The sequence below is a fragment of the Panthera tigris genome, chromosome C2 (genome assembly GCF_018350195.1).
Source record: "Panthera tigris isolate Pti1 chromosome C2, P.tigris_Pti1_mat1.1, whole genome shotgun sequence".
NCBI classification, from domain to species: Eukaryota; Metazoa; Chordata; class Mammalia; order Carnivora; family Felidae; genus Panthera; species Panthera tigris.
In genome coordinates this window covers 131,525,205-131,768,997 of record NC_056668.1, presented here as the reverse complement: position 1 = coordinate 131,768,997, position 243,793 = coordinate 131,525,205, and the positions used below count along the sequence as shown (strand labels likewise).

Sequence of the window (243,793 nt, the reverse complement as noted above, 5' to 3'; positions counted from 1 at the left end):
CATGGCAGCTTTTGCAACTTTTCTTCAAGAGGCGTGATGCCTCTCTCAAAGGGTAGGCCCTCTGGGGACTGTTCATGGAATCATGCCTGCATCGTTCCATCCTGCGCAGTTGGGCAACTGGAAGGCTCTTGCCCAAAGTTAGCATGATTTATTTAGGTCCCTGGAATCCCTGGATGAGACATGTTGTGCAGAAAGAATCCTCTTACTCATACTTTCCCTCTGCTGCCCCTCTCTTCAGCACTTGTTTCCAGCCTCTCTCTCTGTCTTTCTCTCTGAGGCACTGCACTCTTTTCCAGTTATTATGAGCCCTGCCTGACAGATTCCATTTACTGATGGAAAGGCATATGGGAGAGAAACTTCCCTTCTATTTTTAAAAGCTGCTTCAAGATACACATTTCTGATGTTGCTGGTGGCTCTGGCATTACCATTTCATCTGGATGGAATTCTGTTCATCCAGAATGGAAAAGGACCCACGCAGCCATTTCTAAAACAGGTTTTGCTCTGAGAGTTTGTTTCTTACGTTAGAAGGTGAGGCTTGTGAGATACTTGTATGTCCTGGGTCTCACTTCATGAACAATAAGAACAAGGAAAACACGCACAAAACCCACTGTTTTGTGGATGTGTAAAATATAAACTGGCATTTTTATTTTAGCTCTTAAAACCAATTGTATAATGAGAGGTTTGCTGGAGGAAGATATGGCTTGAAAAAGAGAAACGGGAGCAGGGAATACCAGAAAAGACTCGATAATCCACGTCAAAGAGGAAAAGACAATGGGGGAAGGTGCCTCTCCTACCTCATCCCACAGCTCCCACAATGGGCTGTGGGGCAGAGAGGTGGTCCCAGTGCTTGTGAGCTGTGGTCTGGACAAGTGCAGGGCTGCCCACCCCACACTGCCCTAGTCCCTCTCATACAGCCGCCCGTAGAGAGCTGCCGTCACCAGGCCAGAGGACAGTCCGCTCTTGCTCAGGAAGGAGTAGTCATTCTCCCAGCCAAGCTGATCAGGGGTTTCCAGGGACATCCCTGAGGTAAGAAGCAGAGGAAAGATATAGGAAGTACTGAAGTTCCCCCATAGGTGGAACTCAAATATCCCTGTGGCCTCTGTGATCTCCTGCCCACAGGTGTTAAAGCCAAGACCCCCACACTTGACCAGGGCACAAACTTGAACATAGTAAGTGCCGTGCACAGTGTGAAGACCGTCAAAGACCCCCAGGGCATACAGCTCTTTGGACAAAGTGGGCCGCTGGTAAAGCAAATAACAGCAGAGGCCGTTTGCACAGACACGGAGGTAGCCTTCCTTTCCCCACACAGGGACCAGGGTGAAATTGTCATACATCATCTCCGAATGAAACACAGGAGGAGTGTTCATGTTCCACTTGGTGGCTCCATCACAATGGACTTCCTGAGCATCCTTTTCACAGTATGGATCACCTGCCAAGATTTCTAAAAACTTACTATGAGATGGGTTCATTTTACCTGTGGCATTCTCTGGACCAATGAGACCCAGTGGATTTCTGGCTACCTGTGCAATTATAAGATGACCAGTGGCGTTTTCCATGTCATGGTGCCAAAAGGACTTCTGAGGGCTGTGTATGCCACTTCCGGTCATCCCCAGAGATGGGTGGTGGATGTTGGCAGCCAGCAGGTTGATACCAAAGGCAACGGCAAAAGCTCTCTGAATCTGAATGGCTGCCAAGAGTGGGAGCTGGTTCATCCAGGCAGTAGGATATACGACGTGCTTCACCTCAGAGTCTCTGAGGAGTCTAATGGCAGGGTCAAAAAACAATATATCAAAGCAGGTGAAGATGCCAAATTTGCCAGCAAAAGGGGTATCAAAGATGATGTGATCCACTTTGAGAGGGGTATCAAAAGCTGCCTCAAAGTAGAGGTTGTGTTTGCGATAGCGGTCAACAAGGGTTCCGTTGTTGCTGAACACGACATTTGTGTTAAACTGGTATCTTCCATCATGTGGGCACCCCGGGTCATTGTTATGGCAAGGCTGCTTGGTCCCAAGATTGGCCACCAGGAACATATTGCCCTTGATGGCCATGCAACTCAGGCGCTGGAGGACCTAAAGGGAAAAAAAGGCATAAATAAATGAATTTTTAAAATCCTGCCATTTGCCTTATAATTTTAAAATAGAAAAGTACCTGTATTGTGTCTATAATATGTAAACAGCTATCATACATCAGTAAAGAAAAAACACTACTGGAAGAGTGCACAGGATATGAACAGGTGATTCACAGCACAAATACAAATGGCCAATGGACATCTGAGAAGATACTCAACCTCATTAGTAATGAGGAAACACAAATGAAAATAATGAGATCTCATTCTGCACCTTCGTAAGATTGGCAAAAATTCAAGATATTATTCCATCTTGCATTGACCAAAGGTGGGGAAACAGGCACTCGAGACTATCACAAGGGATGTAAAATGAAACGAAGGTCTTTCAAAAGGGAAATTTGGTAGTCTTTAAAATAATTCAAAATGTGCATATCCTTTCGCTGAGAAATTCCATTTCTAGGAATCTTACCTTACAGAAAAACTTGGACATATTTATGAAGATATATGTACAAGGATATTGACTCAAACGTTATAATAGCAAGGGTTTTACAAAAGCATATAGCATGCTAATAAAGAGGATGTCAATAACTATGAAATGAATAGAAAAGAATACAGTTGGATGCATATCAAAGTGTTGATGGCAGTTTCTCTAGGAAGAGAAGGAGGGTAATTGGTGGGGTGTGTGAAGATGGGACTTTAATTTTCTTACTTCTGATTCGTTTGTTTTCTAAGTATATATTCTTGTATGTCCTGTGTAATTAAATAGAACGATCCAGAGATGAGTAAATGCCCCATAATACCAGACACTCTTTAACTGATGGAATATGTGGCACAGGGAGTTTGGGGAGCTCAGATTTCATTTTTAGGAACCTAGGGTCTCCTTTCGGTCTCATTTAACCTGTCTTGGCTGTTGGCCCCTGGCTTGGTTCATCTCTGCATGCCTTCAGTCTACGGAGGAGGAAGGCTGGGACTCTCCCTTACCTCTGTGTCATTGAATCGGTGGGGCTCCAGGCAAGGATTCCACCTGACCAACTGGGGAGACGGCATGAAGTCCAAAAATGGGTAAACAGATGTTCTTGTAAAGTTGAATCCATGAATGCCATCTTCTGGAAACACTATAATCTGTACACCCTGTAGGTCAAACACATCAAAGTATGGTATATTATCCGATTACAGGAAACACCCCTTCTTTCACTCATCTGTTCTTTCATTCACTCGTCGGACAGCCATCAGGTAGTTGTACTGTGCCAGGAACCAGAGGTTCTAAGATGGTGGCTGGGGATCATCAGGGATCTTGGTCTTGGGGAAACTGTCTCACTTGGCCTCATTGTCAGGTAACAAAGGCAGATGGATTTAGAAACAACCATTCACCATACCTCATGTTAGGGAAGGGGGGAATGAGTGAGATTGGAGCAGAAAGCAGGAGTTTGCCAAGCAGACGATCAGGAGAGGTTTGGAGTTCCTGGTGGTGGCACAGTACAAAGGCCTTGAATACTGGGCTTGTTGACAGATGGGGTGTCTCCAATCCAGTGGTTTCCACTCATTGTGCATCTAAATCAGACGGGGAGCTCCTGAAAAAACACTTGGTTTAGGGGTGATGCTGGGGCCCACTCCTAAAAAGTCTGCTTCACTGGGCTGGTGGGGAAAATTCAAGTGTGTTCATTTCAGCATAGAAATAAGGACTTTCTCTAACTTGAAGTTCTCCAACTGGGAATTAGGAGGCCCTTCTCCGAATCCTAACCACTCCCCAGGCTTTGTCCCACACCTGGAGACAACCTAGGTTTCCTGACTGATAGCCTGGGGCTCCCTGTGATGTTCACATTAACCGAATGAAATCCAAACAAACGGGGCACCCTAAGCTCCCAGCATCAGGACCTCATTCTCCTGCTGCTCTCCACTTACACAGCTTAAAATGCGAAGCCTGGAACATTGCTCCAGAGTGAAAGGTGGAGGAGGAAGGCAGAGAAGGTATGAATAACCTAAAATAAGAGGCAATTTGAGTCACTTATTTCTGGAATGCACTGCAAACTCTTTATAATATTTTATTCTGGCTAAAAAAGCTTCGAAAGTGTAACTGTAGAAAACTTGGAGAACAGATAATATTAATATTAGTTTAGTTAATATCTTGGCTATTTTTATTTTGTCTGTGTGTGTGTATATAATTGCGATAATGATAAATACATGGTGTTTCGGGAGCACCTAAGTGACGCAGCTGGTAAAGCATCGGACTCGTGATCTCAGCTCAGGGTCATGAGTTCAAGCCCCACGCTGGGCTCCGCTGAGCATGGAGCCTACTTTTAAAGAAAATTTTAAATAAATACATAAATAGTTTTCCATCTTGACGTTCCTCACTACATACAGCATCAAGACTACCAAGATACTTTCAAAAATACCATTTGCAATGGCCACATTATATTTAAGAGAACACCATAATTCATCTTTTATCAGCGGATATCTGAATTGTTCCCAACTTCTGGTGACCATCTGCATACAGGGTGCTCAAAACACTTAATGAGTATTATACACAACTGTTTACGTGTCTGATGATTTCTTCAGAATGAAGTCTTGTAAGTGAGGATACGGGCTCACAGACAGGAAGAGTTTTCAGTTGTTTACATTGCCAAATAGCCCTCCAGAAAGATTATACCAATGTATGCTCCTCCCGGTAGAGTGTTAAGATTGGTCACCTTACAGTACACGGTAAAGCAAAATTATCACAAACTTGGAAATAAAGCAAGATGTTTGCCTTTCTAACATATACTAGGGTACTATTTAAGAGGCTCACTCAAGGATTATTTAGTGAATGTACTATTGCTAGGCTTTGTTATTTAATATTAGATCACCCCAGACTGCAATTGTATTGCTCTATAGGACATTAGCCAGTTTTGTATACACGAGCAAATTCATTTCAACGTTCATTTGACCGATACACACACTCATGTTCCTCCAATGCTCTTTTGAGCCAGCTTTACCATCTGACTGATTTCTTCATTAGATCAGTGAGTTAAATAACAGTTTTGGCACATGTTCGTTCTATATTTGTGTAAGAGGTTTTAAAATTTTTTTTACGTTTTTATTTATTTTTGAGAGAGAGAGGCACAGAGTGCAAGCGGGGGAGGGGCAGAGAGAGAGGGAGACACAGAATCTGAAGCAGGCTCCAGGCTCTGAGCTGTCAGCACAGAGCCCGACACAAGGCTCGAACCCAAAAATGGTGAGATCATGACCCAAGCCAAAGCCGGACACCCAACCAGCTGAGCCACTCAGGCATCCCAGGAGTCATGTTTTAACTTTTTGAAAATTATACTTGGACAAATGTTTTCCTTTATTAAAAACAAAACTTTCCCCAAGAATGTTGAATGGTTTCCTATGGACAATACCATTTATGTTATGTATACATATTAGATTAATACTGAAGTTAAATTGCATTTCCTAAATACATATTTTCTAGAAATAAGAAGAGGAACCAACCTGAGCCAGGGTAGAACGCTGGATCTAATGTGACTATCAATCCATCTAGAAAGCAGTTAGCATCCCTGATAAATGAGGAGTTTTCGGAGAGACTTCAATGAGGTCAAGAACTCCTGAGGAATTAAGGTTGCCAACCCAGTTGATGGACCAGCCTAATATCTTTAAGTTGGAGTCCTTTTCTTCCCTATAAATATCTCTACCAAGAGAGAAATACTTCAGTTGGCTAGTTCGGGAACGCTTGCCTTCCAGCAAGTTTGATCTAAAATTTTGACACATGCTTGGCATCAATTTGTCATAGAAGTTGCTTGAACGCATAAAACCATGCAGGGAAGCCGAGAGATCTGTAAGCACTAAGAAATGATCAGATAAACAATCTGTTCTCTTGGACCACAAACAGAGAAGGAATGATGACTTGCAGGCAGCATGGGCTCAACAAAAACATGTTATAGGTTTCCTTTGGGGGCAGGTTATTGGAAGGCAGGGGAATACCACCGTCACAGCCTCTGGAGTTCAGCATGGCCTCTGCCCAACCTCTTAGAATGGTCTTGTGGACAGGATGGAGAAGCGAGGGATGGCTCGTATTTCAGCACCATGCAAGCAAACACCTCTGTGCACAGAATGGTCTCGAGTGGATCTGTGTCACCAGGAGGTCTAAGGGCACAGCCTGGGATTTTTTTACACTGACTTCAGCGTAAACATAAATGAGGTGTGTATCAAATGTGTGAATGACGTGAAGGTAACTGATATGCAGGATGCCAGTAAAGATCCCCAAATAGCCGAACAGACTGGAATGATGAGATTTCACAGCATAAATGTGAAGTCGTGTGTTCAGGTTAAAGAAGTTAACCTTGTAAGTACCGGGTGGCAAGAGTGGCACGTGTGTCCGTGTGTGGGAAGAAGACTCGGGAGTGTGAGTTGGCAGCAAATGACTTATGAATCCACAGTGAGATGTGGCTGCCAACAGCTTTCTGGGGACAAAGTCTCGAATGAGAATGGCGCTACATCTCCTCCACTCTGCCCTTGAATACGGAGACCTTCCTATGGCTCTGGGCACAGAGATCATCTGGGAAATCTTTGTAAAAGGGACATACAGCCTGGAGAAGAGATGCTGGGTTTGGGGGCGGGGGGAAGGAGCATGACGGCTGTCCTCCTGTGGAAAACGACCCGCCATGGTCAGTTCCTCCGTCTGTTCTGTTTAGCTAAGGGGACAGAACGGGTGGCAGTTGCCGGGAGGCAAACTGTTGTTCACTGAAAGGCAAACCTTGCCAGAAGCTCCCGCGCTCTCATCAGACAGTGCGTTCTGGGCCACAGTTCAAGGAGAGACTGGATGTGGGGCTTTGAACGAGAGAGGAGCATCACCCATCAGAAGAAGCTGGACAAGGTCTTAAACTCTCTTCCAATATTAGCCCTATATATGTGTATATTGTTTTAATTTTTTTAATGTTTATTTTTGAGAGAGACAGAGAGTGAGCAGGGGAGGGGCAGAGACAGAGGGAGACACAGAGTCTGAAACAGGCTCCAGGCTCCAAGCTGTCAGCACAGAGCCCAATGCAGGGTTTGAACTCCCGAACCTCGAGATCATGACCTGAGCCGAAGTCAGATGCTTAACCTACTAAGCTACCCAGGCGCCCCTATATATATGTATATCTCTAAAAGGTAGCCTATAATTTTATATATGCATATATACACATACACAGGTAATGAGGTAGAATTTTAAAATGCAGCAATAGCTAGTGGCCGTCCAGGCAATCCTGAGTACCCTGAACAGAGATAGGAACTATTTTGGAGCAGGACCTGCTGGCCCGAACTGTCCTGCCCTCCAAACTCACCGGCACAGGGAAGTTTTGCTCACATGGAGTGTACCTCCTGTCAGGGCAGAGCAGGGCTTCCTCACATGACTGGGCTTGGTCACCACACACCAGGTGAAAGTCCAAATTTCCCTTTGGTTATGGGTTTCCCAACAGGGCATTTTGTTATGGTCACGTCTGGCACGGACACTGCCCCTCTGCCCCACCCTTCCTGGCAGAAGTGGGAAATGCAGGCCAAGCAGGAAGCCTTCACAAAGGCTGGCAAAGACCTCCCTCTGTCCACCTCCGTTCTGTCTGGACTGAGGTCTCAGACTGTTCATGGTCTGGAACAGAGACGAGAAATGAGCCCCAAATAGACTGAAGGTGGAAAACAGCAGTTCTGTGGATGCTTACTATTTTGAATGCCTCAGAGAGCAGGACAGACCCTCATGCCTGGAAGTTTCTAGAATTTTCTGCACATCAGAATCCACTGGGGAGCCTTAGAACTCCCAGTGCTCAATCCACACCCCATCTGCCTCTGCGGGTATGGCATACAGGCACCCACTTAGTTTACGACTGGCTGAGCACTCCCTCTGCACGGCCACATCTGAGAACCAGGGACTGAGCTCCGGACTCCTCAGACATGAGGGGAAAAGCAGCACCTGGGGATCTTGCTATGATGTTGATTGATTCAGCAGGTCCGGGCAGGCCCCAGATCCTGCATTTCTCACAGGCTCCAGAGGGCTGCTGATGCCACTGGTCCATGGACCACTGAGCAGCGAGACCCCAGCCACCTGACTACTTCAGCTCCGCTTTACCAGCTGGACTAATTTTCCAGAAGGGCTGCGGGAGCCATTGACAGAGAGCCAGAGAGCAATTCGCCCTGTTCTGCTAGACAAGCTTGGGGGGGGGGGGGGGGGGGGGGGGGCGGCGGGCTAACCCAGGAGTGTTTCTTGCCTTTTGGGCTGCGGTCATCACTTGCTGTTCATAGATGTCGAGGTTCTGGTTCATTAGGTCCAAGGCCTGCTTGCGGCCCACGAGTGCTAGAGGGCTGGGAGTGAAGATTGACTGGTGCTCGTACACAGCAGCCACGTAGTGTTCAGCCTCAGAGTGCTGGGCCACGCGTGGTTCCTCGGTGTGGACTCCCAGGGCAACCACGTAGCAGCCGAAGAGGAAAAGAGCAAGCTGACTGCCGGCTCCAGACATAATGCAGGCCATAAATCTGGAACGTAAGGAGGCAAGGGGAAAACAGCTGAATAAAGAATCCTGCCAAGAATGTAACTTTTGCAGCTGTGACTTATTAATCTCAGCAATTAAACCTACCCGCCGTGATACTGCAACTCAAAGATTTGTTTCATGTTCCTAATAAAAGGGTCTGTGTTTCTCTCCAAACACGTAGCAAGCTACATTTAAAATGGCTCGCTGTGTTAGTCTGGTTTTAGAATGTTTCCAAAACAGACCCGATGTTTGCCATGATTTTCTTCCCCAGCGTTCAGCAAGACGGCATTGTGTCACTACTCGCCTTTCTAGCCACGTACCTAAGTTTTAGGCAAGAATAACTACCATGACTATTTTATAGAAGTCGGTGGCATATTCCACATCCCACCACCTGCCCTCCACACACACAAACGTGTCAACCATCCACATCAGCTCTGATTGTTGCGATCCCGATAATACAGCTCGGCTTTCCTAGCTACAAAACTCTGATGGATTAAAATTCTCCCTGCATTTCTTTGGTCAGTAATGAATATAAAGGGTAAGTCCTTCTTAGCACGACATTCTTTATTTGGTGCAGAGAAGCTGCTGACTTCTACTTACGTGCCAGTGTCTACTCTTGGTTATGGATAGGTAAAAAGAGGGCTCCCAATCAAAGCGTTTTGTTTCTCCTCCTTGAATTTGGGAATCATCACCTTCTCAACCTCTGTCTCTGCGATTCCACCACTCGTGCTCAAAAGCATAATCGTTTGGAAATAAAATCCTTTTGCAGTGATAAAATGCAACCGTCTAGAAAATATACAAGGATTTTCTAGAAAACGTAAGAGGATTTTCTAGGACGTACACCCAGCTATGTAGGCCCTACCATAAGCAATTAGAAGTAAATTATGTCACTTACAATGACACTTCTGTGTGCCTTTTTTTTCCCAAGAGTAGGAGTTTTTATTCCCAATAGTTATGTGTTACTGTGTTAGAGTGAATATTCCAATTCTTCCTTGAAAACCAGCCTGGCCTCCCAGCTGAAGCCCCTCGCCTAACACACAGATATACCAGGGGGTGTGCCAAGGCCAGGCCACTTGCTCTGTGGAGATGCGCTGGGGCTGACCAAGTGCCCAGGAATCCGGATTAAACATCGAGATAACAAAGACAAATCAAGGAATCCTACTGCTGCTTTTTAAAAAGACAACGACGCCCTGTCCAAGTCTGACTCATAACTCCTGTGTTTGCATTTTAAAACCAAACTTTCCAGGCTGCAAACTTCCTTTTATTTTTCTCTTAATAGTTCCAGAAACAAAAGTAACCATAAGTATTTTCAGCAACAGAACAAGGACTCGGGAGGCTCAGTCTGAATCCTTGCAAAACCAAACACTTGTTGGGCTGAGCAGGCCTCATCCCACGGCCTTGTCTCACACACTGTTACTTCTTGTCCCAGGGACTAAGTGCACCATCCAGATACCCAACCCCAGGACTTGTTGCCATTCATCTGGGACCCTGAACGATGTTCTGAGATTAGAACAAGGAGGCTTTGGGCAAGCAGTCATGAGATTCTGAGTAGAAACAAAAGTATAATTGATAAGGTTTCTTATCTGAATTTTGCCTCTGAAGACCAGCACGGGATAATTTTAACGGTCAAAATCTAGTTTCTGCTCCCTCTGGTTTCAGAATGATGATAATGGGGAATGGTTCGGGGGAGAAACTTTCATCTTCAAAGACACATTCCCGGTATTTCTCAAGCAGTAGATGCTGGCCTCACTCAGAGGTGGGGAAACTGAGGCCGGGGGAGGGGAGAGTTGTGTGAACCAGTGCCCGGTGGAGCCAGCTCAGGAGTGCCTGGGGCCCAGCGGGGTGGTCACAGCATCCCCCTTTCTCAACAAAGAGCTGTGTGTCACCCATTTACTTGGGGACAGAGGACATTAGTTCAAGTGTCAGGACTTGCAAAATGGTAAAACAAGAAAACTATGGAACCAGCAAGATATTACATTTCTTTCTATTTTGAGAAAGTAAAATGTAGATTATTTACAAAAGGTGCTTGGCAGCAGGGCTGTAAATGGCAATCACTTGTGTGTGAACAAAGGTGGGTGATAATAAGAGGTTAGGCAGATTTAACCAGGTATTCATGCTTGAAAGAAGCAAGCTTAATGAGGTAGGAGAGAATGAGTAATTATGATAAAAATAGGTACCACAGTTTGCCCGTCCCGATGTGTGGTGAAATAGCAGCTGGTTTAACCAAATTTGCAAATGCTGGCTTTCCCTCTTTATTTGGCACTACACAAATGTCTCAAGAAAACCAACAAGGCCCAAGATAGGGACTCTGGAGGGCACAGCGGGTAGGAGAGGGGGGCAGTTTTAATGGGGCAGGACAGCATCCAGATCTGGTTTCCGGTGGTTACCAGGTGCTGGTTCACCACAGAAAGCACAGGTGGGCTGGGGTGTTGGGGCTCCCTGGGAACAAGAAGCTTCCGGAAGTCCTGGGGCTCTTGGAAACCCAGCCATAGATGTAGTTCTAGAGCTGGCCAGGACCCGGACGATAAACAGCCGTGAGTACAGGCGTGTGCTCAGTCTGAAAAGGTACACACACACCCTCTTCCATCGGAGGGCATTTGACAGGCGAGCTAAAACTGCAGGAAGGCCTGACACGAAGGCCCCGTCTGGGTGACGGTGTGCCCCCACACCCTGCTTTGTCCACTCAGCTCACCACGACCCTCTGATGTGGGGGCTCGGGCTCACAGGGTGCCCTGAGTCTCACTGCCAGGAAACAGCAGTGGGGAGGGTGCTCCCTTCAGACATCCAAGAGACATCGGACTGTGAGCCAGACGCAGGTATAGGTGTCGGGGTACAGCCATGAACAAGCCCGGCCCTTCCTCAAGCAGCCCCCACTCAGGATGTATGGGGAGACTGACCACAATCAAATAAACACTGAGGATGCCTTACGCAGTATGTGCAAAGGGGAAATAAAGACAGGGAAGGGGGCAGCGAGGGTCTGGCCTGGGTGGGGGACAATTTTAAATAGTATGGTCAGGAAAGGTCTCAGTGAGGTGAGGTCTGCCAAAGGTGAGGGAGGAGGCCATGTGGATGCCTGGGGGAAATGTTCCAGGCAGAGAGGACAGCTAGGTCAACAAGGCCTGAGTGGGAACTTGCTGAGAGGGTTCAAGAAACCAGCAAGGAGAACAGTGGGCTGGAGCCCAGGGCAGAGGAAGACAGCAAAAAGTGAAGTCAGAGAAAAACCACAGGCCCTGTCCCCGGTCTCTCACAATGCCAGGCAGTTGCCCTGTCTGCTTCCATTCTCCCCCTTCTAGAACAGCCCATGAGATCCGGTTAAAGCCTAAGTCAGTCCTGACACTCCTCTGCTCAAAATCTTTCAATGCCTCCCCATTTCATGCAGAGGAAAAGCCAGAGTCCGTATAGTATGCCAATAGGAATGATCTGGGAGACAGGAAATTGTTGACGGGGTGGGGAGAGCTTTGCTGGAGTGACATCTCTGAGCAAGCATCCTGACCTTTTAACTGCCCCAGAGAAGCCCCAGCATCTCATTTCATCATGAAAAATGTTCCTCTGACACTAATCCTGGTCAGGAAGGTTCCTGTGGTCTCTGAGAAAAAGAAATCAAAGTCTAAATTACACGGAAAGCTATTTTGTGGAAATTTGGTAACATATCACTCACTGGTTATTTTTACACATGCAAACTTTTTTTTCTACTCTGCTAAGTGATTCATCTTGATAATTAGCTGTATTTCCTTCCTGGCCATACTAGTACAATAGTATCTTTTGCAATAAAATGAAAGGATTGTTATTAAGGTACTCTTAATAAGATAATTTCAGAGGCAGGTATATACATTTAAAAATTTATATATAGAACTATGGATCATTTTAATAAAAGATCCTGTCATGCCTGCCTTGTCAGGGAGAAGAACAGTCCCATGACTGGGAAAGGAGGCAGGAAAAGTCAGCAAAGGAAATGTCACATCCTGTGGAACAAAACTGAGGGAGCTGGTAAGTCAGTAAGGACTCAGCACACTATACGTTCCTGTGCATATCTGGCAGGATGCCCCCCAAGTCACTGTAAAGTTCCAAATAGTTTTAAACTTATGAAGTTTATGATATCCTTGCCTGGATTCTTTTACAGAAGGAGAAATAATGTCCAATCTCCACCTAATTTACATAATCTGAATTTAAAGAAATCCCAAAATAGACCTTTTATTTCCTAGAAAGCCGCCTATTTTCTGGTTCCCCCCTCTGCTGATGCTAGTTGTGAGCTCGCCTGGGACTGGCCCCTGGAATAAGATGCCCCACGATGGTTTTAGCTTGGACAGTTTCATGCAAACCTATCCACCGATGACACTTTTGATGTCTCAGTAGGAAATGTCAAGTGTAAATAAAACACTTGTGAGTGGCAAGTGATGATGGTGTCAAGATTCAAGGCTGAACTCCAAACAGCGAGTAAATTACCCAGTCCTCTGAATTGAACTGGTAAGTTGCGATTTCATTTTTTTTTTTTTAATTCCACCTATGATCTTAAAAAAAAAAAGAGAGTGACATACAGAAGTGTAACTTTGGACCAGGCCTTTGATTAGGGCCTATTTCTGTTCCATTGGCTACACTACAATCGAAGGATTGTGACACTTGAATCTAACTATAAGTCCTCTCTCTTTTCCTCAAATGGGAAATTATCTTCATAATTTAAGTCAAATAATACTTCTCCCTGAAACACCCCGGTATTTAATGTAAGAAGGTGCTTTCTTTTTCTTGTGTGGACAGAAAGAGCCCCTGTGGAGATGGAATCTACAGGTTCGCTGCTGCCACCATGTGGACAAACGGAGGATCATTGGCCCACGTTGGTTTGCTCTTAAGTCGCACAATAGCAAAGTGATTCTTGTGTAGTAAGTGGATGGTGTTTTTCCTGCTTTCCTTCTCATTTTTATTTTTTTTCTGCTTCCCACTGTAAAAGAGGTTTTCTAAGATGTGGGCTTCATGAAAACTGTTTTTTTATTTGCTATGCTTCCAGGACCTAATTTAGGACTGTATTCACAAGTCCTAAATTTGTTGCCATCTCTTACCTTACAGTGGTACACTTCATAGGATGTGACTGGATTTGCAGTGACACAGCCCAGCCACACTGTGACAGGCAGCACAATGAATGGCGGAAATCTAGCTGAGTTAAGGGTTCTAGGGGAACAAAATTTTATATCAACGCCACACTGACTTTTACATGTTACGTGCTAACATTTTCGAATCATTTTCACCATCCGTTATTTCATTTTATCTTCCTATCGCAGAAAGCAGTGGAAGTGAAATGGTAAAATTCTATTTTCACGGTGAGGGAAAACTCCAGCACTAGTTAGTAGTGAGAACAGACTGGAAACCAAGTCTCCTGACTCCTGGTCCAGCCCTTCTGGCACATGTTGAAGAACTGGGGCAACTTATCAGTCAAACGTTCAAAGACCAATGGGTAGTGTTCAATTTAGCCGCAGCAGAAACAGATTCCAAGTAGCACTCCCAAGGGAGAATCTGGGGGGTCAGACCACAGCAGTGGTTCTCAAACGTGAGCATCCCTTCAGTCACCTGGAGGGCTTGCCCACACAGATCCCTGCACCCCGTGCCTAGAAGTTTTGATTCATCAGGTCTGGGACAGGGCCCCAGAATGTGCATTTTCTAACAAATTCCTAGGTGATGCTGATGCTGATGTTCCTGGCATGCAGTCATACCTGGAAACCCACTGGGCTAGAAGGTAAAGGCACACAGAACATATGTTCTGATTCCTATATTTCCCTCATGTCGAAGACATGATTCAGAACCTTTATTTCCTGAGTGCCTCCTCAACAGGGCTGATAGAATTGGGGCAGATTTCAAAGTGTTTCCACCATATTTAATGAAAATAAGTGGCAAAGTATTTAACACTCAAACTAAGGGGGAAAACTTCCCCCAAACAATCCGGGTCCATGTCAATTAAAGGATTCAGTGCTTGTCCTTAGCCTTAACAGAAACATCATTGTAGAACCAGGTTGTTGCTGGTTTTCATTTGTTTAAAGTTCCTGATTTTTTAAAGTTTATTTATTTATTTTGAAAGAGAGACAGAGAGAAAGAGAGCATGCACACAAGTGGGGGAGGGGAAGAGAGAGAGAGAGAGAGAGAGAGAGAGAGAGAGAGAGAATATCTCAAGCAGGCTCTGAGCTGTCAGCGCAGAGCCCGATGCAGGGCTCAAACTCATGGACCATGAGATCATGACCTGAGCCAAAGTTGGACACTTAACCGACTGAGCCACCCAGGTGGCACCCTAAAGCTCCTGATTTTAAAAGACTAAAACCCAGACAATAGATAAATATTTTGTTATATAAATAGTTAATACATTTATACATTTAAATTATACACTTATAAATAAATAGGTAATCTGAAAAATCTCCTATGTTCTGCAAAAACGTATCAGTTTCCATCTCAAAAACTGCATAGCAGAAATCCTTAGGAGTCAAAATTGAACCACTGACGATATAAGTCTTAAACTGGGTCCAGAGACTTTGTGGTCTGAGACTAATAACAAAGGAAAGAGCACACCCTAAGGTCAGGAACACGACAGGGATGTCCACTCTCGCCACTGTTATTCAACATAGTATTGGAAGTCTTAGCCTCAGCAATCAGACAACACAAAGAAATAAAAGGCATTCCAAATAGGCCAGGAGGAGGTCAAACTTTCACTCCTCACAGATGACATGATACTCTATATGGAAAACCCAAAAGATTCCACCAAAAAACTGCTAGAACTGATCCATAAATTCTGCAAAGTCACAGGATATAAAAATCAATGCACAGAAATCGGTTGCATTTCTATGCAGCAATAATGAAGCAGCTGAAAGAGAAATCAAGGAATTGATCCCATTTACAACTACACCAAAACCCATAAAATACCTAGGAATAAACCTAACCAAAGAAGTGAAAAATGTATACACTGAAAACTATAGAAAGCTTATGAAAGAAATTGAAGAAGACGCACAAAAAAGGAAAAATATTCCATGTTCATACATTGTAAGAACAAATATTGTTAAAAGGTTGATACTACCCAAAGTGGTCTACATATTCAATGCAGTCCCTATCAAAATAACACCAGCATTCTTCACAGAGCTTGAACAAACAATCTTAAAATTTGTATGGAACCAGAAAAGACCCTGAATAGCCAAAGCAATCTTGAAAAAGAAAACCAAAGCTGGAGGCATCACAATCCCAGACTTCAGGACGTATTACAAAGCTGTAATCATCAAGACCGTATGTCCTGGAACAAAAACAGTATATCAATGGAATAGAATAGAGAACCAGAAATGGACCCATAAACATATGGCCAACTAACCTTTGACAAAGCAGGAAAGAATATCCAATGGAATAAAGACAGTCTCTTCAGCAAGTGGTGGTGGGAAAACTGGACAGCGACATGCAGAAAAATGAACCTGGACTGCTTTCTTACACTAGACACAAAAATAAATTCAAAATGGATGAAAGACCTAAATGTAAGACAGGAAGCCATCAAAATCCTCGAGGAGAAAGCAGGCAAAAACATCTCTGATTTTAGCCACAGCAACTTCTTACACAACATGTCTCTGGAAGCAAGGGAAACAAAAGCAAAAATGAAAGGGTTTGTACCCAAAATCTATAAGGAACTTATCAAACTCAAAACCCCAAAACCAAATAATCCAGTGAAGAAATGGGCAAAAGACATGAATAGACACTTCTCCAAAGAAGACATCCAGATGGCTAACAAACACGTGAAAAAATGCTCAACATCACTCATCATCAGGGAAATACAAATCAAAACCACAATGAGATACCACCTCATACTTGTCAGAATGACTAAAATTAACAACTCAGGCAACAACAGAGGTTGGCGAGGATGTGGAGAAACGCGAACCCTCTTACACTGCTGGTGGGAACGCAAACTGGTCCAGCCACTCTGGAAAACAGTATGGATGTTCCTCAAAAAACTAAAAATAGAACTACCCTACGACCCAGCAATTGCACTACTAGGCATTTATCCACAGGATACAGATGTGCTGTTTCGAAGGGACACATGCACCCCCATGTTTCTAGCAGCACTATCCACAATAGCCAAAGTATTGGAAAGAGCCCAAGTGTCCATTGATGGATGAATGGATAAAGAAGATGTGATTTATATATACAACGGAGTATTACTCGGCAATCAAAAAGAATGAAATCTTGCCATTTGCAACTACATGGATGGAACTAGAGCGTATTACGCTAAGTAAAATTAGTCAGAGAGAGACAAATATCATATGACTTCACTCACATGTGGAATTTAAGACACAAAACAGATAAACATAAGAGAAGGGAAGCAAAAATAATATAAAAACTGGGAGGGGGAAAAAACATAAGAGACTCTATAAATACAGAGAACAAGCTGAGGGTTGCTGGAGGGTTGTGGCTGGGGGATGGGCTAAATGGCCAAGAGGCATTAAGGAGGACACTTATTGGGATGAACACTGGGTGTTATATGGAGGGAATGAATCACTGGATTCTACTCCTGAAATCATTGTTGCACTATATGCTAACTAGGATATAAATTAAAATAATAAATAAATTAAATAAATAGATGAATGAATGAATGAATACATAAATAAATAAATAAGCACAGAGAAGGCTTCTTCCACTGCCAGTCAGTCTTCAGAGAAAAGAATGATGGGGTCACTTGCAGCCACTTTGCTCTTCTGGAATATTTATAGCTTCCAGTTAGGCTTTACCTTCTTCATCCTCTAAGAATGAATCATCAATTTCCCCAAAATGGGTCTCAGTGAATGTCAGCAAAGAATTATTTTTCAAAGTCTTTGGGAAATTTTTCCTCCACTTCTTTGTTGGACTACCTTCAACTAGAGGAACCACCTTCAGAAGAACCATCAGAAGAACCACCTTCTAGATAATGAGGACCTGAAGGCTGGACACCCAGAAGTAATACAACCAGTGCAAGGAAAATATGATGTCCCAAAACCTCAGGTCAAATTTTTCAGGGAAGATGTGCTCAGAAATGAGGGCAATGTAAAGACTCTTTGTGATTAAAAAAAATTTTTTTTAGTGTTTATTTATTTTTGATAGAGAGGGAGAGAGAGACAGAGCATGAGCAGAGGAGGGGCAGAGGGAGAGAGGGAGACACAGAATCCAAAGCAGGCTCTGAAGCAGATGTGGGGCTCGAACCCACGAACTGCAAGATCATGACCTGAGCAGAAGTTGGATGCTTAACTGACGGAGCACTGAGGTGCCCCAAGACTCTTTGTGATTACTAAGTGTATGGACACAACATGTCTAAGGGTGGAGTGGGTGAAACATCACTGTAAGTCCATCACCCCTGTGCTCTTACCTACCAGTGTTCAGGAGTGAAAATCCAAATCACAGAACCACGACAATGGTGGAAATGCCCTGGATGCAGACAGTGAAGAACAATGGGGGAACCACGCTCCCCAAGGCAAAAGAACAATCCTTAATAAAATGATCTGGAGGGGTGCCTCGGTGGCTCAGTCAATTAAGCAGCCGACTCTGGATTTCGGCTCAGGTTGTGATCTTACGGTTGGTGACTTCGAGCCCTGTGTTGGGCTCTGTACTGACACTGCAGAGTCTTGCTTGGGATTCTCTCTCTCTGTCTCTCTCTGTCCCTCCCCTGCTTGTGCTCTCTCTCTCTCTCTCAAAATAAATATATAAACTTTAAAAAATCTGGAAACACTGAAAATAAATAACGGTAGGAAGTATGAAACAAACAACAAAGCTAAAGTAAGACATAGCACTAAAGAAAACATGTTGAAGTCTACTTTTTCCTAAGGAGAAACCAGAAGTTATTACATCGCGGGGAAGGCACAGTCAAGATCACCAAGAGAGAAACAGCACAAAGCAGGTCCAAATGTGATCCGTTCTGAGTACCTATAGAGCATTCTCCTGACACAAACGTGGTGGGAACATGCAGGCGACCCCACAGTATGGGCAGGCGCTCACGGTATTCAGCTAGAGCACAGTACAAAATCAAGAGTAACGGACTTTCCAGCCTATTCACTAAGTCGGTTGTCTTCTCCATCCACGGTATGGTAGAGGTGTAGAGAAATGGTTAGTAGATCTCCACCTTTGTCTCACTTCCTGGAGGCCCTGAGTAGTTTTGTTTGCTTCCGCTTTGATCAGATCAGTAGTTACTCGTGTGCCTTCTTCCCTCTGGTAAAGGTCCCCACTCAGCCACAGCTGCATCTCCTCCAAGCTCAGGGCTCTTTGGGGTTGATGGAAGGGTGGAGTTGGATGGGGAGGTTTCTGACTCTGCCATGATAGTTGGTGCTACATTCCTGAGCACTGGGGGCAAAGCAGAGGGGAACAGTCTAGCTCTTCTTAGGAAAGAGCTTACTCCTAAACTTGAAGGGGATCAAGACCCAGAGTCAGGATTTAACCCAAACTGATTTTGTGCAAAAGCCTACATTCTTTTTATGCCAATGCAACTCAAAACAATGGGGGGAAGCATGTGATTGAGTAAGTGATATTGGGATGACTGACTTACAAACAATTTGGAATGAAGTTTATTTTTTATTTTTTTTAAATAGCCCCAACACGGGGCTTGAACTTATGACCCTGAGATCATGACCCTGAGATCACGACCTGAGCTGAGATCAAGAGTCGGGCACTTAACTGACTGAGACACCCACGCGTCCCTGGAATTAAGTTTAGACATCTTAGGCCATATACAAAAATAAACTCAAAATCAAGAGCTAACTATTTGAATGATAGGAAAACTAGCATAAATTAGAATTTGACATCAGATATTTGATGAAGCCACTTTCTAAAACCTGAAGGCGTTTAAACAACAGAAGAAACAGACTGACAAATTAAAATTTACATGCAAAATATAAACATCAAGACAACAGTTATAAACAGGCAATGAACAAGAACAGATTTAAATGAGAAGAAAACAATCATAAACAAACACTTTGAAAGATTCTGAACTTGGGGGCGCCTGGGTGGCTTGATTGGTTAAGCGTGTAACTCTTGACTTTGGAGATCCAGCTGAAGGTCAGACACTGTGCTGACAGCCGGAGCCTGCTTCAGATTCTCTTTCTGCCCCTCCCCTCCCAAATAAATAAACATAAAAAAAAGACTTTGAATTTATGTACAAAATAGACATTAACTAGTATTAGTCCAAAGTATTAAATTTGTAAAAGAAGTAAGGTAAATTAGTAAAATGATAAAGAATAGCAATTTCTCACTGGGAAAAAAAGTTTGACAATTTCTATTATGAATTATAGTCTACTTCTGGGACTTTATCCTAGGAAGTCATTCAAAACAAAAGTTAGTTGAAATGACAACATACCATGGAAGTAAAGAATACGGGCTTTTGAGTTTCAACATATGTGAGTTCAAATCCTGGCTACGATTTACTCACTATAGAACTTTAAGTAAATAAGTTATCTGTCAGTTAGAAATGTAAAGTGCTTAGTGTTCAGGAAGTGGAAGCCAGTTCAAATTGAAGAATAACTCCCAGCAGCTAAAAGTTGGAAACAATATTCAATATGAACAAAGGTATGAAAGTTGATGTATATAAACCAGGTGGAATATTAAGCAAACACGGAAAAAACAGTTATGAAGACTCTAATGATGGGCCACATTTAAGATGTGCTAAATAAACATATAATAAATATCTTTCTGTATTTACAACGATAATAGCTAAGTAAAACATGTATACATGTGACCAAAGACTAGAAGAGAATGTGAATTAATGAAAACATGGCAGGTCATCTTACGGGGATTTAAAATATTTTCTTAAATGTTACCCTGTTTTTCTAATAAATTGAAAAACGTAAGGGAAAAAAACCAGCTGAGACTTCTGGCTTACAGTCTGGCATATAAGGAGCTTGGAAGGAGCCATTCTATTGTTTACAAGTAAAAACCTAAAAGATCTGAAAACCAACAACTCTTCATAATTGTTTCAGAGAACTGAGGTCACGGGGCAAACCGTTGCCTCCAAAATTAGAGAGACAGACAGGTGGATACAGAGAAGCACAGAAACCTCCGTGGGAGCCAGTACTAGCACAGGAAAACTTCAACTGCAACGGACAAATTTTGGAGGCTCAGGGCAGGTAAGTCAGAGTTAAAAACTTCCAGCTTGGGGGGCAGGGTACCCACACTTTTGTGAGTTTTGCCTCCAAGAGCTCTACCAGGTTGTCCCAGTGAACACTGGGAAAAAATCTCATGTTTCTGGCAGGGAGAAGGGGAAAGCAGTCAGAGCATTCTGTTCTTCAGGAGGGCTGCCCTCAAGAGAACCGAGCTAACCAGTTAAGGTTTTATCAGAGCCTGACTGACCCGGAGGAAGGGGAAATACCCACCTCCAGCCCCGTCTCATCATCCTGTGAACTTGTGAAGTTCACAGTACAAAGCACGGGCTCACTGCAAGACAGCGGGACTTCCATACCCAATTCCACTCTGCTGCAGGCTGGAAGAACCACCCCAAAGCCCTGCCCCTTGACTTCATTTAAATTGCTTTGGCCCCCAGCAACAAGGAAGGCTGGGAAGAGTGCTGCATTACCATCTTGAATAAAATGAAGATTTTGCCAGATAAAATATAGGAAGCCAAGTTAAGCTTGCCTTTTGGATAAACAAGTGTATTGGGACATACTTGTGCTAAAAAATTATTCATTGTTTATCTGAAAGTCAAATTTAACTGGGAGTCCTGGGTGCCCTGTTTTGTTTTTCTAAATCTGGCAACTCTACCCATAAGTGACCAACTAACCACTACCATGGCTTTTATGCTTATCACTTCCTTTAAAAGAAAAAAAGCTTTATGACCCAATGTGCATCCCTAGACATTATAGTTTAGTCTTCCTAATTTAAAAACACTGATATATTGAGGTGCCTGACTGGCTCAGTCAGAACAGCATGAAACTCTTGATCTCGGGGTCGTGAGTTCAAGCCCCATGTTGGGTGTAGAGATTACTAAAAAAGTAAATTAAAAAAAAAATTAAAACATTGATATAGGCTTTAAGTCTCTTTCAATCTAGAATTTCCTTTTTCGTCCCTTTTATTTCCATAAAACAAACTTGTTGAAGAAGCCTGTAGATTAGACCTGTAGATTTTCCAACAGAATGGGTTGTATTATTGCAAATGCATGGTGAGGTTCAAACTTTTCCTCTTTCTTTGCTATTTCTTGCCAATTGGCAGCTGGATCCAAAACTGGATCAGACTCAGTGTCCATCCTTTTGGCAAGGCTATGGGTGGCAGTGTGTATTTTCATCACAAGGCACGTGTCTAACTCTCTTCTCATAATCTTAGCACAAAACATTGATACTTAATGCCTTTATATGTTCATTGGGGATTGCAAAGTGCTAGCTTTCTAATTCCATCATTTAATTTATTAATTGGAATACTTTTCATAAAAAGACATTCTATTTTATCTGCTATTTGGTTATCTAGTGGTACAGTACATACAGAAAAGGCAGGATAAATGCTAGATTCTCTCTTCCATTCTTTTTAAAATCAGTTTTCAAGACAATGAATTGGTTCTCTATTATTCTCTGAAGTTGACCAATTTTTTAAAATATCATTTATGGGTGGCTCAGTTGGTGGAGCATGCAACTCTTGATTTCAGGGCTGTAAGCCTGAGCTCCATGTTGGGTGAGGAGATTACTTAAAAATTAAAAAAAAAATCTTTAAAAAATATCATTTATGAACTCATATATTTAAACATATTTTATGAGTTTCTCTCCATCTCAATTATTATCATTATTGAAACTCAAAGTATCCCATCCTTGGCCAATGGCAGCCTCTTCACGTTAGCTATAGATTCTTCTTGATATTACCCTAGTAGTTTCTAATAGCTTTTCTGCAATCTGATAGATTTATAGATATATCTATATATAGATATCTATATATATACACACATATATATATTATATGTGTGCATATATATGTATTTTTAAAGGTTGCTAAAGAGCTGACTGTAAAATAGACATTATCCTGCATTATGTAGGTAGGCTCAATGCAATCACCAGTGCCTTTATGAGTGAAAGTAGAAGAGGGAGAACCAGAGGGATGGTAGCATGAGAAGGTTTAGGCCTGATATTGTTCACACTGCCAAGAATGTGGGAAGCCTCTAGAAGCTAGAAGGAGTCTCTTTTAAGGCCTCCAGAAAGGAACGCAGTCCTGCCAGCATTTTGATATTATCCCAGGGAGACCCATTTCAGACTTCTGAACTATAGAGCTATAAGATAATGCATTTATGTTGTTTTTAAGCCACCAAATTTGTGGTAATCTGTTATAGCAGCAATAGGACATTATAGCAACTGACAAGGTGTTTTCAAAAGAACAAAATAGAAGGACTTCCCTACCAACATAAGACTTATTTCAAAAAAATTAAGAAAGAGCAGAGTACAGAGACAGACCACATACATATATGGAAACTTGATAGTATAACAGAGATGACACTATGGATCATTGGGATAAGAATGAACTATACCGTAAATGGAAAATGGATATTTTGGGAAATTGACTAGCAAAAATGGCTAGCAACGATTCCTCTCTCCATATTCATGTTTCTTTATCATGTCACTTTTAATGCCATCTTAGTCAGAGTCTGAACTCGGCCATGTAACTTGCTTTAGCTGATAGGATGTTAGCAACCATGATACACAAAGGTTCCACAATGGGGTTTGTCCCCTTTTGCAATCTGCTGCCACCATCTGAAGAAGCCCAGGGACACCTGTTGAATGATGAGCGATAACGGGTTCAGTAGCAATATACCTGCCACCCCAGTGGGTTACCAGTCAGCTTCCAGTGGCAGAGTGACCTAGCAACTGACCACGGGCACATGAAGGAGCCCAGGAAAAGAATTGTCAAATGTGACCACACCCCAAAACCCCACAACTTTGCACCTCAAAAGTAACTATAAACAAAGTTAAAAGACAAAGCATAAGCATTCAGAATATATAAAGAATATCTACAAATAAATAAGAAAAAGATAAACAATCCATAAAGAAATGGGCAAAAGATATAAAAGAGGCAATTGACAGAATAAGAAAACCCAGATGGCGTATCTATACCTGTATCTTCATTAGTAATCAGGGAAATGCAAATGAGAAGCCATTTCACATTCATGTAGATTGGCAAAAATTACAAATTTCATGATTGAGAATGTGGAGAAAGGGGAGTTCTTATAAACAGAATGTGGGACTATCAATTGGTACAGTAACTTTGGAGACCAATTTGGCAATATCTAGTAACACTGATGTGACCCACCCCTAGCCACATATACATAAAAACTCACACAGGTACACCAGGGGACATGCAAAAATGTTTAGAGAAATTTGTTTATAACAATGAAAAGTTAAAGATAACCTAAATGTCCATCCCGTAAAGAATGGATAATGTGAGGGGTGCCTGGGTGGCTCAGTCGTTTAAATGTTCAACTTTGGCTCAGGTCATGATCTCATGGTTCCTGAGTTTGAGTCCCACATCGAGCTCTGTGCTGACAGCTCAGAGCCTGGACCCTGCTTCAGATTCTGTGCCTCCCCCTCTCTCTCTGCCCCTCCCCCGCTCATGCTCTGTCTCTCTCTGTCTCAAACGTAAATAAAAACATTAAAAAACTAGAAAAAAAAAGAGAATGGCTAATGTGGGAATTATAAACACCAAATTCAAGATAGTGGTTACCTCTATGGCACAGGGGGTGGAAAATGCACTGGGGAAGGGATCCACAGGGAGCTTCACTGTATTTTTAATGAATTTCTTGAGCTAGGGGCTGGGTACATGTGTATGAATCCATCTCTGTTCCCGTTCATGGGTTTGAAAGATGCCGTAAATGTTAAATATAAACAAACTTTAAAGTGAATAAAACAGTATGTCACAGGTAAGCTCCAAAGGGGAACTCAAAGGTTGTGACATAGAAGGAAGTTCAAGGGCCTAAACTCTTAATCAGGAAGATGTCCCTCACCTGGGATTACACCCCAGCAGTTCCATTCAGAACCCCGGGAATCATTCAGAGATTCTGCCCCACAGTGGATTCTTTGTTTTGCTCACATGAGGAACAGATTAAAAGCAAAACAAAACAATAAGGTACACTTTTAAAAGCTAAGGAAAGGGACTGTACTGAAGGCTAATGGCAAAACAGAAGAAACAAATGAGAACAGAAGCATTGAACTATTGCTACCATTTTTCATAAGTCATAGCTGTCCCCCACCCCACCCCCACCATGGGCCACCCCCAAGTGTGGGGTTCTATCATACTGAGAAATGTTGGATTACGGTTTCTAAGCCACTTGAGATAAATCTCTTACATCCTCATAGCATGACACACAGTTGTCACCATTTTCTGGTGCACTTTACATAAAGTAACATGTTTATTAGTGATTTAACGATTGCTGAAGTCAAACCACCCCAAATTTAAATTGAAAAAAAACAAACAAACAACCAAACACACAATGGACAAAGACACAGCAATAAGAGGGACACAATGTTTCTTCAGTTTCTGCCCAACTGCGTTTCCCACTCCAGGTCTGGGTCTAGCTGGCATTCAAATGTAGAGAAAAGGTGCTTGTGTGTCCTAGCCAAGGGCAGAAATCCAACCTTTCTCTAGGTCACAGACAACTGGAAAAAAAACCCAGTACCTGTCCCCGAGTACCCGTCTCCCAGTAATAGGCATTAAACCTGTCCCAGACACCTCAATAATAAAACTGCTTTTCACTGGTTTTGCTTCAAGCCTATTTCTGAGCTTTGGTACTTTGCAGTCCATCAATTTAATGAGAAGCAAAGATCAACTTAACCTATTTTATTCAAAGAACATTTTATTTTATATTTTATTTTCTGCTCTAATTATGTTCACACATTTTTTTTATAGCACATTTCTTGCTGTACGGTTTTCAGTGTTGGTTTTAAAAAGAGTATTCTACATAGATATCCTTTTTTCTTTTTGTTATTGTTGCTTGCTTTTTGTTTGTTTTTAAGGTACTTAGTTTCAGCTTTCTTTTATTTCAGCCAATTTTCTTTTCTTTTCAGCCATTCTATAATATATCACAGATAACCCTAATTCATTTCTTCACTTGATAACCAAACACTTCACATCTTGATAACATAGGTTTGTGAGACAATTTCTTATAGGTTCAGCTGGTGTTTTGCTTTTTAAATAATCACAAGGATTTTTAGTGTCTTTGTTTACTGAAATTAAAACATACTATCATAATTTGGGGGCCTGAGGAGTTACTATTACTTTTAGAAACTGCCTTTAGAGAATATATTTTCTCTAGGCACTATATTTGCAACTCTTAATAAGTTACCTGGTTGCCTGGATATTCTCTTTACCCAGATGAACTTGGGCATAGACACTTTGATGACCACCTCTGCTCTTTGTTTGTTTTGTTTATTATTTTATTTCTTTAAGTAGCCTTCACACCCAGCACGAAGCCCAATGTGGGGCTTGAACTCATGACCATGAGATCAAGACCTGAGCTGAGATCAAGAATCAGACACTTAACCAACTGAGCCACCCAGTCATCCCAGCTCTGTGCTTTAGAGAGCATATTATCATTGTGTTAGCCTTTTCTAAAAAAAAAAAAAAAAAAAACCAACTCAGACTTATTCCTCCTTTGACCTCATTCCATGGATAAAGAAACAAAATCAAACAAAAAAATTCCAATAAAACATGCAACAAATAAAATTCCATGCCTACCACCAATCAAAGTAATAAAGAATGTGGTTAATGCTTACAAAGTTTGCATGGAAGGGCCTGGATAAATCACAGCAGAATCCTGTAACCACAATTGGATGGAAAGGAGTTGCTCTCAGTGCTTGCTAATCCTGGGGACAAGGATCACTTCTGCTGAATCATCTGACCAAGTACACAGTGGAACGTTGTACCCTGAACCAAAGATACAAAGGTGAAAGCAAGTTTAAATAGTCTCATTGACTTTTCCCCTTGCTAAAGGCCAGAATCCAGTCAGTTGAGAATTTATCCTTTTTGTAAAACCCATTAATCTAAATTCAGGGGACTTGTTCCAATTCATGGCACAGTTTTCACAACACTTTATGTGGAGTGATTTTGTCTATGATTCTTTTGACACAGAAGTAGACACAAGGTCCCATGAATGGACTAACGATCTACACGGTCTGTGCTGCCAATGCCCAACAAGTAGCCTTGAACCTGTAAATCCAAACGAATCAACAGTATTACTTTGGTAACAGGCAGTCACACATTTCATTGTTAACTAATGCCTCAACCATGAGTACAGAGCTAGGGGTTCCCAAGTCAGGCTGCAAATCAAAATTAGGTAGCAGCTTTAAAAAATATATAGGTGCCTAACTTGTCCTAACTCACTGATTCAGAAGATGTGGTGTAGGGCCTAAGCAACTGCATTTTTAAAAAGCTTTCCAAGTGATTCTGATACAATGGTAGTACAGACTGTCACATAAGTGTTGATATAAACAATACTACCTGATAGAGGAGGGTGGGGTCCATGCTTCTCAGAGACGGGAGACAAAGAACAGGACTATTCAAAGCCACACAAAGAACATTTTGCATCTTTCTGGAACATCAATTTCACTTGACTGGTAAGTTTAAAATGTCATTTTTATTTTGGGTGGCGATTACATAGGTATAGCCAATTGTCAAAACTTCTTTATGACCTGTACATTTAATTGCATGTTTATTTTACCTCATAAAAAGATAATACTTATATTAAAATATGGATACATTTTGGAGTGGAAATGCAACACCTGCATTTATATTTTAGAGGAACTCTGAAACATCAAAGAAATCTCCCTCTTTGATCGGCTACCTTAGGCTAGGTCCCGTATCCAGGGAGGTAACTATTTCACTCTCTTGTCTTTAGAGTGGGAGGTTAGGGCTTGAACCGCCAAAAAGAAGACCTTTTGGAAGGGCCCATGACTACAGTTGGAAAACCTCTGGATTTAGAAATCCTTTCACTTCCAGTGCTTTTCACTCATTCCTCTACCCATGATCCACTCCCTTCTCCTCTCTCTACCTTCCACATATTACTTGCCTTTTTGCTTTGAAACACTCCAAATCCTCAAAAATTTAAAGTTCCACTCTTTGTTATGGAGATTTTATTACTGAACCGGTGGTTTCAGGACCTGGAGGGAGACCACACCCTCAGAAATTGCACTACAAACATCTTTTTCGCTCAAAAATGCGTTTTAAAAGGTTATCAAGCTACAGGGACTGGTGGTAGACAGGGACTAAATCTAAAAATTATGAAAACCCACATTTCCTGATTTTGGAAAGACAAGAATGGAGAGTGGAGAGGAAGAGTGGGCTAGTCGCAAGGGTTAGAGAAAACAATGGTCAAATGTAACTAGGTTCAAGGGTTCCTTCTTGTCTCTTGTAGCCTAAGGGCTAAACAGTGAGTAGAGTACAAGCTGGGGATTCTGAAGAATGGGATGGGTTCAATGGCTCTGGGCAAAATTACTTTGTCTTTTGGTTGGAAATTCGGTGTCCCCATGTATATTGGGATAAAGAGTAAATCCGTTTATGGATTTAACTGACGTGTACTATTGACTATGTTTCAGGAACTACATAGTTGTGAAACTTCTTTAGTTACAAAAAAGCGTGTAAACCAAAAAGCGTGTAGTAAACGCCTAGTACACAGCAGACCTGGAAGCACAACACGACCGAAATTCAACTTTGCACTAGGCTAGGCTCCACCCAGCCCACCCGGGTCCCAGCAGCCTTTGCGAAACCTGCCTAGGCCCTTAGGGCGCCCCGGGGGTGGGGGGGGGGCGGAGGCGAGAGCGCCCGCCACGCCCCCTTCCGCTAGTGCTCCTAGCCCTCCTTCCGCTCCTACTCTGCGTGTGCTCCACTCGCCTTAGCGAACCCCCAAATGCCTCCGGAGGGTAGGCACAGAGGAGCTAGAGGCCTCAGAGGCTCCGCGTCTCACCTGCTTGGCATAGGTCTCAGCCTCCTGCTAGTCCCGCCTCCTTCTGGCACTCTGGCCCCGCGAATGGAGGAGCTGGGAAAAGGGCACGGCTCTGATTGGAGGAGTGTGTTTACATTCTCAACTCACGCTGCGAGCCGACGGATTTAAGCCCCGCCTTTTCCTTCCCGCTTTTCAAATTGGTTGGTTGCCTTCCTCCTTGTCAGAGGAGCGGTTTCCACAATTGGTGAGCGGCTGTCCCCCCGACTTTATTTTGCTGGGCGTCTACGTGTCAGCTTGATGTTTGCGAGAGCATCTCGAAGTTTTAGGTGGAAGATGTCGGAGACTAACAGAGCCGCATGTAGCGACGGAGACGAGGAGCAGGTTTCTGGTGCTGAAGTCATCGCCCAGGCCCTGAAAACGCAAGTACGGTGGACTCTCCTACGGAAGCCGGCGGGGGGGGCGGAGACGTTGTCTTGGAGACAAGGAGAGCGGTGCGGTGGGAGGTGGGGAGGTTTTCCTTGAGGCTTTCCTTTGAGCGCCCCGGGAGGGAACGGTGTGGCGCGGGCCCGGGCATTTACTCTCCAGTTCTTGGCCCCCAGGATGTGGAGTACATGTTTGGCATCGTAGGTATCCCAGTGACCGAAATCGCCGTTGCGGCCCAGAAGATGGGCATCAGATATGTCGGGATGAGGAATGAGCAAGCGGTGAGTATGGACAGTGGGGGGCCGAAAGCGTTATTGGGAATGATTGATAATAGCAGCAGATATTCATCGCAGACACTCAGCCCTTACCACCGTTCTTCAAGCAGACCAAGCGCATCAATCCTATGAAGCAAGAACTGTTTTTGTTAATCCTAGTTGACACAGAGAGGTTGAGTAATTTGCCCGAGGTGACAAGTTGCTAGTGTCAGAAGCCAGGATTTGAACCCAAGTATTCTGGGGTCTGGAGTCCATGCTCTTGACACTACACCGGGATGTTCTCTGCCAAGCCTAGAGCGTTGGAACTGAAAGGGACACTTTTCCTGGTCTGAATTCAGTCCCTCTGTCCTCTCATAACTACCTGTTATGATGTATCTCTTTCTGTGTATTATATGTGTGGTCTGACTTCCCTATTAGGCTGTGAGATCCAGGAGAGTGGGGATATTATTTCTTCTTGACGCATCTGTATCCCCAGTGCCTAGCAGATGATAGGTGCTCAGGCCTTTCCTACGAGATGAATGGGTGAAGGCCAAGGCTCTCATGTTATATGGTAGATGGCCCTGCAAGGTAATAGGTTCACAAATGGTAAAGCCATGATTAGAACTCTGGTGTCCTAAATCCCAGTCCAGTCCTCCTTCCACTGCATCATGCAACCACTCTTCTTAGAGGCTTATTTGGAAGCAAAAGAAAGGAAGATAAGACATTTTGTCAACCCAGTCTCAGTGCTTACTATGTGCTGGTTTAAAAGATCAAGAAACTACTTCTGCAGCGTCATATCCTGTCAGTCCATCTAAAGCTAAGTATTCCTGCTTTGCACTCTCACTGTTTGTTGCTCTCTAATTCAGGCTCTTACCATCTGTTGCCCAGACAGCTGCCTTGACCTCCGTAAGTGGTACCCTTTCTCTGCCATCACATGTAGGCTCCTAGAGAGCAGGAGTTGTAGTTCATTTGTTATATCCCCAGAGTGCCTGGCTTGTTTGGGGCTTTTGCATGATGTAAATGCTTACCACATTGTTTATTAATTGAATGGCAGGCCTTAAGTGTAAGATTTGAGGAGTATGGGTTTTTTAAAATCTTAAATCAGGTCTTGAGTTTGTATCATTTCTATCTTCTTAGTGGGAACAATATTCTATTCTGTCGTCTATGTGAGAAAATAAGGCTATTGATCTATTAATAAGTCAGTAAGTAAAATGTAATAAAATAACTTACATTTTACTGTTTTTTATGAAGGTGGAACGTTTGGTTTCTTCTTCAAACACCAAATATTTATTGAGTACTTACCAGGTACTGGTGTATAAGTCGTCTTCTGACTATTGGAACGAGTCACATGACTGAGGGAAATATATATCAGGAACGTCTTACAGGTATCTGAAACCCATGTTTGATTTTGAAATCACTACGTTTTCCCTCCAGATTGGCTCTTCCCTCTGTATTCATGATTTGAGTCAGTGGCACTGTGATTCACCTAGTCAGTCAAGCAAGCCCAAATCTAGAGGGTTATATTTCAATATTTCCTTCAGGAACCAGGTTTAGTTGTGATCTTTAAGTTTGGGAAGGTGAGGTAATTATAATAGTATACTTATAAATGTATGTATAAGGGGCACCTGGGCAGCTCAATCAGCTAAGCATCCAACTCCTGATTTTGACTTAGGTCATGATCTCATGATTCATGAGATCGAGCCCCATGTCTAGCTCTGGGCTAACAGGGTAGAGTCTGCTTAGGATTCTCTCTCCCTCTCACTGCCCCTCTCTGGCTCACGTGCATTCTCTCTCTCTCTCTCTCTCTCTCTCTCTCTCAAAAATAAATAAATAAAACAAAAAATGTATATATAAGGAATGGTGCACATAGGGGCACCTGGGTGGCTCAGTCAGTTAAGTGTCTGACTTCAGCTCAGGTCATGATCTTGTGGTTCATGGGTTCGAGACCCTGTCGGGCTCTGTGCTGACAGCTCATAGCCTGGAGTCTGCTTCAGATTCTGTGTCTCCCTGTCTCTTTGCCCCTTCCCTGCTTGCACTCTATTTGTATCTGTCTCTTTCTCTCAAAAAAAAAAAAAAAATATATATATATATATATAAAGGAATGGTGCACATAAAGGATGACTGGTTCTCTCTGAGTGGGACAGAGAAGATTACCCGTGAAGGCAAGGTTTGTTCATGCTGTTTCATCAAAATAGCTTAAAGGCACAATGAGCTGTGAGACTGAATAGGTAGACCAAGGGGAGGTTATAATTTAGCACCTCCCCTTTTCCCTGTGCAGTTGAAGGGTAGTTTAAAAGTAAAACCTAACCAGGGTGCCTGGGTGGCTCAGTTTGTTAAGCATCCAACTTCAGCTCATGTCATGATCTCAGGGTTCAGGGGTCCAAGCTTCAGATATTCTATCTTCCTCTCTCTGTGCCCCTCCCCTCTCTCTGCCTCTGTCCCCCTCAAAAATAAATAAACATAAAAAAATAAAATAAAAAAGAAAAGTAAAAACTAACCATATGGAGGCCATAAAGGGAATCTCAACAAATCTTCAAAGATTGAAAACATACAGTATATGTAACCTGACAGCGTAGAAATAAATTCAGTAACAGAAAGATAACTAGAAAATCCCCAAACTTGAAAGTGAGATAACATATTTGATACTTGCTAAACGTTTTTAAGGATTGGTAAAATCTAAAAAACTTTAGGGCAGAGTGGTCAAAAATGAAAGAGAGAAAATACAAATTACTAATAGCAGGAATGAAAAAGGACACATCACTATGAACCCTAACTAACCAATGGGTTGAGGAAGAAATCACAGCAGAAAATAAGAAATATTTTGAATTGAATGATATAGAAAAGATGAGATTTCAAACTTGTAAGGTAGAGCTAAAGCAGTTCTTAGAAGAAATAGCTTTAAGTAAATCTATTACCAAAGAAGATTTTTAAAAATCCATGCTTTAAGCTTATATTTTAAGAAGCTAGAGAAAGAAAACCGAACTAAATCTAAAATGAAAGGAGTAAAATAATAAATACAAGAGCAGAAATCAGTGAAATAGAAAACAACAGTAGAATCTAACAGTAGAATCAACAAAGCCAAAAATTGGTTCTTTTAAAAGATTAATAAATTTGATAAATCCCTAGCAAGACTGGTGAAGAATAAAAGAGAGAAAACATAAATTGCCAGTGTTAGGAATGAGGGAGAACATTTCTGTTGATCTTGCAGATATTATTAATAATAATCTAAGAGGATATTATTAATAAACTAGATGATATAGACAAATTCCTTGAAACACTAAGAGCTAGATTACATACCTAAGCCATTACTTGAAATTTACAGGTAGAACATTACTTGTTAAAACTGAAAGCATTCCACTTCCTCCTTTACCACTCTGTTCTAGTTTTTTATTTAATAGTAAATATTTATACATGTACTTACTGTAATGATCCCAGTATGCTTAAGTCCCAGTATTTTTTCTTGGTAGGCTTGTTATGCTGCCTCTGCGATTGGATATCTGACAGGCAGGTAAACTCAAGTCTATGTTTTATTTCTGTTTCTTTTAAAGGCTGTCTTAAACAGAGTTTCTTAAGAAATTACTTTGTGAATATAAAATGGCAAACTGAATTATATATGGAGATACTTTTTCCTTGAGTGTTCTGAAGTTAGAAAGTCACATCTAGGGTAAAGCATTCAAATTAAATTTTTAAAAAAGTTGAGGCAGATCATTCCATTTCAGAATTACTTTCTGTCAGATATCAATTGACATATTTATCTATTAAAATTTTTTAAAGATATTTTTCCACATAAAAATGTACTCCACGTCAAAAATTTGCTTTTGTATGCAGTTAAGTCAATGGGGCCCAAATATAACCTCTTTAAAATATGAAGAGGTTCAAAATATGAAGAAGTTAGTGAAATATAGTGTGAAGATGATGGGTCTCTTCTTTGTTGCAGGAAGACTGATAGAATCTTTCTTTTGTTTCTTTTGTAATTCACAAAATATTCTAATAATTGCTTTACCAATTGTAGTAAAGACCTGTATGTCCTTCCTTTGAAGTCCAAGAAAGTTGCCATGTTTCCCCCTAAAGTGATATAATCACCTGTTCCACTTGACCTGCTTTTAATAAAATAAATTCTGTTTTGCTTCTAGGCCTGGCGTATGCCTTGTTGTTTCTGGTCCAGGTCTCATCCATGCTTTGGGTGGTATGGCAAATGCAAACATGAACTGTTGGTAATTAAATTGCTATTACTGAAAACATTTTCTTAAATGTCAGTGTGTGATTTTACCTACTGGAACAACCAGTGATCTAGTGCGAGAAGACCTGGAATCAGGTGCTTGAGGGAATGGCTTGGTAAAAAATTAAATTAAGAATAGTATTGGGAAGAAAAACAAAAAAATATCAGTAATCTTACTTAGAGGTAAACACATTTTTGAGTTTTTGGAAAACTTATGTGTAGAAGCGTATGGGAATACACGTATGCTTAATTCATGAAGTCTCCCTTGTGTATAAACCTTCTTTCAAGTAACATCTTCCTTCATTAAGATATAAGCATTTCTAGGGGTGCCTGGCTGGTTTATTTTGTAAAGCATGGGACTCTTAATCTCAGGGTCGTAAGTTCAAGCCCTACATTGGGCATGGAGCCTACTAAAAATAAAAAAGATATAAGTGTTTCTTTAAAAAAATTTTTTTAATGTTTTTATTTATTTTTGAGACAGAGCATGAGCAGGGGAGGGGCAGAGGAGAGGGAGACACAGAATCTGAAGCAGGCTCCAGGCTCTGAGCTGTCAGCACAGAGCCCGACATGGGGCTTGAACTCACGGACTGTGAGATCGTGACCCGAGCTGAAGTCAGATGCTTAACCGACTGAGCCACCCAGGTGTCCCAAGATATGTGTTTCTAAACGTATGTGTAGAAGCATATGGTGATAGCTCTGTGTTTAACTCATAGACACTAGACAGTGTATAACATGTCATTCATATTCATCTTTCATTAAGATAGAAGTGTTTATAAACTTACGTGTAGAAGCTTGTGGGAACAGGCTTATGCTTAACTCATTAAAACTATACTGTGTATAAACCTTTAAAAAAACCAACACATTTTGGAGTGTGTGTGTATATGTATGTGTATGTGTCTCTCTATATATGTGAATGTGTGTGCAGTTCTCTTTAAGTGCAGAATTATTTTTAAAACACCTCAGCTCAGAATGTAAGAATGTATCCCGTTCTTTATCTTGTTTTGCATAACTAGCAAGACAATTGAAATTCTTAGATTTTTTGAGTTTGCTATATAAGCTCTTTAGTACTTACTCTTTGACCTTGCACTTAACCCCATCTTTGGGGTTAACCAGTAAGGTCATGTTAAAAGGAGTTATGTGCTAGCCAATTCATAAAACATTTAATCTTCCTTCATACAAAGAAGTATCATCCTAGTATGAAGGAAGAGTAAATATTTAGATATTATTTACACCAATGTCCTAGTAGGAAGGACATTGTCTGTTTTCTTGCCAGATGCCTTCTTTCCTTTCTTCTTATAGTAGTTTAAAAGTAAAAACTAACCATGTGGAGGCCATAAAGGGAATCCCAACAGAACTCCAAAGATTGAAAATATACAGTATTTGTAACTTGCAGTTCTTAGAGGAAATGGTTTTAAATGAATCTGTTACTAAAGAAGATCAAAGATCCATGCTTTAGCCAATAAGATCATGTTAGAGGGGGGTTATGTTCTAGTCAATTCATAAAATATTTAATCTTCTTTAATACTAGGAATATGAAAGAAGATTAAGTATTTTAGTGTTATTTAGACTAATGTCCTAGTAGGAGGGCATTGTTCACTTTCTTGACATATGCCTTCTTTCTCCCTTCCTAGTCTTTCTCTTTCTTTACCTTCTTTAGGGCCTGACTTTGTTTTTTGTAACTTTTAAGTTTGCCATAACTTTTCTTCTCCTTGAAGGATAAGATTGGATTATTGGTGTGGAGTTTCTTTCACTCCATCATTTCCAAATAGACTCACTTAGGAAGGTGTGAAAAACAATTGTTTCCTCCTCTTAATCCCAAGACTAATAATGGGAAGGGCATAAAAAGTTATTTTACATTATCACACGTAGAGATTTAGCATCATATCCAGAAGGACTTGGGAAGAGGGAGGCATGGAGGAAAAGCATTTACTATAAATTTCAGATTTTTCTGAAATTAAGGAATTAAAGAAGGGTTCTCTCATATCCGGTTGCCTACTAAATATTTAGTTTGTTGAAATTTTCTCTGTCAACATACATTGCTGTTTACTTATTGGGCACTTTCCTCAGTATTTTACATGTCTATCTTATTTGTAATTCTCTTTTAAAACAACGAATTTTTCAGGCCCTTGATTGTGATTGGCGGTTCTTCTGAAAGAAGTCAGGAGACTATGGGAGCCTTCCAGGAGTTTCCTCAGGTATCCAACTCTAAAATTGGTATTACAGAGTTTAGTAGCATAAATCAATGCTATTAAGATTTAATGAGAAGAAAAAAAAAGATTTAACGAGAAAAAATAAAAACCTATCTGTAAAATAAACAATGACAATAAAATGGACATATTTGAGATAATTTAAAGGTGATTTTTCCTTAACTGCAAGATAATCTCAGTGTGGATATTAAAGAAGCTCAGGCTCTGCCTGCTTAGGAGCAGTCTTCCAAGAAATACATCTTTTTTTTTTTTTCCCCTTAATGTTTATTTTTATTTATTTATTTATTTTTTTAACGTTTATTTATTTTTGAGACAGAGAGAGACAGAACATGAACAGGGGAGGGGCAGAGAGAGAGGGAGACACAGAATCCGAAACAGGCTCCAAGCTGTCAGCACAGAGCCCGACGCGGGGCTTGAACCCACAAACTGTGAGATCATGACCTGAGCTGAAGTCAGATGCTCAACCCACCGAGCCACCCAGGCGCCCCCCTTAATGTTTATTTTTGAGACAGGGAGCGGGGCCAGAGAGAGAGGGAGACACAGAATCCAAAGCAGTCTCCAAGCTCTGAGCTGTCTGCACAGACACTTAACCGACTGAGCCACCCAAGCACCCTAAGAAATACATCTTTTTAACAAGCTTTTGCACTCTGAAAATAAGTCTTAAAGATGCAGGAATAAAAATGGTGTAGGACAATGCCTCTCAAACTTTAAGGAAGTAAAAAATTGAGAGGAAAAATCCTACTTAAAATGACTGTCAGTAAAAAATAAAATGACTGTCCGTAGACTCTGGACAAGTTCATTTTTATCTTAGAAAGCTGAGGAAAGAAAATATTTAAAAATTTCTAAAAACTTAAAAGAATTTGTCAACAAGATGGTATAGTGGGATTTTTTTTTTTTTTGCCTTTCTACATATTTAATACAGGTGCAACAGAGGTATTCATAAATAGATGCATAAAACAAAATGCTACAGGTTTAAGAATCATTGTAGAAACAAATAGATGAGAGTGAATGATTAACCCTTAAGCATATATTTACCCATTCATAGTACAAAGTTATGAGCAAAGTTAAAACCATTAGGCAGAGTCTACTGGTTAATCATAAGTCATTGTGAGAACCTCAGAATATAAACATAGAATTTTATATATGGTTTAAATCATTGTAAAATTTTAGATCTTGGCATAGTTTGATGCAAAAGTTATATTTCTGTCCTCTTGAAGGGGAATTGAAGTTTTACTTCGCTAATGGCAAAGAATAACAATGGCTATTTAAAAGATGCTGATGGGGCGCCTGGGTGGCTCCGTTGGTTAGGCGTCTGACTTCGGCTCAGGTCATGATCTCACATTCCATGCGTTCGAACCCGCGTCAGGCTCTGTGCTGCCAGCTCAGAGCCTGGAGCCTGTTTCAGATTCTGTGTCTCCCTCTCTCTCTGCCCCTCCCCTGCTCATGCTCTGTCTCTCTCTGTCTCAAAAATAAAAAAAAAACATTTTAAAAAATTAAAATAAAAAATGCTGATATATTTGAGAGATAAGTAGAGCAGATAAGTTATTTAAAAGGAAATTTCAGATCGCTATAGAAACTTTATAGATGAAAAGAAAGCAGAGATAATGTCCATTGCAGATATTTTTTTCCTGAAAAGGAAGATGAAATAAGTTTATTAGATGAAATGAGAAATTTGAAGAGAAAGATCACTACATTTGATTTAAAATCTAAATACTGTTTTTGTGGAAATACTGCCATGACCAGGAAGAGACTGAAAATCTTAATTCCTTTGTGCTTGTGGGACTAAGACTACCAACTGTTCCATAGATTTCCTACCAAAAAGTATCAGGAGACACCATTTCTATATAAATGCCTCAGGGAACCTTAAACAGTGAAAAATTAACAATACTGAACTGACACGTCCCAAACAGCATAGCAGTAAAATATGTAACAGGAAAATTGGCAGAAAGGTAAGGATAGATTATCATTGTAACCACATGAAACAGATGAAGTTTTGTATTCCTGGCTATGTAATTTTTGGGTCCAAGATATGCTCATTTTAATTTTTAGTGGACATGATCAACTTCCCTTCTATTTAGACTTTCACCAGCAGCTTAGGAGAGTGCCTGTTTTCCTGTGTGGAGGTAGACGCTGAATATTATCAAACTCTTTTCTTTTTTGCTAGTCTGAGAAATGAAAATGGTGTCTTGTTTTTTATTTACTGTCTGAATCATACTGAGACTTAAATTTGATCGTGCTTTGCGTAGGCTTTAGAGAAACAGCCCAAGTAATGTATTTTCTCCATCTTTTCTCTAAACATAATAGGAAGTAATGAGTTAACGTTTTGTCTTCCTTCAGAAGAGTAATATGATCTATAAGCTGAATTTTAAGGGATTTTCTTTCTGTATATAGGTTGAAGCTTGTAGATTATATAGCAAGTTCTCTGCCCGGCCAAGCAGCATAGAGACTATTCCCTCTATTATCGAGAAGGTAAAGTATTTAATTACAGGTCCTCCAAGTCAACTGGTTTTTCTCAGTTGCTCATACCTGTGTTATTTTTATTCTCAATAGAATGAGCAACAATTTAGTATATATTCAGGCAGTCAAAAATGATAAAGAGCTATGTATATTTTAATTTTGCTGTCATTTAATTATAGACACAGAGATAAAATAAATAATTTTTGAAAAAAGTTTCTCCTTAAGTTTTTTACATTATTATTTTTTAATTACAGAAAAGTAAAAAGAAAGATAAAAGGAGACCCTGAGTTCCCTTTCTGTCATGCTTTTCCAAAAGATTATGTTTGAAAATTATACTAACGTATATAAAACTATGTCTTAGTTGATTAAACAGCGTATGATAAACTAATTTTAGTTGGCCAACATTGGTATGTGGAGTTATGCTTGAGCTGTTTCAAAACCATGTGATACATATTACAACATCACAGTTGGCCAAGTCTTTAGGATTAGGAAGCAGGGAAAAGTACGTGTTACAGGTAAAGACTTGGCAGGCAGAGTTTGGTGGGTAATTTCTAAGACCAATGGGTGCTACAACATGAATTTTAAAACCTTTGGCGAGCATTTTCTTTCATATCTCTCCCCTTTAAAAAAATACTTTTAAAATATATATTTCAATAGAGGGCATTTCAGTTTTAGTTAAAATTGTTTATTTCTCCAGCTAAGGATGTCCAGAAAAATTAAAATCATATTCCTTTCACAATTTTAATTATCTTTGAGTGAATTATGTATTTCAATTATGTAATTAGAGTTTTAAAATATTTTCTTCTCTTTGTAATAAATTTAGGCAGTGAGAAGCAGCATTTATGGTCGTCCAGGTGCTTGTTATGTTGACATACCTGCAGATTTTGTGAACTTGCAGGTGAATGTGAATTCTGTAAGGTAAGGAATAGTTACACTGGAGTTCTTTCTTAATTGTGTTATTATAATGTTTAACTTTTTCACAGATTACTTAGCAGTTTATAAATTAATCTTCATTTGTCTTAACTTTTGACAATTTAATAATTAAACTAAATCCTGGCCAAAGGCCTGGAGCTTTCTGAACACTCATTTTAAATTATTCTTCTAATAGCTATAAATAATACATCACATCAATGTAGTAGGGGTTATATAGAGTCTTCATAGTGTAAGCCAAGAGATAAGGCGACTGTTGAAAAATTCTTTAGGACTCAGCATAAAAAATTTTAGTCTTTCTGTCTGTCTCTGTGATTTAAAAATATTCCAACTCAGGTGTTACTATGATTTGCCATGTTCCCTTCTTCCTTAAATAAACACTGGGTGAATAAAGAGTATAAGAAACATTTTTCACTGGGATCAAAGTCACCTCAGATAAGGATGGATACTTAGGTTAATGCATCACCCTGGGTACCATTTAGTATATTCTTGCTGTTGTGGACCCAGTGGTTCTCCAGTGACTGCAGAGAGATGGTGTGCATTTCTGTATATTCGGTATACCAAGGAGTTGTTTCTCTTGGTGAGAGTCATCAACTCCGCATAATACCTGAACATGATAAATGTATTATTGAGTGGAGGGAAGGCAGAGATGAGTCTCTGGTAAGTTAACTCTGTAAGCCTTCTTTAAAATTTTTGTAAAGGTTGAATGTCTTTTTTGTATTATATGTTCAAATTTTGTACAGTGTGCAATGTTTATTCAAATAAATGAAAACACTGAGGATTTGGTGTCTAGAAATACTTAACTATAACTTAAATTTCTATGCTAACTATACTTAATATTTCTTTTCTAATGCATGTTGTATACTAAAATACTGACTCTCCCAGTGAATGGAAATACAGTGAGGTAGTTAAAAGCATGGACTTTGGAGACAGAATGACCTAGTTCAATCCAGTCTCTGCCACATACCATCTGGGGACGCTGGGCAAATTACTTTGAGTTTTTCCCCCAGTGGTGATACGGAAATAAAATGCCTAACCTCATTGTTTTGAAAATTAAATGAGACTAAATGACACATAGTATTAAACACTGGCTTTTAGTATGTTTTTACTATTATTACAACAAGAACTGTTACTACAATGTAAAACCATTGATTCAAATTTCCTGTCAATGAATTACTCACTTGATTGGTTTTAGATGGTATTAGGCAATAACTTAATTTACTAGGTGTGATAGGGACATTATGGTTATATAGGAGAAAGTCTTTATATTTTAGAGCTGCATGGAAAAGCTTTTAATTGCCTATAATTCTCTTTAAAATGGTTCAGGAATGGGGCGCCTGGGTGGCTCAGTCGGTTGAGCAACTTCGGCTGAGGTCATGATCTCACGGTTCATGAGTTCGAGCCCCGTGTTGGGCTCTATGCTGTCAGCTCGGAGCCTGGAGCCTGCTTCAGATTCTGTGTCTCCCTCTCTCTCTGCCCTTCCCCTACTCGCACTCTGTCTGTCTCTCTCTCAAAAATAAATAAAACACTAAAAACTAAAAAAAAAAATAAAATAAAATGGTTTAGGAAACAAATTTATGTACATATTTGTGTGCGTATGTGTGAAGCAAATGTGGTAAAATGATACTAAGTTGTTGAATATACCAGGTGGATATATGGAGTTTATTGTACTGCTTTTTTTCTACCTTTTTATATATTTGTTATTTTCACAGTCAAAAGTTTAAAACTTGCCTCTTTTAATGAACAGAGCTCTTCACTTCCAGGTACATGGAGTGTTGCATGCCACCTCCTGTTAGTATAGCAGAGACCTCCGCTATATGTATGGCAGCAACTGTTATTAGAAATGCCAAGAAGCCCCTTCTTATCATCGGGAAAGGTAGCATTGATTGGAACTCTAAACTTTGCCCAGCTGTCAAAAGAATGTTGATTCTGTTTAGAAATTGTCTTCATTACTTATTAACATATCTAATATTCAAAATTGGAGTATGAGTTCTTTTCATTTAGCATTATTTATTAATTTTGAAATCACAGAATTATTCTAGAGTGCCCAGAGATCTTACCCTTTTAAGGGAATATCTATTCTATTTCTTCAGTTCTATGCATGAATTATGGTTTCTTCCACTATAAAAATAATATGTGATCATTATTAAAAATGCTGGAAAATCCAGAAGATTAGAAAGAAGAAATCCCTTCTTCCAAAGACAACTATCTTAAACATTCATTTTTGTGTGTATATTTTGTATGTTGTGATCACACTATATAGACTGTTTTAGTTATATTGGTTATTTCATTTAATATTATAACAACATTTCTTCTGTCTTAAATTTTTTTCCTAAGTATAATTTTAATGTCTGTTCATGTATATACTAATACTTCACTGGTAGATACTTAAATCTTTGCCATTTTTTTTTGTTTGTTTAGTATAGTTGTGACAAACATGTTTGTGCTTAACGCCTCTTCCATATATAGGCTTTAAGATAGATTCCCAGGAAGAAAATTTGAGAAGTTCTAAAAGCAATTTCATGTGAACTGTTTTAAGAATCACAGTGCCTGGAGCTTAACTGACTTGTCTAATATGTTTGCATTTCTTGTAGGTGCTGCTTATGCCCGTGCAGAGGAGGGTATCAGGAAATTGGTGGAGCGGTGTAAATTGCCATTTTTGCCCACCCCCATGGGAAAGGGTGTTATCCCTGATAACCATCCGAACTGTGTGGCTGCTGCCAGATCCAGGTGCGTGGCATTCTAGAATTTAAGTACAATGGCCTGGCAGATTTTAAGCTCATTTAAATTATTTTGTGACTTTAATGAATCTAGGAGAAGTTCTGAAATGTAATTTTAAGCCACCTGTTTCTTTTTAGACTTTTCAGCACTTTAAAGATGTTGCCCACTGCCTTCTGACCCTCCTGGTTCTAGATGAGAAATCTGTAGTCGTTTGAATCCTTGTTCCCCTACATGTAGTATGTTCTCCTGTGCCTGCTTGCAGGATTTTTTCTCTATTTTTGGTTTTCAGCAGTTTGATTATATGTCTAGGCATGGGTTTCTTTCAGTTTATCCTTGTTCTGTAATCTCCAATCTGTAAATTAATGTCTTCCACCAAATTTGTAAAGTTTTTGACCGCTATTTCTTAAATATTTTTTCTGTACCAATCTCTTTCTCCTTTCCTGGGATAATGCAAATTGTAGACATTCTGATACTGTCCCATTGGTCCCTAAATATCTGTTCAATTTTTTTTCATCTTTAAAGTAGTTTATTAGAAATTTCCTATATGAAATGTTTTTTATTTTTATTTTTAAATAAATTTTTTATTTTATTTACCTTTTAATTGAAATATCATTGCTATGCAATGTTGCATTTGTTTCAGGTATACAACATAGTGATTTGATAGCTCTATACATTATGCCGTGTTCTCCATTCAGTTCTTTTCAATGCTTTTGTCTCTTTTATATTTTATATTTCTCTTTTGAGAGCTTCTATCTTCCCATTTATTTGAAGAGTATTTTTGTTCACTTTATGGAGCATATTATAATAGCTGTTTTAATGTCCTTGTTTACTCATTTCATTATCTGAGTCATCACAGAATGGGTGTCTTTTCATTTCTTTTGAGAATTGGTCACATTTTTCTGGTTCTTTCATATATTGAGTATTTTTGGAATGTATCCTAGATTTTAAGTATTACATAGTTGCAAGATTCTAGGTCCTATTTACATCCTCTGTTGAATGTTGATTTTGTTTGTTTTAGCAAGCAGTTAGTCTGGTTAGGTTCAGACTGCAAGGTCTTACTAGAGGGGCAGTAGCTCCAGAGTCAGTTTAGTTTCAAAGCCTTTGCTGTGTTTGTCCACACATGCAAAGCCCAAGGGTGAACCCCAGTCGTGTGCCAGTTCCTCTCCAGAACTAGGGATTTCTTTTCCCCAGAGTGACACTCTGTAGGACACCCCCTGCCCTTTCCAGGAGTCCCTTGCTGCTGCCTTATAGTACTGCACAAACAGAACTGCCTTTGGGGCAAAGCAACAGAAAGAAAGAAAGATAAAAAGTAAGGGGGATTGTCCCCATACTCTTCAGAGTCCGAAGGGGCCCCTTTCCTGGTTCTTCTTGCCTGAAAAATGAAGTCTCTCTTAGAATTTTAGCTGCTGGGGATCTACCAGGATACAGCTGTGCAGGAGGGCTGCTCCCAGAGCATGGCTGTGAGAGCAAAAAAAGAGAAAGAAAAAAACCTGAACTTCTCCCCGCCATGCTCCTCCCTGGCTTTCAGGGTCCCTTTGTTTGATCACCTGTCCAAAAAGAGTTTCTCCCCAAGTTTTTGTTACCCTCCAGTTCTATAACCAGCACGGCCCTGAGTCAAAGCTACAAAGTAAAAGAGAGGGAAATAAACCTTAGAAACTCACCCCTTGTGTGAGTCACTTCTTTGACTCCTCTCCCCTCCCCCACCATCTACTATTGGTTACTTTTCAGAATCCTCAGGCAGTTGCTTTTTATATTTTGTTCCCAGTTTTCCATTGTGATTAGAGAGCTAGGCTATAGTGGGCTTACCCAGTCTTGGCTGGCACTAGAAGTCTCTCCTTTTTAGATTTTTAAAACATACATTTTGATAAACTATACATTTTTCTTTTAATTTCTTGAAATTTCTTTATTATGAAATATTCTAAATAATACAAATGAGAGATCATTTAATTAACACTTCTATAACTGCCACTCAGCTTTATTAAATATAATGTAGTCTATTAAGTAATATGTAATATTAAGTAATTAATATGTCATTGCTTTGGTTTTTTTTTAGGAAAGAAAAAAATTACAGATTCATTTGTAGTCCTCTGAATAGCTTTTCTGATCTTATTCCTTCCTCCCTGTACAGAGTTCATCATGGTTATGCATTTGGTGCTTTTCATAATCTCATGCACACACTAAAATTAATATTGAGGGTTTTTAGAATGTAATTTTTGCTCATTTAATACTATCTTAAATAGATTGTACCTTAATCTATACAAGTATAGACTATACCTTTACTTTTTTTTCATATTGGTATACATTGTACAGTAACCAAATTCTTACCCTGTTAAGGTTTTAGTGTGTGCATGTGTATATTTATATATTTGTATTTTAACTTGGCTTGAGCTGAAGTTTATCCTCATTCCATCAGAAGTTTAAGAAGGTAATATTAAACACATGGAACATTCTCCAGAATAGATCACATACTGGGACACAAATCAGCCCTTGACAAGTACAAAAGACTTAGATCATACCATGCATATTTTCAGACCACAATGCTATGAAACCCAAAATCAACCACAAGAAAAAATTTGGAATGACCACAAATACTTGGAGATTAAAGAACATCCTACTAAATAATGAATGAGTTAACCAAGAAATTAAAGAGGAAATTAAAAAGTGCATGGAAGCCAATGAAAATGATAACATGACAGCCCAAAACCTCTGGGATGCAGCAAAAGCCATCATAAGAGGGAAGTATGTAGCAATGCAGGCTTTCCTAAAGAAGGAAGAAAGGTCTCAGATACACAACCTAAACTTATACCTTAAAGGGTTGGAAAAAGAACAGCAAATCCCCAAAACCACCAGAAGATGGGAAATAATAAAGATTAGAGCAGAAATCAATGCTATTGAAATTTATTTTTAATATGAAATTTATTGTCAAATTGGTTTCCATACAACACCCAGTGCTCATCCCAAAAGGTGCCCTCCTCAATACCCATCACCCACCCTCCCTCCCCCATCAACCCTCAGCTTGTTCTCAGTTTTTAAGAGTCTCTTATGCTTTGGCTCTCTCCGTCTCTAACCTTTTTTTTTTTTTTTTCTTCCCCTCCCCCATGGACTCATTGCTGTTGAAATTTAAAAAACAAACAGTAGAACAGATCAGTGAAACCAGGAGCTGGTTCTTTGAAAGAATTAACAAAACTGATAAACCTTTAGCCAGATTGATCAAAAAGAAAAAGGAAAAGAGCCAAATAAATAAAATCCAGAATGAAAGAGGAGAGATCACAGCCAACACTGCAGAAATACAAACAATAATAAGAGAATATTGTGAGTATATGCCAATAAATTAGGCAATCTGGAAGAAATGGAAAAATTCCTAGAAAAATATAAACTACCAAAACTGAAACAGGAAGAAATAGAGAATTTGAACAGACCCATAACCACTAAAGAAATTGAATCAGTAATCAAAAATCTCCCAAAAAACAGGAGTCCAGGGCTGGATGGCTTTCCAGGGGAATTCTACCAAACATTTATTTACTTTTTTTTAATTTTTTTTTTAACGTTTATTTATTTTTGAGACAGAGAGAGACAGAGCATGAACAGGGGAGGAGCAGAGAGAGAGGGAGACACAGAATCTGAAACAGGCTCCAGGCTCTGAGCTGTCAGCACAGAGCCCGATGCAGGGCTCGAACTCACGGACCATGAGATCATGACCTGAGCCGAAGTCGGACGCTTAACCGACCGAGCCACCCAGGTGCCCCTCTACCAAACATTTAAAGAAGAGTTAACACCTATTCTTTCGAAGCTGTTCTAAAAAATAGAAATGGAAGGAAAACTTCCAAACTCATTCTACAAGGCCAGCATTATCTTGATTCCAAAACCAAAGACCCCCACTAAAAAGGAGAACTACAGACCAATTTCCCTGATGAACATGGATGCAAAAATTCTCAACAAAATACTAGCCAACCGGATCCAACAGTGCATTAAAAGAATTATTCGCCATGATCAAGTGGGATTTATACCTGGGATGCAGGGCTGGTTCAATAACTGCAAATCAATCAGTGTGATACATCACATTAATAAAAGAAAGATCAAGAACCGCATGATCCTCTCAGTAGATGCAGAGAAAGCATTTGACAAAATACAGCATCCTTTCTTGATAAAACCCCTCAAGAAAGTAGGGATAGAAGGATTATACCTCAAGATCATAAAAGCCATATATGAAAGACCTGCCACTAATATCATCCTCAATGGGAAAGAGCTGAGACCTTTTCCCCTTACGTCAGGAACACGACAAGGATGTCCACTCTCACCACTGTTATTCAACATACTGTTGGAAGTCCTAGCCTCAGCAATCAGACAACACAAAGAAATAAAAGGCATCCAGATCCACAAGGAGAAAGTCAAACTTTCAGTCTTCGCAGATGACATGATACTCTTATGTGGGAAACCCAAAAGATTCCACCAAAAAACTGCTAGAACTGATCCGTGAATTCAGCAAAGTCGCAGGATATAAAATCAGTTCACAGAAATCGGTTGTATTTCTATTCTATACACCAATAATGAAGCAGCAGAAAGAGAGATCAAGGAATCGATCCCATTTACAATTGCACCAAAACCCATAAAATACCTAGGAATAAACCTAACCAAAGAAGTGAAAAATGTATGCACTGAAAACTATAGAAAGCTTATGAAAGAAAATGAAGAAGACACACAAAAAAATGGAAAAATATTCCATGCTCCTGCATTGGAAGAACAAATATTGTTAAAATGTCGATACTATCCAAAGCAATCTACATATTCGGTGCATCCCTATCAGAATAACACCAGTATTCTTCACAGAGCTAGAACAAACAATCCTAAAAATTTGTATGGAACCAGAAAAGACCCCAAATGGCCAAAACAGTCCTGAAAAAGAAAACCAAAGCTGGAGGCATCACAATTCTGGACTTCAGGATGTAGTTTTCCATACTCTGGAAAACAGTGTGGAGGTTCCTCAAAAAATTAAAAATAGAACTACCCTACAACCCAGCAATAACACTACTAGGAATTTATCCAAAGGATACAGGAGTGCTGATTCATAGGGGCACTTGTACCCCAATGTTTATAGCAGCACTTTCAACAATAGCCAAATCATGGAAAGAGCCCAAATATCCATCAACTGGTGAATGGATAAAAAAGATGTGGTTTATATATACAATGGAATACTACTTGGCAATGAGAAAGAATGAAATCCTGCCATTTGCAACAACATGGATGGAACTGGAGGTATTATGCTAAGTGAACTAAGTCAGAAAAAGATCTCATATGTTTTCACTCATATGTGGAACTTGAGAAACTTAACAGAAGACCATGGAGGAAGGGAAGGGGGAAAATAGTTTCAAACAGAGAAGGAGGCAAACCCATAAGAGACTCTTAAATACAGAGAACAAACTAAGGGTTGATGGCGGGGGGGAGAGGGGAAGATGGGTGATGGGCATTGAGGAGCGCACTTCTTGGGATGAGTACTGGGTGTTGTATATAAGCGATGAATCATGGGAATCTACCACTGAAACCAAGAGCACACTTGGTTTTAGTTAGTTAACTTGACAATAAATTATATTAAATTAACAATAGAACTACCATATGACCCAGCAATTGCACTACTAGGTATTTATCCAAAGGATACAGGAGTACTGTTTTGAAGGGGCACATGCACCTTAATGTTTATAGCAGAGCTATCGACAATAGCCAAAATGTGGAAAGAACCCAAATGTCCATTGATGGATAAAGAAGATGTGGTATATATATTGCAATGGGATATTACTTGATCAAAAAGAATGAAATCTTGCCGTTTGCAACATGGATGGAACTAGAGCGCATTATACTAAGTGAAATTAGAGAAAGACAAATATATGACTCATGGAATTTAGGATACAAAACAGATGAACAGAAGGGAAGTGAAGCAAAAATAATATAAAAACAGGGAGGGGGACAAACCATAAGAGACTCTTAAAATCAGAGAACAAACAACATTGCTGGAGGGTTGTGGCTGGGGGATAGGCTAAATGGGCAAGGGGCATTAGGGAGGACACTTGTTGGGATGAGCACTGGGTGTTATATGTAGGGGATGAATCACTGGATTCTATTCCTGAAATTATGATTGCACTGTATGCTAACTAACTTGGATGTAAATTAAAAAAGAATAACAATGAAGAATATTTATCTTGAAAAAAGAAGTTAATAGTGTAAAAAAGATTCCAAGCAGTCATAAATAATCGAATCAATATTATCAAGTATCAATAAGCAAATCTATTCTTCTAATTGCAGTTTTTATCTGTTAAATTGGGTCCCACAGGACCAATACAGTGTATGAAAATGCTATTTCATGTATGATATCCTCACTGAAGAAGACAAAAGCAAAAGAATAGATCCCCTATAGAAAAATGTAGGATAAAAGGGAAACAGCCAAGAAGCAGAAAAATGAGAAGTGGAAAAAGAACCCCATAGCAGTTATGATATAAATCCTTCTGTAGAAAGGTAGAAACATTATTGATTGGATCAATAAAAAGACAGTTACATATAAGAGCAACATCTGAAGCAAATGATACAGCATAAAGTAAGCAAAGGTGTATGCGGTAAGAACAAAGCAAAGATGACTATGTTAATATCAGTGTGCATGTCAAAGTAAAAATTATTTTAAAAAAATTCATTGTATTGACAAGGATATTAAGATATATAAAATAAAACTATTAATACATTTGGTAAATATTTTTGAAAGCATTTTGGGAATATGAGTCAATCGTCTTACAAATACCTGCTTCTAGGAATCAGTGTGAAACATGCATTAAATGTTCAAGTGTAGGGGCGCCTGTGTGGCTCAATCAGTTAGACATCCGACTCTTGATAATGGCTCAGGCTCAGGCTCCACTGAGCGTGGAGCCTGCTTGGGGTTCTCTCTCCCCTCCCTCTCTCCCCCTCCCCTGCTCGCTTTCTCTCTCTCAAAATAAGTAAACATAAAAAAAAGATTTAAGCATAAAGATGTGCAACCCAGTACTATTAATAACAGATTATCCAGTAATTAAAAGATTTAATAAATTTGGTATATGTGTTCTGCAAAATATGCAGCCTTTCAAAATTGTATTTAAGGGGTGCCTGGCTGGCTCAGTCAGAAGAGCATGCGACTTGATCTCAGGGTTGTGCGTTCAAGACCTACGTTGGGTATAGAGATTACTAAAAAAATATATAAATAGAGCATAAAAATAATAAAAATGATAAAAATTTTAAGAACCTAATGATAAGGAAAACGTAATAATAAGCAAAAGTGCATGAGACAGTATTCTAGCATATAAGCTCAACTATGTAAAAATACGCTTGCATAGAAAGAAGACTAGAGATGAAAATATACCAGACTACTGACAATAGCTTTCAAGTCGATAGTATTACTGCATGAGGTTTTTTTTCTTTATACTGTTCTATTCTTCCACATTATCTACAGTAGACTTATAATAATTTTTCTAATGATAAATAACAAACAATGAAATAGGTATAGTCTTATATTTTTCTACTTATTTTACCTTGTAGATTACTATTAGAATGGCTTCATAAATTATTTTGGTTTGAAAGATCAAATTTACTCTAGAAGCTGATTCTGAAAACTAGAATAAAATAACCTCCAAATCATTTGAACTTTTATAAATATTTAAAAAATGATTTTAGAATAATTCAAATAAGAAATAATAGATACATTTTGTATTAAACAGATTTTTCTTTTTAATAGGGCTTTGCAATTTGCTGATGTAATTGTGTTATTTGGTGCCCGTTTAAATTGGATTTTGCATTTTGGACTGCCTCCAAGATACCAGCCAGATGTGAAGTTTATCCAGGTACTCAGAGTGCCGAGATTTAAAACCAGAGCTATCTGTGACTTACTGTCCTCAGCTATTGCCAGCTCCGCTTTCTTCTTGGCTTTTGTAGATTTTTATCGTCTAACATAATTACAGGTACCAAAGTAAGCTGCCTTTTCAAGCCTATGAAACATAATGTGCCACTTTACTTCTAACCAGAAAACCTTTCAAAACCAAGTTTTAAATAGTTTGAAAAGCATAATTTGCCTCTTCTTCATAGTTCAAGTATATTTGAAGGCAGACAGAAGGGGTTTGAGTACAATGGTAGATTAGAACAAAACATTCAGCATTGTTAGAGATTGAGTTTTCTTTTTCTTTTATTTATTTTTAGAAAGATTTAGGGGGTTATTTTTCTCTTACGTAATGTGAAGTGCAGAAGTAGGTGGTTCATGGCTAGAATGCAGACTTTCAATGTCATCAGGGATTCTGGCTTTTTCTATCTTTCTTCTCCATCCTTAGTGCCTGGTTTCCACCATCAAGGTTGCATCATCCAAAATGGCTGCTGGAGTGCCAACCATCAGGTTATGATTCCGGGCAGGAAATAGGACGATTTGGGAAATGGGGGATATGGTAGTTTTATTAATAGGGCCAACTCTTGAAGCCCCACCCTACAACTTTTGCTTATGTCTCACTGCCCACTCTGGATGAAGGGAACTAGGAAACAGTCTTCAAGGGGTATTCCTAAGGAAGGAGGGAAGATTAGATAGCAGCTCTCAGGCCCTGCCACAAATGCAGATATGCGCTAACAAGACATTAATGAGCAAGCTTCCATGTGTCCATGAGTTGTTTTTTTAGATGCCAACTCTTTCTCTTTAAGATTTTTTTAAAAAGTTATTTCTACACACAACATAGGGTTTGAACCCACAACCCCAAGATCGAGATTCATACGCTCCACTGACTGAGCTAGCCAGGCACCCAAGATGCCAAATCTTTCCAACACCCTTTGATTAGGAATCTCTAAATGCTTTTACCTGTCACTGAATAGTGGAATATATACTCTGACCTCCCTCTAATGATTCATGTACCATTATGATCCTCTTTCTAAGCCAGTTTCCTTATTGGTGTGGAAAGTACTGCCTATATAGTACAACGTGAACCTATTTGTCCTCCAGAGATTGTGTATGGTGTTTGATGACCCAGCTACAATTGCTGTCTTCTCCCTGTTTACTTTTTAAGGAGTCAACTTCTAATAGTCCCATTCCCCCTGGGGCTATGGGAGAACTAACACTGCAAATAAGCAAGACTGGGGTTTCCCTGGAAGATGCTGCTGCCTCTTGATTATATCTCTTGAGTACAGAATACAATGCATCCCCTTTAGGGTGGCTAAATTACAACTTCTTGCACAGCTATTTCCACTTGCCCATGGCCATTCAGAAATGGGGCCTCTAGGTAAGTGGAAACTAATCATGCTATACCCTAGGGAGTAGTAGTTCAAAGTGTGGTCCCCGGAACAACAGCGTCAGCATCACCTGGGAAACCTGTTAGAAAACCACATTTTGGGGCCTCGTTCAGAGCTGCTGAAACTCTGAAGTAGACTCTTGCAGTCTGTGGTTTAACAAGGCTACCAGGTGATTCTGATAGTTCACATTTGAGAGCTGCTCTAAGTAGGGAACTACAGTGTAATTAAACAGAACCTTATTATTGATGAGATTCAAAACTATAATTGATGAAGTCAGATGGATTCCTGTGGGTATAATAGAACGATACCCAAATCTACAGAGTAGACATTAAAATGAAGGAAGATGATGAGGTTTCTGTACTTGCTGTGATACTTACAGTTCTATGGATTTTTACTTTTATTAGGAAATATCTTGGATATAAAATCATCTTTATCATTTGTTACATATACACAGTTCATTTATTCAGTATTACTTGACTTCTTTTTTATTTTTATTAAAAAACTTTTTTTTTAATATTTATTTTTGAGAGAGAGAGACAGCGTGAGCAGGGGAGGGGCAGAGAGAGAGGGAGACACAGAATCTGAAGCAGGCTCCAGGCTCTGAGCTGTCAGCACAGAGCCCGATCCAGGGCTCGATCTCATGAACTGCGAGATCGTGACCTAAGCTGAAGTCAGACGCTTAACCAACTGAGCCACCCAGGTGCCCCAGTGTTAATTGACTTCTTAAAGATTTTTAAGAATAAGCATGGCTTGTTCTTAAGCTTTATCTCTTTTAGGTTGATATCTGTGCAGAAGAATTGGGGAATAATGTAAAGCCTGCTGTGACTTTGCTAGGAGACATAAATGCTGTCACTAAACAGGTAAGAGCTGTTACCTAGGCTTTAATTTATATGGATTGGTCTTTAAGCAATAGTCTGTTGTTAAAAATGTCTCAGCCTTGATTCACTTCATGACAGGCTTATTAATATCTATTTTAAGAAAAATTTATGATGGAAAGCTAGTCTTGAAAAGAACTTTGGAACTCAGTAAATCCAACTCCTTATATATAAATCATTTTTAAGCAAGTAAGTTAATCATTTTGGAAGGCGATGAAGACTTAAAGGCAGTCAGTAAGCAAACAGTGATATACTAAATAGGATTCAGCTCTCTGAAAAATTATAATACAGCTTCCAGAGTAACTGAACTTACAGCCAAGAAATGTCTTAATGTACTGGAAAAACCTAACTTAGTATTTCATTAGGCAATAAAGAGATTTTTTTACTCTTCAAATGGTACTCATCATTTGTGTGTAATTTATACAGTTCACTATATCAGGAGATAAAGTATAGTGACATCTTTCACTTGATATTGGATACAAATTGGTGTTGTTATCATCACTACATAATATTAGGAAGCAATCCCCAATCACATATTAGAACATCCTGGAACATTTGGTTTGTATCTCGGAAGTCCCTGGATATTTGGGGCTCTTGTCCCTTCCTCAAGGATTCTATGGTGGGGGTGATTTTCTTTCTAGCGTCAAAAGCTGAGGAGGACATAAAAGCCCCTGCCTGTGAGGTGAGGTAGCATTTCCCTTGTGTCCTGTGGAAATCCCATTTGGCAGAAGTCCACACTGACCCAAACGAACACTTTCCGTGTTGCCTATTTATTTTCTACCAGTTGTTAGCTGCCTAGAGTGCGGACAGTAAGAGTGATGAGAAGGGCAGGATAGCAGAGCAGTATCATCTTCTTTAACAAGATATTGTTGTGTTAATATGACATAAGCTTATTCTCAAAAAGTAAAAGTCTGTGGTTTTTTAGCTTTTAGAACAATTTGATAAAACGCCATGGCAGTATCCTCCAGAGAGCAGCTGGTGGAAAACTCTGAGAGAAAAAATGAAGAGCAATGAAGCCGCATCCAAGGTAATACGAGACTCACAGAAATTTAGAAACACTTCAGGCCCATGGTTCCAGTAGCTCTGTCATAACATGACCTACGCATTCCTAAATCACCACGCTATATGAAATCATGGAGTAAAACCCGTGGGATTTATGGGGAAAAAGGTTTAGAGGCACAGCCGTCAACTTTGTGAAACATTAAGATAGGAACCTAATAAAAATGGTGGCAAAATTCTACACACGTTAAATGGTTAAGACATATGTACTTCAATAAATATAGTACTTTTCCTTGAAAAAGACCTGAAGTCTCTTGTGGAAGTGGGCATTGGGAGGATCTCAGCTTGTGAGTTAGCGTGACATGGTGGAAGGAGGCTGATCTGACATTGGACAGAAAGTTATAAGAGCCCATGTGAATGGGCAGGACTCACTGTCCTCAGTTTGACCTTGGCACCAAATCACAATTAAGAAATCTTTTGGAATCTTAAACTGGGGCATGTTTTTCTACCCTTAAGGTATAAGTCCTTCAAGGCATGCATGTATAATAGATAAGTGTTTCATCAAAATAGAAAATTTGTTCCAATGTATAGCCTTTTTAAAAAAAAAATGTCAGCTTTGTTGAGGTATAATTGACACTTAAAATTGTAAGATATTTAAAGGTATATCACGATGATTTGATAATGCATATACACTGTGGAAGGATTGCCCCCATCTATTTCACTAACACATCCATCACCTCACTTTTCTTTTCTTTCTTTTCTTTCTTTCTTTCTTTCTTTCTTTCTTTTTTTTTTTTTTTTTTTTTTTTGTGAGACCACTTATAGCCTTTTTAAGTTAACTTTTGTGTCACCACGGAAAATTACTTTGTGATTTCCTCATCTGCATTCATGGCTTTGCCTGATATCTAAAGGCTTTGGAAACTATAGTAATGTGTGAAACTACCAGACCACCCACTACTAGCAGTGAAATGAACCACCTCTGTAGGATGTGGTGATTTCTATTTAGGGTCTTCGTATATAGGTAGAATTTTTTTCTTTGATTGTGAGAAAGATTGTTCATGATTTTTTCTGATGTTTTGTGTATTCCTGTGCATTTTGGTTCAGCTGGGTGCAGTTTTCTGTGTTCATGTAGTGTTTCTCACTGACGGAATCCTACAGGAGCAAATGTGAAATTTGCATTGTGCTCATATTATTCCTTTATATGTCAGATGTCTTGGAATAAATTCACATTTTCAAAAACAGCAGAATTAACTATACATAATTCTATGTTTTATTGGAATGTTAATCAGTGGCTATTTCTATCAAGAGACAGTCTCAATTCTATTTTCCTAAGAGGTGTCATGATTAATCCCTTCTTTTTCCTAGGAATCATACTAGTTTAAGATGGGAGGAACTTGCCTCTCTTCTCTGGTGCAGGAGTATAGGACGGTGCCTCATCCATCTTAGGTATAACCTCCAACAGGCCAAAACAGCACAGGTGAAGAGGCAATGCCGGAAGCCCTTGGGACTGTTGCTGCTAAAGCCCCATGTGGCTTTCTCTCTGCTCTAAGAGGCATATGGCTAGACAAAGGCACTTATCTTGCTCCATTCAAAGACTCTTTAGTGGGTGAAGCGTATCTCCTTTACTCTCTAATGCATGTGGAGAAGAACCAGATTTTCAGATTTTCTAAAATCCTGACTTCATTTTTATTTTAAGATTCAGGGCGTATTTCAGATTAAAGTATTCTAGAATAAAATTTTTACTTTCTAAGGCAGTGTATTCATAAAAGTGCTCAAATAAGACTGCTTAGTTTTGTTTAACCCAATGTTTCCAGCTATCTTTACCATACAACTTGTCTGACTTTAGGATGCTAATGTGTATTGTGGATCTCCAAGAAGAAAGATATTCCCTAGATTATTTGATTGTGTCCCAGACTGGGACTGTGGAACCCATTTTTCTTAGCCTGTCCCACAGGGCTGTCTACAGATCCATTAGCTTCTAAGAGAGGCCATTTGGGAACTTTGTAGCTTGTAGCCTCTTTCCAAATGAGTTTGGTAGTAGCTTATTGACATTCCTCATTTTTCACTGTACCTCAACCTAATTTGATTATATTTCCCTCAAATACTTTAGGAATTAGCTTCCCAAAAATCTCTGCCTATGAATTATTACACAGTATTCTATCATGTTCAAGAACAGCTACCCAGAGACTGTTTTGTAGTAAGTGAAGGAGCAAATACTATGGATATTGGACGCACTGTGCTTCAAAACTACCTTCCTCGTCACAGGTAAGACTTCCAGAAAAGTAATTTTAATGTGTTAACTTTGAAACTACAGTAATGCAGGTTCATAAAACATGTGAGGATTATACATGTTCAGTGTATAAGGATATATTCCACAAAAGTATTCTTAGGTGAGATTTGGCAGAGTTTTTATGCTTGATATGTCTTTGAGGTCATGTGATAATTTGTATACTTACCATTCCAAGGATATATTCACAGTTTTCCAAGCCATCACGAGAGACTTTTTCCTCTCATACCGCTTATCCTTGACTAGTCGGTTCCTCACAGTCTAAAAACTTTATATTAAAGACAGAGAATGTTTTTATTGTTCTCTATTTTACACGAGTATGACTAGATTTGTGCCCGCCCACCATCTGCAACGTGCCCCAGAGGGTTTCATTTTAGCTTTTTCCCCCAACAGGCTTGATGCTGGTACTTTTGGAACCATGGGAGTTGGTTTGGGCTTTGCCATTGCAGCCGCTCTACTGGCTAAAGCTAGAAACACAGGTCAGCGGGTCATCTGTGTGGAAGGAGACAGTGCATTTGGGTTTTCTGGCATGGAAGTGGAAACCATCTGTAGGTACAACAGCATTCATTTCTTTCTCCAAAAGATAAAGAATAAAGACTCACTTGCCTAACAGATGCTTACTCAGCGTTCACCATGTGCCAAATGCCCTGTACACACTCTGTGCTGTGTTCTGAGAATACTAGTGTAAAATAACCCCGGGGTCTTTCTCATCTAGGACAGTGTGTTCATGACCTCTTTACTACATGCCCCAAACCCGCAAAACTGTGAGGAGTGGTTTTGAGATCACTGCAAAAAGTTCTAGTCTGAGAAAAGCTTGTTTTTGGCAGGGAGACAGCAAAGCTTTGTGGGTAAGAGCACAGCCTCTGGGTCCATGGTCTGGATTTAAATACCGGTTGACCACAACAGAGCCAGGTGATGTGGGTTAAGTTACTTTACTAAGCTGCTGTCTCCTCTAAAATAGGGAGAGGAATCGTAATAGTTCCTACCTTAGAGGACGGTAGTGAGGATTAAATGAGGTAATCTAGGTAAAGCTCGAGACGATTCTTCATTGAACGTGAGCTGTTCGGATTATGTTTATAGTTGTGAGGGTTGTTTATAGGGAGAAACTCACGAGCTGTAGATCCTGCTATAGAAGGATGGGGACTTTTTTCTCCCTAATTATTTAAACTGTAGTAAAGTCCTTCTTTATTCTTAGCCAGGACTCTTATTAGACCTTTTGTAAATCATGTTTTGGGGGCTTTCAGAGCTTTGGTATACAACACTTTCAAGATCAGATGGAAAAATGTACTTATTAGAATGTCTGTATTGACAACCCTAGTGGTATACACCAAAAAGATGATTTATGGAAAAGCCAGCCTTCTAGAGAGTCATGATTCCCGTTGAGCATGGAGCACAAGTAGTTTCCACAGTCCTATTGCATAACAGTATGCCGTGTAGTTTTGTTTTTACACCTGGTCTCAGAAATTATGTGTGTACAAAATAAAGCCCATGTTCTTTTGTGAGTCGTTAGTAAAATTTAATCATCCTTTCATCTTTACAGTACTGTTTATAGCACATTATTAAATACTCTCTTTTTCTCTATTATACAATGCTTTTATTTTTTTAATTTTTTTAATGTTTTTATTTTTGAGAGAGACAGAGAGTGGGGGAGGGGCAGAGAGAAAGGGAGACCCAGAATCTGAGGCAGGCTTCAGTCTCTGAACTGTCAGCACAGAGCCCAATGCAGGGCTCAAAGTCACGAACTGTGAGATCATGACCTGAGCCGAAGTCGGATGCTTAACCAACTGAGCCACTCAGGCATCCCCATATAATGCTTTTCTAGCTTGGAGCGAAGTGGTTTGAGAGAAGAGAATGTATGCTAGTCACTTGTATGCTTCCCACAGCATCTAGCAAATACTGCTTGTCTGTGAGGAGTTCAGGAAATAAAAAGATACTTTTCAAATAGTACTCTTAGGCACCACCTAGAAGTGGTGCTTCAGAAGGTATTAAATATAGAAGGTGGAAGGTGTCCTTCTTAGCACCTGGATCTATGAAAACCAAGGTTCAGAAAAGCACAGTGAGGTCCATAGATGCATAATGCTAGCACCTGGTGTTCTTACATCCTTTCTGACTCTGTATTTCCATTAATGATTTGATGTTCCTTTTTAGGTAACAAATGTTTAAGTTTTAGTCTTAACCTAATATTACAAAAAAGGTTATTTCTAGAAAACTATCCATTTTTAAGTTAAAGTTTCAGCCTGAAGATAATAAAGTGCTTTAGAATGAAGAATGATTTCCTTTATATTTTGCTTTCAATTTGAGGTACAACTTGCCCATCATTCTTTTGGTGGTGAATAATAATGGAATTTACCAAGGTTTTGATGTGGATAGTTGGAAGGAAATGTTAAAATTTGGAGATGCTACTGCAGTGTAAGTAACCCAGAACAGTATGTATTTATTTTCTCTCATCTATTTTAATGTCTCCTTACAAAGTCTGCTGTATTATAATGTGCTTCTGTGGTGTCAATATTGTTTATTTATATTTTCAGCCCCCCTAAAGGGCAGGAACCCTGTATGCATGGCCCCTCTTTGTACAACTGCCCATGATGGGGTGCTTCAATAAATAATTTATGATCAGGGAGCCACTAAAGACTCAGACAATTAAGATTGATGTGCAAGCTTTGTTAATGAAAGGGCTTGTTGCAAAATGCTTCCAGTCCTTCTGTTCCTACTACACCATGGAGGAAATGGATGTTAACACATTATTTATGATCCAGAGATCTTCCTTCTTTTTATTACTTAACTAATTCTTGATTATCTGGTGGCAGAGTCAAACTGTGACAGTATCGTAGCTAGCCGTGTGGGAGTCAGCCTAGGGGTGGAATGGGATGTGAGTATGTTTGCTTCTGCCTCACTGACTCCATTTCTCATTTTGTTGTTACTTGGTGTTTTGCAGTAACCATTCCTCTTTTCTTCTTTTTCTTTTGGATTCATCGTAGCTGATGGTGTAGTAGCTAGTAGCTACTAGCCATGTGTGGCTATTTAAATTTAAAAATCGTTCTTATTTTAACTAGTCACGTTTCAAGTGCTCACAGCAACAGGTCGCTAGTGACTATCATTTTGGATAATGTATACATAAATATATATATTTAAATGTAAATATAAAACATTTCTTTCATCACAAAAAGTCCTGTTAGACATTGCTATATAGACAACAAAAAATATATGCAAAGTTTAGTGTACTGGCATCTTTAAGTGTTGAACATAAATGTACACCTTTCATTTCAGCCTATATTTTTCCACAGATTATTTCAGAGAATGACTTTTTTTCTATTGACTTATGACCTTTTTTAGGGCCCCTCCTGTCTGTCTTTTGCCAAACTCACATTACGAGCAGGTTATGACTGCGTTTGGAGGCAAAGGGTATTTCGTACAAACACCAGAAGAGCTCCAAAAATCACTGAGGGAGAGTTTGGCAGACACAACTGCACCTTCTCTTATCAATATCATGATTGAGCCACAAGCCACGCGGAAAGCCCAGGTAAATTCAGTTGCTAAGCAGAAATCAGAAATGCATCTCCCATTCTATCCCTAGAAGTATCTACCAAATAGAACACTGTTTTTTCTAAACCGTTTCTGAGTTTGGCACTTTCTTGGGTTTTTTCAATAAATATTTGTTGAGATATGTGTTAGGTATGTTGTGTTACTTGCTAAGAATAGCATGATGAGCAAACCTGGACTCGGCCTCACCTAATGGCTTACAGTCCATTAGGGGAGAGGAACAGCCTAGTCACCTCACAACTGAATGCATCACAGCAGACTGAGGCAATTGCTCTGAGGGAAAGGCACCCAGTTCTGAACAAATATACTACCAAGGAATCTGATCTGTATTGGGGTCACAGGGAAGGCTTCTCAGAGGAACTGACTGATGCTTAAGCTGAGATCCAAAAGGTAAGTAGGGACAGTCAAGCAAAGAGGCTAGGGAAGAGATGTGCAAAGGCTCTGTGGCAGCAAGGAGCATGGCAGGTCTGAGGAACTGAAAGAAGGCCGCAGTGGCTGAAAGGCAGAATGGGAGTGGGAGACAGAGTGGGAGGATGAGACCATAACAGGAAGATTTGTGCAGTTACATTCAAAATTGGTTACTTTGGCCTCCATAGCAAAACTACAGTGTAGATTACAGCTGTAAAATAAATGATAAGGTGTGTAGCATAATCCTCTCCCATCTCAGATTAAGTTGCTTTTCATACTTAATTTTGTGCTCTGATCCTGGTCCTGCCAGTTGTCCTCTCTTATATATCTATCTTCCATGCTTACACATTGTGTATCAGTCACTGTTTTCAGAGCAGATCATTTTTTCAAGAAGTTTCTGTCTTGGTTCTTTATACATATATATGCCATGAGGTCGTTTTCTTTTTTGAATAAGGTAGTAGACCAGTGGGCAAGTGGATGCCTGGACAGTCAGTGAAATGTAAATTAACTGATTTAGAAACTATAAGATACATAAAGTTCTACTGAAATTATGTTCTATAAAAACAGATATCAGAGACTTTGGTGAAAGGAACAGAACTACAAAATAGCCAGGAAACAATGAACAAAATGGCAATAAGTACATATTTATCTGTAATTACTTTAAATGTAAATGGACTAAATGCTCCAATCAGAGGAGTGGCTGAATGGATAAGAAAACAAGACCCACCTATATGCTGTCTACAGGAGACTCACCTCAGATGTAAGGACACACAGTCTGAAAGTGAAGGGATGGAAAAAGATATTCCATGCAAATGGAAACTAAAAGAAAGCTGGGATAGCTATGTTTATATCAGACACAATAGACTTTATTTTTTTTTTAATTTTTTTTAGGAATTGTATTTTTTTAATCTACAAATTCTTATTTTTTTTTTAAATATATGAAATTTATTGTCAAATTGGTTTCCATACAACACCCAGTGCTCATCCCAAAAGATGCCCTCTTCAATACCCATCACCCACCCTCCCCTCCCTCCCACCCCCCATCAGCCCTCAGTTTGTTCTCATTTTTTAAGAGTCTCTTATGCTTTGGCTCTCTCCCACTCTAACCTCTCTTTTTTTTTTTTCCCTTCCCCTCCCCCATGGGTTCCTGTTAAGTTTCTCAGGATCCACATAAGAGTGAAAACATATGGTATCTGTCTTTCTCTGTATGGCTTATTTCACTTAGCATCACACTCTCCAGTTCCGTCCACATTGCTACAAAGGGCCATATTTCATTCTTTCTCATTGCCACATAGTACTCCATTGAGACACAATAGACTTTATTTTTTTTATGTGATAAAGAATTTATTTTTTTTTGCCCTTCATGTATGTATGTATGTATTTATTTATTTATTTTTCAATATATGAAATTTATTGTCAAATTGGTTTCCATACAACACCCAGTGCTCATCCCAAAAGGTGCCCTCCTCAATACCTATCACCCACCTTCCCCTCCCTCCCACCCCCCATCAACCCTCAGTTTGTTCTCACTTTTTAAGAGTCTCTTATGCTTTGGCTCTCTCCCACTCTAACCTCTTTTTTTTTTTTTCCTTCTCCTCCCCCACGGGTTTCTGTTAAGTTTCTCAGGATCCACATAAAGTGAAAACATATGGTATCTGTCTTTCTCTGTATGGCTTATTTCACTTAGCATCACACTCTCCACTTCCATCCATGCTGCTACAAAAGGCCATATTTCATTTTTTCTCATTACCACATAGTATTCCATTGTGTATATAAACCACAATTTCTTTATCCATTCATCAGTTGATGGACATTTAGGCTCTTTCCATACTTTGGCTATTGTTGAGAGTGCTGCTATAAACATTGGGGTTACAAGTGCCCCTATGCATCAGTACTCCTGTATCCCTTGGGTAAATTCCTAGCAGTGCTATTGCTGGGTCATAGGGTAAGTCTATTTTAATTTTCTGAGGAACCTCCACACTGTTTTCCAGAGTGGCTGCACCAATTTGCATTCCCACCAACAGTGCAAGAGGGTTCCCGTTTCTCCACATCCTCTCCAGCATCTATAGTCTCCTGATTTGTTCATTTTGGCCACTCTGACTGGCGTGAGGTGATACCTGAGTGTGGTTTTGATTTGTATTTCCCTAATAAGGAGCGATGTTGAGCATCTTTTCATGTGCCTGTTGGCCATCCGGATGTCTTCTTTAGAGAAGTGTCTATTCGTGTTTTCTGCCCATTTCTTCACTGGGTTATTTGTTTTTCGGGTGTGGACTTTGGTGAGCTCTTTATAGATTTTGGATACTAGCCCTTTGTCCGATATGTCATTTGCAAATATCTTTTCCCATTCCGTCAGTTGCCTTTTAGTTTTGTTGGTTGTTTCCTTTGCTGTGCAGAAGCTTTTTATCTTCATAAGGTCCCAGTGATTCATTTTTGCTTTTAATTCCCTTGCCTTTGGGGATGGAGACACAATAGACTTTAAAACAAGCATTTTAATAAGAGACAAAGAAGGACACTACATAGTAGTAAAGGGGTTAATCCAACAAGAGGATATGACATTTGTGAATATTTATGCACACAACGTAGGAGGACCTAAATATATAAAGCAAATATTAACAGACCTAATGGGAGAAATAGCACTGCAAAAAATAGTAGGGGACTTTAATACACCACTTACATCAATGGATAGATAGATCATCCAGACAGAAAATCAATAAGGAAACATTGGCCTTAAATGACACATTAGATTGGATGGATTTAATAGATATATTCAGAACCACACAAAATAGACATTCTTGAAACCATGCTAGTCACAGTAAAGCCCTAATGAACTGTCCCCCTCTCGCTAGTGAATTCAGGTTTCTAATGATCTCTTCTCCAAGTTCTCTATGAATTTTGGGGGATATTGCTGGAGAAATTTAGGTTCTTGTCTCTTCTTCGATAACTCCATAAGGATCATCCTTATATTTCTTGAATCTATCACTTCAACATGAGTTATCCTCATTCCAGTAAATTCCACACATATATTGTTTCCAGGCTGTTCATTTTCATTGATTGTCTGTATGTCCATCTGCCATTTGGTCATTGATTTGGGGTGTAAACTGACTGCTTCCTGCTATACTATAGAGAGGACCTAATCTCTGCAGTCACCTCTGTGCAGGCCACATGTGTGGGATAGAATGAATCCTGGGAAAGGCTTGGCTTCTGTGCACTGCTCTTCCTACCCAGCTTCTTTTCAGATTTGGATACTCCCCCTCTTCTTTCTTCTTTTGACTCGACTTCTGGTTCTTTCGGACTCTAGTTTTTTGTGCCCTGATTACTTGATAATAGTTGTTTTATAGGACAAGACGGCAAGATGCACTGTGAGTTTTTAGCTTCTTTTTGGGAAAAGCACAAGACCAACGACAGACTTCATTTACCGCCATTGTGGTAAATGTGGTTGTAATGGGACTTTTAGATTTTAGAGCAAGCAAAGGAGGATAGTTTGAGACAATTACTTCTTTCACTGAATGTTTGTTGTCTTTTCTTTTTCTAGGATTTTCACTGGCTGACACGCTCTAAGGTATAAAGATGTCCGGGAATTGTCGTGAGGAGTTTTCTTTCCTGTAAGATGGAATTTTATTTTCCACAGCAAAATACTAAAGTGTTAAAATTATTGTACAAAGAAAAATAAAAAACATTTCTAAATGACATCTTATAGTAAAGGAATTGACTGTGACTAAAACCAGAAAAAGTTACCAGTATTCTACCACAGAGAGAACAATTGGCAGATGAAAGAAGAAAGAGAGTTTTATTAAATAATAGCATCGTAGCTGCCTAACTGCTGAGTTACACATCAGTCTTCTTTCACATAAATCCATTCTTAAAGTCACGTGTTTTTTAAAAAACATCTTCGGAGAAAAAAATCTCCCAAGAATTTTCTAATGTAGAAGCATGTTCAGTAAGTTGGAGTATATAGGCTATTTCTACTTTGTAGTTTATCTGTTGATCACTTTGTACCTTAGCCCCCCCAGTATTTAATGGGGCTTGTTCTATACTTTATGAATTGGTGTTTTGTTTTGTTTTGTTTTGTTTTTCTGGAGAGAACTTATTGAGCCAAAGGAGAAGTCATGCCATACCTAAACTGTTAATTTCAGGGTATGTTTAGATTAGCAACCTTAGTTTATGTGTACCACATTGAGACCAGCAGAGGCAACAGTCTTTTGATATATAAAGAACTCTTACAAATAAGAAAAATATTAACACACTAGTAGAAAAATGAGCAAAGGGCATGAGTGTATAATCAATGGAAAAAATACAATAAAATGAGTATGAATAAATGTGAATATATAAGTTAGACTGCAAGCCCTTATTTTTGCCTATCCACTTGGCAGAGCACTTTCAAAATTACAATTCTCAGTGAGGGTGAGGGTAAAATGAAGACGGAACTGTTGTGTTGTGGTGGAAGATGAAATTGGTACATTTTCATAAAGTAATCCTAGCAGTGCTTGTATTTGGAATCTTAAAAATGTTCATACTGAGCCTTGGGTGGCTCAGTTGATTAAGTGTCTGACTCTTGGTTTCAGCTCAGGTCATGATCTCATGGTTTCATGAGTTCGAGCCCCACATTGGGCTCTGCACTGACAGCGTGGAGCCTGCTTGGAATTCTCTCCCTCTGCCTCTTTTTGCCCCTCCCCACTTGCTCTGTCTCTCAAAGTAAATACAATTTTTAAAAAATGTTCATACACTATACCTTTTGACCCAGGGAGCCCATTTAGAGAGTGTGTCCGAAAGGAATAATAAAATATTTTGTCAAATATTTATATATAGGGCCATTCAGCACAAATTAGAGACAGTGCCAGTGTTTAATAGTAAGACATTGGCTACATATGTTATGACCTATTGACTTCGTAAAATAAAAATTGTGTTAATGGGTATGTATAGGGATACCTGGGTGGCTTAGTCGGTAAGCATCTGACTTTTTATTTCGGTTCAGGTCATGATCTCATGGGCATGGGTTCGAGTCCCGTGTTACCCAGTGTGGAGCCTGCTTAAGATTCTTTCTCCTTCTCCCTCGGCCCCTGCCATGCTTGCTCTTTCTCTAAAAAAAGAGTATATATAACTGGATGAATAATCACAATATAATACTAGTGAAAAGACAAGCTACAAAATGGATGGATCCAGGTCAGGGTATACACCTATACTCGCACAGTCATACATACACAGAAGGAAAAAGATGGGCACAAAATAAACCAAAATTTTAATGTAACGTGTTGGTAGAGTTATAAGCAATTTTTATTTTCTTTAATTTTTCCTTCTTTTACAAAATTTTAAAATAAAAATAATTATTTAATTTTTATTATCAGAAACAGACATTATTTTAAAAGGATATTAGAAATTGAAAAGTATCATTTATGATCTGGAATTTTATATGAATTGGAGCATATGACTCTATCTCAAAGTTCAGCTGGTTTGCAATATACACATAAGACTTGTCTCCATTGGCTATTTAGGGGCATAAGTGACTTCTACAGAGTGGAGTCCAGCTTTGAGATGTCAAGACACTTGTGGGGAGCTGTGGTTTTACCCAGTGAGCCCCTGAAATTGGGCCTACATGGCAAACACACTTACATACTTCTGAGGTACACACTAGAGGGCCTGGGCTGCATAAAAGCATAGAGAATATCAAAAAGAGTGTTGAGAGTGGGTAGCTCGTGTAATCTTGTCAGTGTCCTACTCTACCCATGGATGGTTGCCTCTGGCAGCCAAGTGCAATGCAAGATTTTGCTGTAAAGTAGTGTGGAAGCTTTGATGAATATTTGTGAACTGAACTATGTAAATCTAAATACTAGATATAATTTGGGGAAAATGCTTGTTCCCTAGCCACATTTAGCTCAAGAGGAAAAAAAACAAACATGTTAACACATTAGTAGACTATCCAGCAGAGGTCAGTCTGAGCATATGAAGACCTGATTAGTCTAGGAGCACTTTGATGACGCTGTCCATTGACTACCTATTTTGTAACAGTAATCTTGAAATTGGTTTCCTTCTAAGAATCTTCCCTTAGAAGGATAAGATATTGAAGAAGCCCCTCTAAGATAAATCTACTGGTTGATAGTCAAATTTACCATGATACAACATTTTGCACCTCCTAGTTGATTTAATGAACACTCTTATGTGATCCTGGTATGTTGAATACTCAAGTGTCTCATAAAAACTGAACTTTGAAAGATTTGGGTTGCTTTCTTGATTTAGGAAAACTAAATCTGGGGTGGGAAACGACTTCTTGGGTTAGTTCCTCTACTCATATTCTTTCTAAAAGCTTTCCTACATCATGAGATTGTTTGGGAATTCAGAATGCTACCCTGAAACTCCAAGCCCAATGCCTGGCCTATAGAAGGCATGCTGATGTGACTGTGTTTTAGGAATATATGACTTTAGAGGAGACACTGGCTGAATTACATCCTGCCTTGAGCAGTGTGGCTTCATGTTTTAAATAAATGGGTCTTACTTCCCCAAATAGATAAGTCATTTCCTGGAAAACAGGGGTTGTGTGTTTTTACTTACCTTTTTTTTTTTAAGTTATTTTATTTATTTTTCTAAGTAATCTTTACACCCAGCATGAGGCTCGAACTCATGACTCTGAGATCAAGAGTCACATGCTCTTCTGGCTGAGCCAGACAGGCGCCACTGTTTTCCTTCTTTATACAGCCACCTGCTCTGCAGGGTTCACTAAGTAATCGTTGAATGAGAATTCATGATGGTTGGAAATAGCTCAGTGGATACCTTCTATGACTTTTTAACACATGCACCTTTGAAGTAGCTCCGTTTATCATGTGAAGTGAGTATATTTTCCTTAGGAAAAAAGGTCTCAACTCTGTTACAAAGAAGTAGTAGGACTTTTGAACCCCAAAGGAAAATGAAAATACGGATTCCAAAAATGTTTTTGTTCCTTTACTATTTGCAAGACTCTTCACTAGGCAGCAGGGAGCAGTGCATTCCCGTGTGGAAGTGCCAGGTGACTGAAACAAATGGAAATTCAGAGTGACTAGGGTAGGTAGCATTTCATTTGAACGCATTAAAGAAAGTTGGAAACCAGTTAAATTCTAGATGGGAATTATGACTGAGAAACTCTGCTACCTGCGTTGGAAAGTGAAATGTATACAGAAAGAAGTCTGAAGCATCTGGTGTTTCCTGGTTGCATTTGCTGCTGCTAATGTGAATAATGGAGTAATGAGGATAAAGGAAATTGAAGATCCTATGAATTCTCCCCATTGATGAGGTGCAAACAAAAGTATACCTTGCTTAGATTCAGATCTGACAAGCAGCGCTGTCTACACCTCTGGCTTCCACTGGATTATCGTAGGATCTTCTGTCCCTTCTAAGGCCTTTTCCAGGAGAGGGGCTAGCCAGTCAGTGAACCCATGGTAAATCCAGGTTGTAAATTTACTCCAATTAGGGAGCAGAAAAAAGGCACACCCAGAAACCCCTGGATCTTCAGTTTCAAAGTTTGAAGGAAACATTCTAAATTTTGACTCAGGCCTGGAAATATCCACAGAGATGGCATCATCCACAATTTTGTACTTTGTATCCAGCAGTCACTAAGATGACCTGTGGTCTATGGAATGGTTAATCAACAGCCATATGGCTCATGCCCTGGTCCCAGCAGTTTCCTGGGAATTGCCTCCCTCCCTCCACTGATGAAGGTGGACTCAGGAAATCAGATCTAATTTCACCTTAGCCTGAATTTTGCTCATGCTGTTTCTACTGCAGTGCCCTGTGCACACCTACCAATTTTTGCCATGTGAAATCAGCTATATCCTTCAAGATCTAGCTCAAAAGACCCCCTCTTCTGTGAAACTGCTCTCCCTCCCAGCACTCCTACAACACCCTCTATGGGCATCTGTCACTATTCAGAATGTTCACAGTTAATTCCCATTGCCCTCCCCCACTCAACTGAGTGTCTGTGTACCCAGATGTCACCCACCCCTCATCTTCCAGGGCCTGTGTCCTTGTGCTCCTGTTTGGCATGCTCCTCTGAGTTCACCCCTGCAGAGTCCACTTCCACATGGCATATAGCAATCTAAACGTCACAGACATTTTCTTGCCTGGGAGGTGACCCAGGAGGGGGTTATGTCCCAAAAGCTGCATCAGCCTCAACCAAGGGTGCAGGGTGGATACATGAGCCACCAAGAATCAGAAGCCCACCCTTACGCCTGGGTATTAGATGAGCCCCACGATTCTTAGAGCAGGGTCGGGGAGGATGGCTGTGGGCCATGAGGCCCTGACATGACTGAAGTCAAATTACTAAAAATAAATACTTCTTTCACACTTGAGTGCTTTGGACTGAAATTTACACCCATAAATCATTTCATAACTCACTGCCATATCTGCCTCCCCACCTTCCACCAGCCACTCTATCTTCCTCCCCACTACCCTACCTACATTTTCATTTGCCAGAATTTTCATGGTTCTCTTCATAACCACTTGATTATTTTTGTATATTCAGTAGCACACAAAAAAAAAAAAACCCTGGTATTTTCCTTGGATTGTGCTTTAAAATACAGTAATAATAGAAAAACTCGAGATTCAATAAGGCCAACAAATCAGGAGACCATTGTCTTGAAAAGAGAAGTTTCTTACAATTCCTAAGAGGAGTGTGCCGCACCACTCAGGCCACAGAAGACACAGAGGTCGATCTCAGGCATAGAGAGAAAGGGAACTAGTGGGCTGAAGTCTCTACCATGGTCTTGGGAAGAAAAAGGTGAGGCACAGTAAACAGGTTTAGGATTGGCCAGTTTGAATAATTTCCCAGGGCTCTGGAGTGTAGGGGCAGCCCCTGGTGACCTGGTGTTATGACCCTGGGGTGGTTAGGATAGGAGGATGGTGGGGAGGGAGAAGAAGAGGAGTAAGGACTGTGATAAAGAGGGTGGTTGGGATTGTGGATTCTGGATCATTTGGTTTTATTTACTCTCTCTAGGAATTAACTAACCTGGGAGGGGCAGTCCCTCCAGGGTAAGCTAGCCCGGTGTCAAAGAATCAGAATTACAGAAAACAAAAAGACAGGGTTAATACAGAACGGCATTAAATGCATATTTCTCAAATATCAGTTCTTATGATATTTGGAGAATTGAATCTTAAAGTATTGTTTCTACTAATGCTAAGGTATCTTTGATTTTTTGAAAGTGGGTTTTCTTTGTCCCTCAGTGGAGTTTTAAAGTTTTCATAGTAGCCTTGCCCCATTTTTATTAAATTTGTTCCTGGACATTAACGTGTTTTGTGCTAGTGTAAATAAATTCTTCTACATTTATAGTTAGCTATTATTTACATATTTTGTGTATTAATTTCATACTTAATGGGTTCTCTTAAACCTCTTCCTTTCCTAGAGAAGGAACCGAGGGGAGACGGGGAGGGATGCATGAAATAGGCAATGGGGATTAAGGACTGACTTGTGATGAGCACCAGGTGATGTTTGGGCATGTTGAATCACTGTATTGTACACCTGAAACTAATATTACACTTTATGTTCACTAACTGGAATTAAAATACAAACTTAAAAAATAAATAATTTTCAAAACACCTCTTCTTCCTTTCTTTTATCTGGTGGCATTGGTCGGTACTTCCAGAACAACACTGACTGATACTGGTGACTGTGGCACGCACCACTTTCCTTCTGGGTGTTTTAAAATTTTTTTCATGTTTATTGGAGAGAGAGTGGGGGAGGGGCAGAGAAAGCGGTAGACAGAATCCGGAGCAGGCTCCAGGCTCTGAGCTGTCAGCACAGAGCCCAACACAGGGCTCGAACCCACGAACCATGAGATCATGGCCTGAGCCGAAGTCTGATGCTTAACTGACAGCCACCCAGGCGCCCCCCTTCTAGGTGTTTTAGAATCGGCATATCATTTATCTGCTTTCTTCTTTCAGGAGCAGCAAAAGATGACAAGAGAATCTCCCTACAAGGAGTCACTGAGGCTGCAGGGTTTGAATGTCTTCCCCAAAGGATGTGAAGTCGGAAAAGAATCCCTACCCTTTTTAAGTTGGCACTGGTGCTCCTGGACGCCTGCAGTAAAAGGTAACTCTTGGCAAATGAATTAGGGCTAGTTGGTGTGCTAGTGAACCATTTGTTGCCTAGGCTCTCTTCCTTCATGGCACTAAGACCGATGACAAGGGCAAACACTGAGAAACTTGTTCCTCTGTAGACTTCACCTTCAAAATCTCGGACCATGTTCTTCTAGAAGAGTCAGCAGAGGATGACCTCCTTTCCCCCCACAGTGATGCATATATGGTTGGGGGCGCCAGTGGGGGAGGGGCATTGCATGGGATTGAACACTCCGAGGGTTTTATTCAGGGAACCACCTGTGTGAGAGAAAACAGAAGGAGCAGGAAAAGGCTGAGAGAGCCATCAGACTGCCATGCAAACCTCACCCTGGGAAAGGAGGGAGGGAGAGAAGATTGGGCCCAAGCATTCCCGTTGCCTGCCGTCTGAGGAAGATTTGGCAAAGCTTCTGTCACAGTCCCATGTCTCCCAGGAACGGGCCCCCTTCATATCCTACTGGACGCAGACATCGGAGGGGAGCCGCACAATGCCTGGGAGGTGTGAGCTTGGCACACATCAGGCGATGGATTTTGGAGAAGCAGCAGCTGGGGATCTTGGTAGTTGGCTCCTCGTGGCTGCCACAGGCACTTCTGGAGGCCTCTGCTGCTGCCTTTAGACTGTTAGGGCTGAGAAGTAGGGAGGCAGGGCCTGTTCAGGGCTTAAAATCCAAGGATCCACCTGCAGCTTGTTTTTCAGTTTCGGGCCTCGACTGTCCCTCTCAGACAGAGTAAAGTAAGCCCGAGTTTCCATCTTGGCTCTGCTTTGGTGCTTCTACAACCTAAGTCTCAGTTTCCTCATCTCTATAACGAGGATAATAGAATGCCAAACTCATAGAGTGGTCTGGAGCACATGCTGTTTATAGGAATGGGTAGCATGAAACCTGGCACAAAAATGCCCCTTGATAACCGTTAGCCCCTCCGCCTCACTCCCTCTTCATGCCTCAGGCACCCACTGCTCACAGAACAAAGGGTCAGGAAAAAGCTAGTTTTGTCCCTCTGTGGAGTCTTCTGGTAAGAAAGAGAAGTCCGCACGTCTGTATAGTGATTGTGTGCTTTGGACAGCTGGGGAACTGACCATGGTCAATATTTAGTTTGGCCGCCTTCCTTCCACACCTCAGCACAGGCCTGGGCTGTCAGTGTAAACTCAGGAAAAGGCACATTCATTTGAGCCAAACTGAATTAGCAGACCAGTCAGTGGCCGGGAAGTCACGTGCTGCTTTCCCAAACCAAATAGAAATTATTTTTAGATTATTCACTGTTTGGTATTATCCATGCCACAGCTCCCTCCTATTAAGGCACATCAGAGAAAATTGGCTTTGGCCAATTAATGGATACTTTGCAAGCCATTTGTCAGTACTGGGCCTCTGTTCTCATTTGTGAAGAGTGGTTGAAATTGACCAGTGGTTCTCAATCCTGGCAGCACACGGAAACCACCTGGGGATCTTAAAAATCTTGAATCCCAGGCTGCACTGTAACCCAATTACATCAGAATCTCTAGGGGCACAGGCATCAGTATTTTTAAAGCTCCCCAGGTGATTCCGGTGTGCAGCCCAGTTTGAGAACTAGTGAAAGAGGGTTTCAAAGCTTCCTTCCATCTCTAATTCCAGGGATATGACCTTGAAGAGGTAAAGTCTATTTCTAATTTCATTCATAAAATAGGAATTCTGAGTGAATATTCCAGCAATTTTGTAATTTTATACCCTTCTTAAGTTCTCTGCTCACAATCATGTTCCTCCTTAAATTCATAATTTGTACTTTTTCTCCTACATAAATATTTGTTTCCTTCATGTGTCTGTCGTAATCTCTTATTTTCACTTATATAGTATGTTTGTGGCAGGTATATAGTTCACAAAATTGGTTGACTTTTCTTTATTCCTCTGTAATAGAAATCAGCTCCTGAGCTCCATTTCTACTTATCTTACACGTACGGCTTGATGAATTCTTAAGTAGGTATGCCTCCGGGTAACCATTCCCAGATCGAGACACATAGCATGTCCAGCAATGCATAGGGCTCCCTCATGCTCTTTCCAGTCAAACCTCCATCCCCCAGGGGTAGCCGCTTTCTGACTTCTATCACCAGAGGGTAACACTCAGTCTCTTCTAAGTGCTTCATCTACTTTCGATTCACTCCTCTCCCCTGTTTCCTTCTTACCTGAGGATGATCTCATTTTGGGGGATCTTCCCTGCCATCAGGGGAGAGGTTTGCTTCAAGCCTGGCTGATTCCATAATCTATGGGTAACAAACCGTTCCCAAACTTAGCAGCTAAATGCAAGACATTATTCTCTCTCCCAGCTTTGCAGGTTGGTGGGACTCAGCTGATTTTCCTAACCTCGCTTGGGGCCTCTGTCACAGTGGCCATCAGATGGCAGCTGAAACTGGGCCCGCTGGAGGCTCCATTGGCCTGGAAGTCCTGAGTTGCCTTCTTTACTCTGAGAAAGTAAAAATCAGCTCAGACCATGAATGTAAACATCTGCCTAGCCATTCATCAGGCTGGAATCAGAGACATGGATAATGTCAGATGCACAGTTAACAGAAGGAAATATTTTAGCCAAGGACACACTGCAGCTGGAAGTGCCCTAACATCCATCTTTCTTGTTCATGAGAAACTTTGCTTTCTAAAATCATAGATTATCAGGAATTTTTATCAGTAAGCGTGCCATGCCCAAACAGCCTTGATTTGCGATGCACATGCAGAGTTTCTGGACACAGATTTCTCCATCTGTTATAACTTCATAGCATTCCGGGAAACAGGACCTCGGGGGTCCGCTTCACAGTCCAGATCTGACATGGAATCCTTTACATGGAGCCTGCTTTGCTTTGAGCCAATTGAACCTTTGATTCAATACTGAAATCATTTATTTGTGTATTCTTAAATGGTGAATTTCATGGTATGTGAATTTTTGATCTATGAAAGATGGCATCCCGATTTTTTTAAATGATAGCCATCGAAAGAATTAGAATGTTATGTGTGGCTTTGAATCCATTGGCACTTCCTAGGCCAGCCGGGATTATTGTCATAATCCCATTGCCCGGCTCCTAGCAGACCTCCATTGTTCCAATTTGTAACTGGGTGGGAATACTGAAACTCTCTCATGCACCCCCATCTTTTGTCCTCCGTCTGCACCCCACTCATCCTCCTTGAGCCCTCTCATCCCTCCTCATATAATGCATACGTATTCTGCAAATGCTTTGTATGAAAATTGTTGGCTTTTAATGTCACCTTACACTGAGTTTCCTCAATGACCTCAATTTATTTTTATTTTATTTTATTTTTTTTAATGTTTATTTATTTTTGAGACAGAGAGAGAGCATGAACAGGGGAGGGGCAGAGAGAGAGGGAGACACAGAACCTGAAACGGGCTCCAGGCTCTGAGCTGTCAGCACAGAGCCCGACGCGGGGCTCGAACTCATGGACCGTGAGATCATGACCTGAGCCGAAGTCGGCCGCTTAACCGACTGAGCCACCCAGGCGCCCCAATGACCTCAATTTAATAAAATGATTTCTTCAATTCAGAAACAAAGCACTCAGCTTCATTTATATTCCACCTAAACTCAATCCCTCCCTCCAATCCTATGCTAACTCTACCTTTGGTGAGTCGTCCCATGGTTCCTCTGGATGTAGTCTGTTTCATTGCAGTGGGCTAATAAACCTGACTTTGTGAGACTACAGGTTTGTTCCTGACAGCCATGAGCTGGTTGGTCTGGGACAGGCCTAGGCCCTTGGCACTCCTTCGCGTGGTCTCTCTGCACAAGCAGAAAGACCTGGGCTTTTCACAAAGCAGCTGACTTCCACCAGGGCACAAGCAAAAGCTACAAGGCTTTCTTAAGACTTTGGCCTGGAACTGTGTTACTTGTGCCATTATTCTCTTGGTTAAAGTGAGTGCCAGGGCCAACCCAAATTCAGTGTGAGAGAGGACTGTGCAGGTCCATGACCGTCAGGAGGCGTGGTTTCATTGAGGGCCGTCTTTGGAGGTCAGCTTCCACAGCTGTCCTTTTTCCTCATGGCAGTTCCCATCTCGAAGCTTCATCTGCCTCAGACCCTGCTATTCTGCTGATCGCATCCACTTTTTGCAAACTGTCAGGGCTCTTTTGCCATCTTCTCAGTCCTTTCCACATCCCTCTGTGGCCCTCAGAAGTTTCTGGCTGCATTCTCCACACTGTCCTGGCATGTCCAGGGCTTCACAGGCCCCTCTGCCTGGACTTCTCCCTCAGACATTGTAGTGCTACCACCAGATGCCGTGTTGGATATGGCTTCTCCTCTAGGTCTACGCTATGGGGAGCCAGCCCCCCCTCTTCTGCCACGGGATTCCCAAAACCAGGCTGACCTACCCACCTACCTCCTGAGGAAGTGAATGCCACTGATCCAAGGAATGAAGGGCTGTGGGAAAACAAGAAAAAAATATGGAAGAGAAAATGGCTAAACTCTAAATAGAGTAGTATAATCTTTTAAAGAAAGCTCCATCAGTGAGGCTGTTCTGTTTTAGGTAGCTATTAATGTTGAATATCAGTATTGCTGTGATCTGAGTTTAAGGTAATGATAATGATAAGGTTTGGCTAGCCCTTAAGAGCTTTCACACACATAATTTTATTTCATCTTTACAGCAACCTTTGAAAGGAGTGATTATTGTTATTCCTATGATAAGGAAACAGGCTTAGGGAAATCAAGTGACTTCCAAAATCACATATTGTGTGGTTTTATCTTGAAGGGACAATTTTATTTTATTTTTTAATTTAATCTTTTACTTTACTTTTTTATGTTTATTTTTGAGAGAGAGAGTACCGAAGCAGGCTCTGAGGTGTCAGCAGAGAGCCCGATGTGGGGCTCGAACTCACAAACCGTGAGACCATGACCTGAACCAAACTCGGATGCTTCACCAACTGAGCCACTGAGGCGCCCCATTGAAGGGACAATTTTCAAAGAGAAAAGATTTGAAAGAGAACAAATGGAACTGTGATTTTGACATGAGGATTTCTGGAATTTTCCATTTTGATGATCTCACAAAATGCTTGGCTTAAGATTTAGGGAAAAAAATCAGTGTTACCTAAAGAACAGTGACAGAGTATGAGGAACAGCAGTGATGAAGTGATAAAGAAATAGATCGTAAAGCTTCTATTTAATTCGACATCCATTGAATCCCTACCATGTGCCATTCATTTTGCCCACCCTGTATGTGGCAAGATAGGAGCTTCTAGGTTGCTTATCTGAGAAGTCATGAGATGAAACTTCTACCCTGGAACACCTACTGGGGTCTCCACACCAACTTTGGGCTGAGATTTGACTCAATGAGATTGATAATAAAGAGGATGCAGGTGAGATGGTGTTTTTCAAGTTGCAAGAGAGTATGAGGGGAGGCTGTTTTAGGCACAGAGGAAGAATCCGGGCTCTGAGGGACAGCCACGGAAGGGGTAAATCTAGCTCCTCAGCAATGATAACACGTGGCAGCATGCTTGGCCATGTGCAATTGAGGCTGCTCCTCAAATTTCTGACAATATGGAACTAAACGGAACAGGAGATTGCTCTCATAAGAGCCAGCAGACATGGGAGAAAAAGGGCTCACCAGAGACTTTGTCTTTGGGGTCTTTGAAAATTGCTTCCCACTGGCTCTTTTAATACATCTTGATCCTTCCTGTAAACCAGGGCATAGTGAACACTTTATATTCATTATTTTTAAAAAGCCAATTATACTCATAAAACAATAAATAAAGACAGACTCCATTTTATTTTTATTTTTTAAATGTTTATGTACTTTTGAAGGAGAGAGAGGGCATGAGTGGGTGAGGGGCAGGGAGAGAGGGGGGACACAGAGTCCAAAGCAGGCTCCAGGCTCTGAGCTGTCAGACCAAGGTGGGGCTCAAACTCACAAGCCTTGAGGTCATGATCTGAGCTGAAGTCAGACACTTAACTGACTGAGTCACCCAGGTGCCCCAAGCCATACTCCATTTTAAATACAAATAGACCACTATGGCTGGAGAGAGGTCACCAACAAAAACAATGGTGGTATATATGGCCGATGTCAGATGTCAGAGAAATGACTGCCTGTGTTCTCTTCTGGAATTTTTATGGTTTCAGGTCTCATGTTTAGGTCTTTAATCCATTTGAGTTCATTTTTGTGTATGGTGTTAGAAGGCAGTTCAGCTTCATTCTTTTGCATGTAACTGTCCAGTTTTCCCAGAACCGTTTGTTGACGAGACTGTTTTTCCCCCAATGTGTATTCTTGTCTCCTTTGTCATGGACTTATTGACCATATAATTGTGGATTATATGTTCCTGTTCCATTGATCTGTGTGTCTGTTTTTGTGCCAGTACCATATAGTTTTGATTACTACAGCTTTGTAGTACATCTTGAAATCTGGAATTGTGATACCTCCAGTTTTGTTCTTTCTCAAGATTGCTTTGGTTATTCAGGGTCTTTGGTGGTACCATACAAATTTTAGTATTGTTTGTTATAGTTTTGTGAAAAAATGCTGTTGGTATTTTGAGAGGGATTGCATTGAATCTGTAGATTGCCCTGGGGATAGTGTGGCCATTTAAAAAATATTAATTCTTCCAGTCTATAAGCATGGAGTATCTTTCCATTTGTGTCATCTCCAATTTCTTTCATCAGTGTTGTATAGTCTTCAGAGTACACGTTTTTCACCTTTTTGGTTAAGTTTATTCCCAGGTATTTTATTCTTTTTGGTGCAATTGGAAATGGAGTGGTGGGGAGCCTGGGTGTCTCAGTCGGTTAAGCATCGACTCTTGATTTAGGCTCAAGTCATGATCTCCCAGTTCATGAGATTGAGCCCCATGTTGGGCTATGTGCTGACAGTGCAAAGCCTACTTGGGATTCTCTCTCTCTCTCTCTCTCTCTGTCTCTCAAAAAAAAAAAATTAAAAAATAAAATGATTAAAAAAAGTAAATGGAGGATTCTTAACTTCTCTTTCTGCTATTTCATTATTACTGTATAGAAACGCTACTGATTTCTGGGAATATATTGTAGTTTTCTTTTTCTTTTCTCTCTAAATGTGTTTATGGTTGTATACCGGGACTAACAAGTTTGATCTATTTGAATATAAACCATGTCAGCTTTCTTTGACAGTGTGACTCAGCTTAGGCTAATAGGTTTGAGGATGATCCAGAGAAAAGTAGAACAAATTGGCTATTTATGGAGCCAACTACTAATATAAATGGAAATGCATTTAGCACATGTTCTTTCCAAGAATCTCCCAGACTGACTGAAATAGGGCAGGAATAAAAATGGAAAATTACTTTAGAAGGTCATTTGCATATTGGATGCTACCGCTTACCAGTTGCCTTGGGTTTGTGGAGTTCCTAATTCAAGAACCATTCAGTTTTAAAAATGCAATTCAAACTGATACATAAAGGGGGAATTGTAGAAGAAATTTGGAGTCTATATGAAAGACAAAAAAAAGTAATGAGCTATATATTTAAATTGGCTTCAATTCAAAGTATGTCTTTGAATTTGCAAACCACAGGCCTCTTCCAGAGAATTTCTTCACCAATAAAGTGAAATATAGTTACAACTGTAATCTGGAAATAAGGTTATACACGCTTTTAGGGTGAATACAATGGTAAAGGGAGGGGAGGAACATAGAAGATGAGACCAGAAGAACACTGCTACAAAGTAGAATTCTCTAGGGCAGTTATAAATTTGTCCAGAATTCCCCATGGAAACAAATGGTCATCTGGATAATTATGCCCCAATAATTCAATCACTGTGGATACACTCCTTTTGCTAACTGAACCCTTGGACTAGTGGTTCTTAAAGTAGACCAGCAGCAACAGCACCTTGAAATCTAAGAAATGTAAACCCCCACCCAGCTTCGAAGACATTCTGAGTCAGAAACAGAAATCTGTGTTTTGACGAACCCTCTGGGTGATCTGGAGCATGCTAAGTCTGGTGCATGCCAAATCTACTTACTCCACATTCATAGGTTTTTAGTTTTAGGCATCTAAGAGAGAAAACTTGGCCCATTTTTTTTTTTTTTTCCTGTCCAGATCTGTGAGATTTTCTAGCCTCCAGATCTGTGAGAAAACACATTTGTTTGCTGAAGCTACCCAATCTGTGGTGTTCTGTTAGGGCAGCCCTAGCAAACAAATACACTGGGTTCATGCATTTTTCAGGCAGTGTGTGGAGAATCCCAGACTGTAGTTGATGGTATGTCAGCATCTTCCTCTCTGAAGTCTATTTTTTAGGGGTTGATGACATTTATTTCCTGAAGCTAGAGCTGGGCTGAGCTGGTTCTTTTGTCGCGGGCCAGGTGGTATCACTGACATGGGAAGAGTCTGGCACATCATAGAGAGAGCCTGGGGGAGGCAGGTGGGAGCCAAGGCCCTCACAAAGGCACCAATTCAGAGAGGGACCTCTGGAACCTCACATTTAAAGACCAGCCTAGGGGCACCTGGGTGGCTCAGTCGGTTAAGTGTCCGACTTCAGCTCAGGTCACGATCTCACGGTCCATGAGTTCGAGCCCCGCGTCGGGCTCTGTGCTAACAGCTCAGAGCCTGGAGCCTGCTTCCGATTCTATGTCTCCCTCTCTCTCTGACCCACCCCCGTTCATGCTCTGTCTCTCTCTGTTTCAAAAATAAATAAACTTAAAAAAAAAAAAATTAAAGACCAGCCTATGCGCAAGTTGCCTTACATGTGTCATTTCACTTAAAGCTGACTCCTCTGCAGCTGCAAACTCATGATTCCCTTGGCAATAGAAAAGTCTGTTCTGAAACATCACAACGGAATTCTTGATCCAGTATGAATCACTCTTTTTTTTTTTTTAAATGTTTTTTAATTTATGTTTTTTGAGAGAGAGAGAAAGAGAGCACAAGCAGGGAGAGGCAAAAGGAGGGGGACAGAGGATCCAACGTGGGCTCTGTGCTAACAGCAGCTGGATGTGGGGCTCGAACTCATGAACCATGAGATCATGACCTGAGCCAAAGTAGGATGCTCAACATAGGTGCCCCGGTGTGAATTACTCTTAAGGTTTTGGATATACTGCAGTGTAGTTTATCTGTCTTGTGTATACCATCCAAACCATTTCATTAACCGATTTGACACTTGGAAGGCCTGCTGTGTATCTGAGTTGACACTTAGGGGAATAAAGGGATCAAGCAGTCATGAGCCTTGTGCTCAAGTGATTAACAACTTACTCAGAAATAAAATACAGCTAAGTCGCATATTATAAGGTTGAACACACAGACTAGATCTATACTCGTATTTGCATATATACATACCCACATAAGTATTCTTATTTCTGAGTAGTTTAGACTGCTCCTATTATGTGGCAGCATTGTGTAAGGCAGTTTAGAAGGCTATATCAAATCCATACTGTTAAAGAGGAGACCTCTCTCCCCATACTTCCACTCTGGGCCATCCCCTTCTAAATTTATGTCTCCATGTTTTTTAGAAGGAAAGGAGTTATCGGTCTGGTTGGTCAGAACCCAGGACATGGATTGGGCCATTTTGCCCATGGGCGGCGTCACTCCACCTTAAAGATCAGCTTTGTGGGAGAGCCACCTGTCCTTCTGGACATGGGGTCAGGAGGCTTCCTAGGGGCTGCTCACCCAGGTGTGGCCTCTGTTGCACCTTCTTCATTCTTGTTCCTGTGGCGGCGGCAGGGCGGGGGGGGGGGGGGGGGTGGCGGGTGGAGGAGGGAAAGCAGAAGCTCAAAGAAGGGCTGGCCATCACAATTCTTTGGGGGAGGAAGCAGGCCATCCTCTGTGGCTTGCAGGCCTAGCCAACACCTTCCAACTCAGCCTTTGCCAGACTCTGTCTGGGTTGTTATGACAAGTGATAAAGTGTTCCCATTTGGCTGCTGTAAGGCTTGCGTGGAGGCCCCTCCTCAGGAGTCCTGAAGGGAAAAAGCGGAATCCTGAGACGTGGGTATTTCTAGCCCAAGGAAACTCTAGGTTAATCACTTCTACTTCATAGAGATAACATCAAGGAATATTATCTTTATTGAACTCCTGAAGAGTTTCCCCACAGTGAGTGGCAGAGTCAGGATTTGAACTGGCTAATGGCTTCAAAGCCATGCTTAAACTGTGGCTGTTGACCCCACGCACACTGCCTGCAAGTGCCAAGAATGAAGATCCAAGAATGTGCTAGGGAAGTTCCTGGGGGCTGGGGGGTAGAACACATTCCTCCTGGCAAACTCTTCGTGGAGAGGAAACATTTGAACTTGAGAAAACTGGGAGCATTTGGACATGAAGGGGTGGGAGTATAGAAGAACAGGTATTCTGGAATTGACTGTCAGGCCAGGGAGAACACAAGGCAAACTGTCCCTGCTAGCAATTCCCAGCCTGAGTGGGAGCTGGAATGCACTGAGCACATATAAAATATCCCCCATCCAGTCATTGTAGAGTCATTCCCATTTGGAAGTGACCTTCTGCTATTCCAGGCTGTCAGAATCTGCCAGCATCTGTCACCTAGGCTCAGCGCATTCTGTTTCCCTCTGAGGACTCTGGACAAGAGGCCCTGTTGGTGGCCCCTGGAAAGGCCATGTTCATGCCCACTCTAAGCCCTGGGCCAGAGTAGTTTCCCTCACCCACCTGCCCTCTCCCTGTGGTGTCTGGGCCCGGGGCTGAATAGTACAGTGTAAAGAATCCACGCTTTGGGGCATGCAGCCAGCTTTGTGTTCTAGCTCTGCGGCCTTGGGCGGATTACCTCAATTGCCTTTATCAGCCCTGGTTTCTTCATGTGTCACATGGAGATAGTAACACCTACCTCATGGAGTTGCTGTGAGGCTTTCAAAAAATGTACAAGTACATATGTACAAGTGCAATAGATGTCTAGTGAACAGTGGCTGATGTTGGTATTTCCATCCCATAAGGTCAGAATTGCCTCAGACTCTTTCATGAACCCCCCCTTGAGGACTAAAGGCAAACTTTTCTCTTACCTTCCTAATTTCTTACCTTTTACTTCCCTTCATGAGGCTCTCTTGATTAATTATATCTCTCCGTTATTCTTGATTACGATGAATAATATAATAACATGGACCTTTTATTATACATGCTTCTTGTCTGTCTTGAGACTCCCACTAGAAGTTAAGTCCCTGGGGGCTAGAAATTTCTTACATTTGATTCACACTGAATCCCCAACTCCTAGATCTTTGCCTGGAGCACAGTAGGAACTGGGTAAATATTTGTTGAATGAATGAATGAGTCCTCTGACCTCTCTCTTACCTTCCCGAATCATTCTTTCTCTGTTTCCATCTTCTCCAGTTTAGCCTTTTGCCTCCACTTCCTGGGGACATGCATGTGTTTGTGAAACATCACAGTTATATTGGGTAACTCTGTATATAAGGAAACAGGTAATCACATAATCCATGATAACTCGATGGAAAATTTTTTCTCTCTAGTGCTTAAAAAAAAAAGTCACCTGTTCGTACCCAAGATTGTATAGCTATATATTTGGCCTTGCAGGCCACCCTTTCTCTGTGGGCTGAGTATTTTTAAAGCACTTTAAGACTAAGGAGTGGAGTAATATGGAACGCTGTGGCTCCCAGTTTATGCAGTTTGTTCCATGATAGCCTACAGGACGGAGAACCTCCTGGTTACAGGAATTACACGGACCCCAAAGCAGCATGGACTGCAGTCCCCGTGTATGTCCTTTGTGTCATAGCGTATTGTTTCCTAAAAGTCTGTAATTCTAAAAGGCTCCTCAGCGGCTTCCGATTATTGTTTATCTTGGCCAATATCTCCCTTCCCACGATGCCATGGGAGGATGCATCATTATATGTGACACAGGCAGTGCCCTTTCCCACCCTTTACCTCAGAGCCTTGGTCAGCATCTGCCTATCGATGTGTTAGGAATGGTCCTGTTCTAGGGCCTTGCCAAACAACACAGCCACATGCCATAGAAAGGTATGATTGCTACCTCCAGCTGGACAGAGACTAGATCATTTGAAAATGATGCTTTGTCTTTACCTTGAACCAAATCAAATTGTGAGGGCAGCCCTTCCTCTGTACTCCATCTAATCTCCTAGAAGATAAGAAGAACCACTGTCTCTAAGTGGGGCTGTGCTGGATGTGATGTGATGAGGCAGTGGGGTTTAGGTAAGGGGGAGGCAGGGGAACTGGGGTGGTAATGTTCTTCCAATAAATATGTAAAAATAAAATTTTGCAATGAACACATGGTAAGTTCAAACAGTGGTTAACTAGAAACATGCATTTGGACTGGCTAGAAGAGAATGAAGTGAATTCAACTAAGTTTCTGGGGTTCACCCTAGGGGAAATCTGGGGTAAACTCACCGCCTGACCTTCAAAAGTGGGGCTAAGATCTGTTATGTTCTTTGGTGGCTTTATTCTTTTGAGTTCATACCTTTCTGTCGTCCTTGAAATAAGTAACACCAGGAAACTGGCTTTGCTTGGGAATCAGGATGTTTTCCCTCCTTACAGGTTTCAGTTCAAGAACCATCACTCCTCGGTTGTCGTAAACCATTGGGAGATCTCCTCTGAAGTCTCCAGCCCTCCCTAACTTCCTACCATAAAAGATTTCCTGTCCTCCCTACCAAGAGTGTGCTTTCGCATCTTCAGAGCTGAACGATTCTTGGACTCACAGCATTTCTAGGTCCAGTTCCAGGTAAAGATGAGGTTGATTGATGTTCCCTTGGAGAACAAGTCCAGGCCTGGGAGCGCTGATGACCTCTGGCTCAGTGTACCAGCACGAGGGTTCAGGTCCAGTCTTGCTGGTAATCACTCCACCTGCCAGTGACCCGATGTCTGCTGCTGTCACCAGAGCCTCCCATAAGCCTTAGTTTTCTTATCTGTAAAATAGGAATTACAAGTCTAATCTCACTGTTGTTCACTGCATGAACAACAAATGGGGGAAAATGATAAAAAAAGATTTTATAAAAAAATAAAGCCCTACATTGTAATTATTTATCTAGCACATCAGTAATGTATTTATTGTATAGAACCTAGATAAGAAGAAAAGGGGGAATCAAATAAGAATTAAATAAAAAATGGGTTTGAGAGTCAAATACTTTGAGAGGTAAGAGCAAGTAAAATGGTTTCTTTACTACAGGACGCGCCAGTGGCTTTAGTATACTTATATATATTGTAAATTTCCAAGAGGAGCATAAAGTAGACAGTGTTTCTCAATTTATGGGAACTCCTCTACCTTGTAAAAATGGAATATCTCTTACAGTGGGAGCACCTCTAGCACAGTTTGAGAAACACTGAATTGGGTAAGATTATTGTTTTTATTGTGATTGCATCCAGGTAGTTCGAGGCCAACTCAGTGCAAATCTCTTCCCTGAAAGTGAGGACAGCAAGCTCCCTGCCCTGGGATTAGAACTGCAGATTCAAGGCCTTGGTGAGTCTAATTCGTCTAATTAGACTTACTTGTTCTTCTGGTTCTCTGCTGGGTCTTTCTGTTGCATCTCGAGGCTCCATGGGTTCTGGCTCTGATTTCAGCTTGAGTTGTCAGAGGACAGGGAGCTGTGAGGAGGGACTTTCCCTGGGCCTCTCAGTTGCCCTGTCTTATCTCTCTCCTGCTGGTGCAGCTGCCAGCAGGAGGTGGCCAGGGCCTTAGCATAACTGAATCATCGTTAATTCCAGGCCAGAACATGCTCAGAGATCTGTTCTCTGGCAGGACCAATCAAAATGTTCTATCTGTTCCTCTCAGCACGTCGGCAGGGACTTGTTGGATCTCATACATGGAGAAAAGACACCTTTTATTCCCCCCCTTCCTTCCTTCCTTACTCCTAAGATTGCCAAGACTCTAATTCTGCTAAAAAATATATCTTTTAAGTTACAAATTAAGTTACACTCATTGCAAAAATTTCCAATACAAATATGTATAAGAGTAAAGAGGGAATTTCCCTCCATCTCTTATCCTACATACTGCCATCCCCAAGTGTGAAATGTGTATTATTTTAGATCTTTCTCTCTGCACATATACATAATTGATAAATAGATTTGCTTGTTTGTTCAGATGTTTGGTCAGATGCACTGCACCTTTGCAGTTTTAGTCAGTAATATTCTCTGGACAGCCTTCCATGTCCATGCATAAATGTAAACTATCTTTGCCTCATTTTTTTAAAGTCAAGCTTATTGCAGGAAAATTCACATAAAACTCACCCTTTTTAAGAGTACGGTTTGACGTGTTTTGACAAAGGAGGCAAACAACCACTCCAGTCAAGATAAAGAACATCCCCCATCACCACCAAAAGTTCCCTTTGTAGCTGATTCTCACGACCATTAACTCTTGGTCACCACTGATCTGTTCTCCATCCGGTAGTGTTGCCTTTTCCAGAATGCCTTATAGATGGAGTTATGCAGTATGTAGCCTTTTGTGGTGTTGGCTTTAGCATAATGCATTTGAGATTCATCCCGATGACTTGTTTCTGCCGTGTAGTATTGTATTATACACAACTGGTTACACCAGTAGATGGCCATTTGGGTTGTTTCTAGTTTTTCATTATTACAAAGAAAGTAGTTATGAACATTCACGTACAAGTCTTTGGGTGGATATACGGTTTCATTTCTATGAGTAGAATTGTTGTGTGGTAGAGTAAGTGCATATTTAACTTTAAAGGAAACTGCCAAACTGTTTTCCCAAGCGGTTGCACCATTCTGCATTCCCAGTAGCAATGTGTGAGAGTTCCAGCAGCTCCACATCCTTACTAACACTTGGAAATGTCTGTCTTTTTAAACTTAGCCATTCTAGTAGTATGTAGTGGCGTTTCATTAAGGTTTTAGTTTACATTTCTCTAATGACTAATGATGTTGAATATCTTTTCATGTGCTCATTTGCCATTCACGTATCTCCTTTGGTGAAGTATCTATTTACACCTTTTGCCCTTTTCTTTTAATTGGCTTGCTTTATTATTTTTGACTTGTAAAGTTCTTTAGATATTCTGAATATGCATCCTTTATCATATATGTGTTTTGCAAATATTTACTTATCGTCTTTGGCTTGTCTTTTCTTTTTTAGAGAGGTTTTTTTTTTTAATGTTTATTTATTTTTGAGAGAGAGAGAGAGAGAAACAGAGTGCAAGCAGGGGAGGGGCAGAGAGAGAGGGAGACAAAGAATCTGAAGCAGGCTCTAGGCTCTGAGCTGTCAGCACAGAACTCAGCGTGGGGCTCAAACCCACGAACTGCAAGATCATGACCTGAGCAGAAATCAGACATTCAGTCAACTGAGCCACCCAGGCGCCCTGCCCTGCCTTTTCTTTTCTTCTTCATTGTTTGTTTATTTTTGAGAGAGGGAGAGAGAGCACGTTTATGAGTGGGGCATGGGAAGAGAGGATCTGAAGCAGGCTCTGTGCTGACAGCAGAGAGCCCGATGCAGGGCTCAAACTCATGGACCACGAGATTATGACCTGAGCCAAAGTCAGACGCTTAACTGACTGAGCCACCCAGGTACCCAGGTGCTCATTTTGGCTTGTCATTTCAATTTAACATTGGTTTTCACAGAGCAGAAGTTTAAAATTTTTGATCAAGTCCAGTTTAACATTTTTCTTAAATGCTTCATGCATTTTATGTCCTAATATTTAAAACACTTTTTTTCTTTTATTTATTTATTTATTTATTTATTTTTATTTTTTTTATTTTTTAATATATGAAATTTACTGTCAAATTGGTTTCCATACAACACCCAGTGCTCATCCCAAAAGGTGCCCTCCTCAATAACCATCACCCACCCTGCCCTCCCTCCCACCCCCCATCAACCCTCAGTTTGTTCTCAAAAACACTTTTTTTCATAGAACCCAAGGGTCAAATGGTGATTACCAGGGGCTGGAGAAGATGGGGGAAATGGAGAGACATTGGTCAGAGGGTACAAAGTTTCAGTTATATAGGATGAATAATAACATATAGCATGGGGGTTACGGTTACCAATACTGTTTTGGTGCAGTGGAAATTTCTAAGAGAGTAGTTTTTAAGTGTTTTCACTAGAAAAAAGGTAACTATATGAGTTGACAGATATGTTCATTGTCTTGACTGCAGTAATCATTTCACAAAATATATGTGTACCAAAACATGCCGTATATCTTAAATATATGCCATTTTTATTTAAGAAAAAAATTTTAATTTGAAGAGAAATCTTTGCCTAGCCCAAGGTCACTAAGATTTTCTTGTGTTTTCTTCTAGAAGTTTAATGATTTTCTCTCTTAAGTCTATGATCCATTTTGAGATAATTTTTATGTATGGGGTAAAGTAAGAGTTAAGAATAATTTTTGTTTGTTCTGCATATGGAAGACTGATTTTTCTTACCATTTCTTCCCAAATATTGCTGATTTTTCCAGCAATATTTGATGCAAAGACTACTTTCTTCTTTGTAATGACTGTATAATGTTTCACTGAAGAGAAGTCCTATGATTTATTCAACCAATCTCATATTCATTGAAAGTTAGGCTGTTTCAGACCTGAGGCTGTAACGAACATCCTTGCACCTCAACCCCTGGGCAGTTGAATGAGTATTTCTGTGGAATACTGAATCAAACGACACATGTGTATGTCATGTGTTGATGAGTACCATCAGATTGCCTATCTGTATACCATACATTCCTACCTACGAGGCCTGTGAGAGAAAGCTCTAGCTTTGACTGGCTTTGTTGGTATAAGCCTTTCACAAATCTCAAATAATTTCCTTCTAGGTAATCTAATAGCCTGTGTTATTAGATTCTGAAAGATTGAGAGCCCTTCCAGGAGAGTTTGAAGAAAGATAACTTCTCAGTCAGTTAGGGTAACCCTATAAGAAATAGACTCATAAAATACACAGTACATGGGAAATGGAAATTTACAAAGAGCTGTTTCATAACTATTGGGGCTTATAAATACCTCTGTGCTGGGGCCTCCCCAGAGGGTAGAGGTGACTCGCCCCCCAGTGGCCTGAATGTGTATATGCAGCCTCTCCTATGCAGGCTCTAATTCTGCGTGGCTGGCTGTCCACATTCCCTCTCACTTTCTCCCCATACTTACCAAAGTCCTTTCTTGTACCAGGCCTGGGCCAGCCAGCTACTGTCTGTGCAAAGGCACAAAGGGGTGCTGGGTAATGCAGTTTGTTTAGTGTGGCTGGAGCATAAAACTATGCCATTTTCTTTCTTTTCTTTTCTTTTCTTTTCTTTTCTTTTCTTTTCTTTTCATCCTGTGGTGGTGTGATTTGATCAAATTAACTGACATTGTTGAGGATTAGGTGGCAAGGACTGTCCTGGGGTACACAGAGCTATGGGACCGTCCTCTATCTCTGGAGACATTAACACAAGTTAAATAGCAATGCAAGGTGGTTTAGAAGCAGCTCAAAAACAATAGCAGGCGTTGCAGGCATGACATATTGACCCACTTTATGCCAACAGCAGTGGTGAGAACTGTGTGCTGAGAGAAGGAAGAAATCACTCTTGCTTCACAGGAGGGATCTGAGCTAGATGGTGAAAGTTCAGATTCTGGCAGCAGGTTACTCAAGAGTTACCTTCTTCCCAGGTAGCACGTTCTCCAAAGACCGCTGCTGGGACTATAGGTTTCAAAAGTTAACAAGAACAAGTCTGAGAATTTCCTAGTGGGGTTTAGCCAACAATCACAGATCCTTCTGTTAAATAGTTTGGGAATAGCTAAATGGGGGTACCATGAAGCTGTCCTGTTAAAAATTTTTAAGTTTGGGTCACCTGGGTGGCTCAGTCAATTAAGCGTCCGACTTCGGCTGAGGTCATGATCTCAGGGTTCATAAGTTTGAGCCCCATTTTGGGCTCTGTGCTGACAGCTCAGAGCCTGGAGCCTGCTTCAGATTCTGTGTCTCCCTCTCTCTGCCCCATCCCTGCTCGTACTCTGTCTCTCTCTGTCTCTCTCAAATATAAAATAAAACATAAAAAATAAAATAAAAAAATTTTAAGTTTATTTATTTATTTTGAGAGAGAGAGAGAGCATGTGCACAAGTTGGGAAGGGGCAGAGAGAATCCCAAGCAGGCTCTGCATCACCAGCTCAGAGCCTGACGTGGGGCTTGAACCCACAAACTATGAGATCATGACGTGAGCTGAAATTACCTGACTTAACTGACTGAGCCACCCAGGCACCCCGTCCTGTTAATTTTGAATATAACCTAAGTATATTCTTCAAGCTTTCAAAAGATTTCCTTATAAGCCCCTTATCAGTTACCTATGACTGTACAATAAATCATTCTAAAACAACAGCCATTTTATATGCTCATGAATCCATATTCTGGGCTGGGTTCGTTTGGGCTGTTCTTCAGCTGTGACTGCCATCGTCATCTGGTGACCCACATGGTCTGGCTTCCCTCACGTGGCTGTTGCCTCATCTGAGATGGCCAGACAGGGGCTGGCTGCTTCCCCCTCCCTGCTGCTATCCGATGGTTCAGACTCTCCTATGTGGTAGCTTTATGGGGCAGCTTCTAGAAGGCAAAGGCAGAGCTGCCGGGCCCGTTAGGGCCTTAGCCTGGAAGTGGTACAGTGTCACTTCTGCCACACTGTACTAGTCAAAGCCAATGACAAGCCCAGCCCAGTTGAATGGGGGAGGAAACAGACTCCAGCTCTTGCGGGGGAGAGTGGCTCACGTGCACAGGGACGGGACGGATTTTCAGTGGCCATCATCACCCCCAGTCCACCACAGCTCCCTGCGTTTCATTTTTGCTGTCTGCATACACAGATTTTACCTCATCTGTGATCCATCCGTGTTACCTCATTTAACCTTTCCGGCATACCTTTAAAGGGAACACCGCCTCCATTTTATGATGAGAAAACTGAGGCTCAGAGATGGCAAACACTCGGCTGCTGTCACAGCAGAGCTGGGAGGCGGACGAGACTGGTGCGAAAGCCGGGGAGCCTTGCCTTACGCTCTGCCTCCCCCAGAGATGAGGAAAGGTGCTCTTCCCCAAGGACGCCCACCCCAGAGGCCAGGAATTCCCAAACCACTCCCAAACAAACTCCCATGGGGCCCCGGGAGTACGTTACGTGCATTAAAGCCAACTGGGCAACTCTGTAGATCATTATTTTAATAATCTAAGGATCTCTGTAACAGGCTTCATAAACTCATAAGGGGTATTCATTTAAGGACGCAGCACTTTTTACTTGGATTTTGCCAAAGATCAAGTCATTGATGCTCTTTCTCCAAGTGTAATTTGATAATCATTCACTTTCTGTCTTTTCACTTATTTTGCTGTGGATGAGATAGAAGGGTGCTGCTTCTGCAGGGAGAACAAACACTTTCTCCTGGAGAAAGCTGTTTGAGAAAATCCACCTCCCCCGTTTTATTGGGCGATTAAAGAAAAATAATCCAAGGTCAACTTTGCATTTGTCACCGAGCGGGTAAAAGTGTCACAGGCTGACAGCAGAGGGATTTGTGTCTGTGGAAATTCAGTGATTCTGTGGTGCTGTTGGACACCACGTTCCGAGCAGGCAGCTGCTGGGGGGTAATTGGGGATGTGACTGCCTTTGAGGACTGCTTCTAGTGAACGTTTGAGACTCAACTGCCTTTTCACCGCCTCTTCAGTAGCCACTCACCTCAGTCTCCAAAACAGAAGTTCTGACATAGTATTTTAATGTGGGCATTTGATTCAGTGCGGGAGATAAATATAACCCTGTGTAGTACGGAGAAGGTTTAATGGGAAATGGTTGGCATTCTTTCTTGGTAAAGGCATGGGGAAAGGAGAGGGAGACAGGAGAGAGAGGGAGAGGGGGAGGGGGAGGGGGGAGAGAGAGGCGCAAACAGCAGTGAGGAAGACAAAGGCAGAGATAAGCAAGGCTTCCCGAGCAGCCTTGCCCAGAGAACTTGACACTTGCCAGACCCCAGCCAGCATGGTTGTCCTGAATCCAGTGACTTTGGGAATCTATCTGCAGCTTTTCTTCCGCTTTATCGTGTCTCAGCCTACTTTCATCAACAGCGTCCTCCCAATTTCAGCAGGTAAATGATGACCACACTTTCCTCTCTTCCATCCGTTGGGGGCAGGGTGGGGGGGAGGGTGGAAGATTATTTTGCAGCGTGTCCTGATATTTTCCCCCTTCTGCTCTCGGTGGAAGGAGGCTGGAGGGAGACAGCCACCCCAGCAGCTTCCTGTCACCCGAGCTGTCTCAGAAGCTCGCTCCGTCCTTGTTCCAAGTGGCCCCCACCCAGCTGCTCAAAGCCAGAGACCCTTTTAAAAATGGTTTCTGCCTCTCCCACTTCTCCCCACTTGCTGCGTGGTTTCACTTTGGGAATCGTGGGGAGCTTAAAAGAGACACAGAGGAGAGCATGGAAGGGAGAAGTGAGCCCCAGACATTTCTGTGAACACATCCCCAACCCCTACTGAAGGGGGCTTGACTCAAGGGGGATGTCGTGGAGCAAATACGCCTCCGCTGAGCTCTTCCCTTTCTGTCCCAGCAGGGAAAAGGGGAATCCAGTGATTCGCCCATGGGCAGGGACCCTTGCAGCCTCAGGACTAGGTCTCCCATTTTTCCAGCCCTGGCTGCTTTCCTGTTGTGCCTTCTTCCCGCGGTGAGACTTCTGCCCAAATAGGGCAGCTGGAGGTCGTGGGAGATGGGAGATTTCTGAGGGGATGTGGAGGGTTCCAGAGTGCCCCTGGCCTGGCCTAGAGTGGACTGTGTCTGTCAGAGGTAGGGCTGGGTGATTTGGGGAGAGGGCTTTTTAAGCTGACCTGCCAAACTTCTCTGAGGGCAGCAGGCACCAGATTGCCCTCGTCCTGTCTGACCCAGAGCAGGGGAAGTATTGTGTTACTGGCATGGCCTATTTAAACCTTTCTGAGGAAACTCAAATGTTTCCGGAGGGCTTGAGGGAGCCAGGCAGACCCCCCAGTTTTGCTGCCTGTCCCGTTATAGCCCCCCTCAATTCACCTCAGCCACCCCTGGCTTCCCCCCTCTCCCCCAGCAGAGGCGGTTTCAGTCATGCCCTCCAACTTGAATCTCACAAATACTTTCATGCAGGCAGACATTTCATTCTCACTGCCTTTGCTGAAAACACAGGCTCTCAGAGAGGACATGTCTCAGAATCCAGACCCCAGCCCCTCTCTGTTCATAAAATCAGTTCAGCAACGTGTTGTGCGGCGAGGCCTGCCCGCATCTGTGGGCCCTGAGGGAAGGGCTCGGAGAAGGGCACAGGGTAATTATGAAAATGGGAGAAGCTGAAGGAGAGGACAGGGGAACTTGTTGGGAGGTGAAGAGTAGGGAGGGTAGGAAAGGTGGGTGGTTGTGTCACCACGCCTGTATGACAATATGCCCCCACAAATTCCAGCTGGGAGCGCCGCACTTCTGGGAGCTGGTGGCTCATGATCCTTCTATTTAAGGGGGGGCAGCTGGATAGTTCATTCGGTCTGATCCAGTGGGTTCTTAACCTTATTTAGGTAATAGAGTCCTTTGAGAATCTGCTGAAGGCTCCAGACTTAAGGAAACTCTGGCTTCTGGTTCTAGCCCTGCCTCTGATGGGCTCTGACTTCTGGGAGACAGTCAGCATTCGACTGTAAGCATCATGTGGGCAGGGACTGTCTTGTATGTTATCATTGGTTCCCCAGGGTCAGAGCAGGCCTTGGCACATGGTAGGTGCACAATAAATATTTGATGAATGAGTGAGTGAATGGAGGAATAATAATTCTTCTCATCTGTAGATTGGGGCTTGCCTTCATTTTATATCATTTAATTCAGATAGACTCAGATGGCTACTAGGTTCTGAAAACTAGAGAGAAAAGAACCTCTGATTTTTTGTTTTTTAACTCCTTGCCCTAGAGACACTGCTGGTGCAGTGTAGACATCTTTTAGGTAGGACATTGTATAGATTGTAGCAGTCAAGGTAACAACAGGAAAAAGAAGCACTTCAGATGGTTCAGATGAAGATTTGAACGAAGGGACCACTTTCAGAGGTGTGAGTGGGGTTAAGGGAGCCAACAGGGAAAGTTGAGGAATTAGTAACTCGGGAAGTCTTTACCATGCTTTTGCTTAAAAAGGCAAGAGGAAGGGGCGCCTGGGTGGCTCAGTCGGTTGAGCGTCCGACTTCAGCTCAGGTCACAATCTCACGGTTCGTGAGTTTGAGCCCCGCGTCAGGCTCTGGGCTGATGGCTCGGAGCCTGGAGCCTGCTTCCGATTCTGTGTCTCCCTCTCTCTCTGCCCCTCCCCCATTCATGCTCTGTCTCTCTCTGTCTCAAAAATAAATAAACATTAAAAAAAAAATTTTTAAAAAAAGGCAAGAGGAAGAGGGGCACCTGGGTGGCTCAGTCAGTTGAGTGTCCACCTTCGGCTCAGGTCATGATCTCATGGTTTGTGAGTTCAAGCCCCACATAGGGCTGTCTGCTCTCAGCCTGTCAATGCAGAGCCCACTTCGGATCATCTGTCCCCTTCTCTCTGCCCCCTTCCCACCCCCCTGCTTGCGCCCTCCCCAAAATCAATAAATATTAAAAAGAAAAGAAAAGAAAAAGGAAAGGCAAGAGGAAGAAATAGGGAAATTGATCCTAAGAAGATTTGGAACCTTGGAGGAGGGGCCATTGAACAGGAGCTATGACCACAGAAGGACCCAAAGCAGGGAGAAAATAGACAAGAAGTACCCCAACCTCTCTCTACTCCAATCTAGCTACCTCTTTTTTTTGTTATTTTATTTTATTTATTTTTGAAGGAGAGAGAGAGAGAGAGAGAGGGAGAGGGAGAGAGAGAGAGAGAGAGAGTGTGTGTGTGTGTGTGTGTGTGTGTGTGTGTGTGTGTGTGTGTGAGTGGGGGAGGGGCAGAGAGAGAGAAGGAGACACAGAATCTGAAGCAGGCTCCAGGCTCTGCGCTGTCAGCACAGAGCCTGACAACTATGAGCTGTGAAGTCATGACCTGAACCGCAGTCAGATGCTTAACTGCCTGAGCCACCCAGGTGCCTCAGCTCCTCTTGCAGTGCCTGCCATTGGCCAAACCCAGCCTGACGCGAGGGGGCAGGGGGAACCTCTGGATACAATCTATGGCAATTAGCTTCTGGGGCACAGAGTGAGAGGGAGGGGTGGGAACGTGGAATGGCTAGCTCATACATCCACTGGCACTTCCTGATGAATTTCTAATTTTTTTTGATGCTTATTTTTGAGAGAGAGAGTGAGTGGGGGAGGGGCAGAGAGAGGGGCACAGAATCGGAAGCAGGCTCCAGGCTCTGAGCTGTCAGCACAGAGCCCGACACGGGGCTCAAATCCGTGAGAGATTTGAATCATGACCTGAGCTGAAGTCAGACGCTCAACTGACTGAGCCACCCAGGCACCCCTGCCTGATGAATTTCTAAATCCAGATCTTCTGGTTGCGAATGTGGTCCTTAGACGTTTGGTAAAACAATGGAAGGGGCCACCTGGTTGGCTCAGTGAGTTGAGCATCAGACTCTTGATCTCAGGGTTGCAAGTTCAAGCCCCGGGTTATACTCCATGTTGGGCGTGAAGCCTACTTAAAAAACAAACAAACAAACAAACAATGGGAGTGCACCTAGGGAGAATCACTAAGGTAACAGTTCAATAGAGCAAAAAATATCTGCTTTCACCTGTAGAGTCTCTTGGCCTTGTTCCCACAATTAGTCACCATGGCTTCTTCATAACACAGTTCAGAAATAAACTTCTGCCCTGAAATGAGAACTGTTCTTTGACACAGGATCACTTTAATCCTTTGAAAATATTTTCCAATAATTTGGTGTAAAATATTCTATATTCAGAATCTTATAGATTCTTACTCTTCTGAGGAAGACAAGCCCTATGCTCGTAGACACAAGGGCCACCCACCATACCTTAGTGAGCACCTACTATGTGCCTAGCACTGGGCTAAGTGGTACAGAGGACACAGAGACAAGTCGGATGCTGCCTCTGCTCTGGGGGAATTTGTGAACATCCGCTGTTGAAACACAGGCAGCATGTGCTAAATGGCCCAGCAAGGGTGTGATGGAGAAAGAGCTCTTACAGGCCTGTTGGGCAGTACTTTCCTTCAAAGCTGAGCCAGCCCTTCACTGTCTCCAGGAAGGACTGTATTCCCACAACTCCAGACACAGCACCAACTATCTAGACCAGAGAGAGGCTTACTGCCTAGCAAACTCCACTGCCGGGTCCCAGAGGAGAACCACAGAAGGGCGCAAAAAGCCTCAAAGAGGCCAGAATTGATGACAGAACGCCCAGTGTTAAAGCACATGCATTTGATACACAGAAAACTAGTTCTGACTCTTCCTCCAAGTCTATTAATTGTCGCTTTGGATACCGTTCGAGCAGGCTTAGATAGCAGGCTTCTGGAAGGGTGGTGTGGCACATTAGGTTGGGGAGGGTGAGTTCATGCTTACGATGGACACCATGACAACAACAAAAAAAGCTGACCAAAGTGATTACAAGAAAAATGGCCAATCGGCAGGGAATAGTTCTGAGATCAAAAAGAATAGCAGACCGGAATTATTTCTAGAGCCCCTGTTCTGTAGGTAACCCCTGAGGGCACCATTGACTTATGACACATTAACTGTTTCTCACTATTATGAGCATGAATGGCCCAGTGAAGACTGAATTGTGTACACTTAATTTTGTTTAAAAAGGCAGATAAGTGTCAGGTATGTTTTAGAATGATTTCTCTTGAACATGGCCTTAAAATTTTAAGTGTCAGGAGCCGTAATTTTGGGATATTGTGTTAACTATCGCTGAGTAATAAAGCATCCTAACACTCAGTGGCTTACATAACAATCATTTATCACTGAAGTTCACGTGTTTGTGGGCCAACCAAGGTCAGCTGATCTAGCCTGGGCTTGGCAGGCCCTGGCTGGGCTCGCTATGGGTCTGTGGATTGACTCAGCTCCAATATCCATTCACAGATATAGCTCAGTGGTTGTACAATTTCTAGAATGTGGTGGCACAGACCCAAGGACAATATTTATAGAAGGGCAGACCTTGCACACACTTCGATTTATGTAATTCTCATAGCACCTCTGGGATGGGTGTGGTGAGACTCCCAGTTTTCAGCCGAGGAGGTGAAGGTTCAGAGAGGTTAAGTGACTTCCTCAAGATCACACAGCTGGTATAAAATAAGAGAGCTGGAGACGGGAATCCCATCCTCTGACTTTAAGTCCAGGGATTTTACTAACTTAGATCGATGTCCATGGACAAATAGTGATAGTAGCTTTTAAAGTCCTGCAGACTACCCTCCTACCCTCCAGAAACTCTCCTCTAGATTCTTTATTCTCCATTCCCTCCTACTTTCTCCTCAGCATATCAATGCCTAAAGGTCTTAGCAAAAGATTAAAGATTATTTTATAGTAAAGTGTGTAGGGCCTACCTACCTTACTCTCTCCTTTGAAGGTATTTGCATTTTGTTTGTTTGTTTGTTTGTTTGTTTGTTTGTTTTTAAATTCTACTTAGTTAATGTACAGCGCAGTATTGGTTTCAGGAGTAGAATTCAGTGATTCATCACTTACGTGTAATACCCAATGCTCATCACAACAAGTACCCTCCTTGGGGCACCTGGGTGGCTCAGTCGGTTGAGCGTCCGACTTCAGCTCAGGTCATGATCTCACGGTTCGTGGGTTCGAGCTCCGCCTCAGGCTCTGTGCTGACCGCTTGCTCGGAGCCTGGAGCCTGCTTCGGATTCTGTGTCTTCTTCTCTCTCTGCCCCTCCTCCGCTCACGCTTTGTCTCACTCACTCTGTTTCTCAAAAATAAATAAATGTAAAAAACAAAACAAAAATTTAACAAGTACCCTCCTTAATAGCCACCACCCATCTAGCCCACGGCCCCTCTATCTCCCTCCATCAACCCTCAGTTTGTTCTCTATCTTTAAGAGTCTCTTGTGGTTTGTTTCCCTCTCTCTTTTTTCCCCCTTCCATATATTCATCTGTTTTGCTTCTTAAAATTCCACATATGAGTGAAATTATATATTTGTCTTTCTCTGATTTATTTGGCTTACACAATACACTCTAGCTCCATCCACATTCTTGCAAATGACAAGATTTCATTCTTTTTGATGGCTGAGTACTATTCCATTGTGTATATACCACATCTTCTTTATCCATCCATCAGTCGATGGACACTTGGGCTCTCTCCATAGTTTGGCTATTGTTGATAAAAAGGTATTTGCATTTTCATGGGGATTTAAACTAAAGGATGATCTAGTAAGATGAGCCTCAACCAGGGTATTTTGGGGGATGAAACCTTCTGGAATGAGGGGAATACTACTTCACGGACATTCTCTTCAGGTACTGTGAGCCCACCTATCCTATGCCTCCCCAGTACAGGATTTCCCAGGTAGGCGGGACTCCCACACCAGATGGTGAGAAGACCCCAATTCAGTCCCGTAGAATGCGATCATGTGGAAAAAAGTGAATACTGTCTGGGCACCAGAATCTTCTGTTGGCTACTGGGGTGTGACCCCGAGCAGGGTTTTTGTGGCCTAAAAGACCTGCTGTCCAGCTCTGCCCTGCCCTGCCTGGAAGCCAGCCAGGTCACCACTTGGGAACCATTCATGTTCTTGGCAGTAGATTATGGGCCATTTATTTGTGTCTGATGGTGATCAGCTATTGTTTAATGTTCCATAATGCACTTCCTAACCATCTCCTCTGATTTAGCTTTTCATATTTCCTCTGGATAATGCAATCAGAGAGGGTTCTTAAATTAGAGGGCTCCCCATGGGTCCCAACCTCCCCCTTCACCTCACCCCAAGCCTCTGAATAAAGCAGTGGACTCAGCTGCAGCTCAGGTACAGAGAGAGCTGGGTATGAGATGGGAGGCTTTCCCTTCCGATATCCAGAGGCATGCCCCCACATCACCATCCACCTCGCTCACGCCTGCTTCCCCCAGATCCACAACCGCCACTGCCACAACCACACAACAGCAGCACAGCCCCAGAATGAATAGAAAGCCCCTCTGGCTCCTGTGGGACCAAATAAGCTGGCGTCCCATCATCTTGAAATGTGGTTCACATTGTGAGTACTGACTCGTACTGCTCTTATAATTGGTACCAGTTATCCCCAAACCTCTCATTTTGCAAAGCATTTTCACAGCTCTGTTTGTATTTGCCCTGCACAGTAGTTTGAATCCTGAGCTAGTTGGTTATTAGCGTGTGTTGGGGGAAGGCCACTTCACTGCAGTGAGCTTCAAATTCCTCCTCTGTAAGATAGGTATAAAATTCTGTCTCCCAGAATTACTGTAAGTATTCACTCAACAAACACTTAATAAGTGCCAGCCATGTACCTGGAACTGGATGCAGCAGTGAGCAGACAAGCACATTCCACCCATATGGAGTTCAGGCATCACCCTGAAACGCACTAGGCCAGGCTGGCCTGCTGGTCCCAAGACGTGAATGAAAGACACCTGCGGCAGGGATGGAGGCCCACACCAGCTGCCCAAGGATGGAATCCAGTCTTCCTGTGTAGCATGTTCAGACTTCACGTTGTAGTCCTTTAAAATAGAGAAGTATTTCATGGCCTTCATTGCTAACGTTTAAAATAGAGTGATTTAACATTTTTAAAAGGTGCTTCTGATGTCTCTTAAAAAAAAAACAAAATTCTTGACAAATGGGACAGGACCCACAAGACATATTCTGATATGACAAGAACTGTTTGGAATGCAGTGGCTGGTGGCTGCTCAGTGCCAGCTCCTCAGACCCCCACTGCACCCTCTTGTCTTAAGCCTGGTCCACTTCTTGCATTTACCTAGCTAGCCCCATCTGGGCATGTGACTTTTTGACCTCTGGGTCCAGCAGTCATGCTGGCTTGGACTCTGCCTCCTCCTCCTCCTCCTTTATTTTTGTATTTAAAAAAAAAAAAAAGTTTTTTAATGTTTATTTTTGAGAGAGACAGAGTGTGAGCAGGAGTGGGGCAGAAAGAGAGGGAGACACAAAACCCAAGGCAGGCTCCAGGTTCTGAGCTGTCAACACAGAGCCTGACACAGGGCTCGAACTTATGAACCCCGAGATCATGACCTGAGCCGAAGTCAGATGCTTAACCGACTGAGCCACCCAGAAGTCCCTGCCTCTTCCTCCGCCTTTAATTTTTTTTTAAGTTTTATTTTTCATATTTGTGAGAGAGACAGAGACAGAACACAAGCAGGGGAAGGGCAGAGAGATGGAGACAGAATTTGAAGCGGGCTCCAGGCTCTGAGCTGGCAGCACAGAGCCCGACGCTGGGCTCGAACTCACAAGCAGTGAGATCATGACCTGAGCCGAAGTCAGACGCCCAACCGACTGAGCCACCCAGATCTCCCTGCCTCCTCCTCCGCCGTTAGAAGTCTCAGGGCATTTTTCCTGAATTCCCAAGCTCTGCAGAGTTCAGTTTGAAAGTGAATGTTGCAGATTAGCGATTCTCAAACTGTAGCGCTGGTTCTCAGCCCGGGCTAGACATAAGAATCACTTGGGATGTTTTATAGAAGCCCAGTGGCCAGACTGAACGAACCAAATAAATCACTCTCTGGGGCATGTGCCCAGGCATTGATAGTGTTTAAAGCTCACTGGGTGCCCTAATGGCTGACTTGAGTTAACCACCGAACTGTAACCAGCGTCCGTATCACCTGGAGGACTTGTAAAAACACAGCCAGCTGGGCCCCATCTCTGGAATTTCAGTAGATTCGGGGTGGGGCCCAAGAGTTTGCATTTCTAATAAGATCCCAGGTGCTGCTGATGCTCTGGTCCAGGGACCACACTTTGAGAGCCACTGCTCAAGTTTGCCTCGGAGCCGCTGTATTAGTCTCCTTTGGCCACTGGAACAAATCACCCCAAATGTAGTGCCTTAAAACAACACACATTTGTTCCCTTGTAGTTCTGGAAGTTGGATGCCAAATTAGTTTCACTTGGCGGAAATCAAAGTGTTGGCAAGGCTGTGCTCCCTCCGTAGACTCTCTGGCAAATGTTTCCTTGCTTTTTCTAGTTCAAAGCGACGTTCATTGCCATCTTTGTTTCCTGGCCCCTTTCTTCATCTTCAAAACCAGTAGTAACATAGCATCCTAAGTGGTCATATTGCCACCTTCTTCTCTGTCAAGTTTTCTGCCTCTCTCTTAAAAGGACATGTGTGATTGCATTTAAGGTCCCCTGAGTTGATCTCCCCATCCTAAGCTTCTTAGTTGAATCACATCTGCAAAGTTCCTTTTGCCGCATAGAGTAATATTTACAGGTTCTAGGGACCAGTCTGGACCTCTTTGTTCAGTCTACCATAGCTACCTTTCCACTGGGTAAAGCGTCCCACGAAGGTTAAGTGGCATCAGAATCAAAGGCACCAGCATATATACTGGTCTTCGTTTGGGTTCCTTCTAACAGCAGATACCAACACAAGGATTTGTGTGTCAGTAGTTTATGTAGGAGGTAATCCCAGTAGGGCAGTGGGGACATGAGACAGGGAAGGGAAGGCAGCACGGAGGGAGATCATGAGCGGATTGCTGTTGGGGTGCAGTTCTAGGAGAACAGGAGGGCAGGGAGACAGAAGACTGGGATAGTTACCCACCAACCCCTGGGGACATGCTTGCCCCTAGCATATTTCTTGACTGGAGGAGCCCTCTGGCATAGTTACAGGTGTTTGTGGTAGGAGCTTGAAGCCCGCAGAGCCTGATGGGTGCTGTGGCCTATGGGCAGGGAAGCAGCTGTGTCTGCCATTGATACTTTAAAAGAGCTATACTCGGGGCGCCTGGGTGGCTCAGTCAGTTAAGCGTCCCACTTCAGCTCAGGTCACAATCTCACGGTCTGTGAGTTCGAGCCCCGCGTCAGGCTCTGGGCTGATGGCTCAGAGCCTGGAGCCTGCTTGTGATTCTGTGTCTCCCTCTCTCTCTGCCCCTCCCCCGTTCATGCTCTGTCTCTCTCTGTCTCAAAAATAAATAAACGTTAAAAAAAAAAGAGCTATACTAATTCAGCTACCTTGCATTGAGTGCTTTCTCTTTGCTAGCCTCTTTACATATATAACTTCTTTTTGTTTTATTTTTTTTATGTTTATTTTTTTGAGAGAGAGACAGAGCATGAGTGGGGGAGGAGCAGAGAGGGAGACACAGAATCCGAAGCAGGCTCCAGGGTCTGAGCTGTCAGCACAGAGCCCGACACGGGGCTCGAAGCCACGAACCGTGAGATCATGACCTGAGCCGTAGTCGGACGCTTAACCGACTGAGCCACCCAGGCATCCCTACATATATAACTTCTAATCTCACAACATTTTCATGAGCCAGTAGTACCCCCATTTTACCAAGCTGGAAACTAACATTCAGGAAGGGGTAGTCACTTATCTGAGGTCACACAGTACTAGGGCCAAAATTCCAAATCAGAACTTTCTGACTCTCAAAACATTGTAGAAGCAGAATATTCTAGTGATTAGGGGTAGGGTCTCTGGTGCCTTGCTACCAGGTTTCAAATCTTGTGTTTTCTTTAGCTTTGTGATGTTGGGCAAGCAAATTGCCCTTTTGGTGCCTCAGTTTCCCCATCCATAAAATGGGGCCAAAAGTAGGGTTTAACTCACAGAGGGGTTGTGAAGATTAAGTGGGCTAATTAGGAACATACGGTACTTAAACTACAGTGCCTGGTGTATAGTGTGTCATTATTTCTGTCGTTATTTCCAGAACCTCACAGTGTCTGTACACGTGCCAAAGGGCACGATTTCCCCTGCGATGCACTTGCGTTATAAAAGGCAAAAGTTGCAAATACAACCCACACCATAACTTTTTGCTTAAAATATCCAGTGAGCTAAGGCAAAAATAGGGGCTCAGCTATTACTTAGCATTTGTGAATGAGTCCCTAAAGCAGGAACACGTTGACCAGGGAAAAAAGGCTCTTCTCGTGATGACCGGCTTTCCCAGATCGCTTTAAAAATACACCTGGCCCGATTCCATCTCCCAGCCCAGGAGCATTTAGCTCCATTCAAGCCCACACTTAGGTCTCCACAGCAACCAACATAAGCACAAGCGTGAGGCGTGTGTTGGGAGCTGGCAACAGCTGACGGAGAGGCCTCGTGGCTGCTGAGGGCTTTGCACCGTAAACCAGCTGGGGGCTGAAAAAAGAGAGGAACACCAAGAAGGAAACATGAATGTGAGTTGGGCAGTCTCCTTCCCTCCCAGGCCTCCGCACTCCTTTCCCCACTCATGCTGCCCTGCTGCTCACCTGGCCTTCTTGGTGTGTCTGAGAAGTCTGGAGAAAGCCCCCACGAGCTTTCCTGCTGCAGCTTGTAGTTCTCTCTGGGGACACGTGCTCCAGGAGGGACCTTCCAGGGGTCTCAGGCCTAGCATGCGGCTTCTCAGGGTTCCAGGTGGGTGGGGGATGGAGTGACGATGGCCACCCTAACCGCAGAGACCTACCTGTCCTCCTGGGGCTTTCTTACTTTACTGTGACTGGGGGTTTGTCCAAGTGTTTGAACTTGTCTCCTATAGGAAGGGGTGGGTCATTATCATTGAAAATTGAAACTGGGCTGCCCCTTTGTGCCCCAAATGCACTGGTTTCGCTTCTGAGATCATCTATACTTGGGTGAACCTCACAGAGTAGCCCCCAGAAGCCTTCCAAGTCTCTATGGTCCTTCGGAAACCAAACTCTAAACCATTGAGATTCGTGTTCAGCATGGGGGCTGGGGAGGGGTGCTCCAAGCAAGAACAACAGCCCTTTTCCCCTCCCCGCCCATCTTTAGTAGAGCTGTGTTGGCAAGGTCATGGTAGGGAAAGTTAACCCCGGAAAAGAAGAATGCCTTCCGTGTCCAAGGAACATGAGGGCCCGAGGGAGTGGTGTCGTTCTGGGTGGCACCGTCCTTCACTCTCCATGCCTGCCCATGGAAAGCAAGGAGTGGAAGGCTGAGATGGCTATCTGGACAGTTTGGGCCCTGGAAATGCTTTCCCCAAAGTATCTGAGGTAAATGGGTTTTGTTTTGTTTTTTTAATTTCCTTCAGTTACCTGGGCCCCCTGCTCTGGCCTGCGCCTTCTCCGCTGGCAGGCCCTGAAAGAGTGTACCTTCCTGACAGGCTTAGAGCTGGCCACCATAGTGATTGCTGCTAAGGTTCTCTTGTTTGGGTCCAACTGGAAGGAGGCGCAGGCACATCTAGTCAATCACGTTGGCCTGTTGAGTGATGTGCTTAGGGAGGTATTGTAGCACAGGGCTAAGGCACTGAGGTAGAATTCAAGAAACGTGGGTTATTTCTCTGGACCTACTACTAACTCCCAGGACACATGTGTAGTATTGGCCAACCTGTTTGCTCTCTGTGAGACTGTTTCCTCATCTGTAACATGAAGGGATGGACCAGATTTGACAGCCATAGACTTCTCTGACTTTGTGGCTAACGAGTTGCTTGCTAACTTATTGTAATTAGCACCTACGCGATAAAGGGGTCTTGGCACGTGTTTCTCTTCTGAGCCCTGGCACCTGAGAATCCACAGGTATGTGCCTGAAGGGCATGGGGTTCATAGTCAGACAGCCCTGGCCTTGAGTGACCTCTTCATGACTCACTAGCTGAGTGATCTTGGCCAAATGGTTGCGGTTTAATAGCTCAACACCTCAGTTTCCACCTCTGTAAAATGGGGATGATAAGAGTACCTGTCTCGTTAGATGGCAGTGAGGACTGAATGAGCTAATAGGTACAGAGCCTTGCGCCTGGAACATAGTTAAGTTCAGTTGCTGGCTGCAGCAGGTATTCCAAATAGTGTTAAGAGGGCTGGACTCCAGGCCGCTTGCCTCCTTCTGGGATGCCTCATTTCTGCTGTGATCCCCTCTGCTCCTGTTGAGCCTGGAGAGATTTGCTCATAATGCCGAAGGGTCCGTTTCAGAATTCCGAGTTCCCATCTAAAGCCAGAGCAGGGGCCAGCTCGGTGCCTGGGCTTTGGAATTGGATGTCTGCACTCCAGGCAACCTTGAATGTCAGAGCCAGTTTTCCTCACCTGGACAGTGGGATGCAATGGAAGGTAATTTGAGGGGCCATTGTGAGGATCCAAGGAGAAAGCATGGGAGTTCCTAGCTCTAAGCTGGCCGAGTATGTACTTGGGTGCCGTTGTGTCTTGAGGGGCGACACTGGGCTTGCTAGACGTGGGGAGCACGGGCTCACACCTAAGGGCAGTGCCTTAGCACACTGAGTTCTCAGCTGAAAGGCCTGCCGATGGGCATAGTCCACCACAGGCCGCCCTCCCTCCGCAGACGGAGGTGAGCTTTCTGGGAACCCTGGCAGGGCACTGGAGTCCTGAGAGTGTCTACCCTCTGGAAACTGTGCAGTCCTGTGTGGAGCATGGCTGGTAAGACAAACCATTTCCTGTATCCAATTCGTCCCTGTCAGGAGAAGGGGACTGTGGAATGATAATCTTTGACAATCTTCCCCCCTTCAAAATGGACAGTGGATGCCAAGTCACCAGGCCTGCCCGGTGTGGGCTCTCCCAGGCAGTAAGAGGAAGATTATTAAGTATGAAATTTTCAAATAGAATGCCAGCAAATGGTGGCTGATTTGACAAGATGCTCAGTTTTCTGACCAAATACCTATCTGCGACCACTTTGCATTTTGTTCAACTTTATTTTTCTAAATGGGGCAATAAAATCCACTTGAATTGATTCAAATTCTCTTATTAGCATGTTTAAATCTGTCTCCATCTCTAAATTAATTGTGACAATTACTTGAGATACGATTTTTAAAAAATTTACTATTATTTTGAGAGCAAGTGAGAGAGAGAGTGCAAGCAGGGGAGGGGCAGAGAGACAGGGAGACACAGAAGCTGAAGCAGGTTCTGGGCTCTGAGCTGTCAGCACAGAGCCCAACGCAGGGCTCGAACCCACAAGCCGCGAGATCATGACCTGAGACAAAGTCAGATGCTTAACCGACTGAGCCACTCAGGTGCCCTGAGATATATAATTTTTGATACACTTCCCATCAACATAACGACCAATATTTATGGCACCTCCTACTATGTACTGGACTATTATATTGAAGAAGATTCGTAAGACTAACTGTAGGAACCCACAGTCTATTTGTGACACGAAAATAACACAAATGAGGGGCGCCTGAGTGGCTCAGTCAGTTAGGTGTCTGGCTCTTGATTTCGGCTCAGGTCATGATCTCCTAGTCTTGAGATCGAGCCCTGTGTCTGGCTCTGCACTGACCGTGAGGAGCCTGCTTGAGATTCCGTGTCTCCCCTCATTCTTCCCCTTTCCTGCTCACATGCACGTGCTCTCTTTCAAATAAATAAATATTTAAATAAAATAACACAAGTGAAATCTCTAATGAGGAGTGAAGCAGATCGCCCGGGGTGTCTCAGGCTGCGCAAGTAATTGGAATTTGTAGGAGAGCCGAGCAACTAAGACAAGGAGACAGCTGATCTAGGTTCAAGTCATGACTCTGTCCCTTACCTGGGCACTGCTGTGAGCCTCAGTTTACTTATCTGTCATAGGGAGAAAATATTAATAACCATTAAGGTTGTTGGAGGCTAGTGCTTAGCACATAGTAAGTGTTCAGTGCCTGTTACTGAGTATTTTCATAGTTGATTTTTTTCAGGCTACGTGAAGATAGTTTAAAGAATGATTTTGTTTTTTGCTTCAGGTAAAATGTCTTCCAAGTGAAGGAATATTCTGCAGCCATAGAAAGGAATGTAGATGCGTTTTCTGTAGTTCTAGAGAATAAGCTCTTAGAAATGCTGTGAAGAAACCAAGATGGAGTAGCCTATGTATAGTTGTATATTCAGGTAACCCTTTGAGAAAGAGGGGGGGATCTATTCTGTTTACTTATCTGCTTGTATATGCATAGAATATTCCTGAAAGAATACACAGAAAACTAAATGAGTGATAATAAATAATTGGAACTGCTACAGAAGTAGGAAAGTTTTCATGTATGTTCATTTGTACTTTTGGAATTTTGAATCACATGAATGTATTACCGATTCAATTCCAGCTATGCACACAAAACAGAGCCTCTCATCTGGAGCACACGGGATGGGATTTTTCTGTCTTTAAAAGTCTGTTTAAAGCAATGGGAGTTGAGATCTCAGAATGGTAGAGTCACACAGTTATAGTGCTGCAGAAAGTCTAGGGCTCATCTTTCCAACTTGTTTAATTGAGAAGCTCTATTGTTCAGTTGAGTCCAAAGGAGTCAGCCTAAGGTCCCCCACTTTCTGGAATCCAGGGATCTGAGTGATTCAGTGAGACCAGTAGGTAGAAATGCTTGTGCTGGGTGGGAGCCAGGGGACTCCCAGTTACCATGCTTCCCTCCTCCCCACCTGCCAAGGACTCTCGGACAACAAATACCGGAGGCATTGGGGGCAAGGATGGGGGGGGGTGCTCCAGGGGAAGGGTTAAGTGAGCTATGTGGCTTTGAATCACAAGTGTCAATAGAGCTACAATGTCACCATGGAAAAATGAAGGTGTGGACACAGTGGCTAGAAACACGGGGTCTTTCCACTCGGCCCCAATTGTCAGTGGGTGTTGGAAATAACCAACCCTTTGGGCCAATGTAGCCAGGGGGTTTTTTGTCTCTGACCTATTGCCAGATCTCCTGAATAACTCTACAAACTTGGCCTTCCCTGTCAAGCCGTAGCAGAAGATTTAATAGTGCTCGCTGCTTTATGCTGGACACTGTAATTAAATTCAGAGCCAAGGCGCAGCCAGTCTTGGGGAGGTGTCTTGATGTTCCCTTGGCTCCTAATAACATTGTCTCCTTCTTCCTTTCTGTTTACCACATGCCATTTTGTCAAATTAGAACTTGAACTAAAAAAAAAAAACAGATGCCTTCCTTTAGATAAGGTCAAAAAATTCCCTTGTGGGAAGAAAGGAGGATGGGTTGTCTCCTTGAATCTATGCACAAAGGAGTCACCTTTGATATATGACTTAATATAAAATAGCAAATATGAGAGGATTTTCTTTCATCTGCCTAAGACAGACCTTCCTCCTCGACACATCCCTATTGGCAGGGGATGGGGCAGAAGAGAACATGTCCTTCAGGGGGATTCAGTTCCCTGCTCAAGTTCTCATAATGAATGGCTGCAGGCTTCTCCAGGCAGCGCTGGTGCCCTAACTTTGACACACTCCCAATCCTAATCCTTGTGGAGGTATCTACTTGTTCTCTGTTTCCTATTTAAATTTTTTATATTTTATTCTTTCTCATTATGAAAAAGTTCAAACATTCAAATGAGTGGGAAAAACTGTCCAGGAGACCCCAGTATGCCTACAGTTATGGACTGAGTTGTGTACCCCACACCCAAATTCATATGTCGAAGCCTTAACCCCAGCACGTCAGAATGTGACCGTACTTGGTGACGGGGCCTTTAAAAGAGGTAATTGAGGTTAAGTGAGGTCATAAGGTCATAATCCAGTCTGAATGGTGTCCTTATAAGAAGAAGAAACTTGGACACACAGAGATACCAAGGGATGCTCAAACAGGGGAAAGGCCATGTGAGGACACAGCTAGAAGAAGGTGGCCATCTGCAAGCCAAGGAGAGAGGCTTCCAAAGGAACCAAACCTTCCAACACCTTAATCTTGGACTTCTAGCTTCCAGAACTGTGAAAAATAAATTTCTGTTGTTTAAGCCACCCTGGTACTTTGTTATGGCAGCCTTGGCAAACAGATACACCCACCAAAGAGATTATGCAATCATTATCATTTTGCTATATTTACTCTATCACATATCCCTTTGTCCATCTTGTTTTTTTCTTTGGATGGATTTCAAAATGAGTTGTGGATTCATTGCCCACACTTTTTTGTTAAGTTTATTTATTTTGAGAGAGAGAGAGAGAGAGAGAGAGAGAGAGAGAGAGAGAGAGAGAGAGAGAGAGAAAACAAGTTGGGGAGGGGCAGAGAGAGAGAAAATCCCAAGCAGCCTCCTGGCCATTAGCACAGAGCCTGACTTGGGGCTGGATCTCATAAACCATGAGATCATGACCTGAACCTAAATCAAGAGTCAGACACAACCGACTGAGCCACCCAGGTGCCCCTCATTGCCCACTTTGAAGACTAAACTATTCAACAGAAAAGGTTGATGTTTGACTGAAGCCCATTCACACACTAATTGAATCCTCTCTGTGGTCATGATAGGGAGCAACTAGGATTGTCTATTCATGTGAGTTTACAAACCAGGAGACTGAGGCCCAAAGATGACTGATTGTAAGGTTTGATTAGAAAAGCGTGGAACTGGCCATCAGTAAGCTTCTCCAACCCCAGCTGGCTGAGATGACACCTGCCATTTTTTTCTGTGCTTCCCCGCTCCTTCTGTCTGGCTGGTAGTCGGGGAGAGAGGTCATGGCGTTGTGCTGGTAACCAAATCTCCGGAAGTCTCCAGTGTCAGACATCTGGCTTCATTCCTGGCCTACTACCTACTGGCTGCGTGTGACCAAAGATGCATCCCTAAATCTCTGAGCCTTGTCTAACAATGAGGATGATAATACTAATACAAGATGTATTGATACACCTTGTGTGTATTAGTATCAGAGAAGGATGCTGAATGCTCACAGCCTAGTTCCTATTGTTGGCGCCTCATTACCAGGGTAGGGTAACACTATCTGCTGTAATAAACAAGCAGTGACATTTTAATGGCTTCATCTGATCAAAATTTATGCTCGCCTAACAGTCCAGGGTTCCTGGCTGGGGGCAGTTCCTGTCCACGCTGGCATTCAGGGATGTGGACCCCTTCTGTGGCTCCACCATCCCCTCAGGTCTGAGTGCTCCGCGCCGAGGCAGAACCATTGGCAAGAATAGTCCCATGCCCCTAGCGGTTCACACTGCAGGGGGCTGGGGAAGTGCCTCTGGAAGGAGGAGCACACCTCTGGGGGGAGTACTAGCCTTCTCTGCACAGCCCCAGCTCCCCTGGACGTAAAGTCAGTGACTGGGAGTGAAGAGTGGAATGAGCCTGTTGGCGAGGGAAGGGCCAGGGCAGTGGGAAAGCCGCCCTGCCCTCCCAGGAGAGCAGTGAGAACAGCAGGAGAGTGGGAGGTGGCAGCGTGGAGAGCCGTCCCTCCAGGGCTGGGTAAGTTGGCCAGCAGGAGGGCACCGTCTCACAAGGCCGTGTGCAAGACCCCTTTTGAACTCTGACCCCAATTCTGTGCCGTCTGTGTGGCCTGGACCAAGTGATGCCTTCTCTGTAAAATGAGGATAGTCCTACTGTGAGGATTAAACGCCACGACGCGCGGGAGGTGCCGAGCCCAGTGTTGTCCTTGTTTTGCAAGGAGGATTTTGCTAAGCAAGGGTCTGCAAGCTTGCAGCACAGGTGCCCCTCCTTCCCCTCGTCTCAGGGAGGCCAGTACTAGTACATGGTGACCCTCCTTCCTCAGAGTCCTTCTTAACATAGCATTCCAGGAAAGCTGGACCAAACAGTTCACTAGCAGGTAGGATGAAAACTCTTTGACCTCCAGAGGCCACACTTCAGGCTTCTTCACCTCTGTATCCATGTGGCGTAGCAAGGACTTGACAATGGTTAGTGTTCAGTAAATGAAGTAGAATCTGTTGTAGGCCTCTCTTAGAGGTGGTGTTTAAGAAGAAATTATTCTCTTGTTGACATGGGAAGGAAGACTCTGTTCAAGACTATTGCCCTAGGTGCAAACTTGTCTCCGCAGGGGAAAGAATGGGCTCAATTCTGAATGTAGTAGGAACAAGTGGGGATTTATGGCCAAGGAGCTGTTGAGGAGAGGCGCTCAGTGGATGGAAAATTACTAAGAGGAAACATCAGGGGTTGGGAGATTCTTGCTAAATCCATTCAATGGAATTCTTGCCAAAGGCGGGCCGGGGTGCTAAGATGTCAAGGGTAGGGGGAATGAGGAACTTGGTCAGACAGATACCAACGGTAGTTAGATATCAAGGGTGGGGAGTCACTGTAAAGTGATTTTGCTGGACTCTTGCTAAAACTGAGCTCTACAAGGGCAGACACAGAGGCCCAAGTTCAAGGCCAGGTCGAGAAGCTGAACAAAGTTTGGTCAAACAGAGAGTCTCTGCCGGTGGGAAGGCAGATCCCATATCTTCCAGTCTACTTCTCTGCCCATGCAGGTTTGGGGATGGGACATCAGACTTGAGGTACCCTGGGGCTGGTGGAACCCTGGGCTGTGCCTTTAAACATGCAGGTGTTTTTGCCTCACACTGGGAACTCTGGGTCCTTGGGGAGGATGCTCCGTTATCCAGGCCTCAGGATCTCTCTGTGCAGCAGGGGTGGGAGCCACAGGAGGGGAAGATGCAAAAAGGACTCCACTCTGGCCCAGATCCTTGGGGAACAGGACTGCATGTGGCAGCAGGGGGACAGGAGCTTCTGGAACAGTGCCCAGGGAGGCGGCATTCCAGAAGTGGACTTCTGGCCCAGTTGATAAATACCAGAACTGTAATTAAGACAAAATACTGTGAATATGACACCTGCTGACAGCTGCAGGAAGGCCCCGGAAACTTTTATTATGAATTAGATTCTGCAGGCCACTCTGCTGTGGTGAGCTGGTGCCTGGGCCAAGGAACCTGAGGGAGCTCAGCAGGCCGGCTGCCTCGAGGGCAGGGGATGGCTCACCAGGGGAGAAGGGGAAAGAGTGATCTTCCATCCATTTCCAGGGCCCTCATGAAGGACCATTTAAGTCTCAGAAATCATAACCCCTGGTAGAAGCCAGAGCTGGAAAGGGCTTAGAGCTCAGCTGGTCCAATGCTCCCATTTTATATTTGGGAAAACCAAGGCCCAGGGGGGGACGTGAATTGCCAAGGTCACACAACAAGTTACTGGCTGCACCAGGGCTGGAGACCAGCCCAATCCTAATCCCAGGCTGCCATGCTTGGCTGCAGGGCAGTTAACACTAGTCGGGCACACATCTAGGCATTCAGCCCAGAGTGCTTGGAGAGACTGAGACAAAGTCGGAGATAGGGAGACATAGAGACAGAATGAAATGGACAGAGAAGAGAGTTGCAGAAGGAGAGCAACATGGAAAAGAGAAAGAGATGTTCATGGGCCTTAGTCATTACGTTCAAAATAGAGATTCGAACACCAGCAGGGTGGGGCAGGACCTCAGCGACCAGCTAGGTCAGTCTCCTTTATTTTTACAATAGTCAAAGTGCAGCTGAGTAGTTGACCTGTGTAAACCTTTTCAGGAACAGTTTGATGCTGAATGGTAAAAAGGAAATGCTTGTGGTGCTAAAAAGTGGAAAAACTTCCATCTCTAAGAGTTTTTGAATGGGATTTGAAAAATGAGCTGTAGGAATGTGACCCAGTGCAGGGGCATTTGGGACAATATGCCAATGACATTTCTGCAACTGTCTGGGATTTAGGACCAAGCACCCCATGCCCTCTGTGCTCTTTCTGATGTCTTAGACTCTGTGTTTGGAGAACAGAGGGAAATGTTCCAGAGAAGGAACAGAGCCTAACCCTTTCCTCCCTTACTCCTTTCATCTTGGTACCAGCAGATCTTCTCTGCTTTCAAAGCTCAGCTCACCTCTTCCAGGAAGCTTTCCCTGATTTCTCACTTATATCCCTCTGCCAACCGGTACCCATCACTTCTTGTTATAAATCCCTCTAGACATCCCCTAGCCCTGTGTTAGCCACTTCTCTTTTTGTACTTTGTATAATAGTTATCTCTGAAAATGTCAATAAAATAGCCCCTATTCTATTCCAGGAACTCTGAAATCCTTTGCTCTAATCCTCACAACAAACTAACAAAGTGGGTTTTGCTTTACCCATTTTAAAGATAAGAAAATTGAGACTCAGAGTGAATAACTTCCTCAAGCTAGTAAGTGGCAGCCTGGGTAACTCCAGCCTGGGTTTGCCTGACTCCAGTGCCTGTATTTTTTCCATAAAACTGAATGACATATGCCAAGGACAGGAACTGTGTCTAGTCATTGGGTCTTGCATACTTTTGGCATTCAGTTTGTGTTTCTGAATGAATGAAACAGTAAGTGAACGAATGAATCCAAAGAATATCCTTTCTTTTGAAGCCTATAGCTCAGGGGTCAGTCAACTACAGCCTGGGGGGCCAAATCCAGCCTGCTTCCTATTTTTGTAAATAAAGTTTTATTAGAATGCAACCATGTTCATTCCTTTATTGTCTGTGGCTACTTTCATGTGTAACAGTAGAGTGATGTTGTGAGAGACACCATGCAGCCCACAGAGCCTAAAATATTTACTGTCTGGCCCTTTCCAGAAAAAGTTTTCTGACTCTTGCAGTCAGGACTCCTGCAGTGCAGATTTTTACTAAGCTGGTTAAAACAATGGTGCTTATTGATAAGTACTAATAATCTTGTCTTTTATGATCTAGAATTGTGTGTGTGTGTGTGTGTGTGTGTGTGTGCGTGCTTGTTATCAGATAGATTCCACATGTATCTGGTATATGCCACTTTATTATTTTACAGGCAGGCTTCATCTAAAAAGGTTTGCCCCACCAGGCCCTTGGGAATATCTATATCTAGATATATCTATATCTATATATACCTTTTTAAAATTTTTATAATTTTAAAAATTAAGTTTAGCTTTGTTGGCAGCACCTTGGCACAGACATGGTCAGAGCCAAGACCCTGGTGACAAAGGTCTTCCCTGAAGTAAAGGAGGGCCTATTCCCCCAGGACAGTCATGGTGGGTGTGGACTTTGAGGCTCGTCAGAACAGTATTGACAGGGGCAGTTTCTGAGCTGAACGAGAAGCAGCCTTTTAGACGGATTACACTCCCATTTCCTCTTGGCTGGCAGGGGCGATCCGATCCCGGGCTCCCAGCCTCGCCTCCTTCCCTGGGACAGGGGCCCTCTTCTTCCCCCAAGCTGCCCCCAGGGTAGCCTCTGGTGAGGCCAGAGCACTGCCTACCTGTTCCTGCTCCCCGGAGCTCAGGACTGGCCCCTGGACCCCTGGCATCTGGGGCAGAAGCAACACCAAAGCAGGGATTGGCTGCCTCCCACCCCAAATGCCCAGCTGGGAGTGCTCAGAGGCGTGACAGATCTCAGCCTGTCGCCAGCCTGTGTTCCCTGGCCAGTCCCTCCTTGGGCCTTGCCCACGATGACGGTTCCATCACTCAGCTTCACTCACCTGCTCACCATTTCAGGACTGCTCTGTTACTCAGCTTGCTGCTCGGGTGAGTTTGCATGCGTGTGTGTGTGTGTGTGTGTGTGTGTGTGTGTGTGTGTGTGTGTGTGCCTGCATATATGATGTGTGCATTGTTTTAGAAAAAAGGCTTGGAAGGCAGACTTGTTCTGGGTGCTTTTAGCAGTCTTTAATCTGAAACTTCTCGACCAGTGTTGGATGCAACATAAAGGGGTTTGGCAGTGGAGTTGGTGGGGACCTTGGTATACACACTCGGGTGTGTGCACTTATGTGTGCCCTTCTTGTGACCTTGACTTTGAGGTGGCAGGCTGGCAGCTGCTGCTCCTGTGGCTTTGAAGTAATGTCATGTACTGTGGTCGGGGCCAGCCCTGGTATTGGGTGGCCAAGATGTTCTCCATTACTCTCCAGGCTGACCGGCTTAGGTCATGTGGTCACTGCCAAGTCATTTTCTTTGTGGGTTGTGTCCTCACCTGCTCCCCTTGCCCATTCAGGGGCAAATTGCAAGATGGCAAATTCCTACCATGGTCTTTCAGAGAAGTTCATATACACTCAACTTTTAAGATCAGAATTTGATTTTCAGGGTGTGTGGGGGTTGGAGGAAAGTTGTAGGGTGCAGCCTTCTCTGGAATATGTGAATCAGGAAAAACTTGGAGCAGATTGAAGCCAGCTATCACTAGAACTTCACTGTAGTGGAGACATCTGACTCACATTCAGAAAGCTGAGTGGAATGTGTGCCCTTCACCTCTTCTCTCCTCCTTCTAGTACAAGTTCTAACAGGCAGGGAAAGGCCCGAAAGTGGAAGGAGGCGGGAATAAGAAGTTAAGCAGTCTCCCAACTTCACAAACGGTGGCAGAATAGTTAGTATATGGCTGTATCTGAAATTTTCTCACCCTACAAAGGCAGGATGTTTATGTGACTTCTTTCCTTTGGTGGCTTCTTTTTTTTAAGTTTATTTATTTTGAGTTGGGAAGGGGCAGGGAGAGAAAGAGAATTCCAATAAGGCTCTGTGCTGTCAGTACAGAGCCTGATGTGGGGCTCAATCCCACAAACTGAGAGATCAAGAACTGAGTCAAATCCAAGAATCAGATGCCTGACCAACTGATCCACCTAGGTGTCCCTCCTTTGGTGACTTCTAATGACACATTTTCTTGATTGGGTAGGGAATGCGGAGTGGGGGGGACTGCTTCATACAAACACAGGAGGCAGAAACAGAAAGGCTGCCTCTCATACCCTACTGATGGGCTGGCCTCGTGAGTGGGAGATGCAGACGGACACAGTGGTGACCCTGGTGTCATATGTATGAAAACAGAATTTGCAGATGGGTTGGGCTTAGGTAAGGAAACCAAGTCTCAGAAATGAGTTGTGCTGGGCCACTTAGTCACTTGCACCCAGACTCCTACTCTTTGATCCAACTCCCCATATTTCCAGGAGTAAGTTCAAGTGAATCACACTTTCCAAGGAAGTGCCCAAGAGTCAAGTGGGTATTGAGTGAAAAGGGCAAAGCCAGCATCCATAATAGTAAACGAAACAGAAACAAAAACCAAACAGTTGCCCAAAGCCTACATTAGACCCAGTGTTATTTCTACCCGTGATTTGGCACTGCAGTGGCCACGTACAGTAGGACTTCAGTGGCTTTAAGTCAGGGCAAGTGGTCCTGAAATTCCATGGTAATTGGCATTTCCCAGGCAGCTGCCTGGGTCGGAGCCACGTGGCGCACCCAGGTTTCTGCAGGCCCCGTGTTCATACGTGCATGATTGTTTCCATTACCACAGAGCCTGCTGGGGCCTTTCCAAGCTGGACCCTGGGCTGAGACATGATTCCACGGAGGCATCACAGTCCTGAAAGAGACCCACAGGCCGCTCGGATGACACCAAAATAGACATGTGAAGTCCTGGCTTAGTTGGCTGGGAGGGGAGGGAGGGGTGGGAAGCTGTTCCCAAACACATCCACCTGATGGAAATATTCTGAGCTGGAATGAGCCGTAAATAAACTAGACTGTGCTAAAAACAAACATCTCCAGGGAGTTGGGGGGGTGGGCAGAAATAGATGCTCTTCACCTGCTGAAAGTGAAGTCAAGGTCAAGGGGGAAAGGGCGAGGAGGGATGGGGAGAGGTGAACAATGCAGATGCCTCGGCAGGAAAAGCAACTTATGCTCGCTGAAGAGTTCTCCAGTTTCCAGGAAGAAATAAGAGAATTGCTTCAAATGATAGACTCTTTCATTAGTGGGAGACCACAAAGAATGTGGGGTGAAGCGAGGCACTGGAGACCATATATGGTCTGGAAAAATAAATGGTGAGGAGTGCAAATGAGCCACGTGAACCTGCCAGCCTGCCAGGTGCTCTTGGCCGGGAGAGACTTTGTGGAAAACCACAACCTCAGCCCTTAGCTGTGTGCCAAAGCACACAAAGAGCAGCAAAGGAGAAACTGCCACTGGGGTGGCATTGAAATGGTCCTGGAGTGCTGGTGCGTGTCTGCCACCTTCACCACGTGCCCCAGGCAGGGTGGAACAATGGACCCTGCCACTCCCAGCTTACCCAACAGTCCAGCAAAGAAACTTGGAGGAATTTGAAGAGGAATATGATTGGTGTTAATGTCATGCTTTATAACAACATAGCTATAGTATTTTACCACTGAGAGAGAGAGAGAGAGAGAGAGAGAGAGAGAGAGAAGTGGCCCATGACAGGTAGAATGGATCTGCCACTCACAGCTGGGCCATGGTGTTCTATTGAACAGAATCAGTGTCGTAGAACAGCCTCAGACAAGGCCAGTCTGTGACTGTGATGGACCAAGACAAAACCAGGCCACTGCGTCATCATGTCAGACACAGACAAAAGACCACCATCCAACCACAAAAATGGCCAGCCATCCCTCGATCCTTGTTAATATGCGTGAGTGCTGTTGCTTTACTAACCACAGCTTCCGTCTCCCTCTGCTCTGTTCTTCTTCTAGATAAGAACTAAGATAATCACAGACGAGCTCTCGCTCCCTGCCAGCATCTGGTCCAGAGCGAAGCCAGACTCAACTTCCTCAGAGTCTCCCCCAACATCACTGAGTGAAAGCCCAAATCCTAGAGTAAATCCTTTCTAGCACCCTCTTACCAAGATGCCACGTGGTCCCCCTGGGTGTGTATCCTCCCTCGCAATGAGTCCAAAGAGGCAGTCTCACTCAACTACAGGCGTGTTGCCGATGGGGTGGGGTTGGTTGGAGGCGCTTCGTACTGTATCTCAGGTAGTTGTCATGGGAGCCCCTTGCCTTCTTCCGAGCTCCCGACCTTTATTTCCCACATTCCCACCGCGCGTGGAAGAATGTGGAGATCAAGAGAAGAACCCTAGAACCAGACTGCTAGTCTTTGCCTCAGTTAACTGATCTATAAAATGGGGGTGACGATGACGTTCAGGATTGCTGTGAGGATTAGGTCAATTTCTATATGTGAAGCACTTCAGTGGTGCCTATGCATGTAGTGTCTTGGGTTTTATTAATTATTATTATTATCAATTTAGCAAACATTTGTGGAATATCTAGTGTATGTCATTGTACTGTGCTAGAACATGGGGATTAAAAGCTGGCTTCCATCCTCCCAGAAAGTACTATAGTCGGGAAAATACAAGGAAACTGTTTTACCCCATGGATAAGAGCTAACATAGAGGCAAACCCAGAGAAAAACATGGCAGGACCCTCAACATTGGCTTGGGAAGTCAAGGAAAGCTTCCTGGTGGAGGCGGCACCTGCCAGTTCTCGGTTAGTGAGTAAGAGTCTCCAGGATGGGCTAGGTGTCAGGGGGGAGGAGTGGGATATGAGCAGAAGGGCATTGGCAGCCCCTCAGGCCTTAGTGTCTACAGGTCAGGGGCACCAGTTAGACATCTTTCTGCCCCTCATCATGGCCTGGCCCAGTGCCTGACAAAGCATGTACTGGAATGAACAAATATCTAATACCAAATCTGACAGGTTTCCCACAAACCAGTGCCTCCTCTGACCTTCCTGTCTCATACTCTGACTCACTGTTGTCCCAGGTCCCGGCCACCTCAAAACCACCCTCGATTGTTCCTCCTCATTCACTCTTGCGGCACGCTGGCCCCCAGTTTCTTTCTCCCCAGTGACGTGTGCATTGGTTGCTTCCTTTTTTGTCCTCACCACTTCCATGGCCCTGACGGGCCACCTCCATGTCTGGCTGCTGCAAGATTATACTGATTTTCAAAATTGCATATGTATGGTGTATTGTTTATGCATTTCATTTCCGGGTAATAAAAGGGTCTTTACAAACAGAGGCATTGGCTCGGAGAGGGCCGAGGACCATTGGCATGGGCCAGTGGAATGTTCCTCCATCAGGGAGGGAGTATGTGGGAGCGCACGAAGCAGCCATTCCTGGGGAGCACCCACCAGCTGCCTGATGTCCGCAGGCAGGTCCTGGAGCACAGGGTGGAGACAGTAGGCAAGCTCAGGCCCCTGAGAGAGAAGACTGAAACTGGGTTCAGGGCCCGAGAGGCATGTGGCGGGTGACCTGCCCAAGTTCTACAAAGTCAGAGGCTCGACGTAAGGGTTGAAGGTGAGGGTACCCTCACGAGACCCAAACTGGGAACTGTAGATGTACAGCTTTTTGTGATTATGGATATCAATGCTGTGAATATTCTAGTACATGTGTTTTGGTGAACATATGCCCACTTGTCTGTTGCTAAACACCCCTTAATGAAACTGCTGGGCTGTCGGGGTTGCCTGGATTCAGCTTTAGTAGACGATACCAAGCAGTTTTCCAGGGAGGTTGAACCAACTTACACCCCCCGCCTCCAGCCAATGTACGAGAGTTCTGTTTGTTCCACGTTCTTGCCCACGTTTGTTATTTCCTGTCCTTTTCATTTTAGCCATTCTGGTGGGGTGTGGAGTGCTATCGACCCAATGTTCAGCCACTGCAGAACGGATAAGTAGATTGTGGTTTGGTCACACAATGGAACTCTCTTCAGCGCTAACAGCTACAAACGACAACCCGAATGACCCTCACAAACACTGTGTTGAGCAAAAAAAGCCATACACAAGAATTCATATTGTCTGATTCTATTTATATAAAGTTCCAGAATAGATACAATGAGTCCCTGGGGTTAGAAGTCAGAATGGTGGCGAGGGAGGTGTGCAGAGATTGGACAGGAGTTTATGGGGCTTGTGGATGATGGGGAGTTGTGTGTTTTGATCCAGGGGCCAGCCTCTAGGGTGTGTTCACTTTGCAGAAATCTGTTGGGCTGTGTGCTTATGATCTATGTCCTTTCTGTAAGGTATACTTCAACGTTGAACATACCCTAACATCGAACATGGGCAAGGCCCCGTGTTCAATAAAGCTATCAGGGTCCAGGGCCCCCGCCTTCATCTCCTCACACCCGTGTATTGAGTCATTAGACTGTAACCCTTTTGTGAGCATGGGTGACACCAAATGTGTGTGTAGAGTCTAGGATCAAGTATGTGTTTTAAATCAGGGCTCCGGGTCTTGTATAGTCCATGCCACCTTGGGCCCTGGATGCCCCCTCCCTGAGCCTTCCTCTGAGGGGCACCATCAAAGTAATTAACAAACACTTCCTTCTCCTCCTCTATTGGAGGTGTATTACGAGTCTGGACTTTTCGTTCCTTGTCACATCCACAAAGTGACAAGTCAGTCCACGAAGAAGGAGACATGGACTTTATTATGGTCATGGTGTCCATACCAGCTGCTTAACCATCTTCGTTCAGCAAAGGCCGGGGGAGGGCTACATCAAGTGGCAAACAGACGGTGCACTCACATCTAACTGGTTAGAAATCCCATTCAGAAATCTGGAGTTTGCGGCATGGGTCTCCCTAGGGTTCAGGGGACATGACAGAGGTCCCGACACTGTCGGGGCTATGAGCAGCAATTCTCTCTGCACAGCTCTTCCCGGCCTGGATCAGAAGAAGCGTGGCAGCCACAGAGCATGCTGCCTCCTGACGCCCCCTCCACCCCCGCTGTTCCCACCACCATTCTTCAGAGGAGGCCGAAGCCTGGTGAGTACCTCAGGGCTTGTGAGAGAACAGACACACGGGCTCCCCAGTGCCCACCACACAGCCCCCGCCCCCAACTTCCCCACACTTGAAGTGAGAAGCCTCCAGATTCTTTTCGAGGGATCCAACCCTTTACTCTCACACAGCAGGTTGAACTCTAGAATGGGCATTTTGCAGTTTCCTGTGTGTGTCCATTCTCCTGCTGTCATAAATAAGTTATGGAGGGAGATTCTTGTCAGCAGGAAATTGGATTTGGAAAAGTGTCCCATCTCCCTGAGAACAATGAGGTGAATTTATAACTTTCTAGGCTCCCTTCAGTTGCTCAGAACAGAATTTCCCCTTTCTTCCCAAGTATTTATGAAATTCCCTTCCACAGCCCATGTTTAACATAGCCTGTTTCTATGAGGGGGCACAGGAAATGGTCCCCCTATAGTCATACTGAGGTGTGAGAGGGAACAGGATTTGGGAAGACAACAGGCCAGAAGAGTCTTGCGACTTGGGATTCTTGAATTTTTCTGAGAATTCTTAGACCTGTACTGCCCAATGCAGTAGCCACTAGCCATATGTGTCTTCAACACCTCTCATGTGGCTCGTTAGAGTTGAGATGTGCTGTACGTATGAAATACGCACTGGATTTTGAAGACTTGGGATGAAGAAAGAAGGTAAAACGTCTCAGTAATGTTTTAATATTGAATAGATGTTGAAATGATATCTGGGACATGTTGGGTTAAATCTATTATTAAACTTAATTTTATTTCCTTCTTTTTCATTTTTTTAACGTGGCTACCAGAAAATTTTAAGCTACCTAGGTGGCTTGCATTTCATTTCTGTTGGACGGTGCTGGCCTAGACATTAGGCAAAGGCCCCTGAAATGAGCTTCCTAACTCCATCCAAAGGGGCTCTTCTATCTCTATAATCTATTCAAGCCAGGAATGTCTCAGGAGAGAACAGGAACTTGGGGCCCAGAAGGTCATCTTCTTGGGACACCCACTGGGATGTCAGGGAACCACCAATCTTGGGGACTGGATTGGGAGGCAGATCTGTGTCCAGGGGTAGTTACCCTTCTTCCGTCCCCCACGTCTGACCCATGACCATGTGTTGCTTGCATTGAAGCTTCTCTCCCCAGACATGAAGAATTTCATCCTGGAACTGGAGACCACACAGTCCTCATGTGTGCAAGGATCACTCGGCTCCCCTGGGCCCCCTGGCCCCCAGGTTGGTGCATTCCACCAGACCCTGTCCTGCTGTCTTCTGTTCAGAGCAGTAAAACCCACTGAGGAGAGTCTCTTAGAGCTGCCCTCTTCAACGCGACATGGGGGCCGCTTTTCTTTCCCTAGCTCACCTCCGGCTCCAGAGCCACGAGGCGAGTATACGGATTCCTCTTCTCTGGGAGAATGTTGGCCTCCCAGCCTTGATATCCTCACCTACACAGCGGAGACAGTAATTACCCCCACGGTACTGGATTTGGGTGGTGGTGGTGAGGGGACCAGATGAGCTGCTGTCTAGATGGATATGATTATTATTATTATAATGATCATCAGACGCTTGACGACAATTGGTTGCCCCTTATGTGACCATTGACCAATCCCCCCCCGCCCCCCCCCCCCGTAAACCAAGAAGTGCCTGCATTTGGCGCAGGAAAGCGGAGGTAATGGGGAACTTGTTAGTCTGAGCCTCATTAGACACTGTGACCAGGCAGCCTCCCCCCACCCCACTAAAGCTAAAGGAAAGAGTGAGGAACAGGTGAAATGTTAGAGAAAGGATTTTCTAGGCAAACAAGAGTACCCTCCAGAGACCCTGTCTCACAGACCCTGGCTCCCCTGGCTTGCCTGGGAGAGGGGGCCCAGCAAGGAGGACCACCCCCTGGCCTGGGGCTTGGGGCCTGCCGTGGGGAGATGAAAAAGGGTACAGGCAGTAGTCAGTTGCCCAAGTGCCTTAGGAATTCTGTCACCCCTCCTGGGTGACCCCTCCTATGGCTTCCCATCCCAGGAGACTAAGGCCCTGCAAGAGGACCCCACCTGTATCTCCTACAGTGTATCATACTAACATTGTCCACCCAACGCATATCTCTTGGGTCCTGAAGCATATCAAGCTTGTTCCAGCCTTAGGGCTTTTGTACTCGTGGCTCAGGCTTTTTGGAATGTTCTTTCCTCTGATTTTTACCAGGGCCAGCTCCTTCATTACTCAGAACAGTTTATGGGCCACCTCCTTAGAGATGCCTTCCTCAACCAGCCAGTCTATAGTACCATTCCCTGTCATTCTCAATCCTGATGACCTATTTTAATTCTCCGCACAATTTTCTCATTACGGTTTTCTTATTTTGTTATTGTTGTCGGTCTCATTGGTCTTTTTATAAAGTATAAGCTCTATGGCGAGGACTGGCACACTATGGCCAATCAGATATGGCAGCAGCCTGTTTTTGTAATTAAACTTTATTGTCTCTGGCTGCCTTTGTGCTGCAAGGGCAGAGGTCAGCGGCTGTGACAGAGATGCTGTATCAGAGGCGTAGTTTAAGATATTTACTATCTGCCTCTTTACAGAAAAGGTTTTCCGACCCGTGGTCCTAGAGCAGGGATATCGTCTGTTTTGTGCCCGGTCTGTACCAGTGCACGGGTTCTTGTGATCTCTCCATAAATATTTATTGAACGCAATAAAGAACACAAAACAGGACTTTGAACCCAGAAATGGCCAGAGGCTGCCACAGAGGGGCTAGGAAGTCTGCAGAAAAGCAAGATGGACACCGAGGAGCACCTCCCAGGTGGATTTCTATCTTCCCACCTCCAGCAGTCTACACTGGTGGATCTCAGAATGCCTGAGAACCACACGGCATGGGAAGGAAAGGGGGATTTTCTGCTGAACTCACACCCTCTCCAGCCCTGCTCGCACACCTCTAACTCACGTGATCCACTTGAGTCATTCAGAGAATGTGCTGCCCAGCTAGGTGGGGTGGGGGTAGTGGGAGCATTTGCAGCCACTTCCATTCCTTAGAACATAGTGTAAATGCTGTTCCCAAGCAAAATGAGGTCTGTGAATCAGTAACAAGGGCATCCTCTGGGAGCTTGTCAGACATGCACAATCTCATTCTCTCCTCCCCTTCACACACCCCCACCCACTCAATCAAAATCTGCATTAAAAAACATTTTTAATGTTTATTTTTGAGAGAGAGCGAGTGGGGGAGGAGCAGAGAGAGAGGAGACACAGAATCCGAAGCGCTGCACACCGTCAGCTCAGACCCCGACGGGCTCAAACTCACAAACTGGGAGATGGAGAAGCTTAACCCACTGAGCCACCCAGGCACCCCAAAATCTGCATTTCAACAAGCCCCCCTAGTAAAACATCTGCACATCAGAATTTGGAAAGCACTGAGCTAGAGCGCAATGGCCTGGTAAAATCCTTCCAGCCCATTTTAAGAAATCGAAAAAAGAGGCTTGAAAATAAGAAATGAGAGAATGGAACAGCGTTCATCCTTGCAAGGGGACTGGACGGGTGGCAGGCACACTGCCCTGGGGCTCCCTGTCACCATGGGCTCCTAGACGTTGGGGAGCAGGGAACCTCTGCCCCTCTGAGTCACACTCTCTGGGAGCCCTGGCACCCCCTAGGCTTTGATCCTCAAGGACTGTGCACCCTGTACGCTGGGCTATCAATCCAAGCTGGCCCTCACAGCCCTGAAGTAGGGCCAGGTGCTGGGGCCAGCGCAGTCCCCAGCAGGTCACTGGGCAAGTGGCTGGGGAAGTGGGGGTGAAGCCACCCTCCCAGGAAGCCCTGTTTCCACACAAGGGTGTCCAGACCAGGAGTGAGGAGGGAGAGAAGCGGGGAGGGGGGGAAAGTTAGGGGGAGCAGGGGGGCTTGAAAGAAGAGGTAAGGTGGAGGCAGGGGAAGGAGAGAAGGGGAGAGTGGAAAGGGAAATGAAATGATGACTTTGCCTCTTCCCATCCCGCAAACAGGAAAATAAATCAAAGTCTGGTTCCCAAACTTAGCTGTACATTAGAATCCCTGAGAGCTTCGGGGCACCTGGGTGGCTCAGTCGGTTAAGCAGCCAACTACAGCTCACGTCATGATTTCATGGTTCATGAGTTCCAGCCCCGCCTCAGGCTCTGTGCTGACGGCTCAGAGCCTGGAGCCTACTTCAGATTCTGTGTCCCCTTGTCTCTGCCCCTTCCCTGCTCATGTTCTGTCTCTCTTTCTCTCCCAAAAGTAAACATTAAAAAAATATTTTTTTAAATTAAAAAGAATCCCTGGGAGATTCAAAAACTCCTGATGCCTAATGCCCCTTTCCTTGAGATTGTGATGTAATTGATCTGGGTTGGCTTGGTCAGGATTTTCAAAAGATCCTCAGGGGATTCTAATGTGCAGACAGCTTTGGGAACCACTGAGGGGACTGTTTATCATTTGGACAAGTCTCAAAGGAATCATCTTTCAAACAGGCTTTGTGGTAGGTGTGTTCACCAGCAGATCATGGGGATAAAATTGCGGCCTGCTACAAGTTGATGGATTTCCTCTCTGCCGTACTGGGGAATTTGGAAAACAGTCAACCGAGCATTTCATAGACGCGTGAACAGAAAGCAGCTGCATATTGGCCGTGGGTGTGGCAGGCTTTAGTGTAGTGGGTGCTAGAGTCCCTGAGCTGGAGTCAGCCCCACTCCTGGGACTGGGCAATGAGACAAAATGCACCATTGCCCACATTCTTAACGTCTTAAAGAAGGCTTTCACTGCACCTGGTGCCCATAGATCCAGCACAGAAATTTCTAAGTTGGCTGCTCCTGTATGCAAAGAGTAACTTCCCTCTTGTCAGGGCCCCAGGGGGGCTTGGTTGAGAGCAGCTGAAAAGCTATGAGAGGTGGTGACGCATCTTGTTTTCTGCAAACAGCGTTTCTTCAAGACTCCCTAGTTGTAACCATGGCACCCCTGGAAGCACAGCTCAGGGAAAGTTACCAGAGGACAAGGAGACTGGGTTGGAGGGCACAAGAGGGTCCTTCATGGGGACCTTGGAGCCCCGAGTCTGCTAGAGGGAACCACGCTGCTAGAGGAGCCCAATGCACCAAGAGCCTCCCTCTTAGTCACGCTCCCCTCCCCACCCATCCTGCCTTGTTTTGATGGAGACCTTTTCATTTCTTATCTTGATTGCATAGGGTCCACCGGGACTTCCTGGCAAGATAGGACCAAAGGGAGAAAAGGTATGAGCCACTGCTTTCTTCAGTCCACCCCTTCTTGGTAATTCCAGCCTGTTTCCTGGGGATGCCACTGAGAATTTTCTGGTTGAGATTTCAAAGAATGTGTTAATTCTGCCTGAGAGAGTGAGGATGGGCTCCGTGATGGCGGGGCTGCTGCTGCAGGTGTGAGATCCCACTGGCGTATTTCAGCTTGGCCCACTGACATGGCAGGGGTGCTGTGAATGGCCAAGCAACCAAGCCACATGCTCATGCCCAGCCGTCAGCCCTACTAAGCTCTGTGCTTCCAGAACTTCTCTTCCAAAGAAGCCTCTGCTTACCTGTCTTCTCCATCCACAGGGGGAGCTTGGCCTACCAGGAAGAAAGGTACGGTTCATGCTGTTCTGTCAGCATTGCACGGGCAACTGTTCTCTGTGTGTGTGTGCGCGTGTGTGTGTGAGTGTGCGTGTGCACGCACCCACAAGTACTCTTAGGGGTAGGGGCCACCAGCCATACGCTTCCTTAGACTCCAGTATCCAGGTGGACAATGATGGCACTGCCATTCTGAGGACAGTGAGCTTTTTCTGCCTGTTCTTTTTTTTTTTTTTTTTTTTTTTTTTTTTTTTTGAGAGAGACAGGGAGCATGAGCAAGGGAGAGGCAGAGAGAAAGGGAGAGGGAGAGAATCCTGAGCAGGCTCCACACTGCCAGCACAGAGCCCCACGTGAGGCTCAAACCCACGAACTGTGAGATCATGATCTGACCCGAAACCAAGAGTCAGACACTTAACCGGCTGAGTCACTCAGGTGCCCCATTTTCTGCCTGTTCTTTTGGTCGAGAGCCTGCTACTGCCAGGCATCTGGACCTCTCCCAGAGGCTGCCAAGCCTGCCCAAATTTCCCCCAACCTCAGACCATCTCATTCTGCCACCCATTAGGGAAATCATCCAGGGCCCCAACCAGTGGCACTAAATGACTCTTACTGTCAATTTGATTAAACTGGAATAAAGTGCAAAACAGAAGCCAGTAGCTTTTGCCTTTTGGCCCAGCTGAAATACATAGGAGTCACTTAAGGTCATAGGGACTTTGAGTGAACCAAACACATGTTACCAAGGCTCTCATTCAGCTCAGGAAAGAGTAAACCAGCAGCCACTCAATGTGGTCAATGGATGTTGGCACTGAAACTGTAGGTCTCAGTGATAGAAGGCGGTGTAACACTGTGGCCAAACAAGGTGCTTATGATTCTAAATATAAATTATTAGTTTTCTGGTTAAATGTTCTATTCAGATGGTTTCACTATCAACAAAAGCCTCAAACAGACCTTTGCAAGCAAAATTACATCCCTCAAGGACACAGATCGCAGCTCCAGCCAAGGAACAGTGGTTATCTGAAGCGCTGGGCTGGAAGGCATTCTGGGATGGTCTTCATGCTCAGAACTAATGAGGGCCGTGATCAGTTAGTGATGTCTGCCATGAAAGTGGGAGGCAAGAGTAGAAAAGAGGACACGTGTTAGCATTTGTGATCTCCAGTTTAGGGGTTGAGCCTTCCACATGTCTAGTTAGGCTAACTGTGAAATTAGCCAGTGGGTGCAGAGGTTGAGATAGACCCCAGGTCCCCGCCCCCACTTCCTCTTGTAAGGTTTGCTCTCGCATGGCTCCTGGCTTAGGTTGGCCTCCCTAGAAGCAGAGGTAGAGACCACACGTGCCATGTAGAAGTGAACACATTAAGGGAGTTCTCTCAGAAGGATCCTGAGGGGACGGGAAGCCGGATGGTGCTGGGGAAGAAGCCCAGCTTGGGTGTGGTGTCGGATGAAGTCCGTCTTTAGCCTCATTGCTAGGGGAGCTCCGGTGTGTGAACAGCACCACAGAGCTTGTCCTGTCCTGATGTAAGGGAGCTAGGTTATTGGCCGCAGGGAGAAGAGGTGCATGAATTGCCGGGCAGCTCCAATTGACCATTGGCAAATTCCACAATTACAGGTTGCAGGAATGTGTTGTGGCAGGAAGGCAGGTAGCCACTGGGGGGATGGGCACAGTGAGCAAGTGAAAAAGATCTTGAGGGAATACCAACAGCATCTGCTGCTGTACCCCAAACAAAACCCCACCCCATTCCATGCCATATCCTTGGGGAGAACCTGTTGGAATGCAAGGAACATTTGGGTGAGTGGGCAGGTGAGTGGAGGTCATCAGCCAAGAAGTTTAGAATCCCTTCTCTATCACCATGCTTTGCCACACCGCCCGCCCGCCCCTGCACCTTCCATGTCTTGAGTAGAATAAGAGCTTATGTGTTGACATAATATAACACCAAACTCTTTAACTTATGTGTAAGTGACCCAACCTTCTAGGCTATCAGTCATTGGAGGGTGGGGATGAAGGACCTAGAAGCCATGCTTAAGGGCCCCACAGTCCCCTCTGAGCTCCCAAAACAAATCTCATTTCCTGGAAGGAAGGAGACAAACCCAGTTGTCCTGACTTTTGTTGTTCATTTTTGAAGGGTAGACCTGGCCCCCCGGGTGTTCCTGGCATGCCTGGGCCAGTCGGCCCTGAAGGACCCAGGGTAAGTATGGCACACTCTCAGGGTTCATGTGGTATCAGAACATGAGGGCGGATGTCAGCCCCCCGGCCTTTGGCACATAGTGAAACTTGTTTCCTTAAGAGGAGGAGGATGAAGAAAGGATGAGGGCTGCCCAGAGGTCCCCAAACACTTGGGGACCTTTACTTGAAATATAAGACCTTGGCCCGTCCAGCAGCTCTGCTCCTATGAGCGGGGGTGGGGGGGAGAATTGAAGGGCCACTCCCCTCTTTCACAGGAACCCCGGTTGTCCTTTGTCCTCAGAGGTAGCCTGAAATTCTTTGGTTTCCCTGAGACGACCCATGAGCTGCTTGTGTCTGGAAAGCTGTGCGGGAGTTTGGGGGTTGAGGGTGATGGGCACTGGCCAGCTGGAAAGACTGAAATCCTGCATTTAGCTAAGCTAAATGCTGATGAAATCCCTTCTTCAGACAGATGATGGAAAGCTGACACATCCACACCCATACCTTTGTTTATATTCTTCTCCCTTTGGTCAGAGACTATTGGGTGCAGATTTGACCTGCAGAAATCAGGGACGGGCAGGTGAATGTCACTATCTCCTCTGATTCAGTCACCAGCTGTATTTATTACACAGGATAGAAAACTGTGTTCCCAGTCCTCTTAGGAAAAGTCCCAAGGATATTTTTCCAAAAATCTACTTTATAGGTCTGAACTGTCCACTATGGCAGCAATTACCCATATGTGGCTACTGAGCCCTTAAAGTGTGGCTGGTACAACTGAGGAACTGAATTTTTTATTTTAATGTAAGTTTGAATTTAAAAACCTTTACTCAGTTCAGTTATTTGAAAATACGTAGGCATGTTTATAGCAACTTGAATGTGTGACTCTGCTGTTTCAGTATAAATTTTATGAAATCTAAATACAGATCGAGTATTTTGGATGAAAATTTAATGCCTGAATTGAGATATGATTTAAATATAAAATACACAACAGATTTAAAATATCTATTCTAAAAATCAGATTGTAAAATATCTCATTAATTTATATTGATTATATGTTTAAATGATAATCAGATTAAATAAAATATATTAAAGTTGATTTCACCTGTTTTACTTTTTACCTGTTTTATGTAACTTCTAAAAAAACTCTAAATTAAGTATGTGGCTCATTTTATATTTCTACTTTTTAGCACTGGTATAGAGTTTTTAGCACAGAGGGTGCTGAAAGTTCCAACTACAAACCATTCTGAGGGGCAACAGAGCCCACCCATGAGTCTTAACCCCCTGTCTCCGTAATGCATGCCCAGAGGCTGATGTTCACTCTGTTTGACTGCAAACCTGGGGTGAGAATATATGAAAATGCCTGAAAGGCCCTCCCTATGCAGAGCATAAAACAGGTGAAGTTTTCTGGGGTGTTGACATTTAGTCCTGTGAGGCCCAAGGCCCCCATGCTCTCTCCCCGCCCTCTCAAAACCTACTCCAGGAAAAGATCAAGCATTTGTAGCATATTAGCATTTAGTTTGGAGATCTGCTCTGCCTTGGGCAATTTCATTTTACGTTTAATCTCAAATACCAGAACGAAGTGTGAACTATGGAGCCTTGAACCCCTGGGAGTGAGCAAGGGAGCATGTGGGGTCCTCAGATTCACAAGCCAGCCCCAATGCCCCTAGTTCCATCATGATCTTGCCCATGATTTTCCTGGTTCTGTTTCTCTAGTAAATGTCACCGTTGGTCGTTTTCCCCATCTTCTTCTGATTCCCCCAGGGTGAAAAAGGTGACCTGGGTATGATGGGCTTACCAGGGTCAAGAGGACCAATGGGCTTCAAGGTCAGTGTGTTGGTCCAGACGGACATTCCCGGCTCTTCTCACTAAGGCTCTGGAGCAGCTGCTGTCCACAAAGATGGGGGCTGGGTGGGGCTGCTATCCTGGGCTTGGGGAATGTCACAGATACCAGAAAGCCCAGTGCCAGAGTGCTTGTCTTTACCAGCCCTTTGGGGGACATCATGCCTGGGATGCAGGGGCATACAGATGTCCTTCCTGTTATTTTCCTGGGCAGGGAGGGTCAAGCCTCTGAACAAGGCAGATGGAAAACTTTGTTCAGGCCTTTGGGGGTACATAGGGCTAATGGTAAATGCACTTTTTGCTTTCTTTTAGGGCTACCCTGGATCCAGAGGGGAAAAGGTTAGTGCTTGACTCCCATGGCTTCCCAGAGCCTGGTCTGGGCTATTGACTCTGGGGTCAGTGATGAGCAGAAGACAGGCCCAGGTTTCTCTTAAGTTAGCACCTATAGTGACCATTCCTAGATATTCCCCTGTCCTTTGTCATTGGACTGAGAGAGCAGGGAGGGGCCTCCCAAGGCAGGGCGAGTAGGTTAGGGAGGAGCTCCCAGTGGAGGTAGAGGCCCCTCACGTGGAGCAGATTAGTAGCTGAAGTCTGTACTGGTGGAGGGGAAACACAGCCTGCCTGCAGGGCACTGGAGGGAGATGGTTGGTGTTGTCTGTAGACCAAGCTTCTACCACACAACTTTCTCATCTGTCAGAAACCAAACCAAGTAAAAAAAATCCAGCCAGAACCTGGGGACAAATTTCCCACAGGAGGAGAGAGGATCTGGGACCCAGAATTTTCTGAGAGTTGCGTTTTATTAACGCAAGGGTCTTTGTGGTCCAAATAAAAGGTAGACCACAAAACATTCCTTCCCTGGGCAAGTCACCTGAGCCTACTTCTTTGCCTGTAAATGAGTGTGTTGGCTTAGGGAGCTTTCATTTTGAAACTCTCCAGTTTTACCCCAGGGTATTAACTCTTTGATTCCCTCCTGTGGTTTCCTCCTAGGGATCCAGAGGTGAAAGGGGTGACTTGGGTCCCAAAGGAGAAAAGGTAAATGGCCTTTGCATGGAATGATAAACTACAGAGGAAATGGCAGCCCTTGCCCACCGCCATCTTGTGGGCTGTCCTACTGACTGACTGACTGACTGACTGACGGCTCTATCTTGAGAACAGCTGACCACACTCTTCCACAGCCCTTTCAAGCACTATCTCAGAGGCAGTCACTATGTGTGTTGCTCTCTTCACAGGGTTTCCCGGGATTTCCTGGAATGTTGGGGCAGAAAGTAAGTACTTAGAAGTAGTAATAATAGGCCTCAGTAATAAATTGGACCTTCTTAGCACCACAAAAAGAGCTCTGGGCAGGGAAAGTGGGTTTCGTCGTGGAAGGTTTTGGTTTGGAAGGGGAGCAGGTTGCTGTGCATGTTGGTGAGAGGGTGACCGCATGGTCTGAGACCTCCCTCCAGTTCAGTGGGAGGGAAAGGATGCCCCGTCTGGGTAGAGAGGACTTTCTTTGCATTTCCTGCCTCTTAGAGGGCCATGATAATGTTCAGAAGCAGCAAGCGTCAGACAGGTGGATCAGATCTGAGCTGCAGTGGTCGAGGGCCCCAGCACGAAGCACAGGCATCTTTGGCCTAATGCTTTTGTTGAAGACCCTCAACCTAGACCCTCTTGGAGGGCAGTACGTGTACTGTCAGAGGCACACAGAGCTATTTTAACTGGGTGACAACAACTCTTTTTTATTTGCATTTTTTCATTTAAATAGTTAGCTATTTAGTGGGATTTCATGGATATCTTGCTGGGAACAAGTCTTAATAAAAATAGGAGTTCATTCAATTGACTTTAAAAAATATCCAGCCACTAATAGTAGAGCGGTGTGCCGATATGACAAAAGTTGTGGAAGTGGCAAGTGACTAATAGATTTCTGGAAACTTTTACTTAGGGCCAGGGTCTAGGAAGAAAGGGGGGTGGTGAGAGGGGGTGTTGGGATAAAGAGAGCGTACATAAATGTCCCCTAAGAACAACTGTATCTAACATAGTAACTTGTAACAGGGGTTCCTCATGCTTAAGGCATTGGCCTGGGAGATGGTCATTTTCACCTGAGCCTCAGAGAATAGTATTCTTCAAACATGCAAATGCATGCTTTCTTAGAATTCTAATTGTCTTTCAAATTTATCTTAAAGTTTTCTTTTTCCAACTTGAATTAACAATTTTTATCTGACCTGCTGTCAGTAGAGCTTGCTTGCTTATTTATTTGTTTGTTTATTTATAATGTTCATTTATTTTTGAGAGACACAGTGACAGAGTGAGAGCAGGGAAGGAGCAGAGAGAGAGGGAGACACAGAATCTGAAGCAGGCTCCAGGCTCTGAGCTGTCAGCACAGAGCCCGACATGGGGCTTGAACCCATGAACTGTGAGATCATGACCTGAGCTGAAGTCGGATGCTTAACTGACTGAGCCACCCAGGTGCCCCAAGCATATTTAAATAATGTCAGTCATCTGCCATTAATCTATTATTATTTATCACTGCCTTAAGCTGTCAAAAAACTGTTCGTGCTATTCCCTAGGTGGAGTGTTGGATTAAAAATAATTACATAAACAAATTAAAGGAAACATTAAAAGAGAAAAAACTAATTTGATTTAAAAATATTAGGCTAGGTTTTCATTCAGTGCAACAGTGAACATCAGAATAATAAATTACTGTGGAATTAAGTATGACAGCTGGCCTCTGCACCATTTACTAGGCTTGCCATGTAGAGTTCTCTTTCCCTTTCATGGCAGGCTGTTTTAAGACAGAGATGATATGATAATGGTAATTAGGTCTTAGAAATTAGATCAAGAACTTACTGTCTGCTTTCAGTTGATGAAGAGAGGGGCCACACTTCCTTCTGCCAATCTTTAAAAAAAAACAAAAAACTTACACTGTTTATGCTGCTGTTTTTCCAAGCCAAACAAAACACCCCCTGGCCTCCTCTAAACAACCAAGGGAAATGGTGCATACATCTGCATAGCCATGTAGAATCCATGCTGTTCTCCCACACTCCCTTTCTGTCCAGATGCTGGAGGACGCGACAGGTTGGCAGGAAATCAGAGGTTTAAGGACAGTTCTTGATGTGGCAAGAGTTGATGGCTTGGGTAGGGGCCAATTTGTTACGTTGGCCGAGTGACCGATCATTTCAGAGCTGTATTCTTGATCCTTACTCTTTATTAGTATTTCCTGAAATTTCCTATTATGTTATACCTCCCCTGACTTCCATGTGAAGAGCCCACTGGGTGTTTATTGTTCTGAGTGCCTGGAGGAGCTCTTTATGGACACTGGATGCTGACTAACCGAAACTCCCCGGGTTGCTGTTGCTAAAGTTAGCTTGTTGGTGGTGCGTTCTGGGCTGTGGAAGGATAACTGGAGGTAGGAATGGTGTCCTGTAGGCTCCGTCACCCAAATAAACAGGAAGTGGGCCTGGAATCCTAGCAGTACACGAGGAAAGAAAGAAACTATAGTGGAGAAATGGGTTTCACAAAAGGTTGGCCTTAAACTATGGAATTCTTCCATTGGTGCATTTGGTTCTGATTGCTCAAAGTAAGGCTTTTCAGTTAGACGTATTGCTTCCAGGGGCACCTGGGTGGCTCAGTTGGTTAAGCGTCCGACTTCGGCTCAGGTCATGATCTCGTGGTCCGTGAGTTCGAGCCCCGCGTCGGGCTCTGTGCTGACAGCTTGGAGCCTGGAGCCTGCTTCTGCCTCTGTGTCTCCCTCTCTCTCTCTGTCCCTACCCTGCTTGTGCTCTCTGTCTCTCATAAATGAATAAATGTTTAAAAAAAAAAAAGAAGAAGAAGAAGTATTGCTTCCATGTCTTTTGCAGTTATTGAGCATTTGAATATATGTCTGGAACATTTTTCCCCACGGTTTTCATCTGAATCAAATGAAAGTGAGCTAGAACTGAAACCAGTTTTTACAGAAGAGTAGGGAAGTGTATAACCCTACATAAAGGTCCTTACGTGAGCAGAAACTTCCCAAAGATGATAGTTGTCAAAACTGTGTCCAATCATTCAAAAACTCACAGATTTGAATTTGTGATAAAAGCGAAACACAGTACAACGCAAAATTGCAAATAAAAGAGAAAGCATTTTCCCCTGGCAGTTTGCAGTGTCACAGGCATACATATCACGGAAATGCAAGAATCTCCTACTTTGGCTGTTTGGGATGGTGATTTGGGACACCAAAATATGTGGCGCCCAGGAGCTGTCTGTCTTGGAGAATAAGTAACCCACCCAGGGTAATCTTTCCTTTCTCTTCCTTGAAAAATCTATCCACCTTTCACATGACCTCATCACTTTCCCAGTCTCTCAGACTGTCCGATTGGAAAAGGTCTGGAACGATCGAGTGCACTGCCCTCATGACCAATGATTGGTCTGTCTACAGACGGACCTGCAGAGGAGTGCCTGCTCCACATGCACAGATTCCTCTCTTCCTTCTCTTTCTTCTTTCCAGGGTGAAATGGGTCCAAAGGGTGAGCCTGGGATAGCAGGACACAGGGGACCCAGGGGAAGACCAGGAAAACGAGGCAAGCAGGTAAGGATCCCAGTGCTTACCACGCCCCTGAGGTCATTCCCTCCTGATGTAGGCAGATGGGATAGAGAGGCAGACAGGTGGAGCCAATCAGCATAGGCACAGTCCCCAACATCGTCTAGGCTGGTGGGCAGAAAGAGCACCACTTCCAGGAGCTCCTGCCTCTCTAGGCTAACCGAGGTTTGAAGCAGATGGGCTAGAATGCCCCGTTCAAACTGTGTCCAAGGCCAGAAGCAGGAGTGGATCTTTGCTTCATACGAACAGGTCTACCTTAACCAAAGCAACTGGGAATGGAAGCCAGATCTTGTTGTTTACCCAGAAAACTTGCTTTTTGCCTCAATGCTCCAGACACAAATGGAGTCTGGGGGAATATCCAAATATTTCCTTGCTGTTGAAAGGTCTTCTGAGTCTCAACAATAGAGTGGTTTTTCCCTACTCGGGCCCCTGAACTGTAAGTGACTCTCTTTATGGGCACTATTAAGGGCTTGGGGAAATTGTTCATTCTGAACGCTCCCTGGTCAGCAGGCACTTGTGACGTGAGAGGGAGAGGAAGGATGAAGGCACATTTGCCTGAGCTGCCTTTAGAGCTGTATTGAGTGCCTCGGAGAAGCTTCTTGTCTTTTCTCTAATGGACAGGCATCATTTCTTTACTTTTTTGGTTGTCTGTTTGTAGACTTTCACCTCTTTTTCCATTATAAATGTAATATGTGATCATCACAGAAAACTTGGAAAATTCAGAAAAGTAGAAGGGAAATCATCTGAAGACCTAACACCCAGACATAACCCTGTTACCATTTTGGTGTGTTTCCTTCCAGTATTATTTCTTTGTGAACTTTCTGGTTGTTTGTTTCTTTTATACCCAATATCTAGTTGTTGTATCCTAAAACTTCAACTTAAAGTCACACATTTTTGCGCATTCCTGCACATATTTATTAAGCTCTTTTAAATGTCTGCATTGCATTTTGTAAATGAGTAAAGCAGTAGACTGCTTGGACAAGAGAGGCCTAACTAAAATTATATACAGATGCTGAGAGGTGAATATCTTTGGGCACAAACCTTTTTCCATTCTTATGTTTTTATTCTTTTCTTAGGCTGGGTCCATGGTTCTCAAACTTTAGCTTATATCAGAATCACTTAGGGGGCTGATTCGATACAGATTTCTCTGCCCCAGGTGCAGTGGTTGTAGTTCCAAGTTTGCCTCCTATTGTCCCCAGCACCTAGGCCTTATTTTTTAGAGGATCTGATGTAATTGACCTGGCATGGGGCTTTAGAATGGGTTGTTGTGGTTTTTTTTTTAAAGCTCTCTATATGATTCTAATATGTAGCCAACGTTCAGAACAATGATCACAGTGTGGAGCCAGTTCTGGTCTTTTCCAAGTGAAGTTAGGAATGACACAGGCTCCAACCCCAGATAATACAAATTCCATTATAACTTTTGAAGTCGTAATGGTCCAGTTCAGTTTTTGAGGTTTTACAATGGCTGGCATGTCCATGACTTCACAATGATGCCACAGATACCAATGTCCTAAAACCTAGGCTCAGAAAAAGGAGGAAAAAAAAAGGGAAAATATTTTTCTTCCCTACTGCTCATCCCATGCAGAAGGCTTTATGCTTGAAGTTCTAGAAGGCTTCTGTGCTTCTAGTGCCCTTCTGGGGTGGTATTTGTCTTTTCCTGGTGAAGGCTGGAGCCAAGACAGCTATTTCTTGACACTGTTGAGAATGATTTGGTTGGGACATTCTTCAAACTACACCAGCGCCATGTGTGGGAGCTCAGAGAAATGAGCTCATCCTTCCTACAAGATGTTATAAACAAGCTGAGTGTGCTCTGAACCCTCACTGCCTGTCTAGTCAGCAGATACTTGGGTTGTTAGCTTTGGGAGCCTGCCATCGTGGTTTTTTTTTTTTTTAACGCTTATTTATTATTATTATTTTAATGTTTATTTATTTTTGAGACAGAGAGAGACAGAGCATGAACAGGGGAGGGTCAGAGAGAGAGGGAGACACAGAATCTGAAATAGGCTCCAGGCTCTGAGCTGTCAGCACAGAGGCCGACGCGGGGCTCAAACCCACGGACCACGAGATCATGACCTGAGCTGAAGTTGGCCGCTTAACCGACTGAGTCACCCAGGCTCCCTAACGTTTATTTATTATTGAGAGACAGAGAGACACAGAGCATGAGCAGGGGAGGGACGGGGAGATGGAGGGGCACAGAATCTGAAGTAGGCTCCGACCTGTCAGCACAGAGCCCGACCTGGGGCTCAAACTCACGAACCGCGAGATCATGACCTGAGCCAGAAGTCGGACGCTTAACCAACTGAGCTACCCAGGCGCCCCTGTTGTTTTTTTTTTTTTAAATCATGAATTAGTTTCCTAGCATAGAGTCTTATACACCAAGTGTTGTCAGGCCAGTGGTGCTAAGAGTTTCTGGAGGTTAATGTAAGTCTATCCAACTCCTGGAATCAGAGATCCAGAAGGGACTTCAGGAGATTAGAATTTCACAGCCAGAAGGATTTTAGAGAACACCTCATCTCTGTCTAATCACAAGGAACCTAAGGGCCAGGGAAGTAGAGTGATCCCCAGCCAAGTGAACTTCCAAGCCAGCATTGGAACTTAGAGAGTTGAGACCTGCTTCCCTCCACACACCTTCTCTCTTCACCTTCATGCTTCAGCGCTTGCCTTAAACCAGGCTCAGGGAAACAGCTCTTGACTCTATGATACAAATCTTCAGTTAAGGAGACAGAGCAGCTTCTTTGAGAGGGATCACCAAATTTTATGGCAGTAAAGGAATAAACAATGCCTTTCCTGGAAAGCACTGCTCAGTGAGTCCTGCTCATAGAGATATGGCTTGTTCTGAACAAATGACAGTTATGCAGAATAATCCATTATTGCTGGTGTCAGAATCAAGGAGTACCTTCCAGCCCCTTCAAGCTGTGGCATTTCCTGTGCTCATAGATGATGTGGCTTTTAGAAAAACAAGCCTTAACTGTGGCTATATTAAGATGGTGTGACCTCCTTTGCTATTCTGGGACCCATCTTAGTTACCAAGCTTCAGCTTGGGCCAAGGATTAAGAACTCCTTCCATCAGGATGGAATTGGAAATAAACTCTGCCCTTATAGGTCCCATATTAGGACTTTAAGAACTCCTATGAATGAATGAATGAATGAATAAATACAACAAAAGAATTTAAGAAGTCCTTGGACATTGTCAAGAGGTTCCCCAGAGCCATGTTGACAAGGCAGCAGGCCACATGTCACTGTTGTGATTGAAAAGGAGTACCCTGCCTGCCTGCTTCCCAGACTTGGGGAAGATTATGTTTCATTACATGGGCAAGCTTGCCAAGGCACAAGTGTAGAAAGGGGATCCAGGTCAAAGATGTCGTGCATCAATCACTGTCCAGTTTAGCACCAGCATACGAACACACAGTAAGCAAATTGTGGAGGGGAAGAATCTACAGATCTTGGTTTCTAGGATCATTCCTAAGAGCAGCCCTAAGGAGGAAATCTTTGCTCTTGACCCTCTCAGAAGAGGCAGCAAAGAGAACATCCTATGTGGAATGGCTGCAGCTACAGGTGTGGCTCTCTTTAAGAAATTAGGCCTTTTCTAACCATGTGAAAAAGATGAAAGCAAACTAGCTGCTGTGATCATCAGCTTGGCTTCCTTAGCCCTTGGTTCTGTGCAAAGCGGTTTTTCACCTCTGAGATCTTTGTTAGCCTTACAACAAAGCTGCGAAGGTGTGTGCTTACTGGCCCCATTTTACAGATGAGAAAACAGGCACAAAGCAATGACGTGAGTTACCCAGGGTCTCATGGCCAACGTGAAAATCCAGGTCTCTTGACTTCCAGCTCACCAGAACTGCTTCCCCTTTGTGTTTTCAGTATCTTCCTCCTCCCTCATTTAATCTGGGGAAGAGAGGTGAGCAAGACAAATTCGGGCCCAGAGGGAGCTTATGTCTCATGGAGAGACATTGATGAAAGGACCACACAAATATTGGTGCATTTCTGACCTGGATAAAAGCCTGGAAGGAAAGACGCCCAGTTCTGAGAGCCTGTGACTGGGAGAACTGACTTAGTCTGGCAAGGCCAGGGAAGGCTGTGCTGCAGTGACATTTTACGTGAGAGCTAAAGGCTGGGAGGCAGTTAACCAGGCAGAGGAGTGGAGAGCGAGTTGGGGCAGAGAGGAGGGGGGAAAAAAAAGGCATGATGCCCTTGAAGACCAAAAACACCAAAAGGCTGGAACATGACTAGAAAGGCCAGCCATACAGGCCTTTGTAGGTGAAATAAGGATCTGGGTCTTTATCCTGAGAGCAACGGAAATTCATTTGATGGAAACAGGTCTTGTGGTAAAAGAAACATGGTCTTGGTGAGCAAGCAGAGCCCTGAGGCTAGGCCCAAGTCTGCTGCCTCAATGCTAGGTGACTTAATGTACATCTCTGCTCTTTCCTGAGCCTCTGTTTCCTTCTCTGCCCCGTGAGAGGAGTGGGTTGGATTGGTTCCTTTCAGCAGTCAGTGCCATGTTTCCAGAATAGAGCAAGAAGTAATGTCTACAAACTTGTAACCATCACAATCTCAAATGTCACTTTCCCTGAGCTTTTTTTTTTTTTTTTTTTTTTAAGTAGACTCCATGCCCACTGTGGGGCTTGAACTCATGACTCTGAGATCAAAAGTCACACGCTCTACCAGCTGAGCCAGCCAGGTGCCCCTGCCCTGAGCTTTTTAGGAGTTTGGGGGTCAAGGCTTCTGGGGCTGAATCCTGCTCTGGGCTTCTGCTCCAACGTGCAAGGCGGTACCTGATTTAGACATAAATGGGGAAAGAAGTTTGCCATGTCATGTTGTCATAACAGGCTCTGCCTTTCTCTCTGTCAGGGGCAGAAGGGAGATAGTGGAGTAATGGGCCCACCAGGCAAGCCTGGGCCTTCTGGTCAACCTGGCCGTCCAGGTCCCCCAGGCCCCCCGGGCCCCCCATCCACAGGTAAGAGCCACACTGCTTCACTTGATCCACAGTGTTGCCCTCCTGGCCAACCTCCCCAGAGAGGGCACAGCAGAGGTCTGCCTTGTGTTTTGAGTTAGAAACTACCAGAGATGCTTTTAATATATTTATAATTTCTCCATAGCTTGGCTCATTCAACTTCTACACAAGAGAGATAAACAATATCCTGACTCTGTTGTAGCATTTTGGAGAACAAATAGAGGAGGAAAAAAACCCCACAAAAACATAATTACATTGGTGATGTCATTTATACTTCAAGTGAAAAGTAACAGGCACATTTTTCATCAACTAACACCTTTTTCTAGAAAAGCCGTTCATGGCTCCAAGCAATTTACTTAATCCTAGAAGTAAAGATGATGTGGCCGATTTTTCTATCTTATGTAGTGTTGTGAAAGCGTCCTTGTTGGTTTACACTGAATATACAAAGAAACCCTGAAAAGAAATCAAAGTCTGCCATCGAAGAGGGCATAGATACACTGCTTGTTTACCTTGTTTAATTTGATGTGCTAAACCTGTTAGTTTGTTCCCTCGTCAGCTCCAAATATGGCCTTTCAGAGCACATTTCCTGCATAAACACAGCATCTCTAGGTCTGAGAAGACTCTTTACTATGTAGGGTTCTTGGCTCTCAGTTATACACAAGGAAACAAAGCAATTGGTATTACAGTTTTATTCTTAACTTAAAATGAAGGCATTTTAAAATTGTACATTGTACTTTTCCTCCCTGGGTCTATGGGAATATATTCACAACCATGTAATGCAATGGTCTAGAAATGTCATAATTTGTTAGCTCCTTTAAACCAAATTAAAGCTGGTTCTGAGATTCTAACCTTCCGGGATGCCAGGAAAATTCCATCTCAGGTATTAAGAGGTTCTCTCCACTCCTCTAACTACCTAAAAAGATTTGGGCAAAGATCCTGGGGATTATGGCAAAAAAACATCAGGGGAGTTCCCTCCAGCCTTTGATCTGCCCTGTTCACCTCTGAGATGCCTGCTATCCCAGGCCACGTGGTCCAAGGGTGCCTGGTGACTGCCATATTCATTTCATGCTTGGGTATCGGAACATTTCCAAGCCTGGTCCCTGTGGTTCAGTTTCCCAAGAAGTCCCATAGCTATTCCTTCTGAGACCTTCCTTACCTTATCTCCAAAACAGAGGGGGTCCCTCTCTCTCCATGTCTGGAGTCATCTCCCCTCTTCTGACCTCCAGCGCCTTGCTTCTCATATTCCTCATGTACTGCCACCTGTCTCAGGAGCTTTTTTCTTCTGAGAAAAGTCTTCACATAGTACCTGTTTTCGGCAAGGGCAAGAAAGCACAAAATCTTACTACCTCCTTGAAATTGGGAGAGGAAAAAGTGAGAAAACAAATGTCAGTTAGTACGACAATAAGTTATCTTGCCGCACCTATTTCTGTGCTGTTAAGGGAACTAGATTGGAGATGCATCCTGGGCCATGTGTCCATGCCCCACAGTCTGTTTCTGGGAATTGACTTGACAATCCCTATGGGGGTCCTCCCAACTACACTTGACCCTCGAAAAATGTGGAGGTTAGGGGTGCCAACCCCAGCACAGTTGAAAATTCACATATAAGCTCCTGAATCCCCCAAAACTTAACTACTAATAGCCTGCTGTTGACTGGAAGCCTTCCTGATAGCAGTGGATTAACATATACTTTGTGTGTTATATGTGTCGTATACAGTAAGCTTACAAGAAAGGAAGCTAGAGAAAAGAAATGTTATTAAGAAAATGACAAACAAGAGAAAATGCATTTATAGTACTGTGCTGTAAAAAATCTGCATCTAAGAGGACCCATGCAGTTTAAACCCATGTTGTTCAAGGGTCAGTTGAAGTCCTCTTCCTCGCTTCCGGCATGAGTAATGTTCTTCTCAAGGCCTAGGATCATGAGCTGCCAGCCCCAGGGACCGAGAGCATGGCGTGAGGCCTGAGTTTTCTTTGGGGAGGACTCTCTTGGCCCTTGAGGTATTTAAGCAGTTCACAAAACTGAGGAGAGAGCCAGGCTCTTGGGGAGCGGTGTGGATGCAAAGAGAGGTCATTAGGCCAGCCTTCTGGTCCACCCGATGAAACCGTCTTCTTCTGTCAAAGCCCTCTCTTCAGTAAGGCCTTCCTTGGTCCCTAACAGGATGGGTCTCCTTTCCCTGGGCCCAAGTACATATTGCCTCTCTGCTATGGCCCTTCACCGATAACTTTTCTGCAGATGTGTTTCATCTTCCTTCTAGATAGCAAGTCCTCGAGGCAGTGTCGATGGCCGGTCAGCTTTACCATCCCATGGCACCTGGCAGGTGGGCGGGGCAGGGCTGTGCACCACAAGCACTCGCAGACATGGGCCATTTTGGTTCTCAGGCTGTCCCCCCGGGTGATTGCATAGCAGGCAAGCAGGATGCAGTCCATTTCTGACTCAGGTCCCCTTCCTGTGCCTTCTTATGAGTCACTTCCTTTCTGGGGAGCCTCCCAGAGTGAAGGGGCTAAAGAAAATGGGGCAATCATCCTTCTCTTTGGAAACTTTTTTTTTGAGGAGGGCAGGGTGCAGGGTAGGGAAAGAAGAGGAGGGAGGAATTTAAAAGATAACCTGGACCTGGGGCCAGTTGGATAATCGTCAAGAATGGGAACAAGCCCCAGAAGTGATTCCTGAGACTATCTCTGGAGTCTGATAAAAGTCCCACACCCACTCAGGACAAATACATGTCGTATCTGCGCCCAAGATTCTGCACACTGCTTCCCAGAGTTCCAGAACCCCTGCCCCAGATCCATCTTAGAATGTCTTTGGGCTCTGTGAACCACAAGTCAAACAACCCTGGTCTTATCCAGCCCTCCCTTTATAGAAAAGAACTTTGAACCTCAGAGAAAAGGGACTTCCTGGAGGTCACAGAGCTGACCGGTGGTGGCCTTGCCTGGCCCAGAATCAGTCTGTGGCTCCTGGTCTAGAGACCCTTCCCACTTAGCCATGCAGCCTCTGCTGAGGCAGAGTAAGAGCTGGGGGTGATGTGGAGACTATTCTGTGGTCCCTCTGCCTCCTCGCCGATTCCCATGTCAGGCCTGCTCCCGCTGCACAGCCAGCAGCGATGGGAGGCAGTCTGGGCACAGATGGAGAGCCAGGTCTTCTGGCTCCACGGGACGATGGATCAGGCAGGCCCGCTGGACCAGCTCTGAGAAGCCGAGGTGGGGCAGTTCGAGTTGCTGTGCCCTTCAGTGGATCCTGGCAGGAAACAGGCAGGGGTAACAGATGCCCTCTGACAGCTGAGAGGAAGCGGCAGGGAAACTGCAGTGGTGGCAGGAAGCGGGCTCCCTGCCACATCCTGTCACCCTCTCTGGAGGCCACCTCTGGTTCTGGTGCCCAGAGCTGTGGGGCAGGACAGTGCTGGGGGGAGGTGGAGGGGGAACTTTTTATCACCCAAGTTACAGAGAACGAGGTGCTAGGAGGTGGCCGAGGGAATCAAGGCAAAATGCCTCTAGGATGTGATTTGAAGTAACCAAATTACAAATCTGAGTGAGTCCTTCCTGCACCCGGACCGGGTATAAGTGAATCACTGTGGTACCTGGGAATTTCCAGCTTCCTGCAAGCATCAGTATTCTTGGACTTTGTCTTTTGATGGCATAGTGTGAAGTCATACATGAATTCAAATCTCAGCCTCACCACTTATTGGCCGGACAGTGGGACCAACGCCTGACCCTCTCTGAGGCCATGGTTCTGGAGGAGTTGTTGGGGTCACAGAACCTTCTCCGATGCCACTCGCGCATCCTTGGTTACAGAGCATTCCCACCTCAGTTTCCCCGGGGGTGATAATTACCCAGAGTATTCCTGGGCTGGTGGAGTCTGTGTCTTTCTGGGCTGTGCTGAAAACATCAGAACACGGGACTGGAGCTCCTCCTACAGCGTTGTATTCTTATTTCTTGTTCAAGCAACTACCACACCTGGTATGAAATGTTGGCAATGCCCGCCCCCGCCCCACCCCTCGTACCGGCATTCTTCTGATCTTGGACATATCTGTCCACCAGCTCAGGAAGGCTCAAGGTTGTGGGGAGGGTATTCCCATTGGGGTTTCTTCCTCTAGCTAACGCTGCTTCTTTGGGTTCCTGACCAGACCTTTCCCCTGGAGTCATTTTACTTTCTGCCCTTCTGGAATCTGCCAGCTGTGTCCCTAGTTGCTGGCTGCCTTGGGAAGTTATACAACCTGAAACCAGTGACTGGCCTCCAGACTTCCCCTTACTTTTCCAGGAGGAGGCATACTTCCTTCCTTCCTTCGTCAGTCTCTGTGTTTCCTCTTTCCTCTCTCCCTGTTGGATGGGTCTTGCTCTCGTTCTTTTCTGCCAACCGGGGTTTTTAAGCCTTTTCCGAACACCTTTTCTTTCCAGTGAGTCTGCATCCATTCATTCCATCATCAAGCATGTATCATGTCCCTACTGTGTATCCCACCCTTGTGAATGAAAACGGGCATCAACCTTGCCCTTGTGGAGCTTATATTCCACTGGGGGAGATTGACCTTGATCGGATAATCTCACAAGACACAAAATCGCAAACAGAGATAAGTGCTGTGAAGAAAAGGCATAGGGAACTATGACATTATCCAAGTGAACGTGCCAGAGTGCGAAGATTCAGAAGGCTTCCCTGCAGAAGTGATATTTGAATCCAGATCAGGAGCTAGCTGGAGGGCACCTGAGGAAGGAGGGATGGAGGGTGAAGGAAGAATAATCTAGTAGGGAAATGGCTTGTGCAAAGACCGTTTCCTTAGACCAGCGTTCGCGACCTTAGTATACACTGGAATCATCTTGAGAGCTTTTAAAAGTATGGATGCCTGGGTTCTATTCTCTGCATTCTTAATGGAATTGGTCTGGAGTGTGGCCTGGACATTAGGACCTTTAAAAGTCTAGGTGAAGACTACTGCCCAAGCAGATCACCCACATTGCAGGGAATACATTTCCTAATCATATACGTTCACGACACTCTCCTCAGTACCAGGGGAGAATAAGTAGGTGGAGCATTTTCAGGCATTCCATTTTCTTCCAGAAGGAATGAAAGAAACCCACCTTTAGAAATTCCTTCGTAAAGATCTCACAAATAAGAACAAAATAAAATGAATAAAAAAATAATAGAAGTTGTCAGCATTGTGTTCCTTAGATCCCTGTTAATAATAGTCTAAACAAAAAGGAGATTGTTTTTCTCATACGAGGAGGTCCAGAGAGGTCAACAGTGGCTGACTTTGGTTCAGCTTCTAAGTGTCACCAGCAGGGTCCCATGCCCCATGAACCCCTGGTCTTTCCTGTATGTTGGCTTCTCTTCTCATACCTATTACCTCAGGGTTGCAATGTGGCTGCTGCTGCACCAGGCATGTTGTCTGTCTTCTAGACAGGAAGAAGGAGGAAGCTAGGTCTCTCACCAGCTCTGTTTTTTTTTATCAGGATAGACTTTCTCAGATGCTTACCCTTCTCCCATCACAGACCTTGCATGCAAGGTCATCTAGGAAATAGAATGTCTGTCTGGTTTCCAAAGTGTAGAGAAAGGGAACGGAGAGAATTGGGGAAGGTTCCCCAACACCCGGTATGGTTAAGGGACCCACAGAGAACATCACCTCCTCCATATCTTGGATCAAAAGAGTCTCTTTAGACCTCTCCCCAGGGCCTACCCTAAGATGCTTGGACTTTGACCTTCTTTCTGTTGCAAAGGTTGCTCACATCTCCCTGGGGCTGTTTGGTTTTCGCTTCCTTTGCTCTAGTAACACAGCATTCTGTTGCTTCCTAGGACAACTTGTGATGGGACCCAAAGGGGACAGAGGATTTCCCGGGCCTCCAGGAAGTTGTCTTTGTGGAACCCCTACGAATGTGAATAACCCCTCCTACAGGGAATCCATGTATGGGTCCAGCTCCCCTCATGTTCCCGTGGTAAGGCTCCTGGGAGAAAATCTGGTGGTTATCCATTGGGACCTCTCACCTGATCCTCCAAGAGCTTGTAAAAGCCTTTTAATAAACTGATTTCCTCATTATACCTGGTACGCACTCATTATAGGAAATTGGAAAATAAGGGAAAAATAAAAATCTAGGAAACCAAGTTGTCCATTTGGTTGTGGGTCCAACTTGAGGTTTGTTTTTTTTGTTTTGTCTTTTTTTTAAGGACAAAAAATTATAGAAAATTTTAAGTAAATGCAAAAGCAGAACAAATAGTGTAATAAACCTCTATGTACCCTTCACCCAAATTCAACACGTATCAACTCCTGGTTAATCCTGTTTCCTCTTTATACCCACTCACTACTGCCCACCCTCCCTTGGATTATTCTGAGGTAACCCTGGACATTAATTCATCACTTGAATGGATGCATAATCATCCATCCATCGTGTGGCTGTGCTGTGATTTATTTAACCAGGGCCCTGTTGTTGGGTACTTGTACGGTTCTCCCAGGCTTTTCACTAATGTAAATAAAACCGTAATGAACACCTTTGAGTATAACAGTTTTGTTAAGACTCCTTTCCAGATGTTGAATTACTTGATTAGATGACATCATGTTTTTATTTAAGTCCTGGGAACATTTTAAATGTTAGAAAAATTTTAAATTGTGGACATTCTTATTGCAAACCCAGACCTTAGGAACTGGGTTGAGAAGATGGGGGAATCAGGACATCCCTCCCGACTTCAGGAGGATCCCCGGCGTGTGATATGCAGACTCCCCATCCCACTGTTAACCAGCCCAAGGATGGAGATTCTGTGTCCTCTTCCAGCTTTTCCCCTGACCCCTATAGAAGTGTTTTCTGGAATCCTCACCAGTGTGTTCTCTGGCAGATTTTTGTGGTCAACAACCAGGAGGAGCTCGAGAGGCTGAACACCCAAAATGCCATTGCCTTCCGCAAAGATCAGAGATCTCTGTACTTCAAGGACAGCCTTGGCTGGCTCCCCATCCAGGTACCCTGAGGCAGACACTCAGGACATACCCGAGGAAAGAAGGGCCATGGGTTGGGTCTAGCGCAGAGCTTTCTGCAGTCTGTTTCCGTGGAAGGGCTGGGCACCCTCCTCTTCTCTGCTTCTGAGCAGTTCTCCGTGCCCCCGCCCGCCACATAGGACCTCCTCTTGGAGCCAGGGTTCCAGACGGTCTCCCATCCCCACACGGCCAGGATGCTGTCCTGATCTGGCCCAGCCTTCCCGCCAAGTGCAGAGCTCTGGGCCATGGGAGAGGGGTGCCTTTCCCATCTGGAAGGAACCCCCCCGCCCAGACCCGGGGTCTCCATCCCAGTGCCAATAACCTGTCATGCCATCCCTAGTAACTGTCCTGTGTTTCTTTGGCCAGGTGACCCCTTTCCACCCTGTGGACTATACTGTGGACCACCGTGGCTCCTGCGGGGATGGAGTCCTGCAGCCCGGGGAGGAGTGTGATGACGGAAATGATGACGTGGGTGACAGCTGCATCAGTGAGTGGTGCCTGCCTCGGGGAGGGCCTGGATGAGGGAGGGCAAGCCCCTGGATGCCAGCTGTGGTGGGTTGGGGTGATCTCCAAGCCAGAGGGAGTACCCCTGGGCTGCTGTGGGGACGGCCCTCCCATTCAGGCCAAATGCTGACTTTTTACTGCCCACGCATATCATGGTGGGTTAGTGTCAAGGGTCTTGCCCCTAGAGAAGCCACCAGTCCCTCCTTTTCCCTGAATCCTACTTCTTGGCAAAACCCACGTTCCAGTTCACGTTCTTTATCAAAAGATAAAGCTGATACAGAGTGAAAGATGAAAGGGAGAAGCCAAGAATTTGCATCAGGACTTTTACCAGATGGAGCCCTGGTGACAAAGCCCTTCTTAGGGGAAGCAGACTTCAGGCTGATGGGATGCTACGGGGACAGGCAGGCGGCACCGCCCTGGAGGGTTTGCTTTCCTTCTTCTTTTTTTAATCACGTGACAAAAACAGGAGGTGGTGTGTAAAGTGGGGGATTTGGAGCCAGACGGAGTAGAGTTCGAATGTTCCTAGAGGAGGCTCTCAGTGAGTGGGGAATGGAGGGCAGTTCACAGCTCAAGTCTCACTTTCCTCCACTGAAAATCGGCTGTGTCGGTACTGACAGCTCAGCTCTTTAGAGATGCTGCGAGCTGATGTGCACCAGGTCATCTGGGTGTAGTAAGGATTCAACGTCCCTTCACTGAATGATTTTTAAGTCCTTGCTGTGAGGAGCCGGCCTGGCTGAGGGCCGGAGATGTGTAAATGAGCAGCGATGGGCACAAGGACCGAGAAATGGCTGGATCTCTCTCTCTGTAGCTGTACTTGCCGGGACAGTTCCCGGGATGGTGATCCCCGGCATGCCCGCTTTGCCTGGAGTCCCTTCTGCCCCTGGTGCAGACAGAGTCAAATAGGAGATCACACAGCAGGAAGGAACCCTGTAAAAAGAAGGTCGTGGAAGTTCTCTGTAGACAAGAGCCACCGTGGCCATCACTTGTGCCCAGTGCACAGTCTCCTGACTCTCACTCCATGGGAACCCACGGTGTGTCCTGTGAAGGGGAGGTGGTGTCCACGCCCCAGGTTTGAGATAGAGATATTAAGGCTCAGGGAGGCCAACTCTTGTTCTTGTTGGCTAACAAGTAGCTGGAGTGGGCTGGAGCTTGGGTCTCCTTATTCTCTGGCGTGGGATTTGGGGGGGCTGAGGGGGCAGTCCCCGGATGCATCTGAAGCTTTATGGGAGTCCGCTTAAGAGGGTGCATGCTCTGGGTGGATCCTTTAGGCCACACAGTCCTTACAGGCTAAGGTAGGCCTGTCCCACCCCAGCACCCTCTCAGGGCTACACTCCCCTGTGTCCCTCAGGCTGTCACCGGGCCTACTGTGGAGATGGTCACCAGCACAAGGGAGTGGAGGACTGCGACGGCTCTGACTTTGGCCACCTGACCTGCGAGACCTATCTCCCTGGGTAGGAATCACCTCGTGTGCTATTATGACACCCCTGCCTCCCTCTCTGCCTGCTTCCTCCTCTTTCCTTCACAAATACTTTTTTTTAATGCTGCTTATGTTCCTGGTACTTTCTAGACACTGAGGTAGGGTGACAAATAGCACAACACATGGTCCCTGCTCACCTAAGGGAGACAGGCAACACACACATAATGACCACGTGCCCTCTTAGGGTGCCTGAGTGCCTCTGAGGCCGAGCTGAGACAGAGAGTCACCGGCTCCATCCCGGACCCCTGGCAATCAGCAATCTCTACGTTCAGCTGTTGCCCCTGGGTGAGCAGCTCCCCAGTGGCTACCATGACCACATTAGTCTTCTGGAAAGTGGGTCTGGAGGAAGCCCAGTGGAGGATGGAGGTACCAGGGCATTTCCAAGAATCTAAGCATCTGTATAACCCGAATTCTCTGCAACAACTCCGACCCCCAGGGCAGGACTATAGGTGCAGATGAGATCACACCAGCATTAACATCTAATTTTGCTGGCTCATGACTGTTCCAAGAAAACCCCGGGAAGTTAGTACCCCCTTCAGGGACCCCTCTACTTCTATCTGGGACTCTCCAGTGGGTGTTCACATTGACCTCCACGGTTGACATCTCCCAAGCCAGCTGAAGGACACTGGGCCTATGAAATGCAAAACCATACCACATTCCCCCTAATCCTCACAGATGTGGAGTTGTATAGTGTTGTAGGGAAAATGAGAAGGCTTTCCTCCCTAGTTCCTGCTTCTCTGTTGGTTCCGCAATGGATCGCTGGCCCTTCATACCTCCTAGGTCCCTCAGGAGTCCAGTCTCTTCAGCTTTTGCTTTCAGCCCTATTCCTCTGGTAAGCTTGGACCCAGGCCCTCAGCAGGGCTGGGAAATAGACACCAGTCCTGTCTTTCTGTCACCCCTCTGTCCACTGACTCTGTCCACCCCTCTGTCCTCTGTCCAAGGAATGGAAGGCATTCCTCAATGGAAGGCATTCTCCTCAATGCCCACCCCCAAATATACACCAGCGTCTCGAACCAGGCTGGGGGAACTACAGATCTGTAGTTCCAAAACTCCAAGCACTTTAGGCTTGGCCAGGGCCCGACTGTATCTCTGTGTCTGTATGTACTGCCCTGTCCCTGAAGTGCCCTATCCTCTGGCACTTGCCAGAGAGGTGGCAGGTCTGAGCTGGTTGATGGCTTCATGGAGACAAGTCAGTGTAGATAACTGGACATGGAACACAGGACTGCATAGAGCCTGGGGCTTACCCACTGGTTCACTGTGGTTACTCATGTAATCTCTAGAAGCCTCAAGGGATGCTTGTGAATATGGGTATAATGTGTAACCATCATACGTTAGCACTTGGGCTTACAGAGGTATAGGCTGTGCTGTCCAATCTGGTGGCCCCCGGCCACACATTGCTATTTAACTTCAAATTAATTAAAATTAAAAATCCAATTATTCATTCCTACTAACCTTATTTTAAGACCTCAGTAGATACACATGGCTAGAGGCTGCCGGCCTGGACCGCACAGAAATAGAACATTTGCATCAGTACAGTATGACCAATGGACCGCGCCTGGAAACCTTTCAGGTCTTGAGAAGGGAGTGATTCTCTCAGAGATGCTGTGTTAAGAACATGGTTACCAACTCTTTCCACCCAGATCCCTCAGCTGGGCTCAAGGGGCAAAGCCGCAGAGGCCTGAACTCAACTGCCCCAAGCCTCTTACCCCAAATGAGAATGAGAGCACTCTCTGGCAAACCCTGAGGCCCTTAGTGAGGTAGCAGTAGTGACAGCTGTCTGATGAGGGTGGACCAGAAGTCACCAGAGGCGGCCTCAGAACATGCCTTGGTCCTGAGGCCTGGGCAGGAGCCATCGTGCCCGCTGCCCTGCGCGCACCCTGACCCATATCTGCCCCCCTCAGGTCATATGGGGACCTGCAGTGCACCCCCTACTGCTACATCGACTCCACGTCCTGCCGCTACTTCACGTGAAGGGCCTTTGCGGAGAAGGCAGGCTGCATCCCACAGGATCGGCAGCAGCTTTTCCACCCTCATCAAATTGACTTCACACCCCCCGCTCCGGTTTCCGTCACCGTCGTGTGACAAAAATAAGGACGAGCTCTTGCTGCTAAGACATGCTTTTAACTCAGTCCAACCGGAAGAACTTAGGACCACTGCACCCTGTCTTAATCTGAGGTACCGGAGAACCTTCCACATGCCCCCGCTGGGAACCGTTTTCCCATTGCTACCATCCAGCCAAATCGCCGACCTACAGTGCCCTTTTTCTTCGGAATGTTACCAACCCAGACCGTGGACTTGGCTCACAACTGTTATCTACGCCTAGACCTGCAGGGCTTTTTGAATTTGTCGTCATCCCATCTGGGTCATGTGGTGGACAGGCCTCCCCACTCCTCTGACCTCCAGAAATGTGGGCATTCTCACCCGGGGCAGCCGGCCGTCAGGTCTCTCCAGGCCTGTGAACCACAAAGCAGGGAAATGAACCCGCCTTCTTGGAGTGGCTCCAAGCTCTGCACCCGCTGAGGAACCCCTCAACTGGCCACAGCCCAGCACAGCCTCATGTGGATGCAGCTCCCCCAAGAAGGGACCCAACTGTGAAAAAGCCCTGAGAAAGCCACCAAACCGGTGCTCTGCCCCTGGGAGAGGGCGGAGGCCCAGCTGGGTGCTCAGCTTGTGAACAGAACAGTGGCCTTCCTGCTTCTCAGTGTTTCCCAAGAGGGTAGCTTCTGTAGTTTCACCATCCCCAGCACCACCTTGACCTCGTGGCTCTCAGTACTTGGACCTCTGTCTTGTGAATGCCCCTTATGTCCATCTCTTGTCCAGGAGATTCACCACCAGAGGGTGTGACTTCCTGAGCCTACACTTGGGCAGGCTTTTGGTGTTTCCGGTCCTTAGGAGAATGCCACCCCGGGTCTCCCCATATGAGGCCCTACGACTGAATACCTGTTCTAGGCAGAGACCATTTCTGTCCTGAGCTCCAGCTCCTGGCTGCCTGCTGACTCCTGTGCACACCCTGTGACCTTCCCATTGTGTTTCTGGAGTGCAGAGCCTTGCCCTCGTGTGCCTGAGCCCCTCGTGTTTCTGCAGGGTCGTTAGTCTGGCATGACTGTGAGCTGCCTTGTACCACCATGTTTCCTGAGTGGGGCTGAGCTTTGTTTTGGAAAGATGTCTCCCAGTGGCAGACCTCAAATGGGACTTCCTTGTTTGTTACCAGATGGAGGGACGCTGTTGAGCTTTTGTACAGAGCACTTTAACGTGCCTGAGTCTTGGGGACTCAGCAGACAAGAGCTTCTGGCCCAGTGGGCCATCACTAGTGGTCTGTAGCAGATGGGATCAACCTGAAGGTGAGGTCTTTAGGGATGGGCTTCAGACAAGAGCTTCCGGCTCAGCAGGCCATCACTAGTGGGTCTGTAGCAGATGGGATCAGCCCAAGGGTGAGGTGACAGCCCACCAGAGATGGGCACACTGGCCAGCTGGGTTCCCCCAGGCTCTACTGCACACCTTGGGGGTGATGTTGCTCCCATGAAAGCTGCACCTTCATGCTGGGATCTCTGGATATCAAGAAATATAAGCGGTTTGTTTCCCCACTGTGGCTTTTTCTTCCCTGGGGGTTTTGGACCAGAGTCCCAGCATTACTGGTTGGAATGAGGGGTCTGAATTCACTGTTTCTGAGGCTCTGCAGAGGGTTCTAGAATGTGGAGCAGTCCCACTCAGAGACAAGGGAGGAAACGGAGGTTGAGAGATAGGGAGGGACTTAGCCAAAGTCACAGAGCCTGGTCTGGCTAACCTAGCCTCACCCCAGCCTTATTTTAGGACCCTGTTTAGAACGAGATGGCATTCCAGCACTGCCCTTGGATCTGGCACGAGGGGCCCTGTCCTGGGTCTCTTGCCTTAGAGGGTACCAATCTGGCCCTCCTCTGGCCATGACCCTCCCCACAGGGCAGGGAGTCTGTGAGGCCAAGGCGACATGCCTACTGGACACCCCTCTCCCAGACCGTGTTCCAGGTACCCAGGAGACCACAGCTCTCACCCAAGTGGTCCTGAGCCTGAGGCCTCTTCCCCAAGTCTGCCTGCCTGAGTGTGACCTGCATACGCCTGTAAGCACGAGGGGTGACCAGGGACAAGCTGTGTTTAGAGGTTGCAGATGGGGCTTGGATAGGCGGGCTGGAGTTGCCACAGAGATACACACGAGGCCCCTCTCAGTGCAGGCTGGGCCTTGCTCTCCTCGTGCTGCCACAGAACTTTGAGGAATCTAAATAGTCCATATTCAAACCCAGCCTTCTAGGTCTTTATGAAGGTGTGACTGACAGGTAAGCAGAGAGAACATATTTAAGAACACTCTGTTAGTTTGATTATAATGTAAATACGTAGACATTTGGTGTGTGAGCCTCCACCTATGCTCTTGTAACCAGATCCCACAATATTAGAGGGGTCTGTCTCCAAGTATTGCAAGGGGGCTTCTGAAAAGCCCTGAAAATAAAAGGGTTCAAAGCCACGTGTTTATATATATGTATATCATAATAGTAGTTCTCCCCCTGTGGAATTGTGAAATGGGGAAATGAAAGATGAAGATGGGCTGTCCCCAGCCCTGCCCTGAAATGCTAACTGTGGTGGAGGGAGCAGGTTCCCCAGGAACAGGGGCACCTGTAATAAGCAGGCCAGGCGGCCACAGGATAGGTAGCTAGATGTTTCCAGAGAGCACTTGCTGGTCCTGTGGGGAACTGAGGGGCCACAGTGTGGAGGGAAGGACGGTGAACCCGGAGTCCTGGCACCCGGGCTCAGGCTGGGTTTGTCGCGTCTCACAGCCTCCATTTCCTTACCCGGAAGAAACTGTAACAAGGGCTAAATTTTCTTTTGGCTTTAACAGCTTGTGGGTGGGGACGCTATCCTCCAGTGGTGACAGGGCCTGCCTAGGAGTGGTGATGGATTCCTTCAGCTGCTCCTGAGGCTGTCACATGGAGTGGCTGAAAATATCATAGGGTCTTCCGAGGTGCAGTTGGGTCGCTAAAAAAGGCTATGCCAGCTTAGATGCTTTTGTTGGTAGGTGGCAGAAAATCCAACTTAAATATCATATAAACCACAGGGTGAAATGTATTGGCCAATATAAGGTAAAAACTCCAGAGGTAGGGTGGAGATCAGGCATGGTTCAATCAAGGCTCCCACTCCATTTCTCTGCTTGAGCTGTCCTCTCTGCTATTTGCATCTCTCCTGTTAGTTTGATCCTTGGGGTGGTCACAAGCTGACTGTTACAGTTTCAGGCTTACATCTGCACCCTACGATATCCAGAGGAAGAGAGAACATCTATTCCAGTGGCTCCCAAGACATTTTTTTCCAGAAGCCACCCCAAAATCTTACCTTGAGCCTCATTGCCTGTTTGGGGTCACATGCCCATTCCTGAACCAATTCCTATCGTCAGGAGAATGCCACCTGCTAACTGGATTACAGCTGGGTTCCTGAACCCACAGGGGCAAAAGCTACAAGAACACTCGTAGCCCACTCCCTGGTGACTCTCCAGAAGTAGCTGGGCTGTGTAAGGAAAGGGTGGCTACTGGATGACATAGTGGGGAGCAGAAATGGGGTGAATGGGTGCTGGGTACACAGTATCCGTCACAGAGGCCGTCTCTGGTTTTACTTTTCCTTTTGGCAGGAATAGGTGCTGAACCACTTGAGGCAAACATTTGGGAAGATTCCTCACACCCAAAAAGCTCTTGGCTGATTCTGATAGGTCCACTCGAGAGAGGCTGCCTCTCCCAGGGAGGCATAGGTAGTGAAAGAGGTGGTGTAGTTTGCTTTTGGGAAAAAAAGGAAGAGGACTGGACTCACGTATCTGGGTTTGAAGCCTGGCTGTCACCAGTGCACTGTTTAATCATCCTGCATAATTTACTTTTCTGTTTTTGTCATCTTTATACTGGGAATAATAGTACCTTATTTTCAGGGTTGTGTTGAATTTTAGTGATTATATGGTTAAAATTTCTGACACCTAGAAACTCTTCAGGGAGGGCTGGGTTTTATCTGTGTCATGATTATTTGGTGACTCACACCAAATCGGTCACCTCTTTGGGACCTGGGGTCTCTTTCTTCCCCCTTTGAGGCTGGTTGCATGAGTCCACTTTTGATGGCAGTTTGGACCACAGCCCTTACTACAAATCAGTGAAAAAGAGCCGTGGTTCTCACACTTTGCAGCACATTGGCCCATTTGATGAATACCACCAGGGATGAACCAACAAAACTTTTGTAGACCAACAAAATTAGGTTTGCTGACTTGCAGAGGGACACCGAACACCAGAGAACAATGGGGCATTTCACCAAACCAAGAAAGACCAGATTATGATAGGATCTGGGGGGAGAGGTGGAGTATAGGTAGAAAGTGAAAGCAGCATTGTGGGGACAGGCTCAAAGCAGAGCAGGCAGTGTATAACGGGGGTCAAGATGAAGCCTGGACTAGGCAGTGGACCTGGGTCCTGATTCCTTGGAAAACTACAAAGTTAGTTGGGAAAAAAAGTGTGGAATGTTATGCCTGAAAATCCCTATCAGAATTTCTGTATCTACGGTAGAAACTGAAACTTCTTCTCTGTGTCAAAGTGACTCACGTGGCTCAGGTCTTCCAGGCAAGAGTGGAAAGTTTCAATCTTACTGATAGGATTGCACGCTGCAAAATTTTGTCACAAAAGTTCACCGTGATTTTTGTTCAGGTTGCAGGAATAAAAAGCAAGGCTGGGGCCGTCACTGAAAGGCAAGCAGTAGTCCCTCAAAAGAGTGATCATGATACGGCAGATCTGGCAGGAAGATTTCTTCCCGTTAACTTTGCAGCTGGCTTTATCAGTGTCTGCTGTGGCACTCTGATGAATGCCAGAAACAGGGCCGACTTTTCCTCTCTCAGTCTGGACTGCTTTTTAACCCTTTCACCAGTAACGGAGGCCCAAGCTCCGTTCAACTGATCCCCAAAGATCCAGGTCAGCCCCCAGGCTCCTAACAACCAAGGAAGCACAGGGATGGGGTTTGGCCCCAGAAGTCTTTATCTACCTGCAAAGCCAGCTGAATGACAAATTTGTGAGCAAAGTAAGGTCTTTAGAGGAAACTTGGTAACTAGTACTTAGAAAGCAGTGCTTGGAAAGATGGTAGGACAAATTTTCTGAGCATCATGGACATACTGGTCATCCATCACTCTAATATGGGCATAGAGGACACATGGGTCGAATTGCTTACGAATCTCCAAACCTCATAATTAGGGCGACTTCTGCTCCAATGACTGCCTTACTTCAGTTATCTCCCCCAATCCCTCCTCTATTGTGAACCAGTTTCAGTGAAACTCAGATCTTGCATTTGGTAACAATGAGCTCACAGATCAAGTATCTTGGCAATTCATCAGGGAGATTGTTACACTTCAGCAGCCCCCAGTTGCCACCCATGGGCCCAGAGGCTCCAGGAGTGTGGGTTCCTCTCCAGCATCTTCATTTATAACCATTCCAAGAGGTTGCAAATCACACAAAAGTAATGGGTTAAGGACTGTCTCCACCCCTACCCTGGGGCATAGAGGAAGTGAACTCACATTGCCTTTATCAGAGGGGCTTTCTCTCTGGGGGGGCTCACCTGAGTGCTTTTCAGCCCAGACAGTTAGAGTCAGACAAGTTTACAAGAAACAACCTCACTAAAGGAAGAAATAAGCTATTTCCCCTGCTGTCTATTCCCCCTTGTCCTACCACCTTTATAGATGGGAAAGGGGGCCCATGTAATCATGAAAATCTGCCAAGATGCTATTACCTCAAGAGAATTGAATATGTCATCATTTTGGTTCCTGTAATTTCTTCAAGGACAATGAGGAAGTATCTTGCCATCTTTCCACTCCCTTAATACCTCTTGTAGATGTTGGGTTTTGACGTTCCAGTTCATAGAGTACCATACCCCACTGCATGCACCACTCCAGGTTATCCTCAGTCTAACGCCTGGGATGGGAAGTTGAAAGCAGTCATACCATAGTCATCACTTGAGGCTCACCAAGGGAGTCTGTTTCCTTGGGGCAGAGGTTCTAAAGCTTTAGGGTTTATCAGGATGTCCTGAAGGGTTTGTCACACAGATTACTGGGGCCCACTTTGGAACTTCCGATTCAACAGATCTTGGGGCGGGGTGGGGGGGGGACTTGATTGTATTTCTAACAAGGTCCCAGGGGATGCTGATGGTACTGGACCAGGGACCACATTTTAGGAGCCACTACTCTGGGGAAACATCTCATCTGAGAACAATGGCCGTAGACCAAATACACTAGGGGCGGGAGGACTTTGGGTAGGTGGCTTTTTACATGCTCTTCCATTAAGGACATAGGATCTGTGTCCCTCTTGAATCCAGGTGGGCTTTTGATTGTTGGAGCAATAGAATACTGTGGATGTGACGCTGTGTGACTTTCCAGGCTAGGTCATAAACAACCAAGCAGCTCTTGGGATGCTCATTCTAGGAGAAAGCAGCCATCATGTAAGAAGACCAACTACCTTGAGACTGCTGTGTTAGAGAGTCTCTGGCTGACAGTCCTAATGAGCCTGCTTCCAGCCATCCCCACCACGGTGCCAGACATGTGAGTGAAGCCAGTTTGAATTCTCTAGTCCTGCCCACCTGCCAACTGAGTCCCACTGAGTGACCTCAGTTGAAGCCAAAAGAATTGCCCTGCCAAGCTCTGTCCTAAATCCTAACCAACAGATTCCATGAGAAAAAATGTTGTTTTAGCCACTAAGTTTTAGGGTAATTTGTTACTTAGCAATAGGCAATGAATGGTGCTCTAGGTTGGAAAGGTTGGAAAGGAAGCACGCTACTCTGAATAGGGGAGAGTGCCAAGTCCAGAGGAGCCTTTGCTTGGTTTGGGTGCCCTCTGCAGGAACCATGGACAGAAACTGGCCTTAACCCCTACGTGGACTCTTATTTAACTGGCCAGGAGAAAAGCCAAGTTGAGGAAGGACTTAGTGATTATATGGTCCAGTGTTGTCAACCATGGTAGAGACATGGCGTACGTGGAGGAAGTAGATTGATTGCAGTGATCGCCCGAATTCTCACACTTCTCTGTACCTACACCTTGCAACTCCTCCCATCACCTGGCAGAATGCACTGTATTTGCCCACCCCTTGATTCTGAACTTGACCCTGTGACTTGCTTTGGCCAATGACACGTTAGCAATTGTGACAGAGGCGGTTGTTTCCTCTCTCACTCTAGCGTCTCTGCCTTTGCCATGACAATATGCTGTGCTAGGTTGCTAGAGGGTAAGGCACAAGGAGCCTGCCTGAACTGCTCCAGCCGTGCTGGCCAAGTCCTCCTAGATCAGCTGAGTCTGCAAACTGCCAGGCATATGGAGTCCAGTCAAGACCAGACTGTCCAGCCACACCCAGTCTTAATCGCCAATCCAGAGTTGTAAGCAAAATAAATGCTTATTTTAAGCCACTGAATTCTGGGATGCTTTGTTACGTGTCATTGTGTGGCAACAGTTAACTGAGGACCACACTCCCTTGAGTGAGGAATGGACACCACCACTTCCCCACTGAGAGTCCTGGTTCAAATCTAACTCCTATTTCCACCTGAGGAAATGTGAGCCAGTTACAGAATGAGCAGCAGAGGATTCCTAGGCTAGTTCTCTTCGTGCATAATTGTATTCAATCCAAATTTATTGAGCACCCATTAGGTGAGAAACACCAGAGAATTAAGAAGGAATATGGTCACTGCCCACCTAGAAGTTTGCAAGACTGCTGTGGGCATTGCTGTGTGTGGAATGGAAGCAGGAGGCAGGATCACTTCCAGCCAGTGAGTGTACTGGGGGGAGGGGGGGGGCATGGCATTCCAGGTGGAAGCAATTTGGTGTGCTAAAAGAACTAGGATATGTCTAGAGATTCAGTTTAACCCCCGCATGGTTCTTAGAGTCAAAGCCAAGTCTGCCTTTCCAGACCGGGTAATGGCCTCAGATGCCATGTGGCTCACATCCTTCCAGTTTTGAACTTCACACCTTTTGAAGCTGAGGTGTTCATCCTAATGAGCATAAACACCAAATTAAAAAGGAATTCATTTAGAGAAGCAGGCATAAGCATAAAGGATTAATAGAACCTTACATTTTTCATTGATTCCTAGTAAAAAAATAAAACCCACCAAGACATATACTGCTGACCTTCATTTTTTACTTAAATATAGTGATCTTTAAGAGAATAAACCAAAAAAAAACTTTACACAGCAAGTATTTTACATAAATGCAAACATTTTACATAAATGTAAACATGCACATCTACTTCATAATTACGCAAAATAAACTTTTAGGCACAAGATTTCAAAAATCATGAAAAGAATAAGACAACCCAAGACAGATACAACATAAGCAACAAAAACACACATTTCATAACGCTTCAATTGGTCTTGTCTTCCAACCTACTGGTTAAGGCCTGAGTTTCAGAAATCCTACCTTCCTTGCCAAATGGAAACATCCAATTTGGCTGTACCTAAGAGAACATACTATTATCTTTCAAAATAATGTTAATAAATACATCACTCACACTCTCTCTCTCTCTCACTCACACACATACACACACACACACACACACACACACACACACACACCATACTTACACCTTACTTAACCAGCCTCTCGATTAGGATAGCAAGGATTTTGGAATTTTCAAGTTTTCCCACCACTGAAGCACATACATATTAATACCACACACAGAAAAAAAAATGATTCTGCTATAGAAATAAAATAATGAGTGGCATCATCACAGATCTCGTTTGTTTATATTGTTTCCCCAATTCACGTCTTTACTGCGGCTTGCCATGGCTCCCTGGGCACCCTGAATTTAAGTCTTTATATCTTGCCTAAATGACTTACGATATGGCAGAAGTTGTATAGGACAGAGAAAAGGCAATTTTAACAATTCAGTTAGAGACTTCCAAAACCAGGAAAATCACAAATAGTTTTCAGCTGTCTCCAAATGCTTGGAATGTTTGCTCCACGTCTGCCCTCTGTACTCCACTGGTTGGTTTTCTCTGCCTCCTCCCCACCAGGCTATAAGCATCTGAATGTTTATTCTTGTGGACACCCCAGGGAATAGAGATGAAAATGACGGTCCCTGCTTTTAAGGAGTTCACACCAACCAGAGCTCAAGCAAGAGGAAGGTCAGTACAGACAGCACTCCAGTGGGCAGAAAAGAACAGAGGGAGAGTCCGCGAAGATGGCACCTACACAGTGTCAGGACTGGGGCTTGGCGGGGGAGAGGGAGGGAGGGACTGAGAAGGCACAGAGGCACGAAGAGTAAGTCCAATGAGGCTGGTACGAGGTAACTCAGAAGTAGTAGTCTGTGGGGCCAGATTCTTGATTTCCAAAAAGACAAGATTCCTTATTCTGGTGGGTAAAGCTGGAGAGCAGGCGGTGGGGGTTGTGGGGAGGGAACCACCGAAGGCTTCGTGCAGAGAACAAACCGGAGCCAGCTGGAGGCTAACCATGCAGGGCCAGGTAGGACGGGCGACAGAGGAAACGAGCCCAGAGAGCTCGACTCACCAAAGCCAGTGCCGCATGCAAGCATTTCCTATAGAAACAAACATCTTGACCCGACATGTGAAAAACCACAGTTCTATCTGTATAAATCAAGACTTTAGGAGGAAAAAAAAGAGAGTGAGGCTTAAATAGATTATTTTTAGTTCAAGTTCCTGGAACCTGCCCCAGCTTGAGCAAGTTAAAAGCAGTGAAACAATTCCCACATCCAGTAACAATTCAAGTCTCCCAATCATGACCTTTACCTTCCCTGAGCTGTCATTAGCAAGGAATTATAAAGCAATGATCAATTCATTATGAAGAAGTTCCTACCTGCCATTAAATCCACCGAAACCTCACGATGGGCTGAGAACCCACCACCGAGTACCAGTGTGTCCCCATTACCTACACGTGGGGGGGGGGTGGCGGTGCGAGTGTGCCACCGGATGATGGCTCCCGACCCACATCTCCAGCTCACTGGAGTCACTGCACATGAAACAGGGGACTCCATAAGGTGCAACTCTCACCAAAGCCCCCACCACGAATCATCTAATTCCTTTCCAGGTCCAGACTGCTTCCATCCACTAGCTGGGGAAGCAGAGGCCATCTTTGAGTGGAACACCCAAGGAAGGAAAATCATTTTCAATGTTCTTAACACCCATTGAACCAAAGCAAATGGAAATTTCTCAGGACATTCAAATTGTATCCATTCAAATTCTAGAAACAGGCTACTCCATACCAATCACAGGATGATTTATCACACATTCACTCAATATGGAACATTTACTAGTGACCAGTTTCCTGTAACAACAGATTCATTTGGAAACTGCACACTGCAAAAGGCAATCTTGTGACTTTCTTCTAGTTTATCAAAAATACAAATCAGTCTGGGAGTCAGGCACAAACAGTGGTACAAAAGCATGAAGAGAAATACCTTATCTAAGAATGTGCTCATTTCATATTGCAGAACCCCTATCTAGATTCTGGTTTTTGGAAGCCTGCTGCTGGTTCTTTTGCTCAGAAAGGTTCCTTCACTACACCTCTCTCCCACTCCTACCTCCCCTTACTAAAATTCACTGAACGGGAAACACTCAGTATGGACCTACGTGGAACTAAAAGCCCCAATTTAATTGAATCTCATGTGTCAGCACAGTGGCTGCTGGTTTAATCTGCTCAGCCACCCTCGTGCATCTCGGGACTTTTTGGATCAGAATTTGAGCCAGAAGCACCCAACACTTCATCTTTGGGAATCCAATAAAATCTCTGACGTACAACTAGAAGTCCCATGAACAAGAATCTCCGGTTCCAGTTAATGAGATTCAAGGGTGGGAGCAGCAGGAAAAGCTGGGGCAGGGGCGGGAGACGGGCCACGAACCAGCTGTGTGCTTCTCTTTCCTCACTTGTAAGTGAGGGGGCTGAACTCGCGGAGCTCCGGGGTCCTGCCCAGCAGCCGCTCTAGGACTCCCTCCTCCAGTCCATCTCTACACAGGCTCGTCAAGCTGGGTCAGACAAAACTTCCTCACCACTTTGTCTCAACAGTTTAAAGTGGTTGTCAAATACTTCAATGCTGCAGTTTGAGGTCTCCCTCTCTCCCCTACCCCTCAAAGACCAGGTTTCATTTCACTGGTGCAGACCACCTGGCCAAACTGGTGGCTGCTGAGGTTTAAAAGCGAATCACTGGCCTGGTTAAGATGATGGCCTTTGAGTAACCTAGACCAGGGTACATTTGTCCTTTTTTCATTAACAGTGTTAACCAAATAGCAATAGAATTGTTAGTTCTTCTATAGATCTACTTTGCAACATGAGATTGTTCAAAAATTACATGAGAAAATCACCCATCACCACTAAGTTAAAGACTTGAGTATCTGAGACCTCCAGAGCCTCGAACTCCTGCTACAGTCACCGATCCACAGCATGTCCCTCTCGGCAATGGGCTCCATGTGAGCGCAGCCCGGTCCGGCAGCAGGTCTGTGCACCGAGACGCTGATTTCGAAAGATCTGGCTCTAGTCATCACTGTCACTGCCAGACTCACTCAACTGCAAGTCATTTCCTACAAAACAAAAACCACAGAATCACACCAAAAGTGCGCAATTTAAAAATGACTTCCCCACAATTCTTTGTTTCACCGCCTTGGTTATCGCACTATAGTAAAACAAGCCAATTCAACTTAATTAGGGAGGAAAACCGATTTGGCTCAGTGACAAAACTGACACAGTCAATGTTTTTAAAGAAATGCTATTCTTGATATCTGCAAAGCACAGCGATGCTACGTACTAGGATAGAACAGGGGGAAGCAGGCCAGACAGCTTTTAAATGTGTTAATAAATAGCAAATAAGTATAAAAAACCGATTCACCATCTAGAATCGTTCACATGAAGTTGCTAAAATAACACCGAGTTAGGCTTCCCGTCAAGGAAGCCGAATACTGTTTATACCAGTAACCTGCTAATCCAGCATCCCCTCCTGTTCAGTTACTTTAAACCTCAACTCTCAACTGAAGAGCTTCAATTACTTTAGCCTCAGATTTTTGTCTAATGTGCAGAATTCAGGTGTTAGGAGTAAAGAATAGAAGTGCTCAGCGTTTTAATCCGATAGAGTAACAGGACCCAGTTGATAGCACTCAGATTATAGCAAAAGTGAACCGCTATACGACTGGATTGCTACTCCTAGACCAGCCCTTCTCAGTTTGTGTGGAGGACCCCGGGGTCCTTGAGACCCTTTCAGGAGGGTACTTCCTCTTCTAACTACACACCTGTGTGAGGTCAGATTTTCTTCATATACATCAACCTAGACAACTTATGGCAACAGGCTGAACCCAGGTTCCCACTAAGCTAGATCGTAAAGAGATTTGCGAAATTTTAAAGCAACGTTACTCTCTTACTAAGTATTTTTTGATTGGAAAAATTTGTTTTTCATAAAAATGATACTTTTGTTAACATGTGACAGTTTATTATTGTTATTTTAAATGAATTACTGGATAATTTAAATATTTCAGTTTTAATTTCTAATGGTAATATTGAGTGGATATAAGCCACGTACACAAAGCTCTTTGGGGTGCTCAATAATTGTTACAATTAAGAGGTCTGACACCCAAGAATGGAACAACTACCGCTCTAAACTTAAGGAAGGCAACAGGGGCCTGGCAAGAGCTGGTAACTCCCAATCAGCTAAGTTGAGCACGATCTCTTAAAAAGTAAGATGATGTGCTTTAACAGATCAGTGGAACTGGAGCTGGAAATCTAGTTTTGAAATTGCTTACATAAAGTTAAGGTCTTGCCACTTGAAGAGCTGCAGATCAGGATGACTTGGTGCGCAATAAAGAGCTAAAAGGATTTTAAGATACTGGTAACAGATAACACCCACTGTGCCTTTTTTTTTTTTTTTTTTTTGCTCTTTCTTTCTAGGAGGAGAGAATAATTTGGCATTGACTGGGCAAACTCGAGAACTCAGTCAAAGCCACAGTAGCTATGTGGCACTATTCCACTAGGAATACCAAATTCCCAATATGAAATTTACTACTCCTGGCCAACTGAGAATAGCACCAAAGCATCCCCTGACATCCAGAATGTAGGCCCAGAAAATGGGATAGCAGACAATATCCTCGACTGATATCCTAACAGTGTTCAACTCACTCAAGTAGCGTTTTTCCAGCAGGAGTGGTCTTGCCCCCCAGAGGATATCTGGCAATGTCTTGAGATATTTGGGGTTGACACAACTGGGGACAAGGGAGAGAGAAGGGCATCTACTGGGTAGAGGCCAGGAATGCTCTTAGTCATCCTGCAATGCATTGGACAGCCTCCATGACAAAGATTTATCTGCCCCACAATGTCTGTAGTGGTGAGGTTGAGAATTACCTTCGCCTGGTCCACTGTAGTAGGGTTAACTAGGTTAGCTTACCAACTATTGCCTCCAGACCTTCCAACCTCCTCAAAGGCAGTCATGCCAGATGAAAGCATTCATTAGGATACTGGAGAGAGAAGGGCATAGGGAGCAAACACTCTCCCCATCTCCAATACGAAGAAATCTGTTTTTGTTCTTGTTTTTCTCTCCTTTACTTTAGTATCAACTGCACGGAGAGCCACCCAGATATAGCAATGTCCTTCCTCTTCCTCTTGCCAAAGGCTAGTTGGTTTCCAAATATACCCTAATGGCTCAGGTTCCAAAGTCTATGGGCTGCAGGACACCACAGTCCGGACAACTGTGTTCTTGGGACTGTAAAAAGACCTAGAAGCAGGGGACACTATAGTGGAGGGCATCGCCCCTAAAGCCTGTAAAGCCTGGTAAATGCAAAAACAAAGAGCCGAGGTGTTCGTGTTTCAGCATTTTCGAGAATTCACAAAAACTAATTTGTGCCAGTGGGTGAAAAAAAAAGAACAGATTTTCTAGTTTTGTGCTTCCCCAACACCCCCGCCCCTTTTATTTTTTTTAACTGTTTGGTAACTTACTTCTTTCTGCTCCAAATTTTGTCAGGATGCTTTCTTATGCCTTAAATATCTTCTGGTTACAGACTCGGGTGTAAGATATATAGAAGCTGCATCTCTAGTCTGACATGCCACCCCTCTCTGAGCCAGAAAAGGGAGAGCACACTTACTGAGGGTGTTCATGAGCTGGTTGCTTCCTTGTGGTCGGCTGGTTCCATTGGCAACGGCCGGCCTGCTGTTGTAGGGCTGCTGGTGTGCAGGCTGTGGAGGAGACGCCGGACCGTTGTCCTCACCCTCGCTGCTGGAGCTGTCATCATCGCTTCCCGAAGAGCTCTCAGAGTCTGAGGAACTGCTCCCACTGCTGCTGCTCATCTGCTCAATAATGTCAACTTCAGCCCTCAGCTCTGGAATAAAATGACACGACGGGGGTTAGCCAGCAACCACTCTCAAGGCCGCAAGCTGCCTTCTGTAAATAGTGAATTGGCAAAACCAACAGCAATGAGGAATGACTAAAATTCCTGCTTCTTATTCCTTAAAAACGTATAAAAAAACGACTAAGACCAAAATGAACAAAATAAAACTGTCTTCAGAGAGACAGCGGAAACATTAACTTCACCCCAAATAACAAAAAAGAAAACTGTTTCAGATAATGATGGTTCTGTGTAAATTAAGCCTATTTGCCTTATCTACTTAAAAAAACAAAGACTGTGAATTATGGGATTAAACACCAAGTAAGAGAAATATTATGCTAAAGGGTTGAAAAATATTTGACTAGGAATTGGAAGATCTGGGTGCTTGTTTTGGATCTGCCTCTAACCAGCAGTGAGACCCAGGTGGGAGTCAATGATTTTTTTCCAAGACACTTTGAAAAAATAAAAGGCCACAGCAGACAGCCTCTGAGGTCCTTTTCAGCTTTCCTGTCCCACAAAGGAACTGAGGCATGCAGGAGGAACCATGGTAACGGAAGGAAAATGGGGAAACAACATTCCTCCTCTGCCCTCTGTATATATTTCACTGACAGCCATGCCTGTCAGGTATTACATTTTTTTTATAGAAGTACAGCAGGGAACGAAAAACATGTTTACCTAACCCTTTCAATGTCGGTGAATACATTAAGGATACATCATAGGATACATCAAGAAAGATGCCAGATTTTCCTGTCCAAACATACCATGTGATTTTAAACACGCATGGTTCATTTAGGCGTAACTGTCAATCACTAACCACTCATAGTCCAATTCTTGTTCAACTAAAGTGAAAACTTTAACAAATAACATTCCAATATCCCTGAGGAAAGTCAAAATCAAGAACAAAAACAAAACAGGAGGCTTAATAAGCATGCACCACGCAGAGAATGATTGTTTACTGAAAGCACTTCTATAAGGTAGAAGAGGCAAACTTCTCAAGTACAACTCTATCTTTCCCTGTTTACTACTGCTACAGATTTCATTGTGTTTCATAAAACTTTATAAATCTGAAATACGACAGCCTCATAACTTCCTGAGAGTCTGGACAACGAAAACCACCCCCTCCCTGTATGAGGAGAAAGCCAAAGTGAGAACCTGACCAGACCTCTAGGTCTTTCTAGGCCATGTCCATTTCCAGGTCCCGTGGCACTCTTATGTTTACACACTTTGTTAGTACAAAGCAATGGTCCTGGTATTTTAAATATCCCTCTGACCTAGATACTATACTAACACTGACACATCTGGTTTTTACCCAGACACCTTGGAATTCTCTTCTCCCAAAACCTTAAAGGCACGGCATATAGACTTTTGGATGACAGTCATGCTTGTTTAAATCCTGGGCCTCTGAACAGAAAGCTGCAAAGACAGCCACAACTCAAGTCACTTGCCTGGACCTCCCTTGTCAAATGAGAAGTGGTAACAGCCCCACCTCCGTCACCTCGGGAATGGTGAACTCTGCAGATTATTTTTTCAATGGCAGAGAATGCCCATGCCACCAGTGCCCATGTGATGTCAACGTGATAGCCTCGTGATCGCCACAAAAGCCTCAACACTCAACTCCCAGTGGCTATCAGTTCCAGAAAATGCTCCCTACCTCTTTTGATGTCATCCAGCTGAGGTTCAGGTGAAGGGTTATCTTTCAAAGGAGAAGTTTTGGGTCCAACTGGAGGCTTTGTCGGAGCTCTGAATGGCAGAGGTGGTGGAGGTGGTGGCGGCTGAGATGGCTGTGGGGGACGAGTGGGCTGCTGTTCCATTCGGGCTTGGATTTTACTGCTCCCCTCAGCTCTGAAATGAAAAACAGACATTAAATTGCAGGGCCAAAAACAGTGCTCCTCAAATCTGTTCAGGTAACCAAGTACCTAGAGGTCTCTGCACAATCGTGCTTCTCTACACACTACTTCAAAATACTGATGTTTGTCACTTTATCCCATGAACTACTCATTCAACAACTGCCTACTGCATTCCGGTACTGCACTACGCACCAGAGATACAAAGATGAATAAAACAGCCCTCAAGAAGCTCACATTTTATAACAAGCGAATAAAACCGATATGCAAGACACAACGTGATCGTGAGAACCCATTTTACCAGCAGACAATAGGACTACTTGACTTGTATACGGTATAAAGTTATAGTCACAAGTATATGAGTTACTACATAAAACCGGCTCTTGAAATGCTGGCTAGTTTGCAAGTTTTCCCACGATCTGTTTACTGCCTGCTCATCTTGTCACGCGCCAGCTCTTGCAGGCGGACAAAGCATCCCACCCCAACCGGAGAAAATTCTATTCACTAACAATTTCTTTTGTAAATGGATGAGCCCACTTTGGGCTTTTGAACTTTGGTGTGCACACAAATCGCCTGAGGATCTCATTAAAATGCAGATTCCAACTTAGCAGGTCCTGAAATTCTGCACTTTAAAAAGCATCCAAGTGATCAAATGCTGCTAGTCCACAGATGACACCGAGTAGTGAGAGAAACGCCCACAAACATCATCTGTTGGGGAATTAACAGTGGCACCTGGTTCGGGGAGGTAATTAATACAAATCTATCCCAGGCAAGAGAGGAGCAGGGGGCTTGGACGCGCATGCCCAGGCTAAGGGCTCTGTTCTGATGCTGGACTCCAGTTCACAGGCTTATGAATCCGCAGTCTGTGTGTGTGTGTGTGTGTGTGTGTGTGTGGTTTTTTTTGTTTGTTTTTACAGATAACGATAGTACCTTTCTAAATGTTATTTGTAAAGTTAGATAGGATAATGCATGAAAGCATTTAGCATAGTATTCAGTAACCCCTTGATAAATGGTAGCTACTTTTTTTCTGGAATGAGTAAATGAAGAAGCATAAACAGAAAAATATCAGGCTATAACACTCTCTTTTAGAATTTAGGACTGTATTACAATAATTGCTGTATCACAATGTAAAAAACAGAACCAGTGGGTTGCTTCTATTCATAGAATGAATTGTGACTTTAAAATTTAATTGGCTTTGTATTACAAATGTAAAGCCTGTTGAATTAAAGATTAAAGAGAACTCACTATTTATAAAAATAGGCAGAACTTGGGGCGCCTGGGTGGCTCAGTCGGTCAGGCGTCCGACTTTGGCTCAGATCATGATCTCAGTTTGTGGGCTCGAGCCCCGCATTGGGCTCTGTGCTCAGAGCCTGGAGCCTGCTTGGGATTCTGTGTCTCCCTCTCTCTCTCTGCCCTTCCCCTGCTCGTGCTCTGTCTCTCTTTCTCTGTCTCTGTCTCTGTCTCTCTCTCAAAAATAAACATTCAAAAAAAATTTTTTTTAATTAAAAAAAATTTTAAAAATAGGCAAAACTTTATTTTAGTGTTATAAATACCTCAAATGCATCTTGCGAAAAATTAATGTTTTTAATCTAATTACAAGTCTACAAGTTTAAATCTTATCCCCTTAGGTGATACTATTTGAACAATCATGAGATTAATAAAATAGATTTAATTATAAAATACGTCCCTTTCCCCTGTGGCTTCCACGTTTCAGGTCTTAAAAGCTTTTCTTTTTATTGCATTTGAGGAAGTGATATTTTACTGACTTATCTACACAGGTAGAGTTGTTGATATTATCGACAGGACACTGAATACTCAGATGCTCATATCCTTCTAAAATAACTGAAGAAATAATGCAAAGATCTAGAAACCTGTATCAATCTGTATCTGGTCATTCACGTACCTTGTTTTCTTGACCTGAATGCTGCTACTGAGTTTTTCCAGCACATATTCACCAGTGTCATGATTAATAATAAGCACACAGTCTTTCTGATAAGGCCGTTTGTTCCCCTTGAACACAGTCATTGGTGGTGTGGATCCCTATATGCCACAAAAGTAAAAGATCAAACCAGACACACCAGTTATGAACATTAAAAACGAATTTACAAGTGGCTTCATGAGTATCAGAGCTACTCAAACAGAATAGAATGAACTGATTTCTATTTTAACTCCTCTGGCTTCCTAGGCAAAAAGAAAAGGGATATAATATACAGCAAGAATCTATAACTGCAACTACTTCTCAGTAATCAAGAAAGGTAATATAAATTTTCAAAATTACCGTACATTTTTCTAAAGATTCAAAACATGTTACAAATAATGGCGAGGTATGAACTGGTAAAAACAGATTAACCATTACTTGGTATTATACTGAGTAGAACTTTTCATTGCAAGAAGTAAAACTAATACGTGATTTCCGTATTTCCTTGTAATTTCAGAGTCCAGGGCTTCCCCTCATGCCAAGTAACCAACAGAGTATTCTCTAAGGGCAGCTCATTATTCTGCTTGGCTCAGAGTAAGTACATCATGCCACTCACCTGCCTAAGCCCTTTAACTGCTAACCTGTTGCTCTGAGACCCAAGAATAAAATCTCTAAACCAGATACCTGGCCCTTCTGCCTCACCCTGTACCCCTAGCCCTAGGCTCTGCAGGATCCAGAGTAGAAGGTGGCTGGCCTCTCTCAGATCCTCATGTTCTTTCTTGCAGGGCTTTAACAAGGCTTCTGCCTGCAACATCCTGCCTCTTCCTCTCTTTCAATTACTCAACCTTCAAATCTGCTCAAAGGTCACTTCCTTAGAGAAACCTTCCTGATTTTCTAAAATAAATGGCTGTGCTTTTTATATTTATTTAATTCCAGATCATAAGCTCCCCAAGGGCAAGAAAAGTGCTTGTTTTGTTCGAGATTGTATTCTCAGTGCTTAGTAACGGGCCAACACATAGTAGGTGCTCAATTAATATTTGACATATATAGGATTTGATTGTATGGAATAAAAAAAATTGGTTGGCTCCTTGACTCCTTATTCATAGGGTATAAACTTAGAGTTGGAAGGGACCCTAGAGACCATTTATCTAACCCCTTCATTTTACATTTGGCAAACAAAGATCCAAAGGGAGATGATGTAATCTGCTAAAGGCAACATGCAATGAAATAGCAGTTGGAACTGGCAGACAAGTAATTTCTACTCAGCCTGAAGCTTCTTGTCCAGAGTCTTTTCATCCTATTACTGGTTACCAAGACCTTATTATGTTCCAGGACAGGGCTGTGACATCCAATGACACCTGTTCATTATGAGCATTTTGTCTGATCCTTCAGGCTGTGTGATTATAGTGCTACTTTGGACAAAGCTTCAAAAAAAAAGTCTCTCTCCATAGGGGTTCTCAATTTAACTTTTAATTGGGTTCCTCATCCCTAAATTAGCTGAATGCTCTGATCCTCTGGTGCTTGGTTGCAACTTTCAGTCTGCAGTCCGCCCTTTGCCTGATATATGAAAGGTGTCAATTCTGCTCCTGCCTGTCTTAACTCCTGGTTTGGCTGTGCCACACACCTAAACTGTTGTTGCTATAAGCCAACGTGGCGTCGGGGGCTTTGCTTTTTGGAGCTGTGTGAGGGAAAAGCTAGGCCAATCTGAAAGAGCGGCTAGAGGGGCTAAGTATCCAGACAGGAACCTTGTCTACTTGGTAGCAGATGGGGGAAAAGGGAGCTTGGGAAAAATGGCAAAGAATCATTTTTACTCAAGCACTTGGGAAACATGAATTCCACCCTACCCCATCCCCCCAATTCCCTTTTTCCTTATGTTGGAATTTTAGAAATCTAAAAATTTTTAAATAGTAGGAAAATTCAAATTGCAATAAATAGAATATGAGGATTCACTGTGATTCCACAGTGCATAAACTTACAGGGATATGTGGCAGGGTAATTGTGACTTCATCTCCTTTGCCAACTTGAAGCTCTCCTTCACAGGAAGTGTCTATAGATGCTGGCTTAAAGTCATCTAAAGGGAAAAGCAAAAGAATATTTATCCAGCCGGTTACTTATACCATGCCTCCTGGTCATTCTTGTTTAAGAATTAAAATTTTTTTGTGAGTCAGATAAATGGAAAAATACAATGTAGAATTAAAAAACCTATTTCATTGTGGAAAAAAAGCAGAGAATAGTACAATGAGCCCCTGTGTACTGTCACCCAGGTTTAAGAAGAATTACGAACTCAGGGACAATCTCGTTTTCTCTATACCTCCTACATACTTTGCCTCCCATCCCTGCTGGATTACTTTGAGGGGGGGGGGGGAAAAAAAGCTAGAATTCATATACCATTCTATTAAGCAAAGATATTCCCTTCTCCCAAGTGACACATGAAAATTAATGCCTTCTTAGCCAGAGGGGTTTTGTTAGGATTGTTGTGTACAAGATCAAAAGCAACAGAGCATATTAAAAAGATTCTGTGACTGTAACACCCTATATGAAACAGGAAAGCCCCAGTATCATATAAGCTGATTTCATTTTGCATAGAAACTGTCAACATTAGGATTTCCCACACTCAAGTTCTTATAAAAGTACAGAATAGATGGTTGAACTCTATCTCCAAAGGTTAATCCTGCCCATCTCTCTCAACTGCTGCTAACGTGCACCACGAATAGCCATCTTACTCCATTCTGACATAAACTGGCCTCACACTGCAGGCCACGTGCATATATGAAGTGTCTCACTTAAATTCCACATTGCTCTTCCCTCTACCAAAACATCAATTTAGTAAACTGCTCCGAAAACGATGCTCTTATCACATTCCCAATATCCTCCCTCTGAAAGAGCTGATCTGCTGTCAGTAGGAGACACAATAATGGTTTGGCAAGTGACCGCAGAAATATGGAACTTCATTATCTAACACGCCCTCTTCCAATGTGTTGAGTCACATTTATTAGCTCCTTAGACAAAAACAAGTCTTAACCAGCATTAGGGCTGACGGATACCAGAAGCTCGTGAATCACACAGAAGGATGCTCAGCCAGCCCATCCCTAAGAGCCAAAACTTTACCCAGGACATAGAGTGGACATGCCCTTCCTCCACAGAGTCTGTAATCATGTAGAAAAGGAAGGTCCAGCATAACGACTATTTGGACATTCTTGATGCCTCCTCTCCCCCGCTTCCAAGCATACATCAAGCTTTATCAAGGCTCACGCATTCCAATTTTATTCTTCACTCACATGGGACTTGGTACTGAGTTAAAGTCGGGGTAGTATAGGTCACCTCAAAAGACAGCAGAGTCAAACGAGGTACAGAAAGCTGGAGGAGGAAGACGGATGGAGCGCACAGAGGATGCGGATTCTTTGGCTGCCAAGGGGATGAAGCGCAGGCTCAGGGTAACCAGAACAAAGACGAACGAGGAACGAAGGCTAAGGAACACAGGGAAGAGGAGAATGTAATAGGAGGGAGTCGATAAGGCTCATCAGCAAACGGGAAGAGTCCTTTAAACGTGGAGGACCCCGCTGGGGTCATCAGAAAGTGGGACGGATTACAGGGAGAAGGGGAGTCTGATGTGGGGTCACAGTCTTTTGGTAATAAAGAGGGGTAAGTTTCGAATAAAGCAGGGCTGGGTGGGCGGATGAAAAACAAAGGAGCCAATAACCTTCGGAAGAAGTATTTGGGACCACAAGGCAGATGGATAGTTGGGAGTGGCGAAGCGTTTGGTTTGGGGAGCTGGAAAAGGGGGGAGGGGGGGAGGGGGAGAGGAGGGGGTGGAATCGAGGTCCAGGAGGATCTGGGCGAAGAGAGAAGGGAGCTGACGTAGGCAGGAGGTTCCCTGGGCTTTGGAGGGACGAGGGAAGAGAAGAAGGAGTCGGGTTGGCAAGAGGCGGCGGAAGGGAACAGAGGGGAGGGCTGGCTTACAGCGAATGGTGTGGAAAGAGGCCCGCGGTCGCTTCTCGAAGCTCTCCCCGAGCCGCAGGCAGTGTTCCTCGCGGTCCAGCAACGGGTTCGCGGTTCCGTTCATGGCCCCCCACGAGCCTAGCGCCCGGACCGGCGGTCTCCTGGCGCGGCCGCGGTCCGAGCTTCCGGCGCCGGCGTCCGGGGGAACGAAGCTCCCGGGGCAGCGCTCGGGGGCGCACGGCGAGCCGAGCCGGCGCCCACCCGGGGCCGGAAGCAGGTCCTCGCCTCTGCGGCGGGGTGGAGGAGGACTGCGCGGAAGCAGGGCCGCGGAACTTCCGGCGTCGGGGAGGGACTTCTGCGTTCGTGACGGAAGTGGCGGGGGCAGTGCCATGGCCAAAGGATTCCGCCGGGAGAGGTCCTCGAGGGGGATTTGTCCCCGGACCGAAGCTCCCTGATCCGGCTTCCGAGGCCGGGTCCGGGCTGAGGGCTGAGTGCGTCCGTCCCTACCCGTCCAGGTGAATGTAAGAAGTGATGACGGTGAGCCCAAGCGCGGCGAACTAGATGAACACGGGTCTGACAGCCAGTGTGGCCAGCTCTCCGCAGGCCCGGGCGGCCCGGGCGCCCTAGTTTCTCCCAAGCGTCCGGAGCCCTACGGACCCTACCCCGCGCGTCACTGGCCTCTTATCCTTCACGCGTTAATGGAGGAACGAGAGCCTCAGCCCCTGGAAAACGGCGCTACCCTCCGATTCGTGAGACGGCCTCTTAGGTGTGTGATCAGAATCTCAGGCTGCCGGGCTTGACTACAAATTCCCCCCCGAAACTGGGTCTCGGATCCTTGGGAAATGATCACCCCACTTGACCACCCGTCGCCATTTCGGGAAGCTGGTGTGGTTGTTTTAAGTCACCCTTTCACGGGCATTAAAAATTGATGTTTCCTCCCTGAGATTTCTCAGTCACTTCTTGGGAGTGTCCTTTTTCTAAACCAAACCGATTTAGTATTATTATATTTTTTTAATGTTTATTTATTTTAAAGAGAGGTAGAGACAGAGCACGAGTTGGGGAGGGACAGACAGAGGGAGAGAGAGAGAGAGAGGGAGACACAGAATCCCAAGCAGGCTCCAGGCTCTAGGCTGTCAGCACCGAGCCCGACCCAGGGCTGGAACTCACAAACTGCAAGATCATGATCAGAGCTGAAGTGGGACGCCTAACGGACCGAGCCACCCAGGCGTCCCTAAACCGATTTATTATTATAATAGTTAACTTATTCTGGTTTGAACTAGAGTTTGGTGCGTGAGAGCCCTGGCCACTGAATGTAAGCCCTCTGAAGGTAGGGATTGTGTCTTGGGCTTCTTTCTGACCGACCTCTTGTAGAGTGGGCAGGGTTTTTGTGTTGAGTCAGCATCTAGTATGTGGTGAGTTGAACTGTTTGGTGAAAGAACCGTTTTAAAGCGACTAACCAGCGTCTTAAAAACTGTCCTAGAACCACTAACCGGAATCTCCTTTTTCCTGCAAAGCACCCAGTGCTGCCCGAGGCTTGAGCCCAACGTGAAGAACCACATTTGGACAAATCCTTCCTATGTCTGCAGTATCAGCTTGGATTACTCAGGTTATTCAGGGTTGGGGAATCTTCAGCAGTGTTAAATATATTACCATCAACTTATGGGATGGCTTCTTTGCAAAGGAAAGGGCTGCAGGCAAGAATTCTCAGCGCTGAAGAAGAGGAGAAATTGAAAAGAGACCAGGCTTTAATGTCTGATTTTAAACAGCAAAAACTGGAAAAAGAGGCTCAGAAGAACTGGGACCTTTTTTACAAAAGAAATAGCACTAACTTCTTCAAAGATAGACACTGGACCACCAGAGAGTTTGAGGAACTCAGATCATGTAGAGAGGTAAACTAATATTGAACCTTGTTTGAGTTTTTCATTTCAAATGTGAAGAGGAGTGTTTATTGCCTTCCTATGGGTCTCCAGTGGATTTAGTAGGTCCTGGGTTGTATGTAGGAAAGAGAGCTTTCGAGGGCATTTTCTGTTTCTTAAAGCCAGTCTGAAAGTCATAAATATTGAATTCATGCTGGGTGACTTCAGTGACAGATTCAGATTCATAATAAAGACGATAAACACTTTACCACGGCCCTTTTGTAGAACTCTACATGTTGTGTAATTTAAGCCCTACAATAACAGTGTGAAGTAGGCATCATTGTTATCCCTACTTGCAGGTAAAATGGGGCACAAAGCTCTTTTAAGAGAGTTGTCTAATGATAGAACATGGTGAGGGAAGAAGTCCAGATTTGAGTGCAAGCAGTTTAGTCCCAGAGCCTGTTATTTTAGCTATTATCCTGTGTTTTCTTCTTTTTTTTTTTAATGTTTATTTATTTGAGAGAGAGAGAGAATCCCAAGGAGACACCATGCTCAGCATGGAGCCCATCTCTGGGCTTGATCTCACCAGCATGAGATCATGACCTGAGTTGAAATCAAGAGTCGGTGTGGTTTATATACACAATGGAGTACTATGTGGCAATGAGAAAGAATGAAATATGGCCTTTTGTAGCAACGTGGATGGAACTGGAGAGTGTGATGCTAAGTGAAATAAGCCATACAGAGAAAGACAGATACCATATGTGTTCATTCTTATGTGGATCCTGAGAAACTTAACAGAAGTCCATGGAGGAGGGGAAAAAAAAAGAGGTTAGAGAGGGAGAGAGCCAAACCATAAGAGACTCTTAAAAACTGAGAACAGGGGCACCTGGGTGGCTCAGTCGGTTAAGTGTCAGACTTCAGCTCAGGTCACGATCTCGCGGTCCGCGAGTTCGAGCCCCGCGTCAGGCTCTGGGCTGATGGCTCAGAGCCTGGAGCCTGCTTCTGATTCTGTGTCTCCCTCTCTCTCTGCCCCTCCCCCGTTCATGCTGTGTCTCTCTCTGTCTCAAAAATAAATAAACGTTAAAAAAAAAAATTAAAAAAAAAAAACTGAGAACAAACTGAGGGTTGATGGGGGTGGGAGGGAGAGGTGGGTGGGTGATGGGTATTGAAGAGGGCATCTTTTGGGATGAGCACTGGGTGTTGTATGGAAACCAATTTGACAATAAATTTCATATATTAAAAAAAAAAAAAGAAAAGAAATCAAGAGTCGGATGCTGTGGGGTGCCTGGGTGGCTCAGTTGGTTGAGCACTCGACATCAACTCAGGTCATGATCGAGAGTTCGTGGGTTCCAGCCCCACATCAGGCTCTCTGCAGTCTTTGCAGAGCCCACTTTGCATCTTCTGTTCCCCTCTCTCTCTGTGCCTTCCTGGCTCCTGCTCGCCCTCTCTCTCAAAAAAATAAAACATTAAAAAAGAAAGGGGGGGAGGGATGCCTAATCGACCGAGCCACCCAGGTGCCCCTGCTGTGTTTTCTTTATACTAAGCTGCCCAGTGTTGGACGACAAGCAAGGTATCAGTATTAGCTTTAGGTTCTCAGTTCACTTGTTTACTGTCTGCCCCACGGGGGCAGAAACCTTGCTTCTCCTGTTTGGAGACATGTTGTAGTTTGGTTTGTTTCTCGATGATGCAAACGACTTTGCATCTCTTTCCCCAGTTTGAAGATCAAAAATTGACTGTGCTTGAAGCTGGCTGTGGTGTTGGGAACTGTTTATTCCCGCTTTTAGAAGAAGATCTGAATATCTTTGCCTATGCCTGTGACTTTTCTCCAAGAGCAGTTGAGTATGTCAAGGTTGGTGCCTTGTCCATGTTTCTGTTATATTACTGTTTTCTTAGATTTCTTTGACCTGCCTCTCTGCCCATTTGTTTATTAATTCCAGTTCTCTCTTTGAAGCTAACCAGCTATGACCATCATGAATGTGTTTTTCCTGTTTAAATACCTGTATCATACATACAGAAACACAGCTTTGGGGTACCTGCATGGCTCAGTCAGTTGAGCATCTGACTCTTGATTTCAGCTCAGGTCATGATCCCAGGGTTGTGGGATTGAGCCCTGCATTGGGGCTCTGCACCTCTCCTCTGCTCATACTCTGTCTCTAAAATTAAAAAAAAAGAAAAGAAACACAGCTTATTCAGAAAAGTAGAAAGAACTACCAAAATGATACCCATATGCTTCTACCTAAATTGAATGATTGCCAGAATTTTGTACATTTGCTTTATAGACTTGTTTCTTTGCTCAACTATTTTAAAGTATAGATGTCAAGACACTTCCATCTGAAATATGTCTGCATACATATTCAAAAAATACGGACTTTATCTGCATGGTGCAATACATGAACTGTAATCTCCTAATGTCATTAATATTCAGAATGGATTTAGATTTACCCAAGTAGTCCCAAGTGTCTTTTATAGATGTATTTAATCGAGGACTAAATCTTGTACTTCTTAATGTACCTTAAATCTCCTTAGCCTAAAACATCCCTGCCCTTCCCCTTGACCTTTTCCCCACTGGCTTTGAGCTTATTTTTTCTCTTTAATTTTTTTTATGTTTATTTTTGAGACAGAGAGAGAGTATGAGCAGGAGAGGGGCAGAGAGAGAGGGAGACACAGAATCTGAAGCAGGCTCCAGGCTCTGGGCTGTCGGCACAGAGCCCAACATGGGGCTCAAACCCACAAACCATGAGATCATGACCTGAGCTGAAGTCGAACAGTTAACCAACTGAGCCACCCAGGGGCCCCTGGCTTTGAGCTTTTGAAGAGCAAGCCATTTTCTATAATTCAGTCCCACATTCCATATTGGTCTGATTGTTTATTCATATCATTCAACTTGTTCCTTTATCCTCTGTATTTCCTTTACTGTAAACTAGAAGTTAGATTTAAACCAGGTAAAATATTTGTGGCAAAAATACTGTAATAAGTAATGTTGTATCTTTGATATTGCATCCTGTCAGGAGGCATTAATGTCTGGTAATGCTAGCTTTAGTTTTGATCTCTGGGTTAAGGTAGTAACTACCTAATTCCCACCTAAAAAGTACCTTCCTAAGGGGTACAAGTATTTACCTTTTGCTATTAACAAATATGTGGGGGATACTTGGGCAAACATCTAACTTTCCATCAACCTTTTACAGTTGTACCATCCATTAGAAGTTTTTTTAATAGCGGTATCACATTGTACTATAACTTGCTTTCTTCACTCCACATCCTATCTTGTACTTTGGTTTTTTTTTGTCTTAGTACATACAGGTCTACTGTATTTTACTTAGCTGTTGTAGTATTCCACAGAATGGATATACCGTACTTTAACAGTTACCCTGTTGCTGTTTGTTTAAATTACTTCTGATTTTTTACTCTTACAAATAGGGTTAATGTGGCACTATGTGCCACTCCCCAAAACACGTGTGTGCATTTTTCTCTTTGGTGATGGAAGAATTCCTTGGAGAAACGGTACACACATTTAAATTTTAATATTTGATGTATATTTTTTAATTTAATATATAAATTTTAATATATAGCTCCTATTCTGTCTATATTCTCAACGTTTGATATCAGTCTTTTTTGTATCTTCTAATCTTAGGGACAAAAAGTAATACTCCATATTTTAGTTTGTTTACCCCTTGTATATGTAAATAAGCATTAGTTTTTCTTCTGATTGTGAGTTTCTTTAGTCCACATGTATTTATCGAGAGCCTAGTATGTGCCAGTCACTGTTCCACACACTGGGACTAAGTAGTGAACAAAACACAAAAAAAATCCCTCAGGTGGAGCTTGTATTATACTATGAATTGTCTGTTCATAACCTTTGCTCATTTTTCTGTCATTTCTTTATCTTTAGAGTATATTCTGGATATTGTTTCATTTTTTACAAACATTTCTAGTTTATTTAGCATTGCTTTATGGTTTGTCTTTCAGCAGGATTTAAACTATGTGCAAATTTATTAATGTTTTCCTTTCAAGGCTCTAAGGTCTTAAGTCTTGTTTAAGAGTCCTCTAACCTTCTACATAGTTTTAAAGCTTTGGTTATCATGTTTTTAAAATTTTGGCCCTTATTTCTTCAAATATTTCTTCAGCTCTGTTCTCTCTTCTGAGATTCTAATGGCATGTGTATTATACCATTTGCTATTGTATGGCGGTTTGTTTTCTTGGATGGTGGTTTGTTTTCTTAACTTTTTTTCTCTTTGCATTTTCAGTTTGTATAATTTCTTTCATCCTATCTACAAGTTTACGGACTCCTTCTTAGGTAGTAAATGTTCCTATTGATAGCCTTTCAAAAGCATTCTTCATATTTGTTGCTGTGTTTTTGGTTTTTAGTTCGTCTAGTTGATTGTTTTTGTAGTTTCTATTTCTCTGCTGAAATTACCTATTTGATCTTAAACTTTGTCTGTGTTTTTCATTAGAGTCTTTCACTTATTAATCACAGTTATTTTAAACGCCCAAACTTCTAGTTCCTATATCTGTGTCATATTTGAGTCTGGTTCTGATGATTGCTTTGTCTCTTCAGACTATTTTTTCTTGCCATTTGGTATGTCTTGTACTTTTTTTTTCACTGAAAGTCAGGTATGTTATGTAGGGCTATGGATACTGAGGTCATAAGGATTTGTAATAATCTAGACAGGAGTTGAGCTGTGTTTGAAATCTGTTACTGTTATAGTTACCTGTGAGGTTTATCGTTGCTATGGCCACCAGAGACTTCAGAGTCCTCTGGTGACTTGGTTTATGTCACCCCTTTTGGCTTTGGGTCTGCTCTTCATACTGTTCCTCGTAAAGATCCTCTCTCTTACAACTTTCCCAGCTGCAATCCACTGTTTTTATTACCACTGGAGACTTGGTAAGGTGTGGGAGAAGGGATTGTCATCTAATGTTCTGATTCTCAGTTTTTGAACTGTATAGTGGGCCTGTGTCTCAGGGGTGTGGCCTTCACAAGTGTGTCTGTGCTCTAGGACTAGAGCTTTCCTCTCTTTTTGGTCCCTCAGTATCTACCTGGTGTCCTCCTCGATGGTCTTGAGGCCATTCTCCCTTCAGATCAAGACTAGGTCTATCAATCCCCAGCACCTCCACCAAAAAAAAAAAAAAAAAAGACTAGGTCTGGGGGGCGCTGGCTCAGTCCGAAGAGCTTGCAACTCTTGATGTTAGGGTTGTGAGTTCAAGCCCTACATTGGGTGTGGAGATTACTAAAAAAATAAACTTAAAAAAAAAAAATTAAGAATGGGTCTGGGCAGAGCAGTTTCCTCCCCTCTTGGCAGTGGTATTCACTAGTACCCTAAGGCTGCAGGCTCCAGGAGACCTTTCCCCTGTAGTTTGAATCTTTTCTTCCTTAAAGGAGATGAGAAAGTCCAGTACTAGATGGAGCACCATCTTCTCTGTGAGAGCCCCGTGATGTTCTTAGAAGAAACACCTATAAAAAGATGGGAATGTTCCTGTTACTTCCACCCCCAGAGGCCCAGAGGCTTCACGCTATAACATCCGCACTCAGTCTACAGCAGTTTGTCAAATTTCTAGTTTTATCTTTCCAGTTTGGGGGTTTCTGCCTCAGGTAAGCAAATGCTTCGGTCCTGTCTCTCCCTGAAGGCACTTATCTGTCTCCAGATTGGGGGACGGCTGCTGGTTCGTTGGCCTTTATTCTTTGATGGGTTCACAAAAAAAGCCATTACTTGGCTGTCTGTCCATCTTTTTTCTTATTGTAAGGATGGGAGCTGCATTTTTATACTACTGTATGTCTTTGAACTGAAACCAGAACCTTTAAGTCACCTAGGTAACCAATTGTCCTTTAGCACAAATGTATAGCTAGTTGTTCTAACACAGTAAGTTGAATGAGAAAATTCATTTTTCTTCCCTGATAATTGTCACTTTTATTGTCTACCTTTTTTGATATGTCATCTTTGTCACTTGTCTTTTGTCATATGCGATACTAAATTCCCCTATATACGTGGGTCTGTTTTGGGGACTCTGATCTGTCTTTGTAGTCTATTTGTCCCCATTCTCAAACCTCATTGTTTCAGTACTGCATTTTGTAGTATGTTTTGAAGTCCAGTAGTGTACCTCTTCCTTCATTGTTCTTCAGTTTAAAAATTGGCTTGGCTATTCCTAAAGATTTTTGCTTCCAGATGAATCAAATTTGCCTTTGTGTCAAGTTTCTAGAAATCTATTGGGATTCTATTGAGGTTGCATTGGATTTAAAAGCAGATTTATAGGTAGAATTGACGTCTTTTCAATATTGAATCTTCCCATCCAAGAACTTTGTATTTATTCGAGTCCTTATTTACGTTAAAGAAAGTTTTGTGGGGCGCCTGGGTGGCTCAGTCGGTTGAGCGTCCGACTTTGGCTCAGGTCATGATCTCACAGCTCGTGAGTTCGAGCCCCACGTCGGGTCTGTGCTGACAGCTCAGAGCCTGGAGCCTGCTTCTGCTTCTGTGTCTCCCTCTCTCTGCCCCTAACCCACTCACATTCTCTCTGTCTCTCTCAAAAAAAAACATTAAAAAAATTTTTTCTTAAAGAAAGGTTTGTTATTTTTTTATAATGTCTTATAAGATCTTAGACTTTATGATACTCTTTATTTATAAGAGTAGTATATGTATTTTTTTTGATAATGCCCTTAAACCCCCCATTCAAAATGTACAGGAACACACTTGTTTAAAAAAAAAAAAGTGGGGGTGGGGCGGGGAAGAAGAAGAAATTTGGTTTATTTGGCTTGCTGTCTCAAGGGAAAATATGCAGAACTGTGGGAGCATCTCCATGAGTGGATCGGGAAGGACTTCTCAGAGGATTTAGGCTTGTAATGGGTGATTTCAAAGGAGGATTAAGGAAGCACGGGTCAGTTTTGACTTATCCCTCTAGAAATCTATGCTTCTAGAATGCGCAGCTTTGAACATGTGATAGCTCTTCAGTGTTCTATCCTCAGTTAAAGATGATTTGTTAAAATGAAATCTTGCCCCTCCTAGTAACATCAAATGCTACAGGCGTTAGCGTGCAAATGGCACATTACTCAGTTTTACCCAGTAACAAAGTGATCTGTGATTTTTGTGTAGCAGTGCACAAGTGGAAATAGATCCATTTTCCATCGGATCTCCTTTTGATGCTGTATTTTTCTCTGTGTGTCAACATGGGTGTTGCATTAAAATTCTTTTCTTTTTCCCCCTTCTCTAGCAAAATCCTTTATATGACACAGAAAGATGCAAGGTGTTCCAGTGTGATCTAACCAAAGATGACCTTCTGGAACATGTGCCCCCAGAGTCCGTGGATGTTGTCATGTTGATATTTGTCCTCTCTGCTGTTCACCCTGATAAGATGCACCTTGTCTTACAAAACATTTACCAGGTTAGTAATTTGGAGCCTGGAGGTTGGACATCCTGATCTTTTTGCTTACCTCCCCTCTGAGGCTCATGTCTAGTTCACAAAGCCCCCTCGTTCTCACTAGGTGTAGGCCATGCAGTCAGTGTATCGAAGGGGTTCTCCTACATAAAACATTCAGTTTGAATTCTGGTTTGTCTGGTAGCCATCACTGCTCTTCAGTTTGGCCAGCTTTGGAGCGAGGATGATTTTGTAGTTATCTGAGCTCTGTGCATGGAATAACATGCAGATAGTCCCTGCTGGAAAAGGAGAAGAAGATATGGTTCGGGGTCAAGAATGTAGTCCGGCATCAGAGTGCCTAGAGACGATACCTGGCTTCCCTGCTTAGGCAAGTTTCTTTACCTCCCTGAGCCTCAGTTTCATTACCTATATAATACTGAGATACTGAGATGAAATACACGCAATATGTATAAAGTGCTTAGTACAATGCCTAGAAGGTGGTAAGTGCTCTTCAAAAATCAGCCGTTGTTGTCACTATCATCATTGCTGCCAGAATGAGGAGAACCCAAACTTCTCTGGCCATCAGGAGGCTGCTGTAGCATTCAGGAAGTAAAGCATCACTCTTAAGTCATGTGACTCAAGACAAATCACGTCATCTTCCTTCTGTGGGCTTCAGTGTCCTTGGCTGTAAAATGGGGGTGTCTGTTAGGGTTATTGTGAGATGCAAGTGAGATCATGAATGAGGCTGCTTTGTAAACTACGGTAGAAGCTCTCTTATCTGTGGCAACAATGTTGATTAAAGATCAACTAAATCAAAAAATCATGAAAAAGGTACATTCTTACCTTAAACATTTTATTATGACTTAAAATATGTTATTATTCGTTTATCACTCTTTTGATGTAGAGCCACGACCCTTTCTTTTGAGTATGGGGCTATTTACCATCTTTCTTACCATCTTATGAACCACATACATAGTAGAGTTTTGGCTTCTTTAAAAGTGGAGCAAAGACTTAAAAATGATTGGAAACTTAACGTAAGGGCAAATTTTTTTATATTTTTAACCTAGACTCACCTTTGGTTCTCCCATGTCTAACAGCAGTTCAGTGCTTCTCTATCATGTCTTTCCAAAAGTTTCAGTGTACTTTTCAGAGAAAATAAAAATGCTCTTTACTTGCATTGCATTGTTTATATATTCATATATAATTCTAAATCTAAGTACAGCTGGTGTAAGCAAGTTTGGGAACCAACACAAGTGACCAGTGGTAAGCATGCAGGTCACCTGGGGGCCACTAAATGGCAAGGGCACACAATGTGGAAAGCCTGTTAAGCCTCACCTGTTCAGCGAGTCAGAGGCCTCAGTCAGTCTGCTTTATAAAAGGGAGGGAAGAACATTCAGCAAGTTGAAAAAGTAGACGTTTTAAATGTTTTTTAAGTAGCGAAACAAACTTCAAGACACTGGAAACCTTTTAGGAAGTAATTATTCTCACTTAAAACAACATTTTAAGAAATTCAGATGTTGCCACGGTGGTTTCAGCTCTCTGCTCGTGAGGTTTTGTAAGGTTTTTTCTCCTTACTTCCCCTTTCCCTGCCCCTGGTATCTGAGCAGATGAGAACCCAGCATATACCCACAAATGGGCATGGAACTGAAGCTGAGTAAAGAGGGAAGAGAGGGCATCAGGGAAAAGATGGTAGGATCACCTGATTTGAAGGTCCAGGTGAGGATAAAGGATGATGAAAGATGGGGAAGTAGAGAGAGAGCTGGTAAGATGGGGCAGGGGGGATGACCAAGGTGACTCGTATGACACTGAGAGACCGGAGGGGTTATGCTTTTTAGTGTTGACAAGACTTCAGGACGTTACCATGGGAGTGAGTGGTTTGGAAGGGTAAGACCTTGGAAAAGTTCAAGTCATTAAGAGGCCAGCATATTTGGAGGGATAATCCACATATATTGAAATTACTCTGAACTAAGAATGGAGTAGTATTAAGGAGAGGAGAATAAATCAGAAACATTCATCCTGAAACAGGGAAATGACCCTGGCACTAATAGATGACAGTAATATTAAGGGATAGCAGATCATATAATCTGATGACAAGAGATTCAGAGCTAGGGATTTTAGGGAGGAAAGAGAATACATGAGAAAGTAGCAATGAGAAGCATGGAGGGCGCCAGGCTCATCTCTAAGCCCAGTGGTACAAAGGTGAGGAGAGAAAACAGCCATGACTTGAGAGGTTGCAGGGAAAACAGTGTCCTCAGGAACAGTCTGTTAGCACCAGGATGTGAAAGGAACATTGAGAAGAGGTGGATACTAGTGATTTCACTGATGAAAGGTTTCAGGGATTGGAGAGAAGTAGGAGTTGGGGACAGAATAAAGAGCATCTGGAACTCGATGGGGCGAGAGCGCCTACTATCAGTTTTGCTTTTCAGCATTATCTTGGTGGTCCTAATCAGCTCAAAAAGACAAGAAAGAAAATAAAAGATGGGGGAAAAATAGGGATGAAAGACAAAACTCATTTGCAAATAATGTAATTGTCTAATTAGAATATATTAAGACTATAAAAGTATAAGATGAATGTACTCTGCTTAATGTCACAGAGCTCTTCACACCTAACAAAGAGTAACATGCATTGTTCAACCTTACTTTTCCATTTAATATTATACATTTTATTTTCTTAATTTTTTAAAAAAATTTTTTGTGTGTATTTATTTATTTTGAAAAAGGGAGAGAGAGAATCCCAAGCAGGCTCCACACTGTCAGCACAGAGCCTGATGTAGGGCTCAAACCCACAAACCATGAGATCATGACCTGAGCTGAAACCAAGAGTCGGAGGCTTAATTGACTAAGCCACCCACGTGCCCCCTATACATTTTATTTTTTGTTGTTGCTTGATCGATTGGAGGTTTTGGGTAGGGTTTTTTTGTTTGTTTTCTGAGCAAATTGACAAGGTGGTTCTAAGTTTACATGAAAGAACAAAGATCAAAACACTTCTGAAGAAAAACAAAACGGGGGAAATCTGTACCCTACCAGATGAAAAGACTTCTTACTGCTACAGTAATTAAGATAGAATGATGTTAGCAGAGGGACAACTTGAATGTGATAGCTTAAACACAGATCCACGCATACATGGGAATTTGATATATGGTAGAAGTGACAATGAAGATCACTAGAAAAATAGGGACTGTTCAGTAAGTGATGCTGGGACCACTGGGTGTCCATGTAGGAAAGAATGATTGTACTTCTCCTTCACATCCTATACAAAAATCATTCTCGGGTGAATTAAAGACTGAAGTGAAAAAGACAAAAATGTAAGCCTTTCAGAAGAAAATACAGGAAAAAATCTCTATGACCTCACAGTGTGGAGTTTTTTCAAAAGATGACTCAAAGCATTCTAAGCATAAAGATGATTATAACAAAAGTAGGAATTTCTGTTCTTCAAAAGACAATATAATACAAAGAAAAAAAACCCCAACAACTTTGGAAAAGTGAGTTAAAGTCTATAAACTGTTCAAAGATTAGTACCCAGAATACGTGAGAAATTCCTGTGAAAGAAGTACAAGCAAATTAATAGAAAAATGGGCAGATGTGAATAGTCGTTTTCTTGAAGAGAACACACATATGAAAAGATTATCTCAGTAACCCAGGAAATGTAAAATAAAACCCCAATGAGATACCGCTAGGTTAACCAAATTAAAGAAGTCTGACAAAGCCAAGTATTGTTGAGGGTATGCCTATTCTTGACTTAAATAGAAACATACAGGGGCGCCTGGGTGGCTCAGTCGGTTCAGCGTCCAGCTCTTGGTTTCAGCTCAGGTCACGATCTCGCCGTTTCGTGAGTTTGAGCCCCGCGTCAGGCTCCACGCTACCAGCGCAGAATAGGATTTAATAAAATTAATGGAATTTTCTGCCTCCCCCACTCGCACTGTCTCTCTCTCTCTCAGGGTAAACTATTTAGAAAAATTTTAGTGGAAACATACAGTATATTATTTATATTTTAACAGTAATGAAATTTTTTTATTATTATTCAGTTGAGCTGTCTCAATCCACACCTGGCCCCTGTTGTAATCTTTCTTTGGTAACAAATTCCATTTCAGCAGTCCTTTCTATTTTTACCCCCAATAGAATTCTTTTTTCAGCTGATGTGGAATGAGTTCACAACAGTAGCAGATTGCGATCTCTCTGCCATCATACGTAGTGCCTGAGTCATTAATTTGAAACCATGTGCTTCATCTGAAAATTACAGAAGGAGAAGCAATCTCTCAGCCTCTGACAACAAGACCCAAAGGTGGGCAGCTCTGAGGCCTTCATGAACAACCACAGTAATAAGCTGTGGTAAGATAGATGTAATTACTGTAGAATGTTAACACTGAGAATTTTTAAAACTAGGTTTCAACTGAAAGACAACCTTAAGGTTGAATTCCCTCATTTTGGGAATAGAATGAAGTAAAAATAGACAAAATTTGTCATCAGAAGACCTCGATATTTGTCTGCCAGTGCCACCAACTTGCCTTGAAATCTCAGACAAGTCACTCTGACTCTGAGCCTTGCTCGCCGTAAAAGTGGCTATAATAGACCTCCCGTTCCCCTCCCTCCCCACCCCTAACCTACTTCTTGGAGTTGTTTAGAGAATGAAAGAACGTAATGGTGAAAAATGCCTGCTAGCCATGATCAAAGGAGGCATTAGTATTGAACTTATTATTTTATAGACAAGAAAACATAGGGATGAAATTACTTGCTCAAGGTTATTCAACTAGTTATGGAAGAACTGGGATATGAAGCAAGACTTCCAAATTCCTGAGTGTTCTTCCCACTGTCCCATGGAGCCTTCCTTCTGCAATTAAGAATAAGCCTTTTTCCTATAAACTAAATTTTTCAGAATTTTCTCTTCACAATTCACATTTTTTTAAAACTTGGCGTTCTAGACTAAGGATGTTTTTACCCAAGAGGCTCTTTACTGATGCTATTTAGAATGCATCCCTCATTGATTAGAATTTACTAAATGAGGAAACTGCAGCTCACTTGGAAGTATTAGGGACAGTCTTTCATACCCCTATTCAAGAGGAAATACACCAAACTGCATCAAAAGTCTAATATGTCACGTCTTAAAAATCATCTTATTGTTGTGATGAATCAGAATAAGGTTTAATTGGGGTGCCTGGGGTGGCTCAGTTGGTTAAGTGTCCAACTCTTGATCTCAGCTCAGGTCCTTTTTTCTTTTTTTTTTTTTTAATGTTTTATTTATTTTTGAGGCGGTGGCAGGGGCAGAGGGGCAGAGAGAGAGGAAGACACAGAATCTCAAGGAGGGTCCAGGCTCCAAACTGTCGGCACATAGCCTGACATGGGGCTCAAACCCACGAACCGTGAAATTACGACCCAAGCTGAAGTTGAACACTTAACCCACTGAGCCACCCAGGCACCCTGATCTCCGCTCAGGTCTTGATCTCAGGGCTGTGAGTTCAGTCCTTGCGTTGGGCTCTGTGCTGGGCATGAAGCCTACTTTTAAAAAAATACAGAATAGGGTTTAATAAAATTAATGCCTTTTAAGTCCGCTCTTATTTAGTAGCATTCATGCATTTTGAAAGAATTCTCACATAAAAAGGAAATGTCACAGTACATACCACTTTCTCTTCATTTTGAAAAGCATATGCTATTTGCTTTATAAGATGGAGGGAGTTATAATACCCACACCCTGCCGGTGCCTACTCCCAATTTTCGAGACACCTACTCTGTGACACCTGTCTCTGAAAGACTTTAGTGAGGGACTCCCAGCCGGGCCTGACCATGATCCCCTTCCCTACACTGCTGCACTGGCCTGAGGACCTGTTAGAAGGCACATGTAGGACGAATACTCAGTTACCCCTCCTCCCCTTAGCCGTGCTTTTCTTGTCAGTAGCGTGAATGGAATTGGAATGACACTTCCCCCAATCCCCCTCCAGGGCTAACAGGTGTCTCTGATTCTACATTATGATGCCTTTTGACCCAAATGTGCGTCTTGACTACCCCCCACTTAGTGGCCGAGGTGTGAATCGTGCATAAATCACTTATGTAGTGTCCATTTTCTCATCTTGCACGAGGATGATAATCTCTCCTTTCTCCCTCCTGTCTGATAAACTGCCGAGTGCACTCTGTTATTATCATGGTGGGCAAGCTATGCATAATTGTAGCACAGTGAAACCCAAGTGGAGACTTAAAATGAGGAAAGCCAGCTAGAATCAGTAAGAAGCCAAAAGGACATATTTTTTTAAAGGGTCACTTTGACTTCAGGATCATATACTAGGAGATGGCTGATAAAATGGCAGGAGAACGTGCCTTAAGATAAGACTTTGATTTAACGTCATTAGCATTTTAATTGATATGACATTGGACCTTGTAGGTGCTCGAGAAGTATCCCTCTAATGCATGGGGCCCCGCAGGTCTTGCTATACCTTTGATTAGGAGGCTGTTTTTCCTTCAAAATATGGATGGTTCAGTCTGGTTCCTTTCATAATTATCACAAATGTAAGATATTTTAATCCCTGAATCAATCAGATTTTATTTTATTTGAATAAGTTTTATTTGCCTGGGTTCCCCAGAGTTACGTGCCGCCTGCTTTTGTTTCATAGGTATTAAAACCAGGCAAAAGTGTCTTGTTTCGGGACTATGGGCTGTATGATCATGCCATGCTTAGGTTTAAAGCTGGCAGCAAACTTGGAGAAAACTTTTATGCTAGACAAGACGGAACCAGATCGTATTTTTTTACTGATGGTAAGATTAATGGAATTTGTCTTTAATTGTTTACTTGCTTGCATTATCACTGGGGTACTGGCCGGAGGCGGGGGCAGCTGCACGTAGCGCAAGGTCCCGGCTGGAACAGTCTCCGACACGCACCACGTAGCACCTGGGATGACAGGGACGAGGCCCTGGCCGTGGTGAGCTCACAGGCCTCCTCTGGTGACAGTGTCTAGTTAGTGAGCCCAGGTTAGTGGACAGACTCTGACATGCCACGTGGCTGCCCTGCCAGGAAATGTGCTGGAAAAGGGGGAGGCCAAATGGGGATCCTCACTTCGTCCAGTCACAAAGAAAACAGGTAGGATGGGGCGCCAAGCTGGCTCAGTCAGAAGAGCATATGTGACTTAATCTTGGGGGTCGTGAGTTCAAGCCCCACACTGGGTGTGGAGGTTACTAAAAACAAATAAATAAACTTAAAAAAAAAAAGATGAATATAATGCCTGGAGATTACCTTCCCAGGTTATAAAGACAAGAAACCTTTTTGTATAAAGGTTTTAAGTATGCAAATTTACTATAGGGGTCTTTAAAAAGTCATTTTTAAAAAATTCCTCCTTAATATTTATTCATTTTTGAGAGAGCACACACAGGGGAGGGGCAGAGAGAGAAAGGGAGACACAGAATCTGAAGCAGGCTCCAGGCTCTGAACTGTCAGCACAGAGCCTGATGCGGGGCTCGAATTCACAAACTACGAGATCGTGACCTGAGCTGAAATTGGCCACCCAACTGACTGAGCCACCCAGGGGCCCCTAAAAAGTCATTTTGATAAGAAAAGCATCCAACCCCCGAACATTATTTCAGTCTTATACTAGATATTTTGAACTATTAGTTTTAAGCCTACTTAATCCTTTGGACCACAAAATAATTACCTTCTTAAACTCTATTTTTACAACCGTTTGTATTTCTTAAAGTATTCTTTTGGATGTAGAAGGAAATCAGAAATGAGTGATTACCATTAAAACTGCAAAGCCAGAAAATGTCAGGGGAAAGTTAAAAATATTCATGCTCCTGTTTACTGAAATCTCAATTGTAAATAATTGAGAAGATGTAGTGATGTCTGCAGAGTACGTCAGAGCATGTCCTCGGAAGCAGGGCTCTAAGGGTCTTCACTTTCACTACATGGCCATTCTGTTGGTTTCAGTGAACATGTAGTGATGTATTATTTGGGTTAAAGTTTCCTTAGGGTATATCACTACAAAGGGATTTTCCCCGCCACTCTGGTTACAGAATTTCCTCCTTCGTGTTAGGATAGGTGAGGTGCTTGGTGCAAGCAAACTGAACACATGAAGACTTTATATGAATATAGCCACTTTGAATATTGTTTCTTTTTACTCAGACATTGGTATTTGGGGATTCATAATAATAGGGCAAGGTGGCCATACTCCAGGTTGTCCTTAAACTTTTCTGATGAAATTATTTAGTTGGGGGTTTCTATTTGGGTGTGAGATGAGAAGTAGGAGTGTGTTACTTTCTAAAACAAAACCTTCTTTAAATTTTAGCACTGGAGTTTTTGTTATATTAAAAAAAATACCATAACCCTCCTCCCTGCCCCCCCCCCCCCCGCCCCCTTTACCACCTCAGAGCAAACGTAGTATCAAGACCATGAGCGTCACAAGGTCACCTGGGCGGCTCAGTTAAGCCTCCAGCTTCAGCTCAGGTCATGATCTCAGGGTTTGTGAGTTTGAGCCCCGTATCGGGCTCTGTGATGACAGCTTGGAGCCTGGAGCCTGCTTCAGATTCTGTGTCTCCCTCTGCCCTTCCCCCTGCTTATGTTTGCACGTTCTCTCTGTCTCTCTCTCTCTCTCTCTCTCTCTCAAAAATAAACAAACAAAAGACCATGAGCATTGTTGATCTGCTTCCTTACAGAATTCCTGGCTCAGCTCTTTATGGACACAGGTTACGAAGAAGTGGTGAATGAGTATGTGTTTCGTGAGACGGTGAATAAAAAAGAAGGCCTGTGTGTGCCGAGGGTTTTTCTTCAGAGCAAATTCCGAAAGTGTCCTAAGAACCCAACACCCTTGACCCTGGGCCTGGGTCACAAGTCCTGACCTTTCACAAGGTTGGCATTTGTGCCTCCCCTTGAAGAGGAAAGTTTGAAGTAACTCTATTTTGTATATTTTTATATTTTAACTTTTTAAAAATGAGCATATATAATTTTTATATGAAAAGGTAGCAAGTGTGTGTGTATATTACAACAATGCAAATAAAATTTCCAGGCCTGAAAAGTAAAGAAAGTTTGATGGTATAATGTAGTGCAGCCAGGCTGTCTGACTGAAATTCCACGAAGGGAAAAGCATAAGTGCTTAAAGAGATCCTTGCCGTCACTACTGAGAGCCTGTAAGTGCGCCCCCAGGCAGCACGTCAGGCAGCCCTGTGGAAAAATGAGGCCAAATAGACCGAAATAACACATCCAGATGTATTTTTAGCCTGAAGGATTGTTCTCTTTTTCCAGTGTCTCCTATTTGCCCGTTTTTCTCCGCTTCAGTTCATTTATGTGCCTCTTCAAGACCAGTGTTTCACAAATACAGCTTTTGCTATGACTCGAGAACCCACCATGGCTCCCTGCCTAATTCTTGAGACCCTTTGTAATTGAACCAGGCCCTGGCCACACTGCCCCAGGGAGAGAGGGGAAGGCCATCTTCCCGATGCAGTTTCTCCAGGAATATGGTGGATGGACTGACCTGAGTCCCCACTGGGATATGAAGCAGTGGCTTGGGAGGTAATTGACCAACATGGCCAAAATCACACAGCTAGTGTTGCAGTGGGATATGGGGAAATCCTTAAATTAGTCTGCTGACCTGTTTCCCAAGCATCTCCAAATAATGCCTTTTACCCTATGACATAAAATCCAAGCGCTGTTGGCTCGCTAACAAAAGATCCTATAAGCCTTCCTGCTTCCCCTCTGCAGAGAGCTTGTCTATGAGAACATTTGTGTAAAGTACGTTGACTGTGGTCTGCACCTGCAGCAAGCTAAGGCCCTTTCACCGTTGCCACATCTGAGGAGGGAGGTCCCAGTGGGGAATGGGCTGCATAATAGTCCTAGCTGGTCTGTACAACTAGAATCAATCCTGGCTCCTGGAGAGAAGCGGGGCAGGCGTTGGGGCTCAGGCAGAGTGCCGGCTGGCATCCTGCCGTCTGGGCCCGACTTCTTGGGAGGGGCTTCTGCGGATGGGGCAGGGGATGCAAGAGGAACCCCGGTCTCTTGTTGGTCTGTTGCTTCATATACTCTCTCCCTTTCTTTTGAGGGCTAAAAGATGGCTATGCTAGGTGAGAGCAAAACCGATGAGGAATTGTACAGAGTTTGTCTCTTGCAGTGTTTTTTTTTCTTTCTTTCTTTTAATCAGCTAGTAAAGATGGATCTATTGCAGGGTTCATGGGCCCTCTCCAAATCTTGGGTCAGGCCTGGCCCCAGAGCATCTGGTAGAGGAGAGCCACGACCAGCCGCAGGGTCCCCACTTCCGGTCCAGGGCTCCTTCCTCTAGCCTTCTCCAAGTGAACCCCACTCCTAGCTTCAGCCCCAGGATGCACCTTCCACAAAAGTCCTTCCCTCCATGAGATATGACTAGTGCTGCTTGGATTTCCGTGGCTGAGCTGAATAAAATCAGGGTATTTAAAGTAGAAAGTAGGGAGCTGTGTAGGGCGTAGGATAAGCATGGGCTTTTCTTATCAGAAGTCACTTGGAATCGTGACCTCATCATTTACCCTCATTTGTAAAATGGGGATAGCTGCTGAGAAGCACACCTACTGGAGGTTGCTGGTCCGAGGCGGATCATATGCCGAGAAACAGGAGCGATGTTCTCAAGAAAGCTGAACAGGCTAGTAAGGACCCTGGCTGTAAGAAAAGGCCTCTCTACCTTCACTAGTAGTTGGCTGAGGGGACACCCATGAATAAGACTAACTAACAGGAGCAGTTATGGCCCCAAAGTCCTACCCCAGAAAGGAAAGGCTGCAAAGTTTTCACTTGGAGTATTTAAAGTTGGCCTGATGACATAGGTAACCTCTCAGTTACCCCACTCTAAAATACATTGGTTGTAGGGGCGCTTAGCTGGCTCAGTTGGTGGAATATGTGACTCTTGGATCTTGGGGTTGTGAGTTCAAGCCCCACATTGTGTATAGAGATTGCTTAAAAATGAAAACTTTGGGGCGCCTGGGTGGCTCAGTCGGTTGGGCTGCCGACTTCGGCTCAGGTCATGATCTCGTGGTCCGTGAGTTCGAGCCCCGTGTCGGGCTCTGTGCTGGCAGTTCGGAGCCTGGGGCCTGTTTTGGATTCTGTGTCTCCCTCTCTCTGACCCTCCCCTGTTCATGCTCTCTCTCTCTCTCAAAAATAAAAAAAATAAAAAAATGAAAACTTTAAAATACATTGGCTATGAAATATACTACTTAAATGAATGAGGTGACATAGTCCATCAGAGTTTTAGCCATGAGCTAATGGATTGGATTAAGAAACAACAAAAATAAGGCTAAGCACAATAAAAACATGGCTACAGTCCCACTGCCTCTGTGCCTTCCTGTTGATTCTCCCCAGGCAAACCTCTTATCATTTCACCGCAGGTTAGGACAGTAGAGCAGCAGGGCTTTCCACATCTTGGGCGCCAGGGACCCAGGGAAGCAAAGCCACAGTTTAGTAGCAAAACTAACGGCATTTGTTAAGTCATAGACTACAAAGAGTGCACCAAGTATTGCCTTGTTTTCACAGACAGAAAATGGCTCCAGAAAGGTAGTGAGTACTAGTTAACAGTACTATAGAAAGTAGTAGAAGTATCATAGTATTATATAGTTCGTATCTGTACTATATATAGTATAGTACATATATTATGCTGTACGATGTATACTGTATACTATACAGTAGTAGGTATATGTTTTGGGTTTTTGATATACTACATAAATAATACTAATAAAATTATATCACATGGTTTGGAGTTTCGAAATCTGGGTTCAAGTCCAGGACTTGCATCACACAAGTCGCCAGCTTTACAGAACCTCAGTTTTCACATCCGTAAGGCTGAGTTCTTGCCGCCTACAGCTGAGGGCTGCTATCAGCGTTTAACGAGATCATCCACTTGGGAGTGCTTTGTTCACTAAAATGTGCCAGCCAAGTGCTAGTTATTTCTATTAGTTTGTATTCCCCAAGAAAATAACCTCCCATTTTTCTTAAACCCCAATTTCTCTTCCAGAAGCCTGTCATTTTTAAGCATAGGGTCCTCAAAAGAGGCCGCAAGGGGGCGCCAGACACTAAATAATCCCGTTGGCCTTTCCAGCGTGTCCATTTTTATTGTCATCGAAAAGGAAGGCAAATGCTTACAAATGTGTTTTCTAGGTCAACTTTATCCCATAAGATCAATTTTGACCTCATTGTGGGAATAGCAAGGATGCTTTTATCCAGCGTTCAATATACCTTACCTATGGAAGGTGGTTTGCTTTCAACTGAACTTGGGCAACATTTTAGGTAATAGGTTCTGAGAGGGTCTGCAAGCCCCGCCCCCCCCATCCCTGAATGGTTCTGTGGATTCATTTTTACTGTTGCTAGGGATTAAGGAAACGCAAGAGAAGGGTCTCAGCGTGGATACTTATTTGCCTCACACATTATTCATAGTTATCTTTGACAGCATTCAGCTTCCTATTTCACAGTCGTCAACCAAGAAAGGGAAAATTGTGAAAGAAATCATGTGCACCGAGAGAGTAAAGCGGGACCGTGTTTGCTGTTGGGAGGCAAATATTGAATATGAACGTAAATAGGCTCTGCTTCTGAAGCCAAATGAGTCATTAAACACAAAATTAGCTACGTTTTCACTTTTCTGCCCTTCTCACACACGTGGCATTTCAGTAGCTAGTGTTCAGTAGGTAACAACTGGAAACAGGGTGCTGTGGGGTCACCCTGGCTGGAGTATAGGAGTAGGAGGACTGTGGGCACACACAGAGGTAGGGGACTTCACTGGGCCAAAGTGGGGCAGCTAGGAAACCAAGCACAAACACACGGCACCGGAGGAAAGAAAAAGAGGAAGAGAGGCTATGGAAAACCTGAGTGTGACCACTGTCACCATCACTTGGAAAGAATATTTCCACACTTCGCATTAGAGGCGTCATATGCCCTGGTTTAGGGCATGGCCGTGGAGATGAGAACGTGACGCAGAGCTCGTTTAGAGTATCTTCCCAAGCACGTCTAGAAAACCATTGTGACCGGCAAAATGAGACAATTTACAACTTCTAACAAAATGGTCAGCTCTAATTAGAAATAGTTATTGAATTGAGACTCCCTTTGTTGCCTTTCAAATGAATAAAATTTATTTTTTTTTATATTTATTTATTTTTGAGAGACAGACTGAGACAAAGTGAGACTGGAGGAGGGGCAGAGAGAGAGGGAGACACAGGATTGGAAAGAGGCTACAGGCTCTGAGCTGTCAGCACAGAGCCTGATGCGGGGCTCGAACCCACAGACTGTGAGATCATGACCTGAGCTGAAGTCGGACGCCCAACCGACTGAGCCACCCAGGCGCCCCTCAAATGAATAAAATTTAAAACATGCTCACACTCAAGGTGCCTGGGTGCCTCAGTTGGTTAGTGTCTTGACTCTTGATTTTGGCTCTGGTCATGATCTCACCCTTCGTGAGATCGAGCCCCTCATCGGGCTCTGCGCTGACAGCACAAGCCTGCTTGGGATTCCCTCTGTCTCCTTCTGCCTTATCCTCTCCGCTGACCCATGCGCGCGTGCATGCATGCTCTCTCTCAAAAATAAGTAAACATTTTTAAAAACGCACACACACACACGGTAATAATGCTGGTAAAGGAATGGAGAGACTGCTTATGGAGGTATGACTTCTCTAAAGACTTCTCTAAAGTATGACTTCTCTAAAACAGCACTGTCCACTAGGACTTTCTGAAATGATGGAAATGATCTCTATCTGCATTATCCAATATGATAGCCATTAGCCACATGTGGCTACTGAGGACTAAGGCCAGTGGCCAGTGCAACAGCGGAACCGATTTTACAATTGCGTTTAAATATAAATGTAACTAGCCACATGTGGCTAGTGGCTACTGTATTGGACAATGAAAGTCTAGAACACAAGCATTGTGTAGCAGATTTCATAAATCTGTACATAATCTTTGATCCAGTAATCCCATGTTTAGGAATCCAATTTAAGGGAATAATTAGAAGTATATATATGAAGATGGTCATAAAAAAACGTTGTTTAGAACAGTGTGAAGGTGGGGCGCCTAGGTGGCTCAGTCGGTTAGGCATCCGACTTCTGCTCAGGTCATGATCCCGCGGTCCATGAGTTCGAGCCCCGCGTTGGGCTCTGCTGACAGCTCAGGACCTGGAACCTGTTTCAGATTCTGTGTCTCCCCCTCCCTGCCCCTCCCGCGTTCATGCTCTGTTTCTCTCTGTCTCAAAAATAAATAAACGTCAAAAAAAAATTTTTTTTAGAACACTGTGAAGGTGACAACAGCTTAAATAAAAATAGGAGATTGGTTATATAAATTAAACCAAAAATTACAATATTGTAATGAGCACTGAACATGCTCATTTCATAATGTAAGCAGGAATATAAAACTGCACCGAATAATGGTTTCAGTTATGTTTAATAGTAAATATTGTAAAAGGATAGGTAGATATATATATTTTTTAAAAGCCCACCTAGGGAGGAACCAATTTAAAATGGTTACAGTATTTAGTTCAGGGCTGTTCAATTACAGCTGATACTTTTTCTTCTTTATACTTCTCTGAAATTTACATGTTTTCTGTAATGAGAATATACTGCTTTTAAGTTAAGAACAAAAATGTAATCTAGCATCCTCAGAACTCCTTTCCAAAACTTGCAAGTTAAATGAACTAAAATCCTTATGACAAATCTGCTACAAGTGCCATTTCAACCTTTAATATTCTCACCCACCAGGAGCCAGAGGACATCTCCTGAGAGAGAGATTGGGTGTTTTACGGATTCTTTTTGCTCCCCATGCCCTGGAATCACAGTGAGGTGCCCCAGATTGGGAGGGGTTTTCATCTGTTCAGCTGGGCCATCCACCCTGCTGTGAATTTGGAATTGCAGGTCATTTAGTTTGGGGAAATTTACTCCAATTATTTATTTAATGACCTCCCGGGGTGCCTGGGTGGCTCAGGTGGTTAAACGTCCGACTTTAGCTCCGGTCCTGATCTCACAGTTTGTGGGTTCGAGCCCGTGTTGGGCTCTGTGCTGACAGCTCAGAGCCTGGAGCCTGCTTCGGATTCTGTGTCTCCCTCTCTCTCTGTCCCTCCCCTACTTGTTCTCTGTCTCTCTCTGTCTCTCTCTCTCTCAAAAATAAACATTTATTTAATGATCCCCCCCCCCAACTCCCAGCTACCACCGTGCGCGCGCGCACAGACACACACACACACACACACACACACACACACACACACACATATACATTGCTCGTTCTCTTTCTGGGGCTCTTGTTAGTAAACATTGAACTTTCTCTACCAATACTATAATTTTACAGTCTGTTCTCTCTTTTTCCACCATCTCTCTTTTTTCATGTTTTGCTTTCTGGGAGATTTGGTTCACAATCCTTCACTGAGTTTTTAACTTCTGCTTTCATATATTTATTTTTTATATATTTTTTAAAGTTTATATTCATTTTGAGAGAGAGAGAGAGGATCCCAAGCAGGCTCTGCACTGTCAGCCCAGAGCCTGATGTGGGGCTCAAATCCACCAAGTGTGAGATCCTGACCTGAGCCGAAATCAAGAGTCGGATGCTTAACTGACTGAGCCACCCAGGTACCCCATCTGCTTTCATACTTTTAAATTCCAGGAACCCTTTTGTATTCTTTCATTGTTCGTTTTAAAAATAGCAACTTAGTCTTGTTTCATGGATGCAGTGTCTTCTATCTCTCCAGGGCATGCATTCTCCTCAGGGACACTTTTGTCCCCAAAGGCACAAAACTTGGTTCTTTGGCGGTTGGCAAAAAAATCTTAGACTGTACAATGATTTGTCACCCTTCAAAACTCAACCCTATCAGACAAAATCATATTCTTTAATATTTAATTTGTCTCATTAGGGAAAATAAAATTGAATTCTAATGTTTCTCCTTGAGGTGTAATTTAGGCTATCTCCCTAAATACACAGTGTCCCTGTGTATTAGTCGGAGTTCTCCAGAAAAACAGAACCTATGTATAGATAGGTATATAGGTAGATACATACAGTTGACACGTGAACAACACAAGGGCTAGTAAAATATCTGCAATAACTTAACCCTACTGTTGACTGCAAGCCTTACTGATAACATAAATGGTCAATTAACACATACTTTGTATGTTATCTGTATCATATACTCTATTCTTACAATAAAGTAAGCTAGAGAAAAGAAAATGTTAAGACCATAGTAAAGAGAAAATACATTTATAGTACTGTGCTGTAAAAAATCTGCATATAAATGGACACAGTTCAAACCCATGTCGTTCAAGTCTCAATTGTATACAGTTTATGTATATACAGAGAGAGAGAGAGAGAGAGAGAGAGAGAGAGAGGGAGAACTACTGTAAGGAACTGGCCCACGCACTCAAGAAGGCTAAGAAGTCTAAGATCTGTAGTCCCAGGTCAAGGATAGTGAGGCAGAGAGAAAATTCATCTAACTCATGGTTATTAAATTAACCATCACACTGTCTTCTCTCTTTTTTCCCCTTTCCTGTTTTGGTCTCTATCTTTATTTTTAGGGGCTTTTCCCAGATGTGTAGTGATCCTTGGTTTTCCATTTATATTTTAGAACGGGGAGCTGCTGGGAATCTCTGAGCACGAGGGGGACCTGTCCATGTGGGCTTCCCGGTGTGGCGATCCGACGAGGCTGTTGGCTTTGTATAACCTCTAGTCTGCTATCTTTAGGTCTCTCCCGAAAATAAGCTTTCAGCCCCTGCCGGGTGGATACCATCCACACTACTCGTGATCTGGGAGTCAAGCCAGTGTGGAGTGGGCAGAATCTCAACATTTGGCACGTAAGCTTTCACAGAGTTTGCTGGGAAAGTGTTTAGGAGTACTATTTACGGTATAGTGGTGCATCCTCCGTTTTGCCTGGTGTGTCCCCTTAGGCCAAGAGACACATTTTGTGTTTAGCCTCTAGTCTTGCTCTGGGGTGGGGACTGTTCGGCTGTCTGGCCTTGGGGACATAGGGAGGGGGCTTGGGGGTATAACTGCTCCTCAAAGACCTATTTTCAATGCCGTCTGTACCCATGATCCTGAGGCACAAAACCTTTGGGAGTTCTCCGTGCAGACTGAGTTGCTTTCTTACTTTTCATCACTATTGGCTTCAGATTCAGCTTCTCAGGTACACTAGGTCAGTTGTTACTCCTCCCTCTGCTTTCAAGTCCCCTCTCCCCCCATTCTATCATGTCTTTATGACTTTATCCTGTACAAAACCCTTTTGTTATCGTTCTAGTGGGGTTTCTAGAAGGAGCTGAAATGAGCGCACTTACTCTGCCACTTAGTCTGCCATCTGCTCCCAGTGGGGTTGGGGAGGAAAGGGCAGCGCATAGACTGAGGGACAATTTGAGGAAGAGAGAGATTGGTGTGATTGCCAAGTGCAAAGGGGCTGAAGGATCTGGAGGGGTGGAGAAAACTCAGGGGAGCTGAGCTTGTGGTGTACGCTTAGAACGAAAGATAGGCTAGTTCCAGGTATTCTCTTGGGCAGAGTCCAGGATGTTGCTGAATCAGGGTCAGGTCGCTATTCAGAGAGCTGCTTTAACCTGTGTCCCAGAGTATGTGTCAAGGACCTTAGAAATGGTCATGCTTTGTTTCACATTAACTTAATTTGCAGGATTCTTTCCTCCGAGACAAGCTAACATATCTATAAGGACTCCTTTACGAAGGTGTTTATTAGCAGCATGATTTGTAACACTAAATATTAGAAACAGTCTACACCACGGTTCAGCCACCATGACCCATGGATCAAATCCAGCCTTTCTCCTATTTTGGTAAGTAAAGTTGCACTGAAGCACAGCCACACCCACGTACACATTGTTTATATTTCCTTTCATGCTCTCACAGCAGAGACTATGGCCAGCCAAGCCTAGAGTATTCTCTAACTGGTCCTTTAATAAAAAGTTTGCTGACCCCTGGTCCAAATGACTAGTGAGAAAATGGATAAGCCAACTAAAGTACATCACACGACAAAATAGAATATAGTCAATGGACATTATATATAGGAAGTGTTTTTAAACTGGTGAAAAATACGCGTAACAAAATTTATCATCAACCATTTTTAAGTGGACAGTTCAGTAGCGTTAACTGTATTCACATTGTTAAAGAGCTTTGCAACATTTTCATCTTGCTGGGCGCCTGGGTGGCTTAGTCGGTTAAGCATCGGACTCTTGATTTCAGCTCAGGTCATGCTCTCATGGTTCGTGAGATCGAGCCCCATGTTGGGCTCTGCACTGACAGTGCGGAACCTGCTTGGGATTCTCTCTCTTTCTGTCTCTGTCTCTGTCTCTCTCTCTCTGTCCCTCCCCCACTCACTCATGCTCTCTCTCTCAAAATAAATAAACATTGTTTTTAATTGAAAAAAAAAAGAACATTTTCGTCTTGTAAATCTGAAACATTGTACCCACTTAATGCCATTTTCCTTTTCGCCTCCCCTCCCTAGGCTCTGGTGAGCACCATTATACCTTACGTTTCTGTGAATTTGACTACTTCAGTGATCTCATATAAGCAGAATCGTATCGTTTTTTGTCTTTTTTTGCAACGGGCTTATTTTATTTAGTGTGACATCCTCAAAGTTTATCCATATTGTAGCATGTAACAGGATTTCATTCCTTCTTAAAGCTGAATAAAATTCCGCTTTGTGTATATACCACAGTTTGCTTATCCATTCACCTGCCAATGGATATCTGGGTTGCTTCTATCCTTTGCTACAGCGGATAATGCCGCTATAAACACAGGTGTACAAATATCTCTTGAGACCCTCCTTTCAACTCATTTGGCCGTGTACCCAGAAGTAGGATTGCTGGATTGTATGGCAGGTCTGTTTTTAAATTTTAAGAACCCTCAATGCTGCATTCCATAGTGGTTGTACCATTTTTCAGTCCTACCCAATTGGAACGAGGGTTCCAATTTCTCCACGTCCTCAGCAACACTTGTTAATGTGTATATTTTTGATAGTAGCATTCTAACGGATATAAAGTGATATCTCATTGTGGGTTATTTATTTATTTATTTAGCTCTGAAAATGTAGTCATTTTCATATAAAAGTATGTTATTTAAACCCACATGTAGTGGGTTTATTGTCATTCTGAAATGAATCAGCAAACATTTTAGGTATTTCTTAGTTTTAATTTCCAATATGGTAGACATCGATAGCTAGAACTCACATAAAAATTCTTTGGAGTCCTCCACAATTTTAATAGTCTTTTTTTTGTTTTTTTGTTTTTTTGTTTTTTTTTTGGAGGCCAGGAGTGTGAAATCAGCTTTACCGGGCCAAAATCAAAGTGTTGAGTACTAGAAGTACTTATATTTGGGGAAAAAATAGAAAATCATATTTGAAAGCATGCCAAGAAATCAGAAGTATTTAAACAATGCAGTGGTGGATGAAGCGCTTAAATTTGGTTTTAACAAGGATGTTGAGATAGGACAGTTTGTTAGCTGATTACAGAATAAGCTATTCATGTAGGGAAGAACTATCCAAAGGGATAGGAAGGCAGTGAGCAGGCCTAGAAGGGGTTGCTATGATGGGCTGTGTGGTTAGTAAACTGAGGGTTTGGTTTTTTTTTAATTATTTATTTACTTTTTAATTTACATCCAAGTTAGCATATAGTGCAACAATGATTTCAGGAGTAGATTCCTTAATGCCCCTTCCCCATTTAGCCCATCCCCCTCCCACAACCCCTCCAGTAACCCTGAGTTTGTTCTCCATATTTAAGAGTCTCTTCTGTTTTGTCCCCCTCCCTGTTTTTATATTATTTGTGCTTCCCTTCCCTTATGTTCATATGTTTTGTTTCTTAAAGTCCTCATATGAGTGAAGTCATGTGATATTTGTCTTTCGCTGACTAATTTCACTTAGCATAATACCCTCTAGTTCCATCCGCATAGTTGCAAATGGCAAGATTTCATTCTTTTTGATTGCCGAGTAATACTCCATTGTATATGTATTTCTTTATCCATTCATCCATCGATGGACATCTGGGCTCTTTCCATACTTTGGCTATTGTTAATAGTGCTGCTGTAAACATTGGGGTGCATGTGCCCCTTCGAAACAGCATTCCTGTATCCCTTGGATAAACACCTAGTAGTGCAATTTCTGGGTTGTAGGGTAGTTCTATTTTTAATTTTTTGAGGAATCTCCATACTGTTTTCCAGAGTGGCTGCACCAGTTTACATTCTCATTGTGGGTTTTTTAAATGTTTATCTATTTATTTTTAAAGGTGGGGGGGCGGGAGGAGAGCATGAGCAGGGGAGAGGAGAGAGAGAGAGAGAGAGAATATCCCAAACAGGCACCCCACTGTCAGCAGAGAGCCCAATGCAGGGCTCAAACTCATGAACCATGAGATCATGACCTGAGCCGAAATCAAGAGTTGAATGCTTAACTGACTGAGCAACCCAGGCGCCCCATCTCACTGTGGCTTTGATTCACATTTATCTGATGACTAGTGCTGTTGAGAATCTTTTCATATGCTTCTTGGCCATTTGTATACCATCTTTGGGAAAATGTCCATTCCAGTCCTTTCCATTTTTGTTGTTTGCCATTGTCATTGAGTTATAGGAGTTCTTTATATATTGTAGCATCTCCTTTTTGCTGGAGTCCTTTCTTGGTTTTACAAGGGCTTGGGTGTTGTAGCTTTCAGCTGGTCTGTACAGTTCTCACAGAGGTATTTTGGTCCATACATGTAGTTAACCTCTGTATCTCTGTGGGGGAAGGAAAGCCTGTGCCTTCCTAGTCTGCCAACCTGCTGATGTGACTGTCATAGGAAAATGTTTTTAACATTTTAATACAATGTTTATGTTTCAATGCTAATCTTAAAAAAGATCCAAATATAAAATTATACAGTCTGTTCTGAACTATATAAAAATATTCTTAGAAAAAATACTGGTAAGAAATGTAGTACAATAAAATGTTAATTCTTTTCTGTACTCTCTAAATATTTTACAACAAATATATATACTTTTATAATCAGGAGGGAGGAAGGCAATTTAAAAAAACAACCGGAAGCTCAGAGGTAGACCAGGGGTCAGATTAGGAAAGGGGTCTTTTGTATTCAGGGACCCAAAGAGCGGAGAAATAGTGTTCTGAAGGCGTGCAGGACCGAGTTAGAAAAAAGAGAACAGAACAAAGAGTAAGAAACAATGGGTAGTAGTCAGGCAGCACCTTTGGGAGGGAAGGATGGGGAGAAAAGTAACCTTCCAAGTCAACCAAGAATTCTGAGCAGCTGATCCTGGAACATCCCCGTTAGATGCATACTTTGCATGGGAAGACTTCCTCCCACCGTGACACAGCCCGTACCCTTTAAACATAAGGGTCAGCCCAAGGCCTGGGAACCACAGGGGAAGAGAAAGGGAAAACACTAGGAATTTCAGTCCTTCATGTAATAACAGTCCAAGGTCCCAAAAGCAGGGTGAACAACCATCCCAGTTGGCTAGGACAGTCCTACATCACAGGAAACCCCCTAGTGCCAGGTAAACCTGGGCATTAGTTGCCTGACAAGGCATGGGATACCACGTACACACACACACACACACACACACACACACACACACACACACACACACACAGATACCTAGCTTTGGCTTGCCCTTGCGAGATAACTGAGAATGGATTCATCTTTCTTTAAGGTTGTTTTTTTTTTTTCATTTATTTATTTATTTTGAGAAAGAGAGAATCCCAAGCAGGATCTGCACTGTCAGTGTCAAGCCCAGTGCAGAGCTTGAACTCACAAACCATGAGTTCATGACCTGAGCTGAAATCAGGAGTCAGACACTTAGCCGACAGAGCCAACCAGGAGCCCCTCTTTTTTAAGTTTTTGATTTTAATTCCAGTGTAGTTAACATACAGTGTTATATTAGTTTCAGGTGTACAATATAGTGATTCATAAGTTCTATACATTACTCAGTGCTCATCATGGTAAGTGTACTCTTAATCCCCTTGACCTATTTTTACCCATCCCCCCGTCTGCTTCCCCTCTGGTACCATCAGTTTTCTCCCTATAGCCAAGAGTCTGTTTCTTGGTTTCTCTCTCTTTTTTCCCCTTTGTTCATTTGTTTTGTTTCTTAAGTTCCACATATGAGTGAACTCATATGGTACTTGACTTTCTCGGACTTACTTCACTTAGCATTATACTATATCTATCTATCTATCTATCTATCTATCTATCTATATCACATCTTCTTTATCCATTCATCTGTTGACGGACACTTGGGCTGCTTCCATAATTTGTCTATTGTAAATAATGCTGCAATAAACACAGGGACACATGTAGCCCTTTGAATTAGTGTTTTTGTATTTTTTGAGTAAATACCCAGTAGAGTGATTACTAGATCATAGAATAGTTCTATTTTTAACTTTTTTGGGAACCTCCATATCTTTTTCCACAGTGGCTGCACCCGTCTCCATTCCTGCCAACAGTGCACAGGATTCCTTTTTCTCTATATCCTCACCAACACTTGCTTCTTGTGTTTTTTGTTTTTGTTTTAAGTAGGCTCCACGCCCAATGTGGGGCTTGAACTCACAACCCTGAAATCAAGAGTTGGATGCTCTATACCAACCGGGCCACCCAGGAGCCCCTGTTTCTTGTATTTTTTTTTTTTTTATCTTAGCCATTCCAATTGCTGTGAGGTGATATCTCATTGTAGTTTTGATTTTCATTTCCCTGATGACAAGTGATGTTGAGCATCTTTTCATGGGTCTTTTGGCCACCTGGATGTCTTCTTTGGAGAAATGTCTGTTCATGTCTTCTGCCCATTTTTTTTTTTTTTTTACTGGATTCTTTGTTTTTTTGGTGGTGAGTGGGATAAGTTCTTTATATATTTGGGGGTTCATATTTTATTAGACATTTCTCCAGTGGACAGTTTGGTAGCACCCCAGTAATGAATGAGCACTTTTATGCAAAATAGAAACCAGGCCTGCTCTGGGCAAGTACAGCTCGATCATAGCTTGGTGGGGCACCTTGGTGTTACACAGCTTGAGAGGGTGGGATCTGAAACCAGCCGTGGCTCTCCTGGTCACGCTGTGTCCTCTGGCTACAGGGACGGTGTCTGCCAGAGGGCACCTTCCACACCAAGGTGCTCCACAAGCTATGATCGAGCTGCACTTGCCCAGAGCAGTACTGTTTTCTATTTTGCATGAAAGTGCTCATTCATCAGTATGTTTGTGCAGTGCACAAACCACACAGCCATTGGCAACAGGCCTGCCACTCAGACTCCAAAGGGGTTTGTTTCCTGTTCCAGATATCTCTAACATCAACAATGCCAGAAAAAAGAAAACACTTTCTTATTCAGTGAACTATACATTTTTGCCTAAAGATTGTCTGCCATGTATGTAAAATCCAAAATAAACACTGAATTTTTAAAAAAATTTTCACATATAGCATAAGGACCTGCTGGAAACAGATGAAAAACAACAACAACAACAACAACAACAAAATACAACTAGGGGTGGGGGGTATTGTAGCCAAGGATGAGACTGGAGGTGAAACTCAGCCCTTTGATTCTGCTTCTCCGGTTCCAGGGAGGAAGAAAGAACCCACCACTAGGCACACACATGGAGACCATCTGTTTCTTTTCAGCAGACCTTTTACTCTTGGTCAGTGCTGTAAGGGTCACCTTTTCAGACCTTCACTACATCTTCAGGATTGCTTCCACCCCCTTCTCTCTCACTCCTCCTTCTGAGTCTCTGATAAAATGTATGTTCGACTTTTATTTTATTTTTAAATGTTTATTTTTTTTTTGGAGAGAGAGAGCACACACAAGCTGGGGGGAAGGGTGGAAAGAAAAAGAGAGAGAGAGAACGAACCCCAAGCAGGCTCCATACTCAGCATGGAGCACAGTGTAAGGCTTGATCCCATGACTGTGAGATCATGACCTGAGCCAAAATCAAGTCAGACGCTTAACCAACCAAGCCACCCAGGTGTCCCAAAACGTATGTTAGACTTTAAAAATACATTTTCTATGTCTCTTATCTTTCCTTCTGCATTTTCCCTCTTTTTAAATTTTTTTTACGAATTATTTATTTATTTTAAATAATCTCTACACCCACTGTGGGACTTGAACTCACGACCCTGAGATCAAGTGTTGCACGCTCCTCCAACCGAGCCAGCCAGGCACCTCTGCATTTTCTTTTTTAGCTGTTGGAATGATGCTCTGAAGAATTTCTTCAGAGCTATCTTCCAATTCTCTAATTCTGTCTTCAGTTGTATTTCTTTTAGGGTTAAAGTTATCCATTGAGATTTGTAGGTACGCTTATATGTGTTTTGGTTATTGCATTTTTTTCCCTTAGAAGTTCTACTTAGTTCGGGGAAGACTGTATCAGTTGCTATAGTTTCCTGTTCCCAAAGATACCAACAAATGTGCCTTGTTGATCTACCTTGTTGGCTTATTTGAGGCCTCTATATTGAAAGTACCTTCCTTCAAGAAGTACTTGCATATGCTTTTGTGAGGTGTACAAGGGGCCCCAAGAGTCTCAAAACACCTTAAACCAAGTTCAAGGATAGTCCCTGATCCAGACAATTGGTGGTGGCTACCACATAAAGACATAAACTGGAATAATAAGAAACAGACACACATTGAATATGGAAGATGGGCCTACAAGGGCCACCTGAGGTTGGCACTGGGGTCCCAGGTGCTAGGATGAACTTAATATCGTGTAGGTAGAGGCAGCGATCGTGGCAACAACACCAGGGAGAATAGTGAACCCCCAGGAAAATACAGACATGGTGGGAGTCTGCCAGAAAGCAGTCAAGACCATCCCAAACGGGAGGCAGAACAGCATCAACTGAGGTATATTGTTGGGAGCCCCCCCCCCCCCAAGTTCGTTTTCACCTCGTGAGTTAGAATTACTAACAAGCCCTCCAAGGGCTCATTGAGTACAAAGGTCAGCATCAGAATGTGATGTAGCAGTCTCAGGTGAGCTGGTGAATATGTTAGTCCACGGTAGGAAAGTTGTTTGCAAGGCAGGGGCAGGGGCTTAGATTTGGGACTTTTTTGTTTGTTTGTTGTAAATGCTGTGTCATCTTAAAAGGACCATGTCCTCTTTCTGGGCCTTGGTTTTTCCTTCAGTGAAACAATAGTTTTGTATTTGATTAGTGTTTCCCAACTTTTAATCTTCACACAAATCTCCTAGGGATCTTGTTCAATTATGGATTTTGATTCAGTAAGTCTGGGATGGGCCCTGAGGGTCTAACGAGCTCTCAGGTGATTCTCCTATTCCTGATCCAGAGGCCCAGATCTTAAGTAGAAATGTTGTACACGGACTCTAAGCTCCCTCCGGGATGGCTCTAGTCAAATAGGGACCCTTGGGGCTTTTGGCAGCTTGCTGGTTAAAGGAATCCCCTTCTCAAGTGGATAAGTCCGTCTCCTATTTCAGGACCGGGCTCTAGGGTCTCCTTCTCCGGGAACACTTCCCTGGGATCTTTGCCTACGTTGCCTCCCACCAACAGCCTGAGTGGGGAGCTCTCTTCTGGGTGCCTGTGCCCTAAGTGCTGTGAGTATGCCACTGTCTCTCTGTAATCATCTGCCTGATGTCAACATCCATGCCTCCAGTACATGCCTGCCTGTATAAATGAACAGAAGACCAAAATAGGTTTTAACTGGGGGTAGAGGGATGGGGGTGATCGGCAGATTCCTGACCAGGACTTAACAGCCCGGTCTCTGTTTATTGTGAGTCACAAATATCCACTTGGCTCCTCTTATGGACTGAACGGTGCCCACTGCCCTCCCCTTCCCAGTTCTTGCCTTGAAGCCCTAAATCCCCAATGTGACCGTATTTGAAGATAGAGCTTTTAAAGAGGTAATTAAGGTTAAATGAGGCCATAAGGGTAGGCCCTGATCCAACAAGTCTGGTGTCTTTCTTGGAAGAGGAAGAAACACCAGGAACATGCGCACAGAGATAAGGAAGGCCGTGTGGGGACGAGGCTAGAAAGTGGCTGTCTGCAAGCCAGGGAGACCGGTCTCAGTCCTACACCTTGAGCTCAGACTTCCAGTGTCCAGAACCGTGAGAAAATAAATGCCTGCCGTTCAAGCTGCCCGGCCTGTGGTATTTTGCTATGGCAGCCGAGGAGACTACCGCAGCTCCTAAACGGGGTCTCAGGTTTCTAGGCTGTTTCGACCTCACAGAAGACCCTCAGCACATAGAGCTCTTCGGCAGGGAGGACTCCGCAACCTCCAGCTTCCCTCCTGAGGCCAGCACAGGAGTATCCTCTGGGCTAGGCGGTTTTTATGGAAAGACCAGAGAAGCAGGGCCGTGCCAGATGGAATCTGTGCCCCCCCCCCCCCCCCCCCCCCCCCCCGCAGTCAGGGCTGCTGAGCGTTACTTGGTGGGACGTGTGTGAATCTCAAGACTTGATGTTCAGATCCCGCCTCCTTGCCTCATCACTCCCTCTTGGTAACTACACCCAGCTATCATCTGCGGCTGTTCAGCCTCATTGCTGCCTTTCCACGTTCTCCTCTGTATCTCAGAGGATGGCAGCCTGGAAACCGCATTTTCCAAGCTTCCTTGCCAGCTGGGTTCTGTGCCAGTTAGGTTCTGCCGGCGCAAGGCCCTTGTGTGAGTCGGTTGGAAGGCAGGAGGGTGGGAGAAATGCCCTCTCCCCGGCCCCTCTTTGTGACATCGACAGCGGCTGTGGTAGACGGTTGTGGGCCGTGCACTGCTGGGGTCCTGGGGCAGGGTCGAGGCGGTGGCGAGGGGACGCTGAGGGCTCCAGCAGCTCTGATGGCAGTTTCAGTGGCACGAGCAGGTGGGCCTTGGCTTTCTGCTCAACGGGAGAGACTGGAGCTCCAAGGGCATCGGTGGTGAATGAGTGTGGGCTCACAGGCTCTGGGAAAAACTCCCTTTTGCCTTCAGGTTGTACACAGGTCAGAATTCCCTTCTTTGTTAAGGCCGAATAATCTTCCATTGCATGTATATAGCACATTTTGCTTGCCCATTCATGTGTCAATGGACAATTGAATTGCTTCCACATTTTGGCCATTGTGAATAATGGCGGCTGTGCGTGCGAGTGTGTAACTATCTCTTTGAGACTCTGCTTTCGTGTATTTTGGATATATCCCCAGAGGTATTCAGAGGTAGCTGAATAATAGGGTAATTTTATTTTCAATTCTTTGAGGAACCACCGTACTGTCCACAGTGGCTATGCCATTCTATGCTCCCACAAACAGCGCCCAACAGCTCCAATCATTGGTTTCTTAATTACATCACCTTCTCAGGGTTATGGAAGAAAGGTGTGAACACGACAAAAATGGTCTCAATATCAAAGGCCATGGGTGCCAGATAAACACCCTACTTTATACATCATTTCATATTTGGTGACCATTCTTAAATTGTTGGATTGTGGGGGCTACACTAATGATGTAATGGTGATATGTCTCCTATCCCCGACTGGATTCTTGGACATCCTGCATTCTACTTTTAATCTGTCCATTATAAGTGAATAAGTCATACTCCCCTATGGGCCTCAGTTTCCCCACCTGTAATATAAAGTGATTGAATTATAGGGTTAACTATGACCAGCTCCGGAATTGTTTCTGAGATTACCTCTTCAGTAACTAGTTTAATGGAATCTTCTGGAGTCAGCAACGACTTAAAAACCAAAGAAATGATGGAGTAATTGGGGGTCTTTGGAAGGATCTCAGATTGGAAGTCCAAGGATCAGTCAGTCACAGATGTTTGGTTGATTGCCTCAATATTTTTCAAACTTTTGAATTTGAATTGTTGTAACTACAGATATAGGGGTGTTTAAAATGATGAGGGACTATTAAATGTCACATGTCACTCTGGCAGTGAATTTGAAAACCTAGAAAAAATAGGTTTTTTGAGAAATGCAGAATAGCAAAATTGACACAGAAAGAAGTGGAAACTATAAATAAATCAATGACTATGGAAGAGATTAGAAAAAATAATGAGATTTGCTGTTGAAAAAGCCATTGGGAGGCACCTGGGTGGCTCAGTCTGTTGAGCATCCAATTTAATTTGGGCTCAAATCGTGATCCCAGGGTCGTGGGATGGAACCCCACATTGGCTTTTTGCTGAACGTGGAGCCTGCTCAGGATTCTCTCTCTTTCTCTCCCTCTGCCCCTCTCCCCTGCTTGTGCATGGGTGCACACTCTCACTTGCTCTCTCTCTCTCTCAGATAAATTTAAAAAAAATGAAAAGGCATTGATGAAATGGCTGCACAGCTGAATCTTATCTAACCTTTGAAATACAGATAATTACAAGATTATTCAAAATCTTGTCCACTCGAAGTGTAGTCCAGGGACCGGTGGCATCCGCATCCCTGGCAGTTGGTTGGAAATGCAGAATCCCCACCCCCCACTTAGACCCACTAAATGAGGCTCTGCATTGTTTAAGAAGCCCTAGGCTAGGGCACTGGGGGCAGTGGTTTTCAATCTTGGCTGAACATGGGAATTATCTGAGGAGCTTTTAAAAATACTGGTATTTGGGGGTGCCTGGGTGGCTCAGTCGGTTAAGCGGCCAACTTCAGCTCAGGTCATGATCTCGCGGTCCATGAGTTTGAGCCCCGCGTCGGGCTCTGTGCTGATAGCTCAGAGCCTGGAGCCTGCTTCAGATTCTGTGTCTCCCTCTCTCTCTGCCCCTCCCCTGTTCATGCTCTGTCTCTCTCTGTCTCAAAAATAAATAAACGTTTAAAACAAATTTTTTAAATAAATAAATAAAATAAAAATACTGGTATTTGAGCCCCACCCCCAGAGATTCTGATTTAATTAATCAGGTACATGACTTGGGCATTTGCATTTTAAAATATTCCTCAGATGATTGAGAATCAGAGATTCAACCTGAGCCATAGAGAAACATGGAAAGCTGACAAAGGACGTCCCCCCCACCATAAAAAAGAACTACAGACCAATCTCATTTATGATTAAAAATAAAATCCAGTAATGATAACAAAAAAATACTACAATAAAGGGTGCCTGGGTGGCTCAGTGGATTAAGCGTCTGACTCTTGGTTTCGGTTCAGGTCATGATCTCACAGTTTGTGGGTTCAAGTCCCAAGTTGTGCTCTGTGCTGGTGATACGGGGCCTGCTTGGGGTTTCCTCTCTGGCGCTCCCCTGTTTCCACACCTGCGTATGCACGTGCTCTCTCTCTCAAACTTAAAAAAATAAGAATACATAAGACCAAGCACAGTTTATTTCAGGAATACAAGCCGTAGGGCAGTGGTTTAACAACCTGCTCTCTGGGAAAGATTTAAAACAAAACAAAAAACCCAAAAGCCCTGATTTGTAGCATTTGTCAATTCCCGTGGTGTAAATACTCCCACCATGACTAATTTAATTTTTTTTATGTTTTATTTTTGAGAGAGAAAGAGACGGAGTGTGAGTGGGGGAGGGGCATAGAGAGAGGGAGACACAGAACGTGACGCGGGCTCCAGGCCGTCAGCGCAGAGCCCGATGCGGGGCTCGAACTCACGAGCCGTGAGATCATGACCTGAGTCGAAGTCAGACATTTAAGCAACTGAGCTACCCAGTCGCCCCCCACCGTGACTAATTTAAAGCATAGTTCATTTTAAGCTAATTTCGCACTAGCAAAGAATGGTGCTAATTTTAAACTACCAACATGACTTCAACTGGCTTGAAAACTCCTGAACGTTAAACACTTGGCTCTCACAAGCTGCGTCACACCGCTAGAGCTTGCTTCAAAATCAGGAAAGCCACTGATGAATCCATTCCATCAATATGTTGAAGAAAGAAACCACACGGTTCTCCCACAAATACACCCGGGGTGGGAGGCCTTGGCTGGGCTTGATCTCTGCTCAGCAGGGGTGTCATCACCCCCCCCCCCCCCCCCCCGAGCTATCTCTTGACCAGCTGGCTTTCCACATTTCCCTGACCCGCTGGTCCCTGCAAGCATGTGACTTTGTGACACACGCTTTGCAGCCGGGCAAAGCCCGGCCTGGACTGGCCGGGGCCACTTTGCCCTGTGGCCCTGGCAAGGCCTGGGCGTAATCACGTCCTGTGGAGGTGAATGACGAAGGTGTTGCCGTCACCTCTTCGTTTTTCAACAGGCAGAGCTGGCAGGGGAGAGTGCACTGCTTCCGTAATCTGTGGACATCCTGCTTCAGACAAGGTTGCCCTTTCTCAACCCTGAAAGGAACGGAAGAGGGAAGGCAGGGGCCCACCTACTGTGCCTGGGAAACCGGATGGGCTTCCTGCCTCTGCACCCTTCTTGGCTTGCATTCCTGTCCCCGGTGGCTCACCTGCTCTGCCCTGCATTTCCTTACTTCTTGACTTTATCAGGCCAGTCCCTCCTCCAAAAAGCATGAGCCTCTCGTATCTTTCTAGTAAATCCCCATTTTGTTTAGATACCCGGGTTCCATTGTCATCGCCACTGAACTTTTCTAAGCAACGCCATTACTCTTACCCAAGAGGGCTGACTAGTACAGGCATCCAAACTGGTGTTCACGTCAGCTGTGAGGACAGTTACCAAGCAAACCCATTTTTGCTTGTAACAGGATTCTGGGGCGGTGGGCTCATTGACAGCTTCCAGATTTACTAGCTCTTCGGGGTTCCTGCAGTTTCAGGGACTCCTAAGGAGCTTCTTGGAACAGTTGTGTCGTGCAGGGCAATCACCCCTCAGAGGTTAGGTTCCTAGAAGACTGGGGCAGCCTCTAAGCTCCTTGCTCCAGACGCTTCTCTCTCCTCCCTGCAGGAACAGTTGCACCCCCACTTTCTAACAAATGATGGTGACAGTGTGGCAGAGATTCTGTTCCATGAGCTTATTTATTCTCCGTGGAACAGATTTTATTTATTTATTCACCTAACAAATAATTTTTGAGCACCTGTCATGGCCACTTTGTGCCGGGGACAGACGGATGTAAACCCCTAAGCCTTATATGCTATCAGGGAAAGGGAAAATAAAAACAGCCCTAAAAAGATAAACTAGTAAGATGATTTCAGGTAGACCTAAGTGACACGGAGAAAATAAGCATGTAGAGAAACGGGGAGGACAGGAGAGAGCTCCTTAGCTCAGAAAGTCAGAGAAGGGCACTGTGGGGAATGGACAAATCTGCGAGCTGAGAGGGGAGGAAGAGCCTGCCTGTGGGGAAGAACAGGAGGAGCTTTCCAGACGGAGGGAAAGACAAACGGAAAGGTCAGGAGCCGGGCACGGGCTTGGAACACCGGCGGAGCCATCAGAGCCCTGCAAGGTCACACACGTGAGGGGAGGCCCTGGAGGGGGCAGCGAGGGCTGCTCACGCCGCAGGGGCGGGGACTAGCACTCAGGTGTTGGGGTTTTTGTTCCAATGGAAATAGGAACGGGAAGTGTTAAGCGGGGAGGTTCCTAAGATCTGATTTGCGATTGGGAAAGGTCACTGTGATTTGTGATTTGGAAAGGACCGCGATGGGGCGAGGCTGGAAACGGGAGACAGGCAGGGAGCTTGCTGCTGAGGCCAGAGACGGCAAAATGGCAGGAAACCATCTGATGATGCAAAGCCGAGCTTAGGCATCTGAAGTTCCTCCAAAACATCTCCAGCAGTCACAACCTACCACTGCAACCCAGAAACACAGCAATTATGTGCCAGAAAAAACCACATGTGTTTATGCTCAAACAATAGTAATTACAGGGCCCCTCCTTCTCGTGCCTTCCCTGCTGACTCCTGACTGCCCTAACAATTAACTCCTGCCAGCCAGCCACCTCCTTAGTCCACCTGCTCTCAAGGCTCTGCTACCCTCTCCACACCCCCCACCCCCCACGTTGTGTGCTTCCATCATCAACTTGTTATTAGTGTCTCAGGGATCAGATAGATTTTTAGAAATAAGATTCACATATTACAAATTATTTGATTACTTTGACATGATTTAGTTTTTCATCTCAAGTCCTTCATCATTCTAGAAGGATGATTCACTCATCCCTTTGTCCATTTATTCACTCATTCGGTCAACCGACATTTGTCGAGTCCCCGTGCTGGGTAGGAGCTGGAGACATCACGACAAAGGCATAGATCTCGGATCCCACTCGCGGGGAGTTGTCATCTGCAGCACACCCTCCATGACTAATTAAAAAAAAAACAACTTTTTTTTAACGTTTTTGAGAGACAGAGAGAGACAGAGTGTGAGTAGGGGAGGGGCAGAGAGAGAGGGAGACACAGAATTTGAAGCAGGCTCCAGGCTGTGAGCGGTCAGCGCAGAGCCCAAAGCAGGTTCAAACTCACAAACCGTGAGATCATAACCTGAGCCGAAGGCGGATGCTCAACCAACCAAGCCACCCAGGCGCCCCTTTCCATGACTAATTTTAAGCTAATTTTGCTTCCAGCAAAGAATGGTGCTGATTTTAAGCTCTCAGATTTTATGGCGACTAGCTCTTGGTGAGGGGCCAACACCAGCTAGGTTTTCAGACCCCAGAACTAGATACTGTCTCTTTCTAGTAAAAGGAAGGAAATGAAAATTCACATTTATGGACTGTTTGCTCTGTGCCAGGTTATACCGTTTGCACACTGTTATATAGCCAGTGAGTTTCAGGACTAAGTCTGAAACCAACTCTGCCTGACTCAAAAATTCATGCTCTCAGGGCACCTGGGTGGCTCAGTCGATTAAGCGTCCGACTCTTGATTTCAGCTCCGGTCTGGATCTCGAGGTTCATAAGTTCAAGCCTTGCATCGGGCTCTGTGCTGACAGTGAGAAGCCTGTTTGAGAGTCTTTCTCTCTGTTCCCCTTCCCCCCCTAAAAATAAACATAAAAAAAAAATCCACACTCTCTCCATTCCACAGTTTCAAGAAATAGATCACATTCAAAGAGAAGGGAAGAACTTGGTTACATGCTCAGGCCCTCCTCAGTCCAAGAAAAGTGTGCCCCGTAAAGATAAGGAAGTCACATGTCAGGGATGATAAAGTCTAAACAGCAACAAAAGAATCACGAAAACTGTAACAATCCCAGAGAGACATCCTGGGAAAACCCAACAAGCTGTCTCCTTCACAAAACAAGTCACTGAAAGGCCCTGGAGAAAGATTAGAAACCGGACAGGTTGAGGAATAATTATGCCCCTGAACTGTTTGCTGGGAGGCTAGGTGTGCCAGATTCGGTATATTCAGCATCCAGCTGCCTGGGGCGGTGGTGGGGTGGGGTTGCGGGGGGGGGGGGTTGTCTCTCCCCGGACTTCCAGTCAAAGTCAGCCAAATGGTGCCCTCACCTCTGGGGTCAGGAAGAAGAGCCTTCCAGGTCTCTGCCTCTCAGCCCTGGTATCTGTCCCCACTGGTTTATTGGCAGGCCAGAGAGAGCAAGAAGCCACATGAGAGAGGACAGATTTTTTTAGGAGTGTCTATTTTAAAAATTTCGACAAAACTGATAACATCGCTTTGGTAACAAATGTTACCGTAGTAAGCCAGAGAGAGCCAGTTTTACAGGAAATTTTAAGAGAACACAAGTCTTTAAGGAAACTTCATGATTTGGGCGGGCTGCTTCAAACTTTGTTTCCAGTCGCCCGAAGATCCATGACCTTTGATAGGAAATACTGAGGCATTCTATGCAGCTTATCTCATACTTGTGTCAATTGAACTACCCGTCTCCCACCCTCAAATCCGTCTTAACCACCATGAACTGACTTTCATCCTAGGCACGATATTCTGCCAGGCCCTGTTTGAGATTAATAAGATAGTGTTCATGTTGTAGTAGACCCTCAAATACGTCCACAATAACCATAATGTGATGTGTTCATTATGCTAGAGTGGAGGCATGTGGAAAGAGTAATGGGTACTGGGAGGAGGAGTGATTAATTTTACCTGGGAGAGGGGCCATCATGGAAGACTTTACGAAGAAGCTGAGGGGGAAGGACTCTGCTTTGGGGCTGTCCCTCATCCCCAGCAGAGGAAGCAGGGACCCCCTGGGAAGTGCATAGTGGATTTGGGAAGCAGGGACTTCACTGTGGCTGAGTGTAAGGAATGTGGGAGGCACCTGTCATTGGTGAGTATGGTAAATTACTGCATTCAAGATCACACGGGCCTTGAATGCCATCCTGGGCATCCTGGACTTTATTCTGAGGACAATGGAGAGGGAGCACTGAGAGGTTCAGAATTGGTGAGAAATACTATCAAATCTGTGTTCTAGAACATTAGTGGGGTTGGGGGTGGCTTGGAGGGAAAAGGTCTGGTAGTTCAGGTTTCTGGAGCCAACCATCGATGCCTATCCTGAAACCAGCCACTAGGGCAGTCGTTCCTGTCACAGTCTAAGGACAGAGATTCAACACATTTATGGAACCCAATGACAGAGATTACACCCATTGATGGTATAATCTCCTCATAGGATAAATGCATATATTGCCAGACAACAATTTGGGGTACCTTTTTAAAATTTTTTTTAATGTTTATTTTTAAGAGAGAGAGAGAGAGAGAGAGAGAGAGAGAGAGAGACACCAAGCACGAGTGGAGGAGGGGCAGAGAGAGGGAGAGACAGAATCCAAAACAGGCTCCAGGCTCTGAGCTGTCAGCACAGGGCTCAACACAGGGCTCGAGCTCATGAACCTCGAGATTGTGACCTGAGCCAAAGTTGGATGCTTAACCGACTGAGCCACCCAGGTGCCCCTTGGGTACAGTTTTGATAAGTGAATTTTAACATCATTGGTTTCCTCTCTGTACTCCTCTGTGTTTTCTTTTATGCACTTAAAAATACTATTCTGGGAAAGACTCCACGGACTTCATCAGACCAACAAAGGGGCTTACAGATCAAAGCCCTCAAACATTTGAAGGGATTAGTGGGCCGTCTTCTTTCCTTTCTCTACGTGTAGTAACTTTCCAATCGAGCAAGCATTGATTCAATACGTCACACACGCTCAGGGTTGTGTCAGAGGCTTGTTCTCTGGGGATCTGGAACCAGGCTTCCTGGGCCAGAATCCTGGCTTTATCTTTTCTAGCCGTGTTCCTTGGACCAAATTCCTTGAATCTCCCAGTTTCCTCCTCTGTAAAACAAGGACAGTAATGGTATGCATTTCGTGCCATTGTTGTGAGAATGAAATCAGTTCATATGCAGGAAGTGTGAGCACTGTGTCCAGCTCCCTGTCCCCACGGGTCCAGACTGCAGTGTGTTTAGAGTATAATTAGGGAGGTGTGATAAGCTCAGGTAAGACTACTTGAGAAGAGAACCACAATATGGTACAACTCTTTCGTGTGGTTACTTTTCTCTGGGTCTTCTCCAGGATGACCCAGAAAATTCTGCTAAAAAGTAGTAATATAATCCCTTTAAAGTCCATACTTACCTGAAATTTCAATTGAAGTTTTAGTTGGACTCCCCCAAAAAGTGGACAGTGAAGCAAAGGATTTGGGGCCAGTAGTATATTTGGGAAGTGATCCTGGGAAACAAGAAGGTGAGGAAGTGAGCTGGGGAAGGGAGGAAAGCCAACCTCCCAGGTTTCCTCAGAGGGCAGCTGGGCCTCAGTCCTGCCGGGGCCCCTCTGTGAGGCTGTACAGAAGACAACTCCAGTTGTCCCACAAGGGCTGAGGGGGCTGGTGGATTTATCCTCATCTCTTGAGGGGAGTCCTGGGGGTGCTACTCCCCGGCACTCCTGGCCGGTCTTGCTTGTGGGCCCAGCACGTGGCCAAAAGCCTGAAGGAATGGAGACACGGGGGTGCCTAAGGCAGAAAGCCAGTATGCTGAAGGATTGTCTTCTGACAACGTCTGCTTCAGTAGGGTGGGTGACTTAAACACCCTGGCCACAGTAAGCATGAGAGACAGGAAACAGATTCACTCTGACTTTATGTGAATAAAGATGTGATTGAAAGGGGTGCCTGGGTGGCTCCTTAAGGTCTGGCTCTTGACTTTGGTTCAGGTCATGATCTCACACGGGTTCGTGAGTTCAGGCCCCTTGCCAGGCTCTGAGCTGACAGCTTGGAGCCTGCTTGGGATTCTCTCTCCCTCCCTCTCTCTGCCCCTGTCCCATTCTCTCTCTCTCTCTTCTCTCTCTCTCTCTCTCAAAATACATAAACTTTAAATAAAAATAAAAATGCGATTGAAAGAGGTTCAACCCCAGCCTGGATCTTCCAACTTCTACCCCTCCCACCCTCACTTGTCACAGTCTGTGAATTTCACGGGTGGTTCCTTTTGCAACTTATGTGTGATTCAGTCTTTAAGGGTGTGTTTATCAGAAATTCTCACCACCTACTCTTTAAAGTCCACATATTATTATGGGTAAACTTTTCAATGATTTGAGTGGGGGGGGCAATGTCAGAAGATACTCATTATTTGGGTATCTGCTGATTAGCCAAGAAAATTGAATTCCTGGAATGTTTCTTTTTAGCTGTTGTCTGTTAATCAAACAAACACCATGATTTGCACTGCAAAATCTTAGAACTGTGGGATGTTAGATTCATCTGGTTAGATTTCAGTGTAAGCACAGCCCTAAGAGCCTGCAGTTCTTTGAATACATGAATGACTGCCATAGTGTTAAATTCCATAAAAAGCAGTTACATCTGCTCAGTTTCCAGGTGACAGAGTGTGGATTCTGGCGAGGAAATTTATCATCATTATTTAGAAAACGTATTTGATGTCAAGGCAGGTGCCTGGGTGGCTCAGTCGGTTGAGCGTCCGACTATGGCTCAGGTCAGGATCTCACGGTTCATGAGTTCGAGCCCCATGTCAGGCTCTGTGTTGAGAGCACAGAGCCTGGGGACTGCTTTGGATTCTGTGGCTCCCTCTCTGCCCCTCCTCTGTTTGCACTCTCTCTCACTGTTCTCTCTCTCTCAAAAATAAGTAAACATTAAAAATTTTTTTAAATAATTCATAAAAAAAGAAATTGTTTTTGGTAAAGAAAATGTAGAATGGCACATCTTTATCTGCACTATGAGTATAATAATGTATAAATTATGGAAGTTTATAGACAAGAACCGGAAAGTAAAATGGGGAAATGAATACTGTTTTGCCAGTACAATTTTCTTTAAAAACAGAAGAGAGATCAGCAGTGCCCTTTACTCAAATCCCAGTGTGACATGAAATTTTTAGCACAATTTTAGTTAGCCTTGGCAACTTTTCTAGGCTCAGACCAAGTTACTGAGGAATTTTCCCCAAATTTCCTACCACCAATTTGTGTTTCCTCTAAAAATAGAGAAGGGGGGGGTTAGTAACAGAAGCACTGTGAACATGGATGAACCTCAAAATCAGTATGCTAATGAAGCCAGACACAAAAGACCATCTATTGTATGATCCCACTTACCTGAAATTTCTAGGGACACCTTGCTGGCTCAGTTGAAAGAACATGTGACTCTGGATCCCGAGATCATGAGTTCGAACCCCATGTGGGGTGTAGAGATTACTTAATTAAATAAAACTTTTTTTTAAAGTTGTTTTTTTTTTTTTTTTTTTTTTTTTTTGAGAGGCAAAACTATGTATATAGAAAGCAGATCAGTGGTTACCTAGTGGTGGCTGGGAACAGGGATTGGCTCGAAATGGGCATGAGAAAAATGTTCAAGGTGATGGAATTGTCCTAAAACTGAATTATGGTGATGGTTGCATAATGTGTAAATGTAGTATAACTCCCCAAACTGTGAGTTTCATGAGATGTAAATTATACAGTAAAACTGTTAAATGCACTGCCACGCTGTTTCTAAAATACAAGGAAATGTTAGAAAAACGATTTCTGGTTACTGTGGGATAGAAAAGCTCCTTGCCTCACAAATAACTTCCAGCAGCCCCCACAGATAAACCTCCCCAAACACGCACTGCAGGGGAAAACAGCACTCACTTTGCAAAGGAGCTTCAAGACAAGCCTCCTGACCTCCCTTCTAACAGATTGCCCCCCAGCACCCCACCCCCACCACAGACAGGCTAGACCAGCACTGTCCAGTGGAAATACAATGGGAGCCATGCATCTGTACTTCTGAGTTTTCTAGTAGACACGTTAAAATGTAAAAAGAAACAGGTGAGTTAATTTAAATATTTCCTGTAACTCAGTATGTCAAAATATTATCGTTTCAGCATATAATCAATATAAAAAATTTACCAGTGAGATGCTTTACATTCTTTTTTCATGCTGAATCTTTAAAATCTGATGTGTGTCTTACACGTCAAGCACATCTCGGTTCAGAGTAGCTAGGTTTTCAGGTGCTCGGAAGCCACAGGTGGACACGGCAGGCCTAGAGGCATCTAGCGTATTGACAATAATCCAGAGACTTCTTTTTTTTTTTTTTTTAATTTTTTTTTTTAACGTTTATTTATTTTTGAGACAGAGAGAGAGCATGAATGGGGGAGGGTCAGAGAGAGGGAGACACAGAATCTGAAACAGGCTCCAGGCTCTGAGCTGTCAGCACAGAGCCCGACACGGGGCTTGAACTCACGGACCGCGAGATCATGACCTGAGCTGAAGTCGGCCGCTTAACCAACTGAGCCACCCAGGCGCCCCTGGAGACTTCAGATAATTTGTAAAGAGGGAGCTGTTTCATGCAAACAGCCACTGCTAATTAAAAAAACAGACATGTAAAGGTATATGTTGAATTGTTCTGTGAAAGCACACTGATCTCTGTGCGCCTTACTTTTTTTTTGGTTAATTTTTATTTTCTTAAGTGTTTATTAGTGTTGCTCCTCTGTTGAAATCCCCCGCCTCTTTTTTCTATTTTATTTTATTTTATTTTATTTTATTTTATTTTATTTTATTTTATTTTATGTTATGTTATGTTATGTTATGTTATTTTATTTTATTTTATTTTATTATTTTATTTTATTTTATTTTTTCTATTTTTAAATACATTCAAGTTAGTTAGCATACAGTGCAATAATGTTTTCAGGAGTAGATTCCGGTGATTCATCCCCTATGTATAACACCCAGTGCTCATCCCAACAAGTGTCTTCCTTAATGCCCCTTATTGATTTAGCCCATCCCCCCCACCCACAGCCCCTCCAGCAACCCTCAGCTTGCTCTCTGTATTTAAGAGTCTCTTCTGTTTTGTCCCCCTCCCTGTTTTTACATAACTTTTGTTTCCCTTCCCTTATGTTCATCTGTTTTATATCTTAAATTCCACATGTGAGTGAAGTCATATGATATTTGTCTTTCTTTGACTGACTCATTTTGCTTAGCATAATACCCTCTAGTTCCATCCATGTAGTTGCAAATGGCAAGATTTTATTCTTTTTGATTGCCAAGTAATACTCCATTGTATATACATACTACATCTTCTTTATCCATTCTTCTGTTGATGGACATTTGGGCTCTTTCCATACTTTGGCTATTGTTGATAGTGCTGCTATAAACATGGGGGTGCATGTGCCCCTTCGAAACAGCACACCTGTATCCCTCAGATATATACCTAGTAGTGCAATTTCTGGGTCGTAGGGTAGTTCTATTTTTAACTTTTTGAGGAACCTCTGTACTGTTTTCCAGAGTGGCTGCACCAGCTTGCATTCCCACCAGCAGTGCAAAAGATATCCTCTTTCTCTGCACCCTCACCAACATCTGTTGCCGGAGTTGTTAATTTTAGCCATTCTGACAGGTGTGAGGTGGTATTTCATTATGGTTTTGATTTGTATCTCCCAGATGATGAGTGATGTTTGGCATCTTTTCATGTGTCTGTTAGTCATCTGGATGTCTTCTTTAGAAAAGTGTCTATTCATGTCTTTTGCCCATTTCTTCACTGGGTTATTTGTTTTTTGGGGGTTGAGTTTGATAAGTAAGTTCTTTATAGATTTTGGATACTAACCCTTAATCTGATATGTCATTTGCAAATATCTTCTCCCATTCTGTTGGTTGCCTTTTAGTGTTGCTGATTGTTTCCTTCACTTTGCAGAAGCGTTTTATCTTGATAAGGTCCCAATAGTTCATTTTTGCTTTTGTTTCCCTTGCCTCCAGAGATTTGTTGAGTAAGAAGTTGCTGCGGCTGAGTTCAAAGAGGTTATTGCCTGTTTTCTCCTCTAGGATTTTGATGGCTTCCTGTCTTACATTTAGGTCTTTCATCCATTTTGAGTTCATTTTTGTGTATGGTGTAAGAAAGTGGTCCAGGTTCGTTTTTCTGCATGTCGCTGTCCAGTTTTCCCAGCACCATTTGCTGAAGAGACTGTCTTTATTCCATTGGATATTCTTTCCTGCTTTCTCAAAGATTAGTTGCTCATACATTTGGGGGTCCATTTCTGGATCTCTTTTCTGTTCCGTTCATCTGAGTGTCTGTTTTTGTGCAGTGCCATACTGTCTGGATGATTACAGCTTTGTAATGCATCTTGAAGTCTAGGATTCTGATGCCTCCCACTTTGGTTTTCTTTTTCAGGATTGCTTTGGCTATTCAGGGTCTTTTCTGCTTCCACACAAATTTTAGGATTATTTGTTCTATCTCTGTGAAGAATGCTGGTGTTTTTTTTTTTTTGATAGGGATTGCATTGAATATGTAGATTGCTTTGGGTAGTATCAACATTTTAACAATATTTGTTCTTCCAATCCATGAGCATGGAATATTTTTTTCATTTTTTGGTGCCTTCAATTTCTTTCATAAGCTTTCTATAGTTTTCAGCGCATACATTTTTCACTTCTTTGGTTAGGTTTATTCCTAGGTATTTTATGCGTTTTGGTGCAATTGTAAATGGGATCAATTCCTTGATCTCTCTGCTGCTTCATTATTGGTGTATAGAATAGAAATACAACTGATTTCTGTGCACTGATTTTATATCCTGTGACTTTGCTGAATTCATGGATCTATTCTATGATCAGTTCTAGCAGTTTTTTGGTGGGATCTTTTGGGTTTTCCATACAGACTATCATGTCATCTGCAAAGAGTGAAAGTTTGATTTCCTCCTTGCTGATTTGGATGCCTTTTATTCCTTTATGTTTTCTGACTGGTGAGGCTAGGACTTCCAATACTATTTGAATAACAGTGATGAGAGTGGACATCCCTGTCATGTTCCTGACCTGAGGGGGAAAGCTCTCAGCTTTTCCCCATTGAGGATGATATTAGCAGTGGGTCTTTCATATATGGCTTTTATGATCTTGAGGTATAATCCTTCTACGTCTACTTTCTTGAAGGGTTTTATCAAGAAAGGATGCTGTATTTTGTCAAGTGCTTTCTCTAAATCTATTGAGAGGATCATGTGGTTCTTGTCCTTTCTTTTATTACTGTGATGTATCACATTGATTGTTTTGTGGATATTGAACCAATCCTACATCCCAGGTATAAATCCCACTTGATTCTTTTAATGTATTGTTGGATCCAGTTGGCTAGTATCTTGTTGAAGATTTTTGCATCCATGTTCATCAGGAAAATTGATCTGTAGTTTCCATTTTAGTGGGGTCTTTGTCTGGTTTTGGAATCAAGATAATGCTGGCTTCAGAGAATAAGTTTGGAAGTTTTCCTTCCATTTTTATTTTTTGGAACAGCTTCAAAAGAGTATGTGTAAAATCTTCTTTAAATGTTTGGTAGAATTCCCCTGGAAAGCCATCCAGCCCTGGGCTCTTGTTTTCTGGGAGATTTTTGATTACTAATTTGATTTCCTTCCTGGTTATGGGTCTGTTCAAATTTTCTATTTCTTCTTATTTCAGTTTTGGTAGTTTATATGTTTCTAGGAATTTATCCATTTCTTCCAGATTGCCTAATTTATTGGCGTATAATTGTTCATATATCCTCTTATTATTGTTTGTATTTCTGCTGTGTTGGTTGTGATCGCTCCTCTTTCATTCTTGATTTTATTTATTTGGGTCCTTTCCTTTTTCTTTTTGATCAGACTGGCTAGGGGTTTATCAATTTTGTTAATTCATTCAAAGAACCAGCTCCTGGTTTCATTGATCTGTTCTACTGTTTTGTTTTTTTTAATTTCAATGGCATTGATTTCTGCTCTAATCTTTATTATTTCCCATCTTCTGCTGGTTTTGGGTTTTATTTGCTGTTCTTTTTCTAGCTCTTTAACGTGTAAAGTTAGGTTGTGTATCTGAGACCTTTCTTCCTTCTTTAGGAAGGCCTGGATTGCTATATACTTCCCTCTTATGACTGTCTTTGCTGCATCCCTCAGGTTTTGGGCTGTGATGTTATCATTTTCATTGGCTTCCATGTACTTTTTAATTTCCTCTTTAATTTCTTGGTTAGCCCATTCCTTATTTAACACGGTGTTCTTTAGTCTCCAAGTATTTGTTGTCTTTCTAAATTTTTTCTTGTGTTGATTTTGAGTTTTATAGCATTGTGGTCTGAAAATACGCAGGGTATGATCTCGATCCTTTTGTACTTGTTGAGGGCTGATTTGTGTCCCAGTATGTGACCTATTCTGGAGAAAGTTCCATATGCACTTGAGAAGAATGTGCATTCTGCTGCTTTAGGATGAAATGTTCTGAATATATCAGTTATGTCCAACTGGTTCAGTGTATCATCCAAAACCATTGTTTCTTGTTGATTTTCTGTTTAGATGATCTGTCCATTGGTGTAAGTGGGGTGTTGAAGTTCCCTACTATTATGGTATTATTACCAGTGAGTTTTCTGTATGTTTGTGATTAATTGATTTATACATTTGGGTTACAACACATTGGGGGCATAGATGTTTACAATTATTAGATTCTTTTTTTTTTAAGTTTATTTATTTATTTTTGAGAGAGAGAGTGAGCATGATGGGGGGAGAGGGGGAGAGAGAGAGGGAGAAAGAGAATTCCAACCAGGCTGCATGCTGTCAGCACAGAGCCTGACATAAGGCTTGATCCCATGAACTGTGAGATCATGACCTATACTGAAATCAAGAGTCGGACACTTAACCTGAGCCACCCAGGCATCCTGTTCCTCACTTAAAAAAAAAATTAATTTTTCATATTATCCTGAGGAATTTCTTAACGTACTCAATGAGTTTCATTTTTAGGTCTTGGTGGTTAGGTTCCTATGGTCAGCACACACACAGTGTTTGAAATTAACATTGCAGAGCCATTTCAAGACTAGGAATTGAAACAAGATTTTAGTTTAGATGAAAGGTTATGTCCTTTATCAGCAAACTGGGTACTGTCCTCACCAAGGAACAGCTGTGATGATCTACAGTAATAGGTCTGTCTGGTTAGTATAATAATTGAACTAAAGCTACCAGCAGCCATTTAGAAATTATAGTGTCACAGATAAAGACTTAGAGCTTGGGAGAGTCTTGGGTGGGCTTGTTTGGTTGGGTCTGGGTGTAGGATAGAGGTTGTCCATTTTGGGATAATACAACCATTTGAAGTACTGTCGAGATTCTTATGCTACAGATGTGTTGATGTGTTCTGATCTGCTATCTCCATCACAGGTCGCTCTAGTTTATTCCACAATATTCTGTGTTTAACTTTCCACTTGTAGCCTACCCCCCAGCTTTCTCATGGAACTAAAGTTGTGCTGCAGCTGTAGCACCTGGAAAAATATTTCTTTCCTCAGAAGCACTGCATTTGCTCAGTAGACCCACAAATCCAAATAAAAAAGCAACCTCATAAAATCAGCAGGAAGGAAGGCAGCTGATTGATTTCTCAGTTCTTGTTCATTGTTCTTGGAAGTGCTTCTTTGCTCATGGTGACCTTTTCTTTATTCTTCCTTTCCTGTGAGTTAAAACCGTGCCCTTGGGACGCGGGTGTCTCTATCAGGCGCAACCGCTTTTTACTCCGTCTCCCTCTCTCCATTGCTTTTCCTTTACCTCCCATACAGATAGATTCACAGCCAGGGAAGGCGTTGTTCTTAGAGCCATGGGATTATTAGGGACATTGGTCCCTGGAGGATCTCACACAGAAATTGAGATGGGACAGAAGCTCTTACCCTGGCCTTCACCTTTGGTCCCTGCAATTAACCTAGACCACTTTTGCTTCCCAGGTCTGCTCTACCCACTTTGTTCTCTGACTCTGTAGCCTCCGTTCAGGCTTCCAGGCCTCCCCGCTCTGCTTTGAATATTTATTTGTCTCTGTCTCAACCCACAGCCTTTTCCCACTTACACATCTGCCTCCAGCACCCCCCCCCCCCCACAACCAGCACTACAGAATCAGAAACACTTCCACACCCAGAATCAGCCAGACTACTCCTCTCCCAGCCACCAACAGATCCTGGCCTATATTCACACTCAACTTGAGGGCTTAATTAGCGTTGCTACCAGTGGTCAGAACGGAGCTCCCACTTCTTGCACTTCCAAGATAGCTTCCCTTTTAGTTATTCAGCAAAGGAGCCCCTTTATTTTCTGAATGTTAAAGAAAAGTAAACTTCCATCATGCTCCTTGATGCATGGTTTAGGTTAGGTTCTCTGCAAAACAAAACCTCAGATAGACTTGGGTCTTGGGTCCAGGTAGCCTTTTTGGGAGGGGAGCCTGGGATTCTGGAGTGAGGGATCAGGGAGGGTAAAAGGAGAAAAAAGCCAGCAGGGGATGTGTTAATCCACTGGTTATTGTTGTGGGCAGCTGGGCTCACTCTTACTGGGGACCCTCTGAAGAACTGTTGGAAAACACCCTACGGAATGTTGCCTCTGAAGAACCAGAGACTGGGGCATCCTTCCATTGAATCTCCATTCCTACAGTGGTTGAGGGCTGCCATGGGAGTGTTAACGCCCCTCTGAACTTTGGGCTGCCTGTGTAAGGGCTGAGGGAATTACCAAAGCTTTAAACAAAACCCTGAGGAAAAGTTGAGGGACTCCACCAGTATTTGAGGTGGACATTGCCAGTGTGTGTGAAGGATGCCTAGCCTGGCCACAGCTAGAATCCCAGAGGGGCTGGGGGATGTGAGCACAAAAACTACCAGCTGCTATTCATGAATGATCATTGAAAGCTATCCTTCTCAACCCCCTCGAAAAACAAAAACAAAATATGCTGAAATGGAAATATCCCTAAGACCTGAAATGACCTCTGCAGCTGTTTCTTCGTGTGAAGAAGATGGCAAACTCAAAGACAGCCAGCTTCCATATGGGCAGGTCAAGGCCAATGCAAGGGACCCTTTCGCTCACCTTATCTCCCAGAGCCTATGTGTTTGTAGCTAGTGAGCTAAAGTCAGGCAGAAAAGATGATCATCCCCAGACCTCTTGTCATTCTTCATCAGTCTTTTTTTTTTTTTTTTAACATTTAATTTTTGAGAGAGAGTGAGAGAGAGACACAGAATCTGAAGCAGGCTCCAGGCTGTCAGCACAGAGCCTGATGTGGGGCTCGAACTCACAAACCACAAAATGATGACCTGAGCTGAAGTCAGACACTTAACCAACTGAGCCACCCAGGTGCCCCTCTTCATCAGAGTCTTCTGGGAAGCCGACTCAGAGGCGTGTTAGAGCTTGGGGATAGAACCTTTCCCCTCCTATGCAATCTGAGGCTTTGGGATCATGGAAAATCAGGTTGCAAACTGCTAACTATGGGATTCCCAAAGCATCAAGATCATTCTAAACAGACAAGCAGACAATCTAGACCATGGAATAGGATAACCCAGGAGATTTGGAACCCTTCTAGTAGTTCATAATATAGTTGACCTTTTAAATAAGGATTGGTATCAGGGCGCCTGGGTGGCTTGGTGGGTTAAGCATCCGACTTCAGCTCAGGTCATGATCTCACATGAGTTCGAGCCCCGCGTCAGGCTCTGTGCTGACAGCTCAGAGCCTGGAGCCTGTTTCAGATTCTGTGTCTCCCTCTCTCTCTGACCCTCCCCCGTTCATGCTCTGTCTCTCTCTGTCTCAAAAATAAATAAACGTTAATAAATAAATAAGGATTGGTATCATAGATAATTTATTCTTCATGATAGTTACCATTTATTGTACTCAGAATAGGTATACAGACCTTTGTTTACATTAGCTTTTTTAACTTAAAAAAATGTATTTATTTATTGAGAAAGAGAGAGAGTGGGGGAGAACAGAGAGAGGGAGAGAGAATCCCAATTCTCCCAAGAGAATCCCAAGATGCAGGGCTCTCTCCCACGCATCGTGAGATCATGACCTGAGCTGAAACCAAGAGTCAGATGCTTAACCGACTGAGTCACCTAGGTGCCCCTACATTAGGTTGTTTGTTTTTGACAAATGCTTATTTATTGACTCTTTGAATTATATATTATACATTATTGCTAAAACACATTAGCTTTTTCTAAAAAGTTATTTGAGAGAGAGAGAGAGAGAGAGAGAGAGAGAGAGGCAGAGAGAATCCCAGGCAGGCTCCGTGCTGTCAGTGCAGAGCCAGACATGGGGCTTGATCCCACAAGGCCTGAACCAAAATCTAAAGCCAGAGGCTTAACAGACTGAGACACCCAGGGACCCCTACGTTGGCTTATTTAATACATAACAGCAAAGTAGATCTATTACCATCAGTTGACAAATAAGGCAGTCATGACTCAGAGGTTAAAGACTCAGCTTTGCGCAGCCTCATAAGGAGCAGATCTGGGATACTAAACTAGTTCATGGGCAAAGACAGAAATATGGCTCCTGTTATGATTATATATACACCTTTTTATAGATCCAGGAAGACAGGCAGCCTAACGGGCCAGCCTATACCTCTATAAAATAGAATAGCAAATGGTTCAGAGCTCAGGTTTTGTGGTCAGATGATCTCTTTTGAAGACCATCAGGGAATAGAATTACATACAAAATTATCACCACGTCTTCCTTATAGTCTGTGATTAAATAGACTTTAAAAAACATTTTTTTAAAAATAACAGATTCTATGTGCACGGTGGGTTTTGTCCTAGATATCTGTCCTGAGAAACTCAACGTTTCCCAGAAAAAAGTAACATATTTTTGAAACAAAAACGATAACTTGTATCCCTCTACAAGATGCATTTGTGCCCCGATTCCAAAAATCTGCTTATTCTTTGGGTCGCACGTTTATATTTGGCAGCAAATTTCAGAAGTTTGCATGAACAAGCTTCCTTGGGCAAGTGTGGAAGGAAGAGCTTGTGTGCACGCCCAGAAGAAACGAAACTGCTGGCTTTGTGGGTTTGGAGGTCTTCCTACAACTTGGAGAAACCCTTTGAAGATCTACACTTGACTTTCTGGGCCTGCAAGCTTTCCTTCTCTTTTTGTTTTTTCTTGAAGCTCTAAGCATGGATTTCTGTTGTGCTCAGTCCAACTTCCACGCGAACCATCAGGAAGAAATTTCTCATCCATAGTGCAGACAAGTAGTAAGCTGGCACGTAGTAGGTCCTTCATGGAGTCAAAGATTCTCAGGATTAAAAGGGACTTTATGGATCATGAGCCTGCAGTGGACATCTGTGGTTTGGACCCATTCGTTTTGCAGCAAAACTTCTCAAAAAAGGTCTCTGTATATTTGCCATTTCCACTTGCCCACATCCACATTTTCCTCAAGCCTGTCCAGCCATGTTTGCTACTCCCACTCGCTGAAATTGCTCTATTCAAGGTTTCAGAAGGAGCTCATCTCACCCAACTGGGTGATCATTTTTCTACCCCTACCTCTTCCTCCGCCATCCAGAAGCATTCAACACAGGGACCTCTCCTTCCAGTTTGAAATATTCTTCTTTCTAGCTTTCATGAAACCACAATCTCCAGGCTCCTCCTGCCCTCCCAGCCTCTCCTCCTTTTTTTTTTTTTAATTTTTTTAATGCTTATTTATTTTTGAGAGAGACAGAGCACGAGTGGGGAAGGGGCAGAGACAGAGAGGGAGACACAGAATCCGAACCAGGCTCCAAGCTCTGAGCTGTCAGCACAGAGACAGACATGGGGCTTGAACTCGGGAATGGTGAGATCATGAGCTGAGCCTAAGTTGGACGCTCAACCCACTGAGCCACCCAGGCACCCCCAGCCTCTCCTTCTTAATCCCAGTTATTGAATTTTAGTTTTTGCCCATCCTGGGGCTCTCTCCACACCACCTCCCTGGTGTTATTCCTTCCAGGCTTCTGGCTTTCAATACTGTCTTTTACTGATGATTCTCAAATTTATGTTCTGAACTCCAGACTTAAGTATTCAACTGCTTACTTAACTTTGCCTTTTGGATGCCTGACAAACATCTCAAACTCAGTATGTGAAAAACCCTCTCCTCCCTGGGTCTTTCTCTTTTCAGTAATGGGACCACCACGAACCCACTTGCTCAGGCCAAAAGCTTAGAAGTCACACCTGATTTCTCTTGTCTCCCTATCTGGTGGCTCAGCAAGTCCTGTGGGCTTCCTCTCCTCAGTATATGTGCTAAATTCATCTACTTCTCTCAGCTTTCCACTTGTCCATCTCTCATCTGGATGACTGCCGTAGCCTGCTCCTGGTCTCTCTGCTTTCACCTCTATCCTCCTATAATCCATTCCCAGAGCTGATCTTTTAAAAATGGAGGTCAGATAATGTGGCTCACTGGTTTGAAACCATCCAGTGGCTTCCTATCACTCAGAATGAAATTCAAATCCCTCAATTAGAGTCATAAGGCATGACTTAGCCCTGGGGTCGGCAAACTTTTCTGTAAAGGCCTAGATAGTAAATATTTTAGGCTTTGTGAGCCATACGGTCTGTGTTTAAACCACTCAGCTCTGCTGTTGTAACAAGATAGCAGCCATAGACAATATGGTAAACAAATGAATGTGGCTGTGTTCCAATAAAACTTTATTTACAAAATCAGGCAATGGGCTGGATTTGGCCTATGGGTCACAGTTTGCTGACCCCTATCTAAGTTCCTTTCTACCCTTTCCAACTCCATCATACATCACTCTGCCCTCCATTATGGTATCACTCTGGCTGGGAAAGATAGCCCCCCAGGATGGCTGCCACCAGTTCCTTTTGTCCTTATATACTAATGTCAGACCCCTTGAATATGCTTGAATATGCTGGCCCCACTCCTCTAGCCAATGGAATGTGGTAAAATTGATGTTCTAGGACTTCTGAGCTGAGGCCTTGAGAAGATTGGCAACTTCTGCTTCCTCTCTTGGAATCCAGCCACCGTGCTGTGAGAAAACAAAAGCCATACAGAGAGGCCATGTGGAGGAGAACTGAGAAGTTCTGGGCCATAGTCGAAGATGAGCCCGTGGCCTGCAGCATTGACTGTTGGCCATGTGAGTCAGCCATCTTGGATATTCCAGTCTCCTTGAGCAGTCAGCTGGAATCACATGGACAGAGAACTACCTAGTTGAGTCCAGTCATTTCATAGAGCTGTTTGAGAAAATGGTTATGACCTTAAGCCATTAAGTTTCAGTGTTTGGTTTTACAGTAATAGGTAGCTGAAACATTAGTCTTCTGTCTGTTCCTCATACCCACTTAGGTCATTTCTCCATGAGCATCATCTACTCTCTCTCCCTGGAACACTCCTCCCTCTGGTCTCACTAGGCTAGTCCTCCTCATCATTCAGGCTGGCCCATAGCAACTCAGTATTTTTGTGTGGTGTTTTGGTTTTGTGTTTTTGGTTTTGTTTTTTCAGAAAGCTACCTTTCCTTGCTTTACTTTAGGCTATGTGGCTTACCACCCCACCCCACCCCACCCCTTCTCATTCCACCCTTATCTCAACTGTAGGACCAACTTGTATAATGAAGGCCAAGCTAATCAGTGACTCTATTCTTCTCTACCCCCAACACACCCAGCCTCAGTAATGGGATGGACATGGGACCCAGGTCAGTTCAGTAAGTCAGTCCCAGGAATTATTGGTGAGGAGAGACTCTTGGCTGGGGTTGTTCAGCTGATTTAACCCATGCCTGGAGCTGCTGGTGCTCAACTGTCTACCACAAGGGCAGGCCTGTCTGGAAGCAGAGCCAACCCAGAGGAGGGCAAGGAGGAGGGATGGAGAGAGAGACTCCTGGATCCAGCCATACTTGGACCCAGAATTGCCTTGGGCTTTTTAAGTGACATAAACCAATACATCTCCCACTTTACTATCACCCCTCTCTTCTCTCTTTGAGCCAGTTTGAGTTGTATTTCTGTCACTTGCTCTTAAAATACCGTCAATGGCTTGACTCACCCTCCACCATTTCCACCAAAGGACAGGTTGAGTCATATGAAATTGCTATTCTTATAGGTTGACAATAATTGAATATCAGTAATTTTATATGGCGAACTTATTTGAACACCTCCAGAGATGGGGAACTCACCATCCATTGTGCCAGTTCAATTGAAAATTAGACATACTTAACAAACAAAATTATTTTTCTGAAACTAAAATTCTCACCTTTTGGGATGAGCACTGGGTATTGTATGGAAACCAATCTGACAATAAATTTCATATATTGAAAAAAAAACATAAAAAAACCCTAAAATTCATATTTCTTACCCTTTTATAGTCCTGGGTGCTCTCCTCCGAACATATTTTATATACAATGTAGAACTTGACTGAAAAACTGCAGGACAGTCTCCCTTAGGTAGAGAAAAGTGGCATTATCACCTCTTCATTCTAGATACAATACTTTTGGTAATGCAGTCTAAAACATCTAAATCTTTTGTAAAAATGTGATGTCTTAAGCCATGTCTTCTCTATCTTGTTCTAGTGTGTTTCAAGCTAAATTCAGGACCGTATATTTAGCTTCAGTGAATTTCACTATGTTCTATTTGACTTGCTGACCCTTCCTTTAAATGCCAAGCTTCTGCCCCTGCCCATTGGGTCGAAGTCTTCGTCAATTATTTTCTCTGTGGTTGTCATGATACAACAACATAATGAAAATTTAGTGCCAAGATCATGATTGTGCACTCCAGTGTACCCCTTCCAGTTCTGTGTTTTATGCAAAATTGAGAAGCGTGCCTTCTCTGTATTCATTTGATTCATCACTATGGATGTTGAAAAGGACAGAGCCAAGAATCAGGCCCAAAGAAACGAGTATATTTGGACAGTGACTCATTAGCCTTCAGGCTGGGTTGTCTGGTCAGTCACCACTTCTCTGACGTGGGCTAACAACCACCCGTGTTTCTCAGCTTCTCCATAGGAACTTGCAGGATACCAGCTAAGGGTGTGGCTGAAATGTGTAAGGGGCTCCTCATTACTGGGTATTCATTACCCTCTTCTTGAAGTTAGGTGGAGCAGGGTGCTATTTAGGATAGGCCACCCACAATGACCAACAGACCTGAGGGTTAAATGGCTAAACACAATGGCATTTTATCTGTAGCTTAGATAACAATTCAGAGTGCTCAGGTTGGTGGGAGCATTCTTCTCCATGCAGCCTCTTGGGGATCTAGGTTCTCTCGGCCTCCTGGATCTGCCATTCTCCAGGCTTCACTGTCATCTGCTTCCAGCCACAGAAGAGAGAGCCTAAAGAAGCACACGTGGGACATTGTCATGGGACAGGCCTGAAAATGGCATATCCCTGCTGCTCACTTAGTCAACAAAGCCGTACCTGCCAATGATAGGTAGGAAAATGCTGTTGAGCCAAGTGCTTAAAGAAATGGAGAAGAGAGTCATTGAAGAGAGCTCAACTGACCACACAGCACTTCCCTTCCTTTTAATGCCAAGCTTCTGCCCTTTCTTATTGGGTCAAAGTCTTCGCCCACCATTATCTCTCCCGTGGTCAGACTTTAACAACATAATGTAGATACAATGCAAATACCATAACAATTGATGGCAAAGTGAAACCATCGGTCTTGCAAGATAAGCAGGATTTCAAGAATAGGAAAGCAGTTTTGGGAACTACCCTGGTCGTTTGCAAAGCCATTGACATATGAGGACATGGCACTGTTAGATCAGAGACAACAGGTGAGGACCAAAAAGAAGTGAGAGTGATTCGAACATCAGAGGTACAAGAGACACCTGGGGCAATTAACAAGCACCTCAGATATTTCTGTCAGGTTATACTGTCCCTGTGCTGTGAAAGTCAAATCTTAATTGAAGAATTTCACATTATATAATCTACGCCAAAAGAGAAATAATCCTCAACAGTTGACCGATGGTTCTTGTGGTGCTGGCTCTTCTAAGAACGAGCTGGTGGTGGGACCCTCACCTGGGCCCTCCTGTAAGGCCCAACCTCTAAAATGTCAGTGTACCCAGAGCCTCATCCTGGGCCTGTTCCCTTCAGGGTCCTCCCTTTCCTAAGTGACCCATACAGTCCCTGGGCTTTAAATATCATCTGCCTGCAGCTGGCTGGCCTTGAGATGTATATCCTACTGCCCACTCAACATCTCCACTTGAGGGGTTATAGCTTCTCAGACTTACGTGTTTAGAAACACACTTCTTGACTTCAGACCTGCTCCTCAAGTCCTCCCTGCCTTGCTCAGTTAATGGCAGTGTCCTTCAGCGTCTTCTCAAGGCAAAATCTCAAGAGTCATTCCTGAAGCTTCTGACCTGCCTACTCCCGCATCTAATGTAGTAGCAAGTGCGGTTGGGCCTACCTTCCCCAATATGTCCTGAATGGACTCCATGCCGCCTCCCCACCACGACCTAGCCGAGTGGCCACCTCTCACTGGGGACCCCCAAGGCAGGCCCATAACTGGTGTTCCTGCTCCTGCCCTTGCCTTCACGGCCATCCCATTTGCACATGGCAGCCACAGCCAGCCTTTAAACATATAGATTGTATTGCATCATTCCACAACTTAAATCCCTCCAATGGCTTCTCATCACATTTACAATAAAATCCAAACTCCTTCCCATGGCCTCCCTGGCCTCACGTCATCTGATTTGTGCCCATGCCTGGCATGTCAATTTCAACACCGCCGTCCTCCTCAGTCTCCAGCCACTGCATCAGCTGTCCAGTGGGCTCCCTCCTCAGGGTCCCCCATTGTCTGGACATTCTTTACTTTTTCCTGCCTGACACCTTCTTGTCATCAAATCTCAGCTAGAATATCGTGTCCCTAGAGGCCTTGTCTACCTCCCTTCCAAGGCAGCCCCACCCTCCAGCCTTCTTTATTTGGTTATCTGACGTCTTTCGACATAGCACTGTCATTGTTAACTGCAACTATTTTGCTTATTTATGTATTTAAAACATTTTCTCCATCTTCCCTTACACTATAAACCCCAATGAAGGCAGGGATTTTGTCTAGTTTGTTCACTGCTGTATCTTCATTTTCAGAGACCATCACCTAATAGATGTTCAGTAAATATCTATAAACTAAATGGTTTTTAAAATAGAAAAAAAACCCACCTTATTTCATAATTTTAAGTTTCATTTTGCAGGGTAGTGTCCCAATAAAAACCTTTTTCATGATTTAATATGAAATTTTGGTTTCCTTTATAAGTAGATTTATTTAAGTGGCCTTTTCCTGTATCAGTTATCTTTGAACAATGAAGATCTTCTGTCTTGCGTGTTTCCTTCGTCGCAAAGACTCATAAACTTGTGGAATGAGTAAATGAGGGCAAGGCTGACATGATTTGTTCTTGGGTAACCCGAGCTGGGTCACAGTGATCAATCATTTTTCTTCCAGTGACACACGAATGCCTTTTCCCCTTGAAAGTCCATTCTAGAATCATGCCTACAATCTGCTCTGCTTACTAGTTCCCAGGGTATGGAACCTTCTTCCTTCTTTTTAATGGAACACCTTTTCTGTCTCCAAGATTCCAGCACCATTTAATTTATTTACATTTTTTTAAAATGCTTATTTATTTTTGAGAGAGACAAGAGTGCAAGTGGGGGAGGGGCAGAGAGACAGGGAGACACAGAATCAGAATCAGGCTCCAGGATCTGAGCTGCTAGCACAGAGTCCGACGTGGGGCTTGAACTCACAGACCGCGAGATCATGACCTGAGCCACCTAGGAACCCCGGCACCATTTTTAATATCTGCAGGTCCCCTAAGATCACAGATAAACATTGAAAGTCTCTTCCTGGGTTCTGTAAGTACTCTGGCCTGTGATTCATCTGGGCCCAGAGGCTTGAGTGTAATTCGATTCGGGACACAAATAAAGGTTCTCATTAGAGGGGAGTGGCCACAGTGCAAGACAATTTGGCAACCCACTGATGTCACTGAATCGTGGAATTAAACAAATGCCTTGTTACTGCGGAAGCCCTGAAACGTTTCCAAGAACTGGCTTCTGTAGCTCCTTGAGTTCTGACAACCAGTCATCTGGAGCCAAAAAGTAGTGCTGAAGGGTTTGGAAGTCTACTTTAAAATTTTCTTCCATCTTGCCCCATGCCATGATCCTTTGGGGTCCGTGGGGAGAGAAGAGAGAGTGGGAGAAAAGCAGAGGGAACCAGCTTCCCACCTGGGTGCTGGGGGGAAAGTGGGGTTTCACCTGTGTGCAGCCTGCTGGTAGGAGCCAGTCTGTCAATAGGACTCTGAGGTTCGATTCCGAGGTTGCCCTTTTTAAAAGGTCACCCACTCCTCATGTCCCCTTCAGACTCTTGCCAAGTAGAGAAGTCTGAGTTTTCATTTGTATTGCTTGTGTTTTAACTGTGGGCTCAAATATTTAAAGCACTGTGTCAGCCAGACCACACATGCCCTCGGATCTGATCCAGCCAGTAGCTCCCAGTTTGCAATCCTTGGCCAAAGGCACCATGTAAAGATTACAGGTTGGCCCAGAGAGGATGCTGATTGTCAGTTTCTTCAGTCACTGCTACCAGAATGTGGTGTGAATGCACACTCATTTCTTTTTTTTTTTTTTAATTTATTTTGAGAGAGACATGGTATGAGTGGGGCAGGGAGAGAGGGAGAGAGTGAGAGAGAGAGAGAGAGAGAGAGCGTGCTCTGCCCGATGTGGGGCTCTAACCCATGAAACCATGAGATCATGATCTGAGCCAAAACCAAGAGTCAGATGCTTAACTGACTGAGCCACCTAGGCACCCTGGAGATTCATTTCTTTTTAGTTCAGAAGAGCAATTCTCTATTCTATAGAGGTTAAGAAGAAGTTGCAAAGCATTCAGGGGTGGGGGTGGGGAGAGTGAGAGGGAGAGAGAGAATCCTAAGCAGGCTCCATGTTGGGCATGGAGGGATGTGGGATGCATGTGGGATGCAGGACTCGATCCCATAACCCGGGATCACGACCTGAGCTAAAATTAAGAGTCAGATGCCCAAGTGATTTTGCCACCCAGGTGCCCCTAGTTCCAAAGAGAAGTTTTCAATCCCCCGCCCCCTCCCCACCTTATAGGGGTTAAGAAGCAAGTGCAAAGCATTAAAGAAAAAAAAAATTGGCGTTGCAGGGAATCTTCATTAAATAGCATTGAAATTTGACAGAAAGGGGCGCCTGGGTGGCTCAGTGGGTTGAGCGTCTGACTTCAGCTCAGGTCATGATCTTGCGATTCATGGGTTCGAGCCCCACATCAGGTTCTGTGCTGACAGCTCAGAGCCTGCAGCCTGTTTCAGCTTCTGGGTCTCTCTCTCTCTCTGCCCCTCCCTCTCTCTCTGCCCCTCCCTCTCTCTCTGCCCCTCCCTCTCTCTCTGCCCCTCCCTCGCTCACGCTCTGTCTCAAAAATAAACATCAAAAAAAAATTTTTTTAAAATAATTGACAGAAAGTGCCTTAACTTCACACTGAGGGACTCATACGGTTGCACAATTTTTGTGGGGGCTGTGTCTCCCCAGATAGGAAGACACTCTGACTTTATCATGTACATGTTCCAACAGTGAATGTTGCTGACCACTTTAGCTTGCAAAATTTCACTTTAAAAAACATTAAAACAAATCTCTTGTGTAAAATAACTGATTCCCTTAGGCTTAAGGCATGGGGCAGAGGAAGAGAACAGAGACACGAGAATCACCATGAACTAAAGTTTTGTCTTATGCCTATAATTCTGTAAATACCATTTCATCTACGTGACGTCTGACGGGGAGACACCAGTGTTATTATCCTTATCTTACAGGTGGGGATACTGAGGTTCAGGGAGAATAAACAACTTGTCCAAAGTCAGTTCACAAATGGTACGGGCTGGCCTTTGGACCCAGTTCAGATAGAATTCTTGTTCCCATACCCATCCGTGAGCGTCTCAAAAAGAAAAGGTTTCCCCCGGGCCTCCGCTTCCTGGAGGGCAGCAGCTGTCAGAAACACAACCTGCATAATCCTCGAAGATCAGACGAGCTGTAACACGCTTGCTAAGGCAGGGTGGTATATCGAGGTTATGAGAAAGAACTTCAGGCGAGTTCTGTTCGACCCTCAGATAACCTGGATCCTAATTTCCAAATACACCAGAGACTTGAGCTTTCAGGGGTTTTCTTTTCAAATCAGTATGTTCTAAAAAAAACTGGTGATCCTCGGTAGCATAGGTACATAGGTCCTAATTAATGGTGTCATCCAATCACTCAAACCAGAAACTCTGGAATCATCTTGAACTCGCCTCCCTGGTGTTATTAGCCTGGTGGTATTATTAACTCCCCGGTGGTGTTATTAGCCACCAACTTCCACACGGCCTCAAATTCACTCCCTCTTTCTAGCCCTTGATGCAGCATTTCATCATCACTCCCTGGTATTTTCATGATCTCTCCCTCACCCCCTCATGCCTGTGTTCCCTATTTGATCCAGTTTTGATTCCGTGGGCCATCATTAAAGTTGTTACACCTGCAGTCGCCCTCAACCCCCTGACGCTTCTTTCCCGCCCCCGCCCCCACCATTGTAAGAACTTGGTTAAATAAGCTCAACCCTGGTTAAATCTGGTGTTCCCACTACTTTCCACCTGTGTCTGGAAGCTGAGCTTGAGTGGGAAAAACCACTCCTCCTTGCTGACTGGTCTCACTGAGCATCCTAAACCACGGGTGGGTCCTCAGTACAGCCTGGAAATGATAATATAACCCGCTAGTCAACCCACTTTCCAGCTCTCCTGGACAGCGGTTTCAGTGTCTCTCCGCCAGCCTCCAGCGTTGTTCCAAGCTCACCCTTATCCTCAGCTGCTGATTGTGTTGGCAATTCCACCGAAAAGGGAAGCAACCAGCGGGGGCGTCTCTCCCCTGCCACCGCTAGACCAGCAGCCTAACTCACCTCCTTGTGTCCCCCACGCTTTAACCAGAGTGACTACATATTGCTCAGTACAATCCAAGCTTCTTGCCATGTCATGGCCTTCCTTGGTCTACCCACCTCCTCGTCTCAGATTCTGCGTCCCTGGCTCTCTAGCACCTGAGGCAGAGTTTCTTTCACCCGGGGGGTTCTGCACACGCAGCTTCCGTGGCTGGAGCGCTCTCTCTGTGAAGGCACGCAGGGTTCACTTGCTTGTTTCTCTCTGATCTTGGCTCAAAGAGGACCTCCACAGCTTGTCACCCTCGGTTCACTCCCTGCTGCATTTCCTATGCACTTACGTACCAATAAATATATAGTCGTGCTGTGATTGATTTTCATTTTAACTTCAGAACGCTACTGGGATTAATGCTATGACTGGCGCAGGCCTCCTAAACGTACAACAGAAAACGTTCTGCAGTAGTTTCCCCACGTCTGTAGTGCCATTTTGAATCACTATTGCCGTCAGATCGAAGCTTAAATAGGAATGTATTTTGGAGGTTGCTGTTCGGAACGGGAAGTTTGGGTTTCCACCAACCGAGAAACATTTAAGAGTCAGGATCGATCCCACTTTTCTTGTTTTCAACCTCTGCCTCTCATTTTATTCGCAGGATAGACCTGCTCAGTTACAGTTCAATTCCAAGCCACCGGGGAAGCATTGGTGGTTCTCGTGTCCCAAAGTGACCCTTAACGGCCATCTTGTCCCTGCCTTCATCCGTCACTGGAAAATCAAAAGCAACTATGTTTTTAGCAAGGGGTTTCAGGACTTCACTCAAAGAATTGTTGCCGCTCTATTGATTTTTAAGAACAATGAGCAGATGTGACCGTCTCAGAGCCAAACCTTGGGCATACACCTGCATTACCTTCAGGAGACAGAACTAATCTCCTTTCACAGTAGACCACAGTGCCAGCATCGTGTGCAGGCTAGTGCCTTGCCCAAGGAGTAACCCCCAATGTAGCTTCTGATGAAGCCATCATAAGCAGGTTTTCCAAAGGTGGCTTAAAAAAAATTTTTTTTTAATGTTTATTTTTGACAGAGAGAGAGAGAGAGAGAGAGGGAGAGAGAGAGCGCGAGCCTGAGCTGGGGAGGGGCAGAGAGAGAGGGAGACACAGAATCGGAAGCAGGCTCCAGGCTCTGAGCTGTCAGCACAGAGCCGGACACGGGGCTTGAACTCACAGACCGTGAGATCATGACCCGAGCCGAAGTCGGAGGCTCAACCGAGTGAGCCACCCAGGCTCCCCCAAAGGTGGCTTTAAAGATAGGCTCTCCATAAGCTTTGCTCTCAATCAAGTGTGCCCTCCAAAGTCACAGAGCTAATGGGCCACAAGCCCGTGTAGAACGTGTACAAATTGTGCATTTTTGTAGTGACGGAGACACTAGCGGTGGCCAGTGGCAATGTCCTTGTCTGCTTTGCTAAGGCCATCTGAACTTGCGCTGCCTTGACATCATAGTGGTCCTGACATTTCATAAAAGCACAGAAATGTCCCTTCCTTCTTCCGCCTCACGATGTTGAGTTTGCCAGGGGGAGCTCATGCTCCCTACTTGTTCCTAAATCCTTGGCCAGAGTGTGCCCAGGTGTAACAGGAGGTTACACCTGTTGCCACCTGGAGAAGGCTGTACCCAACCAACCACATCCATGATCATCGCTGGATTTTCCGTGCTTGGTGGCTATTCAGGTAGGCCAATCCCACAACTGTGAGAGCACAGGTATTTGGGTCTGGAGCTCCGCACAGCGGGGGCCACGGAGCCTTTGGACAAGGAATCCATGAACGCGCCTGCACCTAGCTTCCCTCTGTACTTTTGTGTCTATGTGAGCGTATGTTTCATTTCCGTTTCTGGGGGAACCCTTCAAATACAATTCCCAAGGTTCACCCAAGGGGAGAAACGTGCTTTGGAGGCATAAGGGGATTTGAGTGCGTCTTGAAACTGGTCCAGGGTCACAAGCTTCCCAAGGTGACTTCAGGCCGTGGAAATACCCCAAACTTTCCTTCCATACAGTCAGTTTGCCTTGGCTGTGGAGGGAGGAAGAGAGCAACCCCGAAAGCAGGCGGCCAACGTTGCGTACTTTGTGATACCCCCCCCCCCCCCCCCCGCTAAGTTGACAGAAGGGGGAAGGCTCTCCTGTGCCACCACCCTGAGGGTTTTCAGGGAGCTGGGGTTTTTGTGACGGAGACCTGGGCGGCTGGGACCGGCGGCGGAACAGTCACAGCGCCGAGGGCGGCCCGCCGGGGCGAGGGCGGAGCGGGCGCCGCTGCGCTGACGGCCTCGGCAGAAAGGGGGCGGCCGCGCCCATTTCCTCCGCTCAGCCCGGGCCGGCGGGATCCGCATCGGCGAGCGGCGCCTCCCTGGTGTCGGCCGCGGCGCCTCGGGACCGTGCCGGGACTGGGGCGAGTCGGCTCTGGCCGAGCCTGCGGCGACCGCCGCCCCTCCGGACGCTCCGAAGTCCGCCGCGCGGTCGGCGTTCCGGCTGCCAGCATGGACGCGGCGCTGAAGCGGAGCCGCTCCGAGGAGCCGGCAGAGCTCCCGCCGTCCGCCCGGGACTTGGAGGAGGAGGAGGAAGAGGGGATGGAACAGGGGCTGGAGGAGGAAGAAGAGGTGGACCCCCGGATCCAGGTAGGGCGCGCGGGGGGCGCCGCGGTGGTGGGCATCTACACTTGGCGCTGGCCTCGCAGCCCCCGGTGCCTGCGGTCCGGGGGAATCGTGGCTGCGTATCTTCGGGGGCGAGAAGAGAGGGTCTGAATTCCCAGTTTTACCGGGTTCGTGGGGAGGCAGCAGTGCCCGCGTGGATGCGGCCTGACTGTATCGCGGGGATCCCCCGCAGACCCCCGCCGGACCTGGGGGTCGCCGCAGTCTGCCCAGCGGTTCGGGCGGATGTGCAACAAAGGGAAAAAGGGGGCGGGGGCACCCTGCGGGTGTTGGGGTCCTCCCCCACCCCCCGGCCCTCGCCGGCCAGGCTAGCTGCGGTCGTTGCGCGGCCTCGGGGCTGGGGGCAGAGGGGTCGCCCGGCCCGCGTGGGCCTGGGCACCGTGGGCGTTGTCCGCCCCTGCAGCGTGGGCTGGCACCGTGGCGGGGTTGCGAGTCCTCACCTGGCGGAGGTGCCCGGCCTGAGCCATCTTCCGCCTCCTCTGATGCATTGTTAGCAAAGGGCTTATTGTCACCACAGGCTCAGACCTCCGCTTGGCTGCGAATGGTTGAAAACCCAGCTTTTCCTTGTTACGGGGTCGGGGTGTGAACGGAAATCGGGGACAACTGATGCGCAAAGCTGACGCGGGGAGAAGGCGAGGGGATTGGCCTGGCTCTCTGTGCCTCCATTTCTGAGGGAGATGATTAAAAAACAATTTCCAAGGCAAGATCTAGGAGTGACAGCTTAACCTCCTCACCCTCTAGGCAAAAAGCACGGCAAATCCCTTTCCAAGACTGGTTTTTCTCCTCTTTTCATAAATCATTTAATATATATATTGCTTTTAACCATGCGCCGCAATTTCTGGAGCCCTAATTGGTTTTTCAGTGCACAGATCAATTAAAAGCTCATTTAACTCAGCTGTTGCCATTTAAATGAATTGTTTTGGCAGATTAGCAAGATAAAGATCAGGTGGAAAAATCTTTTCGTTAGGGATTCTATTAATTAAAATCACTAGTTTAGACTACTAAATCTTGTTTTCCTGGTACAGGATTTCTGTTAACAAGATCCTTTGTCTGCAGAGTAAAATGAGTTAACTTGTGCTGGGTACTTTTTACAAAATGTTAGTTTAGAAATATTTATTTTAAGGATCAGGATTAAAGTTATTTTTGTTTCGTTAAAAACAGCTAGGAGGCTTTAATTGGCTGTTTGAAAAGATTTTCATCTCTAGAAAAATAACCACTAATGAGTTAATGCCAGAATTCTACCCTTGATCTACATCATTTCACTGGGTTTAGAGTTTTAGCTTGGCCTTGTTTATTTTCTTTTATTGTCTTTTCTGCATAGTTTTTCCTGTAAGGCAGAAGGTACTGTTTTGATTTGACTCTTAAACCATTTGTAACAGGTGGGTTTACCTGAAGGCACGTACCTGGAATAAATACTTGACCTTCTAAGAAAAAAATTCCTAGGACCTTAAGACATTTTTGAAAGGACACCATCGAGAAAAAGATTTCAGAAATACCGACATTTCATTTGCTTTTCCAGCCAAGGCTCAGTTATTTTCCTTGAGAATTAATATTGACTTGTCCCTCTTCCTACAAATTGTGCTGGAGTACTTTTGCAGAGAATGAGCTCAGTCCTACTGGAAACAAAAGACAAATCGTTTCAATCTTTCCCCCCCCCTCTTCTCTTCACTAGGGAGAACTGGAGAAGTTAAATCAATCCACGGATGACATCAACAGACGGGAGACTGAACTTGAGGTACAGAAGGCTGGGTCCCTGGTTCCTGGTGAGGTAGTGTCAGTCCTGCTGACACGAGGCTGCTTGATTTTGTTTTAATAGCTGGAGGATGACTGCTGGCGTCCCCTCCATGGAGTTGAGCAACAGCCCGCTGTCTGACAGAATAAAATACGCTGCTGAGCCCAGTGTGTGGGTGGAACACATGTGGATCCTATTTCACATGTTTTTCATCATGGGAGCTCCGTGGGGCCAAAACCAGGGGCTGTGTGGAGCCTTGAAGTTCATGTGTCTTGTGGAAAAGCTTGAAAGGATTGAGGGGAGAATTAGCTGCATTGTTTCATAGAGAAGAACGAATGAGTTCACAGAATCTCTTAAATATTTTCGGGGGGTTCCTTACGTTTGTACTTGGAAACATTGCGTATTTCCTTAGACATCTGCCGTTTTTGACTTTCTGTCCTAAAAATTCACCCCCCTTCCATCTCCCTGCTCATTTCTTTATTGTCTGCTTGCGTGTAGAATGTAATTATCTTAATGGTAAGGAAAAGCTGTTTAGACTGGAAGGGCTTTCCTGCTGGGAAGAATCTTGGGAGAGACTAGAACTTGATTTGAATTTCATGAGCATCTTCCAACGTGAGTGTAAACAGATGAGCATTCTTCACAACTACCAATTAGTCCCCAGCCCTTTTTAGTAGTGGTTGGATTTACCATCCATCAGCAAATTTGAACAAGCCCCGCATGTATCTGAGAGCCTGTGAATGATTCTGTCAGAGTTGAAGGGATGCAGGGAGCTATTGGGAGGACCGTTTCTGTAGCAGGAGAAATAGCAGGGAAGGTCACCGGAAAGGGCAGGAAACATCTGGTCCCTAAGAATGAGGGTGGGGGAGATAGGAATAATCTACTGGGAATACGCTGGCAGTCTTGACTTCTGGCTGCATGGCTAGGCCCCCGAGGCACCAAATCTGGGTGTGGCAAAAAAAAAAAAAAAGATTAAAAGCTTGTTTTCTGAGTTGTGTGTGAAGGGTTATCGCCAACCCCTCTATTCTGATTGTATGTGTCCATGAACCCTGGCTGCCCTTCTCCCCCCAAGTGAAGTGAAACCTGCATGTTTATTTAAAATGTTTTGATCGCTGATGAGTTGAGGCTCTTTGGGCAATTGAAATCTCTCAGAATCTCACATTTCTAATAATATTCAACGACAAAAAACCCTACCATTTCTGCAGGGCTGTAGAGTTTACAAAGGGTTTTCACAAGCTGTGTCTCCTCCTGTTACGGCCACCTAGAACCGTGCTGTCCAGTGTGGTACTCACTGGCCGTGTGTGGCTATTTAATTTTAAATTAATTAAAATGATACAAGATTAGGGGCGCCTGGGTGGCTCAGTCGGTTAAGCGTCCGACTTCAGCTCAGGTCACGATCTCGCGGTCTGTGAGTTCGAGCCCCGCGTCGGGCTCTGGGCTGATGGCTCTGAGCCTGGAGCCTGCTTCCGATTCTGTGTCTCTCTCTCTGCCCCTCCCCCATTCATGCTCTGTCTCTCTCTGTCTCAAAAATAAATAAAAACATTAAAAAAAATTTAAAAAGATACAAGATTAAAAATTCAGTCAGTGTAGCCGCCTCTCAGGAGCCTAGTAGCCACCGTATTGGGCAGAGCAGAGAACAGTTCCATCATCGTAGAAATTTCTGGAGAGCACAGTCCTGGAAGTTGGGGGTCTACCTCCTCACCAGATGAGGATGTGGGGGTACTGGGCCTACTGGTTCTGTGATGTGGCAGAGGCTGGTCATTTTCCACATGCCTGCTAGCTCTCATGTTCTTCCATTCCAAGTAGGAGTAGACAAGTTGGAAATAGTCTTGTTTTTTTTGTTTTTTTTTGCAAACGATTGCTTTCTTTCTTTGACAAAATTTGTCTGCCCGTACTCCACTTTTTTTGGGTCATGAACAAGACAGCCCCATATGGTGCGCTAACCTTCTGAATATAAAATTAGTTCACCTGATAAACTTTTCACTCTGATTTCACAATCCTCTTTCTGAATACACTTAAGTATTTGTCTGTCACAGGAAGCTGCAGGACAGGTGTTTCCTGCCTCGCTCTGGAGATCACTAGGCAGCAGTGAAGAGAGGTGGTCAGAACTGGCCTGTGTTGCTGGCTGACCTTTTCTTGGTGGTGTTACAAGCAAGGTGGACTCACCGAAGTATCATGCAAGCCATGGAAGGCATTAAAACTTCCCTAGTGGCCACATTAGAAAGTAAACGGCTGAAATGAATTTTGCTCTGTGTTGTGTAGCCCAGAATGCCCAACATCGTACACTGTCAATATCAAAACAAGTAAAGAGATGTTTTACGTGTAGCTTTGTAGTCTCCAAATTCTTGTGCATGTTTTCCACTTACAGCACATCACAACGGGGGCTGTATTGGTGCTTGAGAGCCCACAACGGGGGCTGTATTGGTGTTGTGTTTGTGTGCTTAATAGCTACATGTGGCCCCAGGGCTGCTAGATGTTTCCTGTCACACTCACTAAGGAGCACTGAGATTTCACCCTCCGTGCGGGCACACTGACACTTGATATGTTGTCGGAGCCTGGAGGGAGGAGGATGTGTCTGTGTGTGTGTTGGGGGGGGGGGCTGTGTTCCTTCAGTCAAGCCCTGGGCACCAGGCTCGGGGCGGGCGCTCTGTTGGCCGCTGCATATACCCGGGTGAACTGGACTCGCCTTTGGGGAGTTTAATTTTAGCCGAGGGTGAGGAACCGAGAGGTAGATAATAATTGCTGATTGTAGTAACTGCGGTCAAAGAGTGATGTGGCAGGGGATGGGGGGGGGGGGAAGGGGGGTCGCTAGAAGACACCTGAGCTGAAGCCTGTGGTGAGGGAGAGTCCTTGTGCGAAGGGAAGCAGATGGAGTGAGCAGTGGGGGTGGAGGAGGGGAGTGTGCCCAAAGATGTGGGGCAGGAAACAGCCATTTTAACACTGGGTTGGTTCTCGTCTTCGTGCTGATAGTTCTCTGTAAAGTCGCCGTGATCACTCGCTTGCGTGGATGCCGAACCGTTGCTCCTAGTGGGGTTGGGGGGCTGCAGAGTGTTGTGCCCAGAGACCCACAGGAACCCGACCCTGTATTACGCTCCCGTGAGCCTCTGGTCGCAACAGTTTTGGTCAGCCAGTCAATATGTTACCTTGTTTTATGTGTGTTGCTGTTTAAAGACAGTCTGTCTGGTACACATTGTTGATTCATTAACGTTGGGCTCAAAGGCAACAGCGCTGTGACTCATGCCTGAACACAGCTTGCCTAAACACACGGACGTTCTCCGTTAAGGCCCTGTCACCACCTTCTTGGGCTCAGGAGCACTAAACACTAGCCAGCGTGTCAGCACTGGGCTTGGGGGCCTTTGAGACAGCTGGCTGCCTAGGGGGCGTCTGACTCTCGATTTCAGCGTCAGGTCATGATCTCCCTGATCGTGGGTCTGAACCTCACGTGGGGGACAGCGTGGAGCCTCCTTGGGAATCTCTCTCTCTCTCTCTCTCTCTCTCTCTCTCTCTCTCTCTCTCTCCCCCTCTCTCTCTCTCTGTCCCTCCCCCACTCGTGCGCACAGGCGCGCTCTCTCTCGAAATAAATCAACTTCAAACCAAAACAGAACAGCTGATTCCCCAACACAAAGCACAAAAGTGCAAAAAGTGTGGCACTAAACGGACCGTGGGAGTGCGGCCACTGGGCATGTCCATGAATGACTGCAGGAGCTCCGACAGTATTGATTTTGGAATTAGAAATTTTAATGAGTATGGAATCTGCAAATAATGAGGATTGATTGCGCGTAATTTCAGAGCCTCTAGGGGAGGGCCTTTGGCTTCTGCATTTCCTTTCCCTTTGCTTTTTAATTATGGTCTGGAGCGCCCAGCACCCCTCCTGACTTGGACTCCAGTGGGAGCAGATTGGTGATGAGGTTTGTGTTAGCTGCTCCTTCACTCAGAATGTGGCACGGTTGTCTCTGGGTAGCCGTAGGTGAGGTGCGGGGCCCGGATTCACCTCCATATCCCGTCTCTTGTGTTGGTTGTTGAAATCGGAGAGTACCAAAAGGCCTTTGGATGCCAGCCACCCGCCATGTTGTCACTTGGATATCTGCCTCTTCCTGCAACCACGGTTTACCTCTGACATTGTTTAAACAATGTTGTATCCCCTTTGCACTCTGATTTATATCAAGAGGGCCAGTCCTTCCAGGCTGTTGACGGAGTAACCTTTTAACCAGAAAGCCCTGGGATATAAGCCTGATATTTCAAATTAAGAAGCTGTATTCCCCCCCACCCCCAGACATGTTGATGAGTCAGCTTGAATCATTGAGTACTTACTGAGCACCTACTGTGTACTGAGAACAGCGAAGGGGAGCGAGCAACGGAGAGAATGGGCAGAGAATTCCAGTTAAATAACGAAAGTACACAGTAGGTTTCCTGGTGATATGCCGTGAGGAGAAAAATAAGGCAGGGAGAGGCCTCGCAGGGTGGGTATTTTGGAGTCAGGAGGATGCATTGTTACCTATGGTGGGTTTGAAAGGCTTCCCTGAAAGCATGTCTGGAGAGAATGTACCTCACGGCCATGTGGGGGAAGAGCATTCCAGCCAGAGGGAACAGCCAGTGCTAAGCTGGGCTTACTGAGCACCAGCAAGGGTGGGGGGTGTCCAGTGTCCTTGGGGCGGGGTGAGCCGTGGATGCAGGAGTCAGAGAAATGTGTCGTTCGGTGTGTAAATGTGCTGATGTACTTTTGCAATGCATGTTATACAGAGCTATCTTTTTTCAAGTGTTTGTTAAAACAAGCGATATTCCTTGCCAGTCATTTACTTTTTACTGTGATGTGTGTGGTTTTCATGATCTCCCCTGCTTGCGGGCTGTTGTAGGGCTGGGAAATGGTCAGAGAGGAGGAGGAAGGACAGCATCAGGGCTAGTTGCCCAT

General features: G+C 44.0%; 6 protein-coding genes and 2 long non-coding RNA genes across 23 annotated transcripts in view; 4 read left to right on the top strand and 4 right to left on the bottom strand.

Moving 5' to 3' along the window:
- Window positions 1-623: 623 nt before the first annotated feature.
- Window positions 624-28,577, bottom strand: BTD (biotinidase). 3 transcript variants are annotated; one of them, XM_042998959.1, is made up of 5 exons: window positions 28,421-28,577; window positions 26,235-26,385; window positions 8,278-8,542; window positions 3,047-3,196; window positions 624-2,069 (listed from the first exon to the last, which is right to left on the bottom strand). In XM_042998959.1, the coding sequence occupies exons 2-5, from the start codon at window positions 26,243-26,245 to the stop codon at window positions 897-899; spliced, it is 1,599 nt and encodes a 532-aa protein (XP_042854893.1). In that variant the 5' UTR covers window positions 26,246-26,385; window positions 28,421-28,577; the 3' UTR covers window positions 624-896. The 3 variants fall into 3 exon arrangements, with proteins under 3 accessions (XP_042854893.1, XP_042854894.1, XP_042854895.1); XM_042998960.1 differs by lacking the exon at window positions 28,421-28,577 and adding an exon at window positions 28,138-28,178; XM_042998961.1 differs by lacking the exon at window positions 26,235-26,385.
- Window positions 28,578-28,608: 31 nt separating this feature from the next.
- HACL1 (2-hydroxyacyl-CoA lyase 1) lies at window positions 28,609-82,366 on the top strand. 6 transcript variants are annotated; one of them, XR_006222156.1, is made up of 20 exons: window positions 28,609-28,822; window positions 28,999-29,103; window positions 32,544-32,584; window positions 33,210-33,290; window positions 35,418-35,490; window positions 37,894-37,971; window positions 38,783-38,877; window positions 40,653-40,765; window positions 41,484-41,619; window positions 49,355-49,460; window positions 51,657-51,740; window positions 52,681-52,782; window positions 54,865-55,019; window positions 55,435-55,593; window positions 57,343-57,450; window positions 58,375-58,561; window positions 62,522-62,591; window positions 68,890-69,037; window positions 81,452-81,635; window positions 82,277-82,366. XR_006222156.1 is itself a non-coding variant. In XM_042998958.1 (18 exons), exons 1-17 carry the CDS (start codon window positions 28,697-28,699, stop codon window positions 62,552-62,554), a joined length of 1,782 nt encoding a protein of 593 aa, XP_042854892.1. In that variant the 5' UTR covers window positions 28,609-28,696; the 3' UTR covers window positions 62,555-62,591; window positions 63,552-63,567. The 6 variants fall into 6 exon arrangements, 2 of the variants coding, with proteins under 2 accessions (XP_042854892.1, XP_015395398.1); XR_006222158.1 differs by lacking the exon at window positions 28,609-28,822 and adding an exon at window positions 30,328-30,461 and having other exon boundaries at window positions 29,022-29,103; window positions 32,544-32,580; XR_006222157.1 differs by lacking the exon at window positions 37,894-37,971.
- Window positions 82,367-88,149: 5,783 nt separating this feature from the next.
- COLQ (collagen like tail subunit of asymmetric acetylcholinesterase) lies at window positions 88,150-165,507 on the top strand. Of its 3 annotated transcripts, none has more exons than XM_042998957.1 (17): window positions 88,150-88,910; window positions 116,731-116,843; window positions 117,954-118,055; window positions 121,970-122,014; window positions 122,348-122,374; window positions 124,474-124,536; window positions 126,273-126,335; window positions 126,663-126,689; window positions 127,338-127,382; window positions 127,580-127,615; window positions 130,816-130,896; window positions 135,757-135,862; window positions 141,630-141,769; window positions 142,662-142,781; window positions 143,164-143,284; window positions 144,650-144,752; window positions 165,372-165,507. In XM_042998957.1, the coding sequence occupies exons 1-17, from the start codon at window positions 88,646-88,648 to the stop codon at window positions 165,505-165,507; spliced, it is 1,593 nt and encodes a 530-aa protein (XP_042854891.1). In that variant the 5' UTR covers window positions 88,150-88,645. The 3 variants fall into 3 exon arrangements, with proteins under 3 accessions (XP_042854891.1, XP_007087422.2, XP_007087423.1); XM_007087360.3 differs by lacking the exon at window positions 165,372-165,507 and adding an exon at window positions 146,680-149,672; XM_007087361.3 differs by lacking the exons at window positions 88,150-88,910; window positions 165,372-165,507 and adding exons at window positions 110,739-110,877; window positions 146,680-149,672.
- LOC122242020 lies at window positions 99,020-102,201 on the bottom strand. Its single transcript, XR_006222161.1, has 3 exons — window positions 101,438-102,201; window positions 100,024-100,283; window positions 99,020-99,913 (listed from the first exon to the last, which is right to left on the bottom strand). It is a non-coding gene; the product is annotated as an uncharacterized LOC122242020 (long non-coding RNA).
- On the bottom strand, window positions 143,377-169,185 carry EAF1 (ELL associated factor 1). Of its 2 annotated transcripts, none has more exons than XM_042998963.1 (6): window positions 168,815-169,185; window positions 166,831-166,925; window positions 164,840-164,976; window positions 162,744-162,934; window positions 160,853-161,086; window positions 143,377-144,228 (listed from the first exon to the last, which is right to left on the bottom strand). In XM_042998963.1, exons 1-6 carry the CDS (start codon window positions 169,182-169,184, stop codon window positions 144,209-144,211), a joined length of 1,047 nt encoding a protein of 348 aa, XP_042854897.1. In that variant the 5' UTR covers window position 169,185; the 3' UTR covers window positions 143,377-144,208. The 2 variants fall into 2 exon arrangements, with proteins under 2 accessions (XP_042854897.1, XP_042854896.1); XM_042998962.1 differs by lacking the exon at window positions 143,377-144,228 and adding an exon at window positions 157,066-158,311.
- Window positions 149,677-153,277, bottom strand: LOC122242019. The gene is made up of 4 exons (XR_006222160.1): window positions 153,259-153,277; window positions 152,537-152,718; window positions 151,366-151,501; window positions 149,677-150,048 (listed from the first exon to the last, which is right to left on the bottom strand). It is a non-coding gene; the product is annotated as an uncharacterized LOC122242019 (long non-coding RNA).
- Window positions 168,169-187,304, top strand: METTL6 (methyltransferase 6, methylcytidine). 5 transcript variants are annotated; one of them, XM_042998964.1, is made up of 6 exons: window positions 168,169-168,496; window positions 170,308-170,682; window positions 172,364-172,498; window positions 177,847-178,017; window positions 184,590-184,731; window positions 186,619-187,304. In XM_042998964.1, the coding sequence occupies exons 2-6, from the start codon at window positions 170,458-170,460 to the stop codon at window positions 186,798-186,800; spliced, it is 855 nt and encodes a 284-aa protein (XP_042854898.1). In that variant the 5' UTR covers window positions 168,169-168,496; window positions 170,308-170,457; the 3' UTR covers window positions 186,801-187,304. The 5 variants fall into 5 exon arrangements, with proteins under 5 accessions (XP_042854898.1, XP_007087429.1, XP_015395400.1 ...); XM_007087367.3 differs by lacking the exon at window positions 168,169-168,496 and adding an exon at window positions 169,248-169,330; XM_015539914.2 differs by lacking the exon at window positions 168,169-168,496 and adding an exon at window positions 169,423-169,559 and having other exon boundaries at window positions 172,364-172,483.
- A 48,955-nt stretch (window positions 187,305-236,259) lies between these two features.
- Window positions 236,260-243,793, top strand: part of SH3BP5 (SH3 domain binding protein 5) — a 79,898-nt gene continuing 72,364 nt past the window's right edge. The window contains exons 1-2 of one of the 2 annotated variants that reach the window (XM_042957245.1): window positions 236,260-236,319; window positions 238,828-238,890. In XM_042957245.1, the coding sequence (XP_042813179.1) occupies window positions 236,275-236,319; window positions 238,828-238,890 (108 nt within the window). In that variant the 5' untranslated portion in view covers window positions 236,260-236,274. Of the gene's footprint in view, window positions 236,320-236,742; window positions 237,123-238,827; window positions 238,891-243,793 lie in introns of those variants that run through there. The other variant, XM_042957244.1, reaches the window with a different exon arrangement.

Excerpts from the sequence above, each read along its gene's own strand:
- BTD (XM_042998959.1), bottom strand. Across the intron at positions 3,197-8,277 it reads TGATGACCGCAGCCCAAAAG|GGTGTACAGATTATAGTGTT; the intron begins GCAAGAAACACT and ends TTTGACCTACAG. Across the intron at positions 2,070-3,046 it reads ACCGATTCAATGACACAGAG|GTCCTCCAGCGCCTGAGTTG; the intron begins GTAAGGGAGAGT and ends TTTTCCCTTTAG.
- HACL1 (XM_042998958.1), top strand. The coding sequence starts at position 28,697 with ATGTTTGCGAGAGCATCTCGAAGTTTTAGGTGGAAGATGTCGGAGACT. Across the intron at positions 40,766-41,483 it reads CCTTCTTATCATCGGGAAAG|GTGCTGCTTATGCCCGTGCA; the intron begins GTAGCATTGATT and ends CATTTCTTGTAG. Across the intron at positions 49,461-51,656 it reads CAGATGTGAAGTTTATCCAG|GTTGATATCTGTGCAGAAGA; the intron begins GTACTCAGAGTG and ends TATCTCTTTTAG.
- COLQ (XM_042998957.1), top strand. The coding sequence starts at position 88,646 with ATGGGGAAAGGAGAGGGAGACAGGAGAGAGAGGGAGAGGGGGAGGGGG. Across the intron at positions 135,863-141,629 it reads CCCGGGCCCCCCATCCACAG|GACAACTTGTGATGGGACCC; the intron begins GTAAGAGCCACA and ends GTTGCTTCCTAG. Across the intron at positions 142,782-143,163 it reads TTGGCTGGCTCCCCATCCAG|GTGACCCCTTTCCACCCTGT; the intron begins GTACCCTGAGGC and ends TTCTTTGGCCAG.
- EAF1 (XM_042998962.1), bottom strand. The coding sequence starts at position 169,184 with ATGGCACTGCCCCCGCCACTTCCGTCACGAACGCAGAAGTCCCTCCCC. Across the intron at positions 164,977-166,830 it reads TTACCCTGCCACATATCCCT|GGATCCACACCACCAATGAC; the intron begins GTAAGTTTATGC and ends TGTGGCATATAG. Across the intron at positions 161,087-162,743 it reads GCTGGATGACATCAAAAGAG|AGCTGAGGGCTGAAGTTGAC; the intron begins GTAGGGAGCATT and ends ATTTTATTCCAG.
- METTL6 (XM_042998964.1), top strand. The coding sequence starts at position 170,458 with ATGGCTTCTTTGCAAAGGAAAGGGCTGCAGGCAAGAATTCTCAGCGCT. Across the intron at positions 170,683-172,363 it reads AACTCAGATCATGTAGAGAG|TTTGAAGATCAAAAATTGAC; the intron begins GTAAACTAATAT and ends CTCTTTCCCCAG. Across the intron at positions 178,018-184,589 it reads TCTTACAAAACATTTACCAG|GTATTAAAACCAGGCAAAAG; the intron begins GTTAGTAATTTG and ends TTTGTTTCATAG.